Genomic DNA, 288,358 nt, shown 5'->3' on the forward strand with positions numbered 1-288,358 from the left:
GTGGGTGCAGTCCGGGCCAGACAAATATATGTGCTCCAAAATACTGTAGCCAACCGATAGACGTGCCAAGAACAATGGCGTGGCACATTTATTTAGGGCGGTAATTTGTTCTCTGCATCTGAAAGAAAGAAACACTGCAACAATCGGTTCTGAGCTGATGTAACTTAATGGCGCAGTAGGGGAGCCAGACGCTTCCATCAAACAGTTACGAATGACAAAGAACGAAATGGCAGACCATTCCTATGCGAAGAACCAGGAATCTCACGTGAATTACAATTGAGGCGATAGTGGACAAAGTGAAAAGTAAACATGAATGAGTATTCAAAGTCTTGCACTACATTTTCAGCACGTGAAAAGGCCTCCGGTCGCTGGATTGACGGCTGCTTACACCCGTCCAAACAGCCCGCCGAACCAAGGCAGCTGCGGATGCGTTGCAATTACAGTATGTAATGATGTTCATAATTACTTGCTTATCCGCCTAGTCAACATGGACGAGTGCTGGGTATGTGAATGTGTGGCAGAGACAAAGAGGCTGAGCAAGCAGTGGAACATAGGTTCACCACAATGGAAGAAGGTGAAAACCCAACTACTATCAGGCAAGATAATGCCGAGTGGTTTTTGGGACTGACACAGCGTGGTGCTGACAGACTATATGCGAAAGGTGCAAACAGTCACAGGAGCACAGTGCCGGAATCTCCTCCTCTCTGCTCCCACCAGGCTCCAAAACATCATACCCTATTGACATGACACCAATGAGTGACTTCTTCCAATTTCCTCAGCTGAAGAAGCCATTGGATGCTAGGCAGCGCCAGAATGGCATACGAAGTGACTTTCCAGCTATAACGTTTTCTGACCAGCCAAAATGCCGAATTTCACAACCAGGGCCTCCTCCAAATCATTCATGGTTGGGAGAAACATGTCTCGTTGAAGGGTAAATATCTAGAGAAGGACTGACACCGTCACGGAGCAGCCCGATGTTTTGTGGGTACGGGTCATAAGTGAAGGTACTGGTACAAGTGTGCAGATCCAAAGTGAGACCTGTTAGTAGTTTCAGTGGTGTGTGTGGGTGCACTGCGCCCAAACTTTATTTGCAGTCTGTGAGGGGACGAGAGCACCTGGTTCGCTTCCCACGGACAGGATGAAAGACCTTGTCATCAAAGCCGACATCGGATTCAAGTGACATTATGTCCTCGGTATCCAAAACAGGGCTCTCAGTACTTGTGTCAATATGAATCTCGAAGTTATGGACAGCTACAGGACCAGTTTCCTTTTTCCTGGAACAAATAAATCCGTTCTTCCACGAATTCGCAAGGTTCCAGCTACGATTATGTCGAGCGAGCAAATTTTTTCCGTAGTCAAGAGAACGAAATCCACCCATAGAAGCTCACTCACGGACTGCAACTTAAAAGCTTATTTCCGAATTAGCAGGGCTAGAAAAAGAGGAGGAGGAAAGATTAGTGTTTAACGTCCCGTCGACAACGAGGTCATTAGAGACGGAGCGCAAGCTCGGGTTAGGGAAGGATGGGGAAGGAAATCGGCCGTGCTCTTTCAAAGGAACCATCCCGGCATTTGCCTGAAGCGATTTAGGGAAATCACGGAAAACCTAAATCAGGATGGCCGGAGACGGGATTGAACCGTCGTCCTCCCGAATGCGAGTCCAGTGTGCTAACCACTGCGCCACCTCGCTCGGTGCTAGAAAAAGAGGTGACAGACATTGACGCTTCAGTGAAAAGCAAAAAAGTCTAATTCATAGAGATCAAGTGTTTTTTATGTTTGACCTGCAAATGAAACAGTCACGAAATAAAAGTTAGTGTCACTTTAAACTTTGTCGAAAATTGTATCCATAATACGGCTGTATCAGCCGTAAGAAATATCAAGTTCTCATCTGTATATACTTCTACATAGATACTCCACAAGTCACCATACAGTGCGTGGCAGAGGGCACCCTGTAACACTCTTAGTCATTTCATTTCCTGTTCCACTCTCAAATAGATCGAGAGAAAAACAACTATCTATATGCCTCTGAATGAGCATTTCTCGAATCTTTTCTTCGTGGTGCTTACGCGAAATGTACGTTAGCGACAGTTGCATCGTTCGGCAGTCACCTTCAAATGACGGTTCTCTAAATTTTCTCAATAGTGTTTGTCGAAAAGAACGTCGCGTTCCCTCCAGGGATTCCCATTTGAATTCCCGAAGCATCTCCGTAACACGTGTTTTCAAACCTACCGGTAACAGATCTAGCAGTATGCCTCTGAATTCCTCAGATGTCTTCCTTCAGTCCGACCTGGTACGGATCCCAAACACACGAATAGCACTCAAGAATAGGTCGCACCAGCGTCCTATATGCGGACTGCTTTACAGGTGTACCACTCTTTCCTAATATTCTCCCAATAAACGGAAGTTAACCACTCGCCTTTCCTACCACAGTTCTAACAGTCTCGTTCAACTTCATACCGCTTTGCAACGTTAAGCCCAGGTATTTAAACGATTTGACTGTGTCAAGAAGGATACTAGTTCAAAATGGTTCAAATGGCTCTGAGCACTATAGGACCTAACATCTGAGGTCATCAGTCCACTAGAACTTAGAACTACTTAAACCTAACTAACCTAAGGACATCACACACAGCCATGCCCGAGGCAGGATTCGAACTTGCGACCGTAGCGGTCGCGCTGTTCCAGACTGAAGCGCCTAGAACCGCTCGGCCACAGCGGCCGGCAGGATACTAGTAATACTGGAACCGAATACTACAGGTTTGTTTTTTCTACTCATCCGTACTAGCTTACATTTTTCCACATTTAGTTTTCATCACACCAATTAATACTTTTATCTAAGTCGTTTTGTGTCTTCCTACAGTCACTCAGCTTCGGCACGTTATCGTACACCACAGCATCATAAGCATACAACCGCAGATTACTGCCCACACTGTCCGCCAAATCATTTAAGTATACAGAGAACAACAGCGGTCTTATCAAACTTCCCTGGGGCACCCCTGACAGTACCCTTGTCTCTGATGAACATTCGCCGTCGAGGTCAACATACTGTTTCTAGAACTAAAGAAGCCTTCGAGCCACTCACATATCTGTGAACTTATTCCATACGCTCGTACCATCGTTAACAGCCTGCAATGGGGCACCGTGTCAAATGCTTTCCGGAAATCTAGACATGGGCAATCTGACTGTTACCCTTGATCCATTATTCGTAGTGCATCATGTGAGAAAAGGGCAAGTTGAGTTTCGTACAGGTACAGCTGCTTTGTAAAGCCACGATAATTCGTGGACATAAGCTTCTCAGTCTCAAGAAAGTTTATTATATTAGACCTGAGAATATATTGAAGGATTCTACATTCTAGACCGAAGTTAGAGATATTGGTCTGTAATTCTGCGGGTCCATTCTTTTAATCTTCTTATATGCTGGCCTCATCTGCGCTTTTTTCCAGTCGTTTGGGACACTGTGCTGGGCGAGAGATTCACAATAAATGAAAGCTAAGTAAAGGGCCAATGCCGTAGGCTACTTTTCGTAAAATCGATTTGGGATTCCATCCGGACCTGGTGGCTTATGTGCCGCCAAATCCTTCAGTTGTTTCTCTACGCCAGGTATGCTTATTACTAACTCGTCCATATGGGAGTCTATCCGATGGTCAAATGACGGTATGTTTGCACGGTTCTCCTGTGTCAACGATTTCTTGAACGTGGAATTTAAGACTTCGGTTTGCGTTTTGCTATCCTCAATTGCCACACCAGACTGGTCAAAAAGGGACTGAATGAAAGTCTAGCTTCCCCATATTCTTCGCCTCGACGGTTAACAGCAATGTTCCACTGTCTTTTCTCATCAATACAATAGTCTTAGGAAATCAAACTGCCACATAAAGCATTAATTAGCGACAATGAAGCGATACATCTTCTTGTAACTAACATTATCGGTCATTGTACAGATCCACTGACAATGGTTTCTTGTACGTAGGTGCCTCCTTCCGATTCCTCTTTCCGTCCCTCCCGTTCCCCTCCTCTTCCACCACCATCAATCGGCTCGAGCCGATCGGTTGCTCACTGCCGAGGCGGGGGCGCGAGGCAGCTCGCACGAGCAGATCGCTGAATAGACGTGGTCTAGGGGATGATTATTTCTCGTAAAATTTCCAGATTGTAATATGACACCAACCTTCATAGATAACTATGATTTCTAGTTCACCTCAGTTACACGACATTTTATTTCTCCATCGCATATTGCCCGTTCCAAAATACACAGGTCATACGTTTCGGAAGACTGCCTTCATCGCATTGTATCACAAGGGAAGAATCGGTACAGCGTATTACGTAAAAAATAGTACGTTAAGTGTGCAATGTACACGTCCATTGATACATTGTAGCCAACTTCAGTAAGTTCTCAAAAATCTATCGTCAGCGTAATGCATGAACCTCTTCCTTATACTGATTCTACACTAATGGCCATTAAAATTGCTACACCAAGAAGAAACGCAGATGATAAACGGGTATTCATTGGACAAATATATTATACTACAACTGACATGTGATTACATTTTCACGCAATTTGGGTTCATACATCCTGAGAAATCAGTACCCAGAACAACCACCTCTGGCCGTAATAACGGCCTTGATACGCCTGGGCATTGAGTCAAACAGAGTTTGGATGGCACGTACAGGTACAGCTGCCAATGCAGCCCAACACGATACCGCAGTTCATCAAGAGTAGTGAGTGGCGTAATGTGACGAGCCAGTTGCTCGGCCACTATTGACCAGACGTTTTCAATTGGTGAGGGATCTGGAGAATGTGCTGTCCAGGGCAGCAGTCGAACATTTTCCGTATTCAGAAAGGCCCGTACAGGACCTGCAACATGCGGTCGTGCATTATCCTGCTGAAATGTAGGGTTTCGCAGGGATCGAATGAACGGTAGAGCCACGGGTCGTAACACATCTGAAATGTAACGTCCACTGTTCAAAGTGACGTCAGTGCGAACAAGAGGTGACCGAGAAGTGTAACCAATGGCACCGCATAACATCACGCCGGGTGATACGCCAGTATGGCGATGAAGAATACACGCTTACAATGTGCGTTCACCGCGATGTCGCCAAACACGATGATGCTGTAAACAGAACCTGGAATCAGCCGAAAAAATGACGTTTTGCCATTCGTGCACCCAGGTTCGTCGTTGAATACACCATCGCAGGCGCTCCTGTCTGTGATGCAGCGTCAAGGGTAACCACAGCCATGGTCTCCGAGCTGATAGTACATGCTGCTGCAGACGTCGTCGAACTGTTCGTGCAGATGGTTGTTGTCTTGCAAACGTCCCCATGTGTTGACTCAGGGATCGAGACGTGGCTGCACGATCCGTTACAGCCATGCGGATAAGATGCCTGTCATCTCGACTGCTAGTGATACGAGGCCTTTGGGATCCAGCACGGCGTTCCGTATTACCCTTCTGAAACCACCGATTCCATATTCTGCTAACAGTTTTGGAACTCGACCAATGCGAGCAGCAATGTCGCGATGCGATAAACCGCAATCGCGATAGGCCCCAATTCGACCTTTATAAAAGTCGGAAACGTGACGGTACGCATTTCTCCTCCTTACACGAGGCATCACAACAACGTTTCACCAGGCAACGCCGGTCACCGGCTGTTTATGTATCAGAAATCGTTTGGAAACTTTCCTCACGTCAGCACGTTGTAGGTGTCGCCACCGGCGTCAACCTTGTGTAAATGCTCTGAAAAGCTATTATTTGCATATCACAGCATCTTCTTCCTGTCGGTTATATTTCGCGTCTGTAGCACCTCATGTTCGTGGTGTAGCAATTTTAATGGCGAGTAGTGTAGATTCCAACTACTCTAAGCGAAAGCCAATTGCAATAGCTTACATATGGCACACTCTAACTATTTAGTGTTTCACATTTCGTGAGTTTATAAAAAATCATTTTCTTATAACAATAAGTATTTTACAGTGAGATCTGTTGAAGCAATTATTTACATGTCTTTTTGTTGTTGAAAAATCAGCAACCATTTCCGCAAGAGAAATTTTATTTCTTTACTCGTTTCAATCAGGCTGGTACCCTTCTTCAGAAGACTACACAGAAAGATAGACCACAAGTAAGTACAAGCTTGATTAGAATATTAAAATTTAAGGAAGAAAAGTTTAAAGAAAAAAATGGTTCAACTGGCTCTGAGCACTATGGGACTCAACTGCTGAGGTCATTAGTCCCCTAGAACTTAGAACTAGTTAAACCTAACTAACCTAAGGAGATCACAAACATCCATGCCCGAGGCAGGATTCGAACCTGCGACCGTAGCGGTCTTGCGGTTCCAGACTGCAGCGCCTTTAACCGCACGGCCACTTCGGCCGGCAAAGTTTAAAGATTTAAAGATAAAAAATTTAAAGACAGAAATATGGTACGAACTTATAATTACTAGCGAGTGTCAAAATTAAGTACAGCGTTTTTAGTTAGCTGTTCATCTACAGTTACACCTTGTCAGTTACCTACGGTTATAAGTACTGATGCATATTTTGTTTTTCGTGGCTATCCGCTTAGAGTAGCGGGTAGTTAACCATTTATTGTTACACATACTAAGCCATCTACAACTTATAGGTGGTGATTCAGTGTTGTTACAATTGGTGAGCTATATAATATAAACAATGACATATACAAGGTAGACAATTTATTCTTATAGTCGTAGATGCAGTAAAAGTAGCGTTTATGGTTGATAAGGACTTTTCCATTCGGCGTCAGTTCAACCTGTTGTACTTATTTCATACAATTAATATGAATGTCGCTAATCATATTTTCAGGAAGCGTGTTTCGGACGTCCTACACATTTCTGAATTACTTATTTCGCTGTAATAGAAATATATAACGGAGTTCACGTTTCGTTTATCCTGCATTTATTTTTGACCCTTCATTTTGGCTACTGATAAAGAATTGTTTCTCCACCACTTACTCTAAATATTGCTTCTGGCCCCTTGATGCATGTCGAGCTTAGTCTGCGAATCCGTTGTTTCCTGCTAACACGCTATTGACCTTTCTACACCAGTTCCGCGATGTGTTCTAAAACTTACCATACAACTTGTATGAATGTCGTTAGTTGCAATACTTTCACGTATCGTATTTGCAACCTGCATATATTCCAGTACCAGTTGTTTCACGACAACAGAAGCGTACAATTGTGCCCACTCTTCCTTTTCTCTGTAGTTACTTTCTTACGCTTTCTTTTGAACAGTGAATACTTTTTGAGCTTACTAATTTCTGTATTCTCAAAATTGACAATTATTCTGTTTGCAAAAGTTGCTGAACCTAGTCGTTGTAGGAGATCCAAATTATGAATTTACCAATTAAGATTCTCGTCTATATGTACACCCAAAAACTTAGTATGCTCTACCCTGGCTACTGACTTCTGGTGATATGTTATATTTATTGAAGGAGCTGTGCTCCTTGCAGCAGAAAATTGGAGGTACTATGTTTTCTCAAAGTTCGGAGCAAGCCCATTCGCAGAAAACCAATTAATAACTTTTTTAAAGACATTATTTGTATCATTTTCTTTTGGAGTTTCTTTTACTGGATGAATAATGATGCTTGTATCATCAGCATACAGTGTCAGTTTAGCTTCTTGTTTCAGGTAAGAACACAAAGGGATACGTGATCGAACCCTGTAGAACACCTAATGTAATTTCACCTCAGTTAGATGAAGTGGCAAACTTCCTTAAATTACTTAAACCATGTAAAGAAACTTTTTGCTTCCTATTATGTAGCTGTGACTTAAATCACTTATATACTGTTCCATTTATGCCATAGAATTATAATTTCTTGATTCACACAATCAAATGCTTTGCATAAGTCACAGAAAATTCGTATTGGTGATATTTCACTATTTAAAGATTCTACTATGTGGGCAGTGAAATTGTATATTGCTGTCACAGTGAAACAGCATTTCCGAAATCCGAACTGTAATTTACTAAGGGTCCCATTACTGTTGAGATGCCTAACCACTCCTGAGTACATTACTTTCTTGACGATTTTTACAAATGCTTTAAGCAAGGATATTGGCCGGTAATTATCGACATCTGTGGATCCCTTTTTTGTAGAGAGGTTTGTCAATGGCATGTTCGTTATGTTTCGGCTCATAATTGTACAATACGAAATGAAAAAGAGTGCCATATAACACAGAAAATGCAGACACGACATTAATGCAAATGATACTTGCTTGGTTTGAAAATCGAAAATTTATCGTGTTACTTTTGTTTACGTGAAAATCATTATTTAGGAAAGCATAATCCCGTTACAGTAGGAGCCAAGAGGGTTTTAGATGCAGAAAATAGTCCCGCTCTGATTGAGAACAGAGAGGGTGTATGTTCTAGTTGTTTTGTTTTCATGAAACGACTCGTTTCTATGTTAATGGGTTCACTAGCGCTTTATCTAGCTAGCAGCCGGTCGTTTCAGCACAGCCGATGAACTAAGATTGCGCGAGACGCGGTTTCTCAACGTTAGACTGACGAGCCGTTTGGCGCGGCGGCTGCATAAGGTGGCAAATTCGCGAATCTGTGCCGGGACGGCGATTGCTAGGCAGCGGTTAGGGGAGAGAGGGGCGGGTGTCTGCTAGCGATGCGGCTGCGGTCTCCACCTCGGCTGTGTGTCGCGGAGCGGTAGCGAAGTGGCGCACTGGGCCGCTTGCGCCATTAAACGGGGGACGGCGGAATTATTAGCTGGGCGGCGGCGGAAAGAAAGCAAAAGGAGGAGGACCGAGAGAGAGGGGGGGGGGGGGGGGGGGAGGCGAAAGGAAAAGGCGGCCGCCGAGGAAGGCCCGCTTGCTCAAGAAGGAAGGCCGGGATTCCGGCAGGTAAGGCGAGCCGCCAGCAAGCAGCAGCCAGCCGCTTGCGCAACCCCTACCTTACGTCAAGCGTGCGTGTGTGAGCCTGGACGCCAGTATGTGTGTGCGCCCGCGGACTTTCACCGGCGCCGGCGCTGCAGGGAAGTCGCCTCAGGGGGTGGCGCTGCACTCGCGCCGTTCTCCACTCCTCGCACGGTCGCCAGATTCCTGTACGGCTAATTAGTCCAGTAGGGTTAAACCTAAAAATGAGACAAATCAGAAATAATAGCTACAAACGGTTTTATTGTTTTAATGTCTTCATTTGTGGCCCAATATGACTATCCTAGGTTTTCCCCCTCGGCGGAGTTGTGGAAAAGTAGTGGAGAGCAAAAATTTACCGAAAAGGGGTATTTTTTCGGTTTTGTGATTATATCTCGTAAATGAGTCACAATATCGAAAACATAGTGGAATTAAAAATTGTAGGGCATGAAAATCCGCATTGAATGAGAGCATCCGCAGATGAAACTGACGAACCAGATGTTGACGAAGACCTGGACTGTATATATTAGGTGACGAAAATTACTGACTTTGAGCAGCCGAGTGACGGGGCGTCGGACTCGGAAATTACAGACTTTGAAGAGCCGGGTGGTGCAATGACAGTCAAACGTCAGCGTATGTGAAATTTGTGTTCATACCTACTTTTACCCTTTTCATCTCATACATTTATGTAAAATTTTGTAATTACGAAATATAATAACCACTACTTAATTTCAAGGGGTGTCTCTCTCTTCCTGCCTCCTTCATATCAGTTGAATGGGTATCACTATATTATATCGAGGGTTAAGAACAGAGACCACGTATCTGACAAAAGACAAATTTTACAGGGGAGCTAAAAACATAACCTTTTTTTAAAAAAGATTTGTTTGCTTTGAGTTTTTATTTAGAGACTAATCATTTATTACTCTCAGGTTGTGCATTGTCTTTTTTGCATCATTTTGTTATAACATATATTTTTTCACTTACAAGTTTTTTTGAGCCAGGACTTTTTCTAACATCTGGCACATACGACGTCTCAGTTCTTAACCCTCGATATACGAAAAACTTTTTTAATATTATTTTTCAAATTTTACAAAATTTTAATATTTTATTCCATTACTATATTAAATAAGTACAAGGCAATGGGTTGCTATAGTTCTGTATTTAAAAGAGTGTACATAAGAATTACTGAAGAACTACATTTGAAATTGTCTTCATTGATGACGAGAAACAGTCCAACTTTAATGAGGAGCTGTACACAAACGGGTGGTCCAATAAATTCACTTTTGGTTTCATCGAATGCAGAATTTATCGCTCCATATCTTTTTTACGAACGATATTATTGACAGGTGGGTTAGTTTCAACGATATTGGTTGGTTCAAATGGCTCTGAGCACTATGGGACTCAACTGCTGTGGTCATTAGTCCCCTAGAACTTAGAACTACTTAAACCTAACTAACCTAAGGACATCATACACATCCATGCCCGAGGCAGGATTCGAACCGGCGACCGTAGCAGTCGCACGGTTCCGGACTGCGCGCCTGTAACCGCGAGACCACCGCGGCCGGCTTCAACGATATTACCAAAAAACAGAGGTTAAAACGAAAACTTTTCATGAACATGTAAAATTGGTCCAATTTTGAAGAGCACTAGTATGGAAACGGGTGGTCCCAAAAATTTGCGGATGGTCTCATTCAATGCCGAATTTCATGCCCTACAAATTTTAATTCCACTATGTTTTCGATATTGTGAGCCATTTAAGAGATATAATCACAAAACCGAAAAAATACCCTTTTTCGGGTACATTTTTGCCCCCGCCCCCCCCCCCCCCCCAAATCACTTTTCCACAATTCCGCCGAGGGGGAAAGCCTAGGATAGTCATACTGGGACACAAACGATGCCATTAAAACAATAAAACCTTTTGTAGCAATTATTTCCGATTTGAATGCTAATTCTACTCGACTAAATGTACACCGTCGGCCGTTGAAAGCTGCAATATCATATCCTTAGACCTCCCGAGCTAGTATATCTTCAGCTGTAACTGCGTGGATACATTTTGGAACCACTACGTCTTCTTCTATTACGTTTGAGACGAATTTTTGGCCCTGACACATGTTTGGATAGCCTAATAGTAAGGCGACCGATCGCAATAAGCGCACGAATTGTCATTGACGTCGTTACACTAATTAGCTGATGATTGTGAATATTTGGAACTGTGAGTACTTTTCATATATTTCATAATGTTTGTAGCCGCAGTAGTGCCTGTGCCTTCGGACAAGTATGAGTGTCAGAAGCAACATTTCATCTTACTTTGAACATCACAGCTACGGCAATATCGACATAAGAACTCTATCACAACCGTACCCTGTCACAGTTGTATCCAGTCTACCCTACTACATGGTGATCGAAAAATCGTGCATATCAACAACTAGTGAAGTGTATATACAGGGTGTCCAAAAATTCAATGCCCCACCGACATATATGATGACTGAGGCAACAACAAATATATTTATTTCGTTAAACAATTAGTGGTCGGAAATGCATACTGAGTGAGCAGAGACTACTGAGGAGGTCATTGGCAGTGATTGAAAATGATATAATGTTAAAAGTGTTTCATTCCTTCAGTGTTCTGATCAAAGTTGCAACAAATGTTCCAAATCAGCACCATTAACGTCAGCACAGTGCGGGGCACCCCGTGTCTGATGGAAAATGTGTGGAGTGTTCGGTATTTGTGTGTCACTACAAGTATTCTTCAAACTAATTCCGAATTCCTCCGAGTCCACAGGGGTGTAATACACTTGAGTTTTCATGATGCCGCAGAGGAAAAAGTCTAATGGAATGAGGTCTGGGGATCTTGCAGTCAGATTAGACGTCCTCCACAGCCGATCCACCAATTGCCGAAAGTACTGACTAATGTTAAATTTACTATTTCTATGAATTGCCTCAGGCCCCAAAATGTTGGAAGTACAGTCTCCCTCTGGTACGTCGTGAGGTGCCCTTGCAAGAACAGTCTGTACATTGGCCACTGGACTCCAGGTCAGAACGTGGAGAGCCAAATTAGTCGCCCACGATATCGGGCTACACGTTTACTTTAGACTGTTGGCCACTGCGAAAGTTAGGACGTCAGAACACTACGCACCTGAAAACAACCTTCGTACAACGATGTTTTAAGAAGTTACACTTTGTTTGTCTCCTTTTTTTCCTTTATTGAGTTTCGATTCACCCCGAAGGCGGTGGGCTGCCACCAGCTTAGTATGCCGCTTTGCAGCCTACAGAATTTTTAAATCATAATAAGAAGACAATAAATGATAAAAGCAGGCGATAATAACGGTGAATTTCAAACTGTAAAAGCCGGCCGCGGTGGTCTCGCGGTTCTAGGCGCGCAGTCCGGAACCGTGCGACTGCTACGGTCGCAGGTTCGAATCCTGCCTCGGGCATGGATGTGAGTGATGTCCTTAGGTTAGTTAGGTTTAAGTAGTTCTAAGTTCTAGGGGACTGATGACCACAGCAGTTGAGTCCCATAGTGCTCAGAGCCATTTGAACCAAACTGTAAAATGGCGGAAAGTTGTGGAAGTCAAAATATAAAATAAAGGGTTGGCGATGCGAATTAAATGCACAGGAGGCAGACAGGTACAGTAGTAAATTAAAAAACACGGCGATAGTCTGGTTTCTGTTCGCAAGAGATAAAAGAATCACACCCAGTGACATTTGTCTCCTTCACCACAGCTGTAATTATGCATGCTTGGTACTCAATATGCGTTTCCAAAAACAGATTGCATAACATGCTTAAAATGATAGTAATGTTCAGCAACACTGCATGGACTGGTATTACCACGTACAAGGGCACTTTGCGGAGCATTGGCACTGATGCTAATCTCCAACACATAATTTTTAGTTTCACCTGTCTGTGGAGCCTGTTTTTATAGACCCTTCCGCTCAGGTAGCGCCACAGGAAGAAGTCTGGAGCAGAAAGTGAGAGCCATAATCCTTCAGACATGGTTCACCAACAAATCTGCTTAAGAAATGAAATGTTTCATTAGATTTGTGACAAGTGCTGCCCTTCCTTTGCAACCGAGAGTAAAGTTCATTTGCTTCAAGAAGCGAAGTAAACTGTGTAACGCTGTCTAGGTACAAAACACTGTTCACTGTAGTTTCAAGGAAAATAGCCACTTTACCACGCTGAGATATGGGACACCATACTCCAATTTTCATGAAAAAAATATTAAATTGACCAATTTCTTGTGTTTTGACTAATCACATGTCCACTAATATGAATCCACACCTTATCAGTTGGTTGGTTGGTTTGTTGGGGGAAGGAGACCAGACAGCGAGATCATTGGTCTCATCAGATTAGGGAAGGATGGGGAAGGAAGTCGGCCGTGCCCTTTGAAAGGAACCATCCCGGCATTTGCCTGGAGCGATTTAGAGAAATCACGGAAAACCTAAATCAGGATGGCCGGACGCGGGATTGAACCGTCGTCCTCCCGAATGCGAGTCCAGTGTCTAACCACTGCGCCACCTCGCTCGGTCACCTTATCAGTGAAGAAAGCATGGTCCACTACTGCGCTTCGATGCATGACAAGAAATGACTGAAACTTTGCACAGTACACTGGATGCTTTTTCCTTTATCCGGCGTTTTCAGTTCCAGCACAGCAAAAATTACATGCACGCAACCTCAACTAATGCATACGATATCTGAGCACTAGCATATGACATCTGACACAGGACAGATAGTCTATTCAAAGCCTTCAGGACTAACGCAGAATCGCTTTCCTCACCTCACCCAGTCCGGTATTCTTTAAAACACCCGACCTTCCGGTTCTCTTCTTGTCTTCAACTCAACCGCGTTCCTGGAAACAGACGATTAATCTATTGTTGAATTGTGTGGCATTGTGGCATCTCTGAACATTTTTCATGAAATACATCTATAATAAGTGCATACAAGTTGAAACCTGAAGGTCAAGGAAGGAAGGATTCGGTTACAATTGTGGACGGGGCCGTAACCAGTTCCTATTGGTTACCTTTTGCAATTACACACATTTATTTTAAAACGGTAATTCCAGACTCAGAAATAAATAAAGACATCACACGTTATTAATGAAAGAATAAACAACTGTGTAATTAATAGTGCTTTCAGTGCGTTACAATTTACCAAATGAGCATAAAATACAGACACAACAAATAATGTTTTAAAAACAAGCCAATGTGATCCCAATTAGAATTTTAAGGCAAGTAACCACAGTCACGGCTGAAGGCCTTTAAAGCCAAGAATGGCAAATATAAAAGAATCAAACAAACACACTGTAAAATAGCAATGCAATAGCAAGTCTTAATTTAAAAAGACAGGCAACTGATCACCAAATGGGTGAGACAAAATGATAGTAAACTTGGTAGCACAGCCATTTAAACCAGCTGTAACGCCAAGAATGGCAATTACATAAAAATTTATCAGAAATATACAATAAAACAGCACGTGCAATAATAAAACACAAGGGCCTGTCACAGATGGTGCACCAGGAATCGACCTCTGAGCGATGAGATAGGCAGCCAAGAGTTGCATTCAGTTCACAAGATGGTAGCTCAGACTATTGGCAGCCTAACGAATGACTAATGATAATCTTGCTGAGGCTACCTGACATCCAATAAACCAAATGCAAAGATGCAAAAATATGCCAGAGCCGGAACCGATGGTCTGGACTCCGTCCGCAGAATACTGTGCTTAGAATGCCCGGAACGAGAAAGGAATCACTATCAACAGAGTAGAAGAATTGGCAGCCAACCTACAATCAATAAAGCTGTCAAAACTACATGCCTCACCGGACAGCAGCGGCAAGGGGATGAAACGTACACTGCCGTTACGTACACTAACCCCCAGGGCAGGTAACTGGGGTGTTAGCTGCCATGAGGCAGAAAAAATACAGCTGGTTGAACTTAACAAATAGTAACAAATTGAACGCAATAAATAGTAATTAGAAGTCCAGGAAAGGTAATCAGATCCGCTTTCCCCAAGCACTCCACTCACTGAATGAGATTTTCACTCTGCAGCGGAGTGTGCGCTGATATGAAACTTCCTGGCAGATTAAAACTGTGTGCCCGACCGAGACTCGAACTCGGGACCTTTGCCTTTCGCGGGCAAGTGCTCTACCAACTGAGCTACCGAAGCACGACTCACGAGACGAGGTACTGGCGGAAGTAAAGCTGTGAGTACCGGGCGTGCTTCGGTAGCTCAGTTGGTAGAGCACTTGCCCGCGAAAGGCAAAGGTCCCGAGTTCGAGTCTCGGTCGGGCACACAGTTTTAATCTGCCAGGAAGTTTCACTCCACTCACTGTTCTTCACCTCAGCAACACTACGAGCAGCAACGAACCCAAGTCACTGGAGAATTGCAAGAGCTTACAATGGTGGCTTCTCTACTTGAATCCAAATGCACTCAACTTAAAGCTTGCAGGATCTGGTTTATGACGAGGTCGTGCACCCTCTTGACCACAGGTCTTTGATCCGGCAGTCCATGCGCGCCGCCATCAGTCCCGGCATGGCCTCGCGCTGCGCGGACCTGGCTACTCCTGAGTCCCCAACCAAACTGCGCACTCACAAGACCCGGAAGAACCACGATGTTGCCCCAAGGTGGGGCCACAGTTATTACATATCGATAACCGCCTCTGCTGTCACTAGCGGACAGGCAACGCATACAAAGCCGAGTGGCGCCAGTGAACACGAGAAGAAGACAAATGACAGCAGCCATGTCAACTAAACGATACGGTCTGGCCTCCAACAGAGGACAGAAACCTACCAACAGCACCAACGCGAGTTGCAGCACAGCTCACAAATGATGGCAAAAGAATGTCCAACAATGAAAATTCCTTGCTCTTGGGAAAACGATAGTTTACCAAGCAGCTAGTTGGACAGCACTACAGGCATCGTGTCACCTATGCCCATTACACTGGCGTCTTCGTTTGTTGTCGGTAAGACGAGGGAATGCTGGAAAGTAATACCTCCGAATTTTTTATATGAAAACTCCGCAAGTCCTTTAAATAAAACGAACTTTATGAAAATTCTAACTCTTTATTTTTTCATGTCTGTACAAATGTGTGTGAATTCCTAAGGGACCAAACTGCTGAGGTCATCGATCCCTAGACTTACACACTAACTTATGCTAAGAACAACACACATACCAATGCCCGAGGGAGGACCCGAACCTCCGGCGGGAGGGGCCACGCAATCCGTGACATGGCGTCTCAAAGCACGCGGCCACTCCACGCGGCTTCGTGTCTGTACTTTCATTTCTGAACATACTTACCCTGGCGACGAACATATTTCTCCCAACCAGAGACCAGTTTTTTTTTTTTACATTTATGCCGTCACAGTAGAATGTTTGTTGTCTTACAGGGCTCCATCGCAGTCAAAGTGAAGTCCTCGAAGGTATTATTTAAGTTTTGGAAACATGAAAATTGGATCGGGTCAAGTTGGGACTATACAGAGGATGACCGATAACAATGAATCCAAAGCACCGGTTTGTTCCACGGGGGGGGGGGGGGGGGGGGGGGGGCTCCACGTGTCGACGAACTCTTCGATTTCGTGCTTTCAGTTTTATGAGGATCTCGCAGTATACCGACATAGTTTCGTTACACACCTCCATGTTGAAGTATAAACGAAGCTGATGTAATCTGCAGTTGGCAGCTTTTAGGAGTGAGCACGAAATTTACCTCTCTAGCGAGAATCTTCAGTGTCTCCTCGTGCAGACATATGTCAGTGAGTTTAATTACCATACGGCTCCCCACACTTTGTCTTGGCTTTCTCTGCAAGCAATCGATTTTTACTTTCTCGTGTGCAGACGTTGTCAGCATCATTGCTTCTGCTTGTGACCATGTCGCATTGCATCTAATTCCGAATAACCTGCAGAGAGTATACGAAGGTTATGCCAAAAGTTTTTAGGAGAAATACAGTATTTTTACAGTGTAACTGATGCAACTTTTCAAAATACTCTCCGCGAGCCCTTATACAGTCTTCCAGCCTTTGAAACCACTCCAAAAATGCCTCAGTCCAAGTGTCTTTACGGAAGTCGCTTACTGACTTAGAGCACTGCTGTATGTTGTGAAAGACTCTTCATTGGATGAAAGCGCTGTCCACGAATTGTTTTTCTTTCTATCACACGGAGACAGGTCAGGGGAGTAGGGTGGGTGTGGTAACACTCGATTTTTTTCCGTCCCAAAAAGGTCCATCGCTCTGGCAACCGTGTGTGCTGAGGCATTGTCGTGATGCAGAAGAAAGTGCTTACACCAGAATGAAGGCAAGGTATGAGGTACTGGTGGAAGTAAAGCCGTGAGGACGAATCGTGTGTCATGTTTGGGTTACTCAGTCGCCGGAGAACTTGCTCGCGAAAGGCAAAGGTCCTGACGTCTAGTCTCGGTCCGGCAAACAATTTTGATCTGCCAGGCAGTTTCAAGGTGCTTACTCTTCGACTTTGGGTGCTTTGGCCTCCGTGTGGCGATGACTTTCGGTAGAAATTCAGTCACATACCACTTAGCACTTACTTTGCGACGTGCGTCCAAGGTCACAGGAGTGAGATGACCCACGTAGATGAAGAAAAGGTCCATCATCTTCTTTCCAGAGCTCCAACGTCTCCGAACTCTCCTTGGTGGTTCCTCTCCTGGAGAGCACCATACTGAAGATCGCCTCTTCATTTCGAGGTCATAATGGTACACCCATGTTTCGTCACTTTTGACGATACTAAGGGTGTCTTTGGACCGCCTTTTGTCTAGGTTTTCAAGCATAAACACCAATCAATTTTTGTCTGTTTTTGCGTTTCTGTCAGGGAATGTCGCACCTAACAGGCCCATCTCTGATTAAGCTTAAATGATCATGAACAATGGTTTGCTCCGCAGTCGATCCAATATTCAGGATCCCGTCAATGTCAAAAAATACGAGATGAGTATCATCTTCAATCATTTTCCTCAGCATCAGCCTTTCCTTGGGCCACAGCCATTGCCGGGCGGGATCCCTCCTTGAAGAGACTCCCGACCCACTGAAAATCCACAATCCGAAAAGAGAACTCTCATAAAAGCGGGTGACTACATCGCAACTAATAGCAATATCATTATACTGGAACCGCAGTTGACTGAGGCAGTATGCAAAGTGAGTGGAACTAAGAATGAGCTGTTCAGCTTTTCCACATGTTCATTAAGAACCTGTTTCATGTACCTCTCCAGCTTGTAGATCGGTGCCCCAATGTTACTGTCGGTCTCAGAGGAAGGCCTTCCTTGTGTACCGTAGTCTATATAATCGTGTTGGTGTAGATGTATACTGACCTACCTAACGAAGTGTGGAGACGAGTAAGTTGTACCTTCGTTCGTCAAAATCAAAAGTCGTTAACATACCAACGTCCAGTAAGACTATGCGTCTTCCAGATCTGGTTTTAGTATGAGAGAGAATTCGTGACACCCGACGAATGCTACACGTCACTTCAAAAGAATTTCTTCATCTCCATCTTTACAGGTCAGCTACGAGGGCTGTACCAAGAGTTTTTAGCAGCTCTTAAACCGGAAGTCAAACGAGATCGTAATTGTAAGCGTAGGCTTCCGTGGCCGTTGTCTTCTTCAATAAAATTCTTCAGGGTATCAGACCGCATCGTCAGCACCATGTTGACAAGGTAGAAGACTAATAGGGAAGAGGAGAAGGAGGCACAGAGCATTGCTGTGTTACCATATGTACAAGGGGTCACCGAACGTATTGGCAAAATTCTACGAAAAGCCGACATCAAACCCATTTTCCGAAGCAGAAACAAAATATCAGACATGCTCGGTTCTACCAAGGATGCAGTTGACAAACTACACACAGCTGGCGTGTATGAAATTGGTTGTGCGTGTGGATTAGTCTACATAGGTGAGACGGGACGTCCGATTAGCACAAGGCTCTCGGAACATGAAAGATATATCCGCCTGAAACAACACACTAAGTCAGCAGTGGCGGAACACCGAGACGAGTGCGGGAAACCAATATTTTTTCAAGAAGTCCGCGTCCTGGCGAAACAGCCTCTCACTTTCAAAAGAAAGATTAGAGAGGCGATAGAAATAGCCAAAAGACCCGCCAACATGAATAGAGAGGACGGGTACAAGCTTCCGAGGTCTTGGCTGCCTGCAATAGCAGGGCTACGGAGCGGCGGCAGAGCCGTGGCGGGCCATGCAGACATGCGGAGAGCCGCAGTAGTGGTCGCGAGCGCACAAAGCAATGGCACGCCGCAGCCGGCTTCTGGACAGCATGGAAACAGTGTGACGTCACAGCCATCACCTGTTCGCTATTCGTCCGTCTCCTCCAATGGGGTGGATTAATATAAAGACCAATAGAAAACAGCTATTTCAGCCAATGACAGATAATAAAGGAAACACCAATAAAGCATACCTTTCACCCCTCCTCCTCCTCCTTTTACAGCCAATCAAGTAACGACACGGTTTTCTCGTGCAGCTATTTAAGGAACCAAGTGTGTTCATTCAGCAGCTAACGTAAGGCCCTGATGAAGGCTAGCTGCAACGCTGGCCGAAACGTTGGCGCATTTTAAATCATGACGATGCGGTCTGATACCCTGAAGAATTTTATTGAAGAGATCGTAATTATTTCAGTTTGTGCCTCAGTCAACTGCGGCTCCAGGATAAGGATATTACAATCAGTTGCGATGTAGTCACCCGCTTTTATGAAAGTTCTCCTTTCTGAATGCTTGGAACAAATCGCGGTAGGCGTAGTCTTTTTACCTATTTAATCCTCTGCAGCCTTTACTATTTCATCTCTCCAAGCTACCCATCCGTCTTATAGTCCATTCCTATCCCCTGTTTCAATCAACCGCTGCCTAAAGCTCCCACTGAAACTGTCAACAACCTCAACATTTGCAGGTCGCATCTCATTAATTTCCCACATTTTTGCAATTTCTTCAGTTTCAATCTATAGTTCATAACCAATAAATTGACGTTGGGGTCGACATCTGCCCCTAAAAATGCCTTACAGTTTAAAATCTGGGCATCGCGCTCCAAGGCGCCTTGTCACGGTCCGGGCGGCTTCCCCACCCGTCGGAGGTTCGAGTCCTGCCTCGGGCACGGGTGTGTTGTGTGTGTGTTATTCTCCAGCCACACATAAACTCTTTCAAACACTAGGACGGCAGAAGGCGGTCCTCTGATTAACATGCTCATACTGTCTTCTCCTTTCTGTGTTCTACAGACGAGAAACGCGAATTCCCAGCCACAAGAACGGAGTTCAGATAACGTCTAAACCAGGGCTTCACAACATACGTGCTCGCGGAGCAAGCTGTGAGCAGCAAGGCGCGAGCACGGAGCAGCGCGAGCACGCTACCCCCACTACGGGACCAGAGTGGAGAGTGGGGACAGTCAAGTGGGGTACACAACAGCTGCCGCCAGTCGATGTAAATCCGCGGCCACCTGCAGGGATATCACTCACGAATTATTACTGCGACAAATGAAACAAATAAAGGAGAATGTACACGTGCCACATAATTTTATTAGCTTAGTGTATGCCTCTACCATCTGTAGATACTGAAACTAAGAATTACACGACAATCCTATATTTTCAACACTTTCTTCAACACTACTTAAAATATCACCTCCGGTTGTAGTGTTCTTCATGGCTACTATATCGAGGAGCTCCTCCCTCACCTGAAGATCTCTATTAACACCTCTAATAAATATGGCAAGCTGCGCTGTTCCAGTGATATCAACACTTTCGTCCAGAGCTAGAGAATACGCCATAAAATCTTTACAGATATTTGCAAGCTGGCTCTGGACGTCGTCTGCCATGTCCTGTATGCGACGCATAATGGTCATGTTAGATAATGGCACAATCCGAAACTGTTCAACTTGAGATGGACACAAATGTTCCGCTGCAACTACCAAACATTCCTTTATTGAATCGCCATCAGTTAAGGGGCGCAGGGATTTTGCTAAAAGCAAAGCAATTTTGTAACCCACTCTGAGAGCTGCCTCAGTTGATTTTTCTTCGTCGTCCAGATCTTCTTCGGATAGCTTCCTTTTAAGTTTAATAACTTTCTGTGCACGATCTGGTCAATCACATTTTCCACGTCCGTAGTCTTTCCCGTGGTACGACATATAATGTCGCTGCAAATTAAATTTCGTAAAAGAATTCAGCGTTTTGTGACATACTAAACATTTTGCAACACCATCTTTTTCTGTAAACAGATACAATTCCCCCCAATGGGGGTTGAACTGCGAAAGCATGGTTGGGGTTACACAACGGCGACTTCACATGATTCTTAACCAACGAAGTGACTGTTAAGAGCTGATCGTAGTACTTTAAACGTTACACAGTCGGCGCGAATTCAATAGGCACGCTGCGGCCATATTCAAACGTGCGCGTGCATTTCCCCTCCCTCCCCTCCCTCACTACTCCGCCACCTTGCAGCTGCTCGCGAGCATGTGCCTGAGCAGACGCGAGTAGTCGCGCTCAAAACCGGCCAGTTTTAAGCCCTGGTCTAAACGTAAGTATAGGCAGAAGAAGTGTTCTCAATTGCTGAAAGCTGCGTACTCAACGACGACTTCCAACCCAGAGGTGAAGTCCAGAATCATATAGGTTCGCAACAGTTCAGTGCCTAACTGAAATGAAATGAAATGTCGTGTGACGAGGGCTTCCTGTCGGGTAGACCGCTCGCCTGGGGCAAGTCTTTCGATTTGACGCCACTTCGGCGACTTGCGCGTCGATGGGGATGAAATGATGATGATTAGGACAACACAACACCCAGTCCCTGAAAGGGAGAAAATCTCCGACTCAGCCCGGAATCGAACCCGGGCCCTTAGGATTGACAGTCCGTCGTGCTGACCATTCAGCTACCGGGGGCGGACAGTGCCTAACTGATCTAACTATAAACTCTCCTGAGAGCAAAGACAGCAAGTCCGTCTGTACCGACAAAGCTGATACCGAGCGACCGTCACACACGGGCGCTCACAACAGAAGACCACGTCTCTCCACCGCTTCCTTACCAGCAACGCTCGTCTCCCCACCCTCGTTATTCCGAAAACGAATCATATTCCAGAAACCACGTAATATTCTCCCTCTCTACAGATTCTTCCGAACGCCGAACAACCATATTCCGAAGATTCGCTTCGTGCTATTTGCTTCAGAGCTGTTCCAGAGATTCGATAGGCAGTAGACCACTCCATTAGCACCATCAACACAACAGGCTATGCTAACGGTACACTACGCCTTCCACATCGCTGGCGCCGGCCTTGGTGGCCGAGCTGTTCTAGGCGCTTCAGTCTGGAACCGCGCGACCGCTACGGTCGCAGGTTCGAATCCTACCTCGGGCATGGATGTGTGTGATGTCCTTTGGTTAGTTAGGTTTAAGTAGTTCTAAGTTCTAGGGGACTGATGACCTCAGCTGTTAAGTTCCATAATACTCAGAGCCTTTTGAACCATTTGAACACCGCTGGCAACGGGTTCTACACAGCGATGGTGACTACTTTGGAGGCCAGTAACAGGCTCAAACATGTAACTCTTTTGTATCGGCTGTGAATAAATAGTTGCCACTATTTAAGTTCCAACCCTCGTATCATAATCTGAGAAAGAAATTTCTGAGAGTGTACGTCTGAAGCGCAGCATTGCGTGGTAGTGTACCATGGATTGTGGAGAAACCGGAAAAGAAGAGAATCGAAGCGTTAGAGATGTGGTGCTACAGAAGAACGGTGAAACGAAGCTGGTCATGAGATAAGGAATGATGAGGTTCTCCACACAATCGGGGAAGAAAGGAAGGTATGAAAAACACTGGCAAGGGAAAGGATAACATACATCAGGGAATGACTTCCATATTAGAAGAAGGAGCTGGAGAGGGCAAAAACTGTAGGGGAAGACAGAAGTTGAAATACACTCAACAAATAATTGAGGGCGTAGGTTGCAAGTGCTACTCTGAGATGAGGTGGGCACAAGAGAGGAATTCCTGGAGGGCCGCATCGGACCAGTCAGAAGATTGACGACTAAAAATCAAAAAGTCTTTCCAGTTCATCAGTTAATAATTTCCACCAAGTTCGTAACGACCAACAGGTAGGTTCAGTTTTACGAAACTGGGAGCCAAGAGCGGAATGATGCAATCTGCGGCTGATCGCTGATAACGCTCTGGTGTACGGGAAGGTGTCGCCGTTGAGTCACTGTAGGAGAATACAAGATTACTTAGACAAAATTTGTAGTTGGTGTGATGAATGGCAGGTAGCCCTAAATGTAGAAAAATGTAATTTGATGTACGAGGGGCGTTCAGAAAGTAAGCTCCGATCGGTCGCGAAATGGAAACGACTATTAAAATCCGATAAAGCTTTGAACAGATGTGTTGGGTAGTGTCTCTAGTATAACCCCAGTTAGCATCACGTCGCTCTTCTCATTTCTGAGCTCGCAGTGAGTGCGTAAAGATGTCTAGAAAATAGTGTCTGCCGCCAAGTACGAGGGCCTGGTGAGAAATTTCGCCTGAAGCTATGCAGCTAACATTACATAACTGTCGTGCTGTTTCTTCTTCAAGACAATTCTCAGCCGCATTCTGCAGGGGCAATGAAGATGCTCCTGCATCGTTTTCAAATGGAAATGTGAGATTACCCACAATACAGTCCGCAATTGTCTCCCCCTGAGTTTCATCTCTGGTCACATGAACCGCTGTCTTTGAAGACAACATTTTGACACAGACATCGAGGTGTAGGCCAGCGTGGAGAATTGGCGGAAATCACTGGCGGCTGCCTTCTATGATGAGGCTATTGAAAAGTTGGTACAACGCTATGACAAAAGTCTAAGTCAGAACGGCGACTACGTAGAGAAGTAGCTGAAAGGTGTAGCTAATTGTTACAAGTAAAACATTTCTGATGTTCACTGTGGTTTCAATTTGGCAATGAATCGGAGCTTACTTTCTGAACAGGCCTCGTAGATGAGTAGAAAAACAATCCAGCAATATTAAATTATAACAATGGTTGCGTGCTACTTGAGACTGCCACGTCAATTGAACATCTAAGACTAACGATGCAAAGGATATGAAATAGAACGAGTACTTTAAGGCGGTAGTAGCGTAGGCGAAGGGTCGACCTCGGTTTATTAGGAGAATTTTAGGAAAGCGTCGTACGTCTGTAAAAGAGACAGCGTATAGGACACTAGTGCGATCCTTTCCTCAGTGCTGCTCGAATGTTTGGGACCCCCAGCAGGTCGGATTAAAAGAAGACGTCGAAGCAATTCAGAAGCGAGCCGCTAGATTTGTTACCGGTAGGTCCGCTCAACGTGCGAGTATTACGGGGATAGTTCGCGAACTGAAATGAGAATCGCTGGAGGAGAGACAACTTTATTTCATTTAATACTATTGCGAAAATTTTGGGAAACGGCATCTGAATCTGACTGCATAACAATTCTGCTGTTAGCAATGTTCACTCATGCTCATAAATTAAGGATGATTGCAGAATGTGGTGCCACACAACGTGGGACTACACAAAATGGCGCTAATAGCATATGCACATAGGGAACACACACGACACAGATCTGTAAGTCCACAGTATTGGTGATAAGTTGAGAAAACCGTCCCGAGACACATGTGCTATAAAACGCCACTTTTTCCTGCGCATGTACCCCGATTTCAATATGGGATATGATCACCATGCACACGTACACAGGCTGCACAACAGGTTGGCACACTCTGGATCAGGTGGTCGAGCAGCTGCTGGGGTATCATCTCCCATTCTTGCACCAGTGCCTGTCGGAGCTCCTGAAGTGTTCTAGGAGTTTGAAGATGTGCAGCGATACGTCGGCCGAGAGCATCCCAGACGTGCTCGATGGGGTTTAGGTCTGGAGAACAGGCAGGTCACTCAATTCGCCCGAAACCTTCTGTTTCAAGGTACTCCTCCACGATGGCAGCTCGGTGGGGCCGTGCGTTATCATCCATCAGGAGGAAGGTGGGACCCACATGCACCCCTGAAACGGCGGACATACTGATGCAAAATGACGTCCCGATGCACCTGACCTGTTACAGTTCCTCTGTCAAAGACATGCAGGAGTGTACGTGCATCAATTATAATCCTATCCCACACCATCAAACCACAACCTCCATACAGGTCCCTTTCAAGGACATTAAGAGGTTGGTATCTGGTTCCTGGTTCACGCCAGAAGGAAACCCGGCGACAATCACTGTTCAGGCTATACCTGGACTCGTCCGTGAACATAACCTGTGACCACTGTTCCAATGACCATGTAATGTATTCTTGACACCAGGCTTTACGGGCTCTCCTGTGACCAGGGGTCAGTGGAATGCCCTTGCAGGTCACCGGGCGAATAAACCGTGTTTGTTCAGTCGCCTGTAGACTGTGTGTCTGGAGACAGCTGTTCCAGTGGCTGCGGCAAGGTCCCAAGCAAGGCTACCTGCAGTAGTCCGTGGCCGTCTGCGGGCACTGATGGTGAGATATCGGTCTTCTTGTGGTGTTGTACACTGTGGACGTCCCGTACTGTAGCGCCTGGTCACGTTTCCTGTCTACTGGGATCGTTTGCCATAATCTTGAAATCACACATTGTGGCACACGGAGGGCCCGTGCTACGACCTGCTGTGTTTGAATGGCCTCCAGTCGCATTAGTATTCTACCCCCTCATAACGTCATCAATATGTGATCTTTGAGCCATTTTCAACACAGAGTCACCATTAGCACTGAAACGTCCTCTTAGAACAATTATACAAGACTGTGCTTAAACTGACACACAATATTTTTAGCGCAACGCAATCTGACTTTCAAAAATCCCTACAAAAGAATGGCCCTGACTAACATTAACCTATACGTTTCACAAAACACTTACCTCACAAAAATCTAGGTTACTCGAACTACTGCAATACAGCGAGCGCCACTACTGCCAGCTAAGTAAAAGATTCAAACTACGGAAGGCACTAACTACTGATAGGCATAGTTAGCAAATGAAAGATTTTGATAGAGAACAAAGAATGTATTTACCTTAATAGTCATCAAAAGTCATAATATATATAGGAGTTCATAACATCCATTCTTACAAATATCAGAACTCCGCCATTTCTCTCCCCACATCCACCACTGCTGGCGGCTCACCTCCAACTGCGCAACGCTATGCGCTGTTAACATCCAGCTGCCGCTGCCCAACACTACAATGGCAGACAACAATGCAAACTAGCCACAGACTGCACACAGCACAGCCAGTGATTTTCATACAGAGCGCTACGTAACGTTGCCAATAAGAAAACATAAACAACCCACTTACATAGCCCCCATGCTCCCCACAAAAAAATTTTACAAATTGTTTTGGGCACTGGCCAATACAGATTTGAAAAAATTTTTCATAATTACAGTAAGAAAGATATCAAATGCACACACTTCTTGATACAATGTTGGTCAAAAGCTAAAATTTTCTCACAGTCCATAAAGACAGTCCTGATCATTCATCACAGTAACATTGCAGTGTTTTTCTCAAAGTCTGAGCAGTAAAAGAAAATGCACATGGAAGTAGTGGATTTCCATGCAATCTTGAAGAAGTAGTGTTGTCCTTCCAACGGAAAGACAGTGCTGACTCTTGACATGCAGACAGGTATTGGTCCACAACAGAGCAAACCCACAGCAGAGTCAGTCGAACTTTTGAAGAGTATTGGTAGGTAGGTCATCACAGAGCAGACCCACTGTAGTCCTGGTAGAGATTACGGTATTGGTGGGCCACCAGAGGCGCAGACCCACTGCAGTCCTTGTAGAAATAATGGTACTGGTGAGTCAGCAAAGACGCAGACCCACTGTAGTCCTTGTAGAAATAATGGTATTGGTGGGTCATCAAAGGTGCAGCCCCCCGGAGTCCTTGTAGAGATGGCCAGCAGCCATCTGTTGCAAATGTGCAGGTGCACAATCACCATCGAAGAGTCTTGCGGACAATACAGCAAGTCCATAAACCACCACTTGTGCACTCACAAAGTTTTTTAATTGTCCTTAGAACCAGCAATGCTGTTATCCAGTCCCTTGCTGAATTATTAACACACGTGCAAACACTAACAGTCCCTACTTCTCATATATTGTCCATATACTATGACCAACAGAAACGTGTGCAGTGAAATGGAACTTACAAGTTACTTAATTTGATGACCTGGTGTCAATTACAATTTTATAACAAGAGAACAAACAATGTATTTACCTTAATAGTCATCAAAAGTCATAATATATATAGGAGTTCATAACATCCATTCTTACAAGTATCAGAACTCCGCCATTTCTCTCCCCACATCCACCACTGCTGGCGGCTCACCTCCAACTGCGCAACGCTACGCTGCTGTTAACATCCAGCTGCCGCTGTCCAACACTACAATGGCAGACAACAATGCAAACTAGCCACAGACTGCACACAGCACAGCCAGTGATTTTCATACAGAGCGCTACGTAACGTTGCCAATAAGAAAACATAAACAGCTAACTTACAGCACGTCTGAAAACGTCTGCACACTTACTCGCTGCAGTGTACTCTGACATGCACCAACACACCTATGGGTATGTGAACTGCTGCCAGCGCCACCGTGCGACGACCGCAGGTCAAATGCACCGCATGGTCATATCCCGAGGTGATTTAAACCCGCAAACCGCCCACTAGAGCATTGTTTCACCATGTATCAGCATTATCCTTAATTTATGAGCATCAGTATATATTACGCACAAGAGCCACAAAGATAAGAGAAATTAGCGCTCGTATGGAGCTACAAGGATGACCGTTCTTTATTTTCTCTGTTTATAGCACCCGTGGTGTAAGCGTAGCGGCTTTGATGAGGAATCAAAATGTCAAAAATTGATCAAATGGCTCAAAGCACTGTGGGACTTAACAGCTGAGGTCATCAGTCCTCGAACTACTTAAACCTAATTAACCTAAGAACATCACACACATGCGCGGTTCCGGACTGAAGAGCCTAGAACTGCTCGGTCACAGCGGCCGGCTAATCAAAATATCCTCGGTCCGGGGTTCGAACATGCCACCGCTTAAATTTGAAATAAAAATCATCAGAGACGGAAGACTTCCGGCGTAAGGAATCATCCTCATTCTCCGAACGGCCCTGTCAAAGAGGGCGGAGGAGCGGACAGAGGTTCAGAGGTTCAGTGCAATCTCTTGCTCTTTGCGTGGGAAACTTACCTTACATGCTGAAGAATTAGCAGTGATCAACAACATCAGGATGCTCAAGGCAATGGAAGCCACTGCATTAACGACTCATAATGAGTATCCACAGGGCATGTGCCCTTTGATTGAAAAAGTGACATGATGATCTCTACATTAGCAAAAGATTACAGAACAGTCCCCGATTTGGATCTCGGGGAGGAGTCTGCCAAATAGGAAGTGACCATGAGAAAAAGATTGAATAACCAACAAAGTATACCGTTCTACGACTCGGGGAGTGAAACATCAGAAGTTTGAACGTGGTAGGGAAACTCGCAAATCTGAAAAGGAAAATGTGAACACTCATTCTAGATCTAGTGTGGGGTCGGTAAAGTAAAATGAAGAGAAGGGAAGGATTTATGGCCAGATCAGTAGACGATAGTACCAACAGCAGCAAAAAATTGGTGTAACGGGAGTAGGATTCGTTATGAATAGAAAGGTAGGGCAGAGAGTGTGTTACTGTGAACAGTTCAGTGATAGTGTTGTTCTCATCAGAATCGACAGCAAACCAACACCAACTACAAAAACTATAGTTCAGGTGTATATGACGATGTCGCAAGCTGAAGATCAAGAGAGAGAGAAAATATACGAGGATATTGAAAGGGCGAAGGTAAAGAGAGATGAAATCTAATAGCCATGAGGGACTGCATTGCGGTTGAAGGAGAAGGAGCAGAAGGAAGGGTTACAGGAGAGTACCGGTTTGGTAATAGGAATGACAGAGTAGCAAGATTATTTGCGTTCTGCAATAAATTTCAGCTAGTAATACTCTGCTTGGGAAAGGCCGCGAGACAGCGGAAGATTTCAGTTAGATTACATCGTAGTCAGGCATTCAGTTACTGGGTTCTAAGGTGTACCCAGGAGTAAATTCAGACTCAGATAACAGTTTAGTAATGATGGGGACAAGGCTACAGTTCAAGAGACCACTCAAGAAAAATCAATATGCAAAGAAATAGGACACTGAAGTACTCAGAAAGTAAGAGATAAGCTTGAAGTTCTCTAAAGCTAGAGAAACTGCGATAAGGAACAGCCTAGTAGGAAGTTCAGTTGAAGAGGAATGGGCATCTCTAAAAACGGCAATCACAGAAGTTGGATAGAAAAATATACACTCCTGGAAATTGAAATAAGAACACCGTGAATTCATTGTCCCAGGAAGGGGAAACTTTATTGACACATTCCTGGGGTCAGATACATCACATGATCACACTGACAGAACCACAGGCACGTAGACACAGGCAACAGAGCATGCACAATGTCGGCACTAGTACAGTGTATATCCACCTTTCGCAGCAATGCAGGCTGCTATTCTCCCATGGAGACGATCGCAGAGATGCTGGATGTAGTCCTGTGGAACGGCTTGCCATGCCATTTCCACCTGGCGCCTCAGTTGGACCAGCGTTCGTGCTGGACGTGCAGACCGCGTGAGACGACGCTTCATCCAGTCCCAAACATGCTCAATGGGGGACAGATCCGGAGATCTTGCTGGCCAGGGTGGTTGACTTACACCTTCTAGAGCACGTTGGGTGGCACGGGATACATGCGGACGTGCATTGTCCTGTTGGAACAGCAAGTTCCCTTGCCGGTCTAGGAATGGTAGAACGATGGGTTCGATGACGGTTTGGATGTACCGTGCACTATTCAGTGTCCCCTCGACGATCACCAGTGGTGTACGGCCAGTGTAGGAGATCGCTCCCCACACCATGATGCCGGGTGTTGGCCCTGTGTGCCTCGGTCGTATGCAGTCCTGATTGTGGCGCTCACCTGCACGGCGCCAAACACGCATACGACCATCATTGGCACCAAGGCAGAAGCGACTCTCATCGCTGAAGACGACACGTCTCCATTCGTCCCTCCATTCACGCCTGTCGCGACACCACTGGAGGCGGGCTGCACGATGTTGGGGCGTGAGCGGAAGACGGCCTAACGGTGTGCGGGACCGTAGCCCAGCTTCATGGAGACGGTTGCGAATGGTCCTCGCCGATACCCCAGGAGCAACAGTGTCCCTAATTTGCTGGGAAGTGGCGGTGCGGTCCCCTACGGCACTGCGTAGGATCCTACGGTCTTGGCGTGCATCCGTGCGTCGCTGCGGTCCGGTCCCAGGTCGACGGGCACGTGCACCTTCCGCCGACCACTGGCGACAACATCGATGTACTGTGGAGACCTCACGCCCCACGTGTTGAGCAATTCGGCGGTACGTCCACCCGGCCTCCCGCATGCCCACTATACGCCCTCGCTCAAAGTCCGTCAACTGCACATACGGTTCACGTCCACGCTGTCGCGGCATGCTACCAGTGTTAAAGACTGCGATGGAGCTCCGTATGCCACGGCAAACTGGCTGACACTGACGGCGGCGGAGCACAAATGCTGCGCAGCTAGCGCCATTCGACGGCCAACACCGCGGTTCCTGGTGTGTCCGCTGTGCCGTGTGTGTGATCATTGCTTGTACAGCCCTCTCGCAGTGTCCGGAGCAAGTATGGTGGGTCTGACACACCGGTGTCAATGTGTTCTTTTTTCCATTTCCAGGAGTGTAGATACAAAGAAGGTAACTGCGAAGAAGTCATGGGTAACAGAAGAAATAAAAATGGCTCTGAGCACTATGGTACTTAACTTCTGAGGTCATCAGTCCCCAAGAACTTAGAACTACTTAAACCTAACAAACCTAAGGAAGTCACACACATCCATGCCCGAGGCAGGACTCGAACCTGCGACCGTAGCGGTCGCGAGGTTTGTAGCGCCACCCCGGCCGGCAGAAGAAATACCTCAGTTGATCGATGAAAGAAGGAAGTACAAAAATGTTCAGAAAAATTCAGGAACACAGAAATATAAGTCGCTGAGGAATTAAATAAACAGGAAGCGCGGGGAAGCTAAGACAAAATAGCAGCATGAAAAATTTGAAGAAATCGCAAAAGAAATTATTGCCGAAAGGATTGACGCAGCATACTGGAAAGTCAAAACAATTTTCGGAGAAATTAAAAGCAAGGCTGGTAACATTAACAGTGCAATGGGAATTTCACTGTTGGAAATGTCGTGTGGCTAGGGCCTCCCGTCGGGTAGACCGTTCGCCTGGTGCAGGTCTTTGGATTTGACGCCACTTCGGCGACCTGCGCGTCGATGAAGATGAAATGATGATGATTAGGACAACACAACACCCAGTCCCTGACCGGAGAAAATCTCCGACCCAGCCGGGAATCGAACCCGGGCCCTTAGGATTGACAGTCTGTCACGCTGACCACTCAGCTACCGGGGCGGACATTTCACTGTTAAACGCAGAGGAGAGAGTGCAGAGGTGGAAGGAGTACACCGAAGGCCTCTGTGAGGGGAAAGGTTTGTCTGATGTGATAGAAGAAGAAACAGGAGTAGATTTAGAGGAGATAGGGGATCCAGTATTAGAAGCATAATTTAAAAGAACTTTGGGAGTCTTGAGATCAAATAAAGCGGAGGGAACAGATAACATTCCACCTGAATTTCAAAAATCAATGGGGGAGTGACAACGAAACGGCTATTGACGTTGGTGTGTAGAATTTATGAGTCTGGCGGTATACTATCTGTACTATGTGACTGTCGGGAAAACATCAGCCACAAAATTTTCCAGGTTGCAAGAGCCGATAAGAGTGAGAATTATCGCACAATCTGCTGAACAGCTCATGCATCCATGTTTCTGACAAAAATAATACACAGAAGAACGGAAAAGAAAATTGAGAATGTGTGACCTGGCATCAGTTTGCCTTTAGGAAAGACAAAGATACCAGAACGATAGTTCTGACGTTTTAAATCTATATCTATGCGCTGCAAACCGCCATGAGGTGCATGGCAGAGGGTAGTTCCATTGTACCAGTTATTAGGGTTTCTTCCTGTTCCATTCACGTACGGAGCGTGGAAAGAATGATAGTTTGAACACCTCTGTACGTGCAGTAATTATTCTAGTCTTATCCCCATGATCCGTGCACGAGCGATACGTGGGGGGTTGTGCACTGACGCGCCAAAGAAACTGGTGTATGCATATGTATTCAAATACAGATATATGTAAACGGACAGAATACGGCGCTGCGGTCGGCAACGCCTATATAAGACAACAAGTGTCTGGCGCAGTTGTTACATCGGTTACTGCTGCTGCAATGCCAGGTTATCAACACTTAAGTGAATTTGAACGTGATATTACAGTCGGTGCACGGGCGACGGAACACAGCGTCTCCGAGGTAGCGATGAATTGGGAATTATCCCGTACGACCATTTCCCGAGTCTACCGTGAGGAATCCGGTAAAACGTCAAATCTCCAAAATCGCTGCGGCCGGAAAAAGATCTTGCAAGAACGGGACCAACGACGACTGAAGATAATCGTCCAACCTGACATAACTCCAACCCTACCGCAAATTGCTGCAGAGTTCAGTGCTGGGTCATCAACAAGTGTCAGCGTGCGAACCATTCAACGAAACATCATCGATATGGACCTTCGGAGCCGAAGGCCCACTCGAGTAGCGTTGTTAACTGCACGACACAAAGCTTTACCCTTCGCCCCCTCGCCTGTTCCCGTCAACACCGCTATTCGACTGTTGATGACTGGAAACATGTTGCCTGGTCGATCGAGTCTCGTTTCACATTGATAGATAGACTTATGCGGGTATGGAGACAGCCTCATGAATCCGTGGACCCTGCATGTCAGCAGGGCAGAGTTCAAGCTAGTGGAGGCTCTGTAATGGTGTGGAGTATGTGCAGTTGGAGTCATATGGTACCCATGATACGTCTAGATATGACAATGACAGATGACACGTATGTAAGCATCCTGTCTGATCACCTGCGTTCATTCATGTCCATTGTGCATTCCGACGGACTTAGGCAATTCCAGCGGTACAATGACACCCCATACGTCCACAGTTCTAGGCGCTTCAGTCCGGAACCGCGCTGCTGCTACAGTTGCAGGTTCGAATCCTGCCTCGGACGTGGATGTGTGTGATGTCCTTAGGTTAGTTAGGTTTAAGTAGTTCTAAGTCTACGGGACTGATGACCTCAGATGTTAAGTCCCATAGTGCTTAGAGCCATTTGAACCATTTGAACCACACGTCCAGAATTGCTACAGATATGAAGATTATTGAGCATATCTGATATGTCTTGCGACGTGCTGTTCAGAAGAGATCGCCAACCATTTGTGCTCTTACGGATTTATGGACAGCCCTGCAGGGTTTATGGTGTCAATTCCTTCCTGCACTACTTCAGACATTAGTCGAGTCCATGCCACGTCGTCTTGCGGCACTTCTGCGTTCTCGCGGTGGCCCTACCCGATATTAGGCAGGGGTACCAGTTTCTTTGGCTCTTCAGTGTAGTATATCCCTTGAGTAATCATTTAAAGCCGTTCTTGGAACTTTGTTAAAAGACATTCTCGGGATAGTTTACGTCTGTCTTCAAGAGTCTGCCATTTCATTTCCTTCAGTATATCTGTGACATTCTCCAACGGATTAAACAAACCTGTGACCATTTGTGCTGCCCTTCTCGGTATACGTTCACTATCCCCCGTTAGTCCTATCTGGTACGGGTCCCACACACTTGAGCAGTATTCTAGGATGGGTCGCACGAGTGATTTGCAGACTGCACTTCTCCAGTATTCTACCAATAAACTGAAGTCGACCACCTGCTTTACCCACAACTGAATCTATGTGATCATTCCATTTTCTATCCCTGCAAAGTGTTACATTCAGGTATTTGTATGAGTTGGCCGATTGCACCATTGACTCATTGATATTACAGACACAGGTTACAATGTTTTTTCGTTTTGTCAAGTGTAAAATTGTACATTTCTGAACATTTGGAGAAAGTTGGCAATCTCTGCATCAAGTTGAAATCTTATCAAGATCTGACTGAATATTTATGCAGATCCTGTCAGATGTTGTGGTTCATAATAGAACCAAGCCTAAAGAAAAATAAAGACACCTTCATAGCTTTTGTCGACCTGGAATAAGCGTTCGATAAAGTCAAATGGTGCAAGATTTTCGAAATTCTGAGGAAAATAGGGGTAATATACAACATGGACAAGGGCCAAGAGAGAATAATAATAAGAATGAAAGACCAAGAAGGAAGTGCTCGTATTAAAAAGGGTGTAAGACAGGGCTGCAGTCTTTTGCCTGTGCTGTTCTGTTTATACATCTAAGGAGCAATGATGGAAAGAAAATAAAAGTTTAAGAGCGGATTTAAGATTCAAGGCGAATGGATATCAATGATATTGCTATCCTCAGTGAATATGAAGAAAAATTACAGGATCTATTGAATGGAATGAACAGTCTACCGAGTACAGAAAATGGATTGAGAGTAAATCGAAGAAGACGAATGTAATGAGAAGTAGCAGAAATGAGATCAGCGAGAACCTTAACATCAGGATTGATGCTCCCGCAAATAGATGAAGGAATACTGCTACCTAGGCAGCAAAGTAACCCATGAGGGACGGAGCAAGGAGGACATCAAAAGCAGACTAGCTCTTGCCAAAAGCGCATACCTGGTCAAGAGAAATCTACCAGTATCAAATATAGGTCTAAGTTTGAGGAAGAAATTTCTGAGAATGTACGTTCGGAGCACAGTTTTGCACGGAAGTGAAACAGTGGACTGTGGGAAAAACGGAACAGAAGCGTATCGAACCATTTGAGATGTGATGCTACAGACGAATGTTGAAAATTAGGTGAACAGATAACGTAAGAAATGAGGAGGTCCTCCGGAGAATCCGCGAGGGGAAAAAAGAAAGAGGAAAACACTGTTAAGAAGAGGACATCTCTTACGACATCAGGAAATAACTTCCATGGTACTAGAGGGAGCTATAGAGGGTAAAAACTGTGGAGGAAGAAAGAACTGGAATACATCCAGCAAATAATTGAGGACGTAGGTTGCTACTGATACTCTGAGATGGAGAGGTTGGCACAGAAGAGGAATTCTTGGCGGGCGGCATCAATCCAGTCAGAAGAGTGATGACTCAAAAACAGGAAAATGAGAGTGAAACAGCACAGGAAACGGCTAGTAGTGGTTCAAGGCATCCCCACCCATGCACCATATGGTGACTCGCGGAGCTAGTATGAAAATTTCCAGAATGAATTTTCACTCTGCGTCAGAGTGTGCGCTGGTATGAAACAAGCTGGCAGATTAAATCTGTGTATCTGACTGGGACTCGAAATCGGGACCTTTGCCTTTCGCGAACAGGTGCTCTACCGTCTAAGCCGCCCAAGCACGACTCGCGACCCGTCCGCACAGCTTTACTCCTGCCAGTACCTCACTTCCTACCTTACAAACTTCACAGAAGTTGCCCCGTGAAGCTTGTGAGACTAGGACAAAGGATAATGCAGAGACATTGCTTAGCCATACCGTGTGAGATTGTTTACCGAAGGAATTTTCACTCTACAAATTTGTCAAGGCTTTCGTGGCCACTTGTTGACAAACTGTCTAGTGGCTTCTGTCTCGGGTTCTTCGGCCGACGTTCATCTTATGATTTTACTGACATTTCGCCAACACGAGGGGCTGGCATTATCAAAGCTTCACCCTCCATTGCCGGTGGTGAACTGGAGCCGTGCTCGCGGCCACAGACTATATGTACCTGGCGCGCCTACGTCAGAGGGCTTCTCCTCGGTCATTTCCGGTGTGGTTCTCCTCTTGCTACCTGCGACGGTCGTTCGCTGCAGTACGGGAGGCCAGGATCCGTTTACCTTAAGGCTTTCCTCTTTCTTGTTGAACCTGTTCGCGTGTGTTTGTATTTCTACAGCTTCTCTGAACAAGCGCGTGTGATAGTGCTTCTCTACAGACAGAACTTTCGTGTCGGCGAATTTTATTTCGTGGTTGGTCTTACTCAGTGCATGCTCTGCCATGGCCGATTTCTCCACCTGCCCTAACCTGCTATGTCGCTTATGTTCTTTGATCCTGGTGTTGATTGATCGTCCAGTCATTCCGACATAAACTTTTCCGCGTGTGCATCGAATACGGTATATTCCCGACATAGCAAGTGGGTCCCTTTTCTCCATTGCCGATCTAAGGCACTCTTTGATCTTCCTTGTCGGTTTGAAAATGGTCTTAACGCCGTGTTTGCGCAATATACGGCCGACTCTGTCCGTCACTCTGGGAATGTATGGCAGAAAGGCCGTTACGAGCGTATTAATGAGCAGATGTGCTGGTCACAAGGGATGGTCAAAACTTGGGACACAGCGTGTATCGAAAACCGACACACACGGACAGATACCGGCACAAACTATCAAACCACAACCCGAGCCAGAAAAGAGGCACGATTAATACGCCCGTAACGCGAGCAGGACGAATATGTGAGCCGCAGCACTTCAGACGCGAAATCCAACACCTGGAAAGTGTTATGAGGAGCAATGGGTACTCCGCAAGTTATATTAGAAGTGTATCAGAGCCAAACACTCGGCGAAGTAAGGAATTAGAAAAAGAAATGTCGGGTACGGCCTTTCTGCCAACAGCAGGCAGAAGCCAATAGGCAGTTTTTAAGTTTTCACTCTGTAGTGGAGTGTGCGCTGATATGACATTTTCTGGCTAATTAAAACTGTGTCCCATTCCGGGATTCGAACACGGGACCTTTATCTTCCGTGGGCAAGTGCTCTACCAACTGGGCTACCCGATCACTATTCCCAGTCTCTCCACACAGCTTTACTTCAGGCAGTACCTATCTCCCACCTGCCACACTCGCAATAGAATCTCCGAGAGGTTTAGAAAGTGGGAGATGCACAGACGGAAGTAAAGCTGTGAGGACTGCTGGTGATTTGTGCTTGCGTGGCTAAGCTGGTAGATCACCTGCCTGCAAAACTCAAAGCTCCTGGATTCGAGACCCGAGCATGCACACGGTTTCTGTATGCCCGGAAGTCTTTTGTATGTAGACCTAGATGTAGGTAACTCAGTGGGGTGTTTTGGACCAGGCAGGTCATTGGAACCCACCTACACTGTTCCCTCAGAGCTCTTGTGTAAAACTGGCCTCTTTTTTTTAGTAATCCTCTTTAAGATGGGCTATAGAAATGGTTTCCAATCGCGACAGTACGCTATTTGCTTTCTGAAAGTGAGTCTTTAAATAAGACCCAGTGGGATGGCTCAATTTTACTCTTGTCCGTGTCGTGAAGCAGCCAGCACATAACGTCCTCGTCGTGTAGTCAGTGTCTACCACTCCAGACATCGTGTTAGGTGTCATGTTGGCGAATGTCTTACAGTGACGACCCACGCGCTCACGAGAGCAGAACGAGTCGTGACGTTTACCAAGCTGGCGAGGCGTAAGTTACCATCGTGATTTATTCGATGAGGAGATGTACCGCCTTCCCGTACACAACACCTATACGTCGAGAGGCGGCCAGCTACTGGCTACCCAACACGCCGCTACGCTCCACTGTCGATTCTCGTTGCTTCCATTTCTCTCTAGCTCTTTTCAACCCTGTAGTGTCTTCTCAATTGTCGGGAGTCATTCATTTTCTTCCATTGAAAGTCAATAACCAATACCAGTGCAATATTTTCGTAAGATTTCTGCAACATTTTTCTCCTTTAAGTACACAATGTGATCAGAAGTATCCGGACACCTGGCTGAAAATTACTTACAAGTTCGTGGTGCCCTCCACCGGTAATGCTGGAATCCAATATGATGTTGGCCCACCCTTAGTTCTGACGACAGCTTCCACTCTCACAGGTATACGTTCAATCAAGTGATGGAAGGTTTCTATGAGAATGGCAGCCCATTTGTCGCGGAGTGCTGCACTGAGGAGAGGGATCGATGTCGGTCGGTGAGGCCTGGCGAGAAGTCGGCGTTCCAAAACATCCCAAAGGTGTTCTGTAGGATTCAGGTGCAGGCCAGCCCATTACAGGGATGTTATTGTCGTGTAACCACTACGCCACAGGCCGTGCGTTATGAACAGGTGCTCGATCGTGTTGAAAGATGCAATCACCATCCCCGAATTGCTCTTCAACTGTGGGAAGCAAGAAGGTGCTTAAAATATCAGCGTAGGCCTGTGCTGTGATAGTGGCAGCAAGCCCCCTCCATGAAAAATACGACCACATGATAACATCACCGCCTCCGAATTTTACTGATGGCACTACACATGCTGCCAGATGACGTTCACCGGGCATTCGCCATACCCACACCCTGCCATCGGACCGCCACAATGTGTACCGCGATTCGTCACTCTATGCAAGTTTTTCCACTAATCAATCGTCCAATGTTTACCCTCCTTACATCAAGATGAGGAGCCGCTCGACCATGAAATCCAAGTTCTCACACCTCCCGCCTAACTGTCGTAGTACTTGCAGTGGATCCTGATGCAGTTTGGAATTTCTGTGTGATGGTCGGGATAGATATCTGCCTATTACACATTACAGCCCGATTCAACAGTCTTTATAAACAACGGTCGGGACGTACTACCAGTCTTTCCTGTATGATAGAAATCCGTTCCTTAGCAACGGACCCATACGTGACCACCGTGTGGATGTTCTTATGGTTTGAAAGTGATTGCTGCGTGTCAGTTCCTCGATTCCTTGGGCATTGTCGTATGTGGTTGATTTTGATGGTCCTCCTTCCCGATCGACATTACCCACGTCAATGCAGTCTTGGTCAAAATTCTGCCACCATATCTCTATGGCTGGACGCAATATTGCATTTGGCCCATACAGCGCTAGAAATCCACGATGAATATGTGTGAAAATTAAACTTTTAGCCCACAAGAATGATACCGACGCACTTGCTTGCTGAAACAGTACGTTTCCAGTGGCCGCGCCATTTCACTCCCACGCTGTGGTGCTACTGTTAGCCGTACCGCAGCAGAGCTGTGATTCTTGGAAACCCGGAATATGTACTTTTTTCTGACTGCATCTCTCCTGCTACACAATGGTCTTAGTGTGGGACGACATTGTAATATTTTAGCTTTAATTTTGGTATGAAATCGTTACTGCTAATAGCCAATGAAACCGGGTTACAAGCCGTGAACTGTCTGGGGAAGTTAATCTTGCATTACTAAGCAACTGTTTCACGACTGGGTATCTAGTCTAGGTTTACCACCTTACCAATCAGACTAACATTGATTATAATCTTTTACAGTCATACAACAACCGGTAATATATCTATATATAAAAAGGAGAATTTAAATAAAAAGAAAGAATTCAGTTTATATTTGCAAATTTATTTTAAGATTGTTCATTGAAATTTCAGTATATTATACGTAAGTTATAACTGAGCTGGTGCCTTATTTACGATTGTGAAAATGTGAGATTGGAATCTTACGGAACACATAAAATATGGAGCCAAGATTGGGAGACTGGATACAACACTGGATTCATAAAACAACACACAAAGAACATTGAAACACATGGAAGAGAAAGTTAACCACAACCAACAGATTCAAATTTTCAGTCAAAGAAATTACTTTCGTAGCACAATCCTGTCCGTCTTGTAATTACCACACACTGGTATACTAAATTCATATTAACTCTTTGTGAAATCTTCCCAGAAAGAATAGCTGAGGGCTACTTTGATGATTACACCACGTGCTTCACGTGGTCAACTTGGTTTACAGAAAGCGTATAACTCCACAGTAATTTTGATAATAAAATAAATTAGCTCGAAAAGCAATTGACAAAAGAAAAACCTTGAACTGGTTACTAACGTCTTACTATTAACCTGATGGGTCAAACAGTTATATAAGCACGTGGTACTGGTCTCGCAAAGTACACCCCACGTGGGTTGAACATAAAGAAAAGTTGCTATATTAAAAATATTGTTAAGACGAGACGTTATAATCACACAAGCATTCGCATTTAAGATTGATCTTAGTTAGAGTTACTGATCAACACGTGGTTCCACTTTACTCACAAAGCAGTAACAAAGCAACAACCGGAAAATAATATGAACTTCACACGAGAATTACACTACGCTGCAATTTAAGATAACCTTAGATGTTTTAGAGCTAAACCCGAAATAAAATGATTAAATTCTCAGTTAGGCTGAACTTAACAAATCCATTGTCCTACGGACTTAGCAGACACGCGCTTAGCCGGAGATCTTACCATTTCAGACGCTCGCACCACCAGACTGCAACTGCCTACTACTGGACTGCAACTCCCACTACCAGCGTGCTCCTTCAGAGTGGCTCACAAAGACAAACGGAAGGGGCCAGAGGGGCAGCTTCCTATACCAACATGACAAGGGACGGACCGGACCATACTAAGAATAGAAACCTCTTTGCTTTTAGGAACCGTAGCTACCTGTTCCAACGTTGGTCCTACTGTTCTCTAGCAGACAGCCTTGTCTGCTACCCTCAAACATGCAACTACAAACACATTTGATCATTCATCCTCTCACACAGAAGGGAAGGGGGATGACAGTATCTTATCATACACAGTATATAAAAGAAAGCGGATGTAGGTTCCATATGAGACTGTGTGACATGAATTACATATAAGAATTACATATAAACTGTGCTTTAAAGTGTAGTAGTGTGACAGATCGTTCTTGTTTACGTGTAAAAGTAACACGTTCCACTACTCAGTCTCCTCCCAGATAGTCAGAAACGCCACAGTAAATTTAGAAGAGGAATTTATTCCATAAAAGACAACAAATTTGAGAAATTAAACATGAAAGGAATCCAACAGAGACCTTTCAACATTTCTAATTTACTTTCTGAAGTTCGAGAGTATTTCAGTTATTTTGGTGGTGAAGATTTCCTGTTCACCTACATCTTCATATATGCTTGATTCATGCCTATAAGTAAGGTCGAGTACGATATTTCCCGTTATACACGCATCGGAATCGCTTTCACTTGGTAGAGAAACTCGGAGGCAAATTGTGTGCACCATTATGTGATCTGTCTCTAATGACCTAATCTTCGAGTGGCTTTAAACTCCAAGCCTGACTCCTTCCTTCCATCTGCGTAACTAATGCCGAGAGAAAACTGTCACCCACCTACAAGATTCGATCCATGGACAATCATCATTTAGGAACCTAGTATGTGTTTACGCATTTAAATATGACATGCTATCGCATAAATTAATGGTTCGTGCCCTGTGCTGTCCTCAGACTCACTCTTTGAATTCTGTCCGTCTCTATCGACAAACAAAGAAAAAGTACTTTTCTCAATCACAGTTGTCTTGAGAACATTTTGTGGATTTATATAGTTAACGGGTTTCGAATAATTGTGGGATCATCAGAACAGGTCTCTTGTTACGAAAGCAACACAACAAGCCGTGCTCGTGTTCACTTGAAATTAACTGAGGGATGGACACAAGATGACGACCTGGCGTGACAACATACAGGGTGTTTCAAAAATGACCGGTATATTTGAAACGGCAATAAAAACTAAACGAGCAGCGATAGAAATACACCGTTTGTTGCAATATGCTTGGGACAACAGTACATTTTCAGGCATACAAACTTTCGAAATTACAGTAGTTACAATTTTCAACAACAGATGGCGCTGCGGTCTGGGAAACTCTATAGTACGATATTTTCCACATATCCACCATGCGTAGCAATAATATGGCGTAGTCTCTGAATGAAATTACCCGAAACCTTTGACAACGTGTCTGGCGGAATGGCTTCACATGCAGATGAGATGTACTGCTTCAGCTGTTCAATTGTTTCTGGATTCTGGCGGTACACGTGGTCTTTCAAGTGTCCCCACAGAAAGAAGTCACAGGGGTTCATGTCTGGCGAATAGGGTGGCCAATCCACGCCGCCTCCTGTATGTTTCGGATAGCCCAAAGCAATCACACGATCATCGAAATATTCATTCAGGAAATTAAAGACGTCGGCCGTGCGATGTGGCCGGGCACCATCTTGCATAAACCACGAGGTGTTCGCAGTGTCGTCTAAGGCAGTTTGTACCGCCACAAATTCACGAAGAATGTCCAGATAGCGTGATGCAGTAATCGTTTCGGATCTGAAAAATGGGCCAATGATTCCTTTGGAAGACATGGCGGCCCAGACCAGTACTTTTTGAGGATGCAGGGACGATGGGACTGCAACATGGGGCTTTTCGGTTCCCCATATGCGCCAGTTCTGTTTATTGACGAAGCCGTCCAGGTAAAAATAAGCTTCGTCAGTAAACCAAATGCTGCCCACATGCATATCGCCGTCATCAATCCTGTGCACTATATCGTTAGCGAATGTCTCTCGTGCAGCAATGGTAGCGGCGCTGAGGGGTTGCCGCGTTTGAATTTTGTATGGATAGAGGTGTATACTCTGGCGCATGAGACGATACGTGGACGTTGGCGTCATTTGGACCGCAGCTGCAACACGGCGAACGGAAACCCGAGGCCGCTGTTGGATCACCTGCTGCACTAGCTGCGCGTTGCCCTCTGTGGTTGCCGTACGCGGTCGCCCTACCTTTCCAGCACGTTCATCCGTCACGTTCCCAGTCCGTTGAAATTTTTCAAACAGATCCTTTATTGTATCGCTTTTCGGTCCTTTGGTTACATTAAACCTCCGTTGAAAACTTCGTCTTGTTGCAACAACACTGTGTTCTAGGCGGTGGAATTCCAACACCAGAAAAATCCTCTGTTCTAAGGAATAAACCATGTTGTCTACAGCACACTTGCACGTTGTGAACAGCACACGCTTACAGCAGAAAGACGACGTACAGAATGGCGCACCCACAGACTGCGTTGTCTTCTATATCTTTCACATCACTTGCAGCGCCATCTGTTGTTGAAAATTGTAACTACTGTAATTTCGAAAGTTTGTCCGCCTGAAAATGTACTGTTGTCCCAAGCATATTGCAACAAACGGTGTATTTCTATCGCTGCTCGTTTAGTTTTTATTGCCGTTTCAAATATACCGGTCATTTTTGAAACACCCTGTACTTGCTCTAATGATGGCTCGAAACTTGTTTACTGTCAAGAATCCACCAAACGCGATCAAGGCATCTGTGATTAAAAGAGTATACTTCAAATAAATCGCGTGCTCAAATTTGAGAACGTCAGATTTCTAATAAAAAATAAACTCATTGACAATTAAGTTGCACATACACTACGTGATCAAAAATATCCCGACATCCCCAGAAACATACGTTTTTCATATTAGGTGCATTGTGATGCCACCTACTCCCAGGTACTCCATATCAGCGACCTCAGTAGTCATTAGGCATCATGAGAGAGCAGAATGGGGCGTTCTGCGGAACTAACAGACTTCGAACGTGGTCAAGTGATTGGGTGTCACTTGTTTCTTACGTCTGTACGCGACATTTCCACATTCCTAAACATCCCTATGTCCACTGTTTCCGAAGTGATAGTGAAGTGGAAACGTGAAGAGACACATACAGCATAAAAGCGTATAGGCCGACCTCATCTGTTGATTGACAGACCGCCGACAGTTGAAGAGGGTCGTAATGTGTAATAGGCACACATCTATGCAGACCATCACACAGGAATTCCGAACAGTATCAGGATCCACTGCAAGTACTATGACAGTTAGGCGGGAAGTGAGAAAACTTGGATTTTATGGTCGAGCTTCTATTCATAAGCCTCACATCACGCTGGTAAATGCCAAATGACGCCTCGCTTGGTATAAGAAGCGTAAACATTGGACGATTGAACAGAGGAAAAACGTTGTGTGGTGTGACGAATCATGGTACACAACGTGGCGATCCGATGGCAGGGTGTGGGTATGGCGAATGCCCGGTGAACGTCATCTGCCAGCGTGTTTAGTGCCAAGAGTAAAATTCGGAGGCGGTGATGTTATGGTGTGGTCGTGTTTTTCATGGAGAGTGCTTGCACCTCTTGTTGTTTTGCGTGACACTATCACAGCACAGGCCTACCATGATGTTTTAAGCATCTTCTTGCTTCCCACTGTTGAAGAGCTATTCGGGGATGGCGATTGCACCTTTCAACAGATCCAGGACCTATTCATAATGCACAGCCTCTGGCGAAGTGGTTACACGAAAATAACTTTCCTATAATGGACTGGTCTGCACAGAGTCCTGACGTGAATCCTACAGAACACCTTTGGGATGTTTCGGAACATCGACTTCTTGCCAGGCCTCACCGACCGACATCGATACCTCAGTGCAGCACTCCTTGAAGAATGGGCTGCCATACCGCAAGAAACCTTCCAGCACCTGATTGAACATATGTCTGCGAGAGTGGAAGCTGTCATCAAGGCTAAGGGTGGGCCAACACCATATTGAATTCCAGCGTTACCGATGGAAAGCGCCACGAACTCGTAAGTCATTTTCAGCCAGGTGTCCGGATACGTTTGATCACATAGTGTAGATTCAAATGTCAACAGCTTGCAATGTAAATAAAAATATTCGCAATCATCACTGATGGTCAGAACTGATACCAGAGTGCTGTAATATCGTAACCACGCGATCATGCTATACCTTTCACAAGGTGTAAAGGGTATTTGACTATCATACGAAGTCGGGATGAGAAGTAATGCCTCCAAATCTAAAGCTATTTAAATAAAACAAACGTCATTAACATTCCACATCTTTACTCTTCATGACTGCATAGTTATTCCTCAACATGCGACATGAGTACATTTCTCCCAACGAGGGACCAGTCTGTCGGTGCCATCATCGTAAAATGTTTGATTTTATTGAGCTACAAACTAACCTCTTCTTGCACCGATTCGTCATTATCAAAATGAAGCCTCAAAGATGTACGTAAGTTTTGGAAACAGATGAAAATAGCATGGGTTGAAGCCGGAACTGAATGGTGGATGATCGACGACAGTGAACTCAAGGAGTGGACTGTTGCAGATGCCGGTGCATTCGTGTGTGGCCTGGCATTGTCGTCCTCAAGGAGAGGGTGCTCGGTGAGAGGATGACTTCTTCCAATTTGAACCTCGATTAGAGCATGCTGTTTCTCACACACTGACATAGCTAGGTTACACATTACCGTGTTACACCCTACAATTCGGAGCTCTCTAGCGGCAAAGGACTGCAAATATGTAGACATGAAAAATTAAGATGGAGAACGTTAATAACGTTCGTTTTATTGGAAAGGCTTTAAGAATTGTCACATAAAAAATTCGGAGGTATTACTTTTCAGCACGCCTTCGTATGTTCAAACGGAAGAGGCGAGTAGATGACAACGAAACAAATACACTCCTGGAAATTGAAATAAGAACACCGTGAATTCATTGTCCCAGGAAGGGGAAACTTTATTGACACATTCCTGGGGTCAGATACATCACATGATCACACTGACAGAACCACAGGCACATAGACACAAGCAACAGAGCATGCACAATGTCGGCACTAGTACAGTGTATATCCACCTTTCGCAGCAATGCAGGCTGCTATTCTCCCATGGAGACGATCGTAGAGATGCTGGATGTAGTCCTGTGGAACGGCTTGCCATGCCATTTCCACCTGGCGCCTCAGTTGGACCAGCGTTCGTGCTGGACGTGCAGACCGCGTGAGACGACGCTTCATCCAGTCCCAAACATGCTCAATGGGGGATAGATCCGGAGATCTTGCTGGCCAGGGTAGTCGACTTACACCTTCTAGAGCACGTTGGGTGGCACGGGATACATGTGGACGTGCATTGTCCTGTTGGAACAGCAAGTTCCCTTGCCGGTCTAGGAATGGTAGAACGATGGGTTCGATGACGGTTTGGATGTACCGTGCACTATTCAGTGTCCCCTCGACGATCACCAGTGGTGTACGGCCAGTGTAGGAGATCGCTCCCCACACCATGATGCCGGGTGTTGGCCCTGTGTGCCTTGGTCGTATGCAGTCCTGATTGTGGCGCTCACCTGCACGGCGCCAAACACGCATACGACCATCATTGGCACCAAGGCAGAAGCGACTCTCATCGCTGAAGACGACACGTCTCCATTCGTCCCTCCATTCACGCCTGTCGCGACACCACTGGAGGCGGGCTGCACGATGTTGGGGCGTGAGCGGAAGACGGCCTAACGGTGTGCGGGACCGTAGCCCAGCTTCACGGAGACGGTTGCGAATGGTCCTCGCCGATACCCCAGGAGCAACAGTGTCCCTAATTTGCTGGGAAGTGGCGGTGCGGTCCCCTACGGCACTGCGTAGGATCCTACGGTCTTGGCGTGCATCCGTGCGTCGCTGCGGTCCGGTCCCAGGTCGACGGGCACGTGCACCTTCCGCCGACCACTGGCGACAACATCGATGTACTGTGGAGACCTCACGCCCCACGTGTTGAGCAATTCGGCGGTACGTCCACCCGGCCTCCCGCATGCCCACTATACGCCCTCGCTCAAAGTCCGTCAACTGCACATACGGTTCACGTCCACGCTGTCGCGGCATGCTACCAGTGTTAAAGACTGCGATGGAGCTCCGTATGCCACGGCAAACTGGCTGACACTGACGGCGGCGGTGCACAAATGCTGCGCAGTTAGCGCCATTCGACGGCCAACACCGCGGTTCCTGGTGTGTCCGCTGTGCCGTGCGTGTGATCATTGCTTGTACAGCCCTCTCGCAGTTTCCGGAGCAAGTATGGTGGGTCTGACACACCGGTGTCAATGTGTTCTTTTTTCCATTTCCAGGAGTGTAATCCTAGTGAACACCGGTTCGGAAACCAATAGTTTTCCCGATAGGACGTAAACACAGTGCAATTTTGCCTATGTTGGAACACTGCTAATATCTAAGGCTAGGTTTGTTTACAAATACCTCAAAAGAGGCGTTAATTTCAAAGTGCTTAAATGTCCTCATTTGATGTTATCATCATTCCGGATACGTTAGTACTAGTAAATAGCGTTTCGAGAACAAATGTAGGCCTGTCGGTCGTGACTCGCGAATATCATGTCCTCCCAGGTCCACCGTCTTGATCCAGTTAGGTTGTTTTGTGATGGGAAGTTTAAAAGCGTTAGTGTTTTGCCGCCCTTTTGATAGCGTTGATGAACTCAAGGATTGCATTGTAGTAGCCTGCCGATAAATTCGGAAAGTGCCTGGGATTTTTGAACTCGTATGGTCATCGATGAGGAGACGTGTCGAAGCCTGCCTTCACATAAACCGTGGTCATGTTGAACATCTATCACAACGTGTTTTTCCTCAGCTATACATCTGCAGTTTGGATCGTCATGGACTCTGTTATAAGATTTTCATGTACTCGGTCCCAATTCGTGGCGTCGGCTAAAGCATTGGTTTCCAGACCTTTGATTATTAGAATTATTTGATTGTTTCATTGCCCTCTACTCACCCCTTTCGTTTGTACCCAAATACTGAAGCTGCCTTTGTAACGGACCTGCAAAGCATATTATGCTTGAAAATTGTTGAGGCTTTCGTGGCCACTTGTTCTGGCTGTAGAGAACCACTATCACACGCGCTTGTTCAGAGAAGCTGTAGAAATACAAAAACACGCGAACAGTTTGAACAAGAAAGAGGAAAGCCTTAAGGTCAACGGATCCTGGCTTCCCGTACTGCAGCGAACGACCGTCGCAGGTAGCAAGAGGAGAACCGCACCGGAAATGACCGCGGAGAAGCCCTCGGACGTTGGCGCGCCAGGTACATATAGTCTGCGCCCGCGAGCTCGGCTCCAGTTCACCACCGGCAATGGAGGGTGAAGCTTTGACAATGCCAGCCACTCGTGCTGGCGAAACGTCAGAAAAATCATTAGATGAACGTCGGCCGAAGAACCCGAGACAGAAGCCATATTATGCTTACCGAGTACTGTTAAGGACTGTAGAGAGTGCCCCGTGCTGGCGAGAGACATTACCAGCACCTGCCAGACATTGTGGATTTGCATGTGGCTGGCTGGACTAGTGCGAGACGTTTGAGTGTGACAGTGGCTCTATGTCGGGATGAACTCTCGTGGCATCGCACCGGCCAAGTCACAGGCTCATTACAACACCACCTGTTATCCCACACATTTGATTGGACGCTGGGAAAATGCTACTGAATGGCCTCTTTTAGCAGCATGGACACAGACGATTGCCTCTGGAGTGAGGCCGTACTTGGGTAGCCCGCGTATTGGCTAATATCACCACCATAATCAAGACAGGCAGCTGCCTTTGGAGTCGTGGCGTAACTGGGTAGCAGGGTTGAACTTCGGTTCCACACTGCCTTCGATGACGACCACCTGCGAGAATGTGGGCGCCGACGGCTGAGGCCATTATCTGCTCATGTTAATGAGAGACAAATCGATGTTACCCCCACCCCCTAGTTACGTGTTATGTAAAACATCAAGTATGACTTAGGGTAATCATTCAGAGAACTGTAAAAGTGCATTGGTACATCATAGACAACCTGCGTTCTCTTATGTTGTCTCACCTGAAACATAATTTGTGACAGCATTTTTGAACAAAGCAACGTATATCTAACTACGGCACGTGCCTCTATGAAATGCAGGTATAACATTGAGGTACGAGGATGGCCAGCAATCCGGCCGTTGTGGCCGAGAGGTTCTAGGTGCTTCAGTCCGGAACCGCGAGACTGCTACGGTCGCAGGTTCAAATCCTTCCTCGGGCATGGGTGCGTGTGATGCCCTTAGGTTAGTTAGGTTTAAGTAGTTCTAAGGTCTAGGGGACTGATGACCTCAGATGTTAAGTCCCATAGTGCTCAGAGCCATTTGAACCATGGCCAGCACAATCACTTATCTGGCTCCGATGGTCTTTTGTGGCACCAGCTCGGACATGACTCTGATCACATGACCAATATACAGGACATCGACAGCCAGTGTTTTGTGGCGGTGCGCCAGCTTACGTCAGAAGAGGGTATTGCCTCCCCAGCCGAATAACTGTAACTGCATTCATGCCGGCCGAAGGGCCTGCGAGTAAAAAATGACCAGCAATCGACTCGCACTACCAGTTTCGTCGTCCACATAACTCGATTATTCAATCGCTGAAAGAAACCACCTCTTTTTCTCAACGCTTTACTGGGTCAGTGAGTGTAATATAAAATCGAAGACTATGATGAGTCGCACCGCTGGGCTAACAGGTGTACGCGCGGCGCCTGAGGGCGAGCCGCGACCTTCCGGCAGCCGATGGCGCTACCTTTCGTTAGCTGGAGTTGGAGGGGGGGGGGGGGGGGGAGGGGTGCTGGAGAGTGTGAGGGGAGGGGGCGGAACGTGGAAGCCGGCCGGCTCAGCCTGCGACCTGTTGCTGCTCACCCACTTTCCCCGCGGCCGCGACCGCCGTTGCGTCAGGGGCCGGAAACGCGGACGCGAGCGCAACACGTGACCACGGGGCGCCCACACCCGACACCCGACACCCGCTCCACTGGCTGCGCTGGCAGTTGCGTGTCCTCTACTTATACACTCATGCCGATAAATTAAGGATAACTGCAGAATGTGGTGCCACACAATGTGGCACTACACAAAACTGGCGCTAATAGCATAGGCACATAGGGAACACACACGACACAGATCTGCAAGTCCACGTTATAGGTGATAAGTTGACAAAACCGTCCCGAAACACATGTGCTAAAAAACGCCACTGTTTCCTGCGCATGTACCCCGACATCAACATGGGATATGATCACCATGCACACGTACACAGGCCGCACTACGGGTTGGCATGCTCTGGATCAAGTGGTCTAGCAGCTGCCTGGGTTTAGCCTCCCATTCTTGCACCAGAGCCTGTCGGAGCTCCTGAAGTGTCCTAGGGGTTTGAAGACGTGCAGCGATACGTCGACCGAGAGCAGCCCAGACGTGCTCGATGGCGTTTTGGTCTGGAGAACAGGCAGGCCACACCCAAAGACCTTGTAAAAAATAACTAGACTCACTTATGGCGCTACAGTCGCGGGATAATTTGAACATTCGGCTGGACGTCATTATAGTGGTTGTAGTGTGATGTGTTGTGTAGTATTGTTGTTTATGAAGACCCTGATTCAACGTTGTATATTTGTTAGGGCGTACATACAGTATTTGTTACTCGTAATTCTACTGTCTGTACGTTCCAATCAAAAGAAGTACAATGGCGAAGAGTTGTGCAGCGATTAATTGTACAAATAAATTCGAGAAAGGAACGAATATTACATTTCACAGGTATGTGGATATTTTAAGTTGTTTTGTATGTCAGTGCACTTGCTTAATAAATGTTTTTGCAACACGGTATTAGCATACTATCTGTGCATCTATTTGCAGGTTTCCAGGTTTCAAAACCACAGCTGTTACAAAAAATGGTTACACGCTGTCAGGAGGCAAGATTTCCGACCGACAGAATACCATTTTATATGTTCTAAACATTTTGAAGAATGTTGGCTGGTCGGTAGTGTTTTCATGGTCTAGGTTAGGTTGAAACTTGATAATTTGGTCGTGAGTTGCCAAAGCACTATGCCTTATATAACACACATCTCGTCATAAAATCTAAAGCAAGGTAGAGTCAGAAAATATCTATTAATATAGTGGGCAAATATTCGAGTATTTTGATGCATTTTGCGTACATCTATCGTAAATGAACTACGAAAAATGCTAGGTGTCCAGTACATAACTTTTAGCAACGGCAGATCCCATGTAGTACGTAAGATAAACTCATAAACAGTGACTAGTTGTTGTTTGTTCATAAATTAAAAAGTATATTGTAGTAACGTATTTAAATGAGGCATTATGTTTGTGACCTAACTCAAGGGAAGGCATTTTATAGCCAAAAGCGATGTATAAACATTCGAACTCCGCGCGTCAGTTTACCACTCTAATGGCCGCCGCCCAGCTATTCAATTTGTCCGCTCTTCACAGTCGACCACTCGCGCGGTTGTGGGGGCCTGGCCACACCATTCGCCTGATACCTTCTGTTTCAAGGTACTCCTCCACGATAGCAGCTCGGTGGGGCCGTGAGTTATCATCCATCAGGAGGAAGGTGGGACCCACTGCAACCCTGAAAAGGCGGACATACTGGTGCAAAATGACGCCCCGATACACCTGACCTGTTACAGTTCCTCTGTCAAAGACATGCAGGGGTGTACGTGCACCAGTCATAATCCCACCCCACACCATCAAACCATGACCTCCATACAGGTCCCTTTCAAGGACATTAAGGGGTTGGTATCTGGTTCCCGGTTCAGCCAGATGAAAACCCGGCGAGGATCACTGTTCAGACTATACCCGGACTCGTCCGTGAACATAACCTGGGACCACTGTTCCAATGTCCATGTACTGTGTTGTTGACACAAGGCTAAGGGCTCTCCTGTGACCATGGGTCAATGGAATGCACCTTGCAGGTCTCCGGGCAAATAAACCATTTCTGTTCAGTCTTCTGTTGATTGTGTGTCTGGAGACAACTGTTCCAGTGGCTGCGGTCCCGAGCAAGGCTACTTGCAGAATCAGGTTTGCTTTAAATACACGCTGCAACGGTCGTCAGCGTTAATTTACCTTTGAGGTCCGACATGGTGCGTTGCTGTCATCCAAGAACGCCTTTAACGGTCTAAAGACGCCATTATCAACGCCTCACTGAATCCCAACGAGATCCTGTAAAAGGGCTACGAAAAGCTAGAGGTTCCTTTTGCGATATTGCAGAAAGAAGTGGCAGGAATGTAGCCGCTGTACCTGACTGCTGGCAGCGTGGTCACGAAAATGTACGGTCGCAGAAAGACCAGGTTCGGACGGCCACGTGGCACTACAGAGAGCGGCGACCATCGTGTTCGGAGTATGGCTCTGGTGCATCGTACTGCACTTGCAGCACCAATCTCAGCACCAGTTGGCACCACAGTGACACAGCGAAGTATTACAAATCTGTTATTTCAAAGATAGCGCCGAACCAGACGCTCTATAGCGTACATTCCACTGACTCCAAACTACCACCATTTGTGACTTGTGTCAGGCGAGAGCTCAGTAGAGGTCAGGGTGGTGGTCAATTCTTTTTTCTGATGACAGCTGGCGTGTGTAATATTACTGGGCTTTCCGTCGTATGAAATATGTATCCTTGGAAAGGCATTCACCTAGCTGTGTATTAAACGATCAACTTATGAGGATGAGATTTATTCTTTGAAAGACATTTCTTTTATATAATTTACGTAATTGTAAAGATGCGCATCTAGCGCGGACGCTAATACATCCATTGCGCAGTCAAAGAAACATTTTAAGAGAAGCTGAACTGAGCGTTCTGCTTCGATCTAAATAAAAGATGATAGTAAAAACCTTTGTAGTTCTTCAGATTTTATCGTACTTCTTCTTGTAATGTGAAAGCGTAAAGAAGGTCATCTTCAAGCCATAAAAGTGAGCGGTCTTGCCAGCGTGCAGACAACAGTTATTGATTAATAAAATTCAAGTAATTTGTGTTAGACACTGTAAATCGGCAAGTCATTGTTATGGTGCAAGAATGATCTCGAAGGAAGGAGAAAAGTAATGACTGTAATTTGTGACAAAGACGTGAACCAAGAAGTTAGCACAGAACAGGCTGAAATCTGATTGCACCATACAATCAGAAAATTACTTATGTAAGTTATACTGTTTATAAATAAGTCCGAATTGCTGGTGACAATTATTTGAATATATTTAGTGTTTATCAGACTTCTTATTCTATTCTTTTCCTTTTTTTTAACTCCCTGTCATATAATTTTATAAATGTCAAACAGCCTTTACTATAGCAGAGAATACTGCGGCATCCTTGTCGTAGACAGACTTCCGCTCCTTGTCTTCTATATAACTCATCACTGTCCCATTTATTAATGACTTCATTTGCAAATGCAATTTTTTTTATTGTTCATTGTTAAAGGTCCCTCAGGTAATTATAAAATTCATACTGATTACGTAAAGAAATCCGGGTTGTTCTTTTCCAAATAATAGAAGCCTTTGCGTAATCAAAAACTAGCCTCCTTCTGACAACGATCAGGAGCCGACCAGAAGACGGACGTCTTCGACCGCTTTTGTGTTTCCTGTGGGAAAGCTGTGCAAAACTGGGAACACGACATTCTAGTATGAAACACAATATATAGATTACTGACCATTAAAATTGCTACACCAAGAAGAAATGCATATGATAAACGGGTATTCATATTATACTAGAACTGACATGTGATTGCATTTTCACGTAATTTGGGTGCATAGATCTTGAGAAATCAGTACCCACCTCTGGCCGTAATAACGGCCTTGATACGCCTGGGCATTGAGTCAAACAGAGCTTTGAGGGCGTGTACAGGTACAGCTGCCCATGCAGCGTCAGCACGATACCACAGTTCATCAAGAGTAGTTCAAATGGCTCTGAGCACTATGGGACTCAACTGCTGAGGTCATTAGTCCCCTAGTACTTAGAACTAGTGAAACCTAACTAACCTAAGGACATCACACACATCCATGCCCGAGGCAGGATTCGAACCTGCGACCGTAGCGGTCTCACGGTTCCAGACTGCAGCGCCAGAACCGCGCGGCCACTTCGGCCGGCTCATCAAGAGTAGTGACTGGCGTATTGTGACGAGCCAATTGCTCGGCCACCATTGACCAGACGTTTTCAATCGGCGAGAGATGTGGAGAATGTGCTGGTCAGGGCAGCAGTCGAACATTTTCTGTATCCAGAAAGGCTCGTACAAGACCTGCAACATGCGGTCGTCCATTATCCTTCTGAAATGTAGGGTTTCGCAGGGATCGAATGAAGGGTAGAGCCACGGGTCGTAACATATCTGAAATGTAACGTCCACTGTTCAAAGTGCCGTCAATGCGAACAAGAGGTGACCGAGACGTGTAACCAATCGCACCCCATACCAACACGCAGGGTGATACGCCAGTATGGCGATGACCAATACACGCTTCCAATGTGCGTTCACCGCGATGTCGCCAAACACGGTTGCGACCATCATGATGCTGTAAACAGAACCTGGATTCATCCGAAAAAATGACGTTTTGCCAATCGTGCAGCCAGGTTTGTCGTTGAGTACACCATCGCAGGTGATGTAGCGTCAAGGGTAACCGCAGCCACTGTCTCCGAGCTGTTAGTCCATGCTGCTGCAAACGTCGTGTAACTGACTCAGGGAGCGAGACGTGGCTGCACGATCCATTACAGCCATGCGGATAAGATGCCTGTCATCTCGACTGCTAGTGATACGAGGCCGTTGGGATCCAGCACGGCGTTCCGTATATCCCTCCTGAACCCACCGATTCCATATTCTGCTAACAGTCATTGGATCTCGACCAACGCGAGCAGCAATGTCATCTTCGTCATCTTCGTGGTGTAGTAGTTTTAATGGCCAGTAGTAAATTCCGAGCCAGACGCTTTATGTCGTACTTTCCACTTACTCCAAACCACCACCATTTACGACTTCAGTGGTGTCAGGCGAGTGCTCATTAGAGGTCAGGGTAGTGGTCTATTCTTTTTTTCTGATGAATGCTGGTTCTGCCTCGGTGCCAGAGATGGCTGTGTGCTGGTTAGAAGGAGGCCACTTGAGGATTTGCAGCCAACCTGTCTGCTCACACACTGGACGTACACCTGGTGTTGTAGTCAGGGTTGGGATTTCGTGTGACAGCAGGAGCACTCTCGTGGTTATACCATGTAACCTGACAACAAATCAGTATGTCAGTCTGGTGATTAGATCTGTTGTTCCGCCATTCATGAACAGCAGTCCAGAGCACGTGTTTAGACAGGAGAACGCCCACCCGCGTATTGGTTTTGCAATCCAACATGCTCTACAGAGTGTCGCCATGTTGCCTTGCCCTGCTCGAGCAACAAATCTGTCTCCAATAGAGCACCTATGGGACATCATCATACGCCAACTCCAGCGTCATCCACATACACCGCTAACCGTCCCTGATTGACCGACCAAGTGCAACAGGCACGCAACTGCATTACCGGCCATTAAAATTGCTACACCACGAAGATGACGTGCTACAAACGCGAAATTTAACCGACAGGAAGAAGATGCTGTGATATGCAAATGATTAGCTTTCCGGAGCATTCACACAAGGTTGACGCCGGTGGAAACACCTACAACGTGCTTACATGAGGAAAGTTCCAACCGATTTCTCACACACAAACAGCAGTTGACCGGCGTTGCCTGGTGAAACGCTGTTGCGATGCCTCGTGTAAGGAGGAGAAATGCGTACCATCAGGATTCCGACTTTGATAACGGTCAGATTGTAGCCTATCGCGATTGCGGTTTATCGTATCGCGACATTGCTGCTCGCGTTGGTCGAGATCCAATGGCTATTAGCAGAATATGGAATCGGGGGGTTTAGGAGGGTAATATGGAACGCCGTGCTGGATCCCAACGGCCTCGTATCGCTAGCAGTCGAGATGACAGGCATCTTATCCGCATGGCTCTAACGGATCGTACTGCCATGTCTCGATCCCTGAGGCAACAGGTGGGGACGTTTGCAAGACAACAACCATCTGCACGAACAGTTCGTCGACGTTTGCAGCCTCATGGACTATCAGCTCGGAGACCATGTCTGCGGTTACTCTTGACGCTGCATCACAGACAGGAGCGCCTGCGATGGTGTACTCAACGACGAACCTGGGTGCACGAATGGCAAAACGTCATTTTTTCGGATGAATCCAGGTTCTGTTTACAGCATCATGATGGTCGCATCCGTGTTTGGCGACATCGCGGTGAACGCACATTGGAAGCGTATATTCGTCAATGCCATACTGGCGTATCACCCGGCGTGATGGTATGGGGTGCAATTGGTTACACGTCTCGGTCACCTCTTGTTCGCATTGACTTCTCTTTGAACATCGGACGTTACATTTCAGATGATCCGTGGCTCTACCCTTCATTCGATTCCTGCGAAACCCTACATTTCAGCAGCATAATGCACGACCGCATGTTGCAGGTCCTGTACGTGCCTTTCTGGATACAGAAAATGTTCGACTCCTACCCTGGCCAGCACATTCTCCAGATCTCTCACTCTCTGGTCAATGGTGGCCGAGCAACTGGCTCGTCACACTTCGCCAGTCGCTACTCTTGATGAACCGTGGTATCGTGTTGAAGCTGCATGGGCAGCTGTACCTGTAAACGCCATCCAAGCTCTGTTTGACTCAATGCCCAGCGTGTCAAGGCCGTTATAACGGCCAGAGGTGGTTGTTCTGGGTACTGATTTCTCAGGATCAATGCACCCAAATTGCGAAAACATGTAATCATATGTCAACTCTAGTGTAATATATTTGTCCAATGAATACCCGTTTATCATCTGCATTTCTTATTGGTGTAGCAATTTTAATGGCCAGTAGTGTACATCCCACAAACCGACATCCGGCACCTGCACAACACAATGCATGCACGTTTGCATGCTTACATTCAACATTCTTCTTTTTTATTCCACAAAAACAGTAACAAAAATAGCTAGCTTACAATGAAATGGCACAAATAAGGTGACAGATAATTGCAGTCATAAATTACAGCATTCAGAGAATGAGGAATGATATGCAGTCTTTAGCAGTAGCACACATTTAGCACCTCCACCGTCACCTTCAACTGGTGGCTGTTCGTCAAGCACATTTTCTTCTTCTGCAGCCTGAGGCTCCTCATCTTCATTTCCCAGACCCAAATTAATCATTCAGTAAATCCTTGGTGCGTGTTCCTTCCAGGGTAAATTACGTGGACAGAAGAGCAGTCCCGAACAGCGACATCGCAATGTCCTCCACTGCCTTGTTATTTTTGTCAGTTCCAGGCTTCTATACGTATCCTTAGCGAGTTCAAGTTCTTTCTTTATAACAGGCGCCAGATTTTTGCCGTCATATTCTTGTATTCTGCTGTGCTACTGATTTATTTTTCATGTGTGACTTGCAGGTGAGGTTAGGGTCGGGAACGTGACACAACCCATTCCTTCTCCACGAGGAATCCAGTTCCTAACCTATACCCATTCTGTTGACGACAATTCGGAGCATGTTACCATATTTCTTATTGTGATTCTCATATTTGAGTATTTTCTCGAATTCATTTTCCATATGCATCTTGTATTCAATATGTTCATCGCTCCCAATATTGTTAAAAACATAACTTGTATATTTGCCCATTAACCAAATCACTGCGTTATTTTTTGCCTGAGGGTAGTAACTTTCTTCTGGTCTGAAGAAAATGTTAGTCGGTATATTGTTTGCTGAAGTTCTTGTTATTTGGGCAATTTTCTCCCTAGTCCACCTCCAGTTGATATTCCAATCTCCACATGTGTAACGATGAGGCACACTATCAACGAGGTTGCATTTGCTGCAGAGGTTTGTGTCACTTAAACCGATGGCAAAGAGACGCTCATTAGTGCTTCCGATGTTATTGACTACCTTGTACCACGCTACTGATGTTTTTCCAAACCAAATTTCATGCTATTCCAGCATATTTAGCCGGCTGTGGTGACCGAACGGTTCTAGGCGCTTCAGTCCGGACCGCGCGACTGCTACGGTCGCAGATTCGAATCCTGCCGCGGGCATGGATGTGTGTGATGTCCTTAGGTTAGTTAGGTTTAAGTAGTTCTAAGTTCTAGGGAACTGATGACCTCAGATGTTAGGTCCCATAGTGCTCAGAGCCATTTGAACCATTTTATTTGAACCATCATATTAAAATTACATAGAAACTAAATATGATGTTTCCGTCTTTCGGCTAAAATCGCCTTCGCTGTAACGTTTTTGGAGTTTAAAAGCATTTTGCTGAGGTAGCTTACTTCAAGATAATACTCCCTAATATGTTTTAGTTTAAAACCTATTTTTTGTATATTTATCGGCTCTGGCGGCTACGCCGGTTATTAATGTACCAGCATTTCACATTTGCAATGGCCTGTCCCGCCCTCACATTAACCTGTGATTTAGCGTTGTTAATCACTTAAATATGTTACCTAGACAAATGTATTCCCGAAATTTCATTACTCTACATTAATTATCTTTTCCGTCAGTGTATATACAGGTATTTGTCTTAACTTGAGACAGCCAAATATCTCCAAAACGACGCATGGCACAAGAAAACATGCTAGGCGAGAAATTAATATTATATAAGGGAACATCTGTTTGTGGCACGAATGACCACTTCTTAACGACTCCTCCTGCGTGGACGGGGTCAAATTTGTATTTTGCCCCCCCCCCCCCCCCCACCCCACCCCACCCCATTTTATTGCATATTCAGATTCGACGCCAAAAAATACGCGTGGTTTACCCAAACCATTGTTTCCCATTCCTGCAAGACGGCTCTGTAATCGACAAATATCAAGTGCGCTTCTTCTTGCAATTAAGAACCGATGCATCTGGTTCTAAATTTTAAGTAACCATGTAAAGGTGAACCTTTGTGCTCTATGGGTTGATACTGATGTTCACTCGTTACTTTAGTGTTGCAAATGTGATTTTAGACTGCAATTAATATGGCTAGACATTGAAATTTCTCGCAATTAAGCTACTTGTATGTTAACGTTGTTTTCTGTTCCCTACGGCGTTGATTTTGGTGAGTTTCCACACCATCGGAATGCTTGATTTCGGTGGCCTTCCTCGTACCCCGCCATCGATTAGACGTGTGTTTCCATCCAACCCCCGTAACTCTCACGTTGGCTGCTACGCGGTCTACTGGCGGAATTCAAACCACAATAATTGTAATAAGGTAAATATGTTCATGAAGTGATAGTGACAGTCGCACCTACTCACCGAAATGAAGTACCCCAATAGTGAGAGGCGAGGGGACTCGCCGAAATCAAGCATCCCAATGGGAACAGAAAAGTATTACATCCACGTCCTTGTTCCTGCATCACGCTAAACGTAGTTTCTAACCAGACATTGAAACGGCTAATCATGTTGTACTGCACAATCATATTTGCTAAACTAAAGCAAATTTCTGGCCTAAATATCAAATTTTAAGACATAGGTTGACATTTACATCGTAAATTAAATGTAGAATGAAATGTGTGCATTCTTAACTACAAAAATAGGCACATATGATATTTGTCGATTACAGCGCCATCTGCCACGAATGGGAAACAATGATTTGAATAAGCGGTATGCATTTTTGGGCGTAGACTGTGAATATGCAACAAAAACAGGGGGGTTTCCATTTGCAAAGTTGACCACACCCACACAGAACGGGTGGTTAGGAAGTGGCCAATTGTAGTACAGACAGATGTCCTTTACTAATAGTAGCTTTCCCCCTAGAGCATTTTTCTCGTACAATGCGTCGTGAGGCGTAAATGAGGAAATATTTCGTACAAAGTGTCACACATTGGGTTACAAACATAAATTCGCTACCGCCAGGATCCTATGTCACTAAGTGGCAATGGAATTTAGTGTTAGAAGATCGAGAAACGTGAAACGGGCTTTTGGGTGTTAGAGTGCATGCAGAATACCTTGGCCGGTAGATGCGCACACGGCAGGGCACATGTGGAGAGAGCAGTAGTTGTGGGGTCTACAGGCAGGCGCTGTAGGGGAAATGCTGAGCGCTGGAGGGGAAGTGCCGTTCTAAACTGAGGCCTATAATCACAGTTCAAGTAAATATTAAATGGGGCCTCTCCACGCTCACATTAGCGTTGTGACAATTCAAAAAGATCTTTCACCTCTGCTTTGTTAGTATCTAAAAATAATTCCGCCGAAAATGCAGGAATTTATTTTCGTCTGGCTTTTTAACCATTTGTAACTTTCAGAGAAGTGTCACAAATGGCGAGTTTTGAGTAAGACATACACATTTCTCTTGTTGCCATGTTAAAATTTGATTCTGTTGCCAAAACACAGCGGAATTTACACAGTCTCACCTCACTAAACTGTTGTGCAGACGCGAGAGAATCCTGAAACAGTGGTTTATTATGTTTACTAAGTAAGGGACTAAGGAAAAGCAAGGTCAGTATCTTATGAAACACGACATCCTAGGAACAAAACAAAAGTGTAAAGTCTTCATTTATGTTGTTTCAAAACCCATAGCATTTCTCGTTTCACCAGCTATCGTTGGTCATTAAAAATTATATTGTTTCATAGAAAAAATCTGTAGTTAGTGGAATAACGTGGTAGACAATAAAGTTGTGCATAACAACCATAGAACAAAATACCATCCTCTTTGCACGCTATCCGCCAAAATCTCGTTTCCATATCTCAAACCGTTTATGAAATACGAGGAATGTTGTGGATATTTCACTCTGGCTTTGTCAATGGCGCGGCGCGATCACAAATGAGTGTGCTATGTCAGATAAATTTCCTCAACATTGGTGACAGATAGAGGACCTCTACCCAAGTCTAAAGAAAATTTCAGTACGTTATCTAAATTTTATGTGCAGCAAGACAGAATGTAATGTGCACCAACCACAAAATCATAGCGACCCCTATTTTTCATTAGAAACTTTTTCGAATTCAGCACACTGTCCTATTTCCACGTAAATATCACAATAACTATGACTGTTAACAAAATGATGGGCAAATCATAATGAACTTGACATTTAAAGTTACAGGTAAAGCAAAAATGATTTGTTTTTATTTCTTCGGAACAAAGAAATGCACTCGCCCGGCACTTTGGACGAAAACTTCTCACTGCGCATAGGCCACCGTATCTATCCTACGCAGATTCTACTATGCGCTGACATAGGCCAAGGGGAGAGATCAGCAACACCGCACAACATGCGAGTGTTGTACGTAGTCGATGCCAGCGATTAGAAGGCGAGGCATGCGGCGTCAAGCGATAGTCTGCGTAATGCGAACATTGACAGCGTCCACATCCATCTCATTTCACTTTTGCCGGCCGTTGTTAATATGTATCGTGGCTAGTTGGCACAGAGAAAGGAGAGTACGCATGTTTGGTTTTTGTGTCCTGGAATTAATCTTAATGAACGAGTACAAAGAATCAGAATACAAAATACGACTACTCAGTTATGTATCAGGTAATCCAAACGAGTGCAGCACAACCGTAAAAATCTAAATTAGCATAGAAACACATGACCAAAAGTTGCAGTGGAGTTTTATAAGTCTGGTCGAAATGACAGCCACAGTGTGTGTGGCAAAGTTCGACAATTCGCAGAAAGAATTGCTGATCCATCATATCTGTATCTCTTCGCGTAATATCACAGACTTGTATTTTGCGTCGACATCAACAATCCACCCTTCATAAATCACAAGTACTAGATGGCCACACAAAAAGGAATCCAATGGATTAAGGTCTGGGATCTAGCTGCCATGCTACAGGGCCTCCACGACCAATCTATTTGGAAGGGAAGCAATTGTCGAGGTGGTGTCGCATTGTGCCGCTGAACTGAGCTGGTGCTCCACTCTGCGTGTACCACAGGTTCACACGTGACGCCAAACTGTCTTCCAGTATTTCCACCAAGCGAAGTGCAGTAGTGGTCAGTACACAGGATTCGCATTTGGGAGGATGACGTATCCTGCTCCCGTTATACCATTTTCCGCTGCTTCTGATATTACACTATACTCGTCTGACCAGAATCCTTGTTTTCTTTCCACGTCACTTCACTGACCCCTACTATATCTAGGTTAAGCTTTTGCATTTCCCTTTCAGGTTCTCTACCTTGCCCACCACGTTCAAGCTTTGTACATTCCACGCCCCGACTAGTAGAAGATTATCCTTTCGTTGGTTATTGAATCTTTTTCTCATGGTCTGTTCCACCTTTGCAGTGTCCTCCCGGAGATCCGAATGGGGGCTATTCCGAAATCTTTTGCCAATGGAGAGATCATCAAAAATGGTTCAAGTGGCTCTGAGCACTATGGGACTCAACATCTGAGGTCATCAGTCCCCTAGAACTTAGAACTACTTAAACCCAACTAACCAAAGGACATCACACACATCCATGCCCGACGCAGGATTCGAACCTCTGACCGTAGCGGTCGCGCGGTTCCAGACTGAAGCGGATTGAACCGGTCGGCCACAACTGCCGGCGAGAGATCACCATGACACTTTTTGAATTACAGGCCACATGTTCTGTGGATACACGTTAAGTGTCTTTAATGCAGTGGTTTCCATTGCTTTCTTCATCCGCAAGCTATTGTTCATTGTTTATGGGAAATTTCCCATCCCAATGACAAGAGGGTGCCCTGAACCTCTGTCCGTCCCTCCGCCCTCTTTGACGAGGCAGTTGGCAGATTGAGGATAACTTCTTATGCGGTAATTCTTCGGCCGCCAGAAGTTAAGCTATGGTGGGTTTCGAACCCGATACCGAGGACGCTCTTATTACCAATCAAAGACGCTACACCTAGACCACGGGAGCGCCCGACTGCCATTATCCTTTAAAAGACAACAAAACCGACGTAGATGACGCTGAGACAAGTAACTTAACGTAAGACACATGGGGTCGCAAATGTCGGTTAATATCCCAAAATGAATGAGAAATGTTGTACATGTCACCAGATGACGTATCTCGCCGCACGTGCAACGGCTAGGCTTAGACAGGAAGGAATGATAGAGCGATGGTCCGAAGCTCGTGGTCGTGCGGTAGCGTTCTCGCTTCCCACGCCCGGGTTCCCGGGTTCGATTCCCGGCGGGATAAGGGATTTTCTCTGCCTCGTGATGACTGGGTGTTGTGTGCTGTCCTTAGGTTAGTTAGGTTTAAGTAGTTCTAAGTTCTAGGGGACTGATGACCATAGATGTTAAGTCCCATAGTGCTCAGAGCCATTTGAACCATTTTATTTGATAGAGCGATGCAACGCTTGCATTAGAGCAAACGCTGCAAATTTCGAACACCTTTCGTAACTGTGACCTGTTGTAAACGGATATGTTACAAAATTATTGTCCTCGCTGTAACCAAGTAAAAGCTATTCTTTTGTTTTGACACATTATTTAAAAGAGAAATCGTAGGTCATTTACTGATTTACTGGTAAAGACGCGGTTCGCAAGCTTATACTCATTTACTTGTGACGCAAGATAGTAGGTTTTGGTTGTACTGTATTCGCTATAAACCAGCGAAGACCGCGAGACTGGCGAATAAAATAATAAATCTTACCTAACTGTAAATATATATAAAACTATCTAACGCAACGAAAAAAATTCTGGCTGCGAGACACAAGACTCGAACCGTGAGCTCACGCACTAAAGTCGCGCACTTAGGCCCAGAGCCACACCAACGGGAACTTGCGTTGGAACGATCAGGTGCGACAGACAGATAGGCTCAACCGCTGCCCGTGCGGCGAGGTACGTCATCTGGTGACGTCCCATGTTCAACATTTGTCGTCAACTTTTGGGTTATTTCCCGATATTGCGACTCGCGTCTCTTACATTAAATTACTTGCCTCAGCGTCATCTACGTCGCTTTGGAGCTTTTTAGACGTCAGTAAGAACATTCTGTATACGTACACAGGATGTCTCCCCTGCGAGCCATCAGGCGCATTTTCTGTGATGTTTCAGGAGATATTTGCAATTTCGTTTTTGCTTTGTGTAGTTGAAGTCTGCTCAAATAAACACTGTTCATCACGTCTTTCATGCGACGCTCTTTGTCGACGGAAAGCATCGGTTTGTTTTCCTATGCAAACAGAATCTTTTTAAGAGCTATTTTACATACCCATTCGATAGAGAGTTCCGAAATTAGTCTAATGCCGTATTTTGTTCGAAAACAAACACCCTCCGGACAGGTTTCCAAGACCAAATGGTACCGACCGACCGTTTCTACCACTGGTATCTGCCCAATATCTTCGTTGGCCATAATGGTAGTAGTAGCAGCAGTAGCTGTAACAGTAGCTGCTGTGGAACGGTTCTTTCGTCTCATTCTCGGAGATTACGTGGCGTTTTAAGAGCTATTTTACATGCTCATTCGATGGAGTTCCGAAATTAGTCTAATAGTGCATTTTGTTCAAAAACAAGACCCAATGTTATCGACCGGCCGCCATGTCTTCCTCACCCCTTAAGCATCACCAGTTGCAGATATGGAGGGGCATGTGGTCAGCACACCGCTGCCCCAGCTGTTGTCAGTTTTCGTGGCCAGTGCCGCTACTTCTCAATCAAGTAGCTGCTCAATTGGCCTCACAAGAGCTGAGTGCAGCCTGCTTGTCAACAGCACTCTGCAGACCCAGACGGGTGACCTATCCAAGTGCCAGCCAAGCCCGAAAGAGCTCAATTTTGGTGATCTGAGATGAAACGTTGTTACCATTGCGGCAAGGCCATTGGGCTGTATTTTGTTTAGTATATATACAGGGTGTTTCAAAAATGACCGGTATATTTGAAACGGCAATAAAAACTAAACGAGCAGCGATAGAAATACACCGTTTGTTGCAATATGCTTGGGACAACAGTACATTTTCAGGCAGACAAACTTTCGAAATTACAGTAGTTACAATTTTCAACAACAGATGGCGCTGCGGTCTGGGAAACTCTATAGTACGATATTTTCCACATATCCACCATGCTTAGCAATAATATGGCGTAGTCTCTGAATGAAATTACCCGAAACCTTTGACAACGTGTCTGGCGGAATGGCTTCACATGCAGATGAGATGTATTGCTTCAGCTGTTCAATTGTTTCTGGATTCTGGCGGTACACCCGGTCTTTCAAGTGTCCCCACAGAAAGAAGTCACAGGGGTTCATATCTGGCGAATAGGGAGGCCAATCCACGCCGCCTCCTGTATGTTTCGGATAGCCCAAAGCAATCACACGATCATCGAAATATTCATTCAGGAAATTAAAGACGTCGGCCGTGCGATGTGGCCGGGCACCATCTTGCATAAACCACGAGGTGTTCGCAGTGTCGTCTAAGGCAGTTTGTACCGCCACAAATTCACGAAGAATGTCCAGATAGCGTGATGCAGTAATCGTTTCGGATCTGAAAAATGGGCCAATGATTCCTTTGGAAGAAATGGCGGCCCAGACCAGTACTTTTTGAGGATGCAGGGACGATGGGACTGCAACATGGGGCTTTTCGGTTCCCCATATGCGCCAGTTCTGTTTATTGACGAAGCCGTCCAGGTAAAAATAAGCTTCGTCAGTAAACCAAATGCTGCCCACATGCATATCGCCGTCATCAAAACTGTGCACTATATCGTTAGCGAATGTCTCTCGTGCAGCAATGGTAGCGGCGCTGAGGGGTTGCTGTGTTTGAATTTTGTATGGATAGAGGTGTAAACTCTGGCGCATGAGACGATACGTGGACGTTGGCGTCATTTGGACCGCAGCTGCAACACGGCGAACGGAAACCCGAGGCCGCTGTTGGATCACCTGCTGCACTAGCTGCGCGTTGCCCTCTGTGGTTGCCGTACGCGGTCGCCCTACCTTTCCAGCACGTTCATCCGTCACGTTCCCAGTCCGTTGAAATTTTTCAAACAGATCCTTTATTGTATCGCTTTTCGGTCCTTTGGTTACATTAAACCTCCGTTGAAAACTTCGTCTTGTTGCAACAACACTGTGTTCTAGGCGGTGGAATTCCAACACCAGAAAAATCCTCTGTTCTAAGGAATAAACCATGTTGTCTACAGCACACTTGCACGTTGTGAACAGCACACGCTTACAACAGAAAGACGACGTACAGAATGGCGCACCCACAGACTGCGTTGTCTTCTATATCTTTCACATCACTTGCAGCGCCATCTGTTGTTGACAATTGTAACTACTGTAATTTCGAAAGTTTGTCTGCCTGAAAATGTACTGTTGTCCCAAGCATATTGCAACAAACGGTGTATTTTTATCGCTGCTCGTTTAGTTTTTATTGCCGTTTCAAATATACCGGTCATTTTTGAAACACCCTGTATTAAGAGGGAGAGTAAGACGCCAAAAATAACCAGTATTCCAGCAGTGACAGCATGGTCCTGGACCGCACTGATTCCTACCGCCGTGCGTGCAGCGCTACTGAATCGCTGTTGGATTACTGTTTATTCTTCGTGTTTTACTGTCCCTGTTAATACATACGCTAAACAAAACATAGCATTACACTAATTTCGGAGCTCTCTATCGGAAAGGCACGTAAAATTCAGATTTATGAATGATTTTATTTGTAACGAGACACTAGGTGTCGCATGAAAGACATGACGAACAGTAACTGTTTGGGCTGACTCTAGCTACACAATGCGAAAACGAAATCCTAAATAACTGCCGGAACACAAGAAAAAATACACCTGATGACTGTTAGGAGAGACACCCGATGTATATACATTAGCACACTAGGGCGCCACAGTGCAAGATAGTGAGAGTACAAAAAATGTCTCTTACAAAATTTCGTCCCGTGTACATTTTCCGCAGAAAATTCGGCAGTTATCTTCAATCAATAAGGTCGGGCTATCCTGCTCAGTTTGGGCAACGAATAGAGCTCTGCATCTGAATACTAAAGTTCGCGAGTACGATTTTCGTACGAGGCGCAATTTTTTAAGTTTCTAGCTTTCTCATTTTTCTCATTATTTTAATTTCTTAACTTTGCATTGCATGATATGTTAATCTTTATATAGCAGTTACAAAAAAAATGGAAAAAATGGAAATGAGCTTAGGGCAGCGTTGGCCGGTAGGCCTCATTCGGAGAAGTTCGGCCTCCAAGTGCAAGTCTTATTTCATTCGACGCCGCATTGGGCGACTTGCGCGCCGGTGATGAGGATGAACTGATGACGATGACAACACAACTCCCAGTCCACGAGCGGAGAAAATCTCAAACCCGGCCGGGAATCGAACCCGGGCCCGCTGAACTGGAGGTACGCACGTTAACACCCACCTAAGCAGGTGGACATAGCAGTTACAACAGGCCTTACACAAAACACGTGGCATGATTTAGTACTGACTCGGAAATCAAATAACAATACTTGTTTCAAAGCCTGTCGGCTTCTGTCTCCAGTTCTTCAGCCGACGTTCGTCCAGTGATTTTCCTGAAGTTTCGCCGGCACGAGGGGCTGGCATTGTCAGAATTTTACCCTTCATTACTGGTGGTGTACTGGAGCTGAGCTCGCAGCCGCAGACTGTATGTACCTGGCGCGCCAACGTCCAAGGGCTTCTCCGCGGTCATTTCCGGTGTGGTTTTTCTCTTGCTACCTGCAACCGTCGTTCGCTGCAGCACGGGAGGCCAGGATCCGTTTACCTCGAGGCTTTCTTCCTTCTCGTTGAAGCTATTCTCGTGCCTGAGTATTCCTATAGCTTGTCTGACAGCCAGATTTTTGCGTCGGCGAATTTTACTACGTGGTCGGTCTCACACAGCGCGTGCTCTGCCAAGGCCGGTTTTCTCCACCTGACCGAACCTTTGACAATTCCAGCCACTCGCGCTTGCGAAACGTCAGGAACATCATTAGACGAACGTCGGCCGAAAAACCCGAGACAGAACCCAGCAGGCAGTTTTACAACAAGTGGCCACAAAAGCCTCAACAATTTTGTAAGTCGCTAAATGTTTGCACAACCAGGAAGGTCGATTTTATTATTTGCTCTGAAGACCATATATGTTTTGTCATAGACGTGCTTCCGGTAATAGCGTATTTAAACTATTAGAAGTGGCGGCTCTTCCTGAATGTACTACACTACTGGCGATTAAAATTGCTACACCACGAAGATGACGTGCTACAGACGCGAAATTTAACCGACTGGAAGAAGATGCCGTAATATGCAAATGATTAGCTTTTCAGATCATTCATACAACGTGCTGACATGAGGAAAGTTCCCAACCGATTTCTCATACACAAACAGCAGTTGACCGGCATTGCCAGGTGAAACGTTGTTGTGATGCCTCGCGTAAGGAGGAGAAATGCGTACCATCACGTTTCCGACTTTGATAAAGGTCGGATTGTAGCCTATCGCGATTGCGGCTTATCGTATCGCGACATTGTTGCCCGCGTTGGTCGAGATCCAATCACTGTTAGCAGAATATGGAATTGGTGGGTTCAGGAGGGTAATCTGGAACGCCGTGCTGGATCCCAACGGCCTCGTATCACTTGCAGTCGAGATGACAGGCATCTTATCCGCATGGCTGTAACGGATCGTGCGGGCACGTCTCGATCCCTGAGTTAACAGATGGGGAAGTTTGCAAGACAACAACCGTCTGCACGAACAGTTCGACGACGTTTGCAGCAGCATGGACTACCAACTCGGAGACCACGACTGCGGTTACCCTTGACGCTACATCACAGACAGGAGCGCCAGCGATGGTGTACTCAACGACGAACCTCGGTGCACGAATGGCTAAACGTCATTTTTTCGGATGAATCAAGGTTCTGTTTACAGCATCACGATGGTCGCATCCGTGTTTGGCGACATCGCAGTGAACACACACTGGAAGCGTGTATTCGTCATCACCATACTGGCGTATCACCCGGTGTGATGGTATGGGGTGCCATTGGTTAGACGTCTCGGTGACCTCTTGTTCGCGTTGACGGCACTTTGAACAGTGGACGTTAGATTTCAGATGTGTTACGACCCGTGGCTCTACCCTTCACTCGATCCCTGCGAAACCCTACATTTCAGCAGGATAATGCACGACCGCATCTGAAGGTCCTGTACGGGCCTTTCTGGATACAGAAAATGTTCGACTGCTGCTCTGGCCAGCACATTCTCCAGATCTCTCACCAATTGAAAACGTTTGGTCAATGGTGGCCGAGCATTTGGCTTGTCACAATACGCCTCTCTTGATGAACTGTGGTATCGTTTTCATGCTGCATGGGCAGCTGTACCTGTACACGCCATCTAAGCTCTGTTTGACTCAATGCCCAGGCGCATCATGGCCGTTATTACTGCCAGAAGTGGTTGTTCTGGGTACTGATTTCTCAGAATCTATGTACCCAAATTGCGTGAAAATGTAATCACATGTCAGTTCTAGTATAATATATTTGTCCAATGAATACCCGTTTATCATCTGCATTTCTTCTTGGTGTAGCAGTTTTAATGGCTAGTAGTGTATGTTTAACAACTCGAAATTTGTAATTATTTCTGTGTTATGACAGTTAACTTATTTTCGACTAGTTATTACTATTCATGAATATTCCTCACATATCTGATTACTAATTGCGATGTTCAACGTTTTAAAAAATATATTATGTTTGTAGGGTACGCATCGTTAATGAACAGTGTACACTGCATATCACTGACTGTGTCAGGATTACGAAATGAAAAAAAAAGAGCTATATCCGGTAGTTACCCGCAAACTTGGGTGTTCTAAAGCAGGGCTCTACCCACGGCCCTAACTGGGCGACAGGGCTACATTTATTGAATGAAGATTCCTGTCAGACGTGACTGCAGTTCCGCCGCATCGACTTCCTTTAACGTCCAGTTACTATCTGCGATATACACGGGATGAGATTTTGTAAGAAACATTTTTGTGCTGTTAGTGTACAAGTACAATGTGACGTCAGAGGGTGTGAGTTTTGGTTCACCCTGTATACAAAGGGTGTTCTACAATTCTTGTCACAAGCTTCTAAGAGCTGTAGATCAGACTTGGTAAACAACGTTCTGATCAGGTAACCATCTTCTGAAATGCACCGTTTAGATGTAAAATAAGTTTGAAGATCGGATCTCTTTCAGATCATCCCGCTTCGCGGTACTCTCATAGCGGAGACAATAAGCTCGTAGTCGGGTGCTCTACAGGAGCTGTTCCACATGGTGGCCCACCGTTCGTTGCACAATGTGTATCTACGAAATATGTCTTCATACACAGGGCCCACAAATCCAGTGTAGCACGAAAATGGCATGTGACAGACTGAGGCGATCCGGAATACATTATCGAAACATGCGTTACGCAACGCTATCATTACGTATCGTATGGTACATTTCGAAACATGAGTTTCTTATTGAAATATTATTTACCAAGTCCTCTCTAAAGCCCCTACAACACTGTAACAGGAATTGTGGAACACCCTGTTTTACTGGGACTGTCTTTTACTTACTAAACGATATTCCTAACTGTCGGTCTCTGATTACGGTGGCATCGAACGATGATCCCCTTCTATAAGGTGCTCTAAAATTCTCCTTATGAACTTCTAGGAAATGTAGAGGGGACTGAATAGATAATACTTTGAATGGGGGCCCATATCCGGAAAGGTATCGTTTCCGGGCTACAGATATTTGAAAACATTTTGATAACGCGACCATAGCGTGGGCCAGGTGACACAGCTCACCTCATTTCTTACATTTCCGCTCATTAATAACCAAAGAAACAAAAAGGGAACATAATCAGTTTTCACAAACACTGTTGTTTACAGTTAAACTTAACTCGTTATTGTCATTTTCAAAGGGTTGACCCTTTGACCCACTACAACTAAGGTTCGAAGTGGCGGCCACCATGTTCGGTACACACATTCTACCTACGAACGATGTGGTACACACGCTCTATCACACTTGGTGTCTCTGCTATCTGTTTTGTAGCGACCACAAATCGTGTCACCAGATCTTCTTATGTCTCTACAGAAGTCTCATAAACCAAACTCTCCATTCGGCCCCAGAGTAGTCAAATCCGGTGATTTTGACAAGGCGAAGAGCAGCTTTCCCATTACCGCGAGCTTCGCCATACAGAAGGAACATGTCGGCGTTTTCTGAAAACGTGCATTCAACCATGTTGTTCTAACACTCACAGACACGTGACTGAGGCTTGAACCAGTTCAGAAAGGTGGGAGGGACGTCAAATGACATCAGCAGATCCGACGTAAGCACCACCCCCGCTCCCCCCGTTACTACCCTGTTCCATATCCACGGTACAAACGTACTTGGGTTCCACTTCAAAATATTGTCTACTCAAGCCATCTACGGGTCCTAAAAGTTTGTAAGGGAAATTTTAGAGCACGCTGTATAATCCACCGGGCTGCTGTATGTCGCCGTCACATAATTCTGCCTGGAACTTTTGCCAGGCAGCACTTGATTCGCTGTCACCCACAGAAATGTCTCTCAACTGTCACATTCGAAATAACATTGCTGATCTTAAGCTCAATAGCTAATTCATGTTAACACTAGTAACAACCATTAGTACTGTATTAAGGTTCATTTATTACGTCACGATCGGTTTCGTTCAGTGAACATAATCAGGTGACATTCCAATTTACATGACAAAGCTCATAGAATTGTGCCAATATAATGCCTCAAGAAGTCTAATCGTGTTACGCAACGTTGAAGGCACACCCTGGGACACAACGATCACATAAACACTCCACCGACCTCCTGGCAGTAACAAGGTGAGCAGTGAGTGCAGGGAACATGGCACATTGTGTACACTAAACTATTCAGACGACCACACCATGTCATGATCACAATTCACTATGCTTCTGCCAGGTAGTAGGTGGAGTGTTTGTGTGATCACCATATTCCAGAATGTGCGTTTAACGTTATACAGGGTGGTCAAAATAGTCTGAAGGTCTTGTAAGGGTATTGCAGGTTCGTTTGCCCTGAGAAATAGTTGTTAAGAAAAAAATCGATACGTTGTACCATTTCCGAGTTACAATGTTACTTATAATCCGTCTTGATTGCAAAATGTTTATTCATATGACCGGTTTCGGTTCCTCTACAACCATCTTCAGATTTGATATTTCGGTTACAGGAGTAACGCGTCCAAATACAGAAACTTTCACATGCTGCGTCACATAAACATTTTGCAATCAAGACGGATTATAAGTAACATTATAAAATCACTGATTGCGGCTATCCTATCAGACATTATGTCTGTTTTTGCAAAATTTCCGAGTTAATTAGCGGTTAATTTAACTAATCAGGCAGTTGGGTGCCGTGATTCAAGCGGGCCGCCAGAGACGGTGTCACCAGCTGTGTTCCTCGTTTTGTTTCCTAAAACCGAACAAGAGGGCTGATAGCAGTGCCACACCAAAGTCGGAACCGCGAATTAATGCCAAAGACTTTAGCGAGGGCTCGCTGCAATCTGCAAGAACCAATGGGAGACACTTTTCTCCACTCAGGCGCTGGGTGTTGTGTAGCCCTCACGTTTCTATCGTCGTAATTGACATTCCACAATTCAGATGGCTGCGCAGGTACGTTCCGAAAGCCAATAAATTGCGAAAAAAATGTAAGACACTTCAGAATACACGATCTTCCTCTCAGTACAGCAGAGTCCTCGCGCTGAGGTCAATATTGTGTCGAGCGTGCAAGAACTCTCCGCCATTATTTTCATAATGGCAGCGACAACAGCAACCATTACAACTGTGAGACAATTCTACGGCAGTTCGAAAACTCAGCTACAGCAGTTAGGATCCTAGTCTAAGACCGACGAGTAGTTACAGTTTCAAACAAACTTTTACTGTTCTAAATGTCGAACATTGAATCTGCAGAGAACAGTTTGTTAATCTGTTCAAGTGATGCTTTCATAGTAAACGAGAGTTGCAAATTATCAAGCAATCCTGTGGGAAAGAACTTCGTCAAAGTTAATCAAATCTTTTATGCATTTAGGTAATAATGTAGCGTAGCGGTAGCGTTTCCGCCTATCACGCAGGGGGCCCGTGTTCGATTCCCGGCAGGGGACTACGTGTTGCGTGTCCATCATCATTTTCATCGTCATTGACTCGCAAGTCGCCGATGTGGCGTCAACTAAAGAGGACTTGCAATACGGCGGCCGAACTCCCCCGCATGGGGCCTCCCGGCCAACAATGCCATAGCTCTTTTTTACTTTTTTGTGAATCAATATTTCATGTGTTCTAGTTTGGCAAGCCTTCTCCTTGAACAATCAAAGAAACTACAGTTATGGCTGGACGAAAGTAGTTTCGACAGGTCACAACAAGAAAGATACAAAAATTGAACATAGGGCGATAGTAAGGATCGAACTCGAATCAAAGGCTGAGTCGTATCGTGAGCTATGATCTACGCTTTAAGAACAACTGACTCTGTATCTGGTCGGCCGCTTTAATTTGCTCCCGCAACGGCCTGATTGGCTAATTCCAATGTTAATTAACTCGGAAACGGCGCAACGTATACAATTTCTTTTCTGACAATTATTTCTTGGTACGATCTTCCCTGCAACTCCCTTACAAGCTTTTCAGGATGTTTCCAACCACCCTTTATAAGACAATTAGACTTCTTGAGACGTAAAAAATGCAGTCTCGCAGCAGTAACACTGAATAAAATGTTCTAAGGCTTCCAACCCCTGTCAAGTGGTTAAAATTGCACAAGCTTTGGACCAACCACTCCTTGGCCATCATCAAGTGGTATGACTGCCAGCGGGCTGCTTGTGCGCCGTTATGTACACTAGCTGCCGGTTGTGACGTCAATGGTGCTCATGATATCGCCGTATATGGCCATACATCGACTCGACATTCTATGCACCCGCTTCAACCTCACAATCGTTGAATTCCATGTCGCGCTGAGCCTCTGCCTTATTACTGGCATTAATCCCTCACAGGTAGTGTAGCGGCCGTCACCAAAACAGGCAGGTCAAGGTCGTACCCGCAGCGTGACGTCATCACACACCGAGTGCTGTGATTTTATGGTTCGACAGCTTTATTGCCACATAAACACTGCAGCATTAATGAAGGTGCCACTTATATGTTCAGTGCTCCCATGCTATATCGTGCGTTCATATCTGGTTTCGGTTTTCTGTAGAAAGATCTTTGATCTGTATTTTGTAATGAGCTTAATGCAGTAGCAAGGGCCTGCACCGGATAGTGGTCTGAAGGACGACAGAACAGGAGGAAACGAACTATAATTGCCCTATCGAACATACTATAGTTTTTCATTGAGCTGACCAACAGAAAACAAGCCAGGAAAAATATACGCAAATTCATAACTGACAGCAAAAGCTTCTGGTATTTCCTAATCGACTGCATTCCGTATTAACAGTGCAGTAACATTGACAGAATCTCCAGGTATGATCACGTGTTTTTATTCTCCAAGAAATGTTTACAAACGAACACGAAAAGCTGCGGAATTTGACGATTTCAACAACAAATTATCAAGTAGAACTGTACTTGATTACTACGACAGAAGAGAGTATCCGACAGCTAGAAAAATGCAGGCTGAAGCAATCAGTTATTCTGGCTGTGAGACCTCCGTTCTTCGTCTTCTCCTCTCACTTGGTTTGAGATTTAGAAAGTGTAATGATAGACGAAAATTTTTATTGGAATACAAAGAGAGTGCAGCAGTAAGAGCGGAGTTTTTGTGTGCAGTGCACTTATTGCGCGTTGAGGACAATAGCCTTGCAGTACACTTCGATAAAATTTGGGTTACACAAAACCATGCGAACAAATAGTGACCTACAGGTAATTTTGTATAGCATATATCGGCGTTTTGATAGGTGCAGCGACGAAGAGTCTGTAGCAGCTGCAGATAAGAAATTTTTGTGAAATAAGAATATTCTCGGTCCTATTAAGGCGGGGCATCGAATTAAAATTTCTGACGGTGGCATACAAGCACGCGACCGCTGCCGCGCACAGAGTCTCTCGTAAATAATTTTGTTCGTAGGCGGCACAAGACAATAATGATGTCTCATAAGTTACCAAAATTAATGTTATAGTGTTCTTAACAACGGTGAAGGTTTTTACGTGACTAACAGAACGCCTGTTCATCAGAGACGGCATTTTTCGTTACACAGGTGAAACAGTTTTACGCCTCTTACGGCATTTTATTTTGTCTCTCGGAATGCTTTTATGTGTTCACTATGATCTATGTATCACATGTAATCCATTAACTTTGAGAACGTTCGTACAACCTTTTAATTTCAAATATGTTACTGGTCCTGTTTCTTTTCTCACACTTTGAAGTAAAAATGTCTTTATCTTGAAAATTTCTTGTTACGTTAGTTTTTTATTTTATTTTTATTTTTTTCGTGGAGATTGGTAAGAATTTTCTTTAGGAAAACCCTCCGTCATTTTGTCATGGACAATCTTTAGTGACCCGCAGGCTTTCACATACGTACTTAAGCTTGCGGGCCAGTTCGTCACGTGAAGCGATAGCGGAACTCTTAGCGCATAAAGTTAAAACCGATATGAAAGGCACCTGTTTCCTCACACGCCAAGTCATCAAATTATGCCACAAAACACGATTCTGAGATACATCCATTTTATGATTACCCTTACGTTCACTCCATCTTTTGATGTTTCCATTTACTGACGTGTCATGCACGTTGTTTCTTTACTAACGACGTTTCCGCAATAGCTGCCCTAAAAACTTCCACTATAAACTTCTACGGCGCTTCGCTTTCTGTCCCACGAATATCTTCCGCAAACCGTATTGAAACCAACAGAGGGCCGGATCCAACCAACGCACCGGGCGGTTCCCCATCCTTGTTGTAGACTAAAAATAGAGAAGCCTAGGATTTTTTTGCAATTCACACTTTTGAAATAATCGCTAACGGCTATACTGTAAGAAGTTGAGATGACCTTGATCTATCTAATTTGGTGACGGCCACAATATTGTACAAATGAGATCGAGAGGTTGAATCAGACGCAGTGAACGCAAAGTCAATGTATATCCTTGTATGGCGATTCTGTGAGCACCAGTGACGTCACAGCCGGCAGCTAGTGTATATAGGGACGTACCAGCATCAGACCGCTTGACAATGGCCAAGCAATGCTTGGGCGAAAGCTCGAGGACTTTTAACGATTTGACGCCGCTGGAAGCTCGAGAAAATTTTATTCTTGAGTCATGATATCAGCACAGTTTTGTGAGAATTTGCTATGAAGACTGTTGGCAGTGTCACTTGATGATGATGAATGAACGAAACCAGTTGTGACGTAATAAATGCACCTTACTGCAGCTATGGTCGTTTCAACTAGTATTAAATGTCAGATTCGCTATTATTCCAGCACGCTTTGACCCAGTGGCTAGACCTATGTGTCTTCTGACTACTTCTTCAAAATCAACATGGAAAGAGCGTCGGAACAATGCTCAAGTAGCCCTTTCTTACGCTCCCGTGGAACTTTGGAAGACCAGCTACTCCTATCACTTTCACAAATCTATGTCCTCATAGGTACTAACTTATACACAGATTATAAATACGGAACACTGCGTGAATTAATTTATCACTTTTGCAACAAACAGTTAAAAACATAATTTGGATACAGCACATAGTATAGTAAACTGAATAAAAATGAAATATTAGTTGTTGCGGTTTCAGCTGCGTAGATTCGTTATAAGATGGCAAAAATGTCAGTAGAACCATTTGTATTCAGTTGGGGAACTTTCATTTTAAAAACTAAAGTTGAACTTTCTTCAAATACGAATTCATCGTAAAAACATCAAATTATAACACACGACCATTTCGTCACTCAGGAGGTTGTAATACGTTAACAGAGGTAAATATAGCTACATAATTAATACTGTTAGGTTTTATCACCTCTGCAAACGTCCGTCTGAGAGTACCACATCAGCAACAGACCGTGACAAGACGTTTCAAGAAAACAGCAAGTAAAATTCGTCCGAAAAGGAATTTTTCAAGCACGTCATCTCACATCTTCAAATAAAGGTAAACAATCACCTTGCTGTTGATGGAAGCTACTGTCGACGTTATTAAGTGTTGGCGAATTAAATTTAAGTTTCGAGACTACGTCTCCGCCAATACACAATGTATTTCTTTTTCTATTTACCCAACCATGAACTTTGTATAGCATTTTTCTTAATCACAGTGACCTCCAGGTTATGCGAAAATTCGAACTAAAAGGAAGCAAGAAAGAGTAGGGTTGGACATCCCTTCGCTGGGAAGGTCGTTGGAGACGGAATTCAAGCTTTATTTGAGGAAGGACTGGTAAGGAAACTGGCTTTGTTATTTTGAAAGGACCATCGCAACATTTACCTTAAGTGATTTACGGAAAATTTAAATGGGGGCGGCCGCACATCGTCTTCCCACTGGCGAGTTCGGAGTCTTACTCACCGTGCAATATCGCACAGTACAGTATGGCGTAGAGCCACGGGAAACTGTTTTCCACGTATGCTGCTGAAGATTCAGGCAAGGGAGAGGAGGGAGGGAAGAATAGTGCTTTCCGTCTCTTCAAAGTCAAACTGTTTAGCTCTGACATGGCTCTGAGGTCATCAGTCCCCTAGAACTTAGAAGTACTTAAACCTAACTAACCTAAGGACATCACACACATCCATGCCCGAGGCAGGGTTCGAACCTGCGACCGTAGCGGTTGCGCGGTTCCAGACTGAAGCGCCTAGAACCACTCGCCCACTGCGGCCGGGTAACTGTTTAGCGACAGCACACATTTCGAACAGTGATTCTTCAAGGTACGCTCCTGACTTGAAGTGATTTACCAAAAACCAAGGCGAACATAAATGCGGTGTAACGCGCGGTGATGTACAACTTCCCTCCTTCCAAATGCGAAGTACTGGACTGGTTATCAAAGAGGTGGCGCTGTCGACGTATTTTGCTGTCTCTTCTCCATTGTTTCCCAAATACACAGAGGTTCTCACGTAATAATACGAGGCATACGCCCCTGGAATAATGTATATGAGTACATGAATACTTGGATGAATATCATTGAATGCTTGGAATTTTATCCGCATCTGACGCGGCAAGTGAACCGAGAAATCTTTTTATCAAGGACTACGTCGCGAAAAACTTCGGAACCATAATGTATATGAGTAGTTTGAACAAAATGCTCCCGAAGACCTCGTTGTACTTCAGGGAGTCGAAGAAGACCATTGATAGTCGGCTGAAACTCTGGCTCATTGTACAGCACAACGGCCAAAAGGATTTTATCCAATTCGCGAGGGAGGCGTATTACTGGGAGAGTCATCGCTGTTTCGGTTTCACGAGGTTAAGGCGGCAGAATACTGCTCAAGGAAAGCAGCCATCAGACGGTGAGTCCTCGGCTGTACACCTTTATAACATGTCATCGATGTTTTCCTCCCTTATATCACAGTTTTCATATATATATTTTTTTTACATTCGTTATCGTTACTACATGTCACAGAGACACTTGGTCATTAAAACAGTTGTGACAATTCTGCAATGATTTTTTTATTTGATTTTATTTGGTTTCAGGCAGAGCCCATTCACCAGGTACAGTTATTCCACATAATGATACAAACAGGGCATTGGTCTGATTTCATAATAAAACATAAAACTTAATTAAGCGAGTTAGGGAGTCAACAAAGTACATCAGTCTGACAGCACCAGTGTTAAAAAAGCGACAAAATTTTAGCATAAAATCCAGTTATGTACATATACAGTGAAAGGTTAAAGATCTCCTTAGATTTTAAAGGTCCCTTTTGCAAAGAGAATGAAATGACAAATACGTTTGGCAACGGACCTGCTCATGGATCTAACAGGTACTCTAATAGAACAACAGTCCGCTGTTTTTAAAATATTGTACTGTGTAACTGTTCGTGGATGATAGGATTTATTATAATCTATGAATATATGTCCAATGTCCCCGTATTCATGTGGCCTTCTCTTAGTCTCTTAAGAGTAACTATTTCTCTTCTCGTGAGCGCCAACTTGAGAAACCAAATGTGGTATGGAATCTGTTGCTGAATCGCCCAATACCAAGTGCCTTTGATGTTACGGTGTCTCTCCATTTAGTTTTGGATTGGCTCGCGAGTCCACAACGAAAATTACTGTATGGCAGGTGTATGTCGACGGGAAGCAAATGCTGCATCATTTTCTCCAATTCATCGGCACCTTCGCTGGCCCTAATTCCAACATATCCCATTATGCCAGCCGGGGTGGTCGAGCGGTTCTAGGCACTACAGTCTGGAACCGGGCGATCGCTACGGTCGCAGGTTCGAATCCTGCCTCGGGCACGGGTGTGTGTGATGTCCTTAGGTTAGTTAGGTTTAAAGTTGTTCTATGTTCTAGGGGACTGATGACCTCAGAAATTAAGTTCCATAGTGCTCAGAGCCATTTGAATCATTTGTTCCATTATCCGTTGAAGATAAATCGGTTGACGCAAATCCTTTGCACCGAGCGAGGTGGCAGAGTGGTTAGCACTCTGGACTCGCAGTCGGGAGGGCGACAGTTCAAACCCTTGTCCGGCCATCCTGATTTGGGTTTTCCTTGATTTCCCTAAATCGCTCCAGGCAAATGCCGGGATGGTTCCTCTGAAAGGACGGTCTCGATGACCTTCCCCATTCTTCCCTAATCTCTAGTGACCTCGTTATCGATGGGACGTTAAACACTAAATCTCCTCCTCTTTCTCCTCCGCAAATCCTTTGCGCTCTTAGACTTTGCAGTATATCGTGCCCCAAAGAATTAACTGTTGTTCCTTCGGCTACCGTCTTAGGAAAGTTCCTGGCACATTAAGGCTGTCTGCTGCACCGAGACTCTCTCGGAAGATTCGCCTTTCGCCGGCAAGTGCTCTACCGACTCAGCTACCCAAGTACTACTCACGACCCGTCCTCACAGCTCTAGTTCCGCCAGTACGTCGTTTCCGACCTTCCAGACTTGACAGGTGGTCTGCTGAGAAACTTGCAAGACCAGCACTCCTGAAAGAAACGACATTGCGGAGACATAGCTTAGCCACATTCTGAGGGATCTTTCCAGCATGAAATTTTTATTCTGCGGCTGAGAGCGCGCTGTTATGGAACTTCCTGGAAGTGCGCCTTTCGCGGGCAAGTGCTCTGCCATCTGGGGAATCCAAGCGCGACTCATTTCATGCTCTTACAGCTCAGAGTATTCTGCAATGTTTAATTTTACTCAGTGAGATATTTCATTATTTTCACTTATGATGTGATTTGTATCTTATACTTATTTACATGAAATGTATTCGCAGTTGGGAATATGGACAGTCATCAGCTGTATAATGGAATGACATTGAAACTTTGTGCCGGACCGAGACTCGAACCTGGATTTCGTGCTTATCGCGAGCGGTCGCCTAACAATTAGGCTAACCGGGCACGCTCCACGACCAGTCTCAAACATCTTTATATCGTTAACTACGTGTCTACAACATATACTCTTACATCCATTATGTACACTCATGCTGATAATTTAAGGATAATGCTGACACATGATGAAACAACGCTCTAGTGGGCGGTTTGCGGGTTTAAATCACCTCGGGGTATGACCATGCGGTGAATTTGACCTGTGATCGTCCGTACGGTGCCGCTGGCAGGAGTCCACATGCGCAGAGGTGTGTTGGTGCATGTCAGAATATGGTGCAGCGAGTAAGTGTGCAGACGTTTTCTGACGTGCTAATGGTGACTGTGTGTTGAAAATGGCTCAAAGAACACATATTGATGACTTTATGAGGGGTAGAATACTAGGGAGACTGGAGGCTGGTCAAACACAGCAAGTCGTAGAACGGGCCCTCCGTGTGCCACAAAGTGTGATCTCAAGATTATGGCACCGATTCCAGCAGACAGGAAACGTGTCCAGGCGCTACAGTACTGGACGTCCACAGTGTACAACACCACAAGAAGACCGATATCTCACCATCAGTGCCCGCAGATGGCCACGGAATACTGGAGGTAGCCTTGCTCGGGACCTTACCGCACCCACTGGAACAGTTGTCTCCAGACAAGCAGTCTACAGACGACTGAACAGACATGGTTTATTCGGCCAGAGACCTGCAAGGTGAATTCCACTGACCCCAGGTCACAGGAGAGCCCGTAAAGCCTGGTGTCAACAACACAGTACATGGTCACTGGAACAGTGGTCCCGGGTTATGTTCATGGACAAGTATAGTCTGAACAGTGATTCTCGCCGGGTTTTCATCTGGCGTGAACCAGGAACCAGATACTAACCCCTTAATGTCCTCGAAAGGGACCTGTATGGAGGTCGTGGTTTGATGGTGTGGGGTGGGATTATGACTAGTGCACGTACACCCCTGAATGTCTTTGACAGAGGAACTGTAACAGGTCAGGTGTATCGGGGAGTCATTTTGCACCAGTATGTCCGCCTTTTCAGGGGTGCAGTGGGTCCCACCTTCCTCCGGATGGATGATAACGCACGGCCCCACCGAGCTGCCATCGTGGAGGAGTACCTTGAAACAGAAGGTATCAGGCGAATGGAGTGGCCTACCTGTTCTCCAGACCTAAACGCCATCGAGCACGTCTGGGATGCTCTCGGTCGACGTATCGCTGCACGTCTTCAAACTCCTAGAACACTTCAGGAGCTCCGACAGGCACCGGTGCAAAAATGCGAGGCTGTACCCCAGCAGCTGCTCGACCACCTGATCCAGAGTATGCCAACCCGTTGTGTGGCCTGTGTATGGTGATCATATCCAATATTGATGTCGGAGTACATGCGCAGGAAACAGTGGCGTTTTGTAGCACATGCGTTTCGGGACGGTTTTCTCAACTTATCACCAATACCGTGGACTTACAGATCTGTGTCGTGTGTATTCCCTGTGTGAGTATGCTATTAGCTCCAGTTGTGTGCAGTGCCTCGTTGTGTGGCACCACATTTTGCAATTATCCTTAATTTATGAGCAAGGGTGTATGTACCTACACAAGGCAGACATGTTAATTGAAAGTCGCTTGTCCAGTGTCGGCAGATTAATGCAATATTGCAGTACCCGTGTCGTTCACTACTACAATGCTATATCGTATGTACAGGGCTATTACAAATGATTGAAGCGATTTCATAAATTCACTGTAGCTCCATTCATTGACATGTGGTCACGAGACACTACAGATACGTAGAAAAAGTCATAAAGTTTTGTTCGGCTGAAGCTGCACTTCAGGTTTCTGCCGCCAGAGCGCTCGAGAGCGCAGTGAGACAAAATGGCGACAGGAGCCGAGAAAGCGTATGTCGTGCATGAAATGCACTCACATCAGTCAGTCATAACAGTGCAACGACACTTCAGGACGAAGTTCAACAAAGATCCACCAACTGCTAACTCCATTCGGTGATGATATGCGCAGTTTAAAGCTTCTGGATGCCTCTGTAAGGGGAAATCAACGGGTCGGCCTGCAGTGAGCGAAGAAACGGTTGAAAGCGTGCGGGCAAGTTTCATGCGTAGCCCGCGGAAGTTAACGAATAAAGCAAGCAGGGAGCTAAACGTACCACAGGATGGTGCTCCACCGCACTTCCATCATGATGTTCGGCATTTCTTAAACAGGAGATTGGAAAACCGATGGATCGGTCGTGGTGGAGATCATGATCAGCAATTCATGTCATGGCCTCCACGCTCTCCCGACTTAACCCCATGCGATTTCTATCTGTGGGGTTATGTGAAAGATTCAGTGTTTAAATCTCCTCTACCAAGAAACGTGCCAGAACTGCGAGCTCGCATCAACGATGCTTTCGAACTCATTGATGGGGACATGCTGCGCCGAGTGTGGGAGGAACTTGATTATCGGCTTGATGTCTGCCGAATCACTAAAGGGGCACATATCGAACATTTGTGAATGCCTAAAAAAACTTTTTGAGTTTTTGTATGTGTGTGCAAAGCATTGTGAAAATATCTCAAATAATAAAGTTATTGTAGAGCTGTGAAATCGCTTCAATCATTTGTAATAACCCTGTATCTCTTTCCATCCAAGATCACTTTCTACCTCTGTAAGTTGCTACCAGTGAGTCCTGGTTACTATCTTACCGATTTAAATACAGGGTGATTCAAAAAGAATACCACAACTTTAAAAATGTGTATTTAATGAAAGAAACATAATATAACCTTCTGTTATACATCATTACAAAGAGTATTTAAAAAGGTTTTTTTTTCACTCAAAAACAAGTTCAGAGATGTTCAATATGGCCCCCTCCAGACACACGAGCAATATCAACCCGATACTCCAACTCGTTCGACACTCTCTGTAGCATATCAAAGTGACGGATTCTGGCGCCGGATTCGAACCACCACAATAATACTACCATCTTCGGGCAGCTTCCACTGCGCATTGCGTGTTCGCGCAGCCTCCACCAACAGTTTGGATAGCTGCCGTTATTTCTCGTTTCAAATCATCAATGGTGGCTGGGAGAGGTGGCCGAAACACCATATCCTTAACATACCCCCATAAGAAAAAATCGCAGGGGGTAAGATCAGGGCTTCTTGGAGGCCAGTGATGAAGTGCTCTGTCACGGGCTGCCTGGCGGCCGATCCATCGCCTCGGGTAGTTGACGTTCAGGTTTCATAACTAACGTTTTTCGTAGGACTCTCCATACAGTTGATTGTGGAATTTGCAGCTCTCTGCTAGCTCTGCGAGTCGATTTTCCTGGGCTGCGAACAAATGCTTGCTGGATGCGTGCTACATTTTCATCACTCGTTCTCCGCCGTCCAGAACTTTTCCCTTTGCGCAAACACCCATTCTCTGTAAACTGTTTATACCAACGTTTAATACACCACCTATCAGGAGGTTTAACACCATACTTCGTTCGAAATGCACGCTGAACAACTGTCGTCGATTCACTTCTGCCGTACTCAATAACACAAAAAGCTTTCTGTTGAGCGGTCGCCATCTTAGCATCAAGTGACGCTGACGCCTAGTCAACAGCGCCTCAAGCGAACAAATGTACAACTAAATGAAACTTTATAGCTCCCTTAATTCGCCGACAGATAGTGCTTAGCTCTGCCTTTTGTCGTTGCAGAGTTTTAAATTCCTAAAGTTGTGGTATTCTTTTTGAATCACCCTGTATACTGCGAAAGAAACTCAGACAGTAACAAGACGTTCATAGACGCTGCATCATCACATTATTCAGAAATATTGTGTCGACATCAGTGTGACAATGGAATCTAATGTTTTCCTGGCTCCCCAAGCCTACCAGATCGCAGTCCTGCGATTCATGACTCCCTACTGACTACTGTTGCCGGTCATCAGGTGACACGAAGCCATTCAATTTGCTACAGCAATAAACATTTACCATTTTCTCTGACTTCTTTTTATATTGCTGCTTGACAATGTCTTCTTTCCTATAAAGTCTGCCTTGGCGTGTGAAAGGCGTTGAAATGTTACATGAAGTGGCACACCTCCATAAGCTGCACGTTCAGAATCTCCTGTAAGTCTCTTTCACAGTTACATATGTTGAGAAGACTGAAAACGAATCACGGAATCAAGGACTGTTTAAAGCAAGTAGCCTGGCTGATGAGCCAAAACACTATGACCACTGCTCACCGCGAGCCTGAATGCCTTCTGAAGACGTTTCAAGCACATGACACAATAAGGAAAGCATACAAGCGGAGCACAAAAAATTCAAATGGTTCAAATGGCTCTGAGCACTATGGGACTCAACATCTGTGGTCATCAGTCCCCTATAACTTAGAACTACTTAAACCTAACTAACCTAAGGACATCACACACATCCATGCCCGAGGCAGGATTCGAACCTGCGACCGTAGCGGTCACGCGGTTCCAGACCGACGCGCCTAGAACCGCACGGCCACACCGGCCGGCGCGGAGCACAAATTAATGGGGAATCATTCTAGCGATACAGACCGCAAATGGCGAAATGCACTGGCATAAGCACGTTGGCAGAGGGCACATGGTTATGGCTTGGCGCCTGGGAACATGCGTCTTGGAATCGGTCGGTTGTTCGCATGCTACTGCGTTGATCACCCGTGGGAAGTTGTGGAAGGAAGGCGAAACTACGAGTACATGAAAAGCCCCATCAGAGAGCGTGGATATACGGGCCTGCCCCCTTTGTAAAGCAGGATAGATGACGATCTGTGGTATATACAATATTGTTGAAGGCGAAAGTGTTTGGGACCACCCCGTTCACTGTACGTTGCTGAATATGGGTCCACAATAAACAACCTCTACGTGCCTCCATGTTGAGCCAACGGCATTGCCAGTTAACGATTGTAGTTGTAACGTCGCGAGTCAATACGCAATAGCATTTATTGCACTACTTTTCAGTACGGCTCATAGCTTTGGAGCCGTTGGCGGTGATAGAAACAGCCGCTTGTGTCTTAGCGTGACTCATTCGCACCTGTCTCTATCCTAGCCGTGGGAAGCGGTACCTGCGTCAATTCGAGCGACAGAATATTCAAGCCCCTAATAATCTAAATAAACTACATAAAATATTACTCAATTTAGTTAAAAGTCAGTATACTGCCCTTTCTTATTAAAAAGAAGATTGTGTAAAAATCTCAGCTTTCTAGTTGGCAATACTTTCAGAGTTAGAGAAAATTACCTAAAGCACCCCAAAGTGACACTTGTAACCTTAAAGTCACTTAATATTCATAACAGTTCGTCTTTTAGCATCATTTGGAATCATTACTGAAGTTCACAAATTCTTTGGTATTTTCATAATTAAAAACGTTAACTATTTTTCATTTTCGTAATATAAAATACAGAAAAGATCAGTATTTATGTAATGTGTAGTTGTGTGAGTAATTGAGAATGAGTGAGAGTGTGTATGTGTGACATACGAAAAAAATTCAATATTATTTCATGTTAAGCATTACGTAACTGTACCATGGGAAAGTGTGAAGCAAGCAAGTTGCAATGAAAAATGTAATTTCCCCACCGTGCTGATGACGTATGTCCAAGGGTACTTGCTTTTGTAAGAAGGCAGCTAGAATAGCCATTTGCAGAGTAATACTTTTCTAAAGTTATTTCGAGATTAGTTTTCTTTTCGTTTGGTTTTGTTAAACATTTTATTAATATTTGCACGATGAAGTGACGTAAATGCATCTGTGAACGTTTATTGGCGTAAGACAGTTTTAGCGCAAAAAGGAACTCGAAGGATTGTTTTGATTGGCTGGTCATTTTGAACAACCAATTGGAGTTTAGCAGTTCCCGTGCACTGCCAGGTAGTTATAGGCTGTGGAAGGACCAGCATTCAGGGGTCGCTAGTCAGCTATCGGACGTGCAGGTCATGTTGAACGCTTCCGTCTTTATTATGTGTAAAATGAAGGAATAATTGGCTTCTCGCGTCCAGATTGTGTGGCCGTAATAGCAGTTGCATTTACGGAGAGTTTCGTGAAGTTTGGAAGTTTCTCGATTGTTTTGTTGGAAAGAGAACCGCGTGTGAACTTTCGATCTTTGTAAAATTCCACTTGGCATGTTTCATATTCGTCTATGGAATATTTAGCGAGCAGTTTCTTTATTAGATATCCACTGAAAAAGAACCGAATGTGAAACTCGTATGTTGTAATGACTGTAAATCGCGTGATAATTCGGGTTGGACTTAGATACATTCCTGGCTGCCTTGTGTGTGTACTGGATTGTCTGAACTGTGAGCCGAGGACAGTGATATTATTCGGTTATTAAATACGAGATGATGGCAAGTTTTATTTTGAACCTAAAGAAATAAAAGAACTTGTTGCAGAATTTTGACATTTTTCTAAAGAGATGAAGCAATCGCCCTCTCCCCTGAAAATTGTTATATTACAGGATAGCTTGCTACAAGAGTTAACGCGGACTTTGCGAACGTAAGTATTGACGATGTTTTTCTTCACCGCTGCTTTTAACGCCGTCTGAACAGTATCTACGTATGCAGAGAAACGGGCTGGTGATCAGACGCCGTACTGAGGTAGGTGGAACCTGTGTAGTGCACAGTACGACGAGAGACAGTGATCAAACAATTACGCCACAATCTTAAACCACCCCGCCGCACAATGAGCACGATATCATCGAGATCGAACCACTTGACAATGGGAATTGGTCACCCGGTCGTAAATGACGTGTCTTATTACGCTAGGTAAATGATCATTTCCGGATAGGCAGTCATATAGGTGGAGGCTGCGCGAACACGCAATGCGCAATGGAAGCTGCCCGAAGATGGTAGTATTATTGTGGTGGTTCGAATCCGGCGCCAGAATCCGTCACTTTGAATTCCCACCGAGTGACGCCTTCGGCGGCCGCAATGACAGAGGGCGCGCCGGGGTCGGCCGCCCCCGTGCTGCTGCTGGCGGCGGGCGTGCAGAACCTACCGGAGGTGGACGGCGTGAACTTCTCGCAGCGACAGACGGCTGATGAAGAGTGGCTACAGGCTTTGCCCTGGAGATCGGTTGGACCGGTCGGGGCACATGGTCGGTCAACCGGAGGTTCCAAGTCGTAGTTGGGTCGAGTGGGCATGGAGAGTTTTACGTAGTGGCCCGCTGCAACTGCTGATTACCGCCATTCACCGAGTTGTGGATTCAGAGGGGCGTTAAACAGACACGTAAAAAAAGGTGATGTTGATCGAGATGGTCGTTTGCAACTGTTGTAGTGAAGTACGATAATGGTGCCCATCGTCGTGATTGTACTGAGTCCACGTGCTTTTGTACGGGCGTGTTTCCCTTGATAAGAATGATATTTCTATATGAAGAAGGTACCTGTTCTTTCGGACATGTCCGAAAAAACAGATACCATCTTCATATATATATATATATATATATATATATATATATATATATATATATATATATATATATATATATATAAGGTTCACCAGCCATTTGACCTTAACTAACATACACGAACAAGCGACAAACTTCGGCAAGCCCCTGCATATCAGCAGCACTGATTGGTAATTACCAGCTGATATTAGAGCCGACCAACAGGCCACAGCAGGGACACCGACGAGCTCGCCCACTGACGCGCAAACAATTCGCCAACATCGCCCTACACTGTGCGTCCGATATATGACCTATCGGACACATAAACGATAATAAACCTAACTGTTGCAGGTTGCCGACGCTGAACGAGAGCTCTACACCGGCATCCAGCGGCAGCCGCCGAGCAACACCACCGCACAACGTCATAGGTATCGACATGCATGATACCCACTACTAACAAAGTCTACCCCTGCATGACATGTCGCAGGCAGCAAGACATCCGCTACTGCATTACCACCCGACCTACTATCACAAAAGGTTTTTTTTCCCTTGGTTCTTGCCTTGGCACTTTTTTCCCTCTCCTCTTCAAACCGCTACCCTTCGTTCGACTTTCGACCCAATCTCTCTCTAAATGAGCGTGTATTAATGGTTTAACCAGACGTACACAAACATCGCAGTACCCACATCCTGCGACACCTCACTTTAGTGAAAACTAACCCTTATGCAGAGATGGCAAAGGCCATTTGACCATCTTCTTCTGTGCGGAGGCACAAACAGTGCCCGAACTCTTACGGGAATCGGCGGTAAAGCCTCGAGTAATAAGTATGATGGGCAGGGGCACTATGAATAGAGAGCGGGACAGTAAGTTGCGAATGTGGGTCTCACGGGAGGCGGGCCAGAGATAAGTTCCTGCAGTCGTAATATCCTCTGTGTCCTCGGTGGCTCAGTTGGACAGTCTGCCTTCGGCAGTGACACAGTGCGGACCGTGTTGCCTGCCGGCCGCGCTGCGGTGCGCGCGCCTGTTTGTTTACGCCGGAGCAGCTTCGTGTGTGCGGTGTTGTGAGTCTAGAACGAGATGGCACACTCGTACAGAAAAACGACTTTGAAGTTCAGTTTTGCGAACGACTATATACGACCAAAGGCACACGAGACTGAAGGTTTCTTAAGAGAAGAGGTAAAAATCGATCCACAGGAAATCGTGGAAATCAATTTATCGATCGTTTCAAGCGTCGTCTATGTCAAGCTTGTTGAGGAGGCTGCTTGCGAAAGACTTCTACAACGATCACCGAACGGGTATCGTTTCTGTCATTCCGACGGGAATGTTGGTGCGGTTACGGTCGATCAAGCGGGAATGGGGATCCGCACTATACGAGTCTTCGAACTTCCGTTTGAGGTCCCGCCTGAACTTGTTAACGACGCCTTTCGACCATACGGTACAGTTCTATCCCATGTGGCCGAAAAATGGACGAGTTTTACCACGTACCCAGTTTTAAATGGGGTGAGACAAATACGGATAGAACTGCGAAAGCAAGTCCCCTCTTATTTGTACATAGGAGGTTGTCGAGTGATTATAATCTATGATGGGCAACCTCGCACTTGCTCGGGGTACGGGAAAGAAGGTCACGTCCGCTCGGAATGCCTCCAGCGACGTTTAGTGCAAACCCCACGGGATGACGTTCAGGCGCCGCAACAGATGACTGTCTTACCGTTGACCTTTGTGGAAGCCCTGAGAGGCGACGTGAGGGAGATTTCCGATGGGCACCAGCAGCTGCCCCCTATAGAGAACATGGACACCAACGGACTGGAACTCAGACCACCGGTTCCACCACAGCAGACACAGGACACCACACAAGAGACGCAGGTGACGGCCGCTCCAGGCTCATCCGTGGTGGCTGCCAGTGCTTCCACCGAGAGCGTGATAGGCCAGGACCAAGACGGAGGATACGCAACCCAAACGGCCGATGCGGAAGCAAGGCAACGGAAACAGCGTTCGCCGAAGAGAAGAAAGAAGCGTCGACTGACTTCTGCTGACGATAGCCATAGTCCCGAGGGGACAGTGGACGACAACGACCGTATCGACCTAGACCAGTGGATTCAACAGATACCGAGATGACGATGGAGGAATTACACAGCGACGATAACCTGAACTCTCCTCGCCTTCTGGTGACCGGAAGGCAGAAGTGGAGATGACAATTGGTCAACATCCGAGCGGTGACAACGTTGCCTCCCATCCTTCGAACAGTTCCGGAAATATGCTGGGGGACTGGGCGCAAGAAATGGACCAACAGGAAGAGAATGAAAATACGAACGCGTCGATTGAGGATAGCCCTGGCCAGAGGCCGGGAGGGGTCGGAAAATGTTGAACAACTTAGTGTGGTGAGGAGCGCCGGGGCTGCAGATAGACGCTTAATGACACCGCCCTACAACTGATGAACACACGCCAGGCGTACCGCATTGCAACGATAAACATTAATGGCATTCGGACACCGCTTAAAATTCAAATGCTGAAAGATATGTTACGCGCTGCGGACGTGGATATTGTACTCCTACAAGAAGTGCGTTTCACATCGCTGCTAGAGTTCTACGGCTACGAGGCACATTATTCAGTGCACGATGAAAGTGGATGCGGTGTGGCGATTCTCACCAGGGAAGGAATAGGACTGGAGGACATGTCTCTCCCTTCGGCAGGTGGCATAGCGATCACTGTCGACGGCGTTCGTTTCATCAATTTATACGTGCCATCTGGCTCCACAAAACGAAGAGGAAGGGGGACCTTTTACACCGAAGAGATAGCACCGTTGTTCGCTGGACGCTATGATAACTACATAGTTGGCGGCGACTTTAATTGTGTCGTCGACCAAAAGGACCAAGTACCTCATTATGTGCCATGCATGGAACTGCGTGCGTTGATTACCGAAATGGCGCTTCTGGATACCTGGGAACTGCAGCATGGCGACAGACCGGGTTATACGTTTGTAGCGGGACACTCGGCGAGTAGACTTGATAGAGTCTATGTGACACGAGCTCTAGGACGGCGATACTGGATGCCGAAATCTGGCCAGCGGCTTTTACGGATCATATGGCATACGTCTGTACGATTTCACTAACGCGTCAGAAGATATGGCGGAGTAAGGATCACTGGAAAATGAATTGTGCACTTTTACGTGACACTGAATGTTGCCGGTCGATAGAGGCAGCCTGGGAGACCTGCGTTCGCCGCCAACGAGCATACACCTCGCTTCTCCAGTGGTGGATCAAATGCGCAAAACCAACGTTACAGAGAACGTTGATACGATACGGGCAGGACAAATCGCAGTGGAACCGCACGACGGCTGATTTTTATTTTATAGCCCTGAGGGAGCTGATGACCCAACAACCATCGCCGGAAAGGCACACGCCATGCGCAGGATAAAAGTTAAGTTATTACAGCTGACGAGACTAAGAATGGAAGGTATAATGGTCTGGGCGAGATTGGCGGACACAGTTGCTGCCGAAACCCCCTCCATGCTCCACGTAGTACGTGAACGCCAACGACGACGCAGGACATAGATCAGGGAACTAATCTCTGAAACTGGCCAGTAAGTTGTGAACCAGCGTGATATTGCGCATGCGTTGACTGACTATTTCCGCCAGTTATATGGACCTGTACAAGTGAACCACGAGACACTACAAGATGTCATCTCGGAAATGCCAGATAGAGGACCACCACTGGATGCAGAGACTTTCATCACAGCGATAACAGAGGACGAGCTGACAGATGCAATTGCCAGGGGGGTGGGGGCTCCGAACAAGTCCCCAGGACAGGACGGCTTCCCAATTGAATTTAACCGCGCCTTTGCATACCTCATGGGACGGACCTGGATTCAGATGTACAACGAACTCCTGTTACCGCAGACTGAGATACCTGCCGAATTCACGGAGGGTATCATCATCCCAATACCCAAACCACGCGGTGGCAGAAGGCCAGGAGATGATAGACCACTCAATCTCTTGAACTGCGACTATAAGATTTTCGCGCGCATCCTTGGGGCTCGCCTGCGGTCTTCAATTTCTGATAGACTCCTCACAGATCAAACTTGGCGGTAAGAGTAACGTACATACGGCGCTCGGTGACTACCGAGATATCATCGCATTAGCAGCGGCATGCCGAGTGCGTGGGGCACTAGTCGCTATTGACTTCGATCATGCGTTCGACAGAGTGGATCATACCTTTTTGCATGCGGTGATGGGCAGATTGGGAATCCCACAGGCCTTCATTCAAGTGATCATGCGACTGTTACACGGCGTGCGATCAAAGGTCTCGGTGAATGGGCGGGGCACTGACTACATTGTTATTTCAAGGTCAGTTCGTCAAGGTTGCCCCCTTTCGATATTTTTGTATGCAATAGCTTTGGAACCCTGTCTATATGGTCTCCGAAGGAGGTTGGAGGGAGTGCCGTTGCCACAACTGACCTTTCATTGCCGCGCTTATGCTGACGATGTGATGCTGGTGGCAAGGACGGGCGACGAAGTACGTACGGCGTTGGCATGAATACAGCGGTACGGGATGGCGGCAGGAATCGTGCTTAATCTACAGAAATCACGCTGCATGAATGTCGGTCGAGGATTACAAGCGGGGGAGGAAGGCCCGCTCATGTTAGTGAAGACCATAAAATGTCTAGGTGTTACGTTCCACACGGATGTGCAGCGGACAGCAGCGGATAACTACCGACGCATATTGAAGCTGATGCGGACAATGGTGCTGTTACAGAAATTAAGAGCGTTGGATATGATTCAGAGGGTGACCTATGTTAACGTATACCTAGCACCGAGACTCACTCACGTAGCGCATGTCATGCCTTTAACGCGCACAATGGCATCACGGATACAAGCAACTTTCGGAACCTACGTGAGTGTGGGACACCTGTTTAAGATCCAATACACAACGCTTACGCTACCACCTGGAGAGGGTGGACTTGGTCTAGTGAACGTATATGAAAAGGCACGGGCGTTATTCGTCAGTACGATTTTCCGACAGTGGCGCGGTCAATTTCGCAATATCTCGGGTACGTTGGCCGATGTACTAGCGCCCACTTCAATGCTGCCCCCAGTCAATGTGGGCCATATTTCACCGAAGCTGTCACATTTCAAGATTTTTTTTTTTTTTTTTAACTTAGCTATGTCAGAGATTCCTTCCCAACAACACGGCTACCGACGACGCAAGATGTATACCAACTCTCACTGCGCCGGTGCCCCAGGAATACCCTGGAAAAGAAGTACCCAGACAAGAACTGGCGACAGATATGGCGCGTTATACGGAACGTTTACCTCCCAACGTCGGTACGCTCAACATGGTATGTGGTGATAAATAGGAAGTTCGCAACGAATCAACGGCGGCACGCGATTCATTTGGCAGACACTCCACTATGTTTAGGCTGCACAACAGTTGACACTGATGAACATCGTTTAGCAATTAGTGGGACGGCTCCAGTGTGGCACTTGGCACAACAGATATTGGCGTTCCTGTTACGCTCCACCCCTCACACAATTTCTTCAGACACACTTTTTTTCCCCCAAGAATCTTATTTTCCGGTCCAAAAAACCAATCCAGTGACATGGGTACGGGGAATGGTGGTGAGCTACGTGTATAACGAATCGGAAAAGGACAAAATTGATTTTTGGCATTTTCTCCTGGATGGACACACGAAGCTGCAACAGCATAAGAAATATGGGCAAGACTTTGCTAATTACTTGCGACTTACATTTACCGACCCGCCGGCCAGATGGGGTGTGACGGGTGAGAGATGAGATAGACGAAGAAGCCGAGATAGACATCGATCACACTTACGGACCCTTAGTTAATTTCGAGAAGACGACCCAGTCTTACACCAACGTCTGGAGAACGAGTCGATAGATGGCTCTCTTGCTCTATCGAACGTCGGGTCGTGAGCAGGTGTCGCCCCCAACACGAATCTCATTTCACTGATACTGGAGCATGTTTCTTTTGTATTTGTACTATCCGCAATGTCTTCATGTCTTTCATTAGGGCATTTTCAGTTTTATTCATTTCTTAGTTAATTAATTTTCTAATTAGCCACTATTTGTCAACATATGAACATTGTAGACACTATTTATGCGGTAGTACAACAAAATGTATGTCAGCAAAGGTGGTATGCCTGACATTGAAAAAAAAAAAGTGGCTAGCGTTGCTGCCTCTGGATCACGGGGTCCCGGGTTCGATTCCCGGGTGGGTTGGTCATTTTCTCTTCCCGGGGACTGGGTATTTGAAAAAAGAAAAAAAAAAGATGGATGCCGGTACGGTAGCTCAGCGTGTTCTGTCAGAGGGTTAGCTGTCCTCTGTAATACTGACTTAACCGATCAACGACGAACTTAAACGGGTGTCTTACGACGTCCGCCACGAGCAGATGCAACGAACGAAATCGGACAAAATGAGATTTTTGAAAAAAATAAAAGATGGATAGAGTGTCTGCCATGTAAGCAGGAGGTCCCGGGTTCGAGTCCCGGTCGGGGCACACATTTTCAACTGTCCCCGTTGACTTATATCAACGCCTGTATGCAGCTAAAGGTATTCATTTCATTGTAATTTCAGTCATATTTGTTACATAATGTGTTATTCATTTCAGTACTGTGCATTCTGTTATTCACTTAATTATTGTTCAAAAAGGTGTCGTTCACATTTTGGGAAGGAGGGCGTATATGGGCAACGTTAATGTCTGAGCTATCGATTCAGTGTAGTAATGGACTTGTCTATTGTGTAAGGATTACCTGTGGTCATTTTAATATTATTTATTCTGAAATTCAGGACTGTGAACTCGTCAGTAAATTTAAATCTTTTCTTGTTAATTGTTATTGAGATCTTTCCGACTACTGTTTGCCATGTTATTTGATGCGATTTGTTTTTTATGTAAAGGTTATATATAGGTGGGCGCTTTAAAATTGTTTGTTCTAAATGTAGGAGGAACATGAACCCAGTACATAATTTGAAATTTGTTTTGGTTGATTCCAAGAACGCAAATGTCATGCTGGTTCATTACCTGCTGTCTTAATATTAGCTGTTCCTTAAAGAAAAAGGGTGAATGAAAGTTTAAATTAAAATTTTCTATGTTCGTTGATCTCAAAAGTATCATTAAAAAAATTTCATTTGTTTAGTATTAGAATGTTGTGCTGTAAAAACTGTCGTATCGATTCTCTTGTAAGGCTAACTGGGAGTCACCTCTGAATGATTGATCTGCGTAAATGTTTGCGTGTAATAAAAGGGTGGAACTTTCGTTCATTGGAATGTTATTACGTATGCCAGCACCACCACTTCATTGTTACGTTTCAGTTATGCTACGGTGGACAGACACCTGGGATTGCATGGGAGGCACAGTTATGGCTGTCGAGCAACTGAAATTATTACGGACTGCCTGCACTCTTTCATGATCTTCCCGATGGTAATGGCGTCTCCTAGGATAAATATATGTGTCAGAAGGCCAGAATGTTGCTTCAGTGGATTGAAGAGCGTGGTAGTGCCCTCATGTTGATGTCGTTGATGTCTTGTCCGCCAAAAACACGTGATCATAACTTGATGTATCTGAGACGCTATGTGGTGCCAGCTCCGTGTACACTACCAAACCTTAATTTACGTTAACTGCATGACTTGTGCGTTGACATTTGATGAAACATGTATTCAGAAACCTGGCAACCACTTTTCGAATCCGTGCCACGCAACGTGTTCCAAATGTGGACCAACACACATTACACAGGGGGTCATAAAATGCACTCTAAAAAAAAAAAAAAAGGACACACCACGAAGGAATTATCCGCATGGAGCCGAAATCGATAAATGTGTTGTACATGTACAGACTAATAAATGTGTAAGGTGGCTATAATTTCGCACCTTACAAGGACTCGTCTACATACTTTGCCGTGACTTACAATTGAAATTAGTTATCATTTGAGAGGTTTTACGTGGTATATATGAATATTTAAAGAAGCCTGACATTGTCACGTACACCTTGTAAATAGTTGTTAACGCTTATTGCGTGAAAGGTTGTCTTTATTATTAAAACGGCATAATGAATGATTGTTTATACTATCAGAGGTTGGAACGCCAGTGGAAACGAAATGGCAGGCGTAACTCAGGCCCTGGGTGGAAAAGCCCGCCGGCCGCGGTGGTCTAGCGGTTCTACGCGCTCAGTCCGGAACCGCGCGACTGCTACGGTCGCAGGTTCGAATCCTGCCTCGGGCATGGATGTCTGTGATGTCCTTAGGTTAGGTAGGTTTAAGTAGTTCTAAGTTCTAGGGGACTAATGACTACAGATGTTAAGTCCCATAATGCTCAGAGCCATTTGAACCATTTTTTTTGGAAAAGCCCACACAAGTGTGTTGGTCCTGCTTAACACAGAAAGTAGTGCAAGATGGATGTTCTGGGCACCTATGTGCTGAAACACAATAGAGCGACTGCTGGCCGTATTGTAGCGAGGCCGAAAGGATAACGGGATAATACTTCGGAAACTCTGAAAATCATGGGCGCGTCAGAGAGGAATGAGGAAGTGTTACCTCGGAAATCACGCAGGCTGGGTTATTCCTGAGGATTTTTTACTCTGAGAAGCGTACCATTGTATGAAATCCTAATTAAATTCCTAATTAACGGGAATAGGTATTTCCTCGCAAGCTTTCCGAGCTGGACGACAGAAGACTAAAATATGGTTGTACGGCGTTCGGAAGAATCTGTAGAGGGGGAGAATATTCCGTGGTTTCGAGAATATGATTCGGCTTCTGCAATTACAAGGGAGGGCAGCAGAGCTTTGCAGTGAAGCCAGCAGTGGAGAGAATGAAGTCTTGCATTTTGAGCGCCCGTGTTTGGTGGTCGCTCAGTATCAGCTTTGTTGGTGGAGACGGACTTGCTGTCTTTGCTCTCAGGAGATTTTATAGTTAGAACAGTTAGGCACTGTACTGTTTCTAACTTACACGATTCTGGACTTTGCCTCCGGGTTGGAAGTCGTCGTTGAGAACGCAATGTTCAGTGATTGAAAGCACTTCTTCTGTCTATTCTCACATTGAGACGTTATCTGAATTCCGTCCTTGTGGCTGGGAGGTCGCGTTTCTCATCTGTCAGAGGACCGCCTTCTGCCATCCTAGTGTTTGAATGAGGTTGTTATATTTTGTGGCTGGAGTTGTTCTGTCGTTGCAGACGTGTATGAGAGCCATCACTCCGGCGCGCCGGATGCAGTACATACGGTGAAACAGCTAATTGCTTCGGCTTATTAGGGCTATAAAGCTAAATAGCTGTGACCACGTAACTTTATTTCCACTGAAGTTGCACACACTGTAGATCGATCATCTTTGAAAGTAGTGTCTGCGAATATTTGGTACCCAGATGATGGCAGTCATCTCGTGTTATTTATACAGGGTGTTTATAAATGAATACCGGGGTTCTAACGCTTTATAATATTTGTTATATTAAACTTACAGTTATAAATGATATGTCAAAGGAAAGAGCAACTCAAACCGTGTTACCAAGAACCTTATAAATGTTCAATGTGAGCACCATTTCTCACACGTCACACATCAAGTCTGTAGCCGAGTTCTTCGCAAACATTGATAAGTGTATCTTCAGTGATTGTAGCAACAGCCGCTTCAATCCTGTTTCTTAATTTAGGGAGGTCTGCTGGTAGCGGAGGCACGTATACACGATCCTTGATGAAGTCCCAAAGGAAAAAATCACATGGCGTTAGGTCGGGTGAACGTGGAGGCCATGCAATGCAAGCCCTGTCATTGGGCCCCTTGCGACCTGATGTGTGGCGTGTGACAAATGGTGCTCACACTGAACATTTATAAGGTTCTTGGTAAAACTGTTTGAGTTGCTCTTTCAATTTACATATCATTTATAACTGTAAGTTTAATGTAATAAATATTATAAAGCATTAAAACCCCGATATTTATTTATAAACACCCTGTATTAGATCGCGTATCCATAAAAAGGGCAGATTTGGGCAGTTGACCTGTAATGTCAATTAGACATCGATATTGGACATCGATATGTAAACAGTTGTGATACATAAAGGGGTTTTAATCTACAATAAATGTAAAAACAGAGACAACATTTATCATTTTGTAGTTACGAGTTCCCTTAACGATTCATTTATGTTTTATGTTGTAATTTACATGTTAAAGAGTAAGAAGGAGGAAATAATATCACCATTAAGATATCCTAAGATCTGTTTCAGGGGGTAGTCAGACAGAGCCAAATTTTCATTTCCGCTTTCAGTATTTTCCATTGCGCACATTCATTTTTACGCCCGCCTGGAGTAGAATCTTGGAAATGATTCCAATTTCAGAAAGATTTGATAATTTATTCAAGAAAAATAGTTTCATAAACTGAGCAAGTTAATATGTTGGTCCACCTCTAACCCTTAACAACAAGTACTGATTGATAGTTGTTGAATGTCCTCCTGAGGGATATCATGCCAAATTCTGTCCAACTGGTGCGTTAAATGGTCAATATCCCAAGGATATATCAGTACCTCACTGAGTTTCAAACAAGTCATGTATTAGGGAAAAGAGAATCTGGATCTTCTTTCTCCGATGCTGGAGAAAGGCTTGGCAGGAATGTAGCCACTGTACACGACCGCTGACAGCGGTGGTTACGAGAATGTACAATCGCAAGAACACCAGGTTCTGAACGGCCATAGTGGTCCGCGTATGGCTGTGACGCATCGTACTGCATCTGCAGCAGCAATCCGAGCTGCAGTTGGCACCCACTGACACAGCAAACTGTAACAAATCGATTATTTGAAGAACAGCTCCGAGCCAGACATGTTGCAGCGTGCATTCCACTGACCCCAAAGTACCATAATTTGCTGCTTCAGTGGTGCCCCGCGAGTGCTCACTGGAAACAGGGTGCAGGTCTGTTGTGTTTCCTGATGAAAGCTGGTTCTGTCTCGGTGCCAGTAATGGCCGTATGTTGGATAGAAGGAGACCAGTTCAGGGACTACAACCGACGTGTCTGCGTGCTGGACACACATTATACCTGGAGCTGTGGTCAGGGGTGCGGCTTCGTATGGCAACAGGAACACTCTCGTTGTTATCTCACGCACCCTGAATGCAAATTTTACGTCAGTCTGATGATTCGACCCTCTGTGCTGCTATTCACGAACAGCATTCCAGGGGGTGCTTTCCAACACGATAACGCTGATCCACATACCGCTGTTGTATCCCAACATGCTCCACAGAGCGTCGACATATTGCCTTGGCTTGCTCGATCACCAGATCTGTCTTCAATCGAACACATCTGGGACATCATTCGACGAAAACTCCAGCGTCATCCACAAACAGCATTAACAGTCCCTGCACTGACCGAACGAGTGCGAGAGGCATGGAACTCCGGCCCCTGTACAACACGAGGCACGCACGACTGCGTGCTTGCTCTCAACATTCTTCCGGCTACAACGGCTATTTTTCCAGCATTTCACATTTGCAAGCTTGCCTCGCACTTACATTAACCTGTGATTTTACAATGTTAACCACTTAAATATTTTACCTAGACAGATGTATTCCACAAATCACATTACTCTACATTATTTTTTGATGTTGCGAATTTTTTCAGTCGGCGTATTTTCGAGCACGCCAGGGACAAAACACTTCCTGGGATTAAACCAGTGTTGCCCTGAGGAAAACCGTTGTAATATTGCCAAAACGTTAGTTTCATAATTTATACATTCCAAATACTTTATACAATAATGCGGATCCGTATTTAACACCAGTTAGTATATGCACGTCGCCTTGATCTGCTAATATGGTGCAAGCATCACTTCAACATTAGAAAAATCGATTTTTGAGAAGCATTGGAAAAGTTTCGTGGTTTAGATCCAGTGTACCAGTGCTGCTCTACACCTTTGGTGCCGCCACTGACAACAAGGGTAGGGCGTTTCCATATTATCTCCAAAGAATGCAAACCCATTATGTATTGTCTCCAACAGCGGTCCTACGTTAATGTCCCATGGCAAGATCCAAAGAGATGGTCCCAGGCACGAACCACAGCGCACAACCGTTGGGATTCTCAACTTTTGTAGTCCTGTCTTCCTCACCGCGTGTAATATTACGGTATATTGATAATTTTTACTTCTGGACCGTCTGACAGCAACTGAATAAAACACAATTTTAGTGCCATACGCGTTTCGCCTTTATTTTCTGCAAGGCATCATCAGTGGTCTGGAATATGTACATATGTTTGCTATTCAATTTACATTTTTGTCACTGTGCCTATGGGTTATAAACAGGTCTGATGGTTGGTATTTCCTATTAACTAGTAATGTTTTGAACTGTACTGACAGGTTTCGTGGACAATTTCTTACATATTACAATTTCTTACAATTTCTTACATATGTTGCATTTTTGCTGTTGTTCTTCTTCTTATGAATGCCAATTTGCAGTTTTTTCCCACATTCCACAGCACTATGAACTGAACGCCTGTTGCAATGCAATGTTTTGGTTTCTGTTGCCGAATGTCAAATGCTTTTGCCAAAGATCGAATGTTATTGCCAAACTTTCGAGTGTAATTATTGAAGTATCTGTGATCTGTTCGTGTATGTGTGTGTGTGCTTTGGTGTGTTTTGGTGTGATACAATTCTTTTGTGCCGTGTGTGTGTGTGTGTGTGTGCGTGTGCGTATGTGTATTTTGTTGTGGTATATTTTTTTGTGCGCTGTGTGTGTGTGTCCAGATGGTGAAGGGGGAAGAGCTTTTTGTTTTATGTGTGTCATACCTGTTGTTCCTAGCTATTTGTATGATTGTACTCATTTCTTGTTCATAGTTTCTCTTGCTGAGTGGGATTCTATTTAATCTATGTAACATTGTCTTAGTGCTGCAAGTTTCTGGCTGTGGGGGTGGTTGGATGTGGAATGTATTGTTGTGTCTGTGGCTGTTGGTTTTCTAAAGATGTTAAATGTATGTTTGCTGTCAGGCGGTCCATAAGTAAAAATTATCAATATACCGTTGGGATTCTCTTTGGTCATATACATCTCTCCAGATGCAAACTCATTGGACAGTTGCTGCTGTTATAGAGCAACATCACAGAATATCCCAGAATCGAGAGAACACAAAGGCCAACATGATTTGTCGATACCCGAGATATACTCTCTTATTCCAACTATACCGGCCTATGGAAAGTGTGCTAACCATCTTATGTTTTTGAAATCCAGACTCCTCCCGTTCATACTATTTAATGTTCGATGCCGTAATAATAGGTTTTTTAAACGTTCTTAACGTCACATGAAAGAGATATATTTGAGAATAACACTCAAGACGCCTTCCGCTACACCATATAACAGGTGCTCTTCTGAGCGAAGAAAAGTTTGGCTGCTGCACGCTCCATATGTCTAACGTATCAGTTGATTAAAATGAATAGGGTGCACAAACTGAATGCACATTGGAATGAAATGATTCCGTGGAAATTGTTCAGAAATTCTGATCCTGCAATAGAATGAACATTTAGTGAAGAATGAAACTTATGCCAGATCGGGACGCGAATCCGGATTTCTTGCTTATGGATGCTGTTCAAGTTTCCGAAGTAACAGGAGGAAAGTAGTAACATTAAAAATCTGTCTCGGACCTAACCTCGCGGTGATATTGCCTAACTGTTAATGCGCTATTTACGATTTGCAGGAATTATGGGTTTGAGTCCTGGATTGCCATAAATTTTAATGTCACAACTCTTTAAATATGTTGAAAATTCGAAATTTATTAACCACTATGATACAATTTAGGTTGATTGGGCAGTCGGTTATGTTGCCTAAGGTACAGAGAGCGGTGCCAGTACGTTGATGTACAGAAAGAAAAACAGGCGCTCGTAGGTTCCTGTATCTTTCACCTGCTAAAAGTTATTCCAGATGTATTAGGGGATCAGTATTGTACTATATAAATATGCGCCATGTGTAGCATACTTAGATTTAACTTCTTGCCCCAGAAAGGTGAAATCTGAGTGCAATACAGGAATTCGATAGAGTTTGGTAGAATACAGCGGCGCCGAACACGAGAAGCCTCAGGAAAACACTGGCCTAACAATGATTGACTTAGCCTCAGAGCACGACGAATCTTTTTTTCTTGCTGTTTCACAATATTGGTATTTTCTATTTTCATAAATACTACTTAACTTTAAAATAATTCTTTCTTGAAGATGTAATAACATCATTTATAAATCGAGTAAAAAGATAAACACTGCAAGTTTCTTTTAATGCGATGGCAATAAGATACCCTCGTGCAATAAGGGCCTCTACATATTTTTCTCAAATCCTTAATCTTCAAGATGGGTTTTTAGTACATTTCTTGGTGTTTGGCTTTTCCTTTTTTTGTTTCTATGGTCGGACAACCACTGTCACACTCTGTGTGATTTTAATTCCTTTTTTCTGGTCTTTGTCTGTGTCTTTCTTGTCATCTCTATTGTTTGTTTTTATTCTTTGTAGGTGTTTCAAGTTGTGGAAAAGGGACGGATGGCCCTAGTAGTCTGGTCCCTTCAACCCCACGAACCAACCAACCAACCTTCAAGATGAGTTTCCAAAACACAAGCTTCTTAGACCCAGCAGTCTAGAGAACCTAACTTGAAGTTGCAGGTAAGTCACTAGACAGCAGTCACACGTTGAACTAATGCTGATCGGCAATTGCTTGAACTGCTTTTAGCACAATGTTGACCATTTCTCCGCCTTCTTCACTCAACCGTCTGCAGCTCTGCCACAAAATTCTCCGCGAAATTTGCAGCACTTTCCTATCATTCACTAATGTCTTACCTTATACTGTAGTCATCTGCCGATAAGGTGCGTCTGCGTTGTGGCTCTCGCCTTCAGGAAACAGAACACTGGATTGTGTATAGCGTGCTTTCGCAAAGGATTGCGATAATGCTTAGTGCTAACATGTGCACAAAGATAGTATGCGTACATATATCCGTCTTCCGTTGTACAAATTGTACTATTTTGGAAGAATCCTCCAGAGCCGTTTCAGTGCTTATGATAGTCTGCAGAATACTTCCTTAAAGCTGATACAGGATGTTTCAAAAATGACCGGTATATTTGAAACGGCAATACAAACTAAACGAGCAGCGATAGAAATACACCGTTTGTTGCAATATGCTTGGGACAACAGTACATTTTCAGGCAGACAAACTTTCGAAATTACAGTAGTTACAATTGTCAACAACAGATGGCGCTGCGGTCTGGGAAACTCTATAGTACGATATTTTCCACATATCCACCATGCGTAGCAATAATATGGCGTAGTCTCTGAATGAAATTACCCGAAACCTTTGACAACGTGTCTGGCGGAATGGCTTCACATGCAGATGAGATGTACTGCTTCAGCTGTTCAATTGTTTCTGGATTCTGGCGGTACACCTGGTCTTTCAAGTGTCCCCACAGAAAGAAGTCACAGGGGTTCATGTCTGGCGAATAGGGAGGCCAATCCACGCAACCTCCTGTATGTTTCGGATAGCCCAAAGCAATCACACGATCATCGAAATATTCATTCAGGAAATTAAAGACGTCGGCCGTGCGATGTGGCCGGGCACCATCTTGCATAAACCACGAGGTGTTCGCAGTGTCATCTAAGGCAGTTTGTACCGCCACAAATTGACGAAGAATGTCCAGATAGCGTGATGCAGTAATCGTTTCGGATCTGAAAAATGGGCCAATAATTCCTTTGTAAGAAATGGCGGCCCAGACCAGTACTTTTTGAGGATGCAGGGACCAAGGGGCTGCAACATGGGGCTTTTCGGTTCCCCATATGCGCCAGTTCTGTTTATTGACGAAGCCGTCCAGGTAAAAATAAGCTTAGTCAGTAAACCAAATGCTGCCCACATGCATATCGCCGTCATCAATCCTGTGCACTATATCGTTAGTGAATGTCTCTCGTGCAGCAATGGTAGCGGCGCTGAGGGGTTGCTGTGTTTGAATTTTGTATGGATAGAGGTGTAAACTCTGGCGCATGAGACGATACGTGGACGTCGGCGTCATTTGGACCGCAGCTGCAACACGGCGAACGGAAACCCGAGGCCGCTGTTGGATCACCTGCTGCACTAGCTGCGCGTTGCCCTCTGTGGTTGCCGTACGCGGTCGCCCTACCTTTCCAGCACGTTCATCCGTCACGTTCCCAGTCCGTTGAAATTTTTCAAACAGATCCTTTATTGTATCGCTTTTCGGTCCTTTGGTTACATTAAACCTCCGTTGAAAACTTCGTCTTGTTGCAACAACACTGTGTTCTAGGCGGTGGAATTCCAACACCAGAAAAATCCTCTGTTCTAAGGAATAAACCATGTTGTCCACAGCACACTTGCACGTTGTGAACAGCACCTGCTTACAGCAGAAAGACGACGTACAGAATGGCGCACCCACAGACTGCGTTGTCGTCTATATCTTTCACATCACTTGCAGCGCCATCTGTTGTTGAAAATTGTAACTACTGTAATTTCGAAAGTTTGTCCGCCTGAAAATGTACTGTTGTCCCAAGCATATTGCAACGAACGGTGTATTTCTATCGCTGCTCGTTTAGTTTTTATTGCCGTTTCAAATATACCGGTCATTTTTGAAACACCCTGTATATTCATCGGTATAAGACTATGAGGAAATTCCTGTAAATGCCATCATATGATTTCTGCCATATCTTTAAGGTAAGAAACAGGCAATAAGTCACTTTGCGACAGGGATAACGGCGTTTGTGTTTGACGATGCAACTATACACACTTGATAACTGCTCCCAGTGTCAGTACACAGGCACACCCTGCAGTTTGTCGTGTAGGCAACATGCAACACCGGGGCGTTTGGCTGGTAGCGCTGGTGCACCTGCTTACAAACAACACCAAACACCCATTGAATTCTGAAAACAAACTCATTTGCGTTTAAGGTTTGTTATCATCGGTTACTAAGCACCCCACTCCAACTCTCCCCCCTCTCCCCGCCCTCGTCATACTACGCTCGTCATACATGAGTACCATTTTGACACCCTTCACTGAGGCTATAAAATAAGTGCAGACGCATTCAGATCATAGAACCTGCAGAATCTGATTGTAAAAAAAAGGGTTATCAAAAACTAAGGCAAACTTTTTCCAAGTCGTCAGAGTTTTGATCGGTTTTATGCTGGCATGCATTACCCCTCCTTTGTGCTAATCTTTTCACCTCCACGTAACCATTAAACCCAAAATCCCTATAATGTGCTTCGCATGTCCTAATCTTCGGGTACCATCACTATTATTCCCCGCTACTGCTCCCAGCATCAGGTCAAGTCTTTTTGTCATGGTAGATGCACCACTAATGTACCTTCGTCTAGTAACTGTCTTCCACAGATTTTTTCCTCACCTTTTCCTTTTAGTAGTCCGTCACTTCATAATGGTGATGTCACTGATGACAGTGCCACTGAAGCAGAGTCACTAAACACGGTTTTCCGAAATTCGTCCACCAAAGAGGACGATGTAAATATTCCAGAATTCCAATCTAGAACAACTGGCTACATGAGTAACTTAGAAGTAGATATCCCCGGTGTAGTGAAGCATCTTAAATCACTTAATAACGGCAGGGTCTCCGGTACAGATTGCATACCAGTTCGGTTCCTTTCAGAGTATCCTGATACAATAGCTCTGTAACAATGATATACAAGCGCTCGCTCATTGAAAAATCTGTACTTGGAAAGTTGCACAAGTCACACCAATACCCAAGAAAGGAAACAGGAGCAATCGGCTGAATTACAGAGCCACATCACTAACGTCGATTTGCTGTAGGATTTTAGAACATAATCTGTGTTCGAACATAATGAAGTATCTATAAGGAAACGATTTATTGACTAATAATCAGCACGGAATCAGGAAAAATCGTCTTTGTGATACACAGCTGGCTCTCTACTATCATGAACTAATGAGTGCTATCGACAGGGGTTGTCAAATTGATTCCGTATTTTTTGATTTCCAGAAGACTTTCGACACTATTCCTCACAAGCGTCTTCTAATCAAATTGCGTGCCTATGAAGTATAGTCTCAGTTTGTGCGAGTGGATTCGTAGTAATTGACGGAAAGTCATCGAGTAAAACAGAAGTAACATCTGACGTTCCACAAGGAACGGTTATACGCCGTTTGCTGCTCCTGATCTACATAAACGACGTAGGAGACCATTTGAGCAGCCCTGTTACATTGTTTGCAGATGATGCTATCATTTACCGTCTTGTAAAGTCATCAGATGATCAAAACAACTGCAAAATGATTTAGACAAGATATCTGTATGGTGCAAACAGTGGAAACTGACTCTAAATAATGAAAAATGTCAAGTTATCCACATGAGTGCTAAAAAAAAAATACACTGAATTTCGGTCTCACGATAAATCACACAAACCTTTAGGCTGCAAATTCAGCTAATAGTTAGGGGTTACAATTACGAATAACTGCAATTGGAACGATCACATACTGTTGTGGGTAAAGCAAACCAAACTTTGCGGTTTATTGGTAGAATACATGTAAAATGCAACATATCGACTAAAGAGACTCCGTACACCACGCTTGTCCGCCCTATCCTGGAGTATTGCTGTGCGGTGTGGGATCCGCATCAGGTGGGACTGACGGAGGACATCGAACAAGTTCAAAGAAGGGTAGAAGGGCAGCTTCATTTGTATTATCGCAAAATAGGGAAGAGAGTGCAACAGACATGCGTCAATTAGGGTGGCAGTCATTAAAACAAAGGCTTTTTCGTTGCGGCAGAATCTTGTTGGGAAATTTCAGTCACAAACTTTCTCCCCCGAATGCGAAAATATTCTTTTAGTTCCCACCTATATAGCGAGAAATGATCATCATGATAAGATAAGAGAAATCAGAGCTCGCGCAGAAAGATTTAAGAGCCCGTTTTTCCAACGCGCTGTTAGAGAGTGGAACCATACAGAAATAGCTTGAAGGTGGTTCGATGAACCCTCTGCCATGCACTTAATTGTGAATCGCAGAGTAATCGTATGGATATAGATAGATGTCCAATGCGTCCACAGTTTATGGAACGATGATCCAAAACTTTATGAGCACTTCTTTAATGGCGTGTTGTTCCACCTTTCAAACAATATACAGCCGTGATTCAGTGTGGCATCGATTCGACGAGTCGATCAGTTTCCGTGTGTACGTGGTACCAGATGCCTAGGCACAGGTCACACAATTCCCGTAATTTACGGTCCTGTGGTTTGTGGCCCCCCAGCTGGCCGCCGATAGCGTCCCAGATGAGTTGTATCGGATTCTGGTCGGACAAATCTGGTGGCCACGGCAACAACGTGAGCTCACTATCACGGTCCTAAAACCACAGTATGACAATTCTGGCCCTGTGAAACGGGCAGTTACTGTGTTTTAAGAAGCCATCGGCTTCGGGGAAGACATCAAGCATGAAAGGATGCAGGCGGTCCGCAATAATGTTCACGTTACCCAGTCATGTGCGCGCAACGCCCCCTTCCGCATTCAGACTCTTCGTGGGCAGCTGTCACAGCGTTAGGCTCGTGAATGTGTGTCTATCACAGTTCAAATGCTTCCAGTTTCTTTTTTTCTCTAGATTTCCCATTGTCTACGTTTCCAGCGCTCGAAATATATAACTAGACAAGTGAATGCCGACGGCCTTGCCACAGTGATAACACCGGTTCCCTTCAGACCACCGAAGTTCAGCGCTATGGGGATGGGCTAGCACTTGGATGGGTGACCATCCGGTCTGCCGAGCGCTGTTGAAAGCGGGGTGCACTCAGCCCTTGTGAGGCAAACTGGGAGCTATTTGACTGAGAAGTAGCGGCTCGGTCTCGTAAACTGACATACGGCCGGGAGAATGGTGTGCTGACCACGTGCTCCTCCATATCCGCACAACTGATGCCTGTTGGCTGAGGATGACACGGCGGCCGGTCGGTTGCGTTGGGACTTAAAGGCCTGTTCGGACGGAGTTTAGTTTCGTTTTAGACAAGTGAATACAATGCCGACAGCAGCTATCAGTGTATTAATTCAGTTACAAATAAAATTGAGTGCTAAGTTATCATGAAAATTTTGTATTTTATTGAACTGTTTTGCTAGTAATATTGAAGATAGCCTATCCACACTATACATGGGGAATACTAGCCGGAATCTCCTCCAAGCGTCACCTGAGTGATTTCAAGGAAGATTACGGCAATAAAATTTAACAATTTAATTTTGGTGACGAGAATTGTTGTAACATAATCGAGAATATTTACTTTGTTTACTTAGTCCCGTGTTTCGAATATCATTTTAACGATTAATTTTATGGTGTGGAACCAATCAAATGGTCTCAGATTTCAAATATCTCATGTTGAAAAAGCATTTATATCACCATATTCCGGTCATTTCAAGGTTTTCGTTGATTTCTTATTTCTGTCGAAGAATTCAAATGGTTCAAATTGGCTATGAGCGCTATGGGACTTAACAAATGAGGTCATCAGTCCCCTAGATTTAGAACTACTTAAACCTAACTAATCTAAGGACACCACAAACATCCATGCCCGAGGTGACCGTAGAAGTCGCGCAGTTCTCGACTGAAGCACCTAGAACCGCTCGGCCACCACGGCCGCCTGTCGAAGGATTCTACCTTACGATGTACAAGTAATTGTTTAGGAAGAACAGCTATAATCTACACTGTAAAACGTATTTGATGTCCGTCTCATACTTCACTGGCCTTTGTTGTTTGTCAAAGAGTTTTGTAACTGTGTATTCGAACTTTTCTTTACCAGGGTTAGATTCACTAGAGAGTAATGAAGATTACTTTTCGTTCTAGAACTGTGTTTGTGAATATTTTTATTACTCGCCACCTAAAGTACATAATTGACGTCAAATGACATAAGAAAGTATTTATACTAAGACCATACGACTGAATTAATGCCTTTTGGATATCCTTCCGTGACTTGAATACATTAATGTACTAACGTTTGAGCAACAAATACCCGTTGTCGACAGAGTAAGCTAAAAATATTATCCTGGAAGATATCAAAGAATGGATGTATTTAAAACTTGTTTTTACTGGTTTCTGTGACGATTAGTCATGCGCCTAAAGGACCTGAATCAAAATGTTTTAGCATGTTTATTTTTGGTATATTCAAAATTATGCTATTGCTCATGTGCTCACTCAGCAACTTACTATATCTTGTTAGTAGTGGTTTTCACTTTACACAGCTGATTAAGCTCCTCAGTTTTTCTTCAAAGCTTACAGTTCACCTGTCTGTGTAAAACCATTTAATAGCTTTCATAAAACATAATGTTACCATTTTCTCGTTAATTTTTCTTTGGTCGGCTTGAAAACTAATTCCGACTCCTGATTCACTACCAAATGGTAGTCAGTTAACACAGTAATATTAGTAACAGGCTTAAGATCGAGTCCTACTGAAGGCTCATTACAATTTCTTCACATGCAGATGAGGAAATATCTCTTCGTAAAATAGTTGAATAGCCTAGTGCTAACTTCGTGAGGCTATAAAGCTGTTACGCTTTCATACACTATGGCTAGTTGTTAGTTACAGCACTTTGGTGGCTGCGTGAGTATTCGTGTTCATCAATACGTAGACCAATGTTAACTCAGATTTCTGTTACAACCCTACAAATGAAAGAATAAGAACAATGTTATATGATATGTACGCTCCCACATGTTGTCATTAAATATTTCATAGTCATCTGATGTTGCTACTCATATTCGTTCACAGTTCATGTAAAATTACGAGTTCTTCTCTGGCTAAAGAGATCTCATTTGGGCACTGCAGTGACTTCCGGAGGCCATTAATATCTATATTCTGTAACAAAAAGCTGTTTTTTTACAAGTGTTACATGACCCAAAGAAGAACTTTCTCACGTATGTGTTTGACTATGTATTTCATTTATTTTGGAGAAGGAACTGCAAAGAAATTTTTTAATTTGAGTGAGAAGACTCGTGGATTGTAATGTTACCAATACTCTACATTTAAACTGAAGTAATCTTTCTCAGCAAACTCTTTACCAGGTGACTTCGTAATCGTTGTCCACTTTCCAAAACGCCTTACACACTCACCTTCGGCCGGGGGATTCAACATAACAGTTGTATTTAAGTCTTGCTCTCCATTTCATTTCACAGTTTAGCTTCTGTTGCTTCATATTTTAAGTCTTCAGCGACCTACGCTAGGCTGAAGTGTAGCAAATGTATTTAGAAACGACTTGACCCGAGGAAGTGAACGGCAGTGACACAAGTGAATGAACTTCAGGGACAGAGACGAGCAATTTTCACTGATTTGTTAAAACGAGGCACTCCAAGGTCACAAGTGCACTAGTAACAATAAAAGTATTAATTCAATCAATGATAAAAACCACCTACAGTCAAAATTTAAAGGAGTAAATCGTCACGAAAAATTAGCAACAACCAATGTCTTCTACATTACGAAACTCCCTCCTAGTATTATTGTCCATAGCCTTGCCATAGTACACATGGGAAATGCTAGTGACAATATACGTCTCCTGCAACCTCCTTGCAGAACCATATCTGTAACTTCTTTACTTTGTCTCACGAAAGTAAAATGATATGGTGTTTGTTTTCCTCAAATGTTAGCAATCGCAAAAGTACCCAGAAAAACACCAAAGTTTTTCATCGTTGGCGGTGCTATTGGGAACCCAGTCATATAGTTAACTGCATCAGATTTCAATTAAATGGTCTTCGTTTTAGTATACCACGATCTATTTCGAATTTTCTATCCACATAATGAGATTTAGCAGATACATATACACTCTAAGACAAAAAGACAACGCACCACAAAGGAATTTTTCGAATGAGACGGAAATCGGTAGATGTGACGTATGTACAGACAAACAAGTGATCAATTTCAGAAAATTAGATAATGTATTCAAGACAAAGAGCTTCATAAATTAAGCTAGTCAATTTCACCAGCTGCGACATAGTCGCGAATACAAACAGTGCTCCAGGTACTGTCAATTTTTTTAAAATTTATCCAGTCTTTGATCACAATATGAAGTCCTTCGACGATGACCGGTCTCAGTCAGTAATGACCATCTTCAGATCTACAATATAAAAATATACACCTACTGGGCAGTCTATCTTTCAAAACAACACAGCATTTCATATCACGATTTACTCTCATACAAACTGGGAAATGTACAGATAAAATAAGGTAAAGCGTACCTTTTCTACACCATGTCCTAATGTGACAAAGCCGTAATGGCATCGTGAAAACATATAAATACACTCAACAAAGCATAGTGACGTAGAACTACAATATGGCGTAAAATACGCCACATCATCCACAGTCATTTTGCAACTGGCGTTACTGTACAGAACATACTGAAGTGCAGTAGCTACCGGAAATATGTTTGCCTATATGCTTCATAGATGTCGCTACTGTGGGCTTAGATGTATTCTTCATTTACGCAAGAACCATAATATGATGAAAAGGTAAAATACGTGTACCAGACTTTTAAATTTTGATAGCTATTATAGAAACCAATTGTGATAAAATAAAAGACGAATGCAGTTAACCATGTAAAATTATCTAAAGGAAATATAATAGGTCTGTCATTTTTATGGCGAATTTACGGTAAAAAAATGATGTATACGTAATACACTGCCTATAGCAACCTATAAATTACCTATGAAAGATAAAATGGTTATATGATAAAATGACTGAAAAAAAAAAGAAACAGATCACTGATCAGCGCCCTCTGTTGGCTCGGCCGCCAGGATGTTACGTAGGCGCGCAGCGATCATAAGAACTTAGCCAGCCGGCCGCTGTGGCCGAGCAGTTCTAGGCGCTTCAGTCCGGAACCGCGCTGCTGCTACGGTCGCAGGTTCGAATCCTGCCTCGGGCATGGATGTGTGTGATGTTCTTAGGTTAGTTAGGTGTAAGTAGTTCTAGGTCTAGGGGACATGACCTCAGATGTAAAGTCCCATAGTGCTTAGAGCCATTTGAACCATTAGAACTTAACCACTAGTCAATAACGCATTGGCCCACCTCTGGCTCTTATGCAAGCTGTTGTTCGATTTGGCGTGGATTGTCAGAGTTGTTGAATGACCTCCTGAGGAACATAGTGGTAAATTCTGTCCAACTGGTCCATTAGATCTTCAAAATCCCCAGCTGGTTGGAGGGTCCTGCCCATAATGCTTTCAGACCTCCTTAATTGGGGAGAAATCGACCTCGCTGTCCAAGATAGGGTCTGGCGAGCACGATGACAAACAGTACAAACTCTCACCATGTGCAGGTGGTTATTATCTTGGTGAAATTTAAGACCAGGAAGGCTTGCATGAAGGGCAACAAAACAGGACATAGAATATCTTCGACGTATTGCTGTGCTGTAAGGGTTCAGTGGATGACAACGAGAGGTGTCCTGCTATAAAAGAAATGACACCCCAGACCATCACTAGTGGTTTTCGGGCCATATGGAGGGCGCGTCAGGTTGGTATCCTATCACTGTCTGGGGCGTCTCCACACACGTCTTCACTGGTCATCAGGTCTCAGTTCGAAGAGGGACGCATCACTGAAGATGATTCTACTCTAGTCAATGAGAATCTAGGCCAAAGACGTGTCTAGAAACGCCCCTGACAGTAGCGGTACGATACTAACCTGGTTGTCGCCCGCCATACACCCCGACAACCAGGAGCCATTTTTTTCATAGCAGGCCCTTTCGTTATCATCTGCGTCACGCTAACAACACAGCGGTACGTCACAGGCTTACATTTCAGTATGACCACCTGCAAATGACGAGAGTTTCTACTGCTCGTCTTCATGCTGCTTAGACCTTACCTAGGCCAGCAAGGTCGCCGAGCCTGTTGGACGGAATCTGGCACGATATCTCTCAGGAGGACAAGCAACTACTCTATCAGTCAATCAATAAGGTTCAGAAGCGGCACAACACGTTACTGACATGTTCAAAATGGTTCAAATGGCTCTGAGCACTATGGGACTTAACATCTATGGTCAGCAGTCCCCTAGAACTTAGAACTACTTAAACCTAACTAACCTAAGGACAGCACACAACACCCAGTCATCACGAGGCAGAGAAAATCCCTGACCCCGCCGGGAATCGAACCCGGGAACCCGGGCGTGGGAAGCGAGAAAGCTACCGCACGACAGCGAGCTGCGGACTGACTTGTTCAATTTGTGAAGCTCTTTCTCTGGAATAAATCACCCAGTGTTTCTGAAATTATAATTATTTGTTTGTCGGTACATGTACATCACACCTACCGATTTCCGTCCCATTTGGATAATTTCTTCATGGTGCGCCTTTTTCCAAACTTTTTTTTTACTTTCATGTTCTTTTCGCGAGAAAGGCTATATGTAGGAGGGACAATATATTGACTCTTCTAGGAATGCACTCAGTCTTCGTGCCACAAGTGGCCCATCGGGACCATTAGACCGCCGTGTCATCCTCAGTTGAGGATGCGGATAGGAGGGGCGTGTGGTCAGCACACCGCTCTCCCGGTCGTTATAATGGTTTGCTTTGACCGTAGCCGCTACTATTCGGTCGAGTAGCTCCTCAATTGGATTATTAGGAACAAGGGACCGATGACCTCGTAGTTTGTTCCCTTCTCCCGCCTTTAAACCAATGAACTAACATACCCCCAAAAAGCTACCAATGACCTATCGGATCCCTGATACGAGGATTCAGTGGTTTATTTCATTCCAAAGATGCTCAAACAAGCCATTAAACAAGTGGTTATACTCTTTGGCTCATCAGTGTATGTTTGGCATGCATGACGGACAACACCCACTTCATCAATACTACTCTACCTCTCAAATCAGGGACCACGGCACCACCCACGCAGCGACATTCACAGTGGTCGGTTGCAGATTCTTCAATATATCTGGAGGACGTTCAGAAGAAAAGGTACGAAACAACACTGTGGGCGTAATTAAAGTCCTGATTCAGAAGTAATCACCAGAGGCCTCCGCACAATTGATCCACTGTTTCACGAACTGAAGGGTTGTTCCCTGTTGCCAGAATTCCTGTCGCTATGACAGGAGCCGATCTACCACTGCATCCTTCGTTCGTTGTCCAAGTTGAGGCGCTTCCCTAAGAGATGCATTTTAGCAGAACAAACACATGGAAGTTCAAAATGGTTCAAATGGCCCTAAGCACTATGGGACTTAACATCTGAGGTCATCACTCCCCTAGACTTAGAACTAATTAATCCTAACTAACCAAGGGACATCACACACATCCATGCCCGAGGCAGGATGCGAACCTACGACCGTAATAGCAGCGCGGTTCTGGACTGAAGCGCCTAGAACCGATCGGTCACAGCGGCCGGCTAAACACATGGAAATTGCAGGCCGACATGACCATGTGGATGCGCAAGCTGCTCCGACTTGAACTTGGCCATTAGACTTTGCGTGACCTTGGAGACCTGTGGACGCGCCTTACCGCGAAGCAGAATCACTCCCTCCGCGATCAACCCAGGTAGTTTGCTCTTTATGGACTTGAGTAGGCTACAGAGTGTTCCACAGCACACATCACTGATAATGGCTTTTTAGTACTCGAGGAATTCGATGAGTATCCGACCTCGGAAGTCGAAAAAGGCGGCAAGCATCACTTTGCCTGCTGAGGGCACAGCTGTGAATTTTTAGCGGGAGGTGACGACACCACATTCGTTTCCCTAGATGTCAAACTACAGTATCCCTAAGCGGTATATGTAAATTTCAACCGTTTTGGTTGTTACAAGGTTTCGGAGCTTTTCATTTGAACATCCTTACATATTTCTCCAGCACACTTTGCTAAAGGACAATTGATGTAAGTAAACACGGTCCAAAGATGAACAAACCGAGTCTATGTATGTGCCACCTACATCTGATAATGGACCTTGAACCTTCCAAATCGATGACCGTACTAGAAATGAACAGTTCATTTCAGTCTAAGACAATTTCTTTTTTTAACTACTTACGAAAAATTTTTATACTATCAGTAACCGCATTTTGACTTCAAAATTTTGCTTGTCTTTGCGTGTTCCATATAAATAATGTAGGAAACTCTGCAATTAAAGAACCAGTTTACAAAAGGCAGTGAAAAATAATAAAAGGCAACTACTTTGGGAACTATGGGGAAAGAAATTTTAACACATAAAGAAAGAATTCTCGGGCTGTATTGATCTTTTTATTGAAACAGAAACAACATTTGCATGGAATAAAAACGACTAGAATTTAATAAGTTGTTGCTAGTTAATATTTCTTATTTCTGTAAAAAGCATGACTAGTTTGCTGAGCCTGACTAGAGAGACAGTACGCATTCATCTGATAGCTTGACACAGAGTGTTCCACAAAGAGAGAAAGAATAAATCAAATTTGAGAATGAGTAGTTTCATGAGGAAAATGTATGAAAATCTTTCGCAGTAAATAGCTTTGTGATGAATTCACCTGTTACGAATAAGGGGTTCCATTAATTTTAGAATACGTACAGATTACGGAAATGAGAAAGAGTGGTGGAAGTGATAAGGAACGTATTGGGAGCTACTGATAAGGGAACGCTACTACAGTGTACCCAATTAGGAAGGTCGATGATAACAGAAGACAGGTGTGGAGGCGGATCCCACAGGGAAAGGGGAAACGAAATCGACCGCCCAGGAGATGGATGACAGGTGTCGAGGAAGCTATGGACTCCATAAACCACCGGGAAGAAAATTCGGAAGATATAAACTACGGAGGTTGTGAAGCGCTAAACGGCAGTAGCTATAAACAACTCGCAGTGTATTCGAACTTACTGGAAAATATACGTGTAACCCAATTATTTGTTTACTTTAGCAAATTTTTCGTCGACGTCTATTATATTCCTGTTTTATTTCTTAAATATAGCTGTTAATTATGGGTAATGCTTAGGGGACGTCCATTAATTAGGTAAGCTCAAAATGGGGGGGGGGGGGTGTCCGTAAAAATCTCATTTAAGGACACGAGGGAGGGGGCAATACTTAAAATATGAATTCAACTTTTTAATTCAGAGAATATGCGTTATTATAAAGGCTAATATTTTGTTTTAGGAAAGTAATTTCGAGCATAGACAATCTTTATGGCCTCTCTGAGCTGCATGCTTCACATGAGTGCATGCCCGGCATTCCATGATTTGAAACAAGAGCCGAACAAAAGTGAGATTTCATTCGGAGAGTTCCCTGCCGTGCCAGTCGAAATCACTACGTGCCAGTCATGGAGTCACTGGTGGTATTCTGCAACGCATATAATCTTTATGTTACTGTGTTCAAAATGAATCTGTACCAGAACTTTTACAGTGCATATGGAAAGCAGCATGCGGACAAGGCGAAACAAACGCGCCACCGTGGGGTTAACCGTTTGTGGAAGACAGGTAACCTGAAGTTCACCGACGAGAATTATTTTATTGATCACATAACTTAAGAGATTGAAAAGTTACGTAATGACACGGTTCAAAGGAACGTACAATCAGTCACATGTAATGTATATAATACATCAACAAAAGGTCAGTTTTTTAGGGACTCTTCAAAAAGGTTAATACTATTTTCACGGAACTTTTTTGTCTGACTGTCTGTCTCTGCCTGTCGTCCGTCCAAATCTACTCACGACTGGCACGTTTAAAATACAATACATTTAATCACGAGCTAAAAGCTCTAAATTTAGCTACTAAATTTTTTCTCTGAAATTAGGGGTGAAATTATAACTACGTTTAAGATGCATTATAATGAGTTTAATCAAATTAACTATCCTGAAATCTGCCAAATATCAGAATATTCCGAGGATATCCGTTTTTACAACGGATAACGTTTTATTTGTAAAATTAATTCTGAGCAATGTAATAGGTATTTTAGTAGTATGAAGCAAAAACATGAACATTTCAATTAAGTAGAATTGTTAAAAAATTGGAGGGCAAAAGTAACGTGAGAGACAGGAGGGCTGTCGCACCACATCTGACCAAACCTTACCAAGGGGGCAGGGGGTCAATTAAAAAAAGAAAAAGGAAAAAGAAAAAAAGTACCTCATTTAATAGATGGACGTCCCCTTAGTATGCAGAGAAAACCTGAGATGTAATATGATTAATTAACAAGAAAAAAACTGTTGGAATGCTGCTAAAGGAAATGCTCTTACTCTCTGTGTTTGCGACAAACACAAATCGAGGTTCAGGTGCACATCTGGGAAGGAACCTAGTGTAGAGTGTGCGGTAAACACTCAAATAGGATGCAGAAGTTGACGTACCGGGATTAGTTTGTAAAAACAGATTTTTAAAAACTCTTAAAACAACTGTTCTGTGTGACATTCCAATAAAACGTCTATAAAGAGTGAAGAAGGCTGGCGGGAAGTTGGTGTAATTGAATATTCTGTGTTACATCCCTAAAGCTATCACATAGGCCTGTCAATGAAGCAAGAGATCGGTAAGGATTGTGGAGTTACAGTCCATTTACCAACAAATACGAATAAGCTATTTTGTCTTCAAAAGTCAGTTTAGTGGAAGGAGGTATAAAGTCCTCATCGCCACCGAGGCCACTGAGACGGAACTGCATGTTTAGTTAGGAAGAAGGGTAGAGGGAATGGGTCCTCGTCTTGCTGCAGTAACCGCGTAGGTATTTGTCTCGAGTGTTTAGTGAAACAACACGTGTGTTAGATCAGTCACACGCGGACTCAAACGCTGCTCTTCCACAATACAAATCCAGCAGCTTAATCAGTACAGCTTCTTCGCTCGTCGAAAGCAAAAAGGCAACTTACGACCGGGGAGTGGGTTAACAATAAGAAAGCTAAAATGAAAGTGGTGAAGAGTTGTTGAAGACACAGTAAGGGTTTTCCAGCCATCTGTATTTGGGGCAATACGATGTGTATAAATAAAGAAATGTGACTGAGAGCGTAGTGTTTGATTCGGCAACGCTGGTTATACCTGACTATGATGGGAGGCAGGTGAACATGTGACATGCCATCTGTGTACGTCATAACGCGCCAGTGTCTCGTTGCTTGTCTCTAGCGATCCTCTTCTAGTGAAGAAAGTTTTTCTTGCCCGTTCTGACAACGAGTGACAAGAATTTCGAGTAGCGGTGTGCCATTAGGTTTTGCTTCAGATTTGGACATACTGTAAAGGAAACTGTTGCAAAACTTAGGCAGGCCGTCAGAGACAGTGTTCTGTCAAGGGCCGATGTGTTTCTGAGGTTTAAGGTATTTGCAGAAGGAAGACGATCAACTGAAGATTTACCTCGCAGTTGAGTCCGGGATCTTGTATGTGCAGATCATCGATTGACAGCCAGATTGATTGAAGCATAGGAATTGGGGATGAGAAAAATCTGCTCAAATCTGGTTCCGAGAAACCTCGCACAGGACCAAAAAGACATCAGGAGAGAAAGGCGCGTTTGCTTTTTACAATCGATTGAATATAATCCATATTTTCTGGGACATGTCATCACCGGTGAGGAGATTGAAGACACACCTCAAGGGACGTAGCTTTGGGGTCTTGGACAACGTTCAAATGACTGTAATCGACCAACTGAAGGTTATTCCAGTATCCGACTTCCAGTACTGTAATGGCCAATGGAAGAATCGTCTCCAGCATTGTATGGCTTCCAAAGGCAAGTACCCTGAAAGGGATTAAATTCAGTTGTAAAATTATTGGAACAAAACAGTTGAAAAAAGTGTCATTTCTTTAGTTACACATCTAATACGCTACAAAACCCGAAATAATTACGATATCTTCGAATCACTCTTACAGTAAATCGTCAAAGCAAGGAAAGCAGCAGAAGCAGATTAATTTAATCCAAGAAAATTTGTTGAACAAATGTTGGTATCTGTCATCAGGTGGTATGGAACTGATGAACACGAAACGGGCAGCTTCTGATTGTGTTTTATAGAAATATAAATGAATGGCCAAATGAGTTATTAAGTATGGAGGTATTTGTAAGTGTGACTGTGAAAATAACCTTATACGAAAAAGTTTATCAGATACTCAGATGTGTCATAAGGTATATGATAAGGCATCAAGTAAGTCAAATTAGTTACGAATTCTCCGCAAAATTAAGCATCTCTCGGAGTTTTATTTCAATTATTCGAGCATGAAACCTGAATTTTTCTCAGTTTGTATTTTTGGTGGAGAAGAGTAGTGTCGTAGATTACTGAGGACGTTGGATGTACTACACGTGCAGAGATGAAAAGATTAGTGCAGCAACAGCTGGAGAACTAACTAGCAGAAGTCTAAAACCTGAGATATCTAGCAATACTTTTAAAAACAGATTTGTGAGTCTTTGGTTGACGATGCAGGCGTTCAAATAAGAAACGTTGAATGATCTTTCTTTCATCGACAGTAATTCGTGACAGTGGTAGGCATTTATTTTGTTCAGAGAGATATGAGAGCACGGTGGTTACGCAGAGAAATTTCCGACAAAATGTATGTATTCTCTGAACTACGAATAGAATCATAGCCCCAACAGCGACGTATTTACACTGCACATGACGAGCGTCATAGACTTTGCTGTGTATACAAGTAAACAAATACTCCTACACATACACTAGGCTTTCATATTGACCCAGAATTATGTTAAAAATGATTTACATCCTCTGTTTCCCTTCAATGTTTTCGCGGGTCTCCCTTTGTTACAAAGGAAATGCTGAAGTTGATAGTGGCCTCTTAAATATTCGCAATTGCGACTCACTCTGCCGCACTGCCAGCTGGCGTTATAGGTATTTGGATGAAAAGTCCGACTCCAACAGTCCGCTCTACCTTTAGAGGTAGTGATTAAAAGTATTAGAAAAATATAAATAAGAAACAAAATCATGGAGGTATGTGTAATGACAGGCCGTCGCCTACATAGAATGGCTGACATATGCAGCAGTTATTATCTTTAATAAGCACAGGTTTCCTATCACTAAGCCACACGCTTACTTCCTTTTACAAACATTATTGCTGATACCAATTACACTTTCAGCAATTCCAAAATGCATTTTGCACTGTAATTAACTAAACTGTTAAAGTAATTGCGCTTTTCATTAATCAAGGGACGAGTTCTGCATTCTACACTAGGAAGTTCTGAGACACTCGCTCTAGAAATCAGAAGACAAAAATTCTGTGTATTCTTAAAGTTCTCATCAAGTACTGTTCTGACTGTCTCTTAACCACCCGGCATTGCGAAAGTGAGACATCTGTGAAACGCCTTTTAAATAGAAAACATACCGTGGCTTGTGACAAGCGCTTGATGACTAGATATTCAACGCTCCTAGAAGTGTTTATATACCGACGAACTAAGACAAAATATGGTGATGTGCGCGGCACGGTGACTAGCGAAGCGAAAATGTCGTGTCCCTAAAAGATACACTAAGAGCCTAATCGCAAACTGCAGTTTTCCAAAAAGAGTGTGCGATCATCTTCTCCGTTATTTCTGACGTTCTAAGTTTTCTCTTCTACCGCATACGCTAAGCACGCTTGGCTTTATGACGAAACGTCGTCTTTCTTCACGTATTCCCACGCACGGTCCTCTTCATATGACCTGCTGCCTCTACCGTCACTGATGCTAAAGCTATATGTCCACTTAGGTGACTTCGGGTACGCTTTTCAGCGTGCAGCCCTGGCGAGTGGCAGAGATGTGTCTTCAGGAACAGTCAGAGGAGTTGGTGGTGGTAGCAGCCACGCAGCAGTCCATCCAAATCGCAGTCGAGACCTTGCAGGTAGTTCCCTGTCGCGCACACCTGCCAACACAACAAAATCACATTTTTATCTTCAAATGAAAAAAATAGACATTGACGGAAAAGAAATCGCAACCGCAAAAAGAGTCGTGACGCGCAAACGAAAGTTCGTAGGCGTGTTACTACACCTGAAAGACGAAGTCTAAATCAAATTTCGCCAGTAGCGCTGGTATGAGGTTGAATATCAGGTTTGCTTTAAACACACGCTCTAACGGTCGAGAGTCTTAGTTACCTTTGGGATTGGACGTCGTGAACTAATGTTAGTCAAGAATGCCTTTAAGCGACAAAGACGCCATTACCAAGACCTCACTGAGTTTGAACGAGGTCGTAAAATAGGGCTACGAGGATCTGGATGTTCGTTCTGCGATATTGTACAAAACTTGGCTGGAATGTAGCCACTATACACGATTGCTGGCAGTGGTGGTCACGAGAAGGTAGGTTGTAAGAAGAGCGGGCTCCAAACGGACACGTAGCACTACCGAGAAGGAAGACCATGTTGTTGTTGTTGTGGTCTTCAGTCCTGAGACTGGTTTGATGCAGCTCTCCATGCTACTCTATCCTGTGCAAGCTTCTTCATCTCCCAGTACCTACTGCAACCTACATCCTTCTGAATCTGCTTAGTGTATGCATCTCTTGGTCTCCCCCTACGATTTTTACCCTCCACGCTGCCCTCCAATACTAAATTGGTGATCCCTTGATGCCTCAGAACATGTCCTACCAACCGATCCCTTCTTCTGGTCAAGTTGTGCCACAAACTCCTCTTCTCCCCAATCCTATTCAGTACCTCCTCATTAGTTATGTGATCTACCCATCTAATCTTCAGCATTCTTCTGTAGCACCACATTTCGAAAGCTTCTATTCTCTTCTTGTCCAAACTATTTACCGTCCATGTTTCACTTCCATACATGGCTACACTCCATACAAATACTTTAAGAAAAGACTTCCTGACACTTAAATCTATACTCGATGTTAACAAATTTCTCTTCTTCAGAAACGCTTTCCCTGCCATTGCCAGTCTACATATTATATCCTCTCTACTTCGACCATCATCAGTTATTTTGCACCCCAAATAGCAGAACTCCTTTACTACTTTAAGTGTCTCATTTCCTAATCTAATTCCCTCAACATCACCCGACTTAATTCGACTACATTCCATTATCCTCGTTTTGCTTTTGTTGATGTTCATCTTATATCCTCCCTTCAAGACACCATCCATTCCGTTCAACTGCTCTTCCAAGTCCTTTGCTGTCTCTGACAGAATTACAATGTCATCCGCGAACCTCAAAGTTTTTATTTCTTCTCCATGGATTTTAATACCTACTCCGAATTTTTCTTTTGTTTCCTTTACTACTTGCTCAATATACAGATTGAATAACATCGGGGAGAGGCTACAACCCTGTCTTACTCCCTTCCCAGCCACTGCTTCCCTTTCATGTCCTTCGACTCGTATAACTGCCATCTGGTTTCTGTACAAATTGTAAATAGCCTTTCGCTCCCTGTATTTTACCCCTGCCACCTTTAGCATTTGAAAGAGAGTATTCCAGTCAACATTGTCAAAAGCTTTCTCTAAGTCTACAAGGAAGACCATAGCATTCGGCATATGGCTCTGGCGCATCATACTGCAGCAATCTGAGTAGCAGTTGGCATCACAGTGACAACGAACTGTTACAAATCGGTTACTTCAAGGACAGCTCCGAGCCAGACGCCCTGTAGCGTACATTCCACTGGGCTCAAAACAGCGCAATTCGTAGCGTCAGTGGTGTCAAGCGAGAGCCCATTTCAGGGCAGCTTGGGGGGCTGCTGGTTCTGCCTCGGTGCCAGTGATGTCTGTGTCTTGGACAGAAGAGCAGCTCTGGGCCTCCTACCAACCTGTCTGGGTTCTAGACACACATTATACCTGGAGCTATGGTCTGGGGTGCAATTTCGTATGGTAACAGGTGCTCTCTCGTGGTTATCTCACACAACATGACTGCAAATTTTACGTCTGAGCCGTGGTCGGTGTAATATCTCTATATATTCTACTAATTATCCCTACACAATTCTGTGAGTGAATTACGTTTCCTACTTGACCATCTATATAATCGCAGAATCGACGCGCAAAGTAGTACAGTACTATTACTATTACATGAGCGCATAATTACTCTTTGTAATATTCTCTCTGGTGTGCTGAGGGGACTTCTAGGATCTTCTCCGTGCCGAATAGCTGCATTGAATAATTGTAATTTTGCTATCGAGATTACTGGAAGAAAGAAATTGAAAATATATTGTATGCTACTCAAGAAAATACAGGGTTATTACAAATGATTGAAGCGATTTCACAGCTCTACAATAACTTTATTATTTGAGATATTTTCACAATGCTTTGCACACGCATACAAAAACTCAAAAAGTTTTTTTAGGCATTCACAAATTTTCGATATGTGCCCCTTTAGTGATTCGGCAGACATCAAGCCGATAATCAAGTTCCTCCCACACTCGGCGCAGCATGTCCCGATCAATGAGTTCGAAAGCATCGTTGATGCGAGCTCGCAGTTCTGGCACGTTTCTTGGTAGAGGAGGTTTAAACACTGAATCTTTCACATAACCCCACAGAAAGAAATCGCATGGGGTTAAGTCGGGAGAGCGTGGAGGACATGACTTGAATTGCTGATCATGATCTCCACCGCGCCGAAAATTCAAAGCGTTTGACTTTGTCATCGGGTGTCAGGGCTTGTAGCAATTGTAAACGGTAAGGCTTCTGCTTTAGCCTTTTCCGCAAGATTTTCCAAACCGTCGGCTGTGGTACGTTTAGCTCGCTGCTTGCTTTATTCGTCGACTTCCGCGGGCTACGCGTGAAACTTGCCCGCACGCGTTCAACCGTTTCTTCGCTCACTGCAGGCCGACCCGTTGATTTCCCCTTAGAGGCATCCAGAAGCTTTAAACTGCACATACCATCGCCGAATGGAGTTAGCAGTTGGTGGATCTTTGTTGAACTTCGTCCTGAAGTGTCGTTGCACTGTTATGACTGACTGATGTGGGTGCATTTCAAGCACGACATACGCTTTCTCGGCTCCTGTCGCCATTTTGTCTCACTGCGCTCTCGAGCGCACTGGCGGCAGAAACCTGAAGTGCGGCTTCAGCCGAACAAAACTTTATGAGTTTTTCTACGTATCTGCAGTGTGTCGTGACCATATGTCAATGAATGGAGCTACAGTGAATTTATGAAATCGCTTCAATCATTTGTAATAGCCCTGTATATACTGAGCATGTACATCAAAGGTGTGTAAGGAATTTCATTATATATGTATTCTCTAATTGGAAATTTGCACGGAGGTGGTAATCAGAAGAGAACTTCCGATGAATTGGAAACGAATCTGTAATCATTAGATCCAAGAGCTCCATTATTTCATCGGATAACTAAACTCTATCAAAGCAAACTTTCCGCTTGATCTGAGGTTTCCCGACTGACTACGCAGCGCAAGAAAACCAAGACATTTTATTTACACAGGATTGCAGATCACTTCGAATCATCGAGACTGCGGACAAGGAGAGTCATCGTCCGATTCTGATTAAACAAGTAAAGCTTAATTATAACTTTCTTGAGCGACTGTGATGACTGTGACATGACTGCTTGTGAATGAGATCATTAATAAAATACTAATAACTAACTTTCCTCCTCACCAGCAACCAGTATAAACACACTATTAATTAAAATTATATCGGCTCGCGCTAGTGCCATTTTTCCTTTTGGCCATTTTGTCACCATCGAGTGGCGTCTTATTCCTCCGTCAGTTACTACCTGAACGAACTGCTCATTGGCCCCCGTCAATGGCAGTTACTACCGTAACTTCTCTGGTGTGGCAGTTATATTTCCGTATCGTGGTGTGTGTGGGGCAGTTTGTCCGTTGCGGCGGAGCGGCGAGCAAGTCTCTGCGTCGTGCGATCAGGCCGGCACCGTTGGTGGCGTGCACGTGTGGTCTGAGTTGTGTGGCACTAGATGCGATTTCTGGTCTGCTCAGTTCGTCGCCCACCGCACCTGCATACTGGAGTTGAGTAATCAGTGAACCTGTCATGAAAGCTCAACCGTTGTGACATCTCTTCAGATTGCCGGTTGTTGCATCCTGGGCTGTCCCCACAAGGAGCAGCGTGATGGTGTGTTGGAGTCAGCAAAATTTTGCAGCCATCTCCCTGTGTGGTGGTTAACCGTTGAAACGATTATAATTTATTAGTGAAGTGCACCAGCGGTATCTTCTGCCTTGTGGCCGTTAAAGTTCCCGTTACCTGCCCTGGTCGTTAGCGTAGTTTTGCAGCAGTGTGTTTCCCTCGCTGGGTTGATGCTGTCTGGTATGGCATGTAGTTTGACAGCTTGGTGTTGTTCTTTTTTCTCTTTGAGTGTTTATTGTACCTTGACTGTGTTTATACACCATTTATTAAGACACAATCCTGCTGCGATCCTTGTCTTCGCTGATATCTTTGGTTGTCGTGCTGTTGGTCGGGCGGAAGAGAATTAATTAAGCGGTTGGTTGGTTAGTCAGCCGTCAGTAGGTCGTGCTGCAACCCGATTGTTTAGTGTTACACTTGGCTGTCTGTCTCACCTAAACTGTGGTTAGAGTTTCCTCCCCAGGCCGACGCTTGGAACACTTCTGAGCACCACTGTTTGTTGTTTGTGATTGTCATTTTATTTGGTCGCAGGTACTGTGCCAGGCCTTCAGCCGTGAATTGATATTGTCTGTTTTATGTTTAGGATATGGCCTTCAGCTGAACTTCATCACAACGTTAAGATTAGGTCTTCAGCTGTGTTTCATTGAAAATTCTTGTTGCTCTGTATTTAGGCCTTCAGCCGCGTTTATTTCAGAATCTGTGGCTTTAATATGTAAATCCCTGTCTGTAAGGTTTCTCTTTAATTATCTTGAATTCTTGAAATCGCCTTCAGTCGTGTTCTGAAAATGTTTATCTTAAGTTTGTCTTTAATTATTCTTGAGTAATTGTTTGGGCGTTCAGCCGACAAGATACTTCAAGTTTTCTTAAGCTGTTTTTCTGTTGTACTGTGTAACAGCTTATCTTTAAAGTCTCTCTTTTATTATGTAAAGAAAACTTTTTCAATTGGCTTTCAGTCGAAGAATTAACTTGAATTTTCCTTAATATGGCCTTTAGGCGCAATTTGTAAATGTTTGGCTTTTAAACAATTTCCTTAGCTGATCTGAAATATTATTTCGGCCTTTAGCCGGGAAGATATTGTAATTTTAGTTAAGGCCTTCAGCCGTTACTCTAAATCCTGGTGTTTTAAAAACAATCATTTAAACTTATTCTGGAGAAGTTACTTGGGCCCTCAGCCGTGAATTGATCTTTGTTGTTTTAAAGAGAAAACTGTGCTTTGGTTTGAGGAATAAAGTTGTATGTGTTCTTGTATAACTAACAGTAATTGACCTTGGCCCCTTTCCACAACCTGATCCGCTCTGTCCTGCGAAACCAGATTTAAACGTCAGTCTGGCGATTCGACCCGTTGTGCTGCTATTCATGAACAGCATTCCAGGGTGTGTTTTCCAACAAGATAACGCTCACCCAAATACCTCTGTTGTAATCCAACATGTTCTACAGAGTGTCGACATATTGCCTTGGCCTGGTCGATCACCAGATCTGTCTCCAATCGAGCACATATTGGACATCATCGGGCGACAACACCAGCGTCATCCACAAACAGCATTAACTGTCCCTGTTTTGACCGACCAAGTGCAACAGGCATGGAACTCAATCCCACAGACTGACATCTGGCAGTTGCACAGCACAATTCAAGCATTTTAGCATGCTTACATTCAACATTCTGGCGGTTACACAGGTTATTAATGTACCAGCATTTCAGGGTTATTAACGCACCAGCATTTTACATTTGCAAAGACTTATCTTGTGCTTACATCAAACTGTGATTTTGCAATCTTAATTACCTCCGGCCAGACGACTTCGTTGGCATGGTGTACTTTGTTTGGAGAGCCGCGAGTAAAATTCACAGAACAACGTTTAATGAATATCATCGCTTTCTTAAAACTTATCAAATGCAAGCAATGCACACCAGGAAACTTGTCTACAGGTGTGAGTGCTATGTGTTCCATATTGAATTGACGTCTGGAGTGGCACTCATGGCAATGGTGGGAGCACATCGTGATCTAAGTAATATGTTTATAACCAATGCAAGTAATCTTTGCGAATCATGGGTATATGTCTAGATGAGTGAGTCAATATGTATCGAAGGCTGGCTGACGTGACACAAACAAAAGAAAAAATAAGGAAAAACACGCTTAACTACATGTTTAGTTCGTCTTACAACAATACTCTTGTGAAGCTTAGTATGCACTGAGTCTCACATCACATCCGTCTGATGAGGTGGTTTCACTGGTCATATTTATTACGGCGCTTCAAAGTTGAGTAACTCCCTTCCCGTTGTCCGAAGAATTTGAAGTGAATTAGGCTTATGAGTGCGAAATGCGACTGGTGATCTGAGGGAAACAAAAATTGGCGGTCTGAAATTGTCATATTTCGAAATGAGTCCATGAACCATCTGTGGAAGTATTTCGAAATTATACTAATTCATACAAAAGAACTTGTTTGTTGTTGTGGTCTTCAGTCCTGAGACTGGTTTGATGCAGCTCTCCATGCTACTCTATCCTGTGCAAGCTTCTTCATCTCCCAGTACCTACTGCAACCTACATCCTTCTGAATCTGCTTGGTGTATTCATCTCTTGGTCTCCCCCTACGATTTTTACCCTCCACGCTGCCCTCCAATACTAAATTGGTGATCCCTTGATGCCTCAGAACATGTCCTACCAACCGATCCCTTCTTCTGGTCAAGTTGTGCCACAAACTTCTCTTCTCCCCAATCCTATTCAATACCTCCTCATTAGTTACGTGATCTACCCATCTAATCTTGAGCATTCTTCTGTAGCACCACATTTCGAAAGCTTCTATTCTCTTCTTGTCCAAACTATTTACCGTCCATGTTTCACTTCCATACATGGCTACACTCCATACAAATACTTTCAGAAATGACTTCCTGACACTTAAATCTAAGCTCGATGTCAACAAATTTCTCTTCTTCAGAAACGCTTTCCTTGCCATTGCCAGTCTACATTTTATATCCTCTCTACTTCGACCATCATCAGTTATTTTGCTCCCCAAATAGCAAAACTCCTTTACTACTTTAAGTGTCTCATTTCCTAACCTAATACCCTCAACATCACCCGACTTAATTCGGCTACATTCCATTATCCTCGTTTTGCTTTTGTTGATGTTCATCTTATATCCTCCCTTCAAGACACCATCCATTCCGTTCAACTGCTCTTCCAAGTCCTTTGCTGTCTCTGACAGAATTACAATGTCATCGGCGAACCTCAAAGTTTTTATTTCTTCTCCATGTATTTTAATACCTACTCCGAATTTTTCTTTTGTTTCCTTTACTGCTTGCTCAATATACAGATTGAATAACATCGGGGAGAGGCTACAACCCTGTCTTACTCCCTTCCCAACCGCTGCTTCCCTTTCATGTCCCTCGACTCTTATAACTGCCATCTGGTTTCTGTACAAATTGTAAATAGCCTTTCGCTCCCTGTATTTTACCCCTGCCACCTTTAGAATTTGAAAGAGAGTATTCCAGTCAACATTGTCAAAAGCTTTCTCTAAGTCTACAAATGCTAGAAACGTAGGTTTGCCTTTCCTTAATCTTTCTTCTAAGATAAGTCGTAAGGTCAGTATTGCCTCACGTGTTCCAGTATTTCTACGGAATCCAAACTGATCTTCCCCGAGGTCCGCTTCTACCAGTTTTTCCATTCGTCTGTAAAGAATTCGTGTTAGTATTTTGCAGCTGTGGCTTATTAAACTGATTGTCCGGTAATTTTCACATCTGTCAACACCTGCTTTCTTTGGGATTGGAATTATTATATTCTTCTTGAAGTCTGAGGGTATTTCACCTGTTTCATACATCTTGCTCACCAGATGGTAGAGTTTTGTCAGGACTGGCTCTCCCAAGGCCGTCAGTAGTTCCAATGGAATGTTGTCTACTCCGGGGGCCTTGTTTCGACACAGGTCTTTCAGTGCTCTGTCAAACTCTTCACGCAGTATCGTATCTCCCATTTCATCTTCATCTACATCCTCTTCCATTTCCATAATATTGTCTTCAAGTACATCGCCCTTGTATAGACCCTCTATATACTCCTTCCACCTTTCTGCTTTCCCTTCTTTGCTTAGAACTGGGTTTCCATCTGAGCTCTTGATGTTCATACAAGTGGTTCTCTTCTCTCCAAAGGTCTCTTTAATTTTCCTGTAGGCAGTATCTATCTTACCCCTAGTGAGAAAAGCCTCTACATTCTTACATTTGTCCTCTAGCCATCCCTGCTTAGCCATTTTGCACTTCCTGTCGATCTCATTTTTGAGACGTTTGTATTCCTTTTTGCCTGCTTCATTTACTGCATTTTTATATTTTCTCCTTTCATCAATTAAATTCAATATTTCTTCTGTTACCCAAGGATTTCTATTAGCCCTCGTCTTTTTACCTATTTGATCCTCTGCTGCTTTCACTACTTCATCCCTCAAAGCTACCCATTCCTCTTCTACTGTATTTCTTTCCCCCATTCCTGTCAATTGTTCCCTTATGCTCTCCTTGAAACTCTCTACAACCTCTGGTTCTTTCAGTTTATCCAGATCCCATCTCCTTAAATTCCCACCTTTTTGCAGTTTCTTCAGTTTTAATCTACAGGTCATAACCAATAGATTGTGGTCAGAGTCCACATCTGCCCCTGGAAATGTCTTACAATTTAAAACCTGGTTCCTAAATCTCTGTCTTACCATTATATAATCTATCTGATACCTTTTAGTATCTCCAGGGTTCTTCCATGTATACAACCTTCTATCATGATTCTTAAACCAAGTGTTAGCTATGATTAAGTTGTGCTCTGTGCAAAATTCTACCAGGCGGCTTCCTCTTTCATTTCTTAGCCCCAATCCATATTCACCTACTACGTTTCCTTCTCTCCCTTTTCCTACTCTCGAATTCCAGTCACCCATGACTATTAAATTTTCGTCTCCCTTCACTATCTGAATAATTTCTTTTATTTCATCGTACATTTCTTCAATTTCTTCGTCATCTGCAGAGCTAGTTGGCATATAAACTTGTACTACTGTAGTAGGTGTGGGCTTCGTATCTATCTTGGCCACAATAATGCGTTCACTATGCTGTTTGTAGTAGCTTACCCGCATTCCTATTTTCCTATTCATTATTAAACCTACTCCTGCATTACCCCTATTTGACTTTGTGTTGATAACCCTGTAGTCACCTGACCAGAAGTCTTGTTCCTCCTGCCACCGAACTTCACTAATTCCCACTATATCTAACTTTAACCTATCCATTTCCCTTTTTAAATTTTCTAACCTACCTGCCCGATTAAGGGATCTGACATTCCACGCTCCGATCCGTAGAACGCCAGTTTTCTTTCTCCTGATAACGACATCCTCTTGAGTAGTCCCCGCCCGGAGATCCGAATGGGGGACTATTTTACCTCCGGAATATTTTACCCAAGAGGACGCCATCATCATTTAATCATACAGTAAAGCTGCATGCCCTCGGGAAAAATTACGGCCGTAGTTTCCCCTTGCTTTCAGCCGTTCGCAGTACCAGCACAGCAAGGCCGTTTTGGTTATTGTTACAAGGCCAGATCAGTCAATCATCCAGACTGTTGCCCTTGCAACTACTGAAAAGGCTGCTGCCCCTCTTCAGGAACCACACGTTTGTCTGGCCTCTCAACAGATACCCCTCCGTTGTGGTTGTACCTACGGTACGGCTATCTGTATCGCTGAGGCACGCAAGCCTCCCCACCAACGGCAAGGTCCATGGTTCATGGGGGGGCAAAAGAACTTACTGAATTCCATTCAAGAAGATTATGTCCATGTCCTTATGATCTTTAATAGGCCTAAATGTCTTTCTCACCACTGGAAATTCGGTTGCCAGTCTTCTGCATAATTTGAAACTGTCCAAACAAATAATATCTTTCGTACTGCCACGCAGTGTATCGCCTGCGAATCTATGTTCGACTCAAGAGCAGCAGGAAGCTTGAAGAAGAGTCATTTGTTGCGCTGTTGCAAAACTTTTTTATATAAACAAAGTAAAGCTGCATGCCACGCTGCGTTTTACTCTATGCATAAATAATTGAAATCGCAGGTTTTGGACTCACATGATTTTTCTCAAACGATTGCATTCAATTGGATATCACTTAAGCGACTTGTATGTCCATAACGAGTTATCGAACTGGGTAAAACGAGCTACAGTGTAAGGCGATATTCGATGCACGTTTCATTTTTGTTGAATCCTCCACGTCATTGAGAGGTGAATGCTAGGGTTAAAGGCAGAGTGAAAAAATTGGCCCAGCCAGGATTTGATCCTATAGCCATATGGTTTATAGCCAAACTGTCTACCATTAGACCATAACTCTAGATACAATTTAGTTCACGCTTTCTGAAAACTCGAAGTGCTGCTGCCCTCTCGAGTTTGTTCGCTAAGTGGCAACGGCATCGTTCTCATAACGTACCTGTAATTCATCGTAGTTCAGACAATTTCTACGAAATGTTTATAAATTATGCACAAAAACCTTCCTCATGAATCCTTCTATCTATTAATGAAAAGCGGATTAAAATCCCTACAGCAGTTCCTGAGATTAGCCTGCACATACAGACGAACGCGAGGAAGTGACTTCAATTTATATATGCAGGATGGAGAAAAAATGTCGCACTTGGCTGTAGGCATGCGATCCCTCATCTCAATTGAAGAAGAAAGTGTATCTAGCATAACCTAGTCCCGCCATTAGGTTCACCAGAAATGAGATTTAAAACACGAGGCTCTGGCAACGCTCTGACTGCCTTCAATGTTGCCGAGAACAGGCAGCAAGAACTCTGTGCTGTGCCGGGGCTGTTCCACTAGCTCACTGAGACGAGGCAATACAGTGGGGAACAACATGCAGACCCACCAATGTTCGAGTCGTGTTCGCTAAAACTTGTTGTTTTTCAGTTAAAGCATCTAATTGTATCCAATTTATATCTCCACAATGCGGTACTTCGTGTATTTCTTTCTGCTACTGTTACCTTTATTTTAACATTAAGACATAACGTAAACTTCTTATGGACGTAAACGAGCACTTTGTTTCGTTCATGACACAAATAAAGCCAACAGAAAATAATAGTGGATACAGTAATATCGTTTTATCCAACGAGGTACAAAAAATACAATACGTAGGCTACACTAGATTGCACATTATGCTACGCACAATAATTCTATTTGGCACGTTTGACGTCCAGACTTATTTTCATACAGATAGTAAGTACACGCACGAGCAATGTACGCTTTAGAGAAAACGTTCAAAGCGACCACCTTGCATTTGCCAAAACTTCGGCATTTGCTGGATTGTTCGTCGCGGGACTCTACGCAACTCGCCTGCACCCACCAAAGTCGAAGATTTGTGTCCCCACACAATAAAATCTAGTGACTTAAGGTCCAGAAAACGTGGCTGCATGAACGTGGCACCACTGCGACCAATCTATTCCCTTGAAACATTTCATTTAAATAGTTACGCACGTTCATTCCAAAGTTGGCGGTGTACCCTCTAGCTGAAACCATAGCTGTTGTCGAATACCAGGTGGAAAGTTTTCTAACGCGCCCGACAAAGTATTGTGGAGAAGCTTACGATACGTGGGCCAAAAAGCACTGCTCCCACAATTCCGCCCCACAGGTTTATGAAATTCAATGAAATGAATATCCCTAGCTGCATATAGGCGTTGATATAACTCAACTGGGACAGTTGAAAATGTGTGCCCCGACCGGGACTCGAGCCCGGGATCTCCTGCTTACACGGCAGACACACTATCCATCTGAGCCACCGAGGAGAGAGACGATAGTGCGAATGTAGGGATTTATCTCTGGCACGCCTCCCGTGAGACCCACATTCGCAACTTATTGTCCCGCACTGTATTCATAGTGATCCTGCCCATTATACTCATTACTCGCGGCTTTACTGCCGATTCCCGTAAGAGTACTCCGGGCACTGCTTGTGCATCCGCACAGAAGAAGATGGTCAAATGGCCGGTGAGGCTTATATATATATGGTATCTGTTCTTAAGCACATGTCCGAAAGAACAGATACCATCTTCATATATATAACCACAGGTATATGCCAAGGCGTGCCTTACAGCCGAGTTCACTGGTGCCCTGTGGATAGTGTTCCGACCAAGAAGGGCTGCTGTGCAAGTTGAAAATATCTTCGCGAGTTAAACTGAATTCTGCAATCCATATCAGGTAATTTGTAAAATGTTCGTTATCTTCCACTTGGTGCAGAAGCTATTCGCAAAACTATTTTCGTCGAATACGGTCTTTTGCCCGCTGGCGTTGAGTCAATGTGTAATGCTACGGATGCAGTTCTTCTTGTGTAACACTTCGACAGTCAGCCTTTGAGACATCTGCCACTGCCTTGCAATATCACTGGTACTTCGCCGAGGTAATGGAAATGAGCCTTTGGCGTCATTGGCCGGGAGGCCCCTAGCGGGGCAGGTCCGGCCGCCTTGGTGCAGGTCTTATTACATTGGACGTCACGTTGGGCGACCTGCGCCGTATGGGGTTGAAATGATGAAGACAACGCAACACCCAGTCCCTCAGCGGAGAAAATCTCCGACCCAGCCCGGAATCCAACCCGGGCCCGTAAGACCGCAATCCGTCACGCTGACCACTCAGCTATCGGGGCGGACTTCGCCGAGGTGATTGATGAGCTTTCAAGAATCGCGTCCTGTGCTTGTGGAGTACGTCCTTGTACGACTACTGTCCATTACTTGTGGACGAAAATAACCGGTTTGACGAAGGCGTTGTTGCAGCCGACGAACACATTCTTATCCGGATGGCGCCTTTGCGGGTACCGTGCGGCATACGCACGAGCAGCAGCAGCAGCTTCGTTATTGGATGCATCCAGCACCAAAAGCATACCGAGGTATCCATCGTTTGTACATCCATCGGAAAGCTACTAAAATGAACGTGACAGGACAATATGATTGTGCAAGGCGCAGTTAGTAGATACATACATGTAGTATAACGGATCCCACTGTAAAGTGACAGGCCATTGTTACGTGACAAAATGATGTCCGGCTTATAAACGACGAGAACTAGAGAATGGACGTCTGCAAAATTGTAAAAGAACATGACGACGAAGAGCTCCCTGGTGGATGTGAGTCTGATGTCCCAGCAGTCGTCTCAGTAAGCTACGACGGCTAGTACGGTAGTGTGGAGTGACACACATTCCTCTGCGTATTCCTAAGCGCTGCATGATGTGACAGTGTAGCCGCTCCTCGTTTTCAGACATGTGTTTTCAGAATGCACCCGGTATGATTATGCTAAATAAACTTTTGTCTTGAATGAATGGATGAGGAATCGCATGCCGACCTCAAAGTGGCATTTTTTTCTTGACTCTATATACATTTAACAACGGTAGGAATTGATCAAACGATTTCTGAATGTCGCACAGTTCCACTGTTAGAAATTTCTGGATGATGGCGTAATGAAAAATGAAATATAGCTACGCAAGTAGTGAAGCTCTTTACCGATGCCGGTCGCGGTGGTCGAGCGGTTCTAGGCGCTTCAGTCCGGAACCGCGCGACTGCTACGGTCGCAGGTTCGAATCCTGCCTCGGGCATGGATGTGTGTGATGTCTTTAGGTTAGTTAGATTGAAGTAGTTCTAAGTTCTAGGGGACTGATGACCTCAGATGTTAAGTCCCACAGTGCTCAGAGCCATTTGAACCATTTTCTTTACCGATACACGGGAAAAGGCTTTGCAGAAGTGGTCTACTTTATAATGTTTATGACTAAGATAATGGAACATAAGATACACACGACAATACAATCCTTTATAAGTACAGAGTGATATATGATAATGATTATGACTATATTGAGAGCTAAGACGTGTGTGACGAAACAATTACATTCGTGATGATTACATACGAATGTGTTACCTGAAAATAGAGAAATATTGTTTCGAAACTTTTAAAGAAATTGCTTGACTTGCTTTCAGAATGCTCGTTTAGTACATCTTCGCCAATGTCCCAGTAGTAATACAGAGCTGAAAATGCCACTTACCTTTCGGCGTGACAAGGCCGCCTTCTCCAAGACATTGTCTTATTATTATTATTTTATTAGTATTGTTATTACCATTCCAATTCCTTTGCTCATGTGTTTCGCAGGTGGCGTCGTTGCAACGCAAAGTATGCTGGCTTTACCGAAGTCTCTATGTTTAAAACAAAGCATTGCTAATACTATGAAGCGTATGCAATAAATTTTTAAGCTGTAGATAGTTACAAGAAAGACCTGTCCGTACAGCTCAACGCGCAGCGCCCTAGCTTCCAACTCAGAGAGGTGAACCAGATGGGGATCGAACCCATACCATGGTTTGATTTTTATCGGCCTGGTATATCGGTCAGCCTGAATGTGGTTTTCAGGGAGTTTGCCACACTTGTTTAGGCTAACGCAGGGCTGGTCACCAATCTCCAAATCAGGAAATAAGATACACAAATCGTTAAATTACGATAGAATGCGGAACAGAGTTTATCCGAGTCACAGATAGTTGCCGCGTATCATTTCGTTCTCTCAGGTTAACTGCCGACTGTGGCTACAGCAAGGGCATCCGGCCGCAAAGTTAAAATAATTGACTGTATTACAAAAGCAGTAGACCCTGTACGCTGGATAACGCTTGTAAAAACAGAGATAATTACGAGATTGTGAGAAAGCTTATTAATAGCTTATATGATGGTCTTATTTTCACTATTATTTCTGTTATTTCACCACTCTTGCGAACGCTTTCCGGAAATATTGTGGTGGTGACACAAAATGTACGGTATTTGACAAGGCACTATTTTTAAAAGGAACAATCAGTCACAATTTTAACTAGAAGACGACTATGAGTTTTCGATTCCTTGTTAATGAGGTAACTTACGAACAGCTCTTTCGCACGTGATGTAGGGTAAGTTATGAACGTTTATACGCAGGTACGAAATGATATTTTTAGGGGAAAAACGCAGGTAACGTAAATAATAGTAAACAATTAGTACGAAAAATATGGTATGCATAATTTTTACGATGTTGTAATGATCGCGGTAAACAAATTTATATTTATTTGCACATGCAAAGGAAAAACTGTTGCCTGAGCATCGGTGTAAAAATAACTGAAAAGCAGACGTGTATGGCTTTATCCTGCGACAAGTGACTACTCGATAACTAACGATTCCGCACTAAACAGTGCCATAAAACTACCCTCGTCCTTTCTACGTGGGTACTAAAGTACTGATCACTAACCTTGTCAGTGTCGCTGTTCTCCTGCCGAGGAACGGTATACTGGCACTGCTGCGGAGGCGGCAACTGGTGGCCCGACGTCGAATTCTCTTTGTCGCTCGTCTGCAACTAAGCACAGAGGTGCACGCTAAGTAATACGCTCACGAACATATATTATTTTTTTCCTCATAAAATATTGTTAATTAGTCTTTGGAAACTGAGGAAGTTCTAAAGCTTCTTATTTAACAAATCTTAAGACATTGGTTCGTCTAGTGGTTCATATAAGGTTCAATTCCTTTCCCTTTTCTTCCGCCTCTGATCTGAAAGATCTTAAGGATAATTTCAAATTCTATGGAGAAAATATGGCGTTCAGCACCAATTATTAAATGATTTAATTAAATAGAAGATGAGAACAATGTTCTCTGACGGGAGCACTTTTTCGTATCAGACACATTTCTTACAAATATCTCCACAGTTATATAATGAGTATGTTACACTATAGAAGAAAATAAATTATTTCAAAAATACATTTTGTAGTAATACGTAACTTTTTTTGCAATTGTAGTTATATTCAACCTTCCTTCGATTAATTCCAAATAAATAACCTCTGTTATCACTAACGGGATGAACAGCCAGTAAACTTCCATATCTCATATTGACATTTGACATCAAACGACCATATAAGACTATGAATATTCCGCTGTTCGTTGTTCTCCACCACCGTGCGGTGTGCCGTCAGTTACTCTACACTTCACTACCATAATGTGGTTATGGTGACGTCATACTTACATTTATGTGAGATAATATAAGATTGGGTTATTGTTATTAAACAGCATGCGTACGAAGAAAGGTGGAAAAAACAGATGAGAGTTTTGTCGACATCGAGGTCAGTAGCGTAGGTGCTCAAACTCGAACTTGACAAGAATGGGTTAGGAAACCAGATTCAGCGTTTCTGAACAAATCATGCAGTAATTCGCCCCACGTTGACTCAGAAATACACGGAGAATGCGAGCTAGAGAAATCAAACGGGGATTTGTAACACGTCTCTCACGAATACGAGTGCATTGTCTTAATCAAGGCACGCCTATCTCGGTCCCTACGTTCGACTCCGGCTTCAAAAACGCGGTGATTTCTGTATGTACAAGAACGTCATAAATCAGTGTCAAATACGTAAGTTCAATAATAGCATTTCCCGAGGTATCCAACTAATTACCTAGGACGGAGACTGCTTTTTTTATCAAAGTGTCTATAAATTGCATCAGGAATACTATAGCGCTTATATAACCTAGTTAGGAAATGGTTGTTCGGTGATGAGACTATCATCTGTTTCATTTTCTCTCGGCCCACATAATTATCTCATACAGCTTAAATTCTTCTTAATCCATGTGGTTTCCAGTAACTCAGGTGAAAACAACGACAACTAATAAGTTTCATAATCACGGCTTCAAAATAGAACAACAGCTTACGATGTGTTAACCATAAAGTCTGGCGTAGGATGTCCAGTGCACCTTAATCAGTGGACATAACTGTGTAGAAAGGATACGTACCTTAACAAAAGCTGATCATTAGTGTGTGACCTATCCCCTCCCCAAAGTTTGTTGATGAGGTGCTAAAACAACGTGTGTTCATTTAATGCAGCAGGATTGATCGGTGACGTCAAATCTAAATACACTCCTGGAAATGGAAAAAAGAACACATTGACACCGGTGTGTCAGACCCACCATACTTGCTCCGGACACTGCGAGAGGGCTGTACAAGCAATGATCACACGCACGGCACAGCGGACACACCAGGAACCGCGGTGTTGGCCGTCGAATGGCGCTAGCTGCGCAGCATTTGTGCACCGCCGCCGTCAGTGTCAGCCAGTTTGCCGTGGCATACGGAGCTCCATCGCAGTCTTTAACACTGGTAGCATGCCGCGACAGCGTGGACGTGAACCGTATGTGCAGTTGACGGACTTTGAGCGAGGGCGTATAGTGGGCATGCGGGAGGCCGGGTGGACGTACCGCCGAATTGATCAACACGTGGGGCGTGAGGTCTCCACAGTACATCGATGTTGTCGCCAGTGGTCGGCGGAAGGTGCACGTGCCCGTCGACCTGGGACCCGACCGCAGCGACGCACGGATGCACGCCAAGACCGTAGGATCCTACGCAGTGCCGTAGGGGACCGCACCGCCACTTCCCAGCAAATTAGGGACACTGTTGCTCCTGGGGTATCGGCGAGGACCATTCGCAACCGTCTCCATGAAGCTGGGCTACGGTCCCGCACACCGTTAGGTCGTCTTCCGCTCACGCCCCAACATCGTGCAGCCCGCCTCCAGTGGTGTCGCGACAGGCGTGAATGGAGGGACGAATGGAGACGTGTCGTCTTCAGCGATGAGAGTCGCTTCTGCCTTGGTGCCAATGATGGTCGTATGCGTGTTTGGCGCCGTGCAGGTGAGCGCCACAATCAGGACTGCATACGACCGAGGCACACAGGGACAACACCCGGCATCATGGTGTGGGGAGCGATCTCCTACACTGGCCGTACACCACTGGTGATCGTCGAGGGGACACTGAATAGTGCACGGTACATCCAAACCGTCATCGAACCCATCGTTCTACCATTCCTAGACCGGCAAGGGAACTTGCTGTTCCAACAAGACAATGCACGTCCGCATGTATCCCGTGCCACCCAACGTGCTCTAGAAGGTGTAAGTCAACTACCCTGGCCAGCAAGATCTCCGGATCTGTCCCCCATTGAGCATGTTTGGGACTGGATGAAGCGTCGTCTCACGCGGTCTGCACGTCCAGCACGAACGCTGGTCCAACTGAGGCGCCAGGTGGAAATGGCATGGCAAGCCGTTCCACAGGACTACATCCAGCATCTCTACGATCGTCTCCATGGGAGAATAGCAGCCTGCATTGCTGCGAAAGGTGGATATACACTGTACTAGTGCCGACATTGTGCATGCTCTGTTGCCTGTGTCTATGTGCCTGTGGTTCTGTCAGTGTGATCATGTGATGTATCTGACCCCAGGAATGTGTCAATAAAGTTTCCCCTTCCTGGGACAATGAATTCACGGTGTTCTTATTTCAATTTCCAGGAGTGTATCTTGGTTTGCTCTGGCAGTCGGATCTCTTTGAGTGGGTAGCGCCTACGAAGTAGATATTCTGCTCTCCCGCAGTGTTAGCCGGGTTGCCTAGATCGCGGCACTCCAGCAAGTTTGATGAAACATCTGCCTTGACGATTGTAATACTACATGAACGTAAAATATTGATTGATGCTAAAGGTGATTTTGCGTGATTGGCATACCGATTCTGGATTGTACGTGCTTCGAACTAAAACTTTTTGATTGCCCCTTACAGAAATTTTGGTGTAATTCGTCTTCATAGATGTAACCTTACGGGCTTTCTGCTGTATTACATTAATATACTGTTACTGGACAGCCCAGTCACCTATTTTTATTGATGACATTTAATTCACACGATCGAGTTGGAAATTATACAATTTCAGCTTCAGACGTGTTTGCGTCAGTCCAGTTCAGCTGAACTATTGAAGTAAATCAAGTGATATAGAACACAACGATGCCGAAAAGCGGTTGTTCTAATGTAGGGATAAAGTATTACAGTACTCACACAAGAACTGGTATATTTTATAATTACAGTAGTACTGGTTTTTGATGATATTACGTTTTGGATCACTTTATGTACTTCAGATTTCAGCTGATTTGGAGCGCCACAAGCACATCTGAAGATGAAACTGTACAGCCGGCCGCGGTGGTCTAGCGGTTCTGGCGCTGCAGTCCGGAACCGCGGGACTGCTGCGGTCCCAGGTTCGAATCCTGCCTCGGGCATTGGTGTGTGTGATGTCCCTAGGTTAGTTAGGTTTAAGTAGTTCTAAGTTCTAGGGGACTTATGACCTAAGATGTTGAGTCCCATAGTGCTCAGAGCCATTTGAAACTGTACAGTTTCGGTGTCAGTCATGTGAACTGATGCTGTAATAATACCTGATGAGTTGATGGAAGTATACAGTAACGATGCATTTACAATGGTTAGTTTGCGCAGTATCTTCCAATATAGCCAAACAACTCTGAATGTTGAAGAAAAAAGTGACAGACCATCCCTCTGTGACGACTCGAGGGTCGCATGAGGAGTGCAGGCCATGGTGGTCGAACACCGGCGCATCAGAATAAAGGCGATAGGGAAAGAAGTTGAAAACAGGTCATGGATCATTTTTCAACAACTTGCATTACATTTTTAACGTTGACAATTGTCGACACCCATTGGTTCCGCAGCTGCTTACACACATTCAAACAGCCAACCGACCAGAGGCTACAGTAGAAATGTTGCGGCTGTGTCGGGCCAATCCAGATAACTGCTTCAGCTGCCTAACAGCCATGCACGAGTGCTGAACATAGGCGGAAACGAGCAAATTAATATTGAAAACATGAGGATTCACCAATGTCGAAAAGGTGCCGACCCGACCGTCATCGGAAGAGGTTATGGTAAGTCTCTTCGGATTACCATGGCGTGGTAAGAAATTCCATCCGCAGGTCATGACGGTCCCATTGGTAACGACCGACCGCCGTGTCATCCTCTGATAATGGCGTCATTGCATACAATATGGAGGGTTACGGGGTCATCACACCGCTCTTCCGGTCGTTGTCAGTTTTTGTGACATGGAGTCAGCTTCTCAGTTGGTCTCACGACGGTGAGTGTAAGCCGTTCATTCTCCTAACGTATTATGCAATGATATCTTTGTCATTATGAGGAAGCCATTGCGTGGCAAACATTTTCATAAGGACGACGTGATTTTCGAGATGGAGCGCTTCCTGAACAACCAGGGTCTCCGCCAAGTCATTCATCATTGGGCAAAATGTGACGCAGAAAAGGATGAATATGTAGAGAAGGAGTAACACCATACATCGCCACAATATTCTAACCATAGAAAAAGGTCCATTTCAATATTAACGAAATACAATTGTAAGTAGGCTGTTTAGGTTTTCTTATTGGTAACGCCACGTAGCGCTCTGTATGAAAATCACTGGCTGTGCTGTGTGCAGTCTGTGGCTAGTTTGCATTGTTGTCTGCCATTGTAGTGTTGGGCAGCTGGCTGTTAACAGCGCGTAGCGTTGCGCAGTTAGAGGTGAGCCGCCAGCAGTGGTGGATGTGGGGAGAGAGATGGCGGAGTTTTGAAATTTGTAAGACTGGATGTCATGAACTGCTATATATATTATGACTATTAAGGTAAATACATTGTTTGTTCTCTATTAAAATCTTTCATTTGCTAACTATCCCTATCAGTAGTTAGTGCCTTCCGTAGTTGGAATCTTTTATTTAGCTGGCAGTAGTGCCGCTCGATGTATTGCAGTAGTTCGAGTAACGAAGATTTTTGGTGAGGTAAGTGATTTGTGAAAGGTATAGGTTAATGTTAGTCAGGGCCATTCTTTTGTAGAGATTTTTGAAAGTCAGATTGCGTTGCGCTAAAAAAAAAAATTGTGTGTCAGTTTAAGCACAGTCATGTATAATTGTTCTAAGGGGACGTTTCATATGTCGACCCTTAGCCAAGGATACCTCACTGGAATCTTCTGATTTTGTCTTGTAGTTTGTGTATTTAGTGTAGCTTTTGTTTATTGCTAGCGCGTAATTTTAGAGAAAATCTATTTTGTAGTTGCAGTCTTTCATTGTTGTACAGTAAAGCAGTTGTGGCATGCATGTAGATTTGCACCAAGTATTTCGCAGCTGCAATTAACTAGATATTATTTTCAGTGCTATGTTAATGTGTTCTCTTATTTTTGCTCTTCAAATTGTGCTTTTCTGTGTTATCGTGTGAAATATTGTGACAATAATGGCGTGTGAAAAACGTAATACTAGGCTCCAAAGTAAACTGGGAAATGACAGTGAAGACGAAAGCAGTGTGTTAGCGCCACCGTGTAATAAATTAACTAATGTTCAAAGTAGTAATTTGGTAATTGTACATAGGGAAATGGAGTGGGCTGCAAATAATGGTGTAGGCAGTGAAACAATTAGTGAACAGGGAAGCATTATCGATCGATCGGTCGGCAACAGCTTGCCTCAGGAATCCGAAATGACAGGACACAATCTTGCAAATACTGTAGATTCAGGTTTTGCGTCCTCGCCGTTTTGTCAAATAAGTCAAGACACATTTTCTGCTTTTCAAAATGCGAATATTGGCAGTTCAAATGCATTGCCGAATAGCACTGAGGAACATGTTTCCGACACCAGATCATTGTTATTACAATTAATGCAACAAATGGGACAAAAGCTTCAAATGTTAGACACAATGGAACAAAATCTTCAAAACTTAGACACAATGGAACAAAATCTTCAAAAGTTAGACACAATGGAACAACACCAGACACAAACACAGCAACAGTTAGACACAATGGAACAAAATCAGAGACAAACACAGCAAAAGCTTCAAAAGTTAGACTCATTGGAACAAACTCTTGAACAAACACGTGAAGATTCAACTACTGAGTTACACAACATTGAATCGAAATGTCAAAAAGTCTGTAATGACGTAAAAACACAAATTTGTGAGCATTTTCAACCTATTTTTTCGCGGCATGAAAATGCATTATAGAATCACGAAGCAGCCATAAAAGAACTGCAAACTATTGTTCATGAAAATCATGAGACCTTGCAAGCTAAAATTGACTCAGTTGCATCTACCGATTCGGTTACGCAACTTGCAAAAACTCAGGAAAACTTAAAGGACACAGTAGATACTCTGAAAATTGGTTCAGAAAGACACATGGAGGAAATTAGTTCATTATCAGAGAAAGTAGTTGAACTTTCGGATCAGCTAAATAATTTATCTACGAAGGTAGATGATAATCTGAATGACACAAAACCGGTAGTCTTTAATGACACAGGAGAGTGCGAACAAATTAGGAAATGCAAACAAAATCAGAATCAAATTAATACACAGTACAAAAGAGAAATCCGGGAAGTACAAGATCAGCTGATACAGGTAATACAAGAATTACGTATTTCAGAGGACACTCGCGATCCAATACGGGAAGAGGGACATAGAAATACTGAACAGCCACAAAATAATAACACAGGGCACTTCGGAAATTATGAAAGAAATTGGCAAGGTACACCGAATTTTGAGATGGAACCTCCGAAACGACGTAACAATGACCGACATGCGACTTGCCGACATGATGATTTTGACTATAAGCTGTTCATTACTACACGTAAATTCAAAACATTTAAGAATTCTGGCAACGACATTCATCCACAAGCATGGCTCCATCAATTCTCTCATTGTTTTCCTCCCAACTGGTCGTTAGAACACAGATTAGAATTTATGTGTGGCTACTTATAGAATGAAGATCGGTCATTCACGATTGTCATAGTGAAGGAGAATTTTATCACGCCCTCCTCTCAGCATATTGGTCTCAAGCTACACAAGACCGAGTAAAACACAGCATCATAATGATGAAACATTTCGAACAATCTGAATTTTCCAGTCTTGTGAAATATTTTGAAGACATGTTGCACAAGAATCAGTACCTGTCAAACCCATACAGCCCCTCAGAACTCATCCGCATTTGCTTAATCAAATTACCTGAACAATTACGACATATTATTTTGGCAGGACGTTGCAAAGACGACATTGAAGCTTTTCAGGGCCTCTTACAAGAATTAGAAATTGACACTGACAATCGCGGAACGCGAAAACAGGAACACAACAATTACAGGTCACATCCGTCGTAATTCCGCGATGAAAGAAATAATAACTGGACACGACGAGGCTATTCTCACAACACAAATCGTGACCAAAACAGACACCACCCGTATGACAACCACTGGCAGAGTAATAGTTACAGAGAAAGTTCGCATTTCCGTAGTAATGAATATGACAGAGACAATCATAGAAACAGACAATATGGTAACCAGAACTATTATTATCAAGGGAGACAGAATAATTTCAGACGCAACAGTTCAGCGCGCAGTTACGATTCAGGGAGAAATTCTCCACCACGTGACCGACAAGAAAGAAACTGTGGAATCTACCGACATGACGACAGACGATATGATCGTAACGACAGACCTGAATTGCATCAGAACTGGCGGGATTTAAACAGGTGCTGGGCCCTCTCAACAAGGTGAATTTGTAGAAGTTAGGTCTCCAAACCCCAATAACGACGCGCGCCAACAAAGAGACAATAGGCAATGACTCATACCGCTGGCAGCCACAAAACGTACGTATGAAACTGACGACGCAGCTGCCGTAGCTAGTAATTACATAAAAATGGAAGACATTAGGGATATCTTACTCCAGGAACACGACGTAAAACATAACAACAATGAATTTCCTGTGATTCACATTACAATAAATGACGTAAAATTTATGGCAGTACTTGACTCTGGCAGTCCCATTTCAGTAATTAGTGAAACAGGCTTTAGCAAATGCAACAAATCGAACGATTGCCCCACACTTCCGTTACGTAAGATTAAATTACAAGGTGCAATCTTTGGAAAAAGTGTAGATGTACGCCAACAAACCAACTTAGAATTCTGTTGTCAAAGCCACAGCTTCTTTATGAACTTTCTTATTGTCCCATTAATGTCAACAGAAATTATATTGGGAGTAGACTTTTTAATGAATACAAAGCAATCTTAAATTTTCACGATGCTGAAATAAGTTTAGAGAAAGAAGTCAATAGCTTTGAAATTTGAAGATTGGCTCTCAAACCATGACGAGGAAATTAATCGGCTTTACCTTCTATTAGACAACAGTTCGGAATTTTCTACGGAACTAGACACTAACAATCACTCTGCAAGTACTGACAGGGCTGATATCGACGGCATATTTGAAACTAATGAGTTAATTCAGAATAAAATTCAAACAATTGACAATTGTAATGACAGTGATAGGCAGGACTTTTTTGAGATTTTACAAGCACATTCCACAGTTTTTACTCACAAAACAGGAACAATCAAGGGATTTCAATACTAATTTCGTGTTCGTGAGCATACTAAATTTTGTGTTAGACCATACGTAATTCCGGCACATTATAGGGACCGTGTTAGAACAGAAATACAATCTATGCTTGACGAGGGCATTATTGAGCCTGCAGTAAGCTCATACAACAATCCATTACATGTTGTTGAGAAGAAAAATGCATCGATCAGGCTTGTCTTAGATTCGAGACAAATCAATACTATCATCATTCCTGAAACAGATGGGCCGCAAACGTTGGAAGAACTTCTTCAAAATTTTAATGGTGTAAAAGTGTTGTCTTCTATTGATCTCAGATCCAGCTTTTATCAGATCGAACTTCATCCAGAATGTAGAAAATATACAGCTTTCCTTTGTTTCGGCGTTTGTTATCAGTGTCGGAAACTTCCTTTTGGTTTGAACATTTCTTCGGCAGCATTCATTCGCAGGCTAAATTCCATATTGCCTGAGTTCTTAAAACGTCACATCACCTTATATGTGGACGATATTCTAATAGCAGAAGCTTCATGGGAACAACATAATCGCATCCTCAACAGTTTGTTACGTATTTTTGCAGAATCTGGAATTACAGTTAACTTGGAAAAGTCTGAATTCGATAGGTCAAAGGTGAGGTTTCTGGGACATATTATTTCTTCTGAAGGCATTCCGCCGGATCCTGAAAAGTTAGAAGCAATCAGAGGCATTCCAGTTCCATCCACAAAAAAACAAGTCCGCAGTTTTCTAGGTCTCGTAAATTTTTACCGTCGTTTTGTGAATATGCAAATTCTTGTTACACCAAAACTTTGTTCTCTCACTGGAAAAAATACTATTTGGAACTGGGACGAACAAGCACAGTTGGAATTCAATTCTTTGAAAGAAGCGTTACTTAACGCGCCAATACTAGCTCATCCAGATCTGTCACAAGATTTCTGCCTTAGCACAGATTCTTCTAAAGTCGGTCTTTGTGCCCATTTATTTCAAGAAGCTATAGAAAATGACACTACTGTTCAGAAAACCATTGCTTTTGCTAGCCGATTGCTAACAAAATCTGAAAAAATTATTCCGTTACTGAATTAGAAGCTTTAGCTATCGTTTGGGCAATTAACAAATTCCGTTTCTTTCTTTCTAGTAAGCTCGTAAAAGTATACAGTGATCATCGTGCATTATAATTTCGTATGTCTTCAAAATTAAATCATGACAGGTTAAAACGTTGGGCATTGTTTCTGCAAGAATTTCACTTCACAATAGTCTACATTCCCGGCAAGAAGAACATTGTTGCGGACGCACTGTCACGCGCACCGGCTGGGCTTGAGAAAAGTAACACAGAAGGTAATCTCGAGAAAAATTTCAGTATTCTTTACATTCAGAAAGTCAACTTTGAAAACTTCATCACCACATCTTTAAAGGACATTGCTCATGAACAAGATAAAGATCCGATTTGGTTCAAATGGCTCGGAGCACTATGGGACTCAACTGCTGAGGTTATTAGTCCCCTAGAACTTAGAACTAGTTAAACCTAACTAACCTAAGGACATCACAAACATCCATGCCCGAGGCAGGATTCGAACCTGCGACCGTAGCGGTCTTGCGGTTCCAGACTGCAGCGCCTTTAACCGCACGGCCACTTCGGCCGGCGATCCGATTTGGAAAGACATCAAAATTAAATGGCATGAAAAGACACACACACAAATTCGGCATTATTATCTGGTTAGAAACCACATACTGTTCAAACGCTGCACTATTGATGACAAGCTATGGGTACTTTGCATTCCAGATGATTTTGTTAATAAGCTCATTTGGTACATTCATTTCAGCTATGCACATTTTGGTCCATGAAAATGTTATCATATTCTTCGGACGACTTGTTATTTTAACAATATGGAAAAGAGAATTCGAAGAGTCTTGTCTATTTGTAAACTTTGTCAAAAGGCGAAACCATCTCCTATCTCCCATCGTGCTCCGCTGTTTCCTATGATTCCTTCTAAATTAAAAGAATTTGCTGCTGTTGATCTCTTGAGACCGCTTGTCAGAACATCTAATGGATTTTCGTACGTTCTAGTCGCTGTTGAATTTACTTCAAAATTTGTTTCTTTCACTCCGTTACGTAAAGCCACTGGACGGTCTGTATCCAACGCCTTTGTTAAAAATTTCTTACATGAAGTTGGACACGTTAGTAAAGTCATTTCAGATAACGGACCGCAATTCAGATCTGCTGTTGGTCACGCATGCTTCGGAATCATAAAATCAAACCTGTTTTTATTTCATTGTACTCACCACATTGTAACATCTCCGAACGGATTATGAAAGAAATCAATAAGCTTTGCAGACATTATTGTCACAGAAAGCATCAGCATTGGGACAGATATTTACACTTATTTCAAAACGTGCTGAATGAAATGCCTCATGACTCCACTGCTTTACCACCTACTCTTGTACTGAAGAATGAAGAACCACCGAACAGAATCAGAGAGCTTGTACCTTTCCCGAATACACGTAAACTTCGACACAAAGACATAATTGATTTGGCTATTATAAATATAAAATCTTCAGCAGACAAAAGGAGAAAACTACACGGTAAAGCAAATGCAAAGAAATTATATATTGGTCAGAAAGTTATCATTAAAGCTCATTCATTGTCACATAAGAAGAAACACTTGAGTCACAAATTCTTTCTAGTTTACAATGGACCTTACAGAATCCGACGTATACCACATGATAATTGCGTTGAAGTTGAAACTCTGCGTACTAGGAAGAGTAATGGTTTACACCACATTTCACATGTAAAACCGTTTATTGAAAGATAATCTGCTTTTTAACTTAGTCTTTGCCATATAACTTTTCACTTTACGTTACTAGTATGCTTTGTCAGACTTAGAATCTGTTAATATGCAACAATGTTTGAAGTTAAATATCCAGTCAAGAACCAAGAGAACTTATTTAAACAGAAATTACGAATGCATTGTTATTGTGAACAGACGACACAGTGTTATTGTGTGTGTACATTCTTGCTTGTTAGTTGCACGATTACGTAACGACTATAAGGCTCACATACTTAGAACATTTACCAGTACTGCTAATGAGATTTTAATGCAACATTTTGGTTTACTTGAAAATACATTCTGGATTTAAAGTACTTTCTGTGAGATACCAGATGACAAAGTGGTTAGTTTATGTGACAGCTACACGATTTATCACGACGCTACTAATGAGTGACAATTTACAATGTTGTTTTTGCGGTGTATCTGTTTTATATCTGCACATGTTTTCTGAATTCTTCTGGAAAGTAAAACATGTTTTAGTAATAACTTTTGTGGTATAGCTACAATGAGACAGCCTTTTTCGTAGCACAACAATACGTTACATTATAGTACTTTCTTCATCACGGCAATAAGAATAATAACTACGATATCTATACGCAAAGCATCTCACTTTTGCTTATGATGAGGTAAGTACATTGACTTCAGCAGAACTTTGCTTACAGAGGACGATAAGTACGACAGTTCCACAGAATTATCTTACAGCAAGACGCACATTTAGCGCTACAGGACACGCATTTGAGTGATTAATTTTGTGCTTAAAACATTTATTTTTAAAGATTTTTGAATTACAAAGAAAGTTTTCCGTGATACATTTCATTCCATTGCTGTAATCTGTAACACCTGAGGGTATAATTACATTAATCCTCAGGGGGTACACGCCTACTTTGTGTACCATGTGTTTGGCAAGCACAAGGAGCCCTAGCTAATATGGTATTTGCTTATACAACTTTACACATCGGTACCATATTTCTCTATTACATAAATTACACAGCTATCTGATTATTTAACAGAGAAACAAACATTATTTTACTACGTCAGTGACAGATGTTTACGCAATTACACAGTTGGATAACTTCACACTTATGAAATTGTATTTCGTCTGTACTTTGTGAACTGTTCATATTTTTTGGGAACCATTGTGATACTATGAGAGCTTAGAATGATGTATTTGGTAAGGGAGCATGATTTTAAAGTACGTTTGAGGTAGATGTTTCTATTGAAATGAGCAGAGAATTTTTTTTAGGTTTTGAAATTATTGCAGAAAGCTACGACGTTTTTGAGATTTGACTGAGGTGTTATGATGTTATTATTACGATGACGATGTGTATTATGCTGTTGAGGTATGTTTATGATCAATAAGCTGATGCTATATGAGGAATTTATTATGATGAAATATTGAAGAAATGTCGATAAATATGTATATGTGTAATAAGGTAAGGAATAATGAGTAGTGGTTAGGGACTCTGACTTGTGAAAAAGGAAATCAAGAATCGTACTTTAAGAGTTATGGAATGTGTGTAAATGCGTGAATGTATCACAATGCCGGCGAAAATTTTTTGAACACTGTTATATTCATAGGATTTTGTTTCTACACATTTGTAACGCAAATTCTCGACCTGTGAAATTTTATATGAGACTGTCACTGAAGCGCAAACTGGTGTCGTAAATATTTCGGCAAGAAAGGTAAGTGACCACCTTCACGTAATGCGTCGTGGGCACACAGCTGCATGACAGATGCCTGGAGAAAAAGCCATTAGTGTGTGCCTTTTCAGAGGCACAGGTTAAAAAAAAGCCATTATCCTCGCTATTGACATTTCTTTGTCGAAAGCATCGCAAATACGACACGCTCAAACTTGAAAACATATGATTACACTGTGGAGCTCTTACTTTGTGATATTTACTAAAATGCCTAATGAAATGATGAGAAACATTTTACATCTATTGTCTTTCTAGTTGAGAGATTGCTCATTTTGTTTAATATCTAGTTTCTAGCTGCAATGCAGCATTGGTTAAAATAAAATTTAATAGATGTACTAATATAGATATTTTATGCCTACAGATCCAGTAAATAATCACTTTATGATGTACTTAAAAAAAAAGGAGCACAAAAAAATTTCACAGGAATTGCATACAGAATTTTCTTTTCAAGTACTTGGTAATTTCTTTTGTAGAATAAGTTGTGGTGCACCACTTTAATTACATAGACATTAAGATGTGAATATACATTTCCCTTATCTGCATTGTTATCTTTAGTGTAATATTTTTTTTACTTGAGCTTTGTCATATTTAGATATAAGTTATTACATTTGCTGCTGCTGTTTGCCAGGCATAGTGCTACTAAATTTCACTTTACATTACTCTGTTAAGCCAGTTTTACTACTGATTTATTTTTCTTGTTGCTGCACATTGGCTCATATTAGTTGTAATTTTGCATTTTATCTGTTAATTTAGATTTACTGCTGCTTGCGTTGCAATTTGCATTTTTTTTGTCATTGCTGTTTGTGTTAATTGTTTTGTGTTGCTGCATTGCCTCGTCCCTTAGTTTAGCATCTGAGCTCAGTAGATTTAAGTTAGCTTAAGAGGGGGTAGGCCATATAAGAGAACGAGTGGTGATGAATTGGAAGAAATGCATTGAGAAGCTATAAGAAAATGGTTTGACCAAAAAAGTACTTTGACAGAGGATATGAACAAAAAAAGTAGGGTTAAGGTAGGATTTTCTTGGAAATAAATGATGAGGTAAGATAATGGAAAATAAATAATGAGGTAAGAAATATGTGAACATATAAATACAGAAAGCATGCTTGAATAGGATTTTTTTGGTGGAAACAAATGTTGAAATAAGACGAAAGATCTATGGAATGAAGTTTTGGGTTGGACTGCAGTAACAAATGTTACACTAAAAACAAACCCTGTCCTGTATTTTTGTGTTATTACACTATGTGAATTTGTGTTTTTCCTGTCTGTATGTGTTTCGCTAATAAGAGTTATGTTGTAGAATTTTTCTGATAATATGTTATTTTCTTTGTAAAGATGTTTAACATTATTTATTCTGTTTTGTTTTAATGCTCATCTGTAAAGTTGATGTTTCAAAAGTTATTCTGATCTTTTATGTATTTACTTATGTCATAATTCCTATAACACTGATGTATATGTTAGTTCGATTCTTTTGTAAAGCCCATATTACTACAAATGTTATCTGTATTGTTATGTTCTTTAATGATATATTTTGTACCTTTGTCATTGTATTCTCATGTTATAATATTGTAATTGACACCAGTTCAGCAAATTAAGTAACTTGTTCCATTTCACTGCACCCGTTTCTGTTGGTCATAGTATATGGACAATATGTGAGACGTTGGGACTGTTAGTATTTGCACGTGTGTTAATAATTCAGCAAGGGACTGGATAATAGCATTGCTGGTTCTAAGGACAATTCCAAAAACTTTGTGAGTGCACAAGTGGTGGTTATGGACTTGCTATATTATCCGCAAGACTCTTCAATGGTGATTGTGCACCTGCACAGTCACAACAGATGGCTGCTGGCCATCTCTACAAGGACTAAAGTGGGTCTGCATCTTTGATGACCCACCAATACCATTATTACTACAAGGACTACAGTGGGTCTACATCTTTGATGACTCACCAATACCATTATTTCTACAAGGACTGCAGTGGCTCTGCACCTCTGGTGGCCCACCAATACCATACTCTCTACCAGGACTACAGTGGGTCTGCTCTGTGATGACCTACCTACCAATATTCTTAAAACTTCGACTGACTCTGCTGTGGGTTTGCTCTGTTGTGGCCCATTACCTGTCTGCATGTCGAGAGTCAGCACTGTCTTTCCGTTGGAAGGACAACACTACTTCTTGAAGACTGCATGGAAATCCACTACTTCTGTGTGCATTTTCTTTTACTGCTCAGACTTTGGGAAAAACACTGCAATTTTACTGTGATGAATGATCAGGACTGTCTTTATGGACTGTGAGAAAATTTTAGCTTTTGACCAACATTGTATCAATAAGTGTGTGCATTTGATATCTTTGTTATTGTAATTGAGAAAAAATTTTAACAAATATGTATTGGCCAGTGCCCAAAACAATTTGTAACATTTTCTGTGGGGAGCATGGGGGCTATGTAAGTAGGCTGTTTAGGTTTTCTTATTGGTAACGCCACGTAGCGCTCTGTATGAAAATCACTGGCTGTGCTCTCTGCCGTCTGTGGTTAGTTTGCATTGTTGTCTACCATTGTAGTGTTGGGCAGCTGGCTGTTAACAGCGCGTAGCGTTGCGCAGTTAGAGGTGAGCCGCCAGCAGTGGTGGATGTGGGGAGAGAGATGGCGGAGTTTTGAAATTTGTAAGACTGGATGTCATGAACTGCTATATATATTATGACTATTAAGGTAAATACATTGTTTGTTCTCTATTAAAGTCTTTCATTTGCTAACTATCCCTATCAGTAGTTAGTGCCTTCTGTAGTTTGAATCTTTTATTTAGCTGGCAGTAGTGCCGCTCGATGTATTGCAGTAGTTCGAGTAACGAAGATTTTTGGTGAGGTAAGTGATTTGTGAAAGGTATAGGTTAATGTTAGTCAGGGCCATTCTTTTGTAGAGATTTTTGAAAGTCAGATTGCGTTGCGCTAAAAAAAAATATATTGTGTGTCAGTTTAAGCACTGTCATGTATAATTGTTCTAAGGGGACGTTTCACAATAATCGAGTTCACTGTAAAAATCAGTTTAAAGAATTGGTGATTGTACATTTACGGGGTGTTCAAAAAGTCTCTCCGCAGTGCCATATGATTGTTAGCCGTGGGTGCCGTATGCCGCAGTGAATACACCGAAATGAAACTCAGTGTAATACAAGTTATTAATTTATTGAATATTCATTTTTGCATACAAATTTTCACAATAAATGTTGAAAGCGTCCCCCCCTGTTGTAGAATACACAATTCAATTCGTCTAATCATGTTTCAAAAGACAAGCTGTAACATTTCTTCTGTAACAGAAGCAGTGAAAGTTGATATTGCAGTTTTCAATTCATCGATGGATTTTTGACGGTTTTTTATAGACCTTTGCTTTCGCTGCACCCCAGAAGAAAAAGTCAGGCGGTGATAGGTCAGGCGATCGTGGAGGCCAAAGTCCCTGTGAAATTATGCGGTCACTAAAATCATCAACAAGCAGTGACATTGAAACGCGAGCTGTAAGCACGGTTGCACCATCTTGTTGAAAATAACCGTTCAGTATTTCACTTAACACAAGTTCTCCTATGAATGGGTACAGAATATCACTGCAGTATCGTTGGGTGTTTATTGTTTCGTTGAAAAATATGGGACCCACAATCCGACTTCTAGAAATGCAATCCAAACTCCTATTTTCACAGAATGAAGTGGTTCCTTATGAATACACAATGGATTTGCAGTACTCCACATATGAGAATTTTGCGAGTTCTTGTACCCGGATAAATGAAATCACGCCTCATTAGTGAAAAACGTTCATTAAGAATATCCCTTCCGTTTTGTTGAACTAAATTTTTGAACCATTGACAATAATGCAGTCTCTTGCCATGATCAGTATTTTTCAGTTCTTGCACGACTGCCACGTTGTATGGGAAAAGTTCTAATTCTTTCCTTACAGCTGTGTGGGCCGTTCCGACACTAACATCGATTTCCTGGGCGAGTTTTCTTACTGACTTGTTCAGACTCATGCACATTTTTTCAGACATATCTGACAAAACGCTAGGACGGCCACTTCTCGGTGCATCTGTCACTGAACCCGTACTTCGAAATTTGTTAATCAGATCTTGCACAGTATTGCAATGTGGGAGAGCTGTTTTCAGGAAAACTGAATTAAATGTTTGACGAACTGAAACTGTGTATTTACCGCCAGCTTTGAACACTTCCTCGACTAAAAACGCACGTTCTTCAATAGTTAGCATTTTAACAGTGACAGAAACGAAACAATCGAACAATGGGACTAAAGTTAAACGTTCACGTCAACACGTAACGACACACACCAATGACACTACTGACGCTGGCTGAGATAAACGAAACAGTGGAATGTTGGGAGAGTCCACTTGGAGGGAAGTAACCCAGGCAGGCGAACAATCATACGGCAGGCGCGGATAACAATCATACGGCACTGCGGAGAGGCTTTTTGAACACCCCGTCCATATGAGTTCGTTTACCAATCCATTACGCACACTAAAAATACATTAGCACTGATACCACTAACAGATCTTTTCATTGGCAACCCACCCAGCCGGCACGATAGCTCAGTGTGTTCGATCAGAGGGCTGGCTGCCCTCTGCAATAATTAAAAAAAGAAAAGAAAAGAAAAACATTGAAATAATCAACGACGAACTTAAAGGGGCGTCATGTGGTGTTCAGTCAGACCAAAAGAGGAGAACGAAGACGAACAGAATGGAAAGAAAGGGTAGCTTTGCGAGTTAATGTGCCGCTTCCGGGACGAGGAAGCGCGACGGCCCCGGATCGAATCCCCCCGGCGGGTTAACGACGAGGGTCAGTGAACTGGTCAACCTCGATGTGGTTTTTAGGCGTTTTTTTCTTTTATCTTTTTATAGTACTTCCTTCTTCAAACTACATGATACATATTAACCCACCACCTAATACATTAGTGGGTCCTAATACATATACTTATTTACAATACTGCCGCTCATCTTAATTAGTTTTAGGCAATTTCCCACATCCCACTAGGTGAATATCGCCTCATTTACACGATTCGGACACAGTTGACGTACACATACTGCCGGGGCGTAACGGCGTGGCGACAAGAAGGGCACCCGGCCACCCCTTAAATTAGTCCGTTACTAAACATGACGACCCTGCGGCGATGCGGAGCAAAGGTACGGGAAAAAGAAGATATTTTCATGGTCATAGAACAGCGTCATGCTTAACTTACAAGCGCTCTAAAAAAAATGAAGAAATAAAACCCTCAAATAATATTTCCTAGCGGAGCTTAAATCTGTACATTAAATTACTCAAGGTCAGAGGTTTATATATCAAGAGGAACACAGTCCGTTTGAAATCTTTGTCACTATGAGCATCTTTGGATGTCTATTCACAGTAGACGACAGAGTGAGTCGGTTGTGCAGAGAGAGAGAAAGTGTTGGGTCAATGATGAGTTGATGAGCTTCGATGGCGGATGGACTGAACAGGGAATGAATTTCATTTGAGATAGTCCCTACTGTGACTGATGATAAATAATGATTTTATGGTGGTTAAATAGAAAGAGGACGCATTTGGAAAAAGGTAACACGAATACAGTTCTTATTTGCTGCAAGTGCTAGCCTAGTAATTATTGTGATGTAAAGATTCCACTTTGGCCAGAATATTTATATTTTAGTATCTAGGGCGAATTAACACTCATGTGTTCAGAATGTTAATTACATGTCAACCGACACTAAGTTAAAAGTACGTTATAGGAAAAGCCAAGAGAAATGTTGTAAATTAAATACTGTCTGTCTGAATCAGTTTTCATTGTATATGACAATGCCAGGGAAAGACTACAGTTCCATGTCGATCTGATTCATTTCTCTGTAGTTAAAGAATTCCGAATACCACTTCAATCTAATATGCACTGTTTACTCTTTCACAAAACATTTCATTAATATTATCATCACAGTTTCATTGCAAATCGCAGCATCACTTCACTGCTACGTCTTGCAATACTGCGTGGACAGCTAGCTGCATTTTTGGAATGGAAACAAAATTCCTGTTTGGCAAAGCAGTCTAAAGTAAATGAGAAGGCAATTAGCCTCGCAGCGATTTATTTCAGAATCATGGAGTCAACATTTCACGTTAAACAGTTAAGCATACAGAGCAGAGCTGAGTTACCCGTCGACGGTAAATATCAATCGTAGGGGCTAACCGAACTTTGTGATGTAAAGTGTATTCATTTGTAAAATTTTCACCTGATTCAATACGTTCGTTTCTCTAACAGGGTCTCAGTTTTCAATATGCGACAGGTAGCCAGTGTGTCGTGATTGTTTGATGTGAAAGCCACTCTGTGTGCTGTCGATAGCCATTCTTTGCACTCAGTTTCATTCACAGATAGTCACATTAACTCTAAGAATACCACATACATCGCGAGTCCTGTTCAAAAGTAGAGTAGCAGAGGTTATTCTAGATCAGAATACATGGGCGACTCTGTAATCGGAATTGAGTACACTTGGTTTCATATTGCTAGTAAGACATCGTGATACTCTGTTCTTGTAGAAACGTTAAAGTAAGAGTTCCTACCACTGCTGAAGTGTACAGACAATACAGTGATAATACAAGAAGCATTCGTAAGTAAGTGGTTTCGTCACACATAATTTACAGCTCATAATTTTCAAGGAAATAAAATAACTCAGTAATACTATTACTCGTGAATAAAACAGTTTTGGTTGGGAAAATGTTACTTAAATGACGCGTTTCGCCGTTGTAGAGCATCGTCACATTATTATGGACTGAAAGACGTTCGTAGAACTGTTTTTCTGTGGAATAAGAATATGCCAAGATCGAACTGACTGGGGCATGTGCCTCCGATACAGTCATGACGGCAGGTGCAGTGGTTAAGCGATAGGTCCGCACTTACAGAATTGCACATATCATGATGTCGAGCGTATGTACACCGGAGCTAGATAGTTGAGGACCTGCAATCACCCTGTCTACGTGCTAGACACTGAATCTGCACCTGCAGTTATGGTCTGGGGTGCAGGAGTACTACCGCGGTTATCACCTGTTGCAGTTTGTTGTTCTTTTATACTTTCCATATGTGACTCAGTTCCTTCCGCAGGTTTTTAGCGTCTATGGATATGTGGATATTGTTCATGTTGTCCAAGAATACTGCTCGTTAGTCTGGGATCCGTACCAGGATCGATATAGGAAACAAAGGCGATCGAAGTAACAGCAGCACGTTTCATTACAGGTTCATCTGGTAAGCGCGAAAGCATCTCTGAGATGCTCAGCGGAATCCAGTAGCAGACGCTGAGGGAAGCATTCTGCATGGCTGGTTTCTTCCACTGTTAAAACACTGAGAACGTATGTTCCTAGAAGGCTCAACCAATGTATCGCTTCAGCCTACGTGTATCTCTCGAAGAGACCATGAAGATCAAATTAGACAGATTCGAACCCGCGCGGAGGCTTACCAGCAATCGTTTTTCACGTGAGCCATACGCCACCGGAACAGGAAATTTGGGAAAGTGAGAGTGTTACACAAAGTACCCACCGCCGCACATCGTCAGGTGGCTTGTGGATATACTCCAGAAAGGAGAGCGACTGCACTACGAGAGGATCGTGGGAGTATTCGACTGGATCTTCGACCGGATCTGATGAACAGACGGATGACAACAGTTGAAATTCGGGCACAGGTTGCGGGCGGAGTATCACCACGAACAGCCTGGAACAAACTACGGGAAGCTGGGTTGAGATTGGAAGCAGCCACGCGTCGAATATCCCAGAAATGAACTGAGGAATGTGTCAATTAGGGTCTAAAAATACAACCGGTTGAGAAGTTGTGTGCTGACGAATAGATAACATAAAATCACACCATAAGGAACCAGTAAAAACTTCACCTTCCTAAGTATAAGTGTAGAGCACGAGGTAACAACCAACAAAAAAAGAAAAAAAAACATGTTGCATACCTAAAAATTAGTGTGTTCCAAAGTGAGATTCGAAGAGTTGCGGTGACACCCAAGGTCTACGAGCTAATCCAATACTCACAGTAAGGGGATTTACAAAGCCAAAGAAATCAATGCGTTACAGTAAAAGTAAAAAAATACATGCATACTAAGAATCGCAGGCACAAAATTACAAGTGAAGAAAAGTGTAGATTGTCGGAAACATAATTGTCAAACAAATAAAAGTCTGAATCAATACAGAGGCATACAAATGTAGGTGAACAATAAACACAAATACAAGCCAAAGAAAACAGCAAAGTCCACAACGGATCAACAGAGTGATATACTGTCGTTGGCTCTTTGTATGCTCCATCCGCGAGAGGAAAGAAAGTGAAACTTAATACATGGCCCAGTTAAATATATATGCTATGCCAGTAATGCGCGGCAAACAGATGTAGGAGTAGACGCAGCGAAAAGGGCCGAGCAGCAAGAGACCTACTTCACAGCAGTCGGGGATACGTGTCCACGGCGACGTAGAGACGTCGTCGTCAACGTCAGGACGCTGAGGGTGCAGGCACTCGCCGGCGGCGTGGAGCTGGAGCTGCAGCTGCAACTGCCGGATGTAATCGATGGCGCGTCGCAGCGTCTTCACCTTGCTGACGCGGCGCCCGCTGTAAAACCAGGCACTACTGAGAATGGCCCACAGTGCGTATAGTATTATTATTTATTTATTTGCTGAATCATCTTTATCACTCGCTGTATAGATATGACGCATCATAAATTATACAATTAACAATTATAATCACAACACAAAATGATATACAATGGTCGTAGTCCATCCAATTAGTGTAAACAATGTTGTATAATAATACAATAAGAATCGAAGTTCTGTCAGTCTTTTTTGATGCCTATTACTACTTAATCTAAAAGATACAGTGGTCAAAATAAATGTTGCATATGCGGAATCCTTAATACTGAACGTTTTGATCCATAAATACGTTTGTTTGTAGTATTATTCTAGTGTAAACAGTTCTTACTTGTACCGTGAGGGGACGGTAGGCTCAGTCTGCGGCAACCGCGACACCTGTAAACATCGCAGTACTTGAAACTTCCTGGCAGATTAAAACTGTGTGCCCGACCGAGACTCGAACTCGGGACCTTTGCCTTTCGCGGGCAAGTGCTCTACCATCTGAGCTACCGAACCACGACTCACGCCCGGTACTCACAGCTTTACTTCTGCCAGTACCTCGTCTCCTACCTTCCAAACTTTACAGAAGCTCTCCTGCCAGGAAGTTTCATATCAGCGCACACTCCACTGCAGAGTGAAAATCCCATTCTAGAAACAACCCCCAGGCTGTGGCTAAGCCATGTCTCCGCAATATCCTTTCTTTCAGGAGTGCTAGTTCTGCAAGATTTCGCAGGAGAGCTTCTGTAAAGTTTGGAAGGTAGGAGACGAGGTACTGGCAGAAGTAAAGCTGTGAGTACCGGGCGTGAGTCGTGCTTCGGTAGCTCAGATGGTAGAGCACTTGCCCGCGACAGGCAAAGGTCCCGAGTTCGAGTCTCGGTCGGGCACACAGTTTTAATCTGCCAGAAAGTTTCATATCAGCGCACACTCCGCTGCAGAGTGAAAATCTCATTCTGGATCGCAGTACGTGTTCTGTGTCCTTACGAGAGAAGTGTTGCTTCAGGAGGGTTAAAGCAACAGTAGCGTATGATAAGAGGCTCTGTATACTCACTCTCATTGAGCAGGGAGTGAGACAGGTGTATGTCGCACTCTATGTCGTTATTTGTGCGGCGGTGGCTTGACCGTCTACTGTATAAGTATGTCCACATAAACACAAATGAGGTGCAAGAGCGCTAATCATATCGCTGGAAGTATTAAATTATCACTTAGGCGTCTTGGCAGTTTCGTATTTCCTGCAGCAAATGCTCTGCTTTCGTGTCATGTGACTTTCATATTTTTCAATTGGCTGAGGACAGCCATAGCTGAAGACAGAAGAACCACCACGAACGGAACTGGAAGTGGGAGCAAACGGCAGAAACAACGGATATGCTACTGGGATTCCCACATTCCGTTAGTATGGGTAATATACCCATCCTGCTAATTTCCATGCACACAAAGGGAATCATTGAGCATAATAAACACAGTGACTATAGACTCACAAATAACGCCAAATAATTCGAATAAATAACAAAATATAACAGAAAAAAATTTGTCTTTCAAGGTGTTTCGAACCGTTACTATAAATTCACCATGCTTCCTGGTCCTTCCCGTTCATCATTACACTATCAGTGATATGTCAAACAGATTTCTTGCAATTACACCTACATCAAATTTATGTATATGTCTAATAACTGTCACTCTATGCCTTTTTTTTATTCAAAATGTTGTAGGCTTACTTACGTTTCTTAATATGATTACTGTACATGAACAAAAAAGCGTATATTATCAAAAAGTGTAATTTAACTGAATGATTTTCACATATTTATTATTTTCAATGTGAATAGTATGCGTTGTTTTATTGTTTGGTTAGTGTTTATAAAGCAGGTGTTACGCCATTTCGTAATATGACAGTCAGCTAGAAACAAAGCTTTATTTTCGGATATCTTAAGCTTCATGCTATTGCTTGTCGAAAAGATTTCGACACTCTTGAATGTGTTTCATGAAGTGGTATGTTGAATGTGTTTCAGTACCTGTGCCGAGCCCGAATCTCGCCCGACACAGAGGGGAATGAAACATCACTGTTTCGATACAATTAATCCCTTCCAATCACAGTTGGACTGAAACAGCCTTATTTTGAAACAACGATACAGTTTCTGTGTCTGTCTCGAGATCGAATCTGGTCCAGTTATCCGAGACAGGGGCGGAATGAAACACCACTGTTTCGAAACAGTGAACCGTAGCCGTTCTGAAACACTGAAACAGTTCCACGTATCGATACACTGTATCGAAACATAGAAACAGTGGCCAAGTCTAGTGAACAGCGCGTAGCGTTGCGCAGTTGGAGGTGAGCCGCCAGCAGTGGTAGATGTGGAGAAAGAGATGGCAGAATTTTGAGAGCGGACGATCTGGACGTGTGTCCATCAGAAAGAGTAAATTTGTAATGTTTGATATCATGAACTGATATATACATGATGACTTTTGAACATTATTAAGGTAAATACATTGTTTGTTCTCTATCAAAATCTTTCATTTGCTAACTACGCCTATAAGTAGTTAGCATCCTTTATTTAGCTGGCAATATTGGCGCTCGCTGTATTGCAGTAGTTCGAGTAACGCAGATTTTTGTGAGGTAAGTGATTCATGAAAGGTATAGGTTATTGACCCCCCCCATGAACCATGGACCTTGCCGTTGGTGGGGAGGCTTGCGTGCCTCAGCGATACAGATGGCCGTACCGTAGGTGCAACCACAACGGAGGGGTATCTGTTGAGAGGCCAGACAAACATGTGGTTCCTGAAGAAAGGGCAGCAGCCTTTTCAGTAGTTGCAGGGGCAACAGTCTGGATGATTGACTGATCTGGTCTTGTAACATTAACCAAAACGGCCTTGCTGTGCTGGTACTGCGAACGGCTGAAAGCAAGGGGAAACTACAGCCGTAATTTTTCCCGAGGACATGCAGCTTTACTGTATGATTAAATGATGATTGCGTCCTCTTGGGTAAAATATTCCGGAGGTAAAATAGTCCCCCATTCGGATCTCCGGGCGGGGACTACTCAAGAGGACGTCGTTATCAGGAGAAAGAAAACTGGCATTCTACGGATCGCAGCGTGGAATGTCAGATCCCTTAATCGGGCAGGTAGGTTAGAAAATTTAAAAAGGGAAATGGGTAGGTTAAAGTTAGATATAGTGGGAATTAGTGAAGTTCGGTGGCAGGAGGAACAAGACTTTTGGTCAGGTGATTACTGGGTTATAAATACAAAATCAAATAGGGGTAATGCAGGAGTAGGTTTAATAATGAATAAAAAAATAGGAGTGCTGGTTAGCTACTACAAACAGCATAGTGAACGCATTATTGTGGCCAAGATAGACACAAAGCCCATGCCTACTACAGTAGTACAAGTTTATATGCCAGCTAGCTCTGCAGATGATGAAGAAATTGATGAAATGTATGACGAGATAAAAGAAATTATTCAGTTAGTGAAGGGAGACGAAAATTTAATAGTCATGGGTGACTGGAATTCGTCAGTAGGAAAAGGGAGAGAAGGAAACATAGTAGCTGAATATGGATTGGGGGGGAAGAAATGAAAGAGGAAGCCGCCTTGTAGAATTTTGCACAGAGCATAACTTAATCATAGCTAACACTTGGTTCAAGAATCATAAAAGAAGGTTGTATACCTGGAAGAATCCTGGAGATACTAAAAGGTATCAGATAGATCATATAATGGTAAGACAGAGATTTAGGAACCAGGTTTTAAATTGTAAGACATTTCCAGGGGCAGATGTGGATTCTGACCACAATCTATTGGTTATGAACTGCAGATTGAAACTGAAGAAACTGCAAAAAGGTGGGAATTTAAGGAGATGGGACCTGGATAAACTGAAAGAACCAGAGGTTGTACAGAGTTGCAGGGAGAGCATAAGGGAACAATTGACAGGAATGGGGAAAGAAATACAGTAGAAGAAGAATGGGTAGCTCTGAGGGATGAAGTAGTGAAGGCAGCAGAGGATCAAGTAGGTAAAAAGACGAGGGCTAATAGAAATCCTTGGGTAACAGAAGAAATATTGAATTTAATTGATGAAAGGAGAAAATATAAAAATGCAGTAAATGAAGCAGGCAAAAAGGAATACAAACGTCTCAAAAATGAGATCGACAGAAAGTGCAAAATGGCTAAGCAGGGATGGCTAGAGGACAAATGTAAGGATGTAGAGGCTTGTCTCACTAGGGGTAAGATAGATACTGCCTACAGGAAAATTAAAGAGACCTTTGGAGAGCAGAGAACCACTTGTATGAATATCAAGAGCTCAGATGGCAACCCAGTTCTAAGCAAAGAAGGGAAGGCAGAAAGGTGGAAAGACTATATAGAGGGTTTAAACAAGGGCGATGTACTTGAGGACAATATTATGGAAATGGAAGAGGATGTAGATGAAGATGAAATGGGAGATAAGATACTGCGTGAAGAGTTTGACAGAGCACTGAAAGACCTGAGTCGAAACAAGGCCCCGGGAGTAGACAACATTCCATTAGAACTACTGATGGCCTTGGGAGAGCCAGTCATGACAAAACTCTACCATCTGGTGAGCAAGATGTATGAGACAGGCGAAATACCCACAGACTTCAAGAAGAATATAATAATTCCAATCCCAAAGAAAGCAGGTGTTGACAGATGTGAAAATTACCGAACTATCAGTTTAATAAGTCACAGCTGCAAAATACTAACGCGAATTCTTTACAGACGAATGGAAAAACTGGTAGAAGCGGACCTCGGGGAAGATCAGTTTGGATTCCGTAGAAATGTTGGGACACGTGAGGCAATGCTAACCTTACGACTTATCTTAGAAGAAAGATTAAGAAAAGGCAAACCTACGTTTCTAGCATTTGTAGACTTAGAGAAAGCTTTTGACAATGTTAACTGGAATACTCTCTTTCAAATTCTGAAGGTGGCAGGGGTAAAATACAGGGAGCGAAAGGCTATTTACAATTTGTACAGAAACCAGATGGCAGTTATAAGAGTCGAGGGGCATGAAAGGGAAGCAGTTGGTTGGGAAAGGAGTGAGACAGGGTTGTAGCCTCTCCCCGATGTTATTCAATCAAAAGAAAAATTCGGAGTAGGTATTAAAATTCATGGAGAAGAAGTAAAAACTTTGAGGTTCGCCGATGACATTGTAATTCTGTCAGAGACAGCAAAGGACTTGGAAGAGCAGTTGAACGGAATGGACAGTGTCTTGAAAGAAGGGTATAAGATGAACATCAACAAAAGCAAAACGAGGATAATGGAATGTAGTCAAATTAAATCGGGTGATGCTGAGGGGATTAGATTAGGAAATGAGACACTTAAAGTAGTAAAGGAGTTTTGCTATTTAGGGAGCAAAATAACTGATGATGGTCGAAGTAGAGAGGATGTAAAATGTAGACTGGCAATGGCAAGGAAATCGTTTCTGAAGAAGAGAAATTTGTTAACATCGAGTATAGATTTAAGTGTCAGGAAGTCGTTTCTGAAAGTATTTGTATGGAGTGTAGCCATGTATGGAAGTGAAACATGGACGATAACCAGTTTGGACAAGAAGAGAATAGAAGCTTTCGAAATGTGGTGCTACAGAAGAATGCTGAAGATTAGATGGGTAGATCATATAACTAATGAGGAGGTATTGAATAGGATTGGGGAGAAGAGAAGTTTGTGGCAAAACTTAACTAGAAGAAGGGATAGGTTGGTAGGACATGTTCTGAGGCATCAAGGGATCACCAATTTATCATTGGAGGGCAGCGTGGAGGGTAAAAATCGTAGAGGGAGACCAATAAATGAATACGTTAAACAGATTCAGAAGGATGTAGGTTGCAGTAGGTACTGGGAGGTGAAGAAGCTTGCACAGGATAGAGTAGCATGGAGAGCTGCATCAAACCAGTCTCAGGACTGAAGACCACAACAACATCAACATACGTTATTGTTAGTCAGGGCCATACTTTTGTAGGGATTATTGAAAGTCAGACTGCGTTGCGCTGAAAATATTGTGTGTCAGTTTAGTGTTGATCAGAATAAGTAAAGAGAGAAGTGTCTGAGTACGTTCAGTTCTGCTCAGCTGTTTGAAAATCAAATAATGTAAGAGGTTTTCCAGCACAGTAAATTATAAATTTTTCTAAGGGGATGTTTCATAAAGTGTACGTGGAAGAAAAACAACAGGTGTGCGGCACCAATATCTGCGTATAAAAGCAAGCAGAAACCTTCAACACAATGCTATACGTCTACGGCGGCACTTCTAAAAAGCTGCAAAAGTCAACATAAACGATGAGAAATAGGCTCCATGAGAAAGGATTGCGTTCCAGAAGATCTCACAAGGCTCCTCCTCGAAATCGAGTTTTGAGCGGGTCTCGTCTAGCATTTGCACGAAACCACTTTTTGTGGAAGAGGCCGCAATGGGATACAAGGATCTTTTCTAATGAGACGCGCATCAGTCTCCACCCTGGAAATACTGATATTCGTACATGGGGGCAACGAGGACGACGTCTGCATCCTTACTGTATAGTAGACGGCCATCCTTATCAAGGCGGTTCAGTCATGTTTTGGATAGGAATTACCTACGGCCGCAGACAACCCTTGTGCCATTACATGGGAGGATGACGAGTGAAATATCGGGATGATATCCTTGCACGCATTGTGACTCCATTTGGTCAACGTATTGGAGTGGGGTTTCACCCTGATGGATGATAATATACGCCTCCGTCGACATAGTCTTATGAAGACCCTCCTAGTGGAGCATAGAATCAGTTGAATGGAATGGCTTCCATATTCTGCAGCTATAACCTTATTGAGAATGCATGGCCCATGCTAAAACGAGCGGTTTGTAATCGTCCTGACCCACCAGAGTCCTTATAGGACGCAACAGAGGCCGCTGTGGAGGAATCGCACAATGTTCCTCAGGCTTATCTGGGATGTTTGGTAAGCCTTAACACTTACATTAAGTCCATACAAGGTGTACGTCACGTATGTTACTACACAACATAAATATCCATTGCGCCTGTTTTCAGTATATTGTAGCACCCAAAAACGAATTCAGTGTGCACATCTAAATTTTTTGAAATCATTACTTGTCGAGCTCAGAGCCAAATAGGCCAACTCAGAACGGGCGAGTCAACACGGTATGTTGTTGTTGTGGTCTTCAGTCCTGAGACTGGTTTGATGCAGCTCTCCATGCTACTCTATCCTGTGCAAGCTTCTTCATCTCCCAATAAATACTGCAACCTGCATCCTTCTGAATCTGCTTAGTGGATTGATCTCTTGGTCTCCCTCTACGATTTTTACCCTCCACGCTGCCCTCCAATACTAAATTGGTGATCCCTTGATGCCTCAGAACATGTCCTACCAACCGATCACTTCTTCTGGTCAAGTTGTGCCACAAACTCCTCTTCTCCCCAATCCTATTCAGTACCTCCTCATTAGTTATGTGATCTACCCATCTAATCTTCAGCATTCTTCTGTAGCACCACATTTCGAAAGCTTCTATTCTTGTCCAAACTATTTACCGTCCACGTTTCACTTCCATACATGGCTACACTCCATACAAATACTTTCATAAATGACTTCCTGACACTTAAATCTATACTCGATGTTAACAAATTTCTCTTCTTCAGAAACGATTTCCTTGCCATTGCCAGTCTACATTTTATATCCTCTCTACTTCGACCATCATCAGTTATTTTGCTCCCCAAATAGCAAAACTCCTTTACTACTTTAAGTGTCTCATTTCCTAATCTAATACCCTCAACATCACCCGACTTAATTCGACTACATTCCATTATCCTCGTTTTGCTTTTGTTGATGTTCATCTTATATCCTCCCTTCAAGACACCATCCATTCCGTTCAACTGCTCTTCCAAGTCCTTTGCTGTCTCTGACAGAATTACAATGTCATCGGCGAACCTCAAAGTTTTTATTTCTTCTCCATGGATTTTAATACCTACTCCGAATTTTTCTTTTGTTTCCTTTACTGCTTGCTCAATATACAGATTGAATAACATCGGGGAGAGGCTACAGCCCTGTCTTACTCCTTTCCCAACCACTGCTTCCCTTTCATGTCCCTCGACTCTTATAACTGCCATCTGGTTTCTGATCAAATTGTAAATAGCCTTTCGCTCCCTGTATTTTACCCCTGCCACCTTTAGAATTTGAAAGAGAGTATTCCAGTTAACATTGTTAAAAGCTTTCTCTAAGTCTACAAATGCTAGAAACGTAGGTTTGCCTTTCCTTAATCTTTCTTCTAAGATAAGTCGTAAGGTCAGTATTGCCTCACGTGTTCCAGTATTTCTACGGAATCCAAACTGATCTTCCCCGAGGTCGGCTTCTACTAGTTTTTCCATTCGTCTGTAAAGAATTCGTGTTAGTATTTTGCAGCCGTGGTTTATTAAACTGTTTGTTCGGTAATTCTCACATCTGTCAACACCTGCTTTCTTTGGGATTGGAATTATTACATTCTTCTTGAAGTCTGAGGATATTTCGACTGTCTCGTACATCTTGCTCACCAGATGGTAGAGTTTTGTCAGGACTGGCTCTCCCAAGGCCATCAGTAGTTCTAATGGAATGTTGTCTACTCCCGGGGCCTTGTTTCGACTGAGGTCTTTCAGTGCTCTGTCAAACTCTTCACGCAGTATCTTATCTCCCATTTCATCTTCATCTACATCCTCTTCCATTTCCATAATATTGTCCTCAAGTACATCGCCCTTGTATAGACCCTCTATATACTCCTTCCACCTTTCTGCTTTCCCTTCCTTGCTTAGAACTGGGTTTCCATCTGAGCTCTTGATGTTCATACAAGTGGTTCTCTTATCTCCAAAGGTCTCTTTAATTTTCCTGTAGGCAGTATCTATCTTACCCCTAGTGAGATAAGCCTCTACATCCTTACATTTGTCCTCTAGCCATCCCTGCTTAGCCATTTTGCACTTCCTGTCGATCTCATTTTTGAGACGTTTGTATTCCGTTTTGCCTGCTTCATTTACTGCATTTTTATATTTTCTCCTTTCATCAATTAAATTCAATATTTCTTCTGTATATCGTCACGGTATATCGTCAATATATGACATGGCGTGGCGCATCTGGGCAGCTCCCTGGTCGTTCCGTGAGCATCTGCTGTAGTCTTGGTCGTCCCAAGATCGGAGACCAAGGCCTGTCCTCCTGAAACGTGCAGTCGGCTTCACTCACCTAAGCACACGACGAGCTGTCCACAAGAGCAATGAGGTATCGAGCCGCCCTGTATTGCGATGCGCCCAGTAACAGAAACGCCTACTCACTTCCCACGCTGCAGCCCGCATGCCCTAGTGTCACCCGCTGCTCATTCACCTGCGGCACCCGCTGAACAGCGCTGCTCGGCACTACGGAACAACTACATTAATTTGTGTATTCATCCTGACAGTGTCATTCTAGATATCGCTGTGTTCTTGATGTCTCTGGATGTAGCAACGGATCACTCCCACACCACCGCTCGACTCCTAACCCATAGCAACCTTGGTCAACGTCGGCTCCTACAATATTCCGTCAGAAAAATCATTATGACAATCTTAGTAGCAGTTTCATATTGGGATTCACTTTTAGAATAAAATTTATTGGCATAAAACTTATACATGTATGTGCTTTCTAAGATAAACGAAGAACTGCTTACGGTTTTGCATTGACTGCATTTTATTCAATCGTGGGGCTAACAAGAAACGGCTCTTAAAAGGCTGTATCTCGGTAACTGCGTACTTTGGCACTGTGCATTCACACATATCGATGTACGCTAAAAATCGCATTCTGCCGTATAACGATGGTGTGTTGTATCATATTCAATGCATAGGGTGTTACGGGTGTAAGTGTAGATATTGTGATCATTGATTCTTTTTGTGCGTATCCACTTAAGAGTCTTAGTTGTCTTTCCTCTGCGTCTAATAGTCTTCCAGCAAACTCGTTACATAACTTACTATCTGATGTTTTCTGCACGGTTGTAACTGCACCCCTGTCAGTACACACTAACCGTTTTGCGTATATGTGTACACCGTTCAACACCTAACCTAGGGCCAAGGGGAGAAAACATTAATGGTTGCTCTTTCCACACGTACGAGGACTGCCCAGAAAGTAATGCACCGCATTTTTTCCTCAGCCGAAACCAATAATATGAATGCGAAACGTTACGTCCGTTTTATTTGAAGTCTCCCGAGTGAACGCGCCAATTTCCGTCACTTTAGACTGATAACGTAGCTGAAGGACAGTTTCAAAATTGCGTCTGTACGTGATATACTTTACACGCAACGTGCCGTCACTGAATTTCTAACTGCAGAGAAAGAAACTGTGGAGAATATTGAGAAACGCTTGTGCAGTCTATGGATCATCTGATGTCGACGGAAGTACAGTTAGTCGCTGGGCACGGACGGTAGGTCATCAAAAGGCTGTTCGGCGGAGCTCCACGATTTGCAGCGGTCAGGAGACCGTCCACGGCTGTCATACCTGACAGCCCTGACCTAGCACCCTCGGACTTCGACTTGTTTGGTCCATTAAAGGATTCCATTCGTGGAAGACATTTTTAGGACGAGGAGGGGGTGACTCACACAGGGAAACACTGGCTCCGCCACCAGGACAAGGATTGGTACCGAAAGGGCATACACGCCCTTGTTCCGCGCTGGAGGAAGGCCTGGAGGAAGGCCATAGAACGGGATGGACATTACATTAAAAAATAGGGTGTGTAGACAACACACCAACCTTTCGTGTGTGTAATTCGCATTATGTTCAATAAGGAACATTTGAAGAAAGGAATGCGGTGATTAACTTTCTAGGCAACCCTCGTACTTGGAGGAACTAACCAATCTAGAAACATACTACTCCTAATAGCTGTAATTATTAGTCTGCAAATGAATTAAATACTAAAGTAACGTCGTTCGGTACACTGTCCTCAGTTAGCAATAAAAACATCTGTATTTATACCGCTAAGACTCTGCATAATGTTGGCCATATGACAAATCATTCTTAATAGGGGTACTTCCGATTATGCAACAGGAAGCGCAAGTTTGGCTGGCTCTGAGCACTATGGGACTCAACTGCTGTGGTCATCACTCCCCTAGAACTTAGAACTACTTAAACCTAACTAACCTAAGGACATCACACACATCCATGCCCGAGGCAGGATTCGAACCTGCGACCGTAGCAGTCGCACGGTTCCGGACTGCGCGCCTAGAACCGCGAGACCACCGCGGCCGGCGCGCAAGTTTGAACAAGTATTGTAGTATGGTGTTAGCTTACAACAGGAGACACGAAGTTTCAGTTATCAGCTCGAAAAAACAAAGTTACGTAATTGTTTTTATATTGGTTTGTTTGCAGTTCTGATACACGTGGAATTCCCCGCGCCACAGCACCCTGGCGCCCTGGCAGGCTGCTAGTGGGGCCAAAACAAAATGGCGCATGTCATTGGTAACCTGGATTACCGTGCGGTAATTCGTTTTCTGCTTTGACGGGAAAGAATGCTCGACCACTTCATCATGCGTTGGTGGAAGTGTACTTCAACAATCCACCGTCAAATGACAAGTGTGTGATGAACACAAGCCTGAACGACGAAGAAGAAAACGGTAGACTGTCTCTCTGGGAAGAATTGGGAATCGTCAGGGAGGTGGAGGTCATAGTGCTCGAAGACCGGTGTATTACAGTGCAAGAGATAGTGGAAAAATTGAAAATCAGCATCAGCTTTCAACATCGGGTACGAAATTTTGAACTTCACAAAGCCGTCCCTAGCTGTTGTCTGTAACTGATTATTGCACTTAAGAAAGCTTGAGATTGCAACTAAAATGTTGTAACTGTGACGGACCAATACATAAGATTGGTTGCTAAGCACCAATCACCATGGCGTGTTTTAGGTGTATCACTACATTCCCAGGCAAAGACGAGTGTTTTTTTTTTTTTTTTTTTTTTTTTTTTTTTTTTTTTTTTTTTTTTTTAATAGATTACGCTGGTAAGGTGGATACGGTGACAGCAGCATACTACCGAAATATGCAGCAGTGGTTACTAGATGCTGACAATGTGAAGGGTCGCGGGCAGTTGTCCAATTGGGTATTTTCACTCCACAACGACGCCGCAGCTAATTCTCTATAGGACATTGTCACACATGCTGCTTCTTGCCGCTATTAAATTTTGCCTGTCTCCCCGCATTCTCTTGACACGGCACCGAATGACTCCTGCCTTTTTCCTGCAATGCGGACTTCTACGACCGAGGTGACTTTCAATTGTACCGCACTGAAAGGTGAACGTACAGGGAAAACAAACAATCGCGCTCTTGGACGTGACAACGGGAATTGTAGAACACAATAATACGAAAATACCTGTAACGTAATGTCGCACCACGCACACTTTCGGTAGAAATGGGCGTCAAAGAAAGGCAGTATGGCAGCACTATAGTCACGTGTACGAGAAAAATCTTTATTCAATACGCTATAGCTGTGCTGACATGTTTGTGCAGTAGCAGAATTTTGCTTTTGCGGAGGAGTAGGAGATTAGCGTTTATCGTCCCGTCGACAACGAGATCAGACAGAGCACCAGCTCGGATTAGGGGAGGATGGGGAAGGAAATCTGCCATGCCCTTCCAAAGGCACCATCCCGGCATTTACCTGAAGCGATTTAGGAAAATCACGGAAAACCTAAATCTGGATGGCCGGACGCAGGTTTGAACCGTGGTCCTCCCGAATGCGAGTCCAGTGTCCTAACCACTGCGCCACCTCTCTCGGTTTGCTTTTGCGTATTCGAGTTTAATTTCAGGTCTAGAGGTAGATCCTCTCTCTCTCTCTCTCTCTCTCATTTTAGACTATGTGATATCGTGATTGATTGACTTCTTCATCGTTAACAGCAATTACAGATGATTTCATACAAGTTATTTAATACTAACTAGAAGTATAGTGCAATCGTTTCTATTATTTCCCTTTTAAGGGGCTCCGGAACGCCTTATACTTGCAATGTTAAAATAACGCTTATAAATTACATCTTTCCTCACAAAGTATTTGAGGTAGGAAGTTGAACTTTTTACAGATTATTTATTGGAATATGGGCTACAACTTAACACAGGGATTTTACAAAATTTTAGTTCAGTTATTAAAGATGATTTTTTTTCAATTGTAATGAAAATTCACAACATTTTTTTGCAATTTTTTATTTATATATTCAAAAATATACAGTTTTTTGGAAAAAGGCTGTGTTAAATTATGCAGAAGGTACTGTGTAACATTTACTGAAAGTTTGAAACAAATATGTTTGGAAGATCCTTAGAAAACATGTAATTAGTATGAGAAAATAAAAGTTTTGGGAATCGAGCGACAAAGATTGGATTAACTTTTTAGTGCATTCCAGGTCCATAGGATGGATTATCTTCATCCTCTGCAAACTCCTCCTCCAGCTTCCTCTTGTTCCTCCTCCTGTTTACTCTTGCTTGTATTTCTAGACTCTTTACAGCCCTGTCTGCAGCCCGAAGGCGTTCCTTGTCTAAAGCAAGCATCGCTCGTACCATGTTAGAACCTATCTTCACTCCCATATTTCTAAATACCTTGCACCTTACAATGTTGCCATCATTGAAAGTCGTAACAGCATCATACACACCAAAGTGAAGTGTTTCTATTCCAACAAATACAGTCTTGGGGATTCTCGACCATATAACACTATTTACACTTTCATTGGGGTTTTGAGTTGTGAATGAAATATTTGATATGTCGGTTCTCAAAGGAATCACAGGTTAGCCACAACACATACTTTATCTCACATCACTAAAATGTACCTGATGAACACGGACGTTAATAATAACACCATTTGACAGCAGTTTAACTGCGCCACAGAGGGTCACGCCCATGTAGAACACATTTCAAAAAAAATTTAAAAATAGTTGTAGTCTTCGGAATTGAATAAATTATATATCTATTAAAAGGTAATAGTCTGCAGATTCAGAAAACGCAAAAAAGTAAAAATTGAACTTTTCATGATTTTGAGCCTTTCCGGAGCCCCTTAAAGGAGTATTTTGGCTCGAAATGATCACTCTTTCTCTTCCACACACTGTACCCCTTCATACTTTTCAGTCATTAATTTACCAGAACTGTTTCTGTTTCCCTTCTCCCAAAGTAAAAATAAGAAAACCGGACAAGTACGAGGAGGACTCGCGTTCTTCGGGTTCCGTACAAATTTAATTATGTAACAGTCCATCAAAACGTTTTGATGAATGAGTTAGCGAGTATAAAAACATGTGACATATAAGGTCGTATCTTTTGACTGCATTTACTTAGAAGCTTTCAACTTTACACTTCTACCCGTACCTGACGGAAAGGGGGCTTAATAGACGGACAGAGAGATAGACATGGACCATAACGTGATCCTATAAGAGTTCCGTTATCATCGATTGATGTGCAGAACCCTAAAAACCGACTCCATACCTCTCCTTCATGTTCTATACCTTCTTCTTTTATTCTAGATAGTTCCGCTGCAACCACACAAATCCCATAGTCACATCATCAAAGTGCGTTGTTTCGCAGTACTTCATAGATCGCAGTCGAACGTTGTATCAGGTAAACCATACCTCGTCCTTACCCCCTTGAAGAAAAACAGTGCTAGCAATGGACTAGAAACCATGGAAGACGGTGGACGGGCGGGGCGGCGGGGGGGGGGGGGAGCGTATAAGTATAATGTATGGAACAGAAAAACGTTTAAAGGCAGAATATGTCTTTAAAAGAAGGAGAACAATAAAAACGATTGAAATGACAATTTCAGAGACTTTACCGGTCTCATATAGATATGATTTTATCTATATAGACTGAAGCGGCGAGCGAAAATTTTAACCAAGATCATGAATCGAACCCAGATCTCTTGCTAACGAGGCAGATGCGTTAACCACGAAGCCACCTTGGCCTAGCGGTTCACGGATTAACCTGCCACGTCTCCGTCCTCTATCCAAAGTAAATGGGGCCGGCGCCTCCCTCTTCGATGCAAATTCTCACTGCCGCTCCCATCTACTTTGGATCGAGGAGGAAAGCGTGGCAGGTTAATCCGTGAACCGCTGGATCAAGATGGCTTAGTGGTTAACGCATCTGTCTAGTAAGCACGAGATCTGGGTTCGAGTCCTGGCCTTGGTAGAAATTTTCACTCGTCACTTCAGTCTATATGCATGGAATAGACATGATTGTACGCTCATATCTGTATAGTACTAAATAATTTCTGTAAGGCCTGTTGTAATGGGTGATACTACACCTCCACTGGAATTCTCGAACTTTGGGTACTTTAACGCAGTACTCTGCTACTGCACTCAGTGGACAGCTATGGAGTACCGAATGAAGATATATGTCGTATACGAGGTACAGCAGTAAAGTAATGAGACTGATTTTCTCTGCAAGATGTGGCAACCCTGCAGACTTGCGTAGGCACAATATTTTTGACCAAGGTCTATAAGCTACTTCTAGTCCAAGCTGGACATCGATGCAACTGCTCAGTCGTGAGTTATGCTGTAATACGTTAACACGCGTTTGTGTCTGTCGTCACGGAAATGGAACCGCATAATATAGCGCAACGGTATTCCATTTCTTTTTCCGTTAAATTTGGTGAAAACGCGACGACAACTTACAGTAAGCTTCAGAAGGCTTTTGCAGAAGAGGTTATGTCAAGAGCTCAAGTTTTTCGTAGGCATAAAATGTTTAGTGAAGGCAGAACGAATGTTGAAGATGAAGACCACAGTGCAGGACCATCAACCTCACAGACTGGTGTCAACCTGGCCAGGGTGCGTGAACTCGTACGATCTGATCGAAGATTATCCGTGAAAATGATTGCAAATGAACTGAACATCAATCGAGAAACGGTTCGTCTAATAATAACAGAAGATCTTGGTATGAGAAAGATTTGTGCAAAAATTGTCCCCAAAAACCTCACACCACAACAGCGAGAAACACGGAAAACTGTGGCAGCCGATCTGTTGGAGCAAACGGAAATAAATCCAGAATTGTTGAGCCGTGTTATCACTGGTGATGAAAGTTGGTTTTTTCAGTACGATCCAGAGACAAAATGCCAAAGTTCGTAATGGTGCTCAAAGGGATCACCCAGGCCAAAAAAAGCTCGCATGTCAAAGTCAGAAGTGATATGCATACTTGTGTGCTTCTTTGATTCCAAGGGAATTGTTCATAAAGAGTGGGTACCTTCTGGTCAAACAGTTAACCAATATTACTACAAAGAAATTTTAGAAAGACTTCGCAAAAGAGTTCTTCGTGTCCGTGCCAACATTGCTGATAGTTGGATTCTGCATCACGATAATGCGCCATCACATACTGCTCTGTCAGTCCAGCAATTTTTAACCTCAAAACAAATTTCAGTATTACCACAGCCACCTTATTCACCAGATATCGCTCCGTGCGACTTTTTTTTATTTCCAAGAGTCAAAACGGCGGTCAAGGGACACCATTTTCAAACAACACAAGATGTCCAAAAAGCTGTGACGAGGGTCTTTGAGGATATTACAGAATATGAGGTCCATAAATGTTACCATCAATGGCAGAAGCGCTAGAAAAAGTGTTCAAATGGTTCAAATGGCTCTGAGCACTATGGGACTTAACATTTGAGGTCATCAGTCCCCTAGCCTTAGAACTACTTAAACCTAATTAACCTAAGGACATCACACACATCCATGCCCGAGGCAGGATTCGAACCTGCGATCGTAGCGGCCGCGCTGTTCCAGACTGAAGCGCCTAGAACCGCCCAGCCACATCGGCCGGCCTAGAAAAAGTGTGTGCAATCAGAAGGAAACTACTTTGAAGGAGACAACACTAAACTTGACTAAAACGGTAAGCAACATTTTTTCCGCATCAGTCTCGTTACTTTGTTGTAGCACCTTGTATATAATTACAGCGTTGCCAAATTGCTTTTCTTTTTCTACCAAAAAATTCTCTGGACAAAATTTTGTTAGAGACACTTGTGTACCGTTAAAATGTAAAGAATAGCGCGTAGCGTCAGAGTGCGCTAATTTTGGTTCACCCTGTATAGGTAAGAACTAACACCGTGTCCAGGTTTCGTGGACGTGGTAATAACTGAAACTGTATGTGGCTACCATCGGTACGCCGATGAGAGCGACCAGAAGCAGTGTGTGCGCATGCGCCAACCTGCCGGCTGTGGAGGCGACGAGCCGGCGCAGCCTGGAGAAGGCGCAGTTGACGGCCTGCACGCGGCGCCGCTCCCTGGCGTTGCGCCGCTCCACCAGCTGCGGCGCCGGGGGCGGCAGCGAGGCGGCCAGGGGGGCGGCGGCGGTGGGGGCGGGGCCCGGGGGCGGAGGCCGGGGGCGGCCGCGGCGGCCGCAGTCCGACACCATGCGCCGCAGCGCCGGGCGACACCTGCTGCGGGCCGAGGCCGGCCGTAGCGTCACGGCCCACTGTAGGCAAACAGCACGTTCCGTGTACTGTGGATCATTTATAACCTACATCTGCGGAACAAAGAATATAAGGGTTACAAATACAAAGTTTTTGAAAGAAGTGTCACGTATTCTGACAGGCTATAATATTGCTCAAAACTAGTGGGAAAGTTTCTAGAACGATACGTCCGGGGCCGCGCGGGATTAGCCGAGCGGTCTAGGGTGCTGCAGTCATGGACTGTGCGGCTGGTCCCGGCGGAGGAACGAGTCCTCCCTCGGGCATGGGTGTGTGTGCTTGTCCTTAGGATAATTTAGGTTAAGTAGTATGTAAGCTTAGGGGCTGATGACCTTAGCAGCTAAGTCCCATAAGATTTCGCACACACGATACGTCCGGGAAATGCGCTAATCCTTTCTGTAATTCCCATCTGTCTGTTACGCGGGGGAAATAGACACTGCAGGCAATGCTGCAAGTGGTTACAACTCATTCTGACACATCCTTCAGCTCTTCTTCACACTGAACCACTGTTTTAAACACACCTGGCTACATTAGGATTGCGTCACTTGCATCGGTTGCACACTGCTGCTACGTCTGAACGTTGTCGATGGCCTGGGCATATACCAGTACCTTTAAAATGGGGTGACCCGCATTGTGCATAAAGCACAGTCAACATATTTCTGCAGTGGTAACGTTGTCCAATAGCGGTATTAGCTCGTCACGCAAAAATCGGTGCTACACAGCACCTGTTAATACGTTTTGTAAAGTCTATGATACTTTCAGTATCATCCACAATTCCTGCTTGTACGTTGGTACTAAAGTGATCCTCATGCCTCACCGCCAAGAGTCCTCGAGGATCTGCATCTATCCACGCATAGATGTTGTAGTAATTTACTATGCCATGGTTTTTTAATCTTGCCTCATCTCTATGTAAAAAAGAAGTGTCACATATTCTGATAGGCGATAATATTGCTCAAAGCTAGTGGAAAAGTTTCTAGTACGATATGTCCCAGAACCAACACCTGTTGAGAAATGCGCTAATCCGTTCTGTCATTCTCATCTGTATGTTACGCGGGGGAAACAGGCACTGCAGGCAATGCTGCAAGTGGTTACCATTCATTCTGACACATCCTTCGGCTCTTCTTCACATTGGACCGCTGTTTTAAACACACCTGGCTGCATTAGGGTTGCATCACTTGCATCGGTTACACGATGCTGTTACGTCTGATCGTTGTCGATGGTCTGGGCAGATACCAGTACCTTTAAAACGGGGTGATGCCCCATTGTGCATAAAGCACAGTCAACATCTTTCTGCAGTGCTAACTTTCTGCAATAGCGCCGTTAGCTCGTCACGCCGAAATCGGTGCTACACACCCCTCGCCTTTTCGTTATGCTGATCCGCACAGCCGTAAAGTCTGCCACACAGCATAACAGGCAAGGCGACGAAGTGTTACCAACATACTATGCACAGGCGTGAAATTGAAAAATTATCCGAATTTTGTCAGAGTGTTTTCAATCATGTGTAAGACTATATTAATGCTGATTAGTGTGTTAAACGAAACATGTAGGTATAAGATATAAATGAAAGAAGAAACACTAATTAGCATGAACTGTACTAACAAAAATGAATTTCAGCTCATCGAGATTTTAGTAAGACAAAGTACCCCAGATCGTTGCGAATTAGCAAAATATTATGCGCATTCGGCAGCGAAACGATCTGTGTCAACGTTCAGACCAGTCATACTGGATTACCGTTGCTGACCTACCATGAAAGTGTGCAAATTTAGCTATGTGTGAAGATTCATAATTAAATTCAGTTAAAAATCATTCAGTGCCACACTTAAGTCAATTCAATTATTGACAGAAGCGGAAAAAGTAGGCAGCAACAAGTATGAAATTCTAGAAGAGTTTCATATTGACATCCACAGGGAGCCGGTACGGAATAAAGATAGCAATAAAACGTATTGAGGGTGCGGCAATTTCTTAAAAGTGCTTTACTGATAGTCCATCTGCCTCCATCGAGATTAGAACCGAAAACAAACCAGACTTCCCTTGCAGTAGCAAACACCTTTCACTACGCTAACAGACAACCGAGGCAAACAGCCCTCTATTATTACCCCAGACACGAATAAGCCGGCAATTTCGCAATTAAAATGGTAAAATGATCTGCAGTTTCTGTTCCATAGATCTTTCTGGACTCAAAAATATGAATTTTCTACCTTTATGCCACCGCTCATGTGTCAATCATTCAGAATGTGTATCTAAATAACAAAATACTGTTATTAGCGAGTAAATTTAGTAGGATAATTCTGCACCACCCCAGGAAATAAACGGCGACATAGCTGCCAAACGTATTCTATAATGTTTCGAATTCTCCATTAGACCTGCCATAGCCAGAAAACGTTTATTAGCCGAAGTGTTTCTTAAGCTAGCTAGCAATGGGAATGCTCGCACTTCTAAAACGGTGGCATTAATACTGGGATCTGAATTACCACGTGCATAGGCAAATGGATTTTATTTGCACTCCTGTAAACGTGATTTGGATCGAAAGCGTAGCTACGATTAATATGTTGATGTATCGACTGCAACTAGAACATTTCGAATAAAGAGTAGGGGGAATTACTTATACGGCCCTCATCTTCAGTAACGGTCGCAGCTATTTTCGTTGTTAGGATTTCGTCACCTGAAGCGGTAAAAATGGAACCCTACTAGTCTCACTTTCTTGACCATCTATCTGTCTACCTAACCCTTAAAACCTATTTACCTCGAGTACGGGTAGACATAATAAGCGGAAATTTATCGCACTTCCTGCGGTATACGGTCCCTTGGTGGTGTAAAAAAGTGAGCTTCTATGTCTACGCGTCCGCAGCTCGTGGTCGCGCGGTAGCGTTCTCACTTCCCGCGCCCGGGTTCCCGCGTTCGATTCCCGGCGGGGTCAGAGATTTTCTCTGCCTCGTGATGGCTGGGTGTTGTGTGGTGTCCTTAGGTTAGTTAGGTTTAAGTAGTTCTAAGTTCTAGGGGACTGATGACCATAGATGTTAAGTCCCATAGTGCTCAGAGCCATTTGAACCATTTTTATGTCTACGCAATCTAAAGATACGGCAGTTTATGTAAAGAAAATTTACGCGACAGGTCAAGAAATGGTTCTAAGATCTATGAGACCAAACTGCTTAGGTCATCAGTCCCCTAGACCTAAAACTACTTAAACCTCCCTAACCTAAGGACATCACACACATCCATGCCCGAGGTAGGATTCCAACCTGCGACTGAAGCAGCCGCGCGGTTCGTGACTGAAGCGCCTAGAACCGTTCGGCCAAAGCACCCGGCGCAACCCTTTTCACCTCGTGTATAATGATAATATACACTGTCTAGTGAGGGTAAACTGTACTCGCCAGCAACGCAGATCGTTTGATCATGGAACTTTTACGAAGCTACATTCAAATTTTGTTCGAAGTCGTCTGCAATATCCAGTTATAAACACCCTAGAAACTTCGTATGCGATATCCACTTCTGAAGACGATGGCAGATACTGCAGTACTATAACAAGTAGTTAAGAATTTATTGTTATTGGTCCGTGCATGACACTTTATTTCAGTATCAATTTAACGCACCTAGGTTTAATCAGCATTAATATAGTCTTACATATGATTGAAAAAGTCTGACAAAGGTCGGATAGTTTTTCAATTTCACGCCTGTGCATAGTATGTTGGTAGCACTTCGTCGCCTTGCCTGTTATGCTGTGCAGTAGAATTTAAGGCTGTGCGGATCAGCATAACGAAAAGGCGAGGGGTCTCACTCGTTTTGTCCTCGACTGTACGTTGGTACTAAAGCGATCCTGACGCCTCACCTCCAAGAGTCCTCGAAGATCGTCTATCCACGCGTGGATGTTATAGTAATTTACTATGCCATCTCTTTTGAATCCTGCCTCATCTCCATGTAAAATGCAGGGTTTGAACTACGGACATTCAAAGGCACATATCTCAACAAATACTTGTTTCCAAGTATACAGATTGTGGAGGGTGTGAGTGCAGATATTGTGATCATTGGTACTTTAGTATGTATCCACTTCAGTGTGTTAGTTCTTTTTTCTCTGCATCTAACAGTTTTCCCACAAACACATCACATAATTTACTACTTGATGTTTTCTGTACAGCCATAACTGCACTACTAACTGGACTACCCCTGTCAGTGTAGACTATCCGTCTTGCATCCACGTGTCCACGCCTCAACACCTGACTTGCTACCCAAGGGAGAATAAGCTCTTGCCACATCGGCTTGGATGTACTAAACAACCTAAAAACATACTACTCCTAATAGCTATAATTATTAGTCTGCAAATGAAGCAAATACTGATGTAACTTTGTTCAATACACTGTCCTCAGTCACCAATAAAAATATCTGCACTTACACTTCTAACAATTACAGGAACGTTTCCTCTGGTTTTTACCAACTTATTGTAGGAAGACATTGCCTATCCAAAAACTTTAGAGACTGATTTTATTCTCTGTGTCAGTCCAGGAACTACGATGACAATTTTAACTAACAACTGTGAACAACAACTGTGCAATTGACCAGTTAATTGTGAAGAAGCAACGTTAAAAGTGGACGTGTGGCTGTAGGGTATCAACGTCATTGTATCACAAATCACAATGTAGCAACATCTTTAATCGAGTTATAGTATTTCTGGAAAATGAGTATTTCACTAGTAGTAATGTTGTGTAATATGTTGCAAGGCCTATTGTTGGGGAGCCTTTTAAGAGGTGGAGGCGTTATGATGGCAAATTAATACGTCAAATCTACTTGGAGAGAGAATATTCGCTTCCTTATAAGGTAGCGAGAATTTCTCTGGGCGTTGATTGGCCAAAAGGTCTGAGGCGCTAACTCCAGTATCATTTTAGATTAGAGTCGAGTGGAGGCAGCCACAGAGAACGGTCGAGCACATAAGTTCACTGTAGGGAAGTTCGTTAAATGAGTTAACTATTTCATTCAAAGTATTAACTGCATGACGCAGGTGCATTATTAGAGTAGGGTCGCGATGATCAAAGTCAGCGATGGCGTGTGTGATGGCTGCAGCCACTTGTTGAGAAATATTGCATTATTAGAGTGGGTTGGCAACACCCACAGTGAAGAGACGCCGGTGTGACGGCCGAACACAATTTATTGCGATCGCGAATGTGAAGTTTCGTTGACTGAATGAGTTGCAGCGTGGATAATGTAGTTCACTGCTCAGGATATTTATGGAAGATAATGGTAGAATGTTTGTCCCGCGGCGGCACGTGAAAATACGACATACGCAAACTCAAGATATATCATTAAAGTCACCCCAGAATTAACACTTCTCTCGAAAATGATTTCATGGTTACGCGTATTCCCAGTAACTTAATACGGCATCCGAGGCTGTTAGTAGCAATGATACCGACGCGATGCGACTCCCGACACAGATGGCGTGCTATTCAGCGTCTGGAGAGAACTGGGGCCTTGCTTCCTCGCGCAGCGTTCTTATACAGGGTGTTTCAAAAATGACCGGTATATTTGAAACGGCAATAAAACCTAAACGAGCAGCGATACAAATACACCGTTTGTTGCAATATGCTTGGGACAACAGTACATTTTCAGGCGGACAAACTTTCGAAATTACAGTAGTTACAATTTTCAACAACAGATGGCGCTGCAAGTGATGTGAAAGATATAGAAGACAACGCAGTCTGTGGGTGCGCCATTCTGTACGTCGTCTTTCTGCTGTAAGCGTGTGCTGTTCACAACGTGCACGTGTGCTGTAGACAACATGGTTTATTCCTTAGAACAGAGGATTTTTCTGGTGTTGGAATTCCACCGCCTACAACACAGTGTTGTTGCAACAAGACGAAGTTTTCAACGGAGGTTTAATGTAACCAAAGGACCGAAAAGCGATACAATAAAGGATCTGTTTGAAAAATTTCAACGGACTGGGAACGTGACGGATGAACGTGCTGGAAAGGTAGGGCGACCGCGTACGGCAACCACAGAGGGCAACGCGCAGCTAGTGCAGCAGGTGATCCAACAGCGGCCTCGGGTTTCCGTTCGCCGTGTTGCAGCTGCGGTCCAAATGACGCCAACGTCCACGTATCGTCTCATGCGCCAGAGTTTACACCTCTATCCATACAAAATTCAAACGCGGCAACCCCTCAGCGCCGCTACCATTGCTGTACGAGAGACATTCGCTAACGATATAGTGCACAGGATTGATGACGGCGATATGCATGTGGGCAGCATTTGGTTTACTGACGAAGCTTATTTTTACCTGGACGGCTTCGTCAATAAACAGAACTGGCGCATATGGGGAACCGAAAAGCCCCATGTTGCAGTCCCATCGTCCCTGCATCCTCAAAAAGTACTGGTCTGGGCCGCCATTTCGTCCAAAGGAATCATTGGCCCATTTTTCAGATCCGAAACGATTACTGCATCACGCTATCTGGACATTCTTCGTGAATTTGTGGCGGTACAAACTGCCTTAGACGACACTGTGAACACCTCGTGGTTTATGCAAGATGGTGCCCGGCCACATCGCACGGCCGACGTCTTTAATTTCCTGAATGAATATTTCGATGATCGTGTGATTGCTTTGGGCTATCCGAAACATACAGGAGGCGGCGTGGATTGGCCTCCCGATTCGCCAGACATGAACCCCTGTGACTTCTTTCTGTGGGGACACTTGAAAGACCAGGTGTACCGCCAGAATCCAGAAACAATTGAACAGCTGAAGCAGTACATCTCATCTGCATGTGAAGCCATTCCGCCAGACACGTTGTCAAAGGTTTCGGGTAATTTCATTCAGAGACTACGCCATATTATTGCTACGCATGGTGGATATGTGGAAAATATCGTACTATAGAGTTTCCCAGACCGCAGCGCCATCTGTTGTTGAAAATTGTAACTACTGTAATTTCGAAAGTTTGTCTGCCTGAAAATGTACTGTTGTCCCAAGCATATTGCAACAAACGGTGTATTTCTATCGCTGCTCGTTTAGTTTTTATTGCCGTTTCAAATATACCGGTCATTTTTGAAACACCCTGTATATAAAGCCGCGGTGCGGACGGCTAAGGGAACGCCTGATCAAATCGGCTCTCCCGACTAGCCGCTGGACTAGTAATGCACCACTTTAGGTTACCGAATAAATCATAGCTTCTTTTGCTGATGGCCGATGAAGCTCTTAATTTAAATGTGCATTCAACACACAGGTAAGTAATCATAATAAAAGTTTGACGTGGCTAAGTTAAATATTTTGGGCGAGAGAATTAATTTAATTACACTGCACGCAGTAGACGAGCTCTGAACTGGCCCTTTGGAGATACGCTATCGCTATAGTTTTATAGGTATTCAAATGAAACTTCTCACATCCTAATGGTTATAGCGGATCTCCATTCTACCTAAATATAAACATCCTAGCCTTATTTATTAGCCTACTTAATCTGTCTTGCTTCCTTAATTTTTAAGACAAAAACCAGAAAATCATGAATTTCAACTAAAATCTTAGTTTGTGAGATCCAGAGTACTGTTTCTATTAAATAATTATGAAAAAGTAATCTAATTATAAATTTTTAAATCTCTAGCTCTTTTCTGTTGCGCCAATGATTTTTACAGAAAAACGTCCAAATTTCGAAAATGGTTAAAGTTATCGAACTGATATTCAACACATGTTGATTTAGTATTACTCCTGACATGCTAGAAACATTTTAGGTTATTTACTTGATTTTTAAAGTATTGCGCAACATTTATGACGTCAGAGCTAGTTACAGCGGACTGGCTGGCACACAATGGAAAGACTGATGTGAATTTACTACGGCGTGAGTAGGCTGCTTCCTTACACAGTGTGCGGCGGGGCGGGGTTGGCGGGCCTCGTTTTGCGATTTATTTATAGTCCACCTACCTCAGTATAGTGTCCGTTCACCACCCGTTACTTTGCATTCGTAGGTACTATGTAGACGATGAGAAAAGCAGCGTTGAAGAAAACCACCGTCCATAACTACGATTTGCGAAGTCCGCGTAACTCCAGTAACAAGATAAACCTGTAAATCTCTATCAATAACGGGCAAAGTGGGTGATTCCTCCCTTCATTGAAAATGTTTGTTTGTAGATACTGATGTTTTATTACGGTCCTTTTCATTTATGGTGTCACCAAGCCCACATTTAGGTTGGTAGTACATCTACTACTAGTTTGTGCAGCTTGTATCACACGTAAGACAGCCAGAAATGTGCTGAGTCCAACCCGAAATATTACGAGATTCACACAGGCAACACACTGTTGCAAAACGAGTTCACATTCCGTCCTTTTCAGTGGATTCTTCGAAAGAAGATGCTCGCCAAAATGTTCTGTACATGCATGCGGAACACGCCACGCAGAATATTCACATAGGCCGATAGTTTCACACGCGGTTTATTCTGCAACCAACATTCCAAAACCTCTCAAAACTTCATCGAAATGTCTGTAATTGCATATGCTAGCACAGCGATATAAATCGCGCGCGATTTAACCGTCATTTCTTCATCTTATAGATATTTTTTTCGGACACATTTAACATGACTTTCTCGTCCGACAGCGACTCCACGACTCACTGAATGCCGTCGCTCACAGGGCATATAACTCATTCAATTACGCGGGAAAGACTTTTCTCTCATTGGTTGATCAAAGTGATCATCCAATCAGATTAACCTTTCATGATCACTTTCGCGCGCAAACCGCTTTACTCCAATCAGCATTCGTAGATGCATTTACGACATTTCATATTGCAAAATTTCACAAAATGTTCCACAAAACCAAACCAAACGAAAATCAAAAGAAAACTATACTTGAAATATACTTTAGAACTATGTATCCTCTTACTATCTTTCTGGCTGCTTTATTATAAAAGCAAACGCTCGTAGACATACGTCATCCACCAGTTAGGGGGATTCACCGTTTTCAGCATATATTATAAAATTGAAATTTGACGTATGTCCCCACATACACACTCACATTCATTCTCATCTACTCCAACCCTAACACAAAATATAAATATCAACTTTTAAACTATTATTTTCCTTACGAAAGCAAAATTATTAAAAGTTTAGAATTAAAATTCTCTAAAAATAACATGTGCGCGCTGAGAGTGCTGTTAGTATTTTCATATGACAAAGAAACTTAAACTGTCATGATTCCTATCTGAATTTACTTTACTAAGGGTCTGTTAAGTACTTTTTAATAGGTTTTTTATATTTTCAAAACTGTTAAAGTTATCTGCATGAAAATTTTACACACTGTTCTTCTAAATTATAAAAGTTTCTATACTAAATTTCAAAACAAACAGATCGTATTTATCATAGTTATTTAGTTTCTTAGGTGAGATGAATAAGTGATCTTAGTACGCTCCTCACAGTGCAGGTCTCACGGTCCGCACGCCGCGACAGATGGCATTAAGACGCCAACAGCCGACTACACGGCCGACTAAGGCCGGGACTGGAAGCTTCATTGCCAGCCTCCAATAAAGCTTGACATAACGGAGTAAAACTTATTGCAAAACGCTGCAGCCGTGCAAATAGCTGCGACGTTACAAGTGGTGTCTCAAGACATCCTCCAGAATGATTCAATGAAGATTGTGTGCAAAGTTTGTCCCGCACACCTTGACTCCCGAACAAGAACCAAGTAGCGTTGACGCCTTTCACGAGTTGACTGAAACGCAAAACATGGGAGCTCTTTTCTGGAAAAGAAACTAGGTTTCATTAATAAGAACCTACCACAAAACGACAAAGTGCAGAAATTCACAACAACGGTCAACGCTTTCATGACAAACGAAATTCAAGCCCATGTGATGATGAGTTGAACAACATCTGAAAGTTTCGCGTGGTTGTTTGAAATTTCTGTGCGCTTTACTCATGTGGGGTGAAACTATCTAGAACAGCTGAAGCACTAAAACCACCATCTTAACTTTTCTCAATGTTTATTAATTCAGTTCACTTTTGGACCGACGGGATATGTTACAAATGTGCCCCATGTGGCAAGACAGGTCAAAAGCGGAGGTCTGCCAGGCCTCCACCAAGATGCACGTGGATTCGGCTCAAGTGGACTCTTTCCCGACGGAGTGATCGGATAGACCGACCCAGAAGTGCTTCACAGCAACACCGTTCTTCCCGTCCGGAGTCGAGAAATGTCCCTCCAGGTGTTCGTCAATGATTACCATATCGACTTCCAGACAGACGCCGATTCTACCGCCTCGATCATCGTGTGGAACACCTACCGCCGGTTACTCTCTCCTTCACTTCAACCGTTCTCCCAGTGCCTCCACAGTTGCAGAAACGACATAATGGCGGTCAAAAGACAGTTCATGGCACTCTTCCAACGTGGGACCAGTAAATTTTTTGAATTATGCTGTCGCCATTTGAATGTAATAATATGTATTTTATGGTTATACATCCTGGTTTCGGCCTTAGACTGTTTTTGAAGTACAGAAACTGAAATAAACAATAGAAGTATAAATCACAAAAACAAGACACCGGGCAACCATGAAAAGTAGTGTATAAATACCATGATTCTTTACCTTATTTATATGTCAAAAGACGTCAGACTGGCGTGAAACAAAAGTCTTTGCCAAAAAGTATATCTGTTCATACAGGCCAGACCAGTCATTAGGAAATGTGTGAACATCTCTAAAACGCCTGAATATATTGCAGAATTCCATATCTGGGCCCTATAGCACATCTGTTATTTCAGACTGCTAAGCAATAAAGATATGCGCCATACTACGGTATCTGAACAATAGCAGACATGGTCATGGATGGAACGATTTTCCAAAGACCGCCTGAGAGACATCACAATGCAATCTGTGGTGTGCTAGAGAACAAGGTAGCTGAACTGTTTGTTTTGCATGATAATTACATTATCTTTGCTTACATTGGTACATAACGTGTTTACGATACATTAAAAGGAGGTCCACTGTTAAAGTTCACATGTTAATGTCGTGAAGTGTCTTTCGTAATAGATTTGTAACAAACATGGAATATCTACCTTGTTATACAGGTAATTATGTAAAGCATGGTGTACTATGTAGGCGAGTAGTAACGTGTACCGTTACAAATTGCAACAGCAGTACGAAAGTACTCCAAAAAGTCCTTCACACCAGTACAATCATCCCAGACACCACAGTGCCATGGTGACGAAATGGTGGGGAGAGGGAAGCAATCAGGATGCAGCCGTGGAGCCAACAGAACGTGGGACATTATTCATACTAAATAGGGGTGGCTCAAATGGTTCAAATGGCTCTAAGCACTTTGGGACTTAACATCTGAGGTCGTCAGTCCCCTAGACTTAGAACTACTTAAACCTAACTAACCTAAGGACATCACACACATCCATGCCCGAAGTAGGATTAGAACCTGCGACCGTAGCAGCAGCGCGATTCCGGACTGAAGCACCTAGAACCGCTCGGCCACAGCGGCCGGCAATAGAGGTGGTAGTAGTGTGGATGGTAAATCGGAGAGGGGGGGGGGGGTAATTGAGGGAGAAGGGTAGTCCGAAGATGTAGGACCCCAAGGCGGGGAGGGGGGGAGGACCAAAATTCATGACGTTATTGGATTCAGATCCTTACTATCTGACAAATATTCATAAATAAAACTTCTGTAGAGTTCATGTTATAAAACATATTGAAGTATTAATATAATATGTGTACCCCTACCTATTACATGCATTGTCCAACTGCAATGAAATAATGTCCCTCAATCTCAGTCTACATATATAAATGTCTTGTTGATTGATGTACATTGGGGGATCGCTCACTGTAATGCCTTTCAGCAGCCTTGAACTTTCTCATAAAGAGCATGAACATCACATCGGCGAGCTCTGCACGACTGTGCCGTACCTGAGTAATCTCGTCGACTGCTGCGATCCGTTATCTAATTAACAGAATATCTTGCAGTCAAAATTCAAAACAAAAGAAATGAAGAGGAATTGTCAACACGTAAAAAAATAAATGCAATTAAATATCCAGTGATGTGGGATACTACAATGAATGTAATACACACTATATAGTAAAATAGATCCTGTCCGGAACAAATTCTTGCTTTAAAACTAATCCTCAGACACCAAAGGATTCCTAGTAACAATATTGTATGTACATTTGTGGATTTTTAAAAGACTTACGTCTCAGTTGATCGTGAATCTCTTTTCCAAATTTTAAAGGAACAAGGGCTAGATAATAAAATTCTAACACTGATTAAGGAAACGTTAATCGACACTAGATCTAAAGTTAAATTCATGGGAGAGATTTTTGAACCAGTTTAGAAACTACACTGCATGTAATTATTTAACATCGCATCTCCTCTAATCCGAGTGTGTTTAATTTCTGCATGACTTGATATACACGATGTAACGAAAATACAGCGACAAACTTCGAGGAATTATAGATGCTGCCTCGAGAAATGAACTGAGGATACGAACCCGTGTCTGGAATTGTCATCTTACGACGCCGCAGAACGTGGAAATTATAGACACAAACGCCTGCAGGTAGGCCATCTTTCCCGCAGAAAACGTAGGTCTGTACGTTCGACAGAGTTTCTGGGACAGGTGTAGGCGTTCCCGTTATCACATAAAGTCCTGACGCTGCCAGGAAGATTGTGAGGAAGTCCATTTCCTGTCAGTCAGCATGGAAAAGTCACGTTTTCCGCCCAAAGAGAGGCATAATAACAGGCGTTGGCCCCTGTGACTTCGACGCTCTTACCGTCGTCGAGTGACGTTTCCGAATATGAGCAGCTATTCACAATTGTTTCCTCGAAACACCCTCTCCATTCCCGTGTAGGTTGTTGGAGTCGAAATTTATCGGTGTGTATATAAACGGGATATAACAAAATCACGCAGATAAACTTCGAAGGTATGTATACACACAAAATGCAACAAACGATACCAGCAACCTATGAGGGGTAGTAGAGATTATCTTGAGCAATATACACTGACTTAAAAATGTGTAAGACCCAGAAGACATGGTTGATGTCAGTGTAACTTCGTACACAATAGTGAAGGGTATTCAAATGATTATACCTGCATTTCTCTGCAGTCCGGAACCGCGGGACTGCTACCGTCGCAGGTTCGAATCCTGCCTCGGGCATGGGTGTGTGTGATGTCCTTAGGTTGGTTAGGTTTAAGTAGTTCTAAGTTCTAGGGGACTTATGACCTAAGATGTTGAGTCCCATAGTGCTCAGAGCCATTTGACCCTTTTTTTTTTTTTGCATTTCTCTGTAACAGGTAGAACGGCGACCAGAATGCATTTGTGCTGTTAGTGTTTAATGTCGTTACCATGCCTAGTGGGGCATATAAAAGCTCTGAACAGCGTCAGACGTTGTGTGATCATTGTGAAGGACACGTAGATACCACATACTCGTGTGATCATTGCTATTGTGCTATACACTGTATATAAACGGCGAAAAACAAACTCGAAGGTATGTGCTAGGTATACACACAAAATGTAACAGACGATGCTAGCAGCCTTTGAGGGATAATAAAGAGTATCTTGAGGAATATACACTGCCTTAAAAAAATGTGAAAGAGCCAGAAGACGTGATTGAATGTAAATGTAACTTCGTACACACGAGTGGCGGGTATTCAGATGGTTATACTTGAATTTCTCTGTAACGGGTAGAATGCATTAGTGTTATTCGTAGCCGGCCGCGGTGGTCTCGCGGTTCTAGGCGCTCAGTCCGGAACCGCGCGACTGCTACGGTCGCAGGTTCGAATCCTGCCTCGGGCATGGATGTGTGTGATGTCCTTAGGTTAGTTAGGTTTAAGTAGTTCTAAGTTCTAGGGGACTGATGACCACAGCTGTTGAGTCCCATAGTGCTCAGAGCCATTTGAACCATTTTTTGTTATTCGTATTTAGTGTCATTACAAGGCCTAGTAGGGTATATAAGAGGCGTGAATAGCGCTAGATGTTGAGTGATCATTGTGAAGGACACTTACGTGCCACATACTCCTGTGAGACAGTTTAAAAGCGGCCTCAGTGTGAGTCGTCATTTGGCCAGTTGGTCGAACCCTGCAGTGCCCAGATTTGCAAGGTATTCGAATGTGACGTTGGCCCAGTGCTGGACTGCATGCTAATGTGAGGGCAGGCTTACTGTTGTCAAGGTTCTGGTCGACCACGTCTGATGATCACAAGGGTGGATCTGTATATGATTCACATCTGCGTCTGCTATCCGAGAACTTTTGGTCGGAGAGTAACAGGAGCCGAACTAGGATATTAACGTCCCATGTGCAGAGTACCGCCGCGCCGAGTGGCCGCGCGATTCGAGGCGCCATGTCACGGACTGCGTGGCCCCTCCCACCGGAGGTTCGAGTCCTCCCTCGGCCATGGGTGTGTGTGTTGCTCTTAGCATAAGTTACTTCAACTAGTGTGTAAGTCTAGGGACCGTTGACTTCAGCAATTTCGTCCCTTAGCAATTCACACACATTTGAACGTTTTTGTAGGCTGCCATTAACACCACAACACAAACGGTTGAGTTTAGAGTGGCGCCCTGACCGGCAAGCATGGGCCGCTTATGAATGTCGTCGCACTGTGCTCAGCAATGAATCGCGATTCTGTACTAACCTGGATAAGCATCGCCAGCGAGTATGGTGGCGACCTTGGGAGAGGTTCAATTCCTCCAGTGTTTTGAAGAAGCACAGCGGCGTTACCCTTGGTCTCTTGCTGAAGGGAGGCACTACGTATGACCAACACACGGCTGGTGGTGACTGAGGAAACTCTGGCGGTACAACGCTATCTCACGGACAGCCTACGTCCTCACGTCTTACCTCCCTTACTACTGTATCGTGGTGCCATTTTTCAACAGAACAATGCTCTTCCACACATGGCACGTCTCTATGAACTTTCTGCATGAGGCTGAGGTGCTCCTGTGGCCAGCAAGCTTCTCACACGTCTCTCCAAAAGCGTGAACAGCCCGGGTGTCAACTCTGTCCCACTGCCAGTAGTCTATCCAGGAAACCAGGGACCAGTTAAAACAGTTGTAGGCTAGTTTGCTTCGGGAGATGATAAAACGGCTTTATGATATCCTTCCCAGCCGAATCCGTGCATTATTCAGGTCTGAGGGGATGCAACATTATACTGATGAGTGGGCTCATGCTGTCAAGTTATTTGTAAATTTGGCTCGATTTTGTAATCACTGAAATAACGTCACATCTCCTCTCAAACCTCTTTCTCTGCAAGTTGCTTCAATTTTTTTACGTACTGTACTGTCGACAAATGACGGTTCCAGGCACGGGCTCATTCCCACCCTCAGTCAATTCCTCAAGACGTTCACACAATCCCTCGAAGTTTGACGGAATCGTTTTCTCACACCATGTGTAAGAGGGAGAAAAAGCAAAAAAAAAATTGGAAATTTGTGGTAAAGTCTTATGGGACCAAACTGCTGAGGTCATCGGTCCCTAAGCTTACGCACTACTTAATCTAAGTTAAACTAACTTATGCTAAGGACAACACACACACACACACCAATGCCCGAGGGAGGACTCGAACCTCCGACGGGGAAAGCCGCGTGGACCGTGACAAGGCGCCTTAGACCACGCGGCTACCCCGCGTGGCGGAGAAAGAGCAAGTGACAGTAATTATGTGGTAAACATTGGTACCTGTTCTTACATTACCTCGTTACATCAGACTGTTGATTTTTAAAAAGGAACGCAGTGTCCGGGAATCACTTTTTAAAAGCCGCCTACAGTGCTAACATGTTTGACTACAATTTGAGTGAAACATTTCAGAAATAAAGTTAAGAGTTCCCTTAGTGTTAAGGATATGACTGCCGACACAGCTCACTCTTCGCTTCATTATCCGATATTTACATGAGAATACGTGCCGACAGGCTTCTTTTTTAAATGCACTGCACTTCCCACAGTTTTTGAGAAACGTTCCACTGAAAAGCTAAACTGGCGTCATATGCCTACATTACTTATTCCAAGAACGCTGTTTTAACCATCAAAATTTCCGTTTCTGTTTGAGAGGGTTGCTGAAGCGTATACGCAGTCCCGGGCACTCGGATGCGGGAATATAATCGACGACATGTAGACAAGGAGTTACTGTGGCCTTCGAATGAAAACGCTTTTAATCGCCCCTCATATGACATAACATAATAAATTTGCTTCAGTTATTGCCCTTTGCGTATCATCACTTTTTGTACGTATGGGTGCGATATCTGGAATATTTGCAAAACACCAACAGTGTGTATTTCATCTGAGCCACTCAAAATTGAATTACATGACTGGCAGATACAGATAGGTATATGCGAGTAAGAGAATTCCTACATTTAGTATAAAAAAATTACCGCATCACTCTTCAATTCGACAAACGCTTCTGGAAAATCGAACTTTAACTTAACAAATTTCGGCAAATGTTATAGCAGCGCGGAGCGAAAGCAAGATATACAAATACTTCATACTGGTGCCGTCACGTCTTCGAATGAAGTATTTGTACAACGACTGGAATTCACGATACTCAGTGTTTTATGGTGCTATACGATAAGTTCGTTTATTTGGATAAAAGCGTATGGGGCCTGAAGATGGCAAAATGAATTGGCGAAATTTTTTGCTTTCAGAATAAAATAAAATATCTCAGAGTATAAGGCTGTTGGTGAACTTAACTGACATTGAAAAGTACTTACAAGCCGATGTCCCCTGGCCATGTTGGACCAATAGAGATTGAATGACTTTAGTCTCCTTCTTGCACTATTCTGGAAATATGGTACAGTCGTTTCATTAAATGTGTCTCGGAAACATCACTGAACATCACTAACAAATTATTAAAACACATCTAATAATACCTAAACAATTCGCAGACAAATGAAGTGCACTACCTTCTTTCTCATCGTAGCGTAAATGCCAATAGGCTGTCACGAATAGCTCCCGAACTTGGGCAAATTGTCACCAGTTCCGGCATGGCTGGAGACTAGCATTTCTCTAGTCCCGAAGTAGTTGTCTTATGCTACTATATTATCGTGATTTAATGACGTTGACAACAGACGTTAATGGCGACAGCACACAAACCTGAACTTCGTGGTGCTTTTGATGCTGTAGCACTTAACCTCCCGAAGAACCAGCTTCATCCTCTGTCTGAGACGTTCTCTTACATCAGTATTGGAAGGGCATGTGGCTAACATCCTCCTAGCTGGTAATGACAGCTGTACAGATCGATGCCGCTACGTCTTCATGCGGTTCTTCAGCTGTCGCAGAGAGGGTGAACGAATTCTGTTATATTTCTCTCATCAGCTCCGGCGGTATTTCGTATGGAGGCCGTGTACTCCGTCTGGCAGTCGGAAAAACTGATCAGACACTGAAACAGTAAACATGCTGCCGGAGATTTAATTAGCGGTAGAAACCTTTTGACAATGGGACTGGACTACACTCTTCGAAATTTTTAAGGTGGCAGCGATAAAACAAAGGGAGCGAAAGGTCATTTATAACTTCTATAGAAACCAGACTGCAGTTATAAGAGCCGAAGGACATGAAAGGGAAGTAGTAATCAAGAAGGGAAAGAGTCAGGGCTGTAGTCTATCCCCGATCTTACTCACTATGCACACTGAGCAAGCAATAAAAGAAACCTAGGACAAATTTGGAAAAGGAATTAAAGTACAGACAGAAAGAAATTGAGGTTTGCGGATGACATTGCAATTCCGTCAGAGATAGCAAAGGACTTCGAAGAGCAGTTGAATGGAATGTATAGTGAGTTGAAAAGAGGATACAGGATGAACATCAACAAATGCAAATCAATAGTACTGGAATGTAGTCGAGGGAATTAGGTTAGGAAGCGAGACACTAAAAGCAGTAGATGAGTTTTCCTATTTGGGCAGCAAAATAGCTGATGACGAGCGAAATAGAGAGAATGAAAAATGCAGACTGACCTAAAAAAACGAACAATTTGTTAAAATGTAATATATTAAAGTGTTAGGAATTTTTTTCTGAAGGTATTTGTCCGGAGTGCAGCCTTTTATGAGAGTGAAATGAGGGCCATAAGCAGTTCAGTCAAGAGGAAAGTAGGAGGTTTTGAAATGTGGTGCTACATTTAGGTGGCTAGGTGACGTAACTAATGAGGAAGAGAATGTGACACAACTAGATTAAAAGAAGAGATCGGTTGATAGGCCATATCACACATCAAGAAACAATCAATTTAGTGTTGAAAGGAAGTGTGGTAAAAATCGTAGAGGGAGACCAAGTGATGAATACAGCAAGTAAGTTCAAATGTATGTGTGTTTCAGTAGCTCTTCAAAGACGAAGAGGCTTTCTTCAGATTAGCCTAGCGTGGAGAACTGAATCAAATCAATCTTTGGACTGAAGACCGCAGCGACCTACCTACATTAGTTTAGGGATGCTACGTAACAATATATTCCGCAGGAGTCGAAATCAGCCGTCGTGGGAAGTGTCAGTGAGCGGCGTGGCAACTTAGGCCGATGTTCTCTGCCAATAAGATACTAGTCGGCGCGATCAGTATGGAGGAGTTGCCTCTCGCTCGTGATCGTCTGGCCGCGCCTAAGAAAAACCTTCTCTCAATCGGCTGTTCGCAAAATCGAAGTGCCAGGTGTCTCGCTCCCACGACAGCGAGTCAGCACAACGGTTTCAGAAGAAGAATTCATCTAGACCGAGTTACTGGACGAAGTGGGACAATAGTGACCATACTGGAGTTTTCTCCGAGTTAAATTCCCTTCTGATGCTCTGGATTCTCGTTTTTCGTACTTTGCTGGAATCTCGTCTAGCAAATACAGGAATGAAAGGTTAAACAGACTACAGCAGATTCTTTCGCTGCCTCTGAAGGTTCAGATGTCGTATGGGACGTTCGTCTACAGTCGTCCCTCCTTCATACGGAAGTGTGTGCTTTCCACATGCGATCGACTCAGCACCCATTGACTGACCCTTTTACAAATAAAGAGCAGCCAGGAAAGCAGGAGCGTACAAGTTAACGAAGTATTCGTAGTACACTACTCACGAACTGCAAACGTTATACCCCCATACCTAGCGTATGAGCGTACTTTTGCTTTGACGTAGCAAACAGTAGCACTGATTGACAGCATCGTGGTATGTCGCAGCATGTGTTTCAATGTTCCTCAAGGCACTCGTGAAACAAGGAAAAATAATAACAATAGCGATATCTCAAAGATGAGATGAGAAAAGCAGTATGTATTACATACAATAAACCATTAATGATGAAAACATGGCTTCAGACAAGAAATGTACAGGGCTATTACAAATGATTGAAGCGATTTCATAAATTCACTGTAGCTCCATTCATTGACATATGGTCATGACACACTACAGATACGTAGAAAAACTCATAAAGTTTTGTTCGGCTGAAGCCGCACTTCAGGTTTCTGCCGCCAGAGCGCTCGAGAGCGCAGTGAGACAAAATGGCGACAGGAGCCGAGAAATCGTATGTCGTGCTTGAAATGCACTCACATCAGTCAGTCATAACAGTGCAACGACACTTCAGGACGAAGTTCAACAAAGATCCACCAACTGCTAACTCCATTCGGCGATGGTATGCGCAGTTTAAAGCTTCTGGATGCCTCTGTAAGGGGAAATCAACGGGTCGGCCTGCAGTGAGCGAAGAAACGGTTGAACGCGTGCGGGCAAGTTTCACGCGTAGCCCGCGGAAGTCGACGAATAAAGCAAGCAGGGAGCTAAACGTACCACAGCCGACGGTTTGGAAAATCTTACGGAAAAGGCTAAAGAAGAAGCCTTACCGTTTACAATTGCTACAAGCCCTGAAACCCGATGACAAAGTCAAACGCGTTGAATTTTCGGCGCGGTTGCAACAGCTCATGGAAGAGGATGCGTTCAGTGCGAAACCTGTTTTCAGTGATGAAGCAACATTTTTTCTTAATGGTGAAGTGAACAGACACAATGGCGAATCTGGGCGGTAGACAATACTCACGCATTCGTGCAGCAAATTCGCAATTCACCAAAAGTTAACGTGTTTTGTGCAATCTCACGGTTTAAAGTTTACGGCCCCTTTTTCTTCTGCGAAAAAAACGTTACAGGACACGTGTATCTGGACATGCTGGAAAATTGGCTCATGCCACAACTGGAGACCGACAGCGCCGACTTCATCTTTCAACAGGATGGTGCTCCACCGCACTTCCATCATGATGTTCCGCATTTCTTAAACAGGAGATTGGAAAACCGATGGATCGGTCGTGGTGGAGATCATGATCAGCAATTCATGTCATGGCCTCCACGCTCTCCCGATTAACCCCATGCGATTTCTTTGGTTCAAATGATTCAAATGGCTCTGAGCACTATGGGACTCAACTGCTGTGGTCATCAGTCCCCTAGAACTTAGAACTACTTAAACCTAACTAACATAAGGACAGCACACACATCCATGCCCGAGGCAGGATTCGAACCTGCGACCGTAGCAGTCGCACGTTTCCGGACTGCGCGCCTAGAACCGCGAGACCACCGCGGCCGGCCTGCGATTTCTTTCTGTGGGGTTATGTGAAAGATTCAGTGTTTAAACCTCCTCTACCAAGAAACGTGCCAGAACTGCGAGCTCGCATCAACGATGCTTTCGAACTCATTGATGGGGACATGCTGCGCCGAGTGTGGGAGGAACCTGATTATCGGCTTGATGTCTGCCGAATCACTAAAGGGGCACATATCGAACATTTGTGTATGCCTAAAAAAACTTTTTGAGTTTTTGTATGTGTGTGCAAAGCATTGTGAAAATATCTCAAATAATAAAGTTATTGTAGAGCTGTGAAATCGCTTCAATCATTTGTAATAACCCTGTATATTGGAAATCGGCACATTTTGAAAGCTTAGAAATTAAAGCATTAGTCTGACACATTCTTACTGAAGTTACCAGCCCGAAGACTCGTTTCATTTAGCTCTCCACGTTAGTCTATCCTCTTCATCCCTACGTAACTACTGCTACCTACTGTACATTTAATTGAATCTGCTTCCTGTTTTCAAGCCTTGGTGTCCCTCTACCATTTTAACCCCACCATTGCCAAATAAATCAGCATAACTTTCCCAATGCCTCAGGATTCGTACTAGCAATAAAACCATTCTTTTATACGGCTCTGCTCTTTCGAATTCCATTCATCGCCTCTTTGTTGGTTTACAGATTCACTCATATGTTGGTTACGATTCTTCTGTAACTGCATGTTACAAAAGCTTTTATTTTGGCCGTAGTGTTAATTGTGCAAGTTTCATCTTCATACAAAACTACCCTCCAAACATCCTCCCTACCTTTGTCACCGGCTCTCGCCAATTTGTAGTTGATGAGAAGTTAAACTACAGACATAAACTTTTGGTGGTGGTAAGTTCCCATGGGACCAAACTGCTGAGGTCATCGGTCCTCAGGCTTACACACTACTTAATCTAACTTAAACTAACTTACGCTAAGGACAATACACACACCCATGCCCGAGGAAGGACTCGAACCTTCGAGGGAGGGGAGGGAATGGGGGCAACCGCGCGAAACGTGTGAAGGTGCCCAAGACTGCGCGGTTATAATCTTTCATCCCTCGTTCCTTCCCACCTTCCTTCCTTCCTTTCGAAATGTGCTTTTTTTTTTTTTTTTTTTTTTTTTTTGTCAGAGACAAGGAGACAAGCTAGAACGCAGAAGCTGTGAAACGCAGAGTTCCTATTTGGCATAAGAAGGAGAACGAAGACAACCGTTTAACGTACCCCTGGCGACGAAGTCCGTTATAGACAAAGCAAAAGGCTCGAGGTGAAGAAAATTGGCCGGGTCACTTTCAAAGGAACTCTCCTGACAGTCGTCCTAACGTGTGTTAGGAAATCGTGGGAAACATGTGACTTTGTGGCCGGACGTGGACTCGAACCCCTGAACCACTGAATATGAAATCAGTGTGTCAGCACTGTGTTACCTCGCGGTGTCCCTTAGCTCGGATCGTGATGTGGTACACAACTGTGTTTATGTCTGTAGTTTAACTTCTCATCAACTACAAATTGGCGAGAGCCGGTGACAAAGGTAGGGAGGATGTTTGGAGGGTAGTTTTGTATGAAGATGAAACTTGCACAATTAACACTACGGCCAAAATAAAAGCTTTTGTAACATGCAGTTACAGAAGAATCGTAACCAACATATGAGTGAATCTGTAAACCAAGCCATCTCAGGCATAACGCCAAAGGTTGGAACATGCGAGCGAGTGAGGTGGCGGAGTTGAAATCCTCGTTTCAGAGTCCAGATTTAGGTTTACTTAAACGACATATGCGAATGCCGAGGTTGTTCCTCTGAAAAGGTCGCGATCGATTTCCCTTCGCATTCTTGTCTGACCGAAGATCGCGTTTGCTCTCTAGCGATCTCGACATCGGTGGGATCAATCCTAACCGTCATACCATCTGAGAATACAAGCCTTAAAATACGAAATGCGCTCCGGTTCCGCTTATTTCATACGGTTTTTGCGATGGTATCGCTGAAATCCTGCGCTCTAGTTTCTGAAAACTTACCAAATATTGACATTCATCAATGGTTAACACAGCGAAGTTAGTGTTCGTCTTTTTCATTGACCTATCACGTGAACCCTGAAATGGAACATGGATTATGCCATTCACTCATGCTAACGTTGTAATAACCGCTGAACTGCTTTAAAAAGCAGGTAGGACACTCACTGAACAACACAAAAACCCATTACCTTTGAAACTGTTCCCACTCATGAAATTGTACAAACTAAACACAAAGTTTACAAAAGGTGGACAAATTTGGGTACGTTGACTCTAATCTAAAAACTGATGACAGCATCAAAAATGACGAAAAAGATATGATCAAGGCAACTCGAGCGCAATGGCAAGAGTTTATTGGTGCACGGTTCACAAAGTAATGTGAATCTATCTGTAAATTCTACACCACATTTCCCGAGACTATCGAAATGACTGCACTTTGTTCAGTAATGGCTCTTCCCTATATTTTGATGACACCATTGACAACATCAAGCATCAATTTATATATATCGCATTAAAGAGGAAGATAAATACTATAATAAGGACAGTTTTTCATAGCGACACATCCTAGTAACAAAGAAACGTCACCAATTTTAATGAGAAAGAAGTTCACATGGAAGGTATCGGCCCCAGCCATTAATCCCGCTCGAAAAGCTTTAGGCACGTATGAGCTTCCGTAACTAGAAATTTTAAATTTCGCGCACACCAGTTTGACACTCGCTCCGATCAACCGCAGTCGCCTAATGCCAGAGCGAGAAGTAGTGGACAGCAGTGTCACAACCAGAACCCTCCTATCGAAGGCGAGGGAAAAAGAGGGGGAAGTGGACACATCTGCCCAATGTGTTCTGAAATCTTTTTCGAGGACACTTGCTAATTCTAAGCATAAGTAATGTGATTACGGTACATAGTACGACAAATTTCGATTTAATTCCTTTTGTTTTATCACCCTGTTTTTTTCGTCCACATTATTGCGATCTTTATGTCTATTTCTCATCTTGTCTGAATTTTGTTGTATTTACAAACCCTTGTTTCATTTAAATATTCATCTGCGTTACTTCATCCATAGTGCAATAGGTATTCAAGTTACGTTTTACATGTTTGTGTGACTATTACCACGCAAAAAAATTGTACATCTGGTAACGAAAAATACGTTTTTCAATATCAACATATTATTTAGTCTTTTGTTTTTTAACTAATAGATCGCTACTTCAAATAATTGAATATAATAGTAGATAAATATAATCAAGTTCATATTCACAAAAATTCCGATTGGTAAAAAGAGACATAAAGAAAAAAATGAAACAAATGAAAAAGTTCACACGATGATTAAGATAATGTGACAACGGAATATAAATTAAAAAATTAAATTTAAACCAATTAATTGAATAAAAACTGTTGCGCCTGCCGAGATTTGAACCCCCAACCTCTTGCACGAGAGCCGGCCGGTGTGGCCGAGCGGATCTAGGCGCTTCAGTCTGGAACCGCGCGACCGCTACGGTCGCAGGTTCGAATCCTGCCTCGGGCATGGATGTGTGTGATGTCCTTAGGTTAGTTAGGTTTAAGTAGTTCTAGGTTCTAGGGGACTGATGACCTTAGAAGTTAAGTCCCATAGTGCTCAGAGCCATTTTTCTTACACGAGAAGCTATTATCCTGTCTATTACAGCATCGTCAGTTACTCAGAAACGGGGGCTTACGAGGGTGAATGGCTGCAGGGTGTGATACCTGGGATGTTAACCTATATCACTGCATATTTGGTTTCACACACTGTTTCCAAAAGTACCCTCCGCCACACACCGTAAGGTAGTTTGCGGCATATACACTCCTGGAAATGGAAAAAAGAACACATTGACACCGGTGTGTCAGACCCACCATACTTGCTCCGGACACTGCGAGAGGGCTGTACAAGCAATGATCACACGCACGGCACAGCGGACACACCAGGAACCGCGGTGTTGGCCGTCGAATGGCGCTAGCTGCGCAGCATTTGTGCACCGCCGCCGTCAGTGTCAGCCAGTTTGCCGTGGCATACGGAGCTCCATCGCAGTCTTTAACACTGGTAGCATGCCGCGACAGCGTGGACGTGAACCGTATGTGCAGTTGACGGACTTTGAGCGAGGGCGTATAGTGGGCATGCGGGAGGCCGGGTGGACGTACCGCCGAATTGCTCAACACGTGGGGCGTGAGGTCTCCACAGTACATCGATGTTGTCGCCAGTGGTCGGCGGAAGGTGCACGTGCCCGTCGACCTGGGACCGGACCGCAGCGACGCACGGATGCACGCCAAGACCGTAGGATCCTACGCAGTGCCGTAGGGGACCGCACCGCCACTTCCCAGCAAATTAGGGACACTGTTGCTCCTGGGGTATCGGCGAGGACCATTCGCAACCGTCTTCATGAAGCTGGGCTACGGTCCCGCACACCGTTAGGCCGTCTTCCGCTCACGCCCCAACATCGTGCAGCCCGCCTCCAGTGGTGTCGCGACAGGCGTGAATGGAGGGACGAATGGAGACGTGTCGTCTTCAGCGATGAGAGTCGCTTCTGCCTTGGTGCCAATGATGGTCGTATGCGTGTTTGGCGCCGTGCAGGTGAGCGCCACAATCAGGACTGCATACGACCGAGGCACACAGGGCCAACACCCGGCATCATGGTGTGGGGAGCGATCTCCTACACTGGCCGTACACCACTGGTGATCGTCGAGGGGACACTGAATAGTGCACGGTACATCCAAACCGTCATCGAACCCATCGTTCTACCATTCCTAGACCGGCAAGTGAACTTGCTGTTCCAACAGGACAACGCACGTCCGCATGTATCCCGTGCCACCCAACGTGCTCTAGAAGGTGTAAGTCAACTACCCTGGCCAGCAAGATCTCCGGATCTGTCCCCCATTGAGCATGTTTGGGACTGGATGAAGCGTCGTCTCACGCGGTCTGCACGTCCAGCACGAACGCTGGTCCAACTGAGGCGCCAGGTGGAAATGGCATGGCAAGCCGTTCCACAGGACTACATCCAGCATCTCTACGATCGTCTCCATGGGAGAATAGCAGCCTGCATTGCTGCGAAAGGTGGATATACACTGTACTAGTGCCGACATTGTGCATGCTCTGTTGCCTGTGTCTTTGTGCCTGTGGTTCTGTCAGTGTGATCATGTGATGTATCTGACCCCAGGAATGTGTCAATAAAGTTTCCCCTTCCTGGGACAATGAATTCACGGTGTTCTTATTTCAATTTCCAGGAGTGTAGAATACTAGCTATCCGGCCCGGCTTCGCACGGGTAACCTTAACTACCTACGGCCAGACAACTTGATTGGCGTTTCGGGCCACGAATAAAATTCAGAGAACAACGGTAAGTAACTGAGTATCATCATTTTCATGTAACTTACACGATGTAATCACCCCACATCAGCTAAGTTTTCTGCAGATATGAATGTAATTTGTTCCATATAGAATTGGCGTTTGGAATGAGGTCTCATGGCAGTGATGGGAGCATATCGTGATATAAGTAAAAAGTTTACAGTCAATCTATACCGTATGTGCGTGTAAGTAATTCAGTATATGTATATCAGAGGGTGGCTGAAGTGGTACAAGTCAAAGAAAAGCTAAGAAAAAAAATGGTTCAAATGGCTCTGAGCACTATGGGACTTAACATCTATGGTCATCAGTCCCCTAGAACTTAGAACTACTTAAACCTAACTAACCTAAGGACATCACACACATCCATGCCCGAGGCAGGATTCGAACCTGCGACCGCAGCAGTCGCGCGGTTCCGGACTGAGCGCCTTAACCGCGAGACCACCGCGGCCGGCGAAAAGCTAAGAAAAATACACATAGGTCCATCATATTTCGGGCTTGCAGCCGGATCACGTTGACATCTTGGCACGATATTTCGGCTAACAAACATGCAGCCATCTTCAGGTATTCGTACGAGTTACACCACTGTTGTTGTGAAGCTTAGTACGTACTGTGATGCATTGTTGAGACTCATGAGCACAGTTATTTGTCGTGGCAGACTTCGCCGTGCCACGTGAAGAATCATGGCAACATTTAGGTTTGATTTAAGGAAAGCAGAAATCTGAAAATTGAGCCATATGCTGCGGTGCTGAGAGAACGTATTATTAAACGAAGCAAAGTTGCTGAACTTGCTGCAGTACTTTTTCGGAAAACTTTTTACTTGAAGCAAATGAAGAAAGAAAAAAAACACATATTTTGGATTCGCATGTGTTTTTGCGTTGCAGTTCTCCTTAAAAAATTGCAGGGAAACTATCGATTACAAATATTTCATTTTTCCAAACTGAAAGTCTTATGTCACAGCCCGTTGAGGAGGTTGTTATCTTTTCGTCATTGGTCATGTTTATTACAATACTTCAATACTGAGTAACACACTGCCAGTTGTTCAAAAAATTTGCGGTGAAGGGAGAGTCCGAATTGTAACCGGTAATCTGAAGTGAAGCAGAAATTGGCGTTCTAAAATTGTTGTCATATTTCAAAATGTTTCTCTCAACCATCTGTAAAAGTATTTCGAAATCTTGTGTATTCATCCGCAAGGAATTTCTAAATTCCAATCAAGAAGATCATGCCTATGTCTTTAAGATCTTTAAGTGCCGTGGTATATATGATTTGTAGGAGGCCTAAACCGCTGGGAGTTGACTTCGGTATGTATACAGGGTGTTACAAAAAAGTACGGCCAAACTTTCAGGAAACATTCCTCACACACAAATAAAGAAAAGATGTTATGTGGACATGTGTCCGGAAACGCTAATTTCCATGTTAGAGCTCATTTTAATTTCGTCAGTATGTACCGTACTTCCTCGATTCACCGCCAGTTGGCCCAATTGAAGGAAGGTAATGTTGACTTCGGTGCTTATGTTGACATGCGACTCATTGCTCTACAGTACTAGTATCAAGCACATCAGTACGTAGCATTAACAGGTTAGTGTTCATCACGAACGTGGTTTTGCAGTCAGTGCAATGTTTACAAATGCGGAGTTGGCAGATGACCATTTGATGTATGGATTAGCACGGGGCAATAGCCGGGGCGCGGTATGTTTGTATCGAGACAGATTTCCAGAAGGAAGGTGTCCCGACAGGAAGACGTTCAAAGCAATTGATCGGCGTCTTAAGGAGCACGGAACATTCCAGCCTATGACTCGCGACTGGGGAAGACCTAGAACGACGAGGACACGTGCAATGGACGAGGCAATTCTTCGTGCAGTTGACGATAACCCAAATGTCAGCATCAGAGAAGTTGCTGCTGTACAAGGTAACGTTGACCACGTCACTGTATGGAGAGTGCTACGGGAGAACCAGTTGTTTCCGTACCATGTACAGCGTGTGCAGGCACTATCAGCAGCAGATTGGCCTCCACGGGTACACTTCTGCGAATGGTTCATCCAACAATGTGTCAATCCTCATTTCAGTGCAAATGTTCTCTTTACGGATGAGGCTTCATTACAACGTGGGCAAATTGTAAATTTTCACAATCAACATGTATGGGCTGACGAGAATCCGCACGCAATTGTGCAATAACGTTATCAACACAGATTTTCTGTGAACGTTTGGGCAGGCATTGTTGGTGATGTCTTAATTGAGCCCCATGTTCTTCCACCTACGCTCAATGGAGCACGTTATCATGATTTCATACGGGATACTCTACCTGTGCTGCTAGAACTTGTGCCTTTACAAGTACGACACAACATGTGGTTCATGCACGATGGAGCTCCTGCACATTTCAGTCGAAGTGTTCGTACGCTTCTCAACAACAGATTCGGTGACCGATGGATTGGTAGAGGCGGACCAATTCCATGGCCTCCACGATCTCCTGACCTCAACCCTCCTGACTTTCATTTATGGGGGCATTTGAAAGCTCTTGTCTACGCAACCCCGGTACCAAATATAGAGACTCTTCGTGCTCGTACTGTGGACGGCTGTGATACAATACCCCATTCTCCTGGGCTGCATCAGCGCATCAGGGATTCCATGCGACGGAGGGTGGATGCATGTATCCTCGCTAACGGAGGACATTTTCAACATTTCCCGTAACAAAGTATTTGAAGTCACGCTGGTACGTTCTGTTGCTGTGTGTTTCCATTCCATGATTAATGTGATTTGAAGAGAAGTAATACAATGAGCTCTAACATGGAAAGTAAGCGTTTCCGGACACATGTCCACATAACATATTTTCTTTCTTTGTGTGTGAGGAATGTTTCCTGAAAGTTTGGCCGTACCTTTTTGTAACACCCTGTATAGAAATGAAATGATGATATGGGGTTGAAGATCAGTCATCCCCACCTAGGGAAGTTCAGCAACCGCGTTGCAAGTCTTTTCAGTTGATGCGACACATTGGGTGACCTGCGGGTAATTTCCAAGAACGATTGCCTATCGAACGCGTGGGCTCCTAACGATATATACCGCACGTGCGATTCGATGTCGACCATACAATAGTGGTGACGCGAATTATTGTAACGTGTAGTGCGTTGCCAGGGGAACATATTTTAACGTTTTCGGTGTGTTGCAGTTTCGAGTGCTGAGAGCCCCACAAGACGAAATCTATTTCCTCGTTTATATAGCGTGGAAAGTTGTACCTCTTCCGATATCTACGAGTATATTTCTACAACTTGAGGTAGCCTGGAAAAATTAACCCTACTGATACGCTCCTGCTATCTCTGACTGACACAGCAAAAGTGTACCCATATTATAGGAAAAAGAATTGTTGCTGGCGGCTTACACAACACGAGCAATAGTGCACGGATAAGACGTGGCTGACGAGTAAAGTAAGTAAAGTTACTACTCCTACTTTCATTTGTTATTAACTGTAATTTAATAAACGTTCGTCTTTTGCCGTTGCTGTAGTGAATATTCATAACTCGCGCCACCAGAGTCGCGTGGTCGACATTGAGTCGCTCGTTCGATATATATTGTTAGGAGCCCACGCGTTCGATGGGCAATCATTCTTGGAAATTGCCGATTTGCGTGTCGATGATAATGAGAAATGATGAGTACAACACAACACTCATCCCCCCCGGGGGGGGGGGGGGGGGCAGAATCTCCGACCTGGCTGGGAATCGAACCCGGCCACGCTGCATAGCAGGAGACAGGTTTAAAAACATAAATTCTTGTCCTGTTGAGAATGGGCTTTCTGATCATGATGCTCAGCTAGTTACAGTATATGACATAGCTCCATTCAGTAATTCAAAACTACCCTCCAACGTTGTGCGTTCAATTAATGACTCAACAATTAGAAATTTCAGAGAAATGAGGTGTACAAGGAACCCGATGCTAATTTAAAATATAACTTATTTCATGGTATACTTGTAAGAGGATTTGAAAACTGTTTCCCCAAGAAAGTAGTCAAATCTAATTATAAGAAACGATGCAAAAACCCTTGGCTTACTAAAGGAATAAAAACATCTTGTAACCACAAAATGGAACTGTATCGAACAACAAGATAGAGTAATGACCCAGAAACAGCCAAATATTATAAAAACTACTGTGCTACATTAAGAAAGGTTATTAAAAAGTCCAGATGCATGTGCAGCATGTCTGAGATTAATAGCCCTGATAAAAAAATCCAAACATTTTGGAATAATATGACAAGGGAGACAGGGCAACCAAGAGTAGAGGATGATGGCATCTCCATCGAAGCCAATGGAAACTTGATAAACAACAAGCCAGAAGTCGAAAACATTTTGAATAATCATTTTTTAAATTTTGTAGAGAAAATAGGATCTAAATGTTCATTAGAAGAAGCAAGGCAGTTAATGGAAGAGGCCTTACCCACACCATTTGATACAATTGAAATTCCACCCACCTCTCCTGCTGAAATTAGGAAGAATAAAAGGGGGTAAAGGGGGGTAAATTATGCTGCCACGAAAGTCTTTGGTCACTTACCTAATAGCATCAAAAGTCTGGCAGATAGCCATATAGCATTTAAAAGGAAATTAAAAAAATTTCTTAATGGCAACTCCTTCTACTCGGTAGATGAATTTTTGGATATAGTAAGTGGGTAACTTCCCCAAACCCCACAAAAAAAGAAAAAAAAGAAAAATTAAAAATATGAAGTGTCATGTAATATTTTGTGTAATGTAATATCTTGTATAGATACCTTTTATTAACCTGACACGTTCCACATCATTACGAAGTGTCGTATTTATGATCTATGGAACAAGTACTAATCTAATCTAATCTAGACAGAGACGTAGAATATGACACCGCATTTAGTTTATTTACCTTGCTGAGAACTCGCAACCGGGGTCGACCACCGCGACGGCGCCCGCCGCCAACTGCAAGCGGCTGTGTGTAGGGCCTACTTCCGAACCCTCTCGGCCCTCCGCGTCGGGCGCCGTCGGCCTACTGACTCTTGTGCTGTCTGTAGCGACGCCCGCATACGCTTCGTCCAGACAGCCGCCTCCGACACCCGGCACACCTGCCCCGCATGGGGGCGGCTGCCACGTGCCGTCCGCACCTCAGCTCCGCCCACTGCGTAAAAAAAGGAAACAATCATGCGCAACGCTTTTGCCCCACCTGGAGTCTTCTGCTTCTACGGAACAATACTGCCCAAACACCAGTTCTCTTCGTTCTAATCCTTTCCTTCTTGTGGGCACATTTTTTTGGAATATCATAAACCACTGTTAAAGATACTTCAAGAGAGTTTAGTTACTGATAGTGTCATAGCACACACTGATGACAATATGGTTATTGTACGCGATCGCTTCAGACAATTGCAGAAGAGCCGACTGCCGAGCCTTTAAATCACTCCATTTAACTAGTGTTCACAGCAAAAATTTACAGCAACTGCAAATAAAACAACATACAGGGTGTTTTACAAAAAGTGGGGTCTACAGAAGGACGGGATACAACCCGTCGGCTTCGACCAATGACGTCATAGGTTACTCATAGTTATTAATGTCTTCACTTTCAGCCATAGATAATGAAACGGTTGTGTGCTGCGGATAAGCTCTATCATTGTACATTTTAAAAGAGATCGCTACATATTACCTAAATACACTCCTGGAAATGGAAAAAAGAACACATTGACACCGGTGTGTCAGACCCACCATACTTGCTCCGGACACTGCGAGAGGGCTGTACAAGCAATGATCACACGCACGGCACAGCGGACACACCAGGAACCGCGGTGTTGGCCGTCGAATGGCGCTAGCTGCGCAGCATTTGTGCACCGCCGCCGTCAGTGTCAGCCAGTTTGCCGTGGCATACGGAGCTCCATCGCAGTCTTTAACACTGGTAGCATGCCGCGACAGCGTGGACGTGAACCGTATGTGCAGTTGACGGACTTAGAGCGAGGGCGTATAGTGGGCATGCGGGAGGCCGGGTGGACGTACCGCCGAATTGCTCAACACGTGGGGCGTGAGGTCTCCACAGTACATCGATGTTGTCGCCAGTGGTCGGCGGAAGGTGCACGTGCCCGTTGACCTGGGACCGGACCGCAGCGACGCACGGATGCACGCCAAGACCGTAGGATCCTACGCAGTGCCGTAGGGGACCGCACCGCCACTTCCCAGCAAATTAGGGACACTGTTGCTCCTGGGGTATCGGCGAGGACCATTCGCAACCGTCTCCATGAAGCTGGGCTACGGTCCCGCACACCGTTAGGCCGTCTTCCGCTCACGCCCCAACATCGTGCAGCCCGCCTCCAGTGGTGTCGCGACAGGCGTGAATGGAGGGACGAATGGAGACGTGTCGTCTTCAGCGATGAGAGTCGCTTCTGCCTTGGTGCCAATGATGGTCGTATGCGTGTTTGGCGCCGTGCAGGTGAGCGCCACAATCAGGACTGCATACGACTGAGGCACACAGGGCCAACACCCGGCATCATGGTGTGGGGAGCGATCTCCTACACTGGCCGTACACCACTGGTGATCGTCGAGGGGACACTGAATAGTGCACGGTACATCCAAACCGTCATCGAACCCATCGTTCTACCATTCCTAGACCGGCAAGGGAACTTGCTGTTCCAACAGGACAATGCACGTCCGCAGGTATCCCGTGCCACCCAACGTGCTCTAGAAGGTGTAAGTCAACTACCCTGGCCAGCAAGATCTCCGGATCTGTCCCCCATTGAGCATGTTTGGGACTGGATGAAGCGTCGTCTCACGCGGTCTGCACGTCCAGCACGAACGCTGGTCCAACTGAGGCGCCAGGTGGAAATGGCATGGCAAGCCGTTCCACAGGACTACATCCAGCATCTCTACGATCGTCTCCATGGGAGAATAGCAGCCTGCATTGCTGCGAAAGGTGGATATACACTGTACTAGTGCCGACATTGTGCATGCTCTGTTGCTTGTGTCTATGTGCCTGTGGTTCTGTCAGTGTGATCATGTGATGTATCTGACCCCAGGAATGTGTCAATAAAGTTTCCCCTTCCTGGGACAATGAATTCACGGTGTCCTTATTTCAATTTCCAGGAGTGTATTTATTGTTGGTGTTTGAGATTGTGGCTGTGTGTGCATGAATGTCGTGTGAGTGAGCGTACAGTTGCAGATTGGTACTCTTTTTGTAAGGAAGTTTGTGGGGAATACATAAAGTATAGGGGGCCGTTAGAGGGAAGGGGGGGGGGGGGGAGGTGGGTGTTATAGTCAAAATTGACGAGTCTCATTTTGGCGAAAGGAAGTACAACAGGACGGTGATGAGTTAGGGGGCTGTGGTTTCAGGTCAAGAATGTGACGGTGTAGTGTTTAAAGTAGTTCCCAATCGAAGGAAGGAAGTTTTGGTCACATTAATTGGTCATGTTGCAGAGGGTTCCATAGTAATTTCATATGTTTTTTCTTCATATAGGGATTTAGGGGAAAGAGGTTATCAGCACCTAGTTATTAATCATAATATTGAGTTCAGATTTTTATCCACAGGAGCCTGTACAAATAGCATAGAAGGTTATTGGTCAGCTGTTAACTCTCTTGTAGGGAGAGGGAAACGCCGGGTTTCCGCACTACAAAGTCACTTAGACGAATATTCATGGAGGCGTAGTGTTCCCCAAACATATTGCCCGTTTAAATGTTTTGTTAAACGCGTTGGACAAATGTATCGTCCAAAATTTTTTAGCTAATTTCTCATTGGGATGGGGGATAGGGGGCGGGAAATGTGTGTTTCTGTGTTGTCTATGTCTATCTGTGTGTGTGTGTGTGTGTGTGTGTGTGTGTGTGTGTGTGTGTGTGTGTGCATTTTTGTAATGTTGTATTTGTTGTGTATGTGGGTATGTGATTTTTGTTTATGTCTTTTAAGGAGAAGTTCCCATGTGGTAAGTTCAGTTTTCAATTTTTTTTTTGTTTTGACTATTTTGACGTATTTCATTGTCGTATTACACCATTCCGTATGTTTTCGTCTACTGCAGTACGTAATACAAATTTTGCAGCTGTCGTTCTTCTTTCCGTTCCAAGCACTAGTATCACTACGATTTTTTCAAGTCTATACTAGCACTACTAAAGGCGAAAAGACCGACACACCTAAAATTTGTACCCCTTCCTTCAGTTCACCTTTATACTAATACTACCTAGACGAAAAGAAGGACATAAGTATCAATGATGAGAATCACCTATATATGTCAACTGGAGAGCAGTATACAAATGTCGTGTACAGCTATATAGCTCAACTACAGAATGGGATACTAAATAACTGCTTTTGGTTTTCATGTCATCGCAAGCAAGGCTATCAGTCGACACTCTTAGCATCGAAGGCAAGAAAAACTGTACCCCATGGTGAAGTACGGCATACAAATTTTATATGTGTCGTCTTGCTGCGTCTTCCCGTAGTTCAGCTGCGGCACAGGTTGCCAATGTAACGTACGTCGATTTCCTCTTTTTCATTAGCAGTATATATATATATATATATACATATATATATATATATATATATATATATATATATACTGAAGTATGGGATATAAATATTATATACGTAGGTCCTTCCGCCATTGGTAGTACTACTATCTACGTAAGAAGAGACTGTTGGTAGTAGCGGAGGCGAAAGAAACAAGACGCATAAAATTTATATCCCGTACTTCAGTTGACAGTTGACCTACGTAGTTCAGCTGAACAAGAGGATACTAATGCTAACGAAAACGAAGAAATCGACGTACGCTAAACTTGTACCCTGTACTTCAGTTAACCTATACAGTTCGACTGAAGTTCGAGATACAACCCATATATGTGTGACGTGAGGTATTCCATGATACCGCTATTTCCATCCATTTTTTGCCCTTTATTTTCCACAGAAATACTACGATACAAACACGCGATAGCCTTAAGGTCGAAATACTACTGGCCTTGATATATGTCAACCATGTTTTTTGTCTCTCTTATTCCCTTGGTTCTGAACACTCTTCTCAGCTGTTACATCTGTGTAATAAATGCTTTCTGGCAATTTCTGACGGCATTGTCAAAGCCGACGGGTTGTATCCCCTGCTTCACTATAGAGTAATGTGGCATTAAGGATATAAATTTTAAACGCTGATGAAGTTTCTTACAATCTGTTTCAGTGCACAGAAGTCTGCGGTTCGTCATAAATGTATATTTTTAACTTAATTTTTCTCACAGAACACGAAGCACTAACATAATCGAACCAAAGATCATAACGATGTAAAGATATAGTTCTTGTCTGAGAGATCGTTCATTACCAACTTACGATGTGGACCACAGATACGTATAACAATTATAAAGTTATTTCATTCCTTATCATTCCTTACAACGAACTACTATTGCAAATATATGACAGTAAAGATACAAATAATTTAAATAAAAAATTGTAAGATGTATATATAGTCCTCAACGTAAATTGATACTGAATGGCCTCTGAGACAGAGGCCTCTGAGACATCGTTATGGGCTTTATAATCTTAGTGGCATATTTCTCTAACAAGTGCCTGTTGTACGTTTTTGTAGCAAAAGTAAGCCACAACAAACAACTGGCTACATCCAGCTAGCAAATATGTAGCTCAATATCACTTTTCCCAGTGAAGATGTGTCTGTAAACTCTCGAAATGCGTCGTGGGACGAAATAAAAGAGTGACCGACCCAAAATAAATGTTTTATTTGAACTTTTATTGTCATAAACAGTCTCAGTTCTTTACAGCAGTCCAGCATAGGCGACATAAGGTTAAGAACCGTACATCTTAATTCAATTAACAAACACATCGTACAACCTACATAGATCAACAAAATAAATATTACCTCTGTCCATAATTAAGTACAACACAATCTGGTTTGGATTTTAGTCGCTTCTAAGTATCCATCCCTTGCTCTCAGAACAGATGCACTAACTTTCTGGAGATAAGATTTTGTAGTGTTTTAGAAGATTTTGCGTCCAACAGGCAATATATCGTCAGCACTAGGCGTCCTCAGTTTTCTGACATCCATGTCAAGTTCATCCCATAAGATTTCAATGAGATTTAAGTCATATTCTTCAGTTCCCCACATTTCTATTTTCTGTTTACATACCCCTGTACAATTTAGAAGTAGTTTAAGATCATTGTCCTGCTGCAGAACAAACCCATGACCAATAAGTCTTTTGCCGGGTGGAATTGCGTTGTTGATCAATATCCTATCATATTCTCCCTTTTTTAATGTCTGCTAATTCTCACTAGATCATCGACTTTATCATCCGCAAAACATCCTCATACCATAACCGACCCTCCATCATGCTTCTCCGTTGGCATGGCAGTTTTTTGTGTGAAAAATGGAATGAAGTGCTGTAAATACTTGAAATGCTGAGAGTGGCATATGGCGAATCAGTTCCAAGTAAAAAAAATGTTTACCAGTGCTACAAGCTCTCTCAAGGCGACCAAGAAGATGACAATGACGAACCTCGCTCTGGACGCCCCAGCACATCAACAACAGATGATAACGTCGATGCTCTGAAGAAATTTGTTTTGGAAAATCGTCGAATTACCGTAAGACAAGTTCCTGAGGATGTGGCATATCGGTCGGCCCGTGTCATGCGATTTTTTGATGTTTTGGGCATGCGACGTGTGTCAGCGAAACTAGTTCCAAAACTTATCAATTTTTATCAGAAGAACCGTCGTATGAGCATCGCTCAGGAGCTCTTGAATGATCCTGATTTGCTTAAAAGTGCCATAACTTGTGACGAAACATGGGTTTACGGTTATGACGTCGAAACCAAAGCCCAATCGTCCGAGTGGAAGCATCCCGGAGAACCAAGACCGAAAAAAGCACGCCAAGTTCGGTCAAATGTCAAAGTTTTGCTCACTGTTTTTTTCCATTACCGTGGCGTAGTGCATCATGAGCTTTTCCCTCAAGGTCGTAGGGTCAATAAGGAGTATTACCTTGACGCCGTTTGCGAGAAGCGATACGCAAATAAAGTCCGGAATTGCGGAAAAACAATTCATGGCTTTTGCATCACGACAATGCATCTGCTCATTCATCGTTGCTTGTGAGAGATTTTTTGGCCAAAAACAACATGACAATCATGCCTCAGCCACCATATTCACCGGATTTCGCCCCCTGCGATTTTTTCCTGTTCCCAAAACTGAAGAGACCTATGAAAGGACGAGCATTTTCAACGATTGAGGAAATAAAAACTGCATCGCTGGAAGTACTCAAGGCTGTACCAAATTGCGTATGAGAAGTGCATCGAGGATTGTAAGAAGTGTTGGCACAAGTGTATTGCATCTGAGGGGGATTACTTTGAAGAGGACAACATGAGTACTGATGAATAAATAAATATCATTTCATAAAAATGTAAAGTCACATTAGTTTTTGAACACATTTCTTACAAACACACTGCTAAATGCACACAATGTACTGTAACCCAATGCGAACTGATTGCTAGTCGTACACAGAAAGCTGAAGAAACGAGTCGTTTTTAGACGGAACCGTCTTAGGCAAAGGTAGGTCAGTGTTGTTGTGGATACATATCAGCGCCCCTCTATGCGAAAAGACAGTCAAACACACAACAGAGGCACTTAGCCTTTACTAACTTTACCGTCAGAGCGGGGATATGATACAATACTCAAAACGAAATATCCGTTTTAAGTCTATAGTTGTGACAGGTGATCTGAAACTTTTGACCGGTAGTCAGAACCAGAAGAAAAGTTTCTACAATAATTTCTCCTGAAACCAGTACCTGTTGAAATATAGGACTATATAATCTCCTATGCCCATCTATCCGTTATGTAGAAGTAGAGTCTTTAGACAGTGCTGCATGTGGTTACCATGCATCCTGAAACGTCGTTCAGCCCGTTCTCATAGTGAATCACGTACGCTTTCAATACCTCACCTCATGTACAGGTGATGTGAGCTGTCTGTAGCAATCGCTGTTAAGACTCAGGAGTGCATATTGTACAAAACGGTGCTCCCATCCATCTCATCTGGCATTTGTCTGCTATGCCACTAAAAGATTCATGCTGCCATAATGAGATCGAACACCTGTGTGATAGTAGCTGGAAGACACTCTACATATAACAATTACTTGGAAACTACCTTGGGGCGGTAACCTTACAGGAATGTGACTTGTACAGTTCTTTTCTGGTTATGTGCACCTTATCTTGTCTCCGCCCACACCGAACGGAAAAAATCATGGGGAAGAAAGCGTGGAGAGCAAGGGCGGAGGAAGAAGGTTTGTCTTATCAAGATTCCTTGATAGTCGTTCAACAACGCCATGACATAGTCTCAAAAATGAAGCAAAGCCCGATAGGTCACCTCATTAGCACTGCTGTCCCTCACTCAGATTGTTGCAATACCCGATCATATTAATTCCTATAAGTGCATCCGTCTCAGAGAATTCCAGCAGCATCTCTAAACAAAACTAGAGAAATCTAGTAGATACACTGAAAACAGACACAAAACTGCAACTCAGTCTTCTCGACCCTCTGAGGATCATGGATTCGCTCTTAGCGCCAATATTATACTGGGTATTTCCGAGCAGAGTCGAATTTGCGCGTGAGGCCCATGTAGGTCTTGTGAAACACCGTTGGCTGGAAGGGACATCAGGACTTGTCTTTTTTTTCCTTTATTGTAATTTCATGCCTCATACGAGGCAGGCCTACATACGCCGCTCTTCGGCCAATAGATACAACAGATAGACATAGAAGACAGAGAACATAAAAAGCATGGTAATAAATGATGAACATTACATGATAGATTAGAAGCTGTTCGACGGAAGGCACGGTTCACAAACGTGGTCACCAGTACAACAGACGAAGACATCAAGTTGGAGACACGAATGTAGGAGGACAATGAGGAATACACCGTAGCACAAAACGGAGAAACACTGATGCATGGAAACACTGGTGAAGGTCATCAGCGAAGCACTCAGAAACACACTGATGAAGGAGGGGGGGGGGGCTGCTTCCAGGTGGAAGGAAGAGGTAGGAGGGTGGGAAGGAAGGGGGGATGGAGCCAGTGGGAGAAGGGAGAGTGGGAGGGAGTGGAGAGGGGAGGGGTTGGAAGCCCAGTGTGGGGGGAAGTGGGAGACGTGGGAGAGAGGAGGGGGGGGGGGGAGAAAGGAAAATGAGGAGCGAGATGGGGAGCCCTGGGGGAACAAGGACATCATCAGGGAGGGGGAGTTGGTAGAATCCACCTTGGGCAAGGGTATGGAGGGTGTGAAGATGGAGAGCAGGTGGAATGCAAGAATACAGGCGTGGCAACGGGCTGGGATGGGCGAAGGGCGAAGATGGGAGAGACTAGTGGGTGTGGGGGATCAAGCTTGTGGGAGGTGTAAAGGATTCGTATCTGTTCGAGGAAAAGGAGAAGGTGCGGGAAGGGAATCGAGTCATATAGGATCACGTGGTGGATGGGAGATGGATGTGATAGGTGAGGCAGGACTTGGTGCTTGAGGGACGTTCTTCGTAATTAATTTATGTAGACCTCAAATGGGGAGTTGTGGATTAATGTCGCAAAGACGATTTTGTTGCTGTACGGATCACTGGGAACAGGTGGCAGTTCTGCAACTAATGTGACGTAAATTCTGACTTACAGGCGGCCATTGTATAACCAGGAAACATTTACTCGCAAAATAACGAGAAAAATAAGGTAATTCAGGGGAAGACACAAGTTGGGAGAAGAAGCAAGCATAGTGAGCTTCAGTGAACGAACAACTAGATGGCAGCACCTCCAATGTCAGAGCGTGTAGCCATCATGTGGACATGCTGGTGAATGTCATTGTGTTCATCGGGTTTTATCGTCGTGTAACTGAAAACTAAACTATTTGACCTTGGTGTGTACGCTTTTATAATATTGAGCTGACGATTCTTAATGTTTGGCCGCGGATTCATTAGATTAAACGTGATAATGCTGGGATACGTGTGTCGTGCACATCTTGGGGAACACGCGCCAGGGTGAAACAATCAGGCAGAAGCCGCAGTGCACAGACACATCGCTGAGGCACCTTCCCCGCCAGTGCTTGGCATAAGATGTCACCTACTAAAGAGATGGAATTTCATGAATGTCCCATTAATAATAACATTACAGTTATGTAAGTCGCAGAATTAACATAAAATAATTCAAATCGGCACACTAGATACGGTATTTTTTAACACAGGAACATTAGTTAGTGTAGATAATGCCATGAACTGAGCATAACATGATTAATAACCATATTAGAAACACATTGTTTATTTATATGTTTAATTAGTTATTCATTATGCCTTAAAACAGATCATGGGGAAAAAGTATCAGCGTAAAACTCAACGTGCAGCTTTGTCAGGAGAAGATCTGCAAAAGGCCTGTGAAGTAGTAAACAGTGGCTCAATGAAATTATGGAATGCAACTAAAACATTTGGAATACCATACTAAATATTAAAGCGGCGTCTTGACACGTCTAATTTTGTGAAAGGATCTCTGAGACCTTCATGTTAGTGGTGTTATTCTTTAATAAATGTTTCTGCGATTTAAATGAAATCCATTTTACAATGTGCTTTACCGTTATTTACAGGATATCTCGGAATACAAAATGAGAAACGTCTTGTTGAATATATTCAACATCTTCCGAAGACAGATTTCCCAGCTACTGGAGCAGACATCCGACGTTTGGCCTTTACATTTGACGAAAAGAATAATACAGCCCACCGCTTCAACAAAGAAACGAAAATCACAGGTTACGACTGCCTGCAGTCATTTCGGAAAAGACATACTGAGTTAGCTGCGAAAGTCGCGGGGAATTTCGATGGCAAGGTGGTTGGGAATAAATTGAGGCGAATTTGGAAACTGTTTCACTCTGCTGCTGCTGCAAGTATGCGGGCCGGTGTGGCCGAGCGGTTCTAGGCGCTACCGTCTGGAACCGCGCGACCGGCTACGGTCGCAGGTTCGAATCCTGCCTCGGGCATGGCTGTGTATGATGTCCTTAGGCTAGTTAGGTTTAAGTAGTTCTAAGTTCTAGGGGACTGGTTACCTCAGATGTTAAGTCCCATAGTGCTCAGAGCCATTTTTTCCTGCAATTATGTGATGGAAATTGCTTTATGGGACGCCCAAGCAAGATTTACAATGTGGATGAATGTGACCTGCAGTTGAATAATGATCCAGGAAACGTCCTTACAATGAATGGTCCCCGTGAAGTCCATAACGTCACGTCAGCAGAGAATGGTGAGACCATCACCGTAGTAGCAGACTGCACTGCAAGATAGATTTCTGCCTCCATACTGCATTTCTAAAGGTCAAAGAAAGAAGGCCGAGATTGAAGACGGGATGCTACCGGGTTTCATGGTTCAGATGAACGAAGAATCACCGTATGTCAGCTCAGAAGTCTTCTTTCATTGACTGAGGACCCACTTCGTCCCACGGAAAGAGCTTGGGAATGTGCACCTTATTTTGGATGGCCAGAGACCACACTGTTCTGATGTTTCTGTGCTGGATTTAGTAAAGCGATACTGCTCTGCCTCCCAAGTCACACGACTCCGTGTCTGCAACCCCTGGACCGGTCGTTCTTCAAGTCACTTAAGACATTTTGGCACCTGGCCCTAAACAATTGGACCTATTGGAACCCGGGCCGCAGAATCACCAGACTTCATTTTGGATCTTTGCTGAGCACTGCATGCTGTAGCGTAGCCACTGTTGAAAGTGGCAGTGTGGGATTTTGTGCGTGTGGATTTTATACGTCTACCATTTCTGACAATATGAAAGAGAATTTGACTGACATCCTCGAACTCAGTGTCCCTCCGGCATTAACTACGACAAGCAGCAGCGGTGCCATAATTTCCTTTGCGGAAATTAGTCCTATTCGCAGACCGCAGACCGCAGATACCCAAGCAAACTAGAAGAAAGAAGCAAACTACGGAAGTCATTACGACGGTCGAGAAACGGGAGGTACTGAGACGAAAGGCTGCTCCAACGACAAAGGAAGGAGTAAAACACCGCAGAAGAGAAAGAGGGACCGTTCATCTTCAGCATCCTCCACTACCGAGAGGACGATGATATTTGTGTTGCGAGTAGGGGATATTTTTATGACAAAAGGGGCCAAAATAAGATTGGCTTCAATGTATAACATGCAAGAAATAGCTACATGAAATATGCAGCAAAGACAATTTGTGTTGCAATAAATGCTAAAAGGAAAATAACAAAACAAATGTATTTTTCCTTGTTCCCCCTCCCCCCGGCCCCCTCAGTGGTTTGTAATAGATATTGTGCAGTGTACCTTTCATGTTGAAATTAATTTTGTAATTTTGTCCATCACAGTTGTTATTTTAAGATATCTTTCATCCTCACCCACATTGATTGGCATCTTCTCCACATAGTGGGAGAACGTGTCAGTTTTGTTGCCTTCCACGTAAATGCATATTTCTCAGTTTGAAATTTCATTAACTATGCTAATACATCTGCAATTAATAGTTAAAAACCCAACCAAGGCGCTGATATATTTGGTGCTTTCGTCAACCACTTAGTTTTGCTAGTAAACAGACATAATTGTTACATGTTGCATCTTCCTCCGAGCTACCTTACATTCAATAGGTACTTGTATTGAATGGTGAGATACAGGTAGTGTGTACTCGATATAGTAGTAATAACAAAGAAGGAAAGTAACTTCTTGAAGGAGTGTTGCAGACAGCGATTACCCTTTTTCTCTGGCTGTTCATACGCTGTCCTCCGATTCCCTCTATCTTCTACTAATCGCTTCATTATTACGTAACTATTAGACCTTGAAATGATAATTAAATGGACACCCTAGCTGCAAACAGGCGTTGGTGTACTTCATTGGGGACATGTTGAAAATGTGTGCCCCGACCGGGACTCGAACCCGGGATCTCCTGCTTACATGGCAGACGCTCTATCCATCTGAGCCACAGAGGACACAGATGAATAGCGCGACTGCAGGGACTTATCCCTTGCACGCTCCCTGTGAGATCCACATTCCCAACATGTCCACACCACTACGTTCGTAGTGCGCCTAGTGGTGTGGATATGTTTGGAATGTGGATCTCACAGGGAGCGTGCAAGGGATAAGTCCCTGCAGTCGCGCTATTCATCTGTGTCCTCGGTGGCTCAGATGGATAGAGCGTCTGCCATATAAGCAGGAGATCCCGGGTTCGAGTCCCGGTCGGGGCACACATTTTCAACATGTCCCCAATGAAGTACACCAACGCCTGTTTGCAGCTAGGGTGTCCATTTAATTATCATTTCATTTCTAGCGAGCTGCATGGTAATCCACGGTAACTGTTCTTTCGGGAACAGATACTACCGTCATATATATTAGACCTTGAATTCTCAATCTGCTTTAGACAAATAACCATTGCCCAATTTACAGTGTTTCCATTTTATTGTCATATTCATGATGCCTTCCAGCGGTCCCTGGCTCTGTACACCACGCGCTTCGCCAGCAATCAGTCCCCACTGCATTCTGTGCATTGTTGTTTCCTACCCCCCGCATCTTTCTTTACGTAGTCTTCCAGTTTGTATTTTAACCTACCGAGGAGTCTTTTTGTTGTCAGGTGAGCAATAAAAGCTCGCTTAGGAAGTCGAGTGTCTGGCATACTGATTACGCGACCTACCCACTGGAGTCGTCTGTTCGCTTGCTATTGTAAAACGTTGGGCTCGTTCGTGATCTCATAAATTTCACTGTTCTCTCTTGTTCTCCAAGCATCTCCGTCTCTTACTGGGCGCCTAATCTTCTCACCGCCTCTTTCAAATGCTAGAAGCTTTAGTATTTCCCTTTTAGCTACTGTCCAGCTTTCTGAACCACAGAAGACAATGGGGCATGTATCTTCGTTTAAGCAGAATGTAATATAGCTGTAGACTTGAACGTAATTCTGAGGGAGTATAGTCACTTGGACCCAGAAGAAATTCTTTCACTTGCATTCATTGGTATTTGAATATAACAACTGTACCAACGTCCAGGTACTTGAACTGATAAACAGACTTGAACTTATCTACGTTAACGGTGAAGTGCTCATGTGAATATTTAGTTCTGACTACTGACACTACGATGTCCATGTAAGTAAAAATGTGAAACCTGCCACCTTGAATTCGTAGACCATTACAGTCTTCAACTTTGATCTCACTTAAGTCTTTGTCCAGGGTGAGATTGAACAGTACACATGACAGTGCACCTCTCTGTCCTAATCTAGTTCCTATGGGGAAGGCCTGTGAGTATGCCTCTTCCGTGACAAAGTTACCTATTTCTCGATGCACTGACATACGTCACCCTAACATGTCCTCTCCTTTGGTAAGAGCTTTTCATAGACATTTTTCTTTCTCTATTCCTTTCTGTACCACTATGTTCCATACTTTGACTGTCCATTCTGCTTCTAACATCATTTTATACCACCTCGGGTCAAATGCTTCAGTTCCTTCTTTCCTCCACTTCAGGTAGCATTTCGTACAACGCTCTGCTTCAGATGCACAAAATCTGGAACTACAGTTCTAATTCCATTTTTATTGCTTCCTTTGCTACAAACACCATTCCACCAGTCACACTAGACTCCGGCAACCCCAACCAGACAGAGGCGGCGGCCGTCCCTCGCAAATAAACAGTGCGATATCCACAATATCTCGACAGCTTGCCAGCGACGCACCACGAAGGAATTATCAGAATGGGACGGAAATGGGTAGAAGTGATGTAACTGTACAGACAAACAAATGATTACAATTTCAGACAAATTTGATGATTTATTCAAGAGAAAGAATTTCACAAATTGAGCAAGTCAATAACGCGTTGGTTCACCTCTGGCCCTTATGCAACCAGTTGTTCGGCTTGGGAATGATTATCAGAGTTGTTGTATATCATTCTGAGGAATATCGTGTTATATTCAGTCCACTTGGCGTGTTAGAGCGTCAAAATCCCCAGCTGAGTGGACGTTCCTAGCCGTAATGCTCCAAACGTTCTCAATTGGGTAGAGATCCGGCGACCTTGCTGGCCACAGATGGCAACCGAAGAGGTCCTGCTATGAAAAGAAATGGCACCCCATACCATCACTCCCGGCTGCCGAGCAGTATGGCGGGCGACAGACATGTTAGTATCACAGCGCTGTCTGGGGCGTCTCGATGACTGTCATACTTACCATCTTCTGCCAATCTGTCGAGATATTGAGGATGTCTCCCTATTTATTTGCGAGGGACAGCCGGCTCCTCTGCTTGGTTGCAGTTGCCAGGGTCTTGTGTGACTGGTGGGATGGTGTTTGTTGCAAGTGGAGCAATAAAAATATAATTATAGCAGAACTTCCAGAATTTGTGCGCCTGAAGCAGAGCGTTGTGTGATATGCAAGCTGAAGTGAGAAAAGAAGGAACAGAAGCATTTGACCCTAGGTGCTACAAAATTATGTTAGAAGCATTGTAATTAACATAAACAAATGTAATGTATTGCGAATACATAGAAAGAAGGATCCTTTATTGTATGATTATATGATAGCGGAACAAACACTGGTAGCAGTTACTTCTGTAAAATATCTGGGAGTATGCGTGCCGAACGATTTGAAGTGGAATGATCATATAAAATTAATTGTTCGTAAGGCGGGTACCAGGTTGAGATTCATTGGGAGAGTGCTTAGAAAATGTAGTCCATCAACAAAGGAGGTGGCTTACAAAACACTCGTTCGACCTATACTTGAGTATTGCTCATCAGTGTGGGATCCGTACCAGATCGGGTTGATGGAGGAGATAGAGAAGATCCAAAGAAGAGCGGCGCGTTTCGTCACAGGGTTATTTGGTAACCGTGATAGCGTTACGGAGATGTTTAATAAACTCAAGTGGCAGACTCTGCAAGAGAGGCGCTCTGCATCGCGGTGTAGCTTGCTCGCCAGGTTTCGAGAGGGTGCGTTTCTGGATGAGGTATCGAATATATTGCTTCCCCCTAATTATACCTCCCGAGGAGATCACGAATGTAAAATTAGAGAGATTAGAGCGCGCACGGAGGCTTTCAGACAGTCGTTCTTCCTGCGAACCATACGCGACTGGAAGAGGAAAGGGAGGTATTGACAGTGGCACGTAAAGTGCCCTCCGCCAAACACCGTTGGGTGGGTTGCGGAGTATAAATGTAGATGTAGATGTAGATGTAATTCCGAACTGAGGACCAAACATTACTGAGGTGATAATGAAGTGGAAGACCAGCAGCTGTGGTTATTATTATTATTATTATTATTATTATTATTAACGAGGAATTTTGTCCTTGCCAGCGGTGATGGTGTGCTTATAAGTTTGTTATGTTTCGGATCTGTATAGAGAATGAGAGAAAGCCACAAGAAACAGCGCACTTTCATAGGTGATGAGTTCGTCGTCAGAGGATCGGGGACTTCAGCTCACGCAGACATGCAGTAATATTGAGGTGTTATAGCGCGACGCGAGATGCAGTCCTTGCAGCAGTATACAGGTATTGGTAGGGAGCTCTTCTCTTCAAGCCAGCTAGACCTACTGACGGCAATTATTCTCAGTAGTTCTGAAGTTTCTGGTGGCTTTCGCAGGTTAGAGAGGTCCAGATTAAGGGGGTTAAAATAACGGCTTTGGACAATTTTTTCTGCGTGGCTATAAAGAGCATATGGAACCCAAATGCTTCCTGTCTTCAGACCTCCTCACCGCATAATCTTATAATCACTCAGTCGTCTCCCTTACGGGTGCCACGACAATGATAATAGCATCCATCATAGAGGGTCGTGTCATACCACTTTGACAGATACGGTTCATGCACTCCAGTAAGTAGTTGCAGGGAAAACAAGCAGCGCCAGACGGTTACGCTCTGCAACAAAACTGCGGCAGGAGTAGTTTCGCGTGCGCATCTGGGAAACCCGGAACTTCCCTGCAATATGAATATTCTCTTCACGTGAGACGATCTGTTTTCCGATTTCCCATCTGTATTGGATCACATCCTCCATTTAGGCGCCAAAAAGCTCTCTCTCAGACTGTCTTTCTAGTCAACCATGCAATCAGCCCATCATTTGTAATGTGTTCATTATTCCCCTAGCTCTTCCAATAGCAGTCACAGTAAAGAATCAAACTACTTTAACTAAGATGAAAACTCCTTTACATCTGTATCACCGGCAAACTTTCGATCCCTCGACTTCCTAGTAGATACAACTCAACGCGTCGTTCTTTTATGTGCCAAAATCATAAAATGTAGTATTAATTAGGGGAGTACCCCGAGGAGCCGCTTTTCTTCTGTGTATAAGAGATTCCATCCTAAGAGTCGTCTGATGTTTCGGCAGATATTTGCAATTTTCTTTTTGCGGTGCGTAGTGAGTCAGCCCAGACATATACTGCTCATCCACGCCCAGAGTAAAACAAGATGAATGACGAGTATTCCGACAGCGACCGAGCATCCCTGCTGGAGAGCGGTAGCAGCCAGGTCAGTTGGTGGTGCCGCTGCTGGCGTACCGGTTAACCGACGTGTATTAATGTTCCTTAATACATATCGATAAAAATCGAGAAAACAGGTACTGCGTTAGACTAATCTGGTACCGCTCTGTCGAGTTAGCACGTAACATTATTCTTTAAAAATAATTTTATTTATAACGTTAAACAAACTGACGCTTTCCGTCAACGCTGGATGCCACGTGAAAGACGTCATGAACATTGCTTGTTTGGGATGACTCAAATTAATCTTTTCAAAAATGAAATTGCAAATATCTGTCGAAACACCAGAGAAAATTCGCTTCTTGACTTGGGAGACAAACTTATGTATAGAAGAAAAGCAGCTCTACAATACACGGTATGCCGGCCGTTGTGGCCGAGCGGTTCTAGGCGCTTCAGTCTGGAACCGCTCTGCTGCTACGGTCGCAGGTTCGAATCCTGCCTCGGGCATGGATGTGTGTGATGTCCTTAGGTTAGTTAGGTTGAAGTAGTTCTAAGTTCTAGGGGACTGATGACCTCAGATGTTAAGTCCCATAGTGCTCAGAGCCATTTGAACCAATACACGGTATAGTGTTAAAAAGAAGTCTCCCAAATTTGAGAGGTGGTAGTATGGACCAACACAAAACAAAAATGTCCAGTAAACGTACATTCTAAAACGCATGCCCTAAGAGCTAAGAGCGTTTGTTCATCTTAGCTGCTGTGAAGCACATCTCTTCTACTGCAAGCTCATTGCTATTACGAACGACCTTCGTAAACGCCTGTTTCTGTTGTAGCTGTAAACCGTATTCATAGTGCTGATGGAACCAGTTTGTGTTTTGATAAGTTTGTGAAATGCTTTTGCTCTGTAGTTTCACAGTGACCAGCCAGAACATTATGACCAACTGCCCCATAGCCTGTATGTCCACCTACGGCGCTGATAACAGCGAAGACGCGTCGTGGCTTGGAACCAGTGAGGCCTTGATAGGCTGCTGAATGGAGCTGGCACCACATCTGCACGCACAAGTGACGTAATTCCTGTAAATTCAGGGGAGGGGGGCGATGAGCTCTGACGCCACGTTCAGTAACATCCCAGAAGTGTTCGGTCGGATTCAGATCTGGCGAGCTGGAGGTCCAGCACATCAATTGGAACTCCCCACTGTGTTCCTCGAACCATTCCATTACACTCCTGGCCTCATATTAGGGCACATTAGTTTGTTGAAAAACGCCAATCCCGTAGGGAAACATGATCGTGAACTGCAGCCAGTGTACGATACTCCTTGACAGTCAAGGCCCCTTGCACGAGCTCCACTGGACCCATGGATACCCAAGTGAATGTTCCCCAGAGCATAATGGAGCCGCCGCCAGCTTGTCTCCTTCTTGCAGTACAGGTACCAAGGAGGTGTTTCCCTGGAAGACGACTTTTCCGCGCCCTCCCATCGGCACGATGAAGAAGGTATCGGCGATCCTCTGCCACCGCGCCAACGTGCAATGCCGATGGTCACATGCCCATTTGAGTCGTAGTTGTCGACGTCGTGGTGTTAACATTTGCACATGTCGGATGCGGAGGCCCATCGTTGGTGCACTGTGTGTTCACACACTCTTGTACTCCGACCAGAATTAAATTCTGATATTAGTTCCGCCATAGTTCGTCGACTGTCCTGTTTTTACCAGTCTGTACAACCTGCGACGTCTTGCACCTGTAATGTGGTGTGGCCCCCCAACACCATGACGTTTGGAAGTGGTTTCATTTTGGTTTCGCCACATGTTGAAGACACTCACCACAGCACTCCTCAAACACCCGGTCCAACACAAAATGGTTCAAATGGCTCTAAGCACTATGGCACTTAATATCTGAGGTCACAGTCCCCTAGACTTAGAACTACTTTAACCTAACTAACCTAAGGACCTCATACACATCAATGTCCGAGGCAGGATTGGAACCTGCGACCGTAGCAGTAGCGCGGTTCCGGACTGAAGCGCCTAGAGCCGCTCGGCCACAGCGGCCGGCTGGTCCAACACAGTCTGCTCTCGGTCAAACTCAGATAGATAGCTCGCCTTCCCCATTCTACACAGGGACAGCACGCTCACTGATGGTAGATGCACTGTACGTGTGTCTGATTAGCTGTCATTCGTAGCCAGGTGGGGCAGGATATCGCCTAGACGGGTTTATATCGATAGTAGGTCGGTGGTCACAATTTTCTGGCTGATCAATGTATATTATCCGGCGTGTGGGCTAATGCACATCCACATGCATATTTTCATTTAATGTATGGGTGGGTATTATTGATTATAGAGTTATAGCCCTTTACATAGTACCAAACATGTTGATTAGTGCAAGTTATATTCTATCCCTATAAAACTACTTGCCTGTCCTGCTAGAAGGGGTACCACTCTGAATGTAGTTCATCCATGAAGAAGCACCAGCTCATTTTCTCCGAAACGTCCGAGAACTCCTCACGCAGACGTTTTACAGCGAATGGATTGGTCGCTGAGATTCAGTACGTTGGCCAGCTTTTTCCCCCAATATCAATCCCTTGGATTTTTGGTTGTGGAGATACTTGGAATCTTTGGCGCATTCAAGCCCCATTATGACGTACAAACTCTAGAGGAACGTCTCAATGCCTGCGAGCGCATACGTCACCAGCCTAGAGTTTTTAGAGAGTTATTGATTCCCTCAGATGTCGGACAGAAACTCGCCTTATTATGGTTGGACACCGAATTGATCACTCCCTTTAGTGATAGGTCAAAATTGCAGGTCGTATGTAACAGCAAGCTGAATACGTTAGAAGCTCTGCTGTTTCACAGTAACGGAGTAATGTGTTTACATTTGTTTACTTACTTGTTTCCTGCATTCTGTAAGTCGTTCGTAATAGCAAGTAGCTTGCAGCAGGAGAGATGTATTTCACAGTAGCGAAGATGAACAAGTGCTCATAGTTGTTAAAGTAAGCGTTTTTGAGCCCTTGTTTACTGGACATAGCCTTCTTGTTTTGATCCAACCTACCAACACGCAAAATATTGAACTTTTTTTTAAGATCCTGTATATAACTTGGAAGCATCTTGAGGCTGTTCGCAAATGATTTGTTATACAGGGTGACCATAAATTATCTCTACAGCTTTAGACTTAAATAACTTTAAATTATACTAGATAGTAACAATTGGTTTTGAGCCTATAACAATGTAACTCATGAAGTCTACTTTTTTTCTATTTTCCAGGAGCACCATGTTTGACGATAAATGTGAACGTCACAGAAGAAAGCTCAGTGAGTAGCTCGGATCACAGAGAAAAAGTCCGGTACCCAAGCGCAACGAAAATTTGGGACTGTGATCTCCATAAATAGGTGATGGGTCACCGTCTGTATCAGACGACAACGTGGACAAGGACGGCAGGCTTTTACAAGAACACCGACAAAATCAGTTCGTACGACGACTAGAGAGCTGCAAACGTCACGATCAACGTGCACATAGTCTTGTAAAAGAGGTTACGTCTTTATGACTATATGGTGCAGCTGCTTTAGGTACCAACGACGACGGACAAACCTCAGAGCGAGCAGTTTGCAGTAGGTAGGCGAGGTAAGGTTGACGCAGACAAAACAACATTTTGGAAAAAAAAACTTTTCATGTGTCCGGAAAACTGAACTGTCATGACCTTCGCCTACGGGAATCAGAGTCCCCTCATGTTACACATGAAATGGGAACTGCAACTATGGTCCATTCTTTTTCAGCGAGGCTGCAGTCAACAGTGATGTTTACCTAGATGTGTTACAAGAGTTTTCTGTGCCACAATTCTAACACTGGCACCCAAACTACATGTTCCAGCAGAACGGGGCACAACCTCACTTGTCCCTAAATGGCCTTCAGTTTCACGATAAAAAGATAATAGATGGATCGGCTGAGATAGTCCGCCGGCCGCTGTGGCCGAGCAGTTCTAGGCGCTTCAGTCCGGAACCGCGCTGCTGCTGCGGTTGCAGGTTCGAATCCTGCCTCGGGCATGGATGTGTGCGATGTCGTTAGATTAGTTAGGTTTAAGTAGTTGTAAGTGTAGGGGACTGATGACCTCAGATGTTAAGTTCCATAGTGTTTAGAGCCATTTGAACCATTTGAATCGAGATGGTCCAATTCGGCATTCGCCAAGATCGCCTGACCTCCCACATGGTAAATATTTTCTTATTTTTTTTCTTTTTGTTAAAAAAAAAGGATGAGGTGTATCAAACCAAGACTACAGATGAACTGAACTACAAGACACACATTCAAAATGCATTTCAACGTGTCGCTATGGAGTTCCTGGAGCGTACGTGGAAAGAAACTGATAACCGACTGGACGTCGTCTGTGTCACATTGACCTGTATAGAACGAAGAAACAAACCTAAGAGGTTATCTTGTCACATGTTGGCAAACCAGTTGCTATTATCTAGATTATCTAGTAGAGTTTTAAAGTTATTGAGGTCTGAAGTTGTACGAAAATTTATGGACCTCCTTAATATAGGAAAATCGGAACCTCAGAAATTTGTTGTGAAATGCGGGGAGATTTTCTGTGATCCTGCAATATACAATCCACCGTTCCTATTCCCTCTCGGTATAGTTCCTTTAGCTGGCTGCTTCATTTCTCAGTTTGGCTCTGAGCACTATTTTGAGGTCATCAGTCCCCTAGAACTTAGGACTAGTTAAACCTAACTAACCTAAGGACATCACAAACATCCATGCCCGAGGCAGGATTCGAACCTGCGACCGTAGCGGTCTTGCGGTTCCAGACTGCAGCGCCTTTAACCGCACGGCCACTTCGGCCGGCTTTTCTCAGTTTATTCACACATGTTTTGGTTACTTAATTTTATCTCGATCACCGTGTCTTCCCCTCTTCGATCTTCCTGAACGGGAGTCCAGAGCAGTAACCACCGCTCATCATTCATCCATTATTTTCAGAGAAAAATGGAATTGTTGTATTACTGGATCAAAATCAGTGTTCCGTGATGCGGTATAGATTTTCCACAAGGGAGCTAAGCAGGCGCTTAACATGTTTATGTGTTAAAGCTTACTTCTCTCTTTCGTTCCTGATCTACATTCCATTGTTTTCAAGAGCTGGGGCCAATAATGAGTCCGTTGCTGGGCGATGGTACCCCGCTCAGTCACAGTCGTATATGGTAAGCGGACGGACAGAGAAGAAACGTCATCTGCGCTGTTGTGAAACAGCTTTTGCAGTATTCCAAACAACATATAATCGTGGGTTGTTTCATAAGGGTACAAACCAAGTGAATTTCTGTAAGATGATGATCTTTGCTGACAGTCACTGAAACTAGTGAGGATCAAGACCGCTGCTAATAAGCTGTGGCGACCTACGGACGGCGAATTAACAACAGGTAACGCTCTGCGAGCACGTCAGCTTTAACTCGCATTTAACGTTGTTGCCTGTTTTATAGGAACAGAGAGTGAAGTGATGTGCTATTTCTAAAAGAATAACATCTACGGAGACTATTGTGTTCAAAACAACCTTCAGCTGTTGATAGGTTGAGGACGTTCCATTATGCGGGCATTGACGCTCACCAGCCTTCATATTTATAGCAGTTTGAAGCGTTATAGGAGTGACAGAGTAATTAAAAACACACTCTCTTGATTTTGTGATTCACAAAATATGTAGTTGTGGATTAGCAATTGATGTTCTGTGATGGTGTTCGATCATTCAAACTGGTTATAATTAAGTTGGCGTGTGTTGATGATCCCTGACAGTTATAGTGGGCTGAGCTCGGTAGTTTTGTGGGCCTGCCTCAACCAATAGCGTAACGCGATTTTGTAAACGTCTCTATGGCAACGCCTCAGTGTTGTCACAGCTCTGTAGACGGCTACTATTTTCGCCTGCAGCCGTTAGCGTTTGGCAGGTGAAAACTCGCCACAGCGCTGCGAACTGTCGGGGATCTTATTGAGCCGTCTCGATTTATAGTAGTGTCCTTCCAACTGTTCTAAATGTATTCTTGAACTACCTTTCTTTAGTGATGTTTCTATAAACATGATCAAAACGGCGAGGAGCTATATAAACAACAGCTACAGGTTTAACGATGAATGTAACGATTTCTTCCGTAGTGTCTATCGATTTCTCATACTGTCCATGCCATTAATTAAATTCCACGATGCACATCCGTCTTGAAAACGTAATCTGTATTTGGGAAATCTCGATTTCCAAGACACTAGCCTATTTTTTACACGTCTAACGGTTTCGAAAAATATATTGTGTGAATTGTACAGCTACCCCACCATGTTGACCGAAGTCTTAATAGTCTTAATAGAATGACCACTGGGTCCTTCTAGAACAATTGTGATGACTCTTCGTGTAGAAATACAAGGTAATTTGGATACATTCTAGCGTCCGATTCCACTCATTGGCTTTGAGCAATGACATACCAAAGGCAAAGGCGCTACGTTTAGGCATTCTATGGAAGTTACTGTTATGGACGCAAACAAATGAATGTTGCAGATGATAAAATTACACTCAAATTTCGTGCAGTTACTTAGTCATGAATTACGTCGAAACGAACTGAAGATAACGAAAACAATTAAGAACAAGAATTTAAAACTAGTTTTCATGTCTGATAAGAAGTAGTCTCCTCATTTATGCGAGTAGAAAAGCACAGAGAGCCTTTAAATTGCTTAACAGAAAAGCGCATGGTGAAACCATACCGTATAAAAATAACGTTAATTTCACTATTAATTACTGAATCTAACTGGAGAAGCGCAGGAAAGTTGGGGTTTTCGGCGGGCAGAAACTAAAATGTAAGAGAAAAACAAGAAAATGAAATGAATGGTAACAAGCACGAAACAGTAACATGAAATATGGAGAAACCGACACACTAAATTCTAAAAGAAAAGCCAACAAACAACTAATGAATACTTAGAAAAAATAACGAATTTTAGAATCAATAACTAGAAGGAACCTACGTAGGTATTATATTCCAGTTACCCATTCCAACTGCTCCATGATACATATGTAAATTATTTTTGCAGGAGTTGTATGCACTGATAAGTAATAGTATTTCTACATTTGTAATTGCTATCTAAAACTACTATATGGAAGGTCAGTTCTAGTTTCCGATTCCAATATTAGCAACATTTTTGCAGTAGTTCAGAGAGCAGTTGAAAATGCGGAAATACTATTAGCGTACATTTTACTGCACACATCTTCTGAAGAAACTATCTAATTAATGAATCATCTAATGGCTGGAATCAGTAACTGGGATTGACCTAGAAGGTCAGTTCTAGTCACCGATTCCAACTATTCGATGGTTCATAATTTTCGACATTTTTGCAGTAAGTCTGTGGACTATGTTTTTGTAGGATTTCTAGATTTCTTATTGATCTCAGATCCACTGCGAAAAAGTGAAAAATATTGTAGGTACAGCTTCCATATTTTCTCTATTTCATAGTAGTGAAGACAGTTCTACCATATGTAGAAATCTTGTAACACTTTAGCGCACACACTTGTTGTTAAAATGGTCTAAATAACGGACCGTGGCCTGGCTAGGATCGGTCAATTCTACTTACCGATTCCAGTATTTGTTAGACCCTAATTTTTGTGAATTTTCGTTACTTGTGCACTAGTCCCGTTAGATCTAATAATTGTTAAAAGTTAACGTTATTTCATAGTATTGTGACTTCATCATGTGCTATACTGTAATCAGCTTAAAGATTCTGTGTTTTTCTTACTCGCATAAATTACGACAATTATTTCAGCGATGTATACTTCCATTTTTCTATTCTTATTTATTTTCATTACCTTTAATTCTTGTCGATATAATTTGTGGCTAAGTAATTAATCACGTGAACTGTGACTAATTTTATTGTATACTACATTCGTTTGTTTACGAATATGATGAGTTGCTTTCAAAGAGTGCCTCTAAGTAGCCTCTCCGCCTTAGGCATGACGTCATTGCTCAAAGCCGACGAGTGGAATCGGACACTAGAATCGACACGATAATTTTATCCTTGGTGCTTCTTAGGTAGAAGATACAGCCCATGCTGGTGACCATGTACAATGTCTTGATGTACCTCTGCTGAAACTTTAGTAGTCTTTCACAAGACCTGTGCGAGGATTTTAATGACATACCCGTGAGTGTCGCTGTTGACAAGTCATCTATACCTTTCATATTTTTAATAATAAATTAGGCTCCATTGTGTAACTTCCTGTGCCCCTGACTGGAATCTGACATTTCGGTTACGAGCTGGTGTAGACAACAAATGTGAGTATGAACTTTTTCTTTAATTTATACATCCAATATTTGTGTATATATGGTAAAAATCATAGGTTGTGGGGTGGGACTCTGAAATAAGACGGGGGAAATGTTACATCAACCATGTTTCACATTTGGTGTACTTTCAGGTGTTCAGCTGAGTTATTGCCTCTATTTTTCTGCTATATTTTTTTAGCCAACACAGCCGTCCTATTGAAGTGCTACGGACTGGGTAGGTGTTCCCTGGACTTCAGCCAGGATGAACTCGGCGAGAACATCCACAAAGTACACCATTAACCAATGACGCCGGAAAACCTGTCCTATGTTTGATATCATAGAGTGATTCAATTATTTCATTTAATATCTTGTAGGACCTGAAAATAAATATGCTTCAAAAAATTGCTAGGATATCCATAAGCCCCTTCACTTTTCTACAAGAAACAGATTCGAAAACAATATGCGTATAGATTTACAATATAATGAGATGCATGATTAAGTTAGGAACATGTCTTATGCTTCCATATTATAACATTAATGGAGACCGAAAATCTCCTCTTTAGGGACCAAAATGGGTTCAGAAAACAACGATTGTGTGAAACCCCGGTCGCCCTGTTCGTCCACGAGGCCCAGAAAGCAGTAGGTAAAGGCGTTCGGGTTGACGCCGTGTTCTTGACTTCTGGAAGGCATTCAGTACAATTCCGCACTGCCGCCTACTAAACAAAATACGAGCGTACGGAATATCAGACCAACTTTATAACTGGACAGAAGAGTTTCTAGCAAACAGAACACAGCAAGTCACTGTGAACGAAGAGAAGTCTTCAGATGTAAAAGTATCTTCGAGTGTCCCACAAGGGGGTATTGCAGGACCATTAATTTTCACAGTATATATAAATGACCTTGAAGATACCTTCGAAGGTCCATGAGGCTCTTCGCGGTGGTGCAGAGATTGGCAATTGCCCCTCAACAAACAAATGTAACGTATTGCGAATACAGAGACAGAAAGATCCTTTATTGTATTACTACACGATTGCAGAACAATCACTGGAAGCATTTATTTCTTTAAAATATCTAGGAGTATGAGGACGGATCGATTTAAAGTTGAACGACTGCATAATATTGATCGTGGGTAGAGCAGATGCCATACTGAGAAGATTCTTACGAAGAATGCTCAGGAAACGTAGTCCATCAGCAAAAGAAGTAGTTATCAAACATTCGTTCGACAAGTACTTGAATATTGCTCATCAGTATGGGATCCGTACCAGACAGGATTGATTGAGCAAGTAGAGAAGATCCAAAGAAGAGCAGCGCGTTTCGCTACAGGTTCATGTAGTAAGCGCAGAAGCATCACGGAGATGCTATCAGTTTCAGTGGCAGACGTTGCAAGAGAGGCGTTGTGCGTCACCATATGATCTGCTGCTGAAATACTGAGAGTATACATTACTACAAGAGTCAATAAATACACTCCTGGAAATTGAAATAAGAACACCGTGAATTCATTGTCCCAGGAAGGGGAAACTTTATTGACACATTCCTGGGGTCAGATACATCACATGATCACACTGACAGAACCACAGGCACATAGACACAGGCAACAGAGCATGCACAATGTCGGCACTAGTACAGTGTATATCCACCTTTCGCAGCAATGCAGGCTGCTATTCTCCCATGGAGACGATCGTAGAGATGCTGGATGTAGTCCTGTGGAACGGCTTGCCATGCCATTTCCACCTGGCGCCTCAGTTGGACCAGCGTTCGTGCTGGACGTGCAGACCGCGTGAGACGACGCTTCATCCAGTCCCAAACATGCTCAATGGGGGACAGATCCGGAGATCTTGCTGGCCAGGGTAGTTGACTTACACCTTCTAGAGCACGTTGGGTGGCACGGGATACATGCGGACGTGCATTGTCCTGTTGGAACAGCAAGTTCCCTTGCCGGTCTAGGAATGGTAGAACGATGGGTTCGATGACGGTTTGGATGTACCGTGCACTATTCAGTGTCCCCTCGACGATCACCAGTGGTGTACGGCCAGTGTAGGAGATCGCTCCCCACACCATGATGCCGGGTGTTGGCCCTGTGTGCCTCGGTCGTATGCAGTCCTGATTGTGGCGCTCACCTGCACGGCGCCAAACACGCATACGACCATCATTGGCACCAAGGCAGAAGCGACTCTCATCGCTGAAGACGACACGTCTCCATTCGTCCCTCCATTCACGCCTGTCGCGACACCACTGGAGGCGGGCTGCACGATGTTGGGGCGTGAGCGGAAGACGGCCTAACGGTGTGCGGGACCGTAGCCCAGCTTCATGGAGACGGTTGCGAATGGTCCTCGCCGATACCCCAGGAGCAACAGTGTCCCTAATTTGCTGGGAAGTGGCGGTGCGGTCCCCTACGGCACTGCGTAGGATCCTACGGTCTTGGCGTGCATCCGTGCGTCGCTGCGGTCCGGTCCCAGGTCGACGGGCACGTGCACCTTCCGCCGACCACTGGCGACAACATCGATGTACTATGGAGACCTCACGCCCTACGTGTTGAGCAATTCGGCGGTACGTCCACCTGGCCTCCCGCATGCCCACTATACGCCCTCGCTCAAAGTCCGTCAACTGCACATACGTTTCACGTCCACGCTGTCGCGGCATGCTACCAGTGTTAAAGACTGCGATGGAGCTCCGTATGCCACGGCAAACTGGCTGACACTGACGGCGGCGGTGCACAAATGCTGCGCAGCTAGCGCCATTCGACGGCCAACACCGCGGTTCCTGGTGTGTCCGCTGTGCCGTGCGTGTGATCATTGCTTAGAGGGCTGTACAAGCCCTCTCGCAGTGTCCGGAGCAAGTATAGTGGGTCTGACACACCGGTGTCAATGTGTTCTTTTTTCCATTTCCAGGAGTGTATATTGCTTCCTTCTGCGTATGTCTCGCGAAGAGACTATGAAGGTAAAAGTATACATATTCCAGCCAATAAGGAGGCTTACCAACAATCATTCTCCTTGCGAAACGTACGTGACTGGAACAGGAAAAGGGGGAAGTGACACCGGCACACAAAGTACTCTTGGTTTGTGGAGTATAGATGTAGATGTTGTTCCAAAGCCTACCTTCCCTTCTTGTATGGGCTCTTTGTTGTTCATTATGGATCTAGTATGTTCTCTAAAATATTTAAAAGTTTTCAATTTAATTTGAAAGTTATCTTTATTGAGTTTTCCAAAGTTCATGATGAAGATAAGAAATTCATGAACTTCTCGTTCAGCTCATTAAACAATTGACTACGGATTCATTGTGAAAAGACTTTGTTTTTCTAAATAGAGAAAATAACGACATTCTTCTTAATTAGTGCTTTGAATACATCGCTGGAAGTTTTATGTGCAATTCCAGTTTCACAGTTGTGACAGATGTTTTGCACACACTTGTTGGCATTACATTTATGTTAACTGGGTAAAACACTGTGAGGCAACTTCTATTTGACAGTGGATTCATTATCAGTCTTGTTAATATCTACAGTTGTCACCAGACGCTCTGACGGCGCGTATACTGACGGGCAGTCTCCTCATGGTAAATGGAATACACGTCCTGAGTTTGATCGCTATATTTCCATTCCATCACACTTTCTCCATCAACAAAATCTAAAAAGGCTTTGAAACGTTTCTTTTTATGTGTAAATAAATTTAAGCCCGAAAACTAAAACAATTCATATAAACCTACGTAAGAAACGTTGTACTTTAGTATTAATTCCGTATATTGTCTTTAAATTGTCCTACAATGTAAAATTGTAATTAATTCTTAAATGTGAGAGAGCATATAGATGTTACAATTAGCGAAAGAGAGCAATTTTATTTTTTAATTGGCAAACAACGCAGCAGACGCAGCGCAAGGTGCGTCAAATGGTTCAAATGGATCTGAGTACTATGGAACTTAACATCTGAGGTCATCAGTCCCCTAGAACTTAGAACTACTTAAACCTAACTAACCTAAGGACATAACACACATCCATGCCCGAGGTAGGATTCGAACCCGCGACCGCAGCAGTCGCGCGGTTCCGCACTGAAGCGCCTAGAACCGCTCGGACAACGCGGCCGGCAAGGCGTCAACTATCAAATTTTATGCGATTAGTCGCGCCGAAAAGGGGCGCAGCGAAGTCTCTCGAACATTTTCCCACGCAAGAGGCTTCCAGAACAGGAGGAGATTGAGGAAAAATTGCAGTACAGTTGACTTCAGTTGTCTACTTGTATATAAACACGAGCGGTGTCTGGCTCGCTCCCTCTCTTTACTGGGGCCCGTTCTCTATTGATGTCGTGTCGATCGCTCTCTCTTAATAATCGCTCTCTCTAATGATTTTGTAACTGTCAGTTGTACTTGAATGATGTTTTCAAGGTGTGTAAAATATTTTTATATGTAAAAGTATCATCAATATATGAACAATTCTTATTGTTTACCAATGTTTCATTTCAACAACATTAACCTTGTCTGCCAACTTTTCTATGTTTCAGCTGGAAGAACTGCAGGACTGAAGACATACCGTCTGCTGGCAGCTGCCGAACATCATTGATGTTCAAATTTGTAGCAGCCCCTCATGCGCCCCTGAGTTCTGTTAAGCAGATCTGTAAATACAGTTTCCGGACAGCACTTCTGTGCATAATGCGTTATATTAATGATCGGCATACGACCAACAAACGATGTGCGCGGTCAGTCCGCTCCAGGTATCAAAGCAGGTTAGACAAAACCGAATTATTAATTTTCTCTCCCTTAGCAGTAAATTCATCTGTGTCGTGTGATAATTTAAACTTATCATTTTTTTTACTTGGCTGCTTCTTTTAATTGACGGTACTCCAGGTAATCTGCTCTTATTAAAATTTATTTTTCAATTATCACTAAAGAGCACCACACAAAATAGAGAAAACATTCTTTTTTAAAATAATAATTCAGCTTCTCGCAGCTCGTCGTTGTGAATACTGTGGAGATATGTTGCATATCTGATCCATTTTACCTCGACACGTGTCCAAAACAATGACTGAAACCTCTTCAGTATATGCGATCGCGCGTACTTCGTCAGAGATGTCGCTCAGACCTACGAATAACCATAATTGATTTACATGTCTTGGACATAAAACGAGTCTGCGAATAGTCATTTACGCTAAACATTGATAACTGTTCTGTTCCGGATGGGATTCGCTGATTCGGACAATTAACATCATCATTTGCCACCAGACATTACCAGTTACACTGCGGACCGCTATTAGGATAATAACTATAAACGAAATTGCGTTCCTTTTTCATATGTTGATACCGTGCATAAAAAAAGCGATTGCTTGAAACGGAGCATTGCAAAGGTAAGGTGATGTGCCATGCAGATATCGTTCAACCTTGGAGAAGTTACAGTATAGAAATATATATATACCTTTCGTTCCACAGTTGCATAGTCAGGTGATCCATAGGGATGTGCCGTATATCATAGGAATAAAAAAATAATACACATTTACAAAAGCGCAGGCATGCTAATGTTTCTTCCGCACAACCTAAGTGATACATATACTCGAGGACATAAAATAAGTAAAAAATCCGAAAAATATTTCCATTTGAAAACCAATGCCGAACTTGTCACAAACTTGTAAGAGTATATACGTTGAAGTGTATAAGATAATTTTTCGACTATTGCAAGTATCTATCAACAAACAGAAAACTTTTAACTACGCAAATATGCAGCAGTCAGATATTACATGACATCCGCGTCATTTGTTGTTATTAACTGGTTCCACTAAGAAATTCGATGATGGGGCACAGGGGCTGGACGTCGATAATTTTTCTTAACGCCTCTGAAACTGAACTTTGTAAGTAAGTAAACGTTTTATGGCTGCTAGTAAATTATTGAAAATGTATGTTGATGAATAGTAGACATATTTCTGGTCACAACAAGTGACTTGAAATCTTTATGTAGACTGTTCTTATTTTTATAGCTGATTGCATAAAAGAGAACTTAATTTTTTTGAAAATTTCATTAAGGAGCCAAATGTAATAGGAAGCCATAGCAAATATTCGCTGCACCTTGAACAGATTTCCGTAGGATGTTCTAGAGTTCACACCACAAATCATCCGTATTAAATTTTTCGAACTCGGAAAATTTTACAAAACCAAAATGTGATATTGACAACGCTTCATTTGTACCTAGATGGTTAAGACGCCATTTATATAATACCTTTTCTAAAATGTACGACAATGCTAACAAAAGTGAAATTAAACGGAAGTCCTATCGTATATCCATTTCTTATAACAGCTCGAAAAAAAAAGGAACCTTGCCCTCACTACCTGTACGTCGAATATACTCTTAACACTGAGTTGTATTGTTAGTCTGATATGAGCGAAATCCAGTGACGGCGCACCGCTGGTTCCTCCCATAACACAATAAAGAAGCTCAGTAATATTGAGATGACCTATCGAGAGACAAATCTACATCCAGGGTCGTAAATTCTCACTCCACCAATCGAGGCGGCGTAATGGTTCAAATCCTCATCTAACTATACTGTCTGATGTTCTCGGTCGTTTTCACAAATCACTACAGGTGAGAACTTGGACGGTCCCATCGACAAGAAATGGCCAATTTGTACCAGCGTCCTCCTCCACTGAGGTAGCGCTTCGTCGGCAAAGCAATAAATGTCACAGATACATCAGAATTCTAACTCTTCCGCCGTAAAGAAGAGTGAGGTGGCTTGATTTTAATCCAAGAGACTTGGAATGGACGCTGGCCACCATCAACTGTTCGCTCTCGTCTTTCCTCTGTCAGTTACGAGCTGTAAATCCTTGTTCGTTATTGGGGCCGTGTTTGGGTAGCTGAGGACTGCATGCATCACATCTGCTTATGTAGCTTCACTACAAAAGCGAATGACACAATGTGTACTAACTGTCTCAGCTCTTCATGGATTGGCTAAATACATTGGCAGAGACAAATTTCAGCTCCAAATGTCAATCAGCCCAAACGAATAAAATTTGTATTACAGTTACCTACATTTGATAATATCGATGTACATAAAAATAGTTTTATGTGTGTATATATGTGTGTTCCACATCTCCTCTTAAACAACTGGATTGACTTCAAACAAAATTCGGTACATATATTACCTATTGTCTAGAAAAAAGTACTGTGGATGTAAGAAATACCTAGCTCCAATATGGTTGGTAAAAAGGCACGTAACATCTAACATGTGGGCTGCACTGCACGACCAGCATGTTGTGCATCACTACAAACTGTGCTTATGAAATATCTCAGCTGTTGATCATATCTAGAGCGCGGAACCATGTTAACGATGACGTGATTTGAATCATATAATGTTATGCAAACTGTATTCTTTCCAACGAGAGTGCAAGGGAAAAGTAGAACAACCGTAGACATTTTTGTTCATTCCTCATTACTAGAAGGGCATTCTGTTAGCAAGAAGGCGAATGGCCTTTCAGACCATGATGCACAAATTTTAACTCTAAAAGATTTTTGTGCTGCTACACATGTTAAATATAGTTATCAACTGTTTAGGAAAGCTGGTCCAGTTGCTGTAGAGACCTTTGTAAACCTTATCAAGGAACAAGAGTGGCAAGTTGTTTATAGTGCTGATAGAGTAGACGATAAATATAATGCTTTCATCAAGACTTTTCTCGTGCTCTTTGAAAGTTGCTTTCCGTTAGAACGTTCAAAACAAAGTACTATCACAAACAGGCAGCCTAGGTGGCTGACTAGAGGGATAAAAATAACTTGTAGAACAAAGTGGCAATTATATCAAAACGTTAGAAACAGTCAAAATCTAAATGCAGCAGCCCATTACAAACAGTATTGTAAGGTGCTTAAAAATGTTATTAGCAAGGCAAAAAGTATGTGGTATGCAGATAGAATAGCTAAGTCTCAGGATAAAATTAAAACCATATGGCCAGTCTTAAAGGAAATGGCTCGTCTGCAGAAACAGGTCGAGGATATAGAATCAGTGCGTAGTGGGAATGTCCGTGTTAGTGATAAGTCGCATATATGTACAGTATTTAATAATCACTTTCTGAATATAGCAGGTGAACTAAATAGAAACCTAGTCCCAACAGGGAATCATATAGCGCTCTTAGAAAAAAGTGTTCCGAGACTGTTACCTGAAATGCTCCTCCATGATACTGACGAGACGGAGATTGAGTTAATAATTAAATCACTAAAGACCAAGAACTCTCATGGATATGACGGGGTATCTAGCAGAATATTGAAGTATTGTTCTATGTAGGTTAGCCCAGTACTTAGCCATATCTGTAACTTTTCCTTTAGGATTGGTTGGTTTCCTGACCAATTAAAGTACTCGGTAGTGAAGCCACTTAAACAGGGAGACAGGGATAATATTGACAATTTTAGACCTATTTCTATGCCATCGGTGTTTGCTAAAGTTATCGAGAAGGTTATATATACAAGGTTACTGGAGCATTTAAATTCACATAATTTGCTGTCAAATGTACAGTTTGGTTTAACAACTGAAAATGCTATGTTCTCTTTTATCTGTGAGGATTTGGACATATTAAATAAAAGGTTGCGAACGCTAGGTGTTTTCTTTGATTTAACAAAGGCGTTTGACTGTGTTGACCACAAAATATTACTGCAGAAGTTGGACCATTATGGAGTAAGGGGGGTAGCTTACAATTGGTTCGCCTCTTACTTTAAGAACAGAAAGCAGAAGGTAATTCTCCACAATATTGAGAGTAGTAGTGATGTTCAGTCCGAATGGGGCTGGGGCCACTGCTATTTCTTATTTATATAAATGATATGCCTTCTAGTATTACAAGTGATTCAAAAATATTTCTGTTTGCTGATGAGACCAGCTTGGTAGTGAAGGATCTTGTGTGTAATACTGAAACAGTATCAAATAATGTAGTTCATGAAATAAGTTCGTGGCTTGTGGAAAATAATTTGATGCTAAATCACAGTAAGACTCAGGTTTTACAGTTTCTAACTCACAATTCAACAAGAACCGATATTTTGATCAGACAGAATGGGCATATTATAAGCGAGACGGAACAGTTCAAGTTCTAGGCGTTCGGATAGATAGTAAGCTGTTGTGGAAAGCCCATGCTCAGGATCTTGTTCAGAAACTAAATGCTGCTTTATTTACCATTAGAACAGTATCAGAAATAAGTGACAGTTCAACACGAAAATTAGTCTACTTCGCATATTTTCATACGCTTATGTCGTATGGTATTATTTTTTGGGGTATTTCTTCTGATTCAAAAAGGGTATTTTTGGCTCAAAAACGGGCTGTTCGAGCTATATGTGGTGTTAGTTCGAGAACCTCTTGTCGACCCCAATTCAATAGTCTGGGAATTCTGACTTTGCCCTCACAGTATATATTTTCTTTAATATCGTTTATTGTTACCAATATTAGCTTATTCCCAAGAGTTAGCAGCTTTCACTCAGTTAATACTAGGCAGAAATCAAATCTGCATGTGGAATACACTTCCTTGACTCTTGTGCAGAAAGGAGTGCAGTATTCTGCTGCATCCATTTTCAATAAGCTACCACAAGAACTCAAAAATCTTAACAGTAGTCCAAACACTTTTAAGTCTAAACTGAAGAGTTTCCTCATGGCTCACTCCTTCTATTCTGTCGAGGAGCTCCTGGAAGAGCTGAAAAACTAAGCAAATTCCAGTGTTATATTGTTGATTTTCTTTATTTAACTTGCAACTTGTCGCCTGAATATGTTTCTTATATTTCATTTTATCTGTTTCTACTATCGTGTAATAATTTCATGGATTGACTCGTTCCATGACCATGGACACGTCTCCTTAATTTGGTCCTACGGAACAATAAATAAATAAAAAGTCATGCACCATATTACTTCACATACGAGCGATAGTCGAAGTTATAATTAAAACTTTTGTTTAACAAGCAACGGATTGGTAAGGTGGTCCACAAGAATGACCACTTTGTCCTATACATATGGCCATGTATGCTCGAACGAGCTCGTGATTCTTTTACAAGGAGGGCTGAAGGATATTTAAATGATGGGCGTAACTACAGTGAGCACTGCTTCTAGTGTCAACAGAGAGAACGGCTTTATCTCAATAAGTATTTGTTTTGAGAAAAAGTTTACCAGACATTTTTTTCAAGTTTTGACCACTAGTATCTTGTGAGAGAATACGAGTGTAGGACATTTCTTTAACACCCTATGTGACCTCTCTGAAATATCTACTGAAAGCAGACACGGCTACTAATTGCGGTAGCACTCTAGAGCCGTGGGATGGAACTACGTGTCCTCCCATGATTGCTACCTGTAGTCAGTAGCATAGATGTTGCTCATGTGCGGAATATCTGCTACATTTTCTACTAAATAAATAGAATGTAGATACTTCCATAAAAGAACGAACTATGCAGTTTTTTAAAAACAGACTAAGAATTTTATTAAGAGCCTTCGAGATATCTTGATTATTGGAGCTTTACTTGTGCGGCGTTAATTAACGCTTTAGTTAAACTTTTTGAAAAATAAGGTCAGTAATGAGCTACATGCGAGATCAAGGCTGCGAGCAAAGCACTGTAATGTTTCTTCTCCAGTATGTAACTGGGGAGACGATACCGTGATTGTACGAAAGACTTAGCCATCTAATCCATTTTTTCCGCCTTTTATGTGAATACTTTTATTATAAACTTCTTCAAGACCGTATTAACTACACTCCTTTCGAATACATTTGAACAAGTTGATCGCCTCCCTAGCGAAAATTTTACTCTGTGATTAAGAAATGACAAGTTTTTACTATACAGCAAACTACTAATAGTTTTGCACAATAACACTTGTTCCTTTTATTAATTATTTATGGTTTCCACCTTAATCATGTGAGGTGACGGTTGAGCTGTATAGCATACCTCTGAATGCTATAGATCCCGTCCCTGATGACTTGCAGAAATGGAAAACTCCCCGTAAGTTCACATGAGCTTAAAAGAAACAAGATCACACTGCGCATGATGGCTTATTAAGAGAAAATTACGAGAGCTGTTCTTATTAAGCATGAAAGTATGGGTGCCACAACTCAGATGGACATCTTGATGATGGGGTCCATCAAGCTATAAATGGAAGCTAATGGTCACTATAACAATATAATTTATAGCCAAAAGACGTCAATTATTTACCCTCTGAATCAAGAGCACAAACAGTTAAGAAGTGGGCAAGGGATTACAAATACAAACTATATCCTCAGTGCAAGTGAGTGGATGATAAAACAATGATATAAAACTAAACTGTATCACAAATATGGCCAGTGTGCCCTCCCCACAGCTGAGACAAGTAAAGACTTGGGATATGACTTCATCACGTTCATATGTATGTATCATACACTACTGGCCATTAAAATTGCTACACCAAGAAGAATTGCAGATGGTAAACGGGTATTCATTGGACAAATATTTATACTGCAACTAACATGTGATTACATTTTCGCGCAATTTGGATGCATGGATCCTGAGAAATCAGTACCCAGAACAGCCACCTCTGGCCGTAATAACGGCCTTGAAACGTCTGGGCATTGAGTCAAACAGAGCTTGGATGGCGTGTACAGGTACAGTTGCCCATGCAGCTTCAACACGATACCACAGTTCACCAAGAGTAGTGACTGGCGTATTGTGACGAGCCAGCTGCTCGGCCACCATTGACCAGACTTTTTCAATTGGTGAGAGATCTGGAGAATGTGCTGGCCATGGCAGCAGTCGAACATTGTCCGTATCCAGAAAGGCCCGTACTGGACCTGCAACATGCGGTCGTGCATCATCCTGCTGAAATGTATGGTTTCGTAGCGATCGAATGAAGGGTAGAGCCACGGGTCGTAGCACATCTGAAACGTAACGTCCACTGTTCAAAGTGCCGTCAATGCGAACAAGAGGTGACCGAGACGTGTAACCATTGGCAGCACATACCATCACGCCGGGTGATACGCCAGTATGGCGATGAGGAATACACGCTTCCAATGTGCGTTCACCGCGATGTCGCCAAACACGGATGCGACCATCATGATGCTGTAAACAGAACCTGGCTTCATCGGAAAAAAATGACGTTTTGCCATTCGTGCACTCAGATTCGTCGCTGAGTTCACCATCGCAGGCGCTCCTGTCTGTGATGCAGCGTCAAGGGTAACCTCAGCCATGGTCTCCGAGATGATAGCGCATCCTGCTGCAAACTTCGTCGAACTGTTCGTGCAGATGGTTGTTGTCTTGCAAACGTCCCCATCTGTTGACTCGGGGATCGAGACGTGGCTGCACGATCCGCTACAGCCATGCGGATAAGATGCCTGTCATCTCGACTGCTCGTGATACGAGGCAGTTGGGATCCAGCACGGCGTTCCGTATTATCCTCCTGAACCCACCGATTCCATATTCTGCTAACAGTCATTGGATCTCGACCAACGCGAGCAGCAATGTCGCGATACGATAAACCGCAATCGCGATAGGCTGCAATCCCGATAAAGTAGGAAACGTGATGGTACGCATTTCTCCTCCTTACACGAGGCATCACAACAACGTTTCACCAGACAACGCCGGTCAACTGCTGTTTGTGTATGAGAAATCGGTTGGAAACTTTCCTCATGTCAGCACGTTGTAGGTGTCGCCACCGGCGCCAACCTTGTGTGAATGCTCTGAAAAGCTAATCATTTGCATATCACAGCATCTTCTTCCTGTCGGTTAAATTTCGCTTCTGTAGCACGTCATCTTCGTGGTGTAGCAATTTTAATGGCCAGTAGTGTAATCCCCGTATAGGGGAGGACATTTTTAATTGAAAGTCCTTGCCTGGTATCGGCGGATAAATGCGATATTACAGTGCCTGTGTTGTTAAGAAGAACGAAGCAATGTTCCTTCGGACATTCAAATCGTTCTTAACAACACAGACACTGCAATCTTATATCGCTCGCTACGTTTTGTGACTGCCTGGGATGCAGTGCACTCGCATGCAGTGTTAAAGCGCCGACGCTGAGCCGGGCTGGCACAACTTTCAGAGAAAGAGTAGTAGGAGCAGGAGAGGCGTGTGATTAATGACGGCGCCTCATCATCCACTGAGAGCCGCGGGCGTGCGCAGGCGCAGCTGCGACCGAGCCGAGCCGCCGCCACCTGTCTGCCAATCACTGCCCTAATGGCTGAATCACCAGCCGCAGCCGCAGCCGCAGCCGCAGCTGCCCACAAAAAACAACAACCGCCTGCGCCGACGAAGTTACACTGCCAGGTTGCATCTTATCGCGCCTCGACCGATATCCAATGTCCGTCGCCAGTCTTGACGTTACTTACCACGCAGACGTCGGAGTCTACCAAACTGATCGAAACAAGTTTTGCACCACTTGCAGATCTGCGAACTGTTTCAGACCACCTTATTCCACCTAACTCTACAACCTCACATATTTCCGAAATGAAACAAAATGTGAAAAACCAAACCTATGTAAGGGGTTCACACAACTGGCGGAAATGCGCAATCCATATGAGTAAACAACCGTCGCTTTCAACATGAAGTTACGTTTTTTTAATGGCACGTATGTATTATTTTTCTACTGAAAACTAGAGTTAGTGATGTGAGACTTGGTTTGACTGTCCTGGACCTCGTTCCTACTGAAATACATAGATTTAAAAACCATGGGAACACCGCCGGTCGGAGTTTCCGAGCGGTTCTAGGCGCTTCAGTCTGGAACCGCGCGACCGCTACGGTCGCAGGTTCGAATCCTGCCCCGGGCATGGATGTGTGTGATGTCCTTAGGTTAGTTAGGTTTAAGTTCTAGGGGACTGATGACCTCAGATGTTAAGTTCCATAGTGCTCAGAGCCATTTGAACCATGGCAACAGCACCGTAGTTTCTGTTATAATGCTGTAATGCGCGTGTTCTGCACTGTCCTGAAAGCCTTCTTAACCAACCGCTGCCCTGCGCATTACGGCGTAAACAGTCGCGCCGATGTCATCCTTTAAAATGTGCGTATTTCGGAAATTATGAGGTTTAGAACAGTGAAACCAAGTCTCCCATTACTAATGATACCTCTAATTTTCATTTCGTTTCGGAAATACACTCCTGGAAATTGAAATAAGAACACCGTGAATTCATTGTCCCAGGAAGGGGAAACTTTATTGACACATTCCTGGGGTCAGATACATCACATGATCACACTGACAGAACCACAGGCACATAGACACAGGCAACAGAGCATGCACAATGTCGGCACTAGTACAGTGTATATCCACCTTTCGCAGCAATGCAGGCTGCTATTCTCCCACGGAGACGATCGTAGAGATGCTGGATGTAGTCCTGTGGAACGGCTTGCCATGCCATTTCCACCTGGCGCCTCAGTTGGACCAGCGTTCGTGCTGGACGTGCAGACCGCGTGAGACGACGCTTCATCCAGTCCCAAACATGCTCAATGGGGGACAGATCCGGAGATCTTGCTGGCCACGGTAGTTGACTTACACCTTCTAGAGCACGTTGGGTGGCACGGGACACATGCGGACGTGCATTGTCCTGTTGGAACAGCAAGTTCCCTTGCCGGTCTAGGAATGGTAGAACGATGGGTTCGATGACGGTTTGGATGTACCGTGCACTATTCAGTGTCCCCTCGACGATCACCAGTGGTGTACGGCCAGTGTAGGAGATCGCTCCCCACACCATGATGCCGGGTGTTGGCCCTGTGTGCCTCGGTCGTATGCAGTCCTGATTGTGGCGCTCACCTGCACGGCGCCAAACACGCATACGACCATCATTGGCACCAAGGCAGAAGCGACTCTCATCGCTGAAGACGACACGTCTCCATTCGTCCCTCCATTCACGCCTGTCGCGACACCACTGGAGGCGGGCTGCACGATGTTGGGGCATGAGCGGAAGACGGCCTAACGGTGTGCGGGACCGTAGCCCAGCTTCATGGAGACGGTTGCGAATGGTCCTCGCCGATACCCCAGGAGCAACAGTGTCCCTAATTTGCTGGGAAGTGGCGGTGCGGTCCCCTACGGCACTGCGTAGGATCCTACGGTCTACGGTCTTGGCGTGCATCCGTGCGTCGCTGCGGTCCGGTCCCAGGTCGACGGGCACGTGCACCTTCCGCCTACCACTGGTGACAACATCGATGTACTGTGGAGACCTCACGCCCCACGTGTTGAGCAATTCGGCGGTACGTCCACCCGGCCTCCCGCATGCCCACTATACGCCCTCGCTCAAAGTCCGTCAACTGCACATACGGTTCACGCCCACGCTGTCGCGGCATGCTACCAGTGTTAAAGACTGCGATGGAGCTCCGTATGCCACGGCAAACTGGCTGACACTGACGGCGGCGGTGCACAAATGCTGCGCAGCTAGCGCCATTCGACGGCCAACACCGCGGTTCCTGGTGTGTCCGCTGTGCCGTGCGTGTGATCATTGCTTGTACAGCCCTCTCGCAGTGTCCGGAGCAAGTATGGTGGGTCTGACACACCGGTGTCAATGTGTTCTTTTTTCCATTTCCAGGAGTGTATATGATCTCATAGAGTTAGGTGGAACACCCCCGTATACATACACATCAAAAAAAGGTTTTGTTTCACTTCGGTTCCGAGAGTTCCGGAACCTGTAGAAAAAATTGGAACAGAGATCGACATAAACACCACTTCCGCCCTTTTTATTACTCATGAAAACCACATGTTGCATGTTGTACCACCATACAGCGAGACCTTCAGTGGTGGTGGTCCAGACTGCTGTACACACCGGTACCGCTGACACACAGTAGCACGTCCTCTTGCATTGATGCATGCCTATATTCGTCGTGGCATATTGTCCACAAGTTCATCAAGGTACTGTTGGTCCAGAGTGTACCATTCCTCAACGGCGATTCGGCGTAGATCCCTCAGAGTGGTTGGTGGGTCACGTCGTCCATAAACAGCCCTTTTCAATCTATCCCAGGCATGGTTCGTTAGGGTTCATGTCTGGAATACATGCTGGCCACTCTAGTCAAGCGATGTCGTTATCCTGAAGGAAGTCATTACAAGATGTGCTCGATGAGGGCGCGAATTGTCATCCATGAAGACGAATGCCTCGCCAATATGCTGCCGATATGGTTGCACCATCGGTCGGAGGATGGCATTCACGTATCGTAAAGCTGTTACGGCGCCTCCCGTGACCAGCAGCGGCGTACGTCGGCCCCACAGAATGCCACCCCAAAACAGCTGAGAACCTCCACCTTGCTGCGCTCACTGGACAGTGGGTCTAAGGCGTTCAGCCTGACCGGGATGCCTCCAAACACGTCTCCGACGATTGTTTGGTTGAAGGCATATTCGACACTCATCGGTGAAGAGAACGTGATGCCAATCCTGAGCGGTCCATTCGGCATGTTGTTGGGCCAATCTCTACCGCGCTGCATGGTGTTGTGGTTGAAAAGATGGACCTCGCCATGGACGTCAGGAGTGAAGTTACGCATCATGCAGCCTATTGCGCAAAGTTTGAGTTGTAACACAACGTCCTGTGGCTGCATGAAACGCATTATTCAACATGGTGGCGTTGCTGTCAGGGTTCAAATCAAATGGTTCAAATGGCTCTGAGCACTATGGGACTCAACTGCTGAGGTGATTAGTTCCCTAGAACTTAGAACTAGTTAAACCTAACTAACCTAAGGACATCACAAACATCCATGCCCGAGGCAGGATTTGAACCTGCGACCGTAGCGGTCTTGCTGTCAGGGTTCCTCCGAGCCATAATCCATAGGTAGCGGTCATCCACTGCAGTAGTAGCCCTTGGGCGGCCTGAGCGAGGCATGTCATCGACAGTTCCTGTCTCTCTGTATCTTCTCCATGCCCAAACAACATTGTTTTGGTTCACTCCGAGACGCCTGGACACTTCCCTTGTTAGGAACCCTTCCTGTCACAACGTAACAATGCGGACGCTAACGAACCGCGGTATTAACCGTCTAGGCATGACTGAACTACAGACAACACGAGCCGTGACCTCCTTCCTGGTGGAATGACTGGAACTGATCGGCTGTCGGACCTCCTCCGTCTAATAGGCGCTGCTCATGCATGGTTGTTTACATCTTTGGGTGGGTTTAGTGACATCTCTGAACAATCTAAGGGACTGTGTCTGTGATACAGTATCCACAGTCAATGTCTGGGAACCGAGGTGATGCAAAACTTTTTATGATGTGTGTATTAAGATAAAGAAACAGCAGAGGATTTACACAATAACACTTATCTAACAAAGAAACAATACACGCTTGTAGCAGCGCAAACGCAGATAAAATACCTTCTGCACCATCCAAAATGTTTCGCCGTTTAATATCCGTTGATAACTAGTAATATACTGCTATTTCTAAATCTGTAAGCTTTATTACAGAAACTTTATTTATTACGTAACAGATGTAATGGTGTATTTAATCGTGAATGTATATAACTCATTGTAATTATAATGTAAATATTGTAAATTGCTGGGTAATGTCCAAGGGAATTTTATTTAAATGTATCGCTAGCATGACGAAATAGCAGTACCTGTGACGTTGTTTATCTTTGCGCATGGAGTGTGTCTGTAGCACTGCGAGCAGGGAGGAGACACCGCAGCTTGAGTTTTGGAAGAGTGCGGAAGTGTTTGTTGGGCCCTCGCACAGATGCGCTTGCGGTTATGATCGCACGAATGTAGGCGGACCTACTTTATTAACCAGTGAGTAGTGAGAGCTCAGTCGGAGTGGACAGGTGGAGGAAGCTGCAAATCTAACTACTGCCTGTCCTATAACTATCCGTGGCTCTAAAGACGACTCGTGGTTCTCAACTAGTAGCAGCAGCAGCAACAGCAGCAGCTCAGCGTTGTCGTCGGCCACATTCCTCATCATCCGCACACCTACAACGTCGTAAGGCTGTTAACTGACAGAGTATAACTAATATTGTACAAGCATTATCCAGTGACATTTCTTTAACAAACTTTAACGACTAACTTTCTTGAATAACAACCTGCTATAGTAAAAACTTGTGGGTATCTGTATTGTCCTTGTCCTCAGACATTATTACTAAGCATGGTCCCTTTCCTTTCAATGTGATCAATGAGTGTCGTAAAAACATGAAAATTGATTAACTATTTACTGCCAGTTTTGTTTGTTGGGTAATGATCAGTTTCAGTTTAAATTTTGCTCCCTCACAAGGGAACCTCCCCATCGCACCCCCCTCAGATTTAGTTATAAGTTGGCACAGTGGATAGGCCTTGAAAAACTGAACACAGATCAATTGAGAAAACAGGAAGAAGTTGTGTGGAACTGTGAAAAAATTGTGGCCGGCCGGAGTGGCCGAGCGGTTAAAGGCGCTACAGTCTGGAACCGCACGACCGCTACGGTCGCAGGTTCGAATCCTGCCTCGGGCATGGATGTTTGTGCTGTCCGTAGGTTAGTTAGGTTTAAGTAGTTCTAAGTTCTAGGGGACGTATGACCACAGCAGTTGAGTCCCATAGTGCTCAGAGCCATTTGAACCATTTTTGTGAAAAAATAAGCAAAATATACAAACTGAGTAGTTCATGGGAAGATATGCAATGTCAAGGAGACTGAGAACGCAGGAGCGCCGTGGTCTCGTGGTAACGTGAGCAGCTGCGGAACGAAAGGCCCTAGGTTCAAGTCTACCGCCGAGTGAAAACTTTAATTTTTTATTTTCAGTTTATGTGACAAACTCTTATGATTTCATCACTTTTTTGGGAGTGATTATCGCATCCACAAGAAAACCTAAATCGGGCAAGGTAGAAGAATCTTTTTACCCCTTCGCCAAGTGTACAAGTTAGGTGGGTCGACAACATATTCCTGTCATGTGACGCACATGCCGTCACCAGTGTCGTATAGAATATATCAGATGTGTTTTCCTGTGGAGGAATCGGTTGACCTATGACCTTGCGATCAAATGTTTTCGGTTCCCATTGGAGAGGCACGTCCTTTCGTCTACTAATCGCACGGTTTTGCGATGCGGTCGCAAAACACAGACACTAAACTTATTACAGTGAACAAAGACGTCAAGAACGAACGGACAGATAATAACTATGCAAAAATAAAGAAAAGAAAATTTTCACTAGAGGTAAGACTTGAACCAAGGACCTCTCGTTCAGCAGCTGCTCACGCTACCACGGGACCACGACGCTCCTGAGCTCATTCTCTCCATGATATTGCCTATGCGACCCGTGGACTACTCAGTTTGTATATTTTGCTTATTTTTTCACAGTTCCACACAACTTCTTCCTGTTTTCTCAATTGATCTGTGTTCAGTTTATCAAGGCCTATCCACTGTGCCAACTTATAACTAAATCTGAGGTGGGTGCGATGGGGAGGTTCCCTTGTCAGTAACTGTTCATTCTTGCATTATATGCCGGCCACGGTGGCCGAGCGGTTCTAGGCGCTTCAGTCCGGAACCACGCGGCTGCTACGGCCACAGGTTCGAATCCTGCCTCGGGCATGGATGTATGTGATGTCCTTAGGTTGCTTAGGTTTAAGTAGTTCTAAGTTTAGGGGACTGATGACCTCAGATGTTAAGTCCCATAGTGATTAGAGCCATTTTTTTGCGTTACATAACAGTGGCTTAAATAATTTTCAATTATGAGTATTAACATCAGTCACTAAAAGTAATGTAAAATTTCACTAGCAAGACCAATAACTAAAGATACAGCACGAATTAAGAGTGCGAAGTTTTATTTATTCTGTATTTAGTTTAGCGAGTGACTTCTGCTTACTTGTACGTATTTTACCGTTCTTATGTTTAAAAGTAAATCAGTTGAAAGTTCCTGGCAGATCGAGTCTCGGTCCGACACACAGTTTCAATCTGCCAGGAAGTTTCATATCAGCGCACACTCCGCTGCAGAGTGAAAATCTCATTCTAGTAAATCAGTTGCTCATTTGCTTAAAATAAATTCAGTTCAATATTTCGATAATTAAAAGTAAACTGCTTACCTTTTCGCAAATTTTGCATTACATTACGCTGAGTCTAACGAAAGTCCTTTTTTACTTAATAAAGTTTCAATTACAGTCAGTCATTTATTTGACCCGCAACTTCATTTAACTTTACTTTTAGAATTTAGTATTTCAGAATAAGTAACTGCAAACACAGTGCTTTCTGATTCATTTATTTGCTCGTGCACTCATGTGTTGTGGAAAGCGTGACAACCTTTTGTTGCCACACGAGTGATTATTTGCTTAATTTTCTTTGCCATTACCTTTCTTAAGATTCTGGATATTCATTGCCCTAGTGGGCTGGCGACTATTTAATTATCCATTTTTAGCTAATCAGTATTTTTTGTATTAAATATTACATGGTGCCCATTCCCCCGCCTGTGTGGTTCGTGAGCGATTGCACTAAATTCCACCGTTTCAAAATTATCAGTATTTAGATTAGGTTTAGAATATATTCTGCCTTCAGAAGGGTCTTTTGTACACTTTCTTCCTACTAACCGATATTATTTTCCTTTGGTAACGATAGCCATTCTCGCTGTAAAATTTCATTAGGCATACGCGACCACGGTCATTTACATCGCGATCCAATAAGCCGATTAGGGAGGGGGAGGTTACACACAGACTGAGAAAAAAACCGCAACACCAAAAAGGGGTTGTGCGACATAAACGAAAGTTGGTAGGAATGTTTCTACATCTCAAACATGATGTCTATTCAGATTTTGCACCAGTCTCATAAGAGTGACGCTTGTAGCGCCACTATCAGGGTGCAAATAAGGTTTTCTTTAAATAGACGTTGTGATGGTCGTTGAGTGTTACTTATCTTTCAGAACGGAGGAGATGAGTTGATATTAGTCAAAAATGCCTTTAAGGGGCTCCGGAACGCCCTATACTTGCAATGTTAAAATAACGCTTATAAATTACATCTTTCCTCACAAAGTATTTGAGGTAGGAAGTTGAACTTTTTACAGATTATTTATTGGAATATGGGCTACAACTTAACACAGGGATTTTACAAAATTTTAGTTCAGTTATTAAAGATGATTTTTTTTCAATTGTAATGAAAATTCACAACATTTTCTTCCAATTTTTTATTTATATATTCAAAAATATACAGTTTTTTTGGAAAAAGGCTGTGTTAAATTATGCAGAAGGTACTGTGTAACATTTACTGAAAGTTTGAAACAAATATGTTTGGAAGATCCTTAGAAAACATGTAATTAGTATGAGAAAATAAGTTTTGGGAATCGAGCGACAAAGATTGGATTAACTTTTTAGTGCATTCCAGGTCCATAGGATGGATTATCTTCATCCTCTGCAAACTCCTCCTCCAGCTTCCTCTTGTTCCTCCTCCTGTTTACTCTTGCTTGTATTTCTAGAATCTTTACAGCCCTGTCTGCAGCCCGAAGGCGTTCCTTGTCTAAAGCAAGCATCGCTCGTTGTTGTGTTCGTAGATTTTGCTACCATTTTCTTCAGTTGCAGTTACTGCAACACTGTTCCAAAAGGTGGTCATGTATGAACACTTATCATATTTCAGTTGTATTTCACTAGCAAGTCCTACGTGCTTTATTATGGAGAGTTCCAGACCAACTTCACTACAATGAACACATCTTACACAGTTTGAAAAAATTCCTTTGAGAACCGACATATCAAATATTTCATTCACATCCGATTCGCCCATAAAACATTCATAGTTTTCACTCATTGAACCAAGCTTCTTCTGTGAAGTACTTTCTTTCCCACTTTGACTGCTATGGGCAGGTGTACTTAGAGGTTAGGTTCACTCACTTGGTTATCGTCTTTATTGTTTACAGTAATAACACATACCTTTGGCTTTCCAACATTTCTCCTTTTCTTAAAAGCCTTCAGAGGATTTCTAATAACTTTACTTTTACTCATTATTATACTTCAACAAAACAGAGACTCAAGAAACAGAATTAATTACGAATATTTTCGAGATAACGACAGAGTAAATAAACATGAAACAATCGACAATCACACCAGCGATATATATTGAACCATCACAGGTTAGCCACAACACATACTTTATCTCACATCACTAAAATGTACCTGATGAACACGGACGTTAATAATAACACCATTTGACAGCAGTTTAACAGCGCCACAGTGGGTCACGCCCATGTAGAACACATTTCAAAAAAAATTTAAAAATAGTTGTAGTCTTCGGAATTGAATAAATTATATATCTATTAAAAGGTAATAGTCTGCAGATTCAGAAAACGCAAAAAAAGTAAAAATTGAACTTTTCATGATTTTGAGCCTTTCCGGAGCCCCTTAAGGCGACAAAGAGGCCATTATCAACACCCCAATGAGTTTGACCGAGGTCGTGTTATAAGAAAAAAAAACAGTATGTTCTTGCAGAAATACTTGGCAGGAGTGTAGCTACGTTCCTGCCACTGTGCATAACTGCTGGCAGCGGTGGTCACCAGAATGTACGGTCGCAAGAAGACCAGGTTCCGGACGGCCACGTGGCACTAACGAGACGGAAGACCACCGGGTAAGGCTCTGGTGCATCGTACTGCATCTGCAGCAGCAATTTGAGCAGCAGCTGGCACCACTGTGACACATAGAACTGCCACAAATCGGTTACGTGAAGGAGTACCGAGCCAGGCGTCCTGTAGTATGCATTCCACTGATCCGAAATCACCGCCATTTACGACTTCAGTGGTACCAAGCGAGAGCTTATTGGAGGGTCGGAGGGCAGCATGGAGTCTGTTACGTTTTCTGATGAAAGCTGGTTCTGCATCGGTGCCAGTGATGGCCGTGTGTTGGTTAGGAGGAGGCCATTTAAGGGTCTGCAACCAATCTGTCTGCGTGCTAGACACACTGGGTCTACACCTGGAGTTATTGCCTGAGATGTGATTTCGTATGAAAGGAGGACCCCTCTCGTGGTTATCCCCAGCATCCTGAATGCAAATCTGTACGTCAGTCGGTGATTCGACCTGTTGTGCTTCTATTCATGAACAGCAGTCCAGAGGGTGTTTTACGACAGGATAACGTTCGCCCCCATACCGCTGTTGTAACCCAATATGGTCTACAGAGTGTCTACATGCTGCCTTGGCATTCTCGATCACCAGCCCTCTCTCCAATCGAGCACATATTGGACATCATCGGACGAAAACTTCAGCGTCATCCACAAACAGTATCAACCGTCCCTTTATTGACCGACCAAGTGCAACAGGCATGGAACTCCATCCCAGAAACTTACATGCGACATATGTACAAAAGAATGCTTGCACGTTTGCATGCTTGCGTTCAAAGTTTTGGCGGTTACACCAGTTACTAATGTACCAGCTTTTCACATTTGCAATGGCTTATCTCGCGCTTACATTAACCTCTGACCTTGCAATGTTATTCACTTAATGTACTCTCCTATACTTACCGCTACTTACGCAGTACATCTTCATCCAAACCTCTTCCATCCCTGATTCTGATCCCATAATTATGCCCTACTCACTCCACCTGACTGACCAACCAGATAGCTGACCAACCCAGCGCTGATGTGCCTGTTATGTCTTGGATGATGCGTTACTTTGTAACAGTGCCACCATTATGCCCGAGTTATACTGGTCAACGGAGCTTTTGCTCATATCATTGTCATGCCAGATAGCTGACCAATCCAGCGCTGATGTGCCTGTTATGTCTTGGATGATGCGTTACTTTGTAACAGTGCCACCATTATGCCCGCGTTATACTGGTCAACGGAGCTTTTGCTCATATCATTGTCATGCCCTAATATTCTGTAGCGGTTGAGCGATGGCATAAATCTTACATGCTGGAAGTGTTAATATACTAATTCGACCTGTAACATTAATTAGTTGTCTAGTATCTCTTCACTTCAATAGCTGCCCATCACCGGAGACAGTCTGAATAGGATGGATAGTAGAACAGCACGTGCTCACGTGTACACTCAATGAGCCCATATCCACACTCGGCATTAGGCCTTCTTCGTATCCGGTGCAAGTACACCGCATTGTGAAGGTCTCGAATGAGGAAATGTATCAATCCATGAGTTGGAACCAAGTTATTCGTTGTAATTTTCTCGTTAACAGTGAGTAAAAATGCAGCAATTCACCCCTCTGTTTCACATCTCTCAGAGTGCGTCTGCCACATCTGCATCGTTCTGTCCTTAAAATTCTGGTGTTATAACACATTTAACCCATAACTTCTACCTCAATAAATCTTTGCCTTTTAAGCCAAAGCATTCTTATGGCAAGCAACTCTATGGCCCCCGGTTAGTGCAGCGTACCTCCATGTCCAATGTATCAACAGATCAGAATAAATATGAAATATGGTTTTGAAATAAAAGACATTAGTGATGACAAAAATATTATTTATTTCAATTTCTATAATAATGTGTTACATCTCCAGTCACTTGGACTTTAGCACATCTTCCTGCACCTTTCATCCATATACACACACTCTCTTGTTCACTTATTTTACGATGATTTCTTGTTCTTAAATAAAATGACTGGTTAGATACAAAGTATGACAGTCCCAAATCTCTATTATACACTTCTCCAACATGAAAAGTACGGTAAGCAATAACATCTCTTGCATTAAATGCTTCCAAACCAGTAACATTCTTCACTTTATTACCATCAAAACGAACAACAGCAACTGTAATCCAACCATTGCCAGCTTGAGCTGCGTCTAATTGCGTAAGTGTAAAATTAATAGTACATCCACAAAACACTGATGGACCTTGCAAAATAACTTGTGATCCTTTGTTAGCAACTCTCACTTCCAGATCTTCTATGGCCTTGTAAACAGTTTGACGCGCACGTCGATACCTTCTGCTGTAGCGAGGCATCTCAAAACATGCTGAAATAAATAATATTTTTGTCATCACTAATGTCTTTTATTTCAAAACCATATTTCATATTTATTCTGATCTGTTGATACATTGGACATGGAGGTACGCTGCACTAACCGGGGGCCATAGAGTTGGAACAATGTGATGCAATATACTCTGAGCTGTGACGCTAGATGTGCTAAAGTCAAAGTGACTGGAGATGTAACACATTATTATAGAAATTGAAATAAATAATATTTTTGTCATCACTAATGTCTTTTATTTCAAAACCATATTTCATATTTATTCTGATCTGTTGATACATTGGACATGGAGGTACGCTGCACTAACTGGGGGCCATAGAGTTGGAACAATGTGATGCAATATACTCTGAGCTGTGACGCATCACGAGGCATCTGGCACTGGCATCTATAAGTATCAGCAGTCCATCTGTTGATGTTGTCCGAAATGCTCCCAGATATAACAATATTTCTCCGAATATGTCTCACTGACTTGGCAGGATAGACCAAGCGCAATATGTGTGCCCTCCCCGCAGATGAGACAAATTCAAATGGATCAAATGGCTCTAAGCACTATGGGACTTAACATCTGAGGTCATCAGTCCCCTAGAACTTAGAACTACTTAAACCTAACTAACCTAAGGACATCACACACATCCATGCCCGAGGCAGGTTTCGAACCTGCGACCGTAGCAGCAGCTCGGTTCCGGACTGAAGCGCCTAGAATCGCTCGGTCACAGCGGCCGGCCTGAGACAAGTAAAGACTTGGGATATGGCTTCATCACGTTTATTTGTCGTGTATCGTAATTAGTAGAGAAAACTGACATGTTTGGAAGAATACGATAACAGAAGCTAAAACGTTACAGTAAACATTCATCCGCAGACTGCCGTTTGACGATTGCCAATGTATGATTATGAACCGCCACTGACTACAGCATGAAATATTATATATTATAATGAGTTCAGATGTAAGGTAGAGGCGGCTTGTATGGGCCACTTTAACCAAAAATGGAATAAAACTTTCGTTCTTGAAACTTCCTGGCAGATTAAAACTGTGTGCCGGACCGAGACTCGAACTCGGGACCTTTGCCTTTCACGGGCAAGCGCTCTACCAACTATTTTTTCCCTTAATCTCATTTTGTTAGTTTTCGTTCGATACACCTGCTCGGGGCGGACGTCGCAAGACACAAGTTTCATTTCGTCGTTGATCCATTTACTCAGTTTTTTTTGTTACAGAGGGCAGCTAACCCTCTGACCGAACACGCTGAGTTACCGTGCCGGCAAAAAGATTCACAGAAGGGAGAAACTGAGCTACCCAAGCCCGACTCACGCGCCGTCCTCAAAGCTTCACTTCTGCCAGTATATCGTCTCCTACCTTCCAAACTTCACAGAAGCTCTCCTGCGAACCTTGCAGAACTAGCACTCCTGGAAGAAAGGATATTCTGCGAGGTTCGCAGGAGAGCTTCTGTGAAGTCTGGAAGGTAGGAGACGAGATACTGCGGAATTAAAGCTGTGAGGACGGGGCGTGAGTCGTGCTTGGGTATCTCAGTTGGTAGAGCAATTGCCCGCGAAAGGGAAAGGTCCCGACTTCGAGTCTCGGTCCGGCACACAGTTTTAATCTGCCAGGAAGTGTCAAATCAGCTCACACTCCGCTGCAGAGTGAAAACTTCATTCTGGACTTTTGTTCTTATTCTGAAGCAAGGTACCACTCCATAAAACCTTTACTTGGACATTTGTTTTGGCGTAAATGGTGAAAAAAAACATTTCTAACCATAACAACACACAGCCAGAAAAGATTTTATTTAACTTAAAATTCGAGATGTTAAGAAAAGTGTTACGTCATATGGGCCATACAACAAGAGACAGGTTTTTAAATAAAAAAAGGTCTTTTTGTGGTTCACAAAGAAATTTGTCTGTTTGTTCTTTAAAAAGCCCATGATAATAAAAAAAATATTGATTACAGATATTTCAACTTGTGGACGGAGGTTAGCTGTAAGACAGTTTTGGGTGCTTTTACATAAAGTTTTAATAGAAATCTTTGCCTGTCAATTTGTTTTCTCTGTTAAGTCTGTGAGGCTGTTTTAAATTATCTATAAAATCGCAAGTCTGGTTTGGATCTCAATCTTAGCTTGCGGCATTCGGCTAGAATCCAAATCTCTCATGTGTGCTGCAAGCACTTCTTCGTAATTTTCTTCAAATGTTAGTCCGCAAAAACCCTGTCTCAAGTGTCACAGATGTCTGCTGATTGCCTAGAACGATTTCACCCTCTTTTGCAGTGTACACTGTGGCGATAAAAATCATGGGATACCTCCAAACATCGGGCAGGGCCTCCGTTTCCCCGGCGTACTGTAGCAGCTCGAGGTGGCGTGGACTCAACAAATTGTTGGAAGTCCCCTGCAGAAATATTGAGCAATGTTACCTGTACAGCCGACCATAATAGCGAAAGTGTTGCCCGTGCAGGATTTTGTGCACGAACTGACTTTTCGATTATGTCCCATAATTTTCCGACGGAATTCATAGCGGGCGATCTGCGTGCCCAAATCATTCGCTCGAATTGTCCAGAAAGATCTTTAAACCTATAGCGAAGAATTGCGGCCCGTTGCCACAGCTCATTCTCATCTATAAAAACTCCATCGTAAATGGGTGACAATGGTCCCCCAGCAGCCGAGTATAACAGTTTCCAGTCAATGATAGGTTCAGTTCGAACAGAGGACCCAGTCAGTTCCATGTAAACGCAGCCCACACCATTATGGAGCCATCACCAGATTTCACAGTGCCTTGTTGACAACTTGGGTCCATCTCTTCTTGGGGTCTGCGCCATACTCGAATACTACCATCAGCTCTTACTAACTGAATTCGGGACTCATCTGACCAGGTCACGGTTTCCAGTCGTCTAGGGTCCAACAGATATGGTCACGAGCCCCACTGCGTTGTCTAGAGTGAGAGGTAATGCCTGAAATTCGATATTCTCGGCACACTCTTGACATTGTGGATCTCGGAATGTTGAATGCCCTAACGATTTCCGAAATGGAATGCCCCATGCGTCTAGCTCCAACTTCCACTCTGCGCTCAAAGTCTGTTAATTGACGTCGTGTGGCCATAATCACGTCGGAAACCTTTTCACAAGAATCACCTGAGTACAAATGACAGCGCCGCCAACGCACTACCCTCTCATACTTTGTGTACGCGATACTATCATCATCTGCATACGTGCACATCGCCATCCTATGATTTTTGTCACCTCATTCTACTCATAAGTACATTAAATTCAACCTTATCTTCGTGCCCTAAAAACAAAATAAAAATTACTTTTATGGCCCGTACCACCTGCCTTTTGTATGGCTCACACTACTCGATTGACAATGCACATTAAGACGAGATGCAAACAAAAAACGGCCTAAGCGAGTAAAATTTCATTATTACGATGTAACCTATATTAGACCACTTAAATATTAATACTTGTATGATATGGCTTTTTACCTGCAGCGGATGCTGAAAATTAGTAGTCTAGGCAATCTGTTTAGTAACCTGATGTGTATTATTTATTTTTTATCAAAAAGACAGTAGTAATACTAGGAATCATCCATAAGTTCAACATAGAAAGTTAAAAACAAAAAAATGAGTATCTACATAACTGTTAAGTCTTATATTATATTAAATCATACAAACATTTTGTAGTTCTAGAATATTACTTTCAGTGTGACTAAGGAACTCATCCAACTAGAACGACCTCTCCCGAAGAAATTGTCTCAGAGGCTCTCTATGTGTGGACTTGTTATCAGACTTATATTTAATATCTGCAGGGAGAGCTTTATAAACTCTTGTGCCCGTGTACTGCACAGCGTTTTGGACTACAGACAGATTTTTACAATCATTGTGTAAATCATGTTTTCTCCTTGTACTGTGTTCACGACACTCACTAGTTCTTCTATACAACCCGGTGTTTTTACGGATGGAGCACATAAAACATATATTGAGAACTCTTAGTTTCTGGGAAACATATCTACAATTAGAACTACATTCTGCACTACTCATTATTCTTACAACATGTTTTTGGGCCAAGAGTGTTTTCTTTCCTAGTGATATCGTTCCCCAAATATAACCACATATATCGTTAGAAAATGGAAGTATCCATAAAGCATGCTGCCTTCATAGTGTTTAAGTTCCCCAAAAATCAATGATCTGAGTTTTTTGTGAAGATTTACTTTATAATGATACCAGTTTGTTCTGCAGTCAATCGTAACACCCTGGAACTTCGTTTTTTTCAACTCTTTCTTTTGTCTGTCTGGCACACTGAACAGTTATCTCTTACTCAGTTTTGGCAGTTGCAGTATATTAAATATGGTTTGTTTCATTAAAGTTTAACGAGACTCCATTGATACTAAGTTATTTTTTTCTAAGTATTCTGCCAGTAAAACCCAGTCTTTTATTCGTCTTTTCCACAACGTTTTCTGTATGATCGTTCCAGTTTAACTCGTTCTTGATGCTAATCCCTAGGTATTTACTTGAACTGATTCGCGTGATCTATTGCATAACCGAAATTTAACGAATTTCTTTTAGTACTCATGCGAATGAGCTTCGAAACTCAAAACCAAATAAAATTTACTTGTGACTCAAACTCATTAACTACACCATTCAGCCTCTACCAAATGAAGCAGTGATGTCTGCGCTTTATTCCACGCACTGCATGCGTCCACTATTTTGCGACAAACCCGTACTATCGGCTAGCCCATACTAACCGCCGTTCGCCTTTTTCAAATGTAAACTTTTCGATTAACTCCTCATGTAACTGGGCTCAAATCTGACCCATGGTCTACCTCAGCAACAACTACAATATTACTTAAGTTCGCAACATGTTACAATTTTCTGTACATTCTTAGCGAGTTTCCACATGCCGTCCTCACATTTGGTTGTAGTACTACCCTAATATCTGCAATGAATTCCGAATTCTTTCAATACCCCCTGATCATCTCGTATATCTTGACAGGACTGTACAATTCGCTGCTCCACTTGATCAGCCGTATCAACAGCAGTGATGTACACGTTACTCTTGACATGACTTCAGGCATAAAAACTCAAGAAGGGTTAAGTCATGGGACTCTGGAGGCGAAGCTCAGGCATTGGTCGACCCATCCATCTTGCACCAAAATGGTGCGTTATATATCACCTTACGTTAACAGCAAAACGTGCCGGTGCCCCAATAACGAATGTAGCACGTTCTACAAGCTCTATATACAGATGTAAAAGGAGCCCAGTTACATGGAAACTTCAGTTACATCACCATGAGTACTCTACAATTCACACTTAAAGTGCCTGGAAGAAGGTTCACTGAAACGCCTTCGCGCTGTCACCGTTCCAGTCTCTAACACAGCGCGGGAAAGGCGAACACTTAAATCTCTCCGTGCGAGCTCTAAACTCTCTTATTTTATTAAGATGACCATACCTAACTATGTAGAGTGGCGTCAGTAAAACATTGTTGCATTCAGAGGAGAAATTTGGTGAATGAAATTTTCTGAAACGATGTCGCCACAACGAAAAATGCCTTTTTTTTAATGATTGGCTACCCCAACTCGTGTTGCATATCCGTGACACTCTCTACCCTATTTCGCGATAATACAAAACGAGGTCCCCATCTTTGAATTTTTCCCATATCCTCCACCAGTTCCATCTGGGAAGGATCCCATACTGCACAGCAATACTCCAGCAGAGGACGGACTATCGTAGTGTAAGCAGTCTATTTAGTAGACCTGTTACAACTTTTAAGTGGTGTGCCAATAAAACGCTATCTTTGGTTAACCTTTTCCACAACCCTTTCTATGGAGCGTTCCAATTTAAGCTTTCGTGATTTTAATCCATAGGTATTAAAACTGACAGCCTTTAGATTTGCATAATTTATTGTGTAACGGAAATTTACGATATTCCTTTTGTACTTATCAGGATGACCTCACACGTTTCACTATTTACAGTTTATTTCCACAGGTATCTTATCTAAATCACTCTGCAATTGGTTTTGATCTTTTGGTGATTTTACTAGACGGTAAATTACAGCATCATCTGATAAAAACTAAGATGTCTGCACATATTATCTCCTAAATCATTTGTATAGATTAATAACAGAAGCTGGCCTATGACACACCCTAGTGAACGCTAGACATCACTGACGTTTTACCGACTTACCGTCTGTTTTCGACTAGAAATCACGAACCCAGTCGCACAACTGAGACGATACTCCATAGGTACACAGATTAGAAGCCGCTTTTGAGGAACAGATTAGAAGCCGCTTTTGAGGAACGATGCCAAAAACCTTACGGAAATACAGAAAAATGCAATCAATTTGCGATCCCCAGTCGACAGCACTCATAATTCGTGTAAATAAAGAGCTATTTGTGTTTCGCAAGCGCGACACTTACTGAATCCGTGCTATGTGTCAATAGATCGTTTTCTTAGAGGTAATTCATAATGTTTGAATACAGTGTATGTTCAAAAACCCTACTACAAATCGACGCCAGTGTTGCGGGTCGGAAATTTAGCGGATTACTCATGTTTTCTTTCTTGGTGTGATCTGTGCAACTTTCCATATATAGATAAGGACCTTGCGTTGAACGAGCTGTTGTATATGATTCCTAAGTATGTAGCTATTATGTCAGCATACTCTGAAAGGACCCTAATTGATAAACAATCTGGACATGAAGAACTGACTTTATTAAGTGATTTGAGTTGCTTCGCTACACCGAGGACATCGGCCTCTAATTACTCATGCTGGTAGCTGTTCTTGATCCAAATTCTAGAACGTTCACTTCGACTTCTTTGCTAAGGTATTGAAGTAAACGGTGTTTAGTAATTCTACTTTAGTGGCACTGTCATTAGTAACGTTACCGTTACTATATCTCAGTGAAACTACGTATTGTGTCTTGCCGCTAGTGCACTTTATATACGACCAGAATTTCTTTGGATTACCTGTCAGATTTCGAGACAGAGTTTGATTGTGAAAATTACTGAGAGCATTTCGCAGTGATATCCGCACTAAATTTCTAGCTTCTGTAAAATATCGTCAAGCTTGGGAATTTCACGTTCGTTCAAAGCTGTGATGCTTTTTTCGTTGCTTCTGCAACAGTATTCTGATTTGTTTTATGTACCACGGGGGACCAGATCTGTCTCTTATTAATTGATTTGATATGAATCAATCAGTTGGGCCCGACACTATTTCTTTCAATTTAAGCCACTTCCGCCTACATTTATATAGTTGGTTTGGAAGGAGTGGAGACTGTCTCTTACGAAGGCGTCAAGCGAATTTTATATGCTTTTAAACACAAACGTTTTGCGTCTATTACTGCTGGATTTGGATGATACGGTTTCAGTCTTGCTACATCGACCTTGTGGTCAGAAATTCCTGCATCTGTCATGACGTTCCCTGTTTGCTCCGGGTTATTTTATTGCTAAGAGATCGAGTATGTTTTTGTAACCACTTACACTTCGAGTGGGCTTCTGGACTAATGGCTGAAAATAATTTTCGGAGAAAGGATTTAGTACAATTTCGGACAACGTTTCATTCCGACCATTTGCTTTAAACATGTATTTTCGCCAACATATCGAGCGTAAATTTAAGTCACCACTAACCGTAATTGTACAAGTGGGGTATCTATCTATTTCAGTTTCACTATAAGATAAACTACTTCTAATAGCAACAAACACGCCATCACCAACAGTTTTTATGTATCGTCTCTACACTGCTAGGTCACTTGCAAAATTTCGACTGAACTTATCTCTAGCTTTAGCTAGCTTTCACTACCTATAATGACTTGAAATACAATGCTTTCTCTTGGTGCGTGGACCTGTCGTTCTCTCCCAAAACAGCTACGACAGTTTACCTCTACAATACCAATGTTTCCTAGGTCTACCGTCACCCTGTGTTTCCCCCCTGCGGGTCCGGGGTAAGAATAGGCCCGAGGTATTCCTGCCTGTCGTAAGAGGCGACTAAAAGGAGTCCCTCCCCCTCAAGGGGGTAGTTAGCGCCTGCGTCCGGAGACGGACGGTTCCACGACCTCTATTTGCGGTCATTTTGCTTTTTCACTTCTCGTTTCTTCCTTCCTTTGGTTGGTTCCTTTCTTTGCTCTTCTCCACCTCACAGTCTTCCTTACTCTTTCCCCTGCATAATCTCCTTGCCTTCTCATTGCCTTCTTCTCCTTGCCTTCTCATTGCCTTCTTCTCCTTGCCTTCTCATTGCCTTCTTCTCCTTGCCTTCTCATTGCCTTCTTCTCCTTGCCTTCTCTGGTCTCCGCCTCGGCGTTTGAGACACTGTGCTCTCTCTCTCTCTCTCTCTCTCTCTCCCTCTCTCCCTCCCTCTCTCTCTCCTTTTTCCTCTTCTTCCTTCCTCCCTGTGCGCGCCTGAAGGCCGACCCACGCGTTCGCACGCGTAGCCGGTGACGGGGTAACGCGTAATTCCCCGCCCTGGGTAGACATGTAAGGCACGCGCGTACCCCCTGGTAAAGGCCAGGCCCGGGGAGGGGTGATTGCCTGAGCTGATACCTTCTGACCATGCCGATTGGTCCCTCCGTCTGTTTCTCGGGAGGTGTGACCTGAGGTGTAAACATTCACCTAAGGCGGGAGTGCCCTCTGAGAGGGTCCCCACAAGGAAGGAGCGCGCCATCGGAGACGCTGGCAATCATGGGGGATTCCACCGCAATGGATTTCACTCCATCTCTCTCGACTTCTGCCCAAAAACGGAAACGTGACCAGCTACCAGTGACAAAAGTACTACCACCTGCCCCACAGTTCCTCGTCGTTTCTCGATCTGAGGACGGAAAGGATTTTTCCTGCGTCAACCCTTTCGTTATCCAGAAGGGCGTCGATGCCATAGCCGGATCTGTCAAATCTTGTACCAGGTTGCGTAACGGTACCTTATTACTCGAAACTGAGAGCGCCTTTCAGGCACAAAAACTGCTTCGGGCCACACTCCTGTACACATTCCCTGTCCGGGTGGAGGCTCACCGAACTTTGAATTCGTCTCGTGGTGTGGTCTATACTAGATCCCTCGACGGCTTGACTGATGAGGAGATTCAATCTTTCCTCGCTGAGCAGGGCGTGACTGGTCATGAAAAAGGTCAACAATGACCTTGTACCGACCCGGACACTTTTCTTGACCTTCGATAGTGTTCAGCTGCCATCGCGCATCAAAGCGGGCTACGAGGTTATTTCTGTTCGCCCCTATGTTCCGACACCTACGCGCTGCTACCAGTGTCAGCGTTTCAATCACACTCGCCAGTCTTGTTCCAATGCGGCTAAATGTGTCACTTGTGGCAGGGATGCCCATCAGGGTGACTGTCCACCTCCGTCTCCTCATTGTGTGAACTGTCAGGGTGACCATGCCGCATCCTCCCGCGACTGTCCTGTCTATAAGGAAGAACGCTGTATCCAAGAAATTCGGGTCAAAGAGAAAGTGTCCACCTCGGCTGCTCGCAAGCTATTGGCTAGTAGGAAGCCCACGCTGCTCCCAGCGGGGAAATACAGTACTGTCCTCGCCTCTCCTCGGACTACCAGGGAGGTGGCAACCCAGACATGCGATCTGACCTTCAGCACCACGGTCGTCCGTTCGGCCAGTGCTAAGATCGCGCGGTCGACGTCTCCTCTTCCTCCCATCACCCCACAGACACCAGCCCCTTCATCAGCTTCTGCTAAGACGAAGACCCAGAAGTCAGATGCACGGGCCTTCAAGAAGGAACCGTCCCGTGCAGACTTCCTACGTACCTCGACCTCCCAGCCTTCGACCGGTACTTCCACCAAACGACCTTCCAAGAAGGCTAATAGGAAACACAGTTCTCCTTCTCCGCCACGGCGCATTTCTTCTCCTGCGCCACCCAGCGGTTGCCGCCCCAGGCCGTCATCCGTTTCGCCTGGCCGCACCGCTGGTAGACGAACATCTGGCCGTTCACCGGCGGAGGAAGCTCCCCCTCCCGGCCATCTTCCCAAGATGGCCGATGAACCTATAGACCCAATGGACGATGACTGTCCGCCTACTGATAGTGGCGGCAGTGCTCGCTCGAAGCCAGGCCCTCAGCGGCCTTCGAGGTGACCCCTTCTTTCATCTTCCTTTTCTTCTTACGATGGCACTTATTCACTGGAATATTCGCAGCATTCGCTCCAACCGAGAGGACTTGAAGTTGCTGCTCCGCTTGCACCGTCCGCTCGTCGTAGCCCTCCAGGAAACGAAGCTACGCCCATGCGATCAAATTGCCTTGGCACACTACACCTCTGTGCGTTTTGACCTACCCCCTGTGGTAGGTATCCCAGCTCATGGAGGGGTTATGTTGCTGGTCCGGGATGATATTTACTACGATCCCATCACGTTGCACACCGGCCTGCAGGCAGTTGCCATCCGCATTACTCTCCCCACTTTTACATTTTCCATTTGTACCGTTTACACTTCATCGTCGTCTGCCGTTACCAGGGCAGACATGATGCAACTTATTGCTCAGCTACCTGCGCCATTTTTGTTAACTGGAGACTTCAATGCCCACCATCCCCTTTGGGGCTCTCCAGCATCCTGCCCGAGGGGCTCCCTGTTAGCAGACCTTTTCAACCAGCTCAATCTTGTCTGCCTCAATACTGGCGCCCCTACTTTTCTTTCGGACACATCTCACACCTATTCCCATTTAGATCTCTCTATATGTACTCCCCAACTTGCACGCCGGTTCGAGTGGTATGCACTTTCTGATACATATTCGAGCGACCACTTCCCGTGTGTTATCCATCTCCTGCAGCATACCCCCTCTCCGTGCTCATCTAGTTGGAACATCTCCAAAGCAGACTGGGGGCTCTTCTCTTCCAGGGCGACCTTTCAGGATCAAACATTCCCAAGCTGCGATAGTCAGGTCGCACACCTCACGGAAGTCATTCTCACTGCTGCTGAATATTCCATCCCTCACCCTACTTCTTCTCCACGTCGCGTACCGGTCCCCTGGTGGACCGCAGCATGTAGAGACGCTTTACGTGCTCGTCGACGTGCTTTACGCACCTTTAAACGCCACCCTACAGTGGCGAATTGTATCAATTATAAACGATTACGTGCACAGTGTCGTCGTATTATTAAAGAAAGCAAGAAAGCCAGCTGGGCTGCTTTCACAAGCACCTTCAACAGTTTTACTCCTTCTTCTGTTGTCTGGGGTAGCCTGCGCCGGCTATCTGGCACTAAGGTCCACTCATCAGTTTCTGGCTTGACGGTCGCGAATGACGTCCTTGTGGCCCCTGAGGCTGTCTCCAATGCCTTCGGCCGCTTTTTCGCAGAGGTTTCGAGCTCCGCTCATTACCACCCTGCCATCCTCCCCCGCAAACAGGCAGAGGAGGCTAGGCCACCTAACTTCCGCTCCTCGAATCGTGAAAGTTATAATGCCCCATTCACCATGCGGGAACTCGAAAACGCACTTGGCCGATCACGGTCCTCCGCTCCAGGGCCTGATTCTATTCATATTCAGATGCTGAAGAACCTTTCTCCTGCGGGTAAAGGTTTTCTTCTTCGTACTTACAATCGCATCTGGATTGAGGGACACGTTCCCGCATGCTGGCGCGAGTCTATTGTGGTCCCGATTCCTAAGCCGGGGAAGGACAAGCACTTGCCTTCCAGTTATCGACCCATCTCGCTTACCAGCTGTGTCTGTAAAGTGATGGAGCGAATGGTTAACTCTCGATTGGTTTGGCTGCTCGAGTCTCGACGCCTCCTTACCAATGTACAATGTGGATTTCGTAGGCGCCGGTCTGCTGTTGACCATCTGGTTACCTTGTCGACCTTCATTATGAATAACTTCTTGCGGAAGCGCCCGATCGCGGCTGTGTTCTTTGATTTGGAGAAGGCTTACGACACCTGTTGGAGGGCGGGCATTCTCCGCACCATGCATACATGGGGCCTTCGCGGTCGCCTCCCTCTTTTTATTCGTTCCTTTTTAATGGATCGACAGTTCAGGGTACGTGTGGGTTCTGTCCTGTCAGACACCTTTCGCCAGGAGAATGGGGTGCCACAGGGCTCAGTTTTGAGCGTCGCTCTCTTCGCCATAGCGATCAATCCAATAATGGATTGCCTCCCAGCTGATGTATCAGGCTCCCTTTTCGTGGACGATTTTACCATCTATTGCAGCGCGCAGCGTACGTGTTTCCTGGAGCGCTGTCTTCAGCGTTCTCTTGACTGTCTTTACTCCTGGAGTGTCACCAATGGCTTCCGTTTTTCTGCCGAGAAGACGGTCTGTATTAACTTCTGGCGCTACAAAGAGTTTCTCCCACCGTCTTTACGACTCGGTCCCGTTGCTCTCCCATTCGTGGAGACAACAAAATTTTTAGGTCTTACATTTGACAGGAAACTTAGTTGGTCTCCACATGTGTCTTATTTGGCTGCCCGTTGTACCCGTTCTCTCAATGTCCTCCGTGTTCTCAGTGGTATGTCGTGGGGAGCGGATCGAACCGTCCTACTTCGCCTATATCGGTCGATCGTCCGCTCCAAGCTGGATTATGGGAGCTTCGTATACTCCTCTGCACGGCCATCCATCTTACGCCGCCTCAACTCCATACAACATCGGGGTTTACGACTTGCGATCGGAGCGTTTTATACTAGTCCCGTCGAGAGTCTTCATGCTGACGCTGGTGAGTTGCCACTCACCTACCGGCGCGATATACTGCTTTGTCAGTATGCCTGTCGGCTACTGGCAATGCCCGACCACCCGTCTTATCGTTCCTTTTTTGATGACTCTCTCGACAGTCAATATGGGTTGTATGTCTCCGCCCTGCTACCCCCTGGAGTTCGCTTTCGTCGCCTCCTTCAACACCTTAATTTTTCACTCCCTGCCACCTTTCGAGTGGGCGAGAGCCACACGCCACCTTGGCTCCAGGCTCAGGTTCGCGTCCACCTTGACCTCTGCTCGCTCCCGAAGGAGGTTACCCCCGGTTCAGTCTACCACTCCCGTTTTGTCGAACTTCGTTCGAAGTTCATTAATATGACCTTCATTTATACAGATGGCTCTAAGACCAATGACGGGGTCGGGTGTTCTTTTATTGTCGGGGCACAACGTTTCCAATATCGGCTCCATGGCCATTGTTCGGTCTTCACAGCTGAGCTCTTTGCCCTCTACCAGGCTGTCCTTTACATCTGCCGCCACCGACATTCTGCATATGTCATCTGCTCCGATTCCCTGAGCGCTATCCAGAGCCTCGGTGATCCGTACCCGGTTCACCCTTTCGTGCACCGGATCCAACACTCTCTTCAGCATCTGGTGGACGTCGGTTCTCCGGTTAGCTTTATGTGGGTTCCTGGCCATGTCGGTATCCCTGGGAACGAAGCTGGAGATGCCGCGGCCAAGGCTGCGGTCCTCCAGCCTCGGACAGCTTCTTGTTGTGTCCCTTCGTCAGATTGTAGCAGAGTAATTTGTCGGCGCATTGTATCGCTGTGGCATGCCGATTGGGCTGCACTTCCAGACAACAAGCTTCGGGCCTTGAAAGCTCTTCCCGTGGCTTGGACGGCCTCCTCACGCCCTTCTCGGCGGGAGGAGGTAGTTTTGGCCCGGTTGCGTATTGGCCATTGCCGGTTCAGCCATCGCCATCTGCTGACGGCTGCGCCGGCGCCGTTCTGCTCATGTGGGCAATTGCTGACGGTCCGCCACATTTTAACGTCGTGTCCGGATTTTAACACCCTGCGTCTCGATCTTTGCCTGCCATGTACTGTAGAAGCCATTTTAGCGGATGACCCACGAGCAGCTGCTCGCGTTCTTCATTTTATCAATTTGACAACCCTCTCAAAGGACATTTGATTATGCTGTTTTCTTTTTTAATCCTATGCCTGTCAGTATGTCTTTCATCGTGTTTTCCGTTTCGTTGCTGTTTTAAACTTGTGACTCGCGGTGCATTCCTAAAGTAGTCTGGGCGCTAATGACCGTTGACGTTGTGCGCCCTAAAACCACAAAAAAACCCTGTGTTTGACCTTCACCCTTTGGGACTCAAGCCTGTTTTGTACTTTCCCAAGACCGTCCAACCAATAAAAAAAAAACAGTCCACTCCACACAGCCCCCATACCCACGTAGTTGCACTCTGTGTGTAATGAATTCATGACCTATTAAGTAAAACCCGAGAATCCACCGTCTTATGGCGCAAGTCAAGGAATCTGCAACGTACAGGATCGCAGAACCTTCTGAGCCTCTGATTCAGGTCCTCCACTTGGCACTGTACCAAAGGTCAGCAGTCGATCCTGTTAAAGATGCTACAGATGGTGAGCATTCTTATGTTCCAAGTCGGGTTCGACGTGAAGCAAAATGTATGCCCAAACAGACTGTGAATAACAAGTTTATTGATGAAAACATAAAAGCTTCTCTTCTCCTTCTTTGGAGGTGAATTACAGAAACGCAATAACAGTTCTCAATCAGTTCTCCGTCTTGATGTGGTAATTCTGATGGACTGTCAGCCACAAAAGACTGAATCACAATTACTAAAGTCACTGTTGCTACCTCAGATGGTGCACTAATTGTCTGTGATTGCATGGAAACCACGATGCTCGATATTACCGAAGCCTTGGGGGGTGGCCAACACTTGGACAGCATGACGAAGACTGCTAGCGTATGCATGTATCACCAGTGGCAAAGGTCTGAGGTCAATAGACTGGCTGGCGTCGCAGAGCTGGCTGACTGTGGTTCAACCACAGATGGAGGTCCAACTTCAGTGCGAATAGTCGCCGGGCCAGCCACGGTAGAGGACCGATCGGAGGACACGCGGGTCGTGCTGTACGTCCACTTCCCCCCCCCCCCCCCCCCGCTCCCCCCCCTCCCCCCACACACAGTGATGCCATTGACTATAGCCTCAACCTCGGTGGAGCTGTGAGCTGTTAGCAAACGGTCAGCAATTCAATTCAGATAGCATCCAAACACAGCAGTTACAGTCCCTACTCACACTAAAGACGGTGTAACTCTAAAATACACAGTGATTAAAAGGCAGTACTGTGCCTAGTAAATACACAAACACAGAAGAAATGTAAGAACTAAACAACAAAGCGCACAGGTAAAACTAAATAAGTTGCTTTTAGTTGTTGTTGTTGTGGTCTTCAGTCCTGAGACTGGTTTGATGCAGCTCTCTATGCTACTCTATCCAGTGCAAGCTGCTTCATCTCCCAGTACTGCAGCCTACATCCTTCTGAATCTGCTTAGTGTATTCATCTCTTGGTCTCCCTCTACGATTTTTACCCTCCACGCTGCCCTCCAATACTAAATCGGTGATCCCTTGATGCCTTAGAACATGTCCTACCAACCGATCCCTTCTTCTAGTCAAGTTGTGCCACAAACTCCTCTTCTCCCCAATTCTATTCAATACCTCCTCATTAGTTATGTGATCTACCCATCTAATCTTCAGCATTTTTCTGTAGCACCACATTTCGAAAGCTTCTATTCTCTTCTTGTCCAAACTACTTATCGTCCATGTTTCACTTCCATATATGGCTACACTCCATACAAATACTTTCAGAAACGACTTCCTGACACTTAAATCTATACTCGATGTTAACTAATTTCTCTTCTTCAGAAACGCTTTCCTTGCGATAGCCCGTCTACATTTTATATCATCCCTACTTCGACCATCATCAGTTATTTTGCACCCCAAATAGCAAAACTCCTTTACTACTTTGTCTCATTTCCTAATCTAATTCCCTCAGCATCACCCGAGTTAACCCGACTACATTCCATTATCCTCGTTTTGCTTTTGTTGATGTTCATCTTCTATCCTCCTTTCAAGACACTATCCATTCCGTTCAACTGTAGATATACTCTCCTGCGCTGCTGCTGGAATGAAGGCTGGTGCCTAACCTAATTTAATCGAAAAGTTTACTTTTGAAATACTTTTGCACTAACTAGGACAGCATTTCAAACTGAACTCAGTGGTAGCCCGTATAAGTACGTAAACACCACTCACAAATTATGATCCAACGGGCCGACTGCTGCCTACGAGAGGCGATCTATGATTGTGATACATGTGCTCAGAATGTCGACAGTCCCCAGTCACTATTGTCAGAAGATGTATAGTGATGATGCCACTGCTTCTTTATTAAAGCAGCTCTTTATTTGACCTCTTGACGCTAAGCGGATCCCATTCCAGACCTTCTTACCTCAGAAAAGTCCGAGGAGGAACCGGGAATCGAACGCAGGTGCTTCTGTACCAGTGGCAGCAGCGTTAACCGTTCGGGATATGAAAGCAGCCTATACATACAAACAGACCAATAATCGAAATAACGGCAGACCATTCGAAAGTACACATTTTTAGACCAAAATTTGTTGCTGGGTAACAGTCAACATCGGGCTGCTCCACTGTACGTGCTGACACATGCTTACATCCTTCTTTGTACACTGTCCACAGTGTGGTCGAGATGTCGCTGCTCAGTCATGTCCCGCTTTATGACAGAGGCCATCATGACTCCATCCAGTGTGTAAAAAGACTCCCTGCGCCGATGTATCAGATACCGGCCCAAAGTACAACTGGTCACCTCCGTTGTAAACGCGTGGATCTGCATACCTGGGACATTTACTAATACCTGGCTGCCTCCATATTTCACTCTATGACAATCATGAGCCGTTAGATAAACTCTGCCCTCGTCGGCCAACAGAAATCGACGCCATTTTACCTAGGTTACATTCCACACGCTCTCTGGCTCCATGGTGTAGACAGCTGCCCCTCCCCAACAAGAAAACATGAGCCTCACAGATCTAACTCGCATCCTTCCTCGTTACATAGGTACACATATCAGTTCAGCAAAGGCGGAACACGTAATGTATACCGACTAGTACGAAATGTACGCAGAACTACTGGTCGTGAAATCTAACGTGAATTGCCCCCTGTGTGTTAAAAATCTTGCAAGCGACCTCGCTTTGAAAATGGATGAAAGGTTGTCAGTCGAAATATCGGTACACGAGTTAATAATACCTGGATATACTCTCGAAATGATGAAACAAGGAAAAACATTTTTAACCTTTTGAGGTCAGCATCCGTCGGTTTATTCATTCTGTCATCGCGCATCACGTCGATCAGGCCGGAAATTTGTTTACACATTTCTACACAGATGTAGTTTAACTGATGTCATCAAAGATGAAGTTATCACGCAGTGTCACTGATCTGAGTATAAAGAAATAGCTAATTTAAAATAAGTCTCTAAAATTACTAAAATGAGTATGGCTAACGAAACCTGCCCACCATTTAAGACAGATTCAGACTTTTTGGTTTTATGGAGGAATATCTCCACTTCTTCTAAAAGATTTAGGATCTTACCATTGGATTCATTTTGTAGTAGCACCAAATTGTTTTCTGATCTGTTGATAACGTGTTTGATTTCTACCATATGCCGTTCAACACCTTATTTTTCAAAGTAGTTGAGTCTGAAAGCAGTTTTGCTTTCTTGGAAAAGAGTTTTGACATTTCTGCCTGTTTTCCCTGCGCAGCAGGCAGGACAACTGGGGCCTGATACTTTGTACTGTTGTATTTTTGGTTCTTTGTTTTTATGTTGTGGACTTGTGTCATAACTTATTATTAGAGGAGAATGCAATTGTTACATTGGTTTTTTCACTTGGTTAGCAATTTTTGGTGATATGGGGCTTAGGTATGAGATAATGGCTAATATTTTCTCTTCTTTCTTAATGTGGCAATTTGTTGTCTTATTTTTTGTACTTGTGTGCCAAAATTATCAGTTGTTTTGGCTGTGTGTGTTATGTTTGTGGTAATACTTTCATTCTGTCCAATATTCTCGAAGTTTTTCACTTTCTTCTTTTCATTTTACCCAGCTGCAATCAGAAGTGTTTATAAGTCTTGAGCAAATAGTAATAGTAATTGTACAAACTGATTTTCGGTAACTGTTGAAGAATGAAAGCTGAAGTTACTTGAGATTAACAAGTTAGTAAAATCATTTCTCGAATTTTTGCAATTGAAACTTAGCTTTGCAGATTATCTACTATGAATTACATGAAAGTGATTATTGGAGATGGCTCTAATCATTACGATGTTCTCTAATTTAAATGAAGGCATTTGATAATGAATAATTATAAACGGCTTTTTGGCAAACCTAACGAAAGTAATCACTGAGTGAGTGACGTCATGATTTTTGCATTTTAGACAACCATTCACAGCTAAAGATATTCTGTCGTCAGAAACAGTAATTTTGCTCACATAGTGAGCCATCGAACGTTAATTTTCTTTATTCGTTTACTTATTTCGTAAGACTTTTTCCAAATTTTGGTAACTACTGTGATTCCATTTCATTATTCTTTATTTTGATTTTAATTTAACCGAAATTCATTTTCTTATCGTCGTTGCTAAAAGCACTGAGCATAAGTGATTCGTTTATAGTGTGAATACTTGTTATAACGTCAGAGCAACATTGCAGGCGTAAGGAAATGAGCATGCCCAATTTAAAAGAACACAAAATCTCTAAGATTGGCAGAGTCTTACAGAAGTTCGAAATTGGGCTTGAACTTCAATGCCAGATACTTTACAACGAAACTGTGTCTCGAAATCTGGCAGAAAATCCAGAGAGTTTCTGGTCGTATGTAAAGCACTCCAATGACAAGGCACAATATCTTCACTGCGCGGTAAGGAAAGTTATGTTACTGATGACAGTGGCGCTAAAGCGAAGTTACTGAATGAAGTTTTCCAAAAGTTCTTCACCAAAGAAGACGAAGTATTCCAGAACTGCTGTCAACAAATGTTCAAATGTGTGTGAATTCCTAAGGGACCAAACCGCTGAGGTCATCGGTCCCTAGACTTGCACACTACTTAAATTAACTTAACGCTAAGGACAACACTCACACCCATGCCCGAGGGTGGACTCGAACCTCCGGAGGGAGGGGTCGCAAGATTAGTGACATGGCGGCTCTAACCGCGCGGTCACTGTCAACACGAGTAACTTAGAACTAGATATCTTCGTTGTGGCAAAGCAGCCTAAATTACTTTCTAAAGCCAAGTCCTCCCGTTCATATTGTATACCAATTAAATTCGCTCTTCTCAAATACAACTAGCTCTTTAGTCACACGAAGCAATGGGTGCTATCGACAGGGGACCTGAAATAGATTCCATATTTCTAGGTTTCCTAAGACTTTTAATACGGTTCGTCACAAGCGCTTATAATCAAGTTATGTGCCTTTGCAGTATTGTCTCAGTTGTGCGACTGTGTTCGTGATTTCCTGCTGGAAAAATTACAGTTCGTAGTCATGCAATAAAGGCTTTCACGACCGGACGTTTCAGCTGCTGAGAATTCTTCCGGGTTGTATGGCCGTGGTCCATGGAACTCTTCTATCCCTGACGTTTCGTCCAAGGCTACGCTGTACATCTTCGGAGGTGTTCCTGGTTGTGCTCAGTCTTGCCGGCGAGACTCAGCACAACCAGGAGCACCTTCGAAGATGTAGAAGATGTACAGCGTAGCCTTGGACGAAACGTCAGGGATAAAAGAGTTCCATGGACCACGGCCATACAACCCGGAAAAATTCTCAGCAACAGTTCGTAGTAATTGGCAGAGAGTCATCGAATAAAACAGAAGTGATATCTGGCGTTCGCCGAGGAAGTGTAATAGGCCCTCTGCTGTTCCTAATCTATATAAACGATTTAGGATACAATTTGGGCAGACATCTAAGATTGTCTGGAGATGATGCTGTCATTTACCGCCTAGTAAAGTCATCAGAAGATCAAAACCTATTGCAAAATGACTTACACACGACATCTGCACTGAGCGAAAACTGGAAATTGTCTCTCAGTAAGGAAGAATATAAGGTTATCCACGTGAATACCAAAACGAATCCGTTAAGTTTCGGTTACATGATAAACCACATAAATCTAAAGACCGCCAGTTGAAGTAAATATCTAGGAATTACAATTACGAATAACTTAAATTGCAGCTATCACGTGGATAACGTTGTGGGGGAAGGTAAACCAAAGACTCAGTTTTATTGGCAGAACCCTTGGAAGATGCAAGAGGTCTACTAGAGAGATTGCCTACACTACGCTTGTCCGTCCTCTGCTGGAGTATTGCTGTGCAGTATGGGATCCTTACCAGACAGAACTGACGGAGGTCATCGAAAAGTTCAAAGAAGGGCAGCTCGTGTTGTATTATCGCAAAATGGGGGAGAGAAAGTCACGGATATGATAAGCGAATTGGGATGGCAATCATCAGAATAAAGGTGTTTTTCGTTGTGGCGAGATCTTTTCACGAAAATTCAATTTCCAACATTCTACTCCGATTGCGAAAATATTTTGTTGACACCTAAGTAGGGGGAAACAATCATTGTAATAAAATAACACCGAGCGAGCTGGTGCAGTGGTTAGCATACTGGACTCGCGTTAGGGAGGACGACGGTTCAAACCCACGTCCGACCATTCTGATTTAGGTTTTCCGTGGTTTCCCTAAATCACTTCAGGCAAATGCCGGGATGGTTCCTTTGAAAGGGCACGGCCGACTTCCTTCCCCATGCTTCCCTAACCCGATGGGACCAATGACCTCGCTGTTTGGTCCCCTCCCCCTAATCAACCAACCAACCAACAAAATAACAGAAATCAGAGCCCGCTCGGCAGACTTTAAATGTTGCTTTTTCCCGCACTCTGTTAGAGAGTCAATAGGTAGAGATATAATGTGAAAGTGATTCGACGAACCCTCGGCAAGACACTTAAGTGTGAACTGCAGAGCATTCACGTAGGTGAAGCTGTATGTATGTTCCACATCTCCTCCTAAACCACTGGGCCAGTTTCATTCAAGCTTACTACACATTTCGCTTACTGCCATAAATAATAGATGTGAGGGTAAGAACCATCTACCTAACAAAGGGATGGGGGTGGGGCTGAAATAGAAGTATAAACCACGACACGCGAATACGTAGACTTCGTTCATCGTAATTTAAAACCTGTGCGAAACTTTTACTTGGTGACACCCACACAAAATGGTGATAGGAAAAACTTTTATCGCTTAATACATTTTCGCTGTTGATGCAGGGGTAAAGTTGCCGCATCAGTTAAGACGTTTTGATTTATTACTTCTTTGCTACCGACTGTTATTCGCGACACATTTTCCAGCCATTATTCACACATATACCACTGAACGTACCTGCAAAGTTATATCGCACGACACTTAGTTCAGGAGATTTGATGTCATAAACACTGAGATGCAAGAAAAACTGCCGCTTCATGCACAACGTTTGAATTTATTATTTCTTCGCTATTAACTCCTTTCACAGCACATTTCGCATACAGTATCCACATATGCCACTGAATGTACCTGCAAAATTAAATCATTGCCATTGGACGTATGAATTAAACAACGCCTTCAGTCACAGCTTTTTCGTGTTTTATGAACTACACGATGCATTTCGGACCCTGTGGGTCCATCGTCAGGTGTAATTTATCTTAATACATGTTTTATTTCTTCTCCTGAATGAGGTGAAATGCATATTCCTGTCATGAAAAGGTTTAATTTTAGGTTATGAATATCGTAGGTCGAACGCGGAAAATATGTGCAAAATAGTGGAAAATGAACAGTGTAAACTTACCACATCATCCAAGGAAAGCATTTTTAACGTTTTAGTACCGGCAAACATTCTTTCCTTCGTCGTTTCAGTACATTCCACTTCATTCAAGATGTACGTTTGCACACCATAGAGTAGAAATATCTCTGGAGTGACCATTCAGAAGCGCAGAATTGATTTTGTGTTGTCAACATACGTTGCCACAATGGTCACGTGATCTCGGGACGCCATAGATTTTTCCGACATTTGTCCTATAAATTTTGAATGTTGTCATTTCGCTAGTAAAGACAGATTCCCTTCGTAGGTGTTGTGGATTTAGTATAGACGTTTTGCCGGCACCATAGCAGTATACGTCTGATATTTGAAATAAATTGGGCTCTTAGCTTTGAAGAGCAAAACGAACGAGCATGACGTCACAGAAACTTCACGTCAGCATGTATTTACAATATCTTTCATGTCACATCTCGTCAAGTCGCTTAACACAATGCTGAACGGCGAAATTGGGGTTTTGAGTCACCATCCCTAATAACCATAAAATGTTAGAGTATAGTATCAGAACTGAGGAGCTAACAACGACAAAATTTGTCAATGGCCGAAGCAAACTTTATAACCTATGTTCTTGATCAATTATGTTTGGTAAATTACTGAGAAGTGAGACAACGTTTCAAAACATCGACAACTATTTGCTAGGGAAAATATGTACATTCATACACATCAAAGAAAGCTTCAAGCGAATTAATGAAGCCTGTTAAGCTTATCCATTATGTTTTTTTCTTACGTAATTAATAACGTCATAAACAGCTGTATTTTACTCCTTCATTAAAGCTGACTTTTTGTTTAAAATGTAATATGGTGGAATTTGCTTCGTCTACTTATGTTCTTATACATATACATTGTGGGCGTCAGCGCCGTTGTGTTATCGTAAAACCTAAATAACTTTTCGCCTTCAGATATAGGACCTCGGTTGTGTAAGAAAGTGGAAAAAATATCCCAGTCGTCATGGAACATCCCCAATTTGTCACTAAAACAAAGCGCTATTATAAAATAAAGATTATGAGGGTACAACAGTACAAAATCCGCTATTATAAGGAGAATGAGCGCGGCGAAAACAGGTTAACTTAAGATGTTAACAGACTGGTACCGTTAAAATTTTCTTCCCGAGAAACCTTGAAGTACCGTGAAATGACGTGACGTTCCGTTGACGACCTGTGCGAATGCCTCCATTCGAAAGGTACTGTAGAATGTTTTGGTGTTATGTGACGAGACGTGACGTTACCTGACGGCGGACGCGAATTGGCGCTAAACAATCGACGTCGTCCCTAGATCACGTGACAATTCCAGTTTAATGTTCACAACATGCGCAGGACGCAATGCTCACTCCAGAGATATTTCTACTCTATGTTGCACACGCATGTTTATAAACACTTCACAGATGTTTTTGTACATGGTGTTGTCAAAGATGAATTTATTCGTAGCGCTAAAGATATAACTACTAAACAATTGACATATGCAAGAACTAACTTTAGAATAGGTCTTTAAAATTATTGAAATAACTATGGCTTGCGAAATCTGTTTGTTTATTTAACATAGATTCTGGTTTTTTGATTTTGTGGAGGTATATCTTCAGTTGTTCTAACAGACTGAGGGTCTTACCACTAGCTTCGTTATGTAGTATTACCAAATTGTTTTCTAGACTCTTGATGACATGATTCGTTTCCAATGTCATCAACAGTCTATAAAACAAAATTTAAGGACGTCACATGGTGTGAGATCATTGTGACTAATGCGCCAAATGGGGCTTGCTCCATAACACGAGGCAGTTGAAGGAACGGGAAAAGACTGTGTGTCAGTCAGGGAGCAGTTACGTTGCACTTTGGTGGTATTCCTCATTACAACATGGCGGGGAAACAATATTTGGAAGACTTCACATGGGTAAGAATCAACGGGAAACTGGAAGAAGCAAGCAGAGGAATTTGGTACTGCTCACAGCATTGTTTCACATGCATGGAGAGCGTTCCGAACCACGGGCATTGCCGCTCGAAGTAGGGGAGGAAGTCGAACACGGTGAACTACATCAGCAAGTGACTGCTTCCTTGTGTAACAGGCAAAAAGGGAGCTACGTCAAATAGCTGGTGCAATTGCAAGCACATTTAACACGACTGTCAGACCCGTAATATCACTCCCCACAGTGTCACAGCGAATGCATGGAGGTGATCTCTTTGCCCGTTGACCAGTACGTTGTGACCCATTGGCATCTGGACATCGACAGTACCGTTTGTGATGGTATAAAGAGCATTGGGACTGGACCAACGAGGAGTGGGGTTGCATGCTCCTCTCGAATGACAGCAGCCTCAGACTGAGTAGTGATTCTGGATGTACCCTCATCTGGCGAGAAGTGGGAACACGTAATGCGCTCAAGAATATTGTCGAACATGATCTTTTTGGTGGTTCAGATTCTCTACTGTGAGGAGGCATAATGTTGCAAGGGCATACTGATCTCTAAACCTTTGTACACGATACACTCACTGATCAACGTTATTGTGACACTGTACTCCTTCTCCACGTGCTTCTTCCCCAGGGTGCATTCGGCCCTGACTTCCCTTCTAGGGATGGCAGTGCGCGACCGCATCGAACAGCGCAAGGAGAAGAACTTCTGAAGCGAACGTACAATCGGCGAATGGATTAGCCTCCCTGTTCCCCCGATTCCCCCCGACTTAAATCCCATCGAGTACTTGTTTGGAAGACGTACTGACTCACCTTCACATGCACTAACGATTACGAGCGCTCTGTTGCTGGAATGGAGCGCTCTACCACAAGAACATCTTATCGATCTTGTGGTCAAAATGGGAGCACATTGCAGAGCATGCATTCCTATCCATGGTGATCACTAGAGACCGGATTATATGCAGATGCATGTTGCATATGCATTTCCATATTTGGGTCCTTTTCACTAGTTATTGCATATTTTAACTAAAACCTAGTGACGATGCTTATTTTCACTCTATCTTTACAATATTTTAAAAATTTTGACGGGTGGTCTCTGCTCGATCTAGTTTTAATGTCTCACAGATTGATCGCGACCTAGAACTGCGCACAATCGCTAACAGAGAGGCCATTGCCTAGCGAAATCTTTACAGGAGCGAAACAGCCAGACAGATTCAATGCTATTGCGCCCGCGCCCCCGGTTAATGCCCTCCGCTGTCATACCGTACGCGTCGGCAACAATTAAACTCCGCAAACTTTTAGTCGCGCGTCCATTGTTTTAGTTTAGCTTTCTATTTACCTGTACACAGTCGAACGTGTTTACGACATGTAGTGTGTAACGTGTTGCGCGCTAGACCGCCAGAAAAAAGAAACGTCGTTTCGTCGATAGCTGACCATCCTGGAACATTTACATATGACGGAGTTGTTTTATATTGTCGAGTTTGCGAGAAAAACGTTTCGTGCAAGAAAAAAGTTTCAAATAGACCAGCATGTCAAGGGAAGTCTTCATATCGCAGGAATGTAGAAGAAAGGACCACGACAACAACTTCTGACAACAGCAAGTTGCAATAGTAGGGATTTTGTCCAAAGCTAACCAAAAAAAGTCGATTTAACATGGATCAATGTGGAACGTTCACTGCAAGCAATATTCCTCTTCAGAAACTTACAAATCCTATCCTCGAAGCTTCCTGCGCAAATATTGCCTAAATCAAAGTATACCAGATGAGTCAACATTGCGTAAAAATTACATACCGACAATTTACGTGTTCAGGAAGAAAAACGCAATGAACTCAAGGACGGCATTGTGTGGATTTCACTTGACGAAACTACAGACACTCGTGGCCGTTATAATGCAAATTTAATTGTTGGTGCTTTAAAAAAAGCCTTCTTCTTCCTATTTAGCGGCCTGCAGAGAACTTGAAAAAGTAAATCATTCTACGAGCGCCAGATTTGTGAATGAGTGTATTAGAAAAATATTACCAGAATCTTCTGCAGATGAAAGGGTGCTGGTCCCTGTGTGATCAAACCAGGAAAAGCCCTCCGAATATTTTATGCCAATTTGATTCATGTGATGTGCTTTGTTCATGGGGTACATCGCCTTGCTGAAGAAGTACGTTCCACGTTTGTGGATGTAAATAAACTGATTTCATCCACAAAGAAACTGTTTCTAAAGGCTCCTGCTCGCATCAAGACCTACACAGAAAAACTACCAAATATGCCTTTACCTCCCGAACCAGTGATAACTCGTTGAGGTACGTGAGTCAAAGATGTATTGTTTTACAGTGACCATTTAGAGGCCATTAGAGGGGTAGGAAACGATTTCGATAGTGCAGAGGCTTTGGCAGTCCGCCAGTGCAAGGAAGCTGTTAACGATTCCGGTATTAAGAAAGACGTTGCTGTGAATAGCACTCATTTTTCCCATATACCTGCAAGTATTAAAAAGTTTGAAACTCAAGGTTTGACGTTGAATGAATCTACTCAGTTAATAAATAAAATTATTCTCTTGAACCCCTCATTGCCGGAGGTATTCCCGAGAAAACTTAAACAAAAGTCTGAAAACATTTTAAACAATAACCCAGGCATTGAAACCTTGTACCAAATTGATACCGGGACTAAGGTGACCATATTTTCTTCGGACAAAAGTGGGACTTTCATACATTTTATTGGCCAAAAAGTGGGACAATTTTTATTTCTCGTTAAATATCACTTTTAATGCTAACAGTTCTTCTTCCTCTGCAAATATAGCCTTCACTGATATTTTTGTGTGTGTGTGTGTGTGTGTGTGTGTGTGTGTGTGTGTGTGTGTGTGTGTGTACAAAACCAAATAAAGAGTGGAAAGCCTGGGAAGAAGTACATTTCAAGTTTTCAGAAATTTACTTATTAAGAAATGTAACATTTATAACACACAATGTAGAAAGACATACAGTAACAATCACTACAAAAAAAGTTTTTAGTGAACACAAGGAATTTATGGTTTTGTGGATTCCACACTGCAATCATATTTCTTCGAAGATGAAATTTCATTCAGCAACTCAGGTATGCCTAATAGGTATGAATAGAAATCAGTGCAACTGTATTTACTGAAGTTTAAACAGGTTAGTAAAATACACTTAACCCTCCTCACCGTAAATCTATTCCTCTCATCTGTCCACTGTGACGATAGTAAGCTGAAAACTCTTTCAACATTTGCATTGTGGGCAAGGAGTGAAAAGAAGTACTGCGCTATATTAAGCGATTCTCTGAATTGTTCATTACACCGGCAAGATCTGAAAAACCTACACCATTTTTCATGTGCCATCAACTGATTCCATTGTTCACTGTGTGTTTCCACTTGTTGCTTTACAAATGACTGTATATGAACTATTTCATCAAATAAGAGGCTGTCATTTACTAGAATGCCCTTTTCATTTAGCCACATTAAAGTATTTTCAACTACTGACCATTCTGGTGGTTCTGTGAGCATCGTCCATGAGAATACAGAAGACTCAGCTATTCCCTGTAGCCATGAGGATAAATAGTCTACTGAAGCATCATATAACGTTGATACTGCTATATCAAATTTCTTAACAGACTCGTCATCACAATCATTCAGCAGTTTTTTTACACTTAGTGGTACAAAATGTTCATGTTTCCTTGAATTTAGACTTGTCAAAGCTTTATTTAAGACTGCTAATACTTCACATATGGAATTATTCTGTTTCTCAATGCTCAGAATGGATTGTTGGAAAACACTCATTTGTGAATGTACAAAAAGTAAATAACATTCATTTATAGGATCACTGAAAAAACTCTTTAAGATTGCAGTGCACTTTGAGTTAGACTGTGACAAAAAGTAAGATTTCAAAGATTCATACATTTTCAAGGTCCTTTCTATGGCTGGCAACAATGAAAGCCACCTTGTTTTGGAAAAAGAAAGTAAATTTTTGTGAGTGACACCAACAAATTCACAGAATTCAGTGAGTTCTGCGACATGAATAGAAAAAATATGAAAATGGTTGTACAACTTCATGACAATGCAGTCAATGTCAACAGGTAAAACATCACAAGCACTTTGAAGTGTGTTATGAACAACACGTGCTGGACCACCTATGCCAACAATGTTAGAGTTTTTTAATTTTTCTTTCAGATGTGTGAAAACATTATTACCCTCTATCTTCATTAACCCCCCAAAATTACAGTTAGTATTGTCTGCACCAAAAGCAACACACTTTGAGATGATACTGAATGACTGTATAACATGAGAAAGATAATTGGAAATTGTTTCGGACTTTTCGTTCTGCAATTCATCAAGATCAAGCAATATCGTCTGCAGTCCACCCTCACTTACAGAAAAATACTGAACTATCACAGGAAAAATTTTCTGATGCCCATGGTTGCTAGTATCAGTAGATTTTGAAAAGTATTTTGCACTGTTTACAGCAGCTATTACCTATTTCTGGGAATGCGGAGCTATAACATTGTTGATAATTGCTTCACACTTTGTTCTTCCACACGAAACATTTTCTGCAATCTTAGAATCAGGAAACTTTTTTTTGTTTAGTAGAACACTGCAGTCATTAGAACGATAGCTTTGGTGGTGTTGAACAACATGGAATGACAGGGTTCCTTCTGCTGCAGCTACGTTTTTCTGTTCCTGTGTATCTGAAGTTACAAAATATCATGTCATTTTTTGCGAGGAACCTGCCGATCGAAGATTCTTCCTGTGTTTCTCTGATTCCATATGATGCTTGAAATCTGCAGCACCACCATGAGACACGGATACAGCACAGTTACATACGTTATATTTTGCTGAACAGTCATTGTCTGTAGCAGTGAAGCAAGGAAATTTCCTCTGAAGCTCTTCCGAAAACTTTGATTTTCTTTTCGGCATCGCCACGACGTGCTAGCACTTCACGAAACTGATACTGAGTGCTGACAACAATGGCAAGCAAAAGCAAAGAAAATAAGAGTACGCAACAATTACAGTGCTTAAGCTGTACATTATCAGGGGGTACCAACGTACGGAACGTCACTTTCAATTGATAGTTCATAAAATCGACACTCATGTAATATTTTAACCTCTTTGTAAATGTCTGAAAATAATTCTTGAAAATCGGGACAAATTGCTTGTTTTTAAAAAAAAAAAGTCGGGACAAATTTTTGAGCCTCAAAAAACGGGACAATTCCGATTAATCGAGACGTATGGTCACCCTAACCGGGACGGATGAACCGAAAAATAAGTGCCAACACAGCACCTAAATTCAAATACTGCTCAGTTACCTCAGTTGATGTAGAACGGTCATTTTCTGCTTATAAAAATGTTTTGAGTGATCGAAGATACAATCTTACTACCGAACACCTGAAACAGTCCTCGGTAGTTTATGCTTAAAATAGCAGAAAAATGTAAAATAAAGCCGGCCGCGGTGGTCGTGCGGTTCTGGCGCTGCAGTCCGGAACCGCGGGACTGCTACGGTCGCAGGTTCGAATCCTGCCTCGGGCATGGATGTGTGTGATGTCCTTAGGTTAGTTAGGTTTAAGTAGTTCTAAGTTCTAGGGGACTTATGACCTAAGATGTTGAGTCCCATAGTGCTCAGAGCCATCTGAACCATTTTTTGTAAAATAAATTGTAAATGGTGCTTTGGTCCAACAGTATTAACTAAAAGTTACTGCTGTTCAAAAAATGTCATGATTGTTGTTTTTTAAATAAAATATTACGGAGTTTGAGTGTGCCCCTCTGCGTGCGATATATCTCAGAGTTGGTCCTGAACATATCGATTGTTTCGCTGCGACTCACTCGCATCGCATCCGCTTGTTACCGACGACAATAGCAAAGAAGGAACAATTCTTGAAACACGGTATGCGTCCCCATTTCGCAAAGTTTTAGAAAATAATCCCAGAAAGCCCGCCCTTCCTGACCTCTACAAGAAAGTATTCAGAAAATGAAATCAGCGTTCCAAATGTACCGATTCTTCGCGTGGCCGGCGCTCTTCCTCGTAAATGATATGCACAGGTTCGACTTTCAGATATAATGTACGTAGTAACTACTACTTTTTTTTATTATCTGATCTTGCATATTTCGACACTTTTCATGCACTTTTTAAGCATTTTTCATGCATATTTGGATGCATATTTTAAGGTTTTTATGATGCATATAATCCGGTCTCTAGTGATCACACACTTTATTATGAACCATGTCCCACCTTTTGTAATCTCCAGGTAATTATTGTCATTGAATAAACATGTCATTTCTGTTCATATCATTGCGTATCTCTTTCAGTTACATTCTGTACCGTATTGTACTGTACTGTAGTGCACTGTACTATAGCAGTGCTTCCTGTGTACGGCCCAAGTTTCATGAGCTATGTTACTTGTTAGTGACATGCGAATGCTGCTTTCGTCCTTAAGATTTGCATACCAGTGTATTATTACCACTGCCAGTCCTATCTTGTTCAGGTTAGACAGATCAAACTTCTATACTCAATTAATCTCTGAGAGCCGGAGTAGACAGAAAGGGTAAGCACGTACGTCGGAGAAAGTTGTTAAAGCGTGGCGAGCACGCAGCGTGTAAAGAGTAAGTCAGACGGTAGCACTGGAGCTGACAGCGCTCCCAAACGCACCGAAGTTTTTTATGATGAAACTAGTGGAATGGCTCTATAATTAAGCTCCACAGATGCGGTAACGGTTGGAAGGATGTTACCACTATAAAGTCTCATTGACGCTGCCAACTGTGTTTGTGTTTGAGCGAGTGGTAAATGCTGCAGATATGCCTTGACGTCTGACAATATTTGCTACTGCCTGCCGCACATCATCGCAGTCGAGGGTACTGGGGCTTAATTAGTTTGGTTAAATAGCGTGGCCAGTGAGCCTTACTTTGTGGTAATATACTAATTAAGTGAACTTTTGCAAATCAGTCGTAACCTAAGTCGTATTAGCTACCTGAGGTTACTTGCCTGGTGCTTGGATCAACTAAAATTCAATCACATTAATGTTTTCCATAAAAGATACATGTTTCAAAGAATTTAGTAACAGGAGGAAGTGCTATGGTGTAATTAAGTCTTTTGTTAAATGAAATTGCGAATCTCTAACAAACTGCTACTTTCGTATACTACTACTGCAACCTCTTTATATACAAGTGCATGTTCGTTGTCCTGTTTTCCATGTGTGCCATGAAATGATATTGTATCAACGTTGTTTGATCTTGTTTTCATTGGTGTTCAATAACAATAGTTATTATTCAATATAGCTCATACGAAAGGGTGTGTGGGCTATCTGCTTTTTGCAAACAGTATAAATTACAATGTAGTGTCATTACGTTGATTAGGTCGCTCATTTTAATCATGACGTTGGAATTATAAAAGTCTATACTTATTGCAAGTAGCTGAAAAACATTTTTTTTTCTAAAAATGCCTTCTTTGTGTCAGTAATGCAACGTCACTGTTGACCAATTTGAATTTACATACACCAGAGTTGGCTTTATAATATTCTTTGCTTACAGTAAAGTACAATAACACTAATTTCATAACAGTTACAAAAATTATTTGTCCCTTACTTGGACTGGCGACCAGCCGTTTCACATTGAAATTGCTTAAAAATCTACCCTCAAATTATATGTAGCTTATGCTTGACCACTGACCTCGATCTTTAATTGTCTAAAGCATTGGTTTAGCCTTCTCATTAGACTAAAACACGATTAAATATCAACAACATCAGGTTGAATAGAAAGAGGAAGGAGCATTATAAGTTTATTGTGAATGTGTTGCTAGTGTTCTAGACGACTGTGAAAGTACCGGGTTACGATCGATTCACCAGTCTCGTTGAAGAAGGCTGATGGATCAGCATGACAGTTCTTCACAGGGAGGCTCGCTGGATTTAAGTTTTGTAAGTATTCTGGACGACCTTCATGAACGCTCCAGACCAGTTTATCCTGAGCAAGTCTCTTCGTCACAGCATAACTACAATAACCTACATCCACTTGTTCCTGATTGCCTCAGTCAAGCACGACTCCCTGTTTTTCTGGTGTGCCATGAAATGATATTGTATCAACGTTGTTTGATCTTGTTATCATTGGTGTTCAATAACAATAGTTATTATTCAATATAGCTCATACGAAAGGGTGTGTGGGCTATCTGCTTTTTGCAAACAGTATAAATTACTTTACCTACAGTACAAATTACTTTATTGCCCTTCGTGTTTTGAAAGAGCAGTCTGGTTCCTATACGATTTGTAGATAATCATTTTGTACCAGTTTTCATTAATAAGTAAAACAGATATTGTAAATAATGCCGAAGTTATGTTCACTAGGTTTATTTCTGATGTATAGATTAGTACAAAATAAGAAGAGATGTAAGGCAGCAACAAACCTTACCCTATTACCAAAATAGCTATTTCTTTGTCCCCTCCAAAATTATTCTGTACATCTTCACTGGTTACTCGATCCACCCATCTAATCTTCAGTATTCTTCTGTCACACCACTGTTCTTAACCTTTGACTGTTTAGTTGTCTGTACTTCTTGACGTCTGTATGTCACTTCGATTTCGGACTATAATCCAGATCAATACATTCATAAAAACCTTTTAACATTTAATTTTTTATTGTACGTCAACAATTTTCTCTTTCTAGAAACACGCTTCTTGCTATTGATACTCTGCATTTTACGCTCTCTTTACTTCGCCTATCGTCTGCTATTTTGCTGACCAGACGGAAAAACTCATTTACCACTTTTAATCTCATTTCCTAATCTAATTACCACAGTTACACCGATTTCATTCGACTATACTCTGTTACCCTTTTTCTACTTTTGTTGATGTTCATCTTTTAACCTTTTCTCACAACACGATCCATTCCATTCAACTTCCTCTTCTAGTTCTTTGCCATCCCTTATAGAATTATAACGTCATCATCAAACCTTAAATTTTTTATTTCATGTCGCACAACTTTAATTATTTTTCAAATCTGCTTTCTTTAACTGTTTGCACTATGTACAAATTGAACACACAGAGCACATGCCGCAAACACGCCTCACAGCCTTCTTGACTATTGGGCCCCTTTATTGCCTTTCGTGTTTTGAAAGATCAGTCTGGTTCCTATACGATTTGTAGGTAATCATTTTGTACCAGTTTTCATTAATAAGTAAAACAGATATTGTAAATAATGCCGAAGTTATGTTCACTAGGTTTATTTCTGATGTATAGATTAGTACAAAATAAGAAGAGATGTAACGCAGCAACAAACCAGTCAAGAGCATTATAACTAAGACTTTAAAAAAGTCTCTTAAGTAACCTTCCACTTGTCTTTGAGCTGCTCTCTCAACGTCAGAAACAACTTAAGAAATAGGTAAATGTTACCACGCGCTTTTCTGAACACGTTTCGTTTTAATCGTCACAATTTAACCTAACTGAAGAGCTACAAGCGGTTGTATGAGTCACTGTAATATGTCAGTGCTTAGAACTTCAGAGAGGCCGATAACAAGCGGGCGATGCGGGCTCCCACGAGATAAACCCTTGAAACTAGCTATCGGCTCACAGCGAACTCTGGAGTTACTCAGGGGCAGGAGTAGAACTTACATCAAGGTTGAAGGTCTTTTCATGAATGTTTTCTTTAGCACGGGGCCCAGTGGTCTCTGTACTCTCTTTTATCTACGGGAACGACAATACGCTAGAGATATCAACTACCATCTCTAGTGAGTAAATCTGTACCAGATCGGAATTCGAACTCGCTTATGGCGAAAAGGCATCTCAGCCAACTAAATGAGTCGTCTGACCACATCTCAGGAAGCGGCTCCGACTTTCAGCGTCACTGATCTTTCACTCCTGTCTCTGTAACCCCAGTTATCAGTCGCAACGTGGAGCCTCAGAAATTAGTTATTTTTATTGTCTTTCTATCTTTTTACGGCTTCACACCCAGTTATTCAATCTGTATATTGAGCAAGCAGTAAAGGAAACAATAGAAAAATTCGGAGTGGGTATTAAAGTCCATGGAGAAGAAATAAAAACGTTGAGGTTCGCCGATGACATTGTAATTCTGTCAGAGACAGCAAAGGACTTGGAACAGCAGTTGAACGGAATGGACAGTGTCTTGAAAGGAGGATATAAGATGAACATCAACAAAAGCAAAACAAAGATAATGGAATGTAGTCGAATTAAGTCGGGTGATGCGGAGGGAATTAGATTAGGAAATGAGACACTTAAAGTAATAAAGGAGTTTTGCTATTTGGGGAGCAAAATAACTGATGATGGTCGACGTAGAAAGGATATAAAATGTAGACTGGAAATGGCAAGGAACGTGCTTCTGAAGAAGAGAAATTTGTTAACATCGGGTATAGATTTAAGTGTCAGGAAGTCGTTTCTGAAAGTATTTGTATGGAGTGTAGCCATGTATGGAAGTGAAATATGGACGATAAATAGTTTGGACAAGAAGAGAATAGAAGCTTTCGAAATGTGGTGCTACAGAACAATGCTGAAGATTAGATGGGTAGAGCACATAACTAATGAGGAGGTATTGAATAGAATTGGGGAGAAGAGGAATTTGTGGCACAACTTGACAAGAAGAAGGGACCGGTTGGTAGGACATGTTCTGAGGCATCAAGGGATCACCAATTTAGTATCGGAGGGCAGCGTGGAGGGTAAAAATCGTAGAGGGAGACCAAGAGATGAATACACTAAATTGATTCAGAAGGATGTAGGCTGCAGTACGTATTGGGAGATGAAGAAGCTTGCACAGGATACAGTAGCATGGAGAGGTGCATCAAACCAGTCTCAGGACTGAAGACCACAACAACAACAACAACATTGTTTTTCTATCTTTTTAATGTTTCACATCCAGTACCCAGTCGTTCTAGCCGGCCAGCTATAC

The 288,358-nt window shown here is 43.6% G+C and overlaps 1 protein-coding gene and 1 non-coding gene across 2 annotated transcripts; one reads left to right on the plus strand and one right to left on the minus strand.

The window, feature by feature from the left end:
• Window positions 1–118,455: 118,455 nt before the first annotated feature.
• LOC126199493 (uncharacterized) lies at window positions 118,456–242,549 on the minus strand. Its single transcript, XM_049936415.1, has 5 exons — window positions 242,466–242,549; window positions 204,657–204,871; window positions 156,482–156,653; window positions 134,613–134,717; window positions 118,456–119,277 (listed from the first exon to the last, which is right to left on the minus strand). Exons 1-5 carry the CDS (start codon window positions 242,547–242,549, stop codon window positions 119,191–119,193), a joined length of 663 nt encoding a protein of 220 aa, XP_049792372.1. The 3' UTR covers window positions 118,456–119,190.
• Trnai-uau (transfer RNA isoleucine (anticodon UAU)) lies at window positions 216,854–216,927 on the plus strand. The gene has a single exon. It is a non-coding gene; the product is annotated as a tRNA-Ile (tRNA).
• Window positions 242,550–288,358: the final 45,809 nt, after the last annotated feature.

Source organism: Schistocerca nitens, chromosome 8 (genome assembly GCF_023898315.1).
Source record: "Schistocerca nitens isolate TAMUIC-IGC-003100 chromosome 8, iqSchNite1.1, whole genome shotgun sequence".
Lineage (NCBI taxonomy): Eukaryota > Metazoa > Arthropoda > Insecta > Orthoptera > Acrididae > Schistocerca > Schistocerca nitens.

What these genes read in the sequence shown, in the direction of transcription:
- LOC126199493 (XM_049936415.1), bottom strand. Translation starts at nt 242,549, where the DNA reads ATGCAACCTGGCAGTGTAACTTCGTCGGCGCAGGCGGTTGTTGTTTTT. An exon ending in GGTTGCGAGTTCTCAGCAAG is followed by an intron (nt 156,654 to 204,656) that starts GTAAATAAACTA and finishes CTGGTTTTACAG; the next exon opens with CGGGCGCCGCGTCAGCAAGG. An exon ending in AGAACAGCGACACTGACAAG is followed by an intron (nt 119,278 to 134,612) that starts GTTAGTGATCAG and finishes TTGTGTTGGCAG; the next exon opens with GTGTGCGCGACAGGGAACTA.